The 288,358-nt window shown below is 38.9% G+C and overlaps 2 protein-coding genes across 10 annotated transcripts; both read left to right on the forward strand.

Annotated features, from left to right (window-relative positions):
- Positions 1 to 36,547: 36,547 nt before the first annotated feature.
- Positions 36,548 to 198,781, forward strand: TRPC4 (transient receptor potential cation channel subfamily C member 4). Its single transcript, XM_074815805.1, has 12 exons — positions 36,548 to 36,634; positions 37,081 to 37,483; positions 97,707 to 98,111; positions 124,675 to 125,193; positions 155,581 to 155,917; positions 171,578 to 171,717; positions 179,658 to 179,971; positions 180,924 to 181,119; positions 182,816 to 183,010; positions 191,745 to 191,786; positions 193,613 to 193,702; positions 196,171 to 198,781. Exons 3-12 carry the CDS (start codon positions 97,734 to 97,736, stop codon positions 196,885 to 196,887), a joined length of 2,928 nt encoding a protein of 975 aa, XP_074671906.1. The 5' UTR covers positions 36,548 to 36,634; positions 37,081 to 37,483; positions 97,707 to 97,733; the 3' UTR covers positions 196,888 to 198,781.
- Positions 198,782 to 238,744: 39,963 nt separating this feature from the next.
- Positions 238,745 to 276,960, forward strand: POSTN (periostin). 9 transcript variants are annotated; one of them, XM_074816971.1, is made up of 24 exons: positions 238,745 to 238,877; positions 240,389 to 240,487; positions 246,897 to 246,961; positions 248,194 to 248,351; positions 248,979 to 249,143; positions 249,984 to 250,130; positions 252,689 to 252,830; positions 253,997 to 254,209; positions 254,370 to 254,504; positions 255,359 to 255,507; positions 256,044 to 256,180; positions 256,987 to 257,117; positions 259,943 to 260,073; positions 260,244 to 260,346; positions 260,718 to 260,785; positions 261,361 to 261,406; positions 264,439 to 264,486; positions 267,808 to 267,903; positions 268,518 to 268,607; positions 270,228 to 270,305; positions 270,723 to 270,803; positions 272,999 to 273,085; positions 275,136 to 275,177; positions 275,732 to 276,960. In XM_074816971.1, exons 1-24 carry the CDS (start codon positions 238,756 to 238,758, stop codon positions 275,770 to 275,772), a joined length of 2,574 nt encoding a protein of 857 aa, XP_074673072.1. In that variant the 5' UTR covers positions 238,745 to 238,755; the 3' UTR covers positions 275,773 to 276,960. The 9 variants fall into 9 exon arrangements, with proteins under 9 accessions (XP_074673072.1, XP_074673064.1, XP_074673065.1 ...); XM_074816963.1 differs by lacking the exon at positions 272,999 to 273,085; XM_074816964.1 differs by lacking the exon at positions 272,999 to 273,085 and having other exon boundaries at positions 275,139 to 275,177.
- The last annotated feature ends 11,398 nt before the right edge of the window (positions 276,961 to 288,358 follow it).

A 288,358-nucleotide genomic window follows, 5' to 3' on the forward strand; every position in this document is an offset into this window, starting at 1 on the left:
AAATGTAACTGTGATACAAAAATTGGTCAACATCTAAAATCAGATTGTATGAAGTTACAGATGTATGAAAATCAATTTGGGGAGTTAATAATTACATTTGGAAACAAAATAATTATATGCTGTAATTACAGTGTTAAACTACTGACTTCCTTCAAATGCCCATAAAGGAGAAGAAAGCACATGCGTTCAAAAGGTTTTTCAAACATTATTAAGTCTAGTGTAGTCTAATTTGATCATGGGCTCCATTCTGCTAGCCTTCCTCATGGTAATCCATTTATTATAACAGACTCTTCCAAGACTAAACCTTTCAGCCTGGATGAAAGCATTGGTCTTAGTTTCATAGAGCATTGTTATCTAATTGTGTATGTGTCTGTATTATTGCTTAATATGAAAACAACACATTTTTCTATCCATATATTTGGTTTTGACATTTTGGGCCCTATATTATATTTTCAGTCATCATTTTGATACCTTGTATTAACATTTAAAATAAGAACATGATAGTTATCTGAAAAAGAAATTAACTGCAAATGGAAATCCAGGTAAATACAGTTAGAAGCTATATTGAAATTATGCAGGAGCTTGCAAATACTGGGTTTTTAAATGACAGCTGTATTACAGAAGTGAGAGCCTTTCCTAGTTTTCATGTTGATGTGCATACTCTAATAACATCTCACATCTCACTCTCCAAGGAGGAGCCATCATATTTTTTACTGTACTCAGGGACCATGATTCCAGGATATGTTACGATATGCATTAATCAGTAAGTCTAAATGTAATCTATACGACTAGCAGGAGCTATTCTATTTCCTTGTGGGAGAACTTAATGTTCTAACATAAAACCAGCTTTCAAGACAAATTCAGCATGGAATCTAGATCTCATTAACTTCCCACAGATCATTAGAAAGCATATGAATCAGTGAAATTTAAAATTAAGACTACTGAATTCAGAGCTATCATACTATATACTATAGTTTATAGTATAAAAGAGTATCATAGTATTATTATATTGCAGTATAGTATAACAATACACTACACTGTTTGGAGAGATCTAAACAAGACTATAAACTCCTTTAAACCACTGAAAAAAAAATTCCAAAGAACCAAGAAAAAACTAAAAGTGTTTAGCCCACCTCACAGCTTGTCTTTTACAGGCATCTTTCCAGCCTACATACCAGCTGTTGAGCTTTTGCCCTTCTGAGATCTAACTAAAACATTTCTCCTGTTTTGTAGGAGCATGACTGCCTCTCTTTACAAGATGATGACAGAAATAAGCAGAAATGGGGATGCATAGAGGAAGAAAGGCCCATTCCTGGAAACTATTAATGGTGTTTATATCTGGTATTACATACATTTCATCCTCCAAGTGCCTCTTCAGTGGATTTTCTTTATTAAGTTAACTTCAAAGGTTTTCCAACCAGAGGCTGAAATGAGACATCACTTTACTCCCATACTCATAGCTCCCACCAGCCTTTTATACTATAAACTATAGTATATAGTATGATAGCTCTGAATTCAGTGTATTCAGTAGTCTTAATTTTAAATTTCACTGATTCATATGCTTTCTAATGAAGCTCTCAATGGCTTCTCCTTGAAGCAGGTAGATAGCAATACATGTGTGCTGGGTAAGATCACTAAATCTTCCCTCCCCAAAGCAGATGCTGTTAACAGACAAGGCAACCAAGAAACTGAGCAAAACTTAATGTGACATGATTGGTTACCTTTTTAACTGGATTGACACTCAAAATCTTGAGCCTTAATGTTGTGAAAAAGGTATGACCAACTGTGTGACCTATGTAGATGTAAGAGTGCATCCACACAAAAAAGCTGTCCTGCTTTTACAGGACATTTCCTTACAACATTTCCCCCCAACCTGTTCTGCTAAGACTTTTAGCTTTACTGACTGTTTGGGTCCCATGTGAGCTCTGTCAGCAGGAGACTGCCCTGACTAAATCACTGTTGTCCAGGGTTGCTAGAAAAAATATGTGAGACTGAGACAGTGCTAACTGGTATGTGATGCAGTCAAACCAGAGAGCACGCTGACTCCTACCCAGGTAGGGTGACCTACAGCCAATGCACAGACCCACACTCCAGCCCTGCTTGCTTTACAACTATGATGTTTTGGGCTGTGCTAGGGTTAATTTTCTTCATAGTAGCTGGTACGGGGCTATGTTTTGGATTTGTACTGAAAACAGTGTTGATAATAAAGTTTGCTTTGAACAGAAGTATAGTGAAGACAGGGGGAGTGTCTTTGCATTAGAATCAGGAGGAAGGCCAACAGGGCACATGTTGTAGTGGGAGTCTACTATAGGCCACCCACCCAGGACAGAGAGGTGGATGAAATATTCTGTAGGCACTTAGGAGAAATCTCACGATAGCTTGCCCTTGTTCTTGTGTGAGACTTTAACTTCCCAGACATCTGCTGGAAATACAACACAGCAGAGCGGGACCAGTCCCAGAGATTCCTGCAATGTGGAAGAAAAGTTCCTGACACAGCTGGTGAGTGAACTGACCAGAGAAGGTGCCCTGCTGGACCTCCTCTTTGTGAACAGAGAAGGACTGGTGGATGATGTGGTGGTTAGAGGCCAACTAGGGCACAGCGATCATGAAATAATACAGTTCTCTATTCTTAGAGGCCAGGAGAGGGAGCAGCAGAACTGACATCCTGGAATTCAAAAGGGCTGACTTTGACTTCTTTAGGCAACTGCTTGACAGAATCTCCAGGGAGACAGTCCTCAAAGGATTAGGGGTCCAGGAAGGCTGGGTGCTCTTTAAGACTAAAGTCTTAATGGCACAGGAGCTGGCTGTCCCCAGGTGCTGTAAGAGAAGCCTGGGGCAGAGAAGACCACCCTGGCTAAACAGGGAGCTTTGCCTGCAACTCAGGGAGAAAAGGAGAGTTTACAGCCTTTGGAAGAAGGGGCTAGCCACTCGCAATGATTACAAAGATGCTGTGAGGCTATGCAAGGCACAAATCAGGAGGTCTAAAGCCCAGCTAGAAATTAATCTGGCTTCAGCAGTCAAAGATAACAAGAAATGTTTCTATAAGTACTTCAACAGCAAAAGAAAGACCAGGGAGAGCCTCCATCCCCTGCTAGATGCAGGAGGAAACACGGCAATGAGTGATGAGGAAAAGGCTGAGGTGCTTAATGCCTTATTTGCCTCAGTCTTTAATAACAACACTAGTTGTACTGAGGGAATCCAGCCTCCTCAGCCAGAAGACAGAGACTTGGAGAACGACTCCCCCCCGCGCCCCCCCCCGCAATCTAGGAGGAGAGAGTCAGTGACCTACTGCATCACACAGACATACACAAGTCTATGGGACCTGATGGGATACACCTGAGGGTGCTGAAGGAGCTGGCTGGGGTGCTCGCCAAGCCGCTTTCCATCATTTACCAGCAGTCCTGGCTGACCGGGGAGGTCCCGACAGATTGGAAATTGGCCAAAGTGACGCCCATATATAAGAAGGGTCGGAAGGATGATCTGGGAAATTACAGGCTTGTCAGCTTGACTTCGGTGCCCGGGAAGCTGACGGAGCAGCTCATCCTGAGTACCATCATACAACACATGCGGGACAACCAGATGATCAGGCCCAGTCAGCATGGGTTTATGAAAGGCAGGTCTTGCTTGAAAACCTGATCTCCTTCTACAACAGGGTGACCTGCTTATTGGATGAGGGAAAGGCTGTGCATGTTGTCTACCTTGAATTTAGTAACACCATAGACACCATTTCCCACAGCATTCTCCTGGCAAAACTGGCTGCTCATGGCTTGGATGGGCACACTCTTCACTAGGTAAAAAACTGGCTGGGTGGCCAGGCCCAAAGAGTTGTGGTGAACAGAGTTAAATCCAGTTGGCAGTTGGTCACGAGTGGTGTCCCCCAGGGCTCAGTTTTGGGGCCACTCCTGTTTAACATCTTTATTGATGATCTAGATGAGGAGATCGAGTGCACCCTCAGTAAGTTTGCAGACGACACCAAGTTGGGTGGGAGTGTTGATCTGCTCAAGGGTAGGGAGGCTCTGCAGAGAGATCTGGACAGGCTGGAGCGATGGGCTAAGGCCAACTGTAGGAGTTTCAATAAGGCCAAATGCTGGGTGCTGCACTTGGGCCACAACAACCCCCAGCAGCGCTACAGGCTTGGGGAGGAGTGGCTGGAGAGCTGCCAGTCAGAGAGGGACCTGGGGGTGTTGATTGACAGCCGGCTGAACACGAGCCAGCAGTGTGCCCAGGTGGCCAAGAAAGCCAATGGCATCCTGGCTTGTATCAGAAATAGCGTGGCCAGCAGGGACAGGGAAGTGATCTTACCCCTGTACTCGGCACTGGTGAGGCCGCACCTCGATTACCGTGTTCAGTTTTGGGCCCCTCACTACAAAAAGGACATTGAATTACTCGAGCGTGTCCAGAGAAGGGCAACGAAGCTGGTGAAGGGTCTGGAGCACATGTCGTACGAGGAGCGGCTGAGGGAACTGGGGTTGTTTAGTCTGGAGAAGAGGAGGCTGAGGGGAGACCTCATCATCCTCTACAGCTACCTGAAAGGAGGTTGCAGAGTGCTGGGGATGAGTCTCTTTAACCAAGTAACAAGCTATAGGACAAGAGGTAATGGCCTCAAATTGCTCCAGGGAAAGTTTAGACTAGATATTAGGAAGCATTTCTTTACAGAACGGGTTGTTAGGCGTTGGAATGGGCTGCCCAGGGAGGTGGTGGAGTCCCCATCCCTGGAGGTGTTTAAGAGTCCGGTTGACATAGCACTTAGGGATATGGTGTAGTTGGGAACTGTCAGTGTTAGGTTAATGGTTGGACTAGATGATCTTCAAGGTCTTTTCCAACATAGATGACTCTGTGATTCTGTGAATACAGAGATGTTTTCATTATTGCTGAGCAGTGCTTAGACAGAGTCAAGGCTTTTTCTGCTTCTCACACCACCCCACCAACGAGTGGGCTGGGGGTGCCCAAGTAGTTGGGAGGGGACACAGCTGGGACAGCTGACTCCAACTGACCAAAGGGGTATCCCATACCATATGGTGTCATGCTCAGCATATAAAGCTGAGGGGAAGAAGAAAGAGGGGGACATTCAGCGTGATGGTGTTTGTGTTCCCAAGTAGCCATTCCCAAGAAGCCCTGTCTTCCTGGAGATGGCTGAACACCTGCCTGCCTATGGGAAGTAGTGAATGAATTCCTGGTTTTGCTTTGTTTGCACCCATGGCTTTTGCTTTACCTATTAAACTATCTTTATCTCAACTCATGAGTTTTCTCACTTTTACTCTTTTTATTCTCTCCCCCATTGTAGTAGGGCAGAGTGAGTGAGTCGGCTGTATGGTGCTTAGCTGCCAACTGCGGTTAAACTACGACATACACTCAGGAATTTCTTTCAGTGTTTTCATTTTTAAGTTTTCTGGTGATAAAACAGTGACTGATCAAAAGTTGAATACATAGTGTTTGGGTTGAAGGGAGCTTCCACTGGAAAAGTGTAAAACTGTAGGGGAGGGATAAACGAAGAGAGGAATGAAAAGCAACCCCTGAAGACCAATTACTCTAATGATAAAAGAATTATGTGGGATGCAGAATGCCATGACCATAGAGGTTTGACTATTTAAGGTTTGACGATTTCAAGACCATCTAAGGAACCTGAAGGTGCACAAGTCCACGGGACCTGATGAGATGCATCCACAGGTCCTGAGGGAACTGGTGGATGAAGTGACTAAGACACTATCCACCATATTTGAGAAGTCGTGGCAGTCTGGTGAAGTTCCCACTGACTGGAAAAGGAAATACATAAACCCCAACTTTTTTTAAAAAAGAGAAAAAAAGGAAGACTCAGGGAACTACAAGCCAGTCAGTCTCACCTCTGTGCCTGGCAAGATCATGGAGCAGATCCTCCTGGAAACTGCTAGGGCATGTGGGAAATAAGGAGGTGATTGGTGACAGCCAACATGGCTTCACTAAGGGCAAATCACACCTGACAAATTTGGTGGCCTTATATGTCAGGGTTACAGCATTTCTGGATAAGGAAAAAGCAACTGACATCATCTACCTGGACTTGTGCAAGGGTTTTGACACTGTTCTGCATGACATCCTTGTCTCTAGATTGGAGAGACATGAATTTGATGGAAGGACCACTCGGTGGATAAGGAGTTGGCACTCAGAGATTTGCAGTCAACGACTCAATGTCTAAGTGGAGAGCAGTGACAAGTAGCATTCCTCAGAGGTCAGTATTGGGACCAGCGCTGTTTAACATCTTTGTCAGTGACATGAACAGTGGGATTGAGTGCAGCCTCAGCAAGTTTGCCAATGACACCCAGCTGTGTGGAGTGGTCAACATGCTGGAGGGAAGGGATGTGCCATCCAGAGGGACCTGGACAGACTTAAGAGGTGGGCCCATGCAAACCTCATGAAGTTCAACAAGGCCAAGTGCAAGGTTCTGCATGTGGGTCGAGACAACCCCAAGCACAAATACAGGCTGAGTGATGAGTGGATTGAGAGCAGTCTTGTGGAGAAGGACTTGGGGTACTGGTGGATGATAAACTGACTATGAGCCAGCAGTGTGCTTTCAGCTCAGAAAGCCAACTTTATCCTGGGCTGCATCAAAAGAAGCATGACCAGCAAGTCAAGAGAGGCGATTTTCCCACTCCGCTCTCATGACACCCCACCTGGAGTACTGTGTTCAGCTCTGGGACCCCCAACATAAAAAGGACGTGGACCTGCTCGAGCAGGTCCAAAGGGGTGCCACGAATATGATCAGGGGACTGGAGCACCTCCCTTATGAGTACAGGCTGAGAGAGTTGGGGTTGTTCAGCCTGGAGAACAGAGAGACCTTATAGCCACCTTTCAGTACTTAAAGGGGCCTACAAGAAAGATGGGGAGGGGCTCTTTATCAGGGAGTGTAGTGATAGGACAAGGGGTAATGGTTTTAAACTGAAAGAAGGTAGATTTATATTAGATATAAGGAAGACATTATTTCTTGTGAGGGTGGTGAGATATTGGCACAGGTTGCCCAGAGAATCTGTGGATATCCCCTCCCTGGAAGTTTTCAAGGCCAGGTTGGACGGGGCTTTAAGCAACTTGATCTAGTGGAAGGTGTCCCTGCCCATGGCAGGGGGGTTGGAACTAGATGATCTTTAAGGTCCCTTCCAACCCAAACCATTCTATGATGCTATGATTCTGTTTAGGACTCAGTTTGTATCTACTACTTTGTGGAAAACTTCAAAATAACAATCCTCTTCTTTTTTTTTGTTGTTGTTTTTTACAGTGGATGAGAAATGGGAATGTTTTTGAAACTTGTAATGGGACAAGAAATATGACTGTCTGTCCTCAATAATTTGCCCATCACTGTGCCATTGACATATGAGCATTGTCTTAGAAGACATCATCCTGAAACCTTTTAAAGCCATTCATTTTATTTTAAAGTCATAAAATCCTTTGGTTTTATCTCCCATCTCAGATGTAAACAGTGCTTTTAGAGCCAGAACCAGGCCAATTTGAAACATTTTGTTCTCATAGTCAGGAGGGACTAAATTTAAAAGTGCTAGGGAGCCAACACCTGCTACAAATAAAAGATAGGCCCAACTTCATGCCCCAAATTTATTTTTCAGTTCATATGGGAGATATGTTAAATCTCCAATAGGCTGCTCGACAGTTTCTAGGGGAAAACACACATAAACAGTACTAGGAGAACAGAGTATAATGATATGGAAAGAGTAATTCTTTCAATGGATTATTGCTAAGGGACAGTCTAAATTTGTAAGCATTTTGAGGTGGCATTTCTTTATACCCAGACTGGTTGAAATGTAGAATCAAACTGCATAAATTTGTTTCAGAAGAAACTGAATGTAGAGAAGGAAAAATTCAGAGGCTGTAGCAACATGTTTGATTCAGAGATGTAGCTGATGAGATCAGACTTATATTTGTACTTCTCAGAAACGATGAGGGTCAGTGAATCATGACATTTCTCTTCTGGCAATGAAATGTACATTTAGTTCTATTGTATGCCCAGAATAAGATTTTAAAACATTGCATATGTTTTCTTCTGGTTCTCCATGCAAGAGCGAATTTCACACTGAGAGGACTGACTCCTTAGGTCATTAATAAGCAGAAAAATATATTTTAAATATAATTTGAAACTTCACTGCTAAAAATATTAGGTTTTTACTCAATTATTTAAGCTTTTTTTGTAATCTTTCGTTCTTATATATTCTTGTATACAGGGCTCCTATGGAGGATCACAGTCCAAAAAAAGACTGAATAACAAATCCAGCTGCACACAATCACAATGCTTTATTACCCTTCCTAGGTCCCTCCCTGAAATACTCTTCTGCCAAGATGTCTACTGAAATGAGAAAATCTAGTTAACAGGTTTTCTATGATCACATTCATCATGCTGATGGGTTAATATTTATTCTTGTATTCTCCCTATCCATTCAATTTATCCACCTGGAAGGCATACTCCAGATAACTTTAATACAGGCATGATGATACAGGCTTCAGTGAAATGTCTAGAAGCATAGCAAGGATCCTGGATACATGCCCAGGTTACTAGTGTATGCTGACATCAGTAGTGAACATCATTATTGCTGTTGTTTTTCATGCTAGCCATATTTAAGCTGGCATTGTAATGACAACATGCAATATAATTATATGTTTTACTCCACTGTAAATAAAATCTCTGAGCCTTCAAGACAGAGACAATCTCTTCCTTAGGTATTAGTAGAGAATCTAGCTTTGACCTCTAGGAACTACCATACTACTTCTGGTGCTACTGCTACTACTAAGAAGCACAAGAAGTTTAAAATCTCAAAAACACTACCTAACAAGGAAACAAGACAGGAAATAATGGAAATCCAGTGTGAGGGCACTCAGGTAGTACTATTAGACTAGATGAAAATTATCAGTACAGATTTTCATTTTATTGGACGCATCATAGTCTCCTGTCAGCAATTTCAGAAACTCCTGGAGTTGTCTCTGACAGTGAAGTTTCTGGATGACATCTGTTTAAGCAATATTGGAAATAAAATATGTTATTTGTTTTCCTGCTATTCTAACAATAGCCTTGGTAACATGCAAATTACATGGTTTGCAGACATAAAAAAACAAAGCAGATGACATATCTGCCTGCTTGCTGCTTAAACTTTGCAGCCATACAGTTAATGATCCTGTTCCATCAATTTTAAATTATAAGGCTCTCTTGCTTGGAGCTGTTCCTCATCATTATTAACCTCTTTTTTGGAGGTCAACAAATAAAACAGATATTTGGTTTAAAACTGAATTGCTGAAGTGATACTTAATGCAGTAGAAACTCAGAGTATTCCCCATCAAAGTACAGAAAGCTGGTCTATGAGACTCCATATTTCATGTTCTGAGTCCAAGGGAGCCTTTGTATCTTGGCTGTCCTTTCCCACCAATAATTTTGTCATGACCTGTTTTTCATCAGGTTTGTAAAACCAGGCTCAGACACAGCTCCTGCAGACTCCCTCTAACTGCAGTGGAGTTTTACCATGTATTCATCCCATTTTATGAAGACTCAAAATTAGGCTCATATTTCACAACGTTATTATAAATAGGCAAACATGCTGGCTTCATAGGGCCATTCAGAAGTCCTTTGCATTGGCTCTTTGGCTGTAATTTTGGTTTATGAGAGTTGTTACACAGTTTGGCAAGTTAAACATTACACTTCTGCTCCCGACTTCTAAATCTCAAGGCTATCAATATGAAGACCTAATTAAAATAGAAAAATCAGCTCTTAGCTACCTACAGAAATGCATGCTTCCACATTCTACTTTGTAATGCCTAGATTTCAACTTGGATGACAATGACATATTATCTAAAACATATTCTCATGCTTTCTAAAAAGTATCATTACAGCTGGCTTAGAATAGCTGCTATATATTTGGGCTTTATTCATGTATGGATCAAACATTCAAATGTAGCTGTTTTGTTTAAGTAGACATGGATGACAGCTTTTTTTCCCCCTCATAACAACTGTTTATATTTCATTGGAAAATCAAGTGATGAAAATATTTGAAAATTTGAAAACAGACATTTTTATATGGAAAAACTGTGACAGCTTTTACCCCAGCCTGATAGTAAAAGTACTTCACATGCTTTCTGTTATTACCATCCTCCATATGACAGATTCCCTGGCTAGAATACATTTTCCTGTAATGCACTATTGCCTCCCGCTCCTGGGACTTCCATCTTTAGTGAATCATTGAAGGCTGAGTCTGACTGGGGAACACAACCAGAAGGAGAAAGTGGTGATAGTAGGAAATCACACTATAACTTCTATGACAGAAGCATTTCTAAATGGAAATATATATTTTCAGTGAATTACATGAGATTCCTATATGCAGGTCTTCAATTTTTTAATTTCTTCAATTAAAACTTTTCATGTAAGCTGGTTTGTTTTGAAGAACAATATATTCAAATATTCAATAATCAGAACTTGATTTCCACTAGAAAAATGTGGGGGTTTGTTTTGTTTTTCATTACAGAGTGTAAATGTAGTATTCAAGGAGAAAACACAGCAGAATTGCATTGGAAGCTGCTGAACTCTACAGAGTACTTCTACAGAGGCAGAACAAGCATAAACTGTTTGTTTTCACACTTATCTGAATCCCCGTCCCATGGCAACTTATTTCCAACACATCCTACATCCTCAGCTGAGCTCCCCCAAAACCTAAAGGTTATGAAATACCTTCTTTTGCTTCTCCACTATTCTGAGAGGAAGCGAATCTTGTAGTTGGTCATTGTTTTCGTGTAACAGGAATTAACAAAAGAAAATCCCCAAACTTATTTTAAAAGGCCTGCAAGAGACTTTCTATATTAATGTTTTCTATTTTCACAAAAAAATTAAGACATTATAATATGAAATTTAAAACAATTTAACTTAAGGAAGGTATTTTTAAAATCATACTGAACAATTGTAATTATTCTATTGAATTATGACAACTGTTAAGGACACATTTTCACACTATTTTTTTATTAACTTTGATATAATTCAAAAATATCAAATCCCTAATTATAAGCTGATATTATGGAGCTCACACTTATTTAAGTGATCAGTGCAAAAAACCACATTATTCCCCTGCTCTTCTAACCACAGCTCTTACCACTTTGTTGCTTATGTCTCTGTTAGTATGTTGAACTCAACAATTCTCTTATCCTGGAGTTAGAACAATACAAGCGTTTTTACAGAGTAGTGCAAAAGCTGGCCTATAATGTATTCCTGGATCTACTCCAAGAACATTGGTGTCAGTAAAAAAGTCTATTAATCTCAGTGGTCTTTGTATCAGGCTCTACAGAAAGTGTGTTATTGCAGATTTCCTTAGCACAAAAGTAATAGAAAAAAACTTATTTTAATAAAATTATTGTAATCAAAAGCTTCGTAAATATATTTTTTTATTTCAGGATAGGATGGTTGTTGATTGTATCTGAAAGTGTAAAATGTTTCAAAAACATTTTCCTCTATAGATTGGAAACCCAAAGATTTCAAAGTGATTCCCTCCCACACCCACACTGCCTTCCCTGCTGGTTTTTTAGTTCCTTCAAATATATTTAAAATAATAATTTTACTTCTAAACTTTCTAGTTTTGGACCTTCACCAGATGTCTTCTTCCCACTCTTTGTTATGACATCTATCATATTTTAATCATGTCTTAAAAGGGGGTTTTACATATATGTTTTCAAATGCTTTCTGCAATCCTTGTGGAGCCTACAGATTTCAAAATGTTTTCTTTGACATCTGGAACTGCCCGCTTTAATCAATTTTTAGTCAATCAGTCTGCTGTACAGTCTTTGGTATCCCCACGACATATTAACATTTAGATTTGAAATGTTAGTCTTCAGTAAGACACTGTACTAGGCTATCTTTAAATTATTTAGTCTATCATTTTCTTGCCAAACTCTTATGTACGATATGATCAGGGATCTAAAGTACTCATGACCATCAGTACCTGTGATAGAATGAGCCAAAACCTTCAGGAAATGGTTATGCATGACCCTTCATCCAGTAGTTGGAAAAAGGAATCTGGCTTTTGCTGGTTCAGATCTGATTCTGAGGAAGTGACTAAGAATATGAAGACGGAAAGCAATTTGGATGAAAGCAGTTCCAACACAAGTGTTTGTGATTGTAAACGAGGAGAAAGAACCTCCCAAATGGCAGTTTTCCAAAAACTCAAGAAAATGGTAAGATCTCCTGAGATGGTGCTCCAAAGCATAACATGGTTCAGATATGCAAAGTTTTCGAAGGGAGGCAATATTAAATGTGAAGGAGAAAACTGCCTTTTTGTTATATGCTACCATTGCAGTACCAAAAGGCTTTTAATGACCATGACATTAATTAACAGTCATATAAAAAAGGGGCTCAAACACTGAGTACTAAGGATATACAGAAAAGCATAGTGCAAGTCTGTTGTGAGAAAATCAAGGAAAAACAAAGAACATAATGAAATATACAAAGAAACATATAAAATTAAAAGGAACACAAAAAATACATTAGAATAGGTAGAGCAGTATAGCCTCTTTGTAAGGAAGACAAACAATAAATTGTTGACATGGAAAAGAATGAATTTGCCTTTTTCCTTTTTTTGATTGTTTCAAAAAATCACACTTGTTTAAAGATTCTGTAAAAAGGTTAACAATAGCCACATATTCAGCACAGTTAAAATTAACAATAGAAACACAGGTCAAACCAGAAAGAATGATACTTAATATTTAGAGTTGTCAGCAAGACAAGAAATATACTGCAGGATTTGGACATAACTTGGCAAAATAATCTTTGACTCTAGCAATTGTCTTCAGGAGTCCCTGGAGGAAATACAAGACCTCAAAGATCCTTAATGGGCAAACACAACAGCTATTTCTTAAAAGCTATAAAATGAGTGACCTAGGAATGTATAGATCAGGCAGACTAGCTTCAGCACCAAAAAGGATCCTGAAAAAAATCACACATTAAATTTGTAAGTATTGAAATATTCCTGACAACAAGAGAAGATAGTAAGTGAGAATGGGAATTGACAATAAATTACTATGCCAATCATACATACTTTTCTTCTTTTACCTAACTTTTAGACTACTGGATAGGAGACAAGTAGATTACACCATAGATGTTGCCTTGAGTAAGGCTTTATTGTGTCCCAAAGTATATTCTTGTAAGCAAAATAGAGAACTATGGTCTGGATGCAGTGATTTTGTAAGGTAAGTACTAACAGAAAGATAATATTCAAAGACAAGTTGAAGACTTCAGTTGAACTGAAGGCCTCTATCAATGGAGTCTCATATCATGGAGTATCAATGGAGTATCAATGGAGCCTCTGGAGAGCACACTGGGATAACGTGGTCCTGAAGTCCAGGATTCAGGTCCCCCAAGCTGCCAGGACAGGAGTTGGCTAGAGCACACCCTGAGTCTCCTCTTCCCTCAGACCTTGCCTCATACTGTTTTCATGGAAATCAAAGAGAAAGAAAATTGAAAGGGAAGAATACAAAACAGGGAAAACTGGGTAGATACAACTACCACAAAAAATGTGTCTCAGCTTGGACTGGATTGCAGGTGGAAAATGAGTCATTGGTGTAATGCAATTATTCAAAACTAGCAAGCATGTTACACATAAGACATGAAAAGTCTTCAGAACTAGTTAGGCTTTGATGGGAGTACATATGCCCAGTGTTGGAATACACACCTTAAAAACTGAGTCAAGCTAGGAGTCAGAAAGAGAAAAGTATAATGGCTAAGAAAACAAGATATCTGAACAAATCATGGGTGGGTTGCATTTTTGTGCGACCAGGAAAAACAACCAGAAGAGGTGACATAACATGTCCAAAAAGAAGTTGCTGATTGATTATTCCATCTGTGTGTTCCTTATGGGTAGGATGAGCTGTACCAACTTATTTAGCAGAAAACCTGATTTAGAAGAAATATTAATAAAATTATTAAAAAATCTTCTAGCTTGAGGTTAGTTAAAGCACTTAAGCAAACTGCATCAGAAGGTCAGCAAATTCCTATCAAACAAGATTTTCAGGAACTAATTAAGCAAATATTTGGAAGGGCATCATCTGTAGGATATACTTAATTCTGCCTTACAATATAGGATGAATTGCAGGGTCTCTTGCAGCTGTCCCTAGCCCTACATTTTTATTATTATGTATATGATGAGCTTCAACATCAAATTGTATTCACAGGCTATGAAATAATGACCTGAATGTCAAATTACTTATGTTGATTCATGCTAATGTAATCAGCTAGGTAACTGGTGTTGCTCCTGATAAGACATAACACAGGCAGGAAAAAGAACATAATTTTGACCTGGGTTCAATCCTAATTAAATGCAAAAAATATACTCTTTTCCAGGTATTATGATTATTTATTCTGTCTCTCTCCTAGTAGGTAAACATTCATCTTCATGGCGATCTGAGGAATATTTGTATTCCTTATTTACAGTACTCAGAGTGAACAGAGGATCACACCTAATTTCGTCACAAGAAATAAAACCATTGCAGTGTTTAGGATTTGTTCTTTTGTTGGCCTTTTCCTCCCCCACATCAACTGAGAAATATTTACTGTATAATGCTGGATCACATAATCGTATTCTATTTCTTGAAGTATGAAATAACCTTTCTTTGTTTCCTATGTCTAACAGCTTGCAACATGATGTTCTTTAGTGACAGAACACAAGGCCTTCAGATAAATGTTGGCTTGTAAGAAGTAAATGGACTTTCCATTTACCCAATGGTGAGGAACATGGCAAAGCCATTCATGAAATCTGCTTGCCAACAGAAGAGAGGAACACAGGAACAGTAAAGAATTTGACACTCACCTCTTTTCCACCTTTAGTCCTTTAGCAACTAAAAATAATCAAGACTGAACTCAGTCTTTTGTTGATATGCCATGTAACTTACCTCTGTTTTTATGATGTATCTTTTTGCACTCTGAGCCAGCCCAGGCTCTAAATAGTAATCAGTCTTAATCATGTAATTGCACACAAGTTTCAGGCACCATCAAGAAAGACTACCTCTTGAGATGGTCTTCCACCCACAGCAAACACATTAAAATCACAGTTCTTATAATAACCCTAATTTTTCCTAATCTCTTTTATGGTGTCTCATGTCTACCACCATCATTGTGTCCACTGTCTGATCCAGGAGTTTCCTACCCAGTACTTCTCAGACATGATGTGCCAGCAGGCTGATAGACTTCTTGAGTTCTCACAAATTGTTTCCTAAATATTATGTGTAACTTCCTCCTCCTTTCCAGTGGTTACTGGAACCTGAAGATGCTATTTTTGCAGGCTAACAGGTTATTTGCATATGGCAGCAGGTTTCTATGGATGAAGTGGTGTGCCCCTGTCTTTTCTATAATCTTTTCCCAAATATTTTCTCACTCTTTGAGAGCTCTGCATTGCAGTCCATATTTCCAACTGACAGGTTCTTCAGCACTGCAGATTTTTCAACAGAGAAGTCCTGATTTAATTTATTTTTTAAAAGAATGACATTTAGAAAAGCATTATATTTCTGAGACATTATCTGTGATATTGGGATATACTTTTATCACCAGCTCAAACTTGTGTTTCTATCATTTGAATGTAAAGATAGGAATAGAATATCTAACGTTGTCCACCACAGTCGGTAAGATGAAGTCATCTTAATTATCACCAGCATAGTAAGAATGTTTCTGTTAGTGACAGGATATAACAAGGTATGCTTTGTTGATCTATATTAAGCTCACTGACTTGCCAATAGTTATTGAGAGACTTCAGGTGGTTTATTTTTTTCTTTTCTCTGTATAAGTTTGAAATAGCAGTTTTGATAAGTTACTGAAACTCTTTTGTTCTGTTTCTCCATACTCATGCTGGCTCCTAACTATAACCTTCCAATGTGATTTCAGTAATTCACAAAACATGACACCTGCTGATGCCAGGGGAGGATATGCTGGGGAGGCATTGTGGTTTCCATTGGAAACCTGACAAAGCTCTGTAGTTTTACATGGGAACATAACACATTAGCCTATGTTTTGCTTCGAGTGTTAAGAGTTTTACGAAGCCAGAACTCCTAGAGTGAGCCTGAGGAACAAAAGAAAAAACTGACACGGAGTTCAGCAAGACACTTGATGATTGTCACACATCTCTGTTAATGACTACTGAAGTTTTCAAAACTTTGGGTCACAACTAATTTCTGCCAGTCTGCATGTATTTTCCACTGGCTTCATTAATGCTGGAAAGAGGAGGGGATAATTCCAGTTAACATATTTGGGCTTGCATGTGTTGTCTGTGTTTTTTCCCTTGGACATGGTCCCACTTGTCCTTCAGAAACTCAGCTGAGCGAATTTGAAGATGTTTTTTATTTCCAAGGAATGTTGATTCATTGATTTCCGTGTTTCTCCCCACTAGCAAAGAACTTATATTGTGAAAATTTGAATACCCTCATCTCTGACCATCATATTCATTCTTTTTATCTTTGGGACTGTGCAACTATATTGCAACTCAGGAAAACTTTACAGTGTGGTGAATAAAGCGGCCTTTGCCTTCACCATTATCTTGCCTGGGGAGCACAATCAGTGTTTCCTGGGTCATTGTAATTTTTTCTGGGCAACTCATAATTACCTTCACAAGTACAAATTTAGGTTTTACTACTATGGCCACACAATTTATTTATTTCATCTTGCAACAAGTCTCTCAAAAGGTCACCAACTGCTTTAGAGTATCAAAGAAAGGGAAAGGACCCTCACATCTGTAACCAATCACATATTAATGTGAAGATTGACTCCTGCTGTTTTGTGGAAAGCAGGCACTGTTGTTTGAAAAAAACATGGAAGCAGGAAACACTGTTATAAAAACACCCATCAGTAGAATTGTTCATATCAATGGGATGGCAGACCTGATTCTTGGTGGGAAATTGTGTTGGATAATCGCATTTTGCATGTCACAAATATCTTTGAGGTTCAGTTTAATGTGAGATTCTTTTTGCCTTACTCAATTGCATACATCTGTTCTGTTTAACGACTACCTCCATCTCCCGTTTTTAATACCAACATCTGTATTTTGTTGGTAAGAAATGTTTTCTCTCAGTGAATTCTTGTCCAGAAGCAAGAATTTTGTTAACATGTGAAACCAGTAAATTTTTTGTGGAAGTTGAAATAGAGTATTGTGTTGGTTTGAGGTTTTTTAACTTGCAAATTAAGGAGTTCTTATTCATTGACTATAATTGCTATATTTTATTCTGGAATTTTTCACCAAATATAAAAAGAAAATAAAAAGAATGTCTGTGTTCAGTAATGTTTATCATTTAAGTAAATAAAAAAGAGATAAGCAACTGCTTTCAAAAGGAAAGATGCAAATCATACTTAAGAAATGAACGTGTTTTTCTTCACTCATTATTTCCATATTTATTTTAGGCATAAAGGGGCAGAAGGCCAAAAAACATCTACAGTCATAGATGTGGTAAGAAGATCTTTTACTTTTCTCCCTTCAAAGAGGTACTGAACCAGAAAGCAATTTCTACAGAGATTCTTGCCCTTGGCAATAGCAAAACATGTAGCCCCAGTATTTTGCAAGATACAGTGCATTTCCAGAACTCTTTAGTAAAATGGCCATGGAGACTATTTAAATATGATCTTCACCAGCAGTACTCAGGGGTATACTTTTTTTCCATTGCCTCACTCTACCTCTACCAGAATGAAAAGCATTGTGTTTCATCAGTCAACAGCCTAGAAACAGAGTTAACATGCTTGTGTAACCCATGCTTAGGTCAATTGCAAAAACACATGTATTAGAAAACAGCCTGATCCCCAAAGAGCAGGCCAGTTAAATATATCTAGTGTTGCACAAGCAACTGTGGAAGAAGAATAACAATTTGGGCATGTGTTACCTAGAGAGAAGCCATGCTCACTCTGATGTTCCTTTCAGGTTTGGTTCATTGCCTTCAAAAGTTTTATTCTAAACATGTATTTGGTATTTGTTGGTGTTCATTCTTACTATTTTGGTTCTAACTTTGGTTTGATAATATGTGATGTTTTCTCACATCTGCACATGGGCTTATAGTTCATAGTTTTGGATGACCATTTCCATGTACAAATGTTTGAACAAGAGGATTCCTGTCTGTGAGGAGGGTTCTTAAAAAATAGTACCCTACTCATATCTCAGGTGTTTTACAGTGTTTTCAGGTATTTTATTGCTACCAGTTCTCCAAATCTTTATCTCTAGCAAAAATTGAAAATCTGAGTGTTAGAAGGAAATAGAACTGTCCTTTGCAGCTCTACAAAACTACAAACTAAATCACTTCAAAAAAAATGACTAGAAAACAAGATAAATTTCAGTCCTGATATCATCACAGCTATAACATGTAGAGTCTTTCTCACAGTGATGATAACTTGCTGATAACTGTTTCATCCTTGAGCAGGCTGCCTGGCTGACCAGCTGAGAGAGAACTTCCTTTCATTTCATTAAGAAATACAACTTTATAAAAAAACAATTTTAAAAATAGTTTTATTATTTTGTTATATAATCCCATTTAATCAGACATTGACTAGGAACTGTAAAGTTTTTGTCCATTCTTATTTTTGTATGCTATCAGTGATTATTTTTTCTTTTTTTCTTTCTCAATATGTTATTTGCTGTAGTTTCTACCATTTCCCTGAGACAGCCTAGGGACTGATATTGTCTGCCAGTCAGCCCTGTTTTATTCTATACATTTTGCCCGAGGCCAGATGATGATCACTGATTCTTTCCAAGTTTCTGTCATAATGTTTGTCCCCTGTGCTGAACTAAATAAATTAAGAGCTACTGGATTATGTTCTCTACAACATTTGAGTGAAAGGCCTTCACTTACCTCTATGGAGAGCAAAGAATATGTCAGATAACAACATTTTGTCAGAAATATGTTTACAGGTTTTAGCTGGCTTTAGAACAGGAGGCACTGCAAGTGATTATGCAGTGTGGTTTTTGTAATTAAGTATATATTTGTGGTTAGGAGTTCTTGTGTCAACTTTCTCACTGTCCTCAGTAAGCCTATTATTTCACCCAATTGCTGACATACTGAAGTCCCTGCACAGTTTTTCTATTTTATTTTATCCTCCTGTCTTTCATTGCTATTTTTAAACTGACATTACTCCCTAAATTCACAGATGATAAGGCCAAAAGGTCTGCAGGGCAGAACAGATCTTCCGTGGTGGCCCTGGGGAGGCTTTGTGCTCGCAGCAGGAGCACCAGGCTGGTCCCTGCTTCCTGGCCAGGCTGCTTGCCTGTGTTGTGAGCCCCATGGAGCCCCTGAAGAGACCTTCCCATCCAAATAGACAGTGATTGCCAGAAACATAAGAAGTCCTTTGTTTACATGTTAAGAGGTTTAAGCATCCTCTGATAGTTATACCTCTTCATGAAAGGCAGGGGTGATGACAGTGGTATTACTATAGGGAAAAAATGGCACCCCATCACCACTTGACACCAGCTATACTCTGACGGATTTTTTTGACACAAAACACATGCACTGTAGCTCCATTGTCCTAGGCATTACTGCCACAGCATTCCAATAATTCTCAGTTCTTTCTGACATTCGCGTGCCTGCACACACATGTACACTCTCCTACACATATGCTTATAGAGTCAACACAGTCATTCTCAGTTAAAAAAAAAAGTTTGCAATTTTTCACTGAGAGATAGATCAAAACTCTCTTATTTTAAACAGGGATGTTGTCTTTGTGTCTATTTAAATAAAGCAACATAGAGGCTGGTAATTGGTATTTGTGTGTGTATTTCTTTGTGCTTATTGTTTCTCAAACGAAATGTCTAAGGGAGACAGCAATAATAAAGAGTGAAAAAAAAGTATGTAACAATGGAAAAGAATTCAAAAAATAGTTTTCTCTCTTACAAAGCTAAAATGAATTTGATAGCTTTATGATGAGTTAATGATTTAACACAGTTCTGTGTAAATACATGCAATCACCCAATTAATGTATGAATGTGCCGTATAAAGTCTGACTCTGAATTACTTTAATGTTAAAATAATTAAAAAATAAATCAAAGATTTTAAATGTATAAAATTTGGACATTAAGCTACACAAAATAGGATATAAAAGCACAGTAAATGATAGATCAAAATGTGCTTTAAAATTTTTGTAATTACTTTCATGTGAATAAAGACTACTTATACAAAAATAGATCTACGCAAATATGCAATGGATATTGGTGACTTCAATGTGAAATAAATAAAGTTAACTGTTGGCTCTCTGAAGTGTTATAACATTTATTATTAGGATAATAAGGCATTTTCATGACTTTATTTATAAGCATATTTGCCAAATGAGTAATAGAATTATCCCCACAGAAAGAAAAAAAAACCCTATGAAGAAATAAACAACCAATATAGTTGCTCTGAAATTCAATAAATGAGCACAACAGACAACTCAAATATACTCTGCTTCAAGAAATCTCAGCAATACTCAAGCCGAAAAAAGCAGTGCAAATGGATTTGAGAAAATCAGTATCACCAAATATATGCAGTAGAGCATATAAACATTGTTATTATAGCCAAACTATGCACATTCATGCATAGTAAGTTCATTTATTCAGCTCAGATTGATGTAATAGATCAACATACATATAGTCTCCTCAAAATAGGCACTTCACTGCAAATAGGTGACAAAATTAAATGTCTAAGTGAGAAGGTGGGTAAATGCTCAGCTGCATTTGGTGTCATTTGTTTTACAGCTAATTAGAGGTCCCAAAAAAACCCCTAAACTGTGTGGATAGTTGAAGTCCAGTGTTCGAGCTTGTTCCCTGACTTTATTTAATACATTTTCCACCATGGTTATATTCATTGTGCTACCATAGAAAAGACATGGCAGCTTTTATCTATGAAGCTCTGGGTATTTTTACACTGTCAAAAACCTTAGCTCTTCATTGCACTCCTGGGCCTTTGTCCACAGATCGTCCATATAGCATTAAAGTTATTTTGTGTTGGTGTTTCTTTTCTGAGTGTTCCTCTCGCACAAAAACTCAGCATGGCAGGACGGGTGTGGATTTGGATCCCTCCCCTCCTCCCCAACACTATCCCAGCAAGGTCTGCACCTTTGAGCACCCACCCATGACTTCATGTCACAGTCCTGGACATTCAACTTTCACCTCTGTTTCTTGACATAAAAACCAGTACTGTAGCACAACCCTCAGATTGTTTTGGATGCTTTGATAGGGCGGGGAGGGAAAAAAAAAAAAAAAAAGAAAAATTTCCCCCAAACCTCAGAACTAAAAGAATCCCCAAACAAATAAAATCCAATCACTATGGTTTAGGTTTGCCCGTACATGCACAGATTCTGTGATCATGCCGTCTGTTTAAAAACATAGATGCTCTCTGTGTATCATTAATGACATAAGATGAAACTTTACCAAATTCCATTATAAATATAGGGCTATTTGTTGAACAAGACAGTTATAAATAATGTCACATATGTATTCAAGCAGATTGGGTACCAGTCTTGGAAACACATTCATTAATGTCTGGGTCATTCTAGATCATGAGTTGGAGGTTGCCTAATGAAGATTAATGAACAAAAACAGAAAACAGAAAAACAACAAGCATTTTCATTTATATCTTTAACTAGAATATTCCAGGTCGGACACCAAGACATCGGACAAAATGCTAGAATTGAAACACTGTCTCTTTATTATGTAGAGACATTAATCACAGAAAGAAGGCTATATATTTTTTCCTTTAGCTTCTCTGTCACTTTCTAAGATGGAGTTATTTTTTATTAGACACATGCTTTTACAGGCAATAGACAGAAAATTGCCAGTGTTCAGAGTCTGCATCAAGTCCTGCTATCACAGAAGATTTATTTCTCAGATGAAACTGGCAAGGTGCAGCAGATGGTGACTGAGACCATTTGTTGACAAGAAATAAAATATTTTGTAAATCCATACACAATATAGGGTTAACTTTCCATGCTGACTTCCTCCTGACTCCAGCTGACATTAAGCTGACTTCCTCCAAACCTTCCTGTGAGCTTCAGCAACTCTGAAAAACATTTCTGAAAATACATCTGAAAATAATACTTTAAGGCAACACATCAAACAAAGTAGCAAAATTAAAGAGTATATTTGGAGCATATCTAGGAAGGACAGCTGAAATTTGACTTTCAGAATTACTGGTTCTGCTCCTGGTGAAAAATTTCCCCATCTAAACAGCTTTTTATCTTTTAGTACCAGCCAGTTAAATTGTGAGAGAGGATACCACTGCAAAAATATTACCTGATTCCTTAAAAGAAAATAGTTCTCTATATAATGTTTGAATCCAGAATTAAAAAGCCAGGGAAGTTCGGGCATGTGTGTGAGATTTAGTGCTCCTAACAGGGTTATTAATAAAACATTTTGGGCTTCTAGAATAATTTTTTCTATCTCCCTTGTGATAAAGAAACCACTACAGTACAGCACACACTGCCCACAGTGCATTTTTTTTTTTAGAATTAGAAGAGAGAAAAAGAGGGAAATTTGGATGAAATCTACACAAAGAAGATATTTTCTCTGCCAAGTTGGTAGGAGAGTGTAGCTTGGATGGTGGTCTGCATGGGGGCCTTGTGCTGAGCAGACAGCCGAGAGCTGGCTGCGGATGCTGGGGCGCAAGGGAGCGACCTGAGCTGTGGGTCCCGGTGCCAGCACCTGCCCCCAGGGCTCCCAAAGGGATGGGAGGCTGCAGCCAGCTATGCTGGTGACTGTGGATGGAGAAGCCTACCCCACTGAGCTGGCACGGCATCTGTGGGTACATACTGCCTTACAGGAATCCAAAGGGTTTTGAGAAATGTTTCGGACTCATCCAGTCGTTTGACTGTCACTGCCTGGTGCCTGAATGATGACTGGCAATGTTTCAGCAATGTTACCAAAGCAGTAGAGCTACTACTATCTGTGTCATTAAGCTGATGCAGAGTCACTCTGAACAAGAGACAAAAAGGAGATAAAGGAGAAGTCTCTTGAATATCTCAGGTTGCCTGCATATCAATGCAAGAAACAGGTTAAAAACAAACAAAAAAAAACTTAAGAAGATTGAAGTCAATGCTTTAATTGGCTTATCAGACACTGATGAGTATTAATAGAAGTGTATGACTTGGTCAGATAGGAATAAGGAATATTTATTGTATAGAAGTGGTCAGTAATATAGATAAATGACCCAAAGTATTTGTCCTGGGCATTTTAAAGAAAATAAAACTAAGAAATATGAAAGCAGTCTAAGTATGGACACGAGGGTTGCAAAAATGTATTGAATAAACTCTTCCACAGGACCTGGATGAAATGGCTTATTTATTGAACACATATAATTTCTATGTTCCTTTTCAGGGTTAAGTGAGGTCACCCATCCACCTAAGTAAGACTGGTAAATTGTCATCATCAGGTAAAATAACACATCATGATACTGAGCCCCTTTTAGTCCCTACCTACTATTATTACTAAACTCTTCTCAGGCTTTTGTCACCCACATGAGCTCTCCTTCATTCCTTCCTCCTTAAGGTCATGACTCCCACAAAAAACCATTTATTAACAGTACAATTAAGTTTATACAATAGTTTGCACAAGTACAAGAGGAGGAATTAATCTAGACTTGAGAAGCTTTTGTTACGGAGGCTTCCAAATAAGCAACCCACCACCAATTTAAAAAAATAAATAGATTTATTTTTTCCATAAAACCACCAGTCAGCTCTCCGTAGATTACAGATCCGGATGTCCACAAGAGGAGAACAGAATAACTTTCTGGGGTTTGACAGTAACCCGAAATACTTTACAAAGCCCCACTCCCCGGGGGTTTAACGACAACCCCAAACGAAAACTTCACTTCCTAGGGTTTAACGGGAACCCGAAACGTAAAACAAAGCCTCACACCCCAGGGGTTTAACGACAACCCCAAACGAAAACTTCACTTCGTGGGTTTAACGAGAACCCAAAACGAAAAACAAAGCTTCACAGCCTAGGGGTTTAACGGGAACCCCAAACGTAAACTTCACTTCGTGGGTTTAACGAGAACCCAAAACGAAAAACAAAGCTTCACAGCCTAGGGTTTAACGACAACCCAAAACGCTCTATCACTCACCTAGAAAGTGAGGGCTCTCAACCTCGAGGACCTGCTCAGGGCAGCGTCCCGACCCAAAGTACCTCGAGGAGTTTCCTTGGGCAGCGTCCTGACCCAAGGGGAGAGTCCTCTGACCGCAGCGTGCAGCTCCAGGGGACGAGCTCAAAATGGCTCCCCCAGGGGACTCCATTTATACCCAGGCCGAATCTGACCTGTAGTCAATAGCGGCTCCCATTGGTCAAAGGTCTCAGCTACCGCGAGACCCTGAAAACAAAGACAGCCAAAAGCTGCCACGTTTCAACAGCCAGGAAGCTCTGTTTTCACTGGGCGGATGCACCTGCCACAGCTTTCTAACACTGGCAATTCAGCATTAGACTGGTTTAGGTGGCAGGACTACGGTATTTACAACTTAAAAATAGTATAGAGCTGCACAGGCACCTGTCAGGCATGGTTCAGTGGCAGCCAGTTCTGCTTTAGGATGCTTTAGGTTCCCCAATACAGCCCTCCTAGCAGCTCCAGAAAGCTCCTCTCCAGTGAGACAGTGCAGTCACCAACCCTGACACGGCTTCAGAATTTACAGAGGTCCTAATGCAGAGCCCGAGACTGAGTATCCTGCCATTTTTATAGTCTTTTCCTCTGTTAGTATAATCTTCCAATAGCTGCATTTTCATTTTGAAGACCCTGTCCAATTAAGTTGAAAACAGATCTGAGTGCATCTCTCAGCTCCTCCACCATCACTGTGCTTCTCGGGGCTGCTTGCACGCCTCCTGGCTCCAGCAGCCCTCCTCATGGCTAAAACACAGTGATGAAGTGAGTCATCTCCCATGTCAGGAAAACCTTAAGGATACTTTTTCCACCACGATTAGAGCCCTGTTTCTTGTCTAACAGCACAAATCAAAACCAATGCTATCTGACACCAGTGATATCTTCTCATGGGGCAGAGGCAGTGTTAGAACAAAGAACCAGGAAATGTAAGTCTGTGTTCCATGAAGAGGATTTCTACCCCATTCCCCTCCTGGAGGATTTATCCAAAGGCCAAGAATGATCTAACCATACATTCTTTGCAACATCTTTTTTGTTTATTGAATGAAAATGGTGTTATAGTTTCCTTTTTACTCTACACGGGCCATTTCTCTTCACTATCAGTAACCTATTAAGACTAATCATGCAAATGGTTACATTTAAAAGATTTATTGCCTCTAAATTAAATATATGAATTTCATGAGCCATCAGACCTCAGCAGTTTTCACAGATGGAAACAAGATGTGAAAGAGTCATTATTATTTTTGTTAAATCACTTTCAAATTTAGCATTTTATATGGTCAATATTGACTGTTTTGGAAACCATTGTTTAGGAGACACAGCATGAAAAATGTTCTTTATTCATGTGTGAGGTATGAAAGCAGTTAGTGCATAGGAATTTTTTTCTATGGTGACAGATGAAATGATTCTTACATTATGAAGTGATTTAACATTAAAACTAAATGATGACAAATACAAATATTTTAGCAGAGGGAAAGGTCTCTATAGACATAAAATTGTTAGAGAAGTCACTACAAAGAAAGAAAATGATCTAACAGTCACAGGATCTCAGTGATTAGAAAATTTGATTTTTCCATAGTTCAGTCTCTTTAGTTTTGGGAAACTATTCATAAATTTTAACATGCATAATAAACCTAAAAATTCTTGAAAATCTTGACAGTCACTTGTACAAATGATACAATTACACAGATAATTATTTCCACCCACAAAATTATCTAAGAAGGGAAAAGAAAAAAAAAAAAGATTTCTAGCAAGTCATCAAATACTACATTATGTATTTAGGCAATGTCTTTGGGTAGTAGTGAAAAGTGTAACATCTCAGTGAAAATGCCAGCATTACATTATATTTGCCAGTGGATATCAACCAAGCTCCAGAAGACAGTTATTGATATAGCTTTTGGATTGTCATATTCAGGTCATTTTTGCCATGCATCCAAGTCCTTTTTTCATGAAGTCCTACTGGACAAAATCAGGGTTAGCTTTTACAAGTCATTATTATCAACAGTGCTGCCCTAGTTTACACAAACACAGACTATTCTATTGCACTAAATATCCTTTGTTTAGTGAGTACATTTATTTATTACCATTCTTCTACAGCAACAGCATGCATAACTTCAGTAGTATTCCAAATAGTCTTTAAGCCCTATTTCAAATTATCTGAACAGCTGCTTCAAATATTTCTCTCCCCTAGAGATGCATCATGAGTAAAGTTGGACGACTATTAGAAACACATCCTCAATATCTCTCATTCTGATATTAAAAATGTATTTACATTAACTGCATCTTCTCCTTTTGTGTGCTTATCTGCGTGATCATTCTAGTTATTGTAGTCATAGTCAGGAATTCCCAGAAATTTAGTGAATAGAAGAGAACGCAACACAGTATTTACAAAATCTAGATACTCAAAGATGATCTGCAAGGAACTGGACTTATTTTAGAGAAACATGAAGGAACTGATTTTGAACAAAAAATTAATTCCAAAGAGCTGAAATGGTTATTTCAACATTTTTCGCAGTTCTGTCTCTGATGTCTGAGTAATAGTGATTGTAGAGTCTTTACAGACCCTGAGAAAGGCAATCCAGTAACTCCACTGGACTCCATAGAGAGTGTGTAGAATGAGACAGTACAGGTCCAAATTATATTCACATCATATTCTGTTGCCTCATAGAAATCTTCAGCTGGAAAATGATGCCATGAAATGCAGTTACTCCTTATTGTATCTCTTAATTGCTTAACCCATCTCAAGCTCTGACTGGTCTAAATTTTCTTACTAGAAGATGTAGTACCCCTTCATTATCAGACTACGTGTAGGTTATGGGCACAAACCATAGCTGCCTGCCCAACTCCTCACTAATCCTCACTTATGGCACAGTTTTGTGGTTGTTGCAGAAGACAGCGATCCCACACACACTCCATAGACCATGTGATGCCTAGAAAATTAAAGGACTCATAGCTTATTAAGCAAATTTGATCTTGACTTAAAGGATGCAGCTGAGATGATGTAACCCAGCTTACTCCACACACTTACAGATATGATGTCTGTAAATTCCTCCTTTCAACTTGCAATACTGCTTACATGTTCTTTCCCAGAAGGCCATGCTCAGTTGTTTCTGTGGGTTACAAGGATGAGATTCATTGCAGGTGTTTATATGAAGACTAAGTAAGTACATGTTCTGTCTTTGTAGTCATTGAGGACAAAAGGGCATTCCTATGGCAAGATGCATCTCACATATGAAAATATTTTGCCTAAGTATTTTGTCTGCATTGTTTCAGTGTAGCTTATATGCAATAAAGTATCTCATACAGACACCTGTACTGTAGCCGCTTAACATCTGGTGAGGTGGATCTCACTAGAGGTCTTAGGACCCGCATAGAAACTAGGCACCCATGGAAGCAGGATTTGAGCACCATATTAAGTGCTGAGCTATCCTGAGATACAGAAGCTTCAGGTGATGACAGTCTGACTGTGATAGTTTCCTATTTTCTTGATCCCAAGTAGTGGTCCCACCACATTTGATGGAAAATAAACTCTTCTTGTGTAAATCAATCACCCTTCCCCCATCAAGGGCAGCAGTGACCAGAGGCAGGGAACAGATACAGCAAAGCTGTTGCCCCTCGCTCCCACACAGTCAGTCATCAAGTGATAAGAGGCTAAATCTCTGTGCATGAAGACACACCTGCACAAAGTACCTGGAGAGACGATATTCTGTACTACAGACTTTCACCAAACAAATCAAACTAACGACTTTATAACTATTTTATGGTGAGTATGGTGCCAGAAAAGATACTGAACTGAAATAAAATACTGACCAGCTTCTCTAATAAAAAATATCTACAAACATACACCCACATATTCGATACACATTTTTCAATAAGACCATACATGATTTTTGTTCTTTGACTTAAAATTGAGCATGAAACTCTAAAACGTGTGTGAGATAAGAAATAAAAGAGAAGGGTAAAAGTAATTCTTTGTGTGAGCCTATTTCATGCCTCATGCAGATGTGTAGGAGTACAATGATGTGCACCTTCCACATCTGTGCAGTGACTGCAAATTGTCTCCACAGCACCATCTATCGGTCTTCCCTTGGCTGCAAAACAGACACCTAGAAACTATACACCTCAGGGCTGAGGCAATACAGCCGTATTCTCGGTATGCTCGTTCTTCCCTCTGCCCTGCCCGGCTTCTGTCACTTCTCTTCAGCTAATAATTATGGGCACAACACACTGGAGTAACTGGGGAATATAATGTTCTCCATTTATTTTAAGATAAATAGAAGCTCGCTCTCAGAATTACTCATTAAGCAGCATTCTGAAAGTCTGTGCAACAAATTATCTTGCTTTTCTGTTACACATAATCAAATGTGAAGCAAATTTCCTTCTGAGTTTATCATTACTCGGAGAATATAATACCAAAAATGTAGCTAAAGACTGCATTAAGCAATTTGAAATCCACGAAGCCAATTTCATACTGTTCTGTCATACATGGAAAAAAAAAAATAATCAGAAAGATACCAAAGCACTATAAAATGATAACAATAAAAACATAAGTCAATTCTCTTTTAGTTTATTTCTTCTTAGCTATATACAAGCATAAAAGATCTGGCAAAAGGAGCTCTTTCTAGCTGTTAAAGGAAAGCAACTTCAATCCTGAAACATACTTTGATACCTTCTTGATACCCTCTGTCTCTCTCAATGTCATCAGTATGACCTGTTATAAAAAAATATATATATGATCATTATGTTTAACTATTAGTGAGTCTCAGTATGCATAGCAAGACTGGTTATAAGCAATCCTTTATACACAGAAATAATCCTCTTCCAGCATTTCATATTCATGAAAACATCTAAAAAAAAGATTAATTATTTTTACCTAAAATGCAGAATCAGTGCAGCATTCATTCTAGGCAAATCTCTTATTGTTACTGTTGTTACTACTTACAGGGTGTTTAATGGTTTTACAGGTATTTATGATTTCTTCCTAGTTACTGAGTACACAGTCATAAAGGAGTGATAAGGAAAGGTGATTGCTACATCATAAGTAAGAAAACCGAGTCTCACAAAGAGCACCAAAGAGGTATTTACAAGGTAGGAAGAGAACTGATGTCTCAAGCCTGAATATCTTCCACCCCCTACTTGTTCTAGTGTCCATCTGCAAAATGAGTGAATTTTATATCCTGTCTCAGGTTCCACACACTTTCAACGCAACCCACCACCAAGCTGAACTGTTGCTATTCTGCAGATTGTAGGAAACAGATCATTGATATACTTCAAAACCTATAAGTTTTTTCAAAACATCTCCCTTTCTCACACATTAAAAGCATTCCTGATGCATTTGTCTGGTGGAGAGAAAATTGTTTTTTTAAAGGCTTGGGTAATTAGTTTGTGATTTGCATTTAAAACAGAGTTCCAAATAGAGGTCAAGGAAAAAATATGTATGCTTTATCAGAATGTTAGTTGAAAAAAATATGGAAGTGATAAAACTGCCAAAAAGCACCTTTAGGACAGGATTAGGTTGCCTGGTGTCATTTTAGGCACTGTGGAGCCCCTGGCCAGTGGGATATCCCATCTGCTCCTTTGGGTGGCTGTGGATCTGCTGTCAGGCTGGGGTTACACCTGCCAGACCTACATGGACCTTTGGGATAACCTAAGGAATCTAAAATGGTGCTTATGGTTAGGTAATTCAGTTCCTCATTTAAAGTCCTATTGTCTTAAACCATAATGGGCACAAGCCAAATTCCTGTACTTGCACACACTAGTACCCTGCTGACTTTTATGGGACTCTGTCCAAAGGGAAGAATTCCCCATTTTCAGATGTAAAGGCCAGGACAGTATTTGCTCTCTTAAGCTACATATGCTTCCAAAGTTGAATCACGCTGTTCAAATGGCATCTGAGAGTGCAAACAGATTGGCTGCATGTCTTTCTTAAAAGCATGAAAACTCATTTTCCCAAAATATCGTCTATAAAAAGGGGTACACTAAGTTTTGGAGAAAAAATGTCTCATTACAGCCACTTAGAGAATCCTAAAATAGGAGAAAAGCTACTCTTGGGAAAAAAGTTCACATGTTTCAAAGATATGGATTCCACAACTTTATCATATGAAATCTTCCAGTATTTAACTCTTTTTATAGGTAGAAACATTCTACTTATGTATAGTTTAGGTTTTCCTTGCAAAGACAAAAAACTGATTACTACTTCTACTTCTGGTCAATATGTTAGCTGTCTCTTTACAACTGTCTTTTACACAGCTATAAACTATATAACTATAGCTTAAAGGTATCTTTTCTTACTCAGAACAAGCCCAGTTGAAATATTTCTGAAAGGGCACATTACCTTACTGTCCATGACGCTAACCTTTAGGCTCCCTGAAGGTTTGGGTTTTTTGCACCACTGCCAAACATGAGGTCCAAAGCTTAGGTAAAGTGCTTCTTAGCTAAAGCAAAACAATGATTTCTCGTGTGTTACACTCCTGCTAATACATTCTGAACGACTACGGCTTTCTTGCAACTATTGCTTTTTTTGCAACAGCTTCTCACGGCTGACTCTTTCTCTGAGCGTATGTTCCACTAAAACCTCCAAATTTTTCCTACCATCCATCTAAGTTTGTCACCACCTTCCTTTTTTGAAGTGCTGTTCTTTACTGTTCTCATTCGTATTATTTCAAACTCACTTTTATCAGATCTGAGAGGCCTCCACCTTTATATTTTCAGCTGTTCCATCCCGTTAAGACAGAATAAAATCTAGTTATACACTCTACCTGTTGAGGATGTAAAACCACATCTTGACAATTCCAATAAAAGTTTACTTTTTTATTTTTTTTATGCTTCAGAACATGTTTAAGATGTTCAACCATGACTTCTCCCAAATTGATTTGAGGTAGATATCTTTTGAAACCCTTTTTTTCTTCCCCTAGAGACTTTTGATGTATCTGCCTTCTCTTTTAGAAGATCATAAACACGTTCTTGGTAATGTAATGTTGCCTTCTCCTTTTCCCAGCCTTTCTTTCCTGAACAGCCTGTACCCTTCTATATCAACACTCCAATCCTTTGATTTATCCTACAAAGCCTCTGTCTTGCCAATTAAGTTATAGCTTTGTTTGTGCAGCAAGACATCTCGTTCTTTCTGTTTATTCCACATACTCTTAGAGATACCTAAAATGTCTGGCTAGTTGCCCTGGAATCCTGCCTCTTGTTTCCTTTTATCTCCCTATTGAAAGACCCCGTTTGTTTCCAATATTTCAGGTCTTTTACCAGATTACCACCCTTACAAACACAGGTAAAGGTTTCAACTCTTTCAGAAAAGGGATCCCTTTCAAAAAGGGATCATTGCTTAGGTTTACATTCTACTCTTCTTCAATAAACTTTGCCATTGCTTTCATGTTCAAACATGCGATTTTGTGTGTCTATAATGCTGGTGTTTACGTGTGAGATAGGGGTCTGATCTCCTATTAGAGCCAAAAGGGATCTAGTGTGGATTCAGGTGCCTGTGCATAGGTGTTCAATGCCCTGCGAGGCGACACAGAGTATCTGGCCTAATCCCCAGAAAGGTACAGGTCACTTATAAGACAAGTTCCTTGTCAAGGCACGACAAGGCAAATCCTATCAGCTCGCCTTCTGTGGGTGACTTGGATAGGCTTCGGAACCTCAGACAGCGTGAGGTACCTCTGTATTGGTGTTCGCCCCCTTCTGTCAGTGCTTAGAGACTATTTAGCCCATCCTGAAGTCAAAACCGACATGCAAAGCTGATCTTTTCTCTAAGCTTCCACGACAGTATTGAACAGATTTCCATTGACTCTAAAGGGAGCTTAAGACACTCAGCAGTTCAAATGTGTACACCTAAATTTAGATGTCTCTAGTCTGGAGCTGAATCCCACTCCAGCACTGGGTTAGATCTGTTAGACCTGTGCTTTCCTAAAACCCCTACACTGCAAGACTGTGCCAGAAAAATCTCAAAAATGTAACAGCTGGGTATTCTGAAAGAGTGCAAATGCTTACTGGAAAGCACAGACATCTGAAAATAATCATGGAGGACAAAAACTAAATGGCTTTGAAAAACACCAAAAATGTAAAGGATGTCTTTCATTAAAAAAATTGCAGAAGAAAACAGTGAACCTTAGTTCACTGATTTCCACCCTCTGATATCAGAAAAACAAGCTTAAATCATTCAAAAACTCGGGGTAGGAGAAGAGAGGAGAAATAGTTTGTAGCATGTCAGTAAAAATAACAGATGTGAATTCTGGAGAGCTGACAAATGTAGGTAGGTAAAGGAAGTTTAATTGTTTGCTGTCCACTAAAGATAAGAATTGTTGGGATTTAAATAGTAATAAAATGGGAAGTCCACCTAGAATTCTGTGTAATTCTAATGTAGGCTGCAAAAAATAAAATTCAATAGCAATTGAACTGACAATAAAGCTAAGGGACCTGCTTCCCTCTATTAACAAACCCCAAATATCTTCTCACCTGAATATCTTGGAAGTCTTGAGAAAATCAGACAAGGGCCTGTTTGTCATGACCTGGAATTAAGGTTAAGCAAATACCAAAATTTGGTATCGGACTTTTTTTCCAGTAGTTCACTTGTGTTTGGCCCTGTCTATTTTTTTTCCTTTTAATGAGAATAAACAAAAAAATAAACAAAGAAATATAGTTCAAGATTCTAGTCGACCTGGCATAGAAAAAGAGCCTGAGTCTAAGGGTCTCAGAGCTGAGGTCAGTACTCGCCTGCTTTAAGGAAAGCATAAACTATTTATTCACTTCCCTGGAGCATGTCTCTCCCTCTACTTCTCCTTTCCCTTGCATGTTCCTGTCTCTCTCTCTCTATTAACGACCCTTTTCCCCTGTTCACAAGAACAATTTCTCCACCAATAAATGTTTCACTAAAAATGAAAGATTTCTGCTGTTTTTCTCCCCTTCCCTTCTTTCACAAATCCCTCATGTTCTTCAAACATTCAATAAAAGGAAACTCTTTTTCTCAAGTCTTGTAAACTTGAGTTTCGACTAATGGTATTTCAGTACATAAATGGCAGTACACTGAGTTATGTGGAAGGAAGACTTAATAGTATGGAATGCCTGGTGTGGGCTGGCAAGAATAATTTACCACTTGCAAAAAGTTCTGGCTGAGAGACGCGCACGGCCTGCAACAATAGAACTAATGGAATTAACTTGTTACAGATTTCATAAATTAGATTAATACAGAGAAAAAAATATAATCCTTATTCTTTGTAACAATGTAGTCTCCAAAACAGACAGAAAAGATTCTAAACTGCAACGATACTATTGTACTGTGTGATTTCACATTTTACATCATCGCTAATGAGTTGTAGATCACTAGAAGCATATTTAAAATTACATGAAAAGAATAGAAACCCGAGGAAATCTTCCTCCGTTATCCTAAATTAATAAAAATTAACACAATTCATGTTTTAACTGATGATTATTTTAAATAATTGCTCTAAATTTCTTTCCTATGCATGTAAATCTCCATCTTAGTGAAAATTTCATAATCCTTTAAACTTTCATGCTACTAGTAAGAAAAGCTGCCATTAATATAGAAAGAAAAGATGCTGAGACATGGGAATATTATGGCGCTTTCTACCTGGTACTGACTGAGCAAATCTGTTTCAAATTTCTGCATTGCTTTTTCTTTCCTCTTTAAAGATAATGAGCCATCTCTCCAGGTAAGCCAATTCAGCTTCACAGATTTGGGTAAAATTATACTGATTTGCACCTGCTGCAGATGTTCTTACCTGTACCCCTTGATATTAGAAGGCAAAATCAATTAGCATTTTCTAAATGCTCCAACTTTCACTTATTTTTCAAGCTGCCTTTAATATTTGTTTTTTTGTTTGTAGTGGTTCATGAAATAAAACAAGAGATACACCCTAGTGATATTTGCACAAACTGCAGAGAGAGGGGAGAAAACCCAGCCTGCTTGGTATTTTGGATATGTAAGATTTAGCTGAATTGCAAATGGTCAGCTGCTGGGCACGCGTCAGTAGGTGTTCTGAGGAGAATGGTGTAACATAGGGGTAGAAATGGAGAAGATCCCAAGAGGAACTTAATTTGGTGTGACACTGTGAGCAGATTAAAGGAAGGTCCTGTCACACTGTTACCATAAAACCTCTAAAACCTCAGTATATGATACGGGTTTCATAGAACGCTTAATTTTCCCCCTATACCACTCTCTCTCTGCCACAGTACTTACTGCTGAGAAACATTTGGCAGCTAACTACGTGCTAGGAATAAAACATACTAGAATACACTCAAAATGTTGCAAAGATCCAGACCCCACTGTCCTGAATCAGAGATAAAATTCTATTTACTTCATTTTCATCTGAGTAATACCACGGAGATTTTATCTGAACATTAGTTTAATTGGGAATTACAAACATTGGCAAGACCCACAGGAGACTGCTAATGGGTTATCATATATAAAATGCCAGAAAGCATAAAGCACATTGATAGTGCCATGTTGCATTCATCCCTGAAAAGAAGAAATGTCACAATGATACACATAAAGACAAAGAAAATACTATTATAGAGGTATTTTCTTGTGAAAAACTAAACCTTACACTCAGAACTTGGCTTCTCAAGGTCTAATAAGGAAATACATGGGGAAAAAAGCGCTCTCTGCTCTGGGAAGTGAGCATCAAATACCTCTGAAAGTAAGTCTTGTCTGCACTTCCAATCTGTAGTAATGCAGTGCAATCTCAGCAGTGCTGATCGCATGCACAACGAGTACAAATACTCCAATAATAGGTAGATCAGCTCACACTAACAATTCCAGTGCAGTCTAATGGTGCTGCCTTTCCCATACTTCATTGCAGGCTCTCGGGCTCTCTGTGCTAGGATGCCTCTACTTACCCAGTTCTCTCTCTTTGCCTTTGGGTGGATGGGCACCTATGGGTCTGTGTGCATATATATATATATATATATAGACACACATACGTGTGTGTACTAGAACGACTGGCTCATCTTCCCAAAATGGTGGCATTTGGCATTTGATCTGTATTTGAATCAACATGAGTTGATCTCATGAGTTCAATTAACATCTCTTAGGAAGAGCCATGCAGAGAGCTGATACAACGTGCCTGTATCGCACACTGCTCTGTGGCACTAGGCTGTTTTCTGAGCAGACCCCCAAAGGCACCATGTTCCTGCCAAAATCTTTAACTGATTTGGGGCACGTGTGAAATATGCACGCCAGTGGTTCACACAGTAGTCCGATGCAGAGGCTCGATGCTGCATCCACGGAAGGCCCCGAACAGAATCAACTGGACATTTTCACTGCTCAGCTCCTGCTGCACTTAATGCAGAGTAGCTGCATCCCCGCCTCCTTTCCGTCTGCTGCCCGTGGAGGTCTGGTGCCTGTACAAAGAGCTGCCACCGACAGCGGTGTAGCTGGCCGCTCCTCAGCGTCTGCTCGAACGGCATTTTCAGGCGCCTCTGCCTCTCAAGTGCTTCCCCACTCGGTGCGCTCAAGTCTCTGCCAGAGACAGGGGTGAAGCTCAGCCCGACCGATCATCTCTGCGCTCTTTGCGCCCCCCATCCCCCGGCCCTCGGCAGCCTGGCAGGGCAGGGCGGGCAGCAAAGAGGCTAACGGCGGCCGCGCAGCTTGCGCGCCACTGCGCCCTCCGCCGGGGCTCGGCCGCGGCCGGCGGCTCCTTCCCTTGACTTCTTTCACCCCCCTTCTGCCCCGCCTCCGCGGGACCCCCAAGGTGGAAGATTCACCTAGAGGGACGGGCCGAACCAGCGACCGGCGGGGCGGGGCGGGCAGGGCCGGGGCCGGGGGGGATGTGGGCTCAGGCGAGGGGCAGCACGGGGCACGGTGGGCTCTGCATACCGGTGGCAAGTGCCCCCCTAAGCTTCGTGCCAGCACTGTGTCCAGGCCCCAACACGGGGTCGAGTCCAGAGGGGTCGCGGAAAAAAAACAAAACAAAACAAACCCACAACAACAAAAAAAAAAAGACAAAAAAAGACCTGGCTATACTCGTCGTGCATCTCTGTCTCGCACGTTGTGTCTTTTCCTTACCATTTCTAAGCTCGCGCACTGAACTTCTGTCCCAATTCTTTTAGGGAAAGGAAAAGCAAAGGGAGGCCATGGTGTCCAGCCTCCTTCCCTCCGCTCCTCGCTGGTGAACCCCGGCTGCGGCTGGGTCCCGCACGGCCTCCCGTTAACGTCCAGGCCGCCCTGCCCCAACGGCAGCGGGCGAGCCTGGGGGGGCACAGGGGCAGGGACCGACCCCCTGGACGGTGCGCGGAGGGGCGCACCCGGGACCGGCCCAGCCCGAGCCCCGCTCGGCGGCACCGTCAGCGCCCTCGCCGCGCCCCAGGCAGGAGCATGGCGAAAGCCGCCGAGCCCGGATCTCGGCTCCGGGCTCGAAGCGCAGCGGGAGAGACCCCGCGGGGGTGGACTCACGGAGCCCCGGCTGCGACTGCACGGCGCGGTTTGCACAGAGATGTAACAGCAAACTTTCCCGGGAGCGGCCGCCGCTCGTTGGTGCCTCTGCCTTCGAGCGGTCCCGCGCGGTGCGCGGTCCCGGCTCACCGACGAGCCCCGCAGCAGCTCCAGGTGGGCGCCGCGGCTCCCTCCCCCCCCTCTCCGGGAGGGCACCGCGCGAACGCTGAACAGCGGCGCACCCGCGGAAAAGGCGCGCGGGGGCGGCCCGGCGGCGTGTGCCGGGGCAGTGCGCGGAGCCCCGCGGAGCCCGGCGCGGAGGCGCAGTGCGCGGCGCGCCCGCGGGGGGGCGCGGACGGGCGGGCGGCGGCGGTGCCGGTGCCGCCGCGGCGCGCAGGGGGCGGCGGGCGAGGGGAGCGGCGCGGCCGCGGGGGGGCGGCGAGGGCAGCGCGGCGGGGGCGGCGGGCCGGGCGCAGGGCGGAGGGCGGCGGGCCGGGCCCGCTGAGGCAAAGCCTGCCGCCGGCCGAGGAGAGAGCGCGTCGGCGTGGACGGGGAACCTCAGCGCTCTGCCCCTCTGTACCTTTATTTCGCTGTCTTTCCTCCCTCCGCATGCTGCGCAGCCTGCGCCCCGGAGGGAGCCGTCGCCTCGGAAGGAGCTGTTACTTTTTACAGCCAGCATGAGGTTCCCCGAGGGGACGAGGAGATGCCGCACTAAGCAGCCGGGGAAGAATCTGCCTCTCATCTGTTGCACCGGAGCCCGGCGGCACGCGCGGTCCCCCCGGCTGGAGGTGATGGACACCCGCTAACTCGTGGGCGTGTATCCGGGGCTGCCTGCACGTGTGGCAAACATGAAGAGAATAAAGCAAAAATGGGGAGAAGTGGCTGAGATGGACAAGAGCCTGTGAAATAAAACAAACACCTTTTAAAGGGATTTAATTTACAGAAGGGCACTACTTCCAAGGGAAAATGTGATCTGTTAAAGCTGCTGAAGATGCCGGTTGTCCACGCATGCACCTAAACCAAGTAAGTTATCGTTAACTTTGATATATTCTCTCCAAATCTTTGATTACCTTCTTGTCCCTCTACAAAAAAAAAAAAAAAAAAGTCCCTTGGACCGTCAGAGGTAACTTTTGCGCTGACACAAGCGTAAAGCGACGTTGTGCACCTCCATGGTCACAGCCCAGAGGAGCATTGAGATCCCTTTCTTTCTCCTATACGTAATAAACGTGTTTTTTCCCTCGCCGCCGCGGCGGGCAGCGGCGTCCCTCGGTGGCTGGGTGAAGTGTGACACCTGCAGGACAGCAGAGCGGCCGGGGCAGGCAGCGGGGCAGGCAGGGGGCCGGGGCAGGCAGCGGGCAGGGGCCGGGGCAGGCAGCGGGCATGGACCGGGCTCCGCGCCTGCTGTCCGCTAGCGGGGGCGGCCGCGGGCGGGATCCCCGCCGGCCTGTCCCGCCCCTGCTGCCCGGCCGGGGCTGGGAGCCCCCCGGCTGCGCGACAGCGGGACTTCACGTGTCGCGCACAGGGGCTGCCCCCGCTTTCGGCCCCGCGCACAGGGGTGGGGGGAGCCCCGCCGGGGTGCCCCCCGTCCCGCCGCGGGGTGCTGGCGGGCAGCCGGGGCGCAGTGGGGCGGGTCACGCCGCGGCCCCCCGCTGCTCCCCCCTCGCCCCCATCCCTGTGCCGGCGGCCGCAGCGGGGGTGTTCCCGCTGTTCGTCCCCCCACCCCCGACGGGACCTCGCTCCCCGGCGGTGCAGCCCGCAGGGACCCCCCAGGGAAGGTTCGGGTGCCGCTAGGAAGCCTCCAGGGGGGAGCCTGGGGGACGGCGAGAGGCAGGTGGGTGGAGGAGAGCTCGGTGAGAGGAGCCGTGGGACGGCGCGTGGAGTGCGTGAAGGGGCTGGTGAGATTCATCCCTGCGCTGGGTCTGCACTTGCAAGATCCTGACTGCTGCGGCGGTCGGACAGAAGCTGTAGTCCTGTTGGAAAGGAGCAGCTGATGCTCTGGAGGCTTAAACGCTGACAGAAAATCACACTCTACAGAGGGGCAGAACTGTGAAATTCGCTGCAGTCGGCAAAACCTGCAGCCTCGTTGATGCAATCTTTCCCTGTTTTTACAACAAAATGTCGTTTATTGCACTTTTGTTTTACTGGACTCAATTGAGTGATTTCCTGTTAGCATGGCAACCGAAATTTATATTTCTCTAAGCGTGTCTTGTAAGTGACATGGTTCTTCCAATGCTAAACTACCTTTTAGGTGGAAGTAAATAAAAACACTTTCCAGTCTGTTTTTCTTCCACAGAATGGGTACTTCTCCTCCTCAGAAAAAAAAAAAAAAAAGATAAAACAGAGATCGGACCTTGATTTCATCTGAGAAAGAAATACTTCTTTTCATACGAATCAGTACACATATAAATTTCCTACAGAATACAGTATAAACAGAATGGGAAATAGTTAATTGTAAGTCCTACACACTAAACTTAATGCCAACATTACAGCACCTTTAAGTCAAATCTACTTGAAATTTCAAATTTAATTGTTCTGCAGTGACATAGCCTGTTTCAGTGTTTACATTACTTTCTTCAAATCCTGGACCTGGATAGCTGAGCAAGGTTATCTGTGCAAGCATACAGATCTTTCCGTAATTTAACCTCATTCACATAAGCGAGAGTTTTACGTACAGAGAAGCTAGACACCAGAGTGAGACTGCATGAGAACTGTCTTACAATAGCAGAATTTATTCTGGATTTATAGAAGACCCAAGTACACCCCTTTTTCAGGCAAGACTCAGAAATAGGCTTTGTCCTTCAATATCAAACCAGCCAAAACTCTAGTGGCACAGTTTGGTTTTCTTTGGTGTTGCCTTCTATACTGGAAAACCTTGGTTTTGCTTGCAGAAGGATGGTGTTCTCTACTGTAGTTTTTGTTCTTTTTCTTCTGTTGTTCAGATTTTGGAATAGATGACACAGTATTTGGCAACAGCAAAAAAAAAAAAAGAAAAAAGTCTTTTAAATTCAATTTCAGCCACTTATTCTGACTCTATATATAGTAGTCATTGCCCTTAAAATAGTTCCAGAAAGAAATTCCATTTCTTCTTATCTCATCTTATTGTGAAACAGCCAGATACCGCTAGTTGAAATTTAAGTCAGCTGAGGTCATTACAGATCTTGTATGATTTTGCTTATCTTTTTGAGTATGCTTGCTGAAAATTCTGGGTCCCGAGCAATGTTGCTTCATTCTTGGTGAAAGTGGATTTGCGTTACTCCAGTATGGAGAGCCCACAAAGTATATATTGAAGCACACATGTAGAGAAAACTATTATGGGATTAGCTTTCACCTTTATATGTGTGTGTATATTGTCTCACTTAAATGACAACTGAAAATGAGCATGACTGCTCCTCCCAACACCTGAGACCTGTCTCCATGCCAGTACGGTGTTTAATCTGTCAGCTTTTTCTGGGACATGATTCATTGGAATGAGGTGGCAAAATCAACAGGGGCAGTGCTGTATAGCATCTCTGCCTGCCTCTGGTGATTCTGGTAATCAGTGCTAAAAGGGACTGAATTCCTTACGAAGATGACGAAGTCACCATAGCTTGTCTTACAGAAAGGCAACATAGAAGCAGGAAGAAAAGACTCTGTTGTAACCTGTTTCAAGAAAAAGCAGACAAGAATAGAGGAAGCACTATTCCATTCAGACACAATGTCTTTATGAGTGTCAGATTTGCCATTACCTTTTCTGTTTTGTGTTGGGTTTTATTCTGGTTACTTCATCAAAGATAGAATTTCAAATTACTGAAAGCAAGTTGAAGGTGTATAAGTCAATCTTCTATCACCATGTTTTGTGACAACAAACAAAATTCTTCCAGAAACCAACTGTTTTAGAGGCCCTGAGTCCATTGAAGAAAATAAGACAGTCTTGACCTTACTACAGTGGTACTACTTTAAGTAGCGTAGCATAATGTTAGTATAACACCAGCAGCAGTGGTGCCAGGAAACTCATATTAATTATTATAGTTTTAGACAGTGAACACCAAGGAAAGCTGAGCAAATGAAATCTTTTTGTAACAGACACTCATGCAGAAATCCTTCATAGGTTCATTAGCTTCCAGTCAAATAGAATTTGAAACTTCCAGGAGCACCAGGGAATAAGACATAACTGCTTAGCACATTAAGTTTTCAAAGAAATTGAAGGTTTTTTAGTGTGCCACACAGAGAAAAGCAACAAATAAATGAAGATTATTTATTATAGCAGGTTTTTCTTAGAGTTGTGGGTTGTTGGGTTTTTTTTCTCCCTTCAAACTTCTGTTTTGGTTTAATTCTCCAAGTATTTCTTCCACTCTTTTACAACCACTTATTTCTAATTTAGATAGTGACTGGTGTGAGACAAAAACTGAAAAGAACCTTGGATAAAAATTACCTTTTTTTACAGCTAAGCTATTTTTCAGTGAATGTGGGCTGAAGTGGGACAGGAAAACTTTCTTAAATTTGAGTGAGTTTTACATATGTCTAAGAGTATGAACCAGTCAAACCTAACCTTTGAAGTCTATGACAGCTTCTGCAATTGCTTGGTCACTGAGCCTGTGCTCAGTACACACATCTGAAAAAGCTGCTCACGTATCTGTGCATGTCAGATAAACCATTTGAATGTTATGATAATATTATTACCCAGTATATTATGCAGTGGGTAGAGAGGGGAGTGGTAGATGGAGAAAGATTTTTCACTGGGCTTTCCTGAGACAGATGTTATGGGATTGTTCTGGAGATACTTTCCACATATCATTGAAAACTTCTGAGGAGCAAGCAGTCTTTCCCCAGGAGGCAAAGCCTCCCCCCCCGCCCCCCACTGCTGGTGCATGGACAGTCAGTGAGCAGCCAAGCCCTGTGGTGGTGCCCCTAAACTCTTCCAGTCCTAGCTCAGCATATGCTGGTTTTCCATGATCACAAAACTTTTGGGTTTTTTAAGGTGATTCCTTCTGATACCAGTTTTAATGATCAAAAATACATCCTTCCATGGCTCAGAGAATCATAAAGCTTATGCTACCTGCATTCACTCCTAAGACCAGACTGGTAAAACAGATACTAGGATCTTCATGTCCTTGTGCCAGCTAGTCCTGTGAAGCACAGTTCAGTTGAGTTAAAACTGCCACTCTAGGAGGACACCAGTCTCCTATAGCTCTTGTAACATAACAGCTAGCCTTTTGTGGCTACATCTGATACCCTGAACTGACATGAAATACATATTTGTCAGCTGTTGAGGTGAACCTGTAGTGTCTCTCTTCCTTTCCTGGAAAGAGAAAGGCAGAAGCAGAGAGTGAACCATCCCCTGTATTTTGTCATCTCCTTTATAGCAGAACAAGCATCCTCCAGAGGTGCCTGTCTCTCTTTGCTAACTATGCAGCAAGACCCAAGGCAAGGAACCTTCCTTCTTAAGCTAGGTTAGCTGAATCCCAGCTGTGCAGAGCAGGCTGTGGTAGTACAGAATAAAGGTTAAATAAGCACAGAGGTCAGTAGATCCAGGACAAATGGTTACTATAATCAGGCTAAAATGCACATTTAAAAAGAAAACAAGACAAACCAAAACATGCGTACACATGCATATGCTCCAAGCCGCTGTACTAACTTTGAAACAATCCGTAAATAGCATGAACTCACAACTGCCTGTTGGATGTGCATTTCTGGGTTTGCCAGCTGCTGGCTCTGCAATCCTGTTTCCTTACACAAGATTCTTCAAAACATACAGTCTTATGCAAGATGTCAATAACTACCTAAAACATTTGTCACTTTTCAGCTCAGGTGTCTGGTTCTCATGTCTGTCAGAGAGAGGCCGCAGCTGTCCAAGAGCCAACAAGTTTCTTAGTGAAGGCCAAGTAGTGGGGATGATTATTAACCCAGGTCATATAGCATGAGAGGAGCATTAATACAACTCTGTATCCAGCTCAAAACGTATAGTGAGAAGCTGGCGTGGCCTGAGAGCTTTACTGCTCCTTACGAGAGAGATGGTGGGTATTCTGCCAGTAAGGACCTTCCTGCAGTAGACTCCACGTGGGATAGACTGAGAATTCAAATTTCTCCGTTTAACCATCATTTAGTCAAAGTACCCGCTCACATCAGAGGAGATTGGCAGTCCTAGGAAAATCAATGCAGACCTGTGTTCATTAGATTAATGGACATGCTTTTGCCTGTGTTCCTACTGTGTTGCCCTAAATCTGGGGAAGAATACTAAAGGATTTTATTTTGAAGATAAAATCTGTAGTATTCCCTAGCATGCAGATGTTTTTAGCAGATTAGCAGTTCAGTATCAGACCTGAGAGTACTGGACTAAGAAGAGAGAACACGAAATTTACTCCAATAAAAATTCCATTGCCTTCTGTATTTAATTTTTTTTGTTCTGAAAATTGATGTATGTTAAATTTAGTTTGTATTTGCCAATAAATATTTTATTTCATGCATTGATTTGCTACTACAATTTCCATTATAAAAAGTAGAACAGTAGAAATTTACTTTCCGAGTAGAGGAACGAACAATAGGATTATAGCAGAAGATACAGGGTCATTTTGTGTCTGATTTAAGATTACGCCTAGTACATTTGTATATAGTAATTTATGTCAAAAACATTTTTTCTGACAAATCTTGGAAAGCTTTAAAAGGATTTTTACACCAAAGGATAGTTTTTTTTCACCTAGCCACCACAAATTTGATTGCCAGTTGTAAACCAACCATCTGTGTTCCTTCTATAATCACTGGAGAGAGACAGAAACCTCCCTTGAAAAAACTAATCCATCTAATCCATCCACCTGACATAGAGTGGGAGGAATCAGGTATTTATTGTTGCTGATTGTTGTTGGATTTCACACAGCTAAAGTTAGGCAAGATGAATCTCACCATAGTGGTATCAAAAAAAAACATATTCAGAGGGGACAGAAGATAGACATTTGTTTTCTTCCAAGGTATCTCAAGGTCCTATTGACCTTCATGGTATTGATATAGACAACGTAACAATAACTAGACAACTACAACGTAATTCAAATATCATGTTATCTGTTCTCAGAATTTTTAGGAGTTTGTGATTGGATTGGGTAGCTGAAATACAGCTTGTAGCTGTGCCAAGGGAAATGGAGTGTCAACCGGACCCTTGTAAAAGAAAAACAGACTGTTCTGGGCACTCGCATCTTGTGTCCTGCGAGTGCAAGATGTCTCTCTTCCGGAGACAGCGTGCTGCATCTGGAGAGCAAGGGAAAGCAAGCACAGATTCTCTTCAAATGCTCTCAACATTGCCATCTCCACAATGTACCTTAGTCTACTGAATACATAATTGCAACAGAAATTATCTTTCAGTCATGACATAGTTGTTTTAATCTCTGTTCATGTGGAAATGTTCATTATTATCAAAACACTTCAAAATAAATCCTTCTGCTATGCTTCAGCACTGACTGCTATATACATCCTGCCTATCTTCCACTGGAAAATAACTAAAATATCCCGTTTGTGTTTTACTTATACTGACAACATTTGTTTTAGATTGGGAGAGATGTTTGCCTTTCATTTTTGATGGTAATCGCTTAAAACGATTAGAGCTGCAGTCAATCCCTTGAACTTGTTTATGCTGGCACGGTGGGTTTGCTTTTCAAATTTGGTGTGTCCTATAGTACATTTGTGCCTGCAACACCATCAGTTTCAAAGCATACACTTTCCCTGTGGTGGCTTTAACTAACAGATACCCTACAGAAGGAATTTTGGCTATGAATAAAATGAAAAACAAGTTGCCTACAGAACAATTGTCTAATTTGCCTTGAGCCTCTTAGCTATAAAACTGTCATTCCAAAGGCAGTAACTGCTTGTCTTTGAATTTATCTAGACACCTTAACATCAGACCTGTGAGTCACAGCGAGTCTTTATAGCTTTTAGAAGGAACCTGGTAACTTCGTAGAGTGATTCATGTGACCTATCTTGAAGGAAATTAATTGCCCTCTGCAGGGGGTGCATTTCTTCCCATTTGTAATAAAGGAAGATTGGGATGACAAACCAGCCTTGGATGTCAGGGTTTTGGATTCCTAGGTTAGTGAATATGAATATCGCCTTTGTTTTTCAAATGTTTTAAATTGAAGTACTTCATCGTGCCATATAATGATTAATAAAGCTTCCTAAGTCTAATATGAAGAATATGCTATACTAATTTTTTAAACTAGTCAGTAACCTGGCACCTATGGCACAGAGATCACATGTTGCAAATTGATGACATGGGTAGGTGTTTGTACTATGTCCTGGGCTAAAACTACTCTTGTATTTTCTTGTAAAAGGCATCAGGCTTAGTGCAGAGCAATTGCAAAATAATATTTTGGTCTGCCCACTTACATAAAAAAACTTTATTCATGATTGTTTAACTTAGTGATACTAACTTTGAGCATATTTTTTTTATGCACTGAGGCCGGTTGTACCAAATACTGACGTGATTTGAGACAACATTTACTGCTGCGGTGTCTTTATGTAGAACTAAACTTCCACTGAACTTTTTTTTTTTCCTTCTTTTTTTTTTTGACTGAGGATTTGCTTCTTCCACAATACTTAAAAGCAGCACACCGAGCAAGGGTTCGAATCTCCCTTCTTTTGAGTGTGACATTGTCCACAGGGGAGGGAAGTAGGGGATGCTCAGGTTGCATTTCAGTGGTCAGGCACTAGTCCAGCCTCAGAGTTACACTGACTTACTGAACTAACTGACAGCACACACTGCATTCTGTAGGGATGGGTTAGGAGAAACAAAGGATTTCTCACTCATCCCCAGAGTGCTTCCTCTTCACTCACTTCTTGGAAACTACCCCCATTTTGCTTCTGCTTCTGCTGGCTTTAGGCCAAGTGGGAGCTTTCCTCCATCCGAAGAATTCCTTTGGGTTAACAGTAAACAGGATCTAGCTCTTTAGATCTTTGTAATTAAAAAAAATATCGCGTAAGATATGATCTGGATGTATGCTTTCAATCTGTTCTGTCATTTTATTTTGTTAAAGAAACATTACACTCATAACAGGCTATTTCCTTGCTTAGCATCTTCAGTGAAGCACCACACTGTTTTACCAGTGTCTTCTTATGGATGTGCTGTTGTTATTCACCCATGTCCCTTATTAAGGTCAGATTTCCCACTCGCTCAGTATGTTAAGTCCTGGTGGCACTGAAGAGGATTTCATCTGGCTTTAGTGTTACGAAGCACCAGAGTCTCTGGGGAAGTGCCAAACATCTAACCCTGAGGAGAGGTTTAGGCCAGCAATACCCATGTGTGGGTCTGCAGGTCTGTCTGATGAGAAGCGTTCAAAGAACTAGCTGGTCAGTCCTCAGAACTTCTGTAGTTCTTCAAAGCATTCATATAAATAAAGGACAGTGAAGACTGTGCCTCTGTGAGAGACACTAGCGCATTCAAATAGGTCAGCTTATGTTCTCTATGATATTCCCGTTGACAGATAATAGACATCTTTCAAGGCTTGATTTCCTTCTGGAAACATAGTGGTTTGGTAGACAAGTATACTGGGGGAAATGACACTTTAGTTACCTTATTCTTACTGTTTTCTTATTGTTTTCTTGCCCAATTGTCTGTTTACTGTTATTTTAACACTATTGATTTGAACACTTTGCTGAAAAACAAAGTCTACAATAAGAGTTACCTAAAACGATCAACAACTTGTAATAGCAAAACTTTATGGTCAGCATATGATGGAATTAATTTTGAAGAAATAAGATGCTACCCATGTTTTGTAATTTAGCCTTAATTCAAGAAAGTATTCAAATGTAAAGAAGTCTTGGTGTTCTACTGAAAGCAGTGCTTCATAGGGTGCTTCTTGTTAAGCTTTGACTTCATTCCTCTCCTCAGTATGAGACATTTGCTTGAATCCAGGTTTAAGAAGTATAATTTAAAGTTCAGGTGAACATTTTATATATGATAACAAAGAAAAATAGCAATACAACACAAATTTGTATAGAGAATCCAGCATCACTTTAGCAATTTCACATGTGCTAGAATTACATGAAAGATGTCTCTACTATGCATGTTTGCATTCTCCTTTGGAAGTGTTACTTTGGTTCACAAGAGATGCAACTCATTACTTGATTTTTACCCCATCCGTTTATCATAGCTGTCTGAGAAAACTCCTTTTATTATGTGCTTTTATTATATAGGTAGCTGTCATTTAGCAAGCCCATTTTGTAGCCAAAGATGCTATATTCAAAAACACTCTCAATGTATTTTGCATATTGTAAAGCTTTCTGAAATCCCACGAGTTGCCTGCTTTTTTATTTATTTGTGTACTTACTTGTTTTAGATTGCAGCTGTCTGTGGTCTTTGGGCTTAGAGAAATATGAAGATCACAGGTGAATTTAAAATGATGGTAATGGTCAAAATAATTCGAAATTCTGGCACCCTAATGTGAAATTTTACAAAGTACAAAGTGAAACAGTTGTGCCTTCTCATCAATCATATGTGCATTGGTTCAGATGGAAGATGTAATTTTGAAAATTTTCCCCCTTGCTTCCAAGAGAATTATAATGCTCTGGCAGCTTCTTGTTTCTTCTCAATAATTTAGCAGTTTATGAAAAATATATTGTGTCTCCTTCTCCACTCCAGTGCAGTCAATGCAATTACAAGTTGTAGAGAATCTAGTCCAAAATCTTGCTGCTGTTGAGTATTTTAGAAAAATATGTAGGCCTGAAACATTAATCTGTTTGCCATCATTGCCATGGTTGCAGCCTGCATCTCCCCTGTGTAATGTTGGGATGGCTCTCATTCATTTTCTCCATTCTCTATCTAAATATTTTTTTCTGTTGCAGTTCACAGACTCATATATTGAATCTTTTCATGGAGGGAAACAGTGAATCTTTGCTTTAAGTATACTGCTGTAGGTGACAAAGACTGAAATACCACTGCATCTGATTATAAGAATTCCTGCATCTTTCTTTTGCTGGGAAATTTGCTTTAAGAATGAAAATTAAGTAGGCAATGACACATGTAATTTTTAAACCAAACCTTTTCTTTAATAGTTTGTAAAACATTCAGGAGCCATTCTGAACAGTTTTTTATAGAATTGCCAGAAAACTGATTGCCATTTCAAGATTACAGCACATCAAAGTAAAAAAATCAGTCTTGGAAGTCTCTATTAGAAGCAGAACTCTAGTGTACTATTACATATTCAATATGTTCAAGCTGTTATTCATACTTCCAGTAGATCACACATACTTCACTGAACATAAGGTAACACAGTTTTCTTTTAACATTTTATCTACTTATGTCAACTGTGAAACCAGGTGTTGTGTTATGAAGGAATCGTCAAAATTTTTGTTCAGTTTCCTCAACTTTGCTTAATGTCTTGTGACATCGCAATAACTCTTCTGAGTAATAGCTCAAAACACTGCAGTAGAGCTAACTTCCAATGTGGGCATGCCACTAACAGGTTTTATAGGAAAGGTAAATAATTCTGTTTATATTTTGATAATTTTGAAGGAAATAGTTGTGTCTACATCCATAATCTGCAAGATTTACAGATTTATGGATGCCTAAATTGGACTCTGTGCCAAAATATGCTTATAAGTATTTATATTTTTGTGTGTATATACATATATCACACATCTTTATATACACACACAACAGAAGAACACATATGTATACTTACATATGTAGAGATATTTATGTGCACTGTGTTACTACATTAAAGGTTAATTTTTGCTCTGGTGAATGAAAGAGAAGAGCTATCCAGAGGTCAGGAATATAGCCCATTAAACTGTCTATCTTGTGTGTGTACATACAGAGTTATCTGTATCTGGTTGGCTGGGAATATTTACCTCTCTCTGCCCTTGCTTAGATGATTTAAACGCTAAGTGTTTGAGTGCAGTTCTTGGCCAAGTATGGCTTCTTTGCCACCCCAAGCAAATAAGAGCTGTGAATTTAACTGTAACGGCAACCTACCAGGACATGGAAAATTAGTCCAGAGGCAGTTCCTTTCCTCATGAGTTCAGAGACTTCCAGGACGTGGAGGCTTCTTAAGGGCCAGCAACTTCTGGGCATGGAGCTCACAGCTCTGACACTGTGTGAACTTAGGTACAGCTCCTACTAAGGAATTTTTTCCTTAAGTCTAGTAGCAAATACTACTTGACTAGATCTGAGCCAGTGTCTTTCATTTTGTTTATTACCCAGAAGGATTTTTTTTTGGTAGAATTTTATGCAGAAATAATAACTCACCCATTTAAAAGCACAGCAGTCTATTAATCACATTGATGTAAATCTAACAATAACATTTTTAACTGTTTGATCTTTAGATAAACTGCACATGGCAGCTGTCAGGGAAAGCTTCTGAAAGGAGACAGGATACTCTTGTGCTGTGCTGCTTCAAAACTTACTCAGAAACCTGCGTCTGAGTGTAGAGACCATAGTGTGCATGATATAACAAGAAAAGGTAGTTGATCTTTCAGGATCTTCTGGGTTGTTTCACAGGATCATCACAACCGCAGAAGCCTAGGAGCAGATTGTGTTTTGTGATCTCCTGCACTCGAGTGTAGAACTGTTATGAGAATAGAAGAGGAGGAGATGGCACAAGGAGAATGATATTTTAGAGTAAGTGGTATATATCATCTAAGCCAATCTAGAAAACATCAGCCTGGGCCAACAGTTTCAGTCCCACTGTGACATGCACCTGAATACAGTCCTTGTTGATTGGTTCAGAAAATCTGTTGCTTGAAATACTGATAAATCACCTTTCTTGACATAAACAGGAAACACATAACCAATATTCCATCTTCCTGCCTTAAACCTCTTGATCATATCTGTACTCACCTGTCTACAAAACACTGAACAAGCAGCCCCTTTTTTGCCTGGACCTGTGAAATCTGCACAGGGTGATTGAGAGGACAAAGACAGCAAATCCCTTTGATTTCTCTGGATAACCATGTTTGAGTTAGTCGCAAACTGGTCCTTAGAAATTACATTTCAGGTCTTGATCTCATATGCTTAAAAAATTATTTTAAAGTTTTCAGAATTGTGGCACAGAAAGGTTAAATGACTTCTGATTCATTAATCATTAATATCTATCATCTGTAGATAATTTATCCAGTTCCTTTGAGTGTTAGCTAGTAATTTATGCAGTGGAACTGGTAACTTCCCAGATCAAATCAGAGTAAGTGCTAATACCAAGAAAAAATTAATAAAATGCAAGGATTTGACTTGGATTGCCAGGTCAGAAATTAAGATAGCCAAAAGCTGTACACAAAATAGATTTGCTAGTTCAGGTGAGGTCCATAACAACTGTTCTGAAGAACAGAGATAAAGCACAGACTAATTTTTGCTGAGGTCCATAAAGCAGGCTCTTTTCTTCATTGATTGGGGAATAGGTTTTCACAGTTCTTTCCTGTAATAGTCTACTGCTTATCTCCTTGTTGTTTATAATCATTATTCCTTTTTTAATCATTATAATTATTTTACTGTGGCATACCAAAAAAAAATACACAGGGTCTGTCCTAGTGTTGAAACACAGACAGACCCAAGGGCATTGGGATTCCTCCTGTCTAAACCTTGAATACCAATGCAAAGAAACGGAATAGCCCTCTTCAGGGGCAAATCATTGTCTTCAAGTATACTAGAGAAGGAAACAACCTCTGAAAGACCTTTATTGAGTGAGAGATCCTAAGTAATCACAGCTTAATATCTCTAGACTGCTGACAATGAATATGTTCCTAATCAGAGGGCTGAAGTGGCAAAAAGAGTGGCAACTGTAAGCCTCATCTCTCCCAGTTTCCTCTGCTGCTTTTCTGGGTTTCAGCAGTGGTCAGAAACATGACTGAACTAAAACAGGTAAGTACAGGCACCCACAAGTTTTCTATAATGCTAAAGCAAGAAGGGGACATTTCCAAAATATCTGTACCAAGTTTTATTAAAAACAAAAAAAGAAGAAATTGCTGCAGGATTACAGGTGTAAAATGGATTAGAAATGAGAACAGAAAGCAATAGTGATCAAGACCATTTTAAAAAAAAGATTTAGCAGCTGTTCAATTCAAAAAGATTAAGATACTGTTTAAATAAAACACACAAAATAGGAGGAAGCACACCAGGGAATAGACAAATACTGAAAAGACTTCAAAGAGATTTTAAGAGTAGATAAAACCATGGTTTGATGAAGAGTGAAGAGATGACTTGAAGTAGAAGGTTAAAAGATGGAGTGGTACAGTAAAGCCAGATCACAGCGATCCAAAACACTGTGAAAATCACTTGCTCTGTGATTTGTTAGTGTAGATGACGGAAATGGGTAGTAGTAATTTGACAAATAGTAGTTTTTAGGGTATAGAATAACCAGAGCTATTGAACTGCATTTGTAGTGTAGCGGTACTGTTATACTTACACATGTGTATTTCTTCATTGCTTTCTGACCTGTAGTATTTGGCACATTTAAACAGAAATCCTAGGTTAATGAATTAATTTATCATTTCCTTAACCCCAGCCTTGCAAAGACATATTCCTTGCACTGTGAGTGATCCCCTACCCAGCTAAGCCAGTTTGCTTTGCCACTGACTTCAGCTGTGGTATTACTTCAACTACTGAGTAGTCGTAATGCCTTTGATGTTTTAGCAGCAAAGATTGAAAGATACTATGAGTGGCGGGACAAACTGGCTTACTGGAGTGTTGGCAGTAGGGGGTGGAACATTTTACGATATATCATCTTGGAGATTTCACATAAAACAAATTAAATGGTACATGAGAATGTGCTTAAAATTGCCTGGGAAAGCACGAAAGAAACAAAATATGGTAATACCAGTGGAGCCTTAAATAACATTATCTGAGTGACACCAAAAGTCAGCTTGATGTAGTATCATAGATGTAATTGCTGAACTGTAGCCGTCCTGGCAGCTTTTGAAAATCAAACGAATCATGTATTTGGGTGATACAAAATTATTAATCATATCAATTCTCAAAATATTCTCTAGTTGTTGAATAAGAAGCAACACAGACCAAGATCTACACTGAGTCTTGGCAGTCAAGAAGGAGAGACTCCAAACAAAGGAAGTGTTGTAACAGATCTCTTATACTCTGCTTGAACAGATAGATGAAGCTGGGCAATGGAAAGAATTTTTTCAAATAAAATCAACTGAAAGTGAGACTCCCATTTCAAGGGTCAACTGGTCTTGGGAATTTGTGTTTTTCAAAGTGCTGTAAAAATGGTGTTACTTTCACTATGAGTAAGTTTTGACTTCCTAAGTATAGGGTATGTAAACCTCCTTACTTGTGCAACGTAACACAGTGAACTAGTAAAGTGTGGTGGATTAAAACCTAGAAGATACTAACTGAAATGAAGAAAATAACCCATGATGAAGTTAATGGAAGTTTTTCAACTAATTTTAATATAGTCACAGCCTTATTGCCTCCATCTAAATTCTTTTAAGCCTAGTAGCTTGTGTTTGATAGTGGCAAAAAGCGTATTTCTAGACAGTAGTACAGGAACAGAGGAAGCATATACCATCACTTGTTCTAGTACTCTCCCAGACTCCAACCACTTTCAGTACACTGCCTTTCTTTGCCAGAGAAGGTTCCTCTGTGTTTTGTAATCCTCTGCGGGTTTTTCTTCCATGAACTCATCCAGTCTTCTACGTAACCCATATATACTTTTAGCATCTTCACAATCATTCAGCAATGAATTCCTCAAGTAACTGCCTGAAGACTCATCAGCTCTTGTTTTTCTTGAACCTGACTCCTACTGCCTTCGTTTGATTGTTCCTGAATCTCGTACCTGAAAAGCCAGTGAAAATTAATCCATGTCTGTCCTCTTCGTGACACCCATAATTACACAGACCTATATTACACCTTCCATCTGTCATTCTTTTACAGAGTGAAGATTTGCAACTTACTTACTCATTCCAATTCTGGAAGCTCTTCTGTAAGTTTAATCATCTGCTGTCCTTCTCTGAATGTTTTCTGGTGCTACTGGCTCCTTTTCTGAGATAAGGAGCCTAGAAATGCGTGTTCAATCCTTTGTGCCACTCTGAAATTAAAGACACATATACATTTCCATTAGTATGAGTGAAGCAAATTCTGTTTGACAGGAAATGGGCATATGAATTAGAGAAAATTCATCTTATTTTTTGGGAACCGTGACTCCAAATTCTTTGCCTTGCCCCTTGTTATAAAAGAAGAGTTACAGAATACTTTCTTTTTCCTGAAGTCAACTTGGCAGGGGTAGCCGAGACATGTGGGAATATAATTGGTCATGACTCATTTAGGCTTAGACAAGAAAGGAGGATTTATAAAATATCTTTTGTTTATGGAAGTCTGTTTCAATGCTGGGAGTGTAACTTCTGTTCTTCTATCCGAAATAAAGATCAAACAACTCCGTAAAACCTGAATCATTGTCTTGTGGAAATGCTTGCTAATACAAGTAACCAGTCCTTTTAATTCCTGTACATGTGTTAATATTCTGCTTATTACTCACTGTAGCATATGGATCTAATGCAACTTGTTCAAGAACTTTCATTATTCACTTGAACTTTCGCTGGTTTTGCACTCTAATGATTCTCTGCCCAGCTGGACTTGTCATTTTGCATTTGTTAAAAACATATCTCAGGCTGTGGAAGTGTAGAATTTAAGAGAATAGGAATTTACTGAGTCACTTCATACAGAAAATAAGACAAGGGAGACTACCCACTGAGCCATTCAGAATCCACCATTCTTTTCTGTCTTTTGCACTCTAATTATATGTATCACAAAGTTACAATCCCTCTTTTTTCAGAATTGAAGTGTAGAATGTCAGTGTACGTGTTTCTCTTAAAGACATCCAAGGGAAATAAATCAGAGATCCTTTAACAAAAAGTTAACAGTTCATTTGTTTTTCCAGTTTGCCTGTTGAAGGGAAAGGAGTCATCACTCAATCTCATTTCTCTCACATCTACCTGGAAAATTTAGAATTTATATTACAGTACTGTTGAGATGCATTCATGGTCAAGTTGCCAGTCAGTTGGCATTGACAGAACCCCAGCCATGGGCTAGAGTGATTCTGATTTTCACCAGAGTCGTATTTGAAAACTTCACACATGCCAAAGAGTGATGTCAATTCCCTAACACCGCAAGGTGTTGCCTTTGCTATTGTATATGAACAACTGAAGTAGAGGGAAGGCTGAGTCGGCGAAAGCCACACAGCAAGCCCATGGCTGAGCCATGTCCAAACTTTGAGGAGCCATTAAGCTTGGAAGTGTTTCACTGTCTACCTTCCCCATCCTGGCTTATAATAAATTTTTAATTACAAACAATACAAAAGTGATATGATTCTATCATGCAAATCTGTGGCAGAGCATTAGAGATGATAATCTTGTAGTTCAGAAATGCCACAAAGTCTATAACTTGAGTCACTTCTATATAATCTGAATAAAACACCCCTTTGTGCTTTTCATTTCGTTGTGTTGCTGGGTTCTTTCTTCATCAACTGCATCACAAAGCTTATTCTCCTTTTGATGTATTTTGATCTAGGATTCACATATTCACTTGATTCCAGCAGTGCCCAGCATCTTGATCTTGCTGACATAGATCACACTGTTTGATGACATTTCTCTGTGCAAACCCTTGGGACATCACACATTTGCATAATTCTCTCTGAAAGAGTAATTACTGCAATGGCTTAGTTTGACTTTTTCTGAAAATCTTGACAGGGTTACAGAACACCACAGATAAGCTTTAGTCCCTCAGTTTTCTCTCTTGGGCATCAATGATGAATAATCCTTACTGTTACAAGTGGCCAACTCTGGTTATGGGACCCACGATCTAATGTGAGCAGCCCATTTGTCTGGGGTTCTTTTCTTCCCAATCCACCATGATCCCTTCTTTTCCCTGCTTTTGATCATTCCTCTAAACATCCAAAGTTTTGCACATTCACCAGCCCACCCTAAAACATCCCATAGTAAGTTTTACACAATCCCAACCATCTTTCTCCTATCTCTCACAAGAAGTCCTGTACCCTGTAGGCAGTAACTGCCTCTGGTTGGCATGGCTTTCTGGGGAAAGTGACTCTTTTGGGTGGGTTTCACACCACACAGTGATTGAATCATTCCCCTGCAAGGATCTCGGAGAGCAGACAGGTCCAGGGGCTCCCTTTGCTTCACGTGGGCTATTGGGGTTCCTCCATCTGACACAGTTCCTCTGGTCCTTGTGGGTCATCGTGTTCAGTGCAATTAGCCTTTAATCAGATAATCTTAACACATACTGTCTTCATGGTTAAAGTACTGAATGAGCCAATTTGTTAGGAGTCATCCTAATGGCTAATTTCACCTTTTTAGTTCTATGAAAAGACCTGAATTTCCACTGTAATTTGTACCACATTTGAGTAAAATCAGCTCACTAAAGCTGGATAATATGACAGCAAATCTTCATTTAGGGAAAAACAAACTGAAAAAAATGCAAAGCGGAAACAAGTTTCTAGATTTTGTCCTGTTTACTTCATGCTGATGCTGCTGGCCTTCTGATGATACTGGTTGCACATATGGTACTCCTTTGCTTCTTTGCTGTGTTGTGTGCCAGTGCCAGTAGAACATACCTGGCTCTTTCTCAGCAGTTTTAGTGTAGACAAGTAAGTAGCTCTGTACTGCAGTTCAGCGTAGAAGTGATATTAATTTCTTCCAGTGTACGTTATATTAAGAGCTAATATTGTGCTCTTCAGCTTCCTGTTCAGAAGATAACAAGTGCATCATTCATACTCTGGATGATCTTCTTTGTAGCTTAATGTGTTATCTTCCCTGATGCAATCAGACAATTTAAATTGCCCCCATGCCACTGGTGCATCCAAGACTGGTATTATCTAAAATCCTAGTTTACCTGGAAGACACCAGATCTTTGCTTTCTCCTCTAGTGAATGTAAGTTTGTTGAAAAGAGTGTTGCTGCATCATTGTTTAAAATCTGTGCGATCTTTCGTTAAAATTCATCATTCCTACTGTGATGACAGCTACACGCTCCAGCTAGGGCTCTGCTGAGCCTCAGACGGATCTAATGCTTGACTCACTAAACTCATGATGCTAGTTCAAAAACAGCACTCCTCACATTACATCTTAATGTTTCCACAATTAAGAGGTCTCACTTCTGATTAACCAGTTTCTCCATTTTCTTCTTGATGTCATTGTACTTATCTGCAATGGTCCAAAGCACATGTTTACCGTAAAGAATCACATTTCCTAATGGCACAGTTATTACTAACAATAGCACATTATAAGACGGGAATCAGTCAGTGATTGGTTAAATTTTGTCTAGTTTACAAAGATTAATAAAGAAATAGACATCCAACATTTTAATTATTCACTGGTGTAAAATAAAAACTATGCATATTTCCATTTCAAGACTGATTGGGACAAAAGTATTTACACATATATTTTGGAGGTAACTATCAACAGAAATTATTATTTTGTATATGAGAATTAAGATAAATGTGTCATCCTGAGAATCAAGAGTGAGTCATAGAGAAACAGAGGAAGAGAGAAGTCCTATCAGCCAAGCCCAGATAAGACCTCTCTGCTCCATCAGTGCTGCTAGAAGAGTAGCTAATGAAGGAACAAACCTCAAAGGCAGACATTGGAAATATATTCCCAAGCAAAGCATCTGGATCTTGCAGTTGCCAAGTATGGTCTGTTTATACTCATCATAAATGTTAACGCTATGACTAGAAGAGAAAAAGGAGGAAGAAGGCAGGACAAAACAGCAGGAGTCGTAGCAGTAGCAGAACGTGGTAGTAAGTCATCCTTCCTGAAATGGACTTCTTACATTATGGGAGATGAGGCTGTATTTCATTCTAATCATCAGGCTGTGTATTTGCAGGGTATAGATAATAACTACTGCCTTGGAAAAAATGATCCTACTTTATAAAGGGACATAAAAAGTACAGATGAGTGTGGTTGGACTGTACATTTCACTTAGCTGACTATAACAAGAAAAAATTCCTAAAGGAAGAGTCATGATTCGGATTTTTCATAGTACTTCTAGTGTGCAGTAGAAAACGTTAAGAACTAAAAGACAATATATATCAAAAACATTGCCAACAGTTACTTCCAAACCAGAGACTGTACTAGACTTATAGCAATGAACTGTATAATAAACACTGTGGTATGTGGGTGGTGCTACTTCTGCCATTCATATACAGTAGATAGAGTTTCACTTTTGCTTGAGAGATAATACTTAAAACTGCAGAATAAATGTCATAGTATAACCAAGCAGTGAACTTTTAGAAATGATGCTATATTGCTTGTTGATTATAGCTAGACAAACTAACATTAAAATATTACTTTTTAGGTACAAAATTTCTAGACCTTTCAACCCAAGACATATTTAAATATGGAGAAAAAAAATGCATTTGATGAGAAAAAGCTTAAAAAGATAAACAGCTTTATTTGAAAATCATCACATCTGTATTGTTCACACCGGTGACACTGAATACCTGAACACACCTGCAAATGCCAGTGAAATTTTTCCTAAATAACTGCCTAAAGGAAAGTGCTGGCCCCTGAATTTGATAGCATCCAGTTTGGGAGAAGAGATTAATTTTGTGTAGAGCTTCCTTTTATTAATAGTTGTTACAGAAAAACAGCATTCTTCTTGCATAGAGAGAGTCACCTTTCAATAACTCTGTTTATCTCTGAACATTTTAGCTTAATCCTTAGAAGTTGTTTCAAACATTTCATAAGACAAGAGCAGTTGTTCTGTAATTTTGAAAATCTCTGTGTGCTGGGCAAAGCAAAAATGAAGTAATCACATACATTTTTAAAACTTTTTTTGTTTATTTATCCCAAAGTAGTGAGGCATGTACGAATACCACACAATATACATACATACATACACGTACACAGTGTCTCAACAATTTAATCACTTATGAACAAAATATTGTCTTAGAAAGTGTCCCTCATTTTTTCTCAGTCACAGTGGGTGGACACATGAGCGCGAACATTCATAACTGAACAGAAGCTTCATACTTTGGTAACATCATTTCAGGCTGGTCTTTGCTGTGAGAACAATAAAGAACCTCATCTGCTACATGCTAAAGATGAGGGGAAAGCATTGCGGGGAACAGAGCAAAGAAAGACATTTAAATACCTGCAGTTTTATGGACATCTACCTATGTATTCAAGTGTCTGATTATGGCATAGTGAATGCCAGATAGTCTCCAAGATTATTCCTGTGATATTGATCCAAATATTTCTTCTGTCTCAGACAAGTCTATGTTTTTTTGCCAGTAGAAGTCTATGTGCCACATGAAAGTTCCTTGAATGCTGCAATGATTAGTCGATAGTGGAGGGTGAACATTTGCAAAGTACTCTGTGATATAAAAGAACGAAGAAAAACTATATATTTAGTTTCCAGCTTTCCTAACCATCAGACAAACATAAACGTGATGGATATTTCTGGTCTGGTCTGATACCAATCAAGACTCCTAGTGTTATTTTGATTGCCTTTAATAAAAGGAAATTGTTTTAATCTGGTGATTTTTCCTTTTTTCAGAAAAATGATGTTTTCTCATTACTTCTTGTTCAAATTATGATCTTAGTTCAGTTCAGTTTTCATGAAAATTTTGCATGGCAGGGTTTAAAACTAGTTCTTCACAGACACTCCTGACTATATGAACTAGGCTTATTTAATCAATGAACAGAGACCGTGCCAATTGACCTCAAGTATATTTACAAAAAGCATGTCTCCTGTGTTGCTAATGACAGTTTTTTATCTAAAACATTCCTAAAATACTCTTGATTATGGTGATTCCACCTTTTCTTCACTATGCTTACAATTAAAAAGTTTTCTGTTGATGTCACAGCTAAGTTGAAATGAGTAAATCAAAACCAGAATAAAAGTGAAGAAAATGCATGTAAGTAGGTTTTAATAAAAAAGGTGTATTTAAAGTAATTGCTACCATGTACATAAATCTTTTGCAAGCAAGCTAAAAACAGCAAATAGAGACTCTTAGAAACTTTCTGCTGTACTATAATGAGGATATGGTGTCTCTCATTGTGGAGGCTTTCTGTATTTGAGTTTAAAAGGAATTTCAAAATATATTAATTTCATTCTAGGTTCTAGAGCTCTGAACATTTTTTTTTTTTAAATGGGTAAAACCAGTGGTTTTGAGCCAGTCCACTACACCTATGTGCATTTTGGTTGCATGTATGAGTAGATCCAATAGCTTCATCCCAAATCCATTCTAACCTCTGAATGTTGACTTAATTTTGAATCAGGTCAATCTGCAATTTCTTCGTTAGGTTCAGTAAGAGCAGTATTGGACATTCTTCCCCTGTCAGGAATGAGAATAATAGCTCTTCTGTATGCAGTGCTTGTCCCAGGTAAAATCAGTTTTGCAGTTCTAATTCTGTGAGTCACTGGGTGATGTGAGTCACCCAATCTCACCCAACAGTATCTCAAATTCCAGCCTGATGCTTTGCTCACCAGGTAACTGAACAGAAGTACAGCTATTCTGAAATCTTTTGTTTCCCTTCCTAAGAGTCTCTCCTAAGCAGATTATGTAAGCATGATCAGACTTCTCACTGATACAAGAAGAAATGTGACTGTATATGAGTGTATATATAGTTCTGCTATATGAAGCTGCATGCATGAGTTCTTTTATTCTGTCTTGCAATATCTATGGCTTTTTGTCCCTTTGAATGGAGGTGAAGGGGATATGTGCCATTCTTCTGGAAATAAAACATATTTGTCATTCCTAAACAGGTGCTTAGGATTTAACTTATGTACACAGTGAACTCAGAGCCTCCTTTACTTTTAATACTGTAGGATGAATGTTTTAGGGAGGAGAAAAAAAAGATAAATGTGGTAATGAGCTCTGTAAGTGGAACAATTTCATAAAAATTTTGTTAGGCCAAAGTTTGATCCACTGATTACACATTTAATTCCTTTCAATTTGCCACACCACTTGCATTTCAAATGAAATTCGCTTTTCATTTATATTAAAGGTTGCTTTTATACAGTGGATCTATAAAAAAATAAATCTCCGCATGTGCAGGAAGAAATTCTGTGAATACTTTCTATCACATGGCATTTAAGGATCTGAAATGTGGCATATTTTTTGAAATCCCATACATAATTTTGTACCTAAATTCTGGCGTGTATTACTCAGTCTAACCCAGATCTTTGTGTAGTTTCCTTTCTGTCTTGGATTTCTGCTTTTCAGGATACTGTAGACAGGGAGTGCTGTAAAAGTGAAACAGTAAAACAGAAAGCTAGTAAGTAAGTGTAAGCAACAAAATTACCTGAAATAATTGTCTCCTTAGAGATTTGCTTCATGTAAAGTTGTACAACTCAAGGAAAAATGAGAAGGTTTTCATAAGCCTAATACAATCTTTTATATCCACTGTGCATTCACAGCATCACTTGTAATGGCTGTGTAGGGCAAAGCATCCAGAGTACCTTTAAACCAAGAGTGCTTTCTGAATCAAGGGTAGTCTTCTCTAGCTCTGTTTGTAGGACTGTATTTATGAAAATATATTAACTACTTATTTTCATGTCCCACCTCTAAATTTAAATCCACCACAGGTGCCATTTTAGAAAAAAAACATTGGCCCTACCCATAGCAGCCATGTGTGAGCAAATGACAAGAGATGGTAGAGAAGAGCTACGCGTGAGTGTTCATTTTGTTCAGAGCGTTCCCTGTGATGCTTCAGCACCACTGTCCCTTTGCCTTTCTCTTCTCCCCAAGGTCTCAGTGCTAATACGCTGTCCCACAAGACTGCACTGAGATAACTCAGTCAGGCCACAGATCTCCTGCTTGCATGTAAATATCAGAAAGGCAGCTGAGAGATGGGTACTGTCCACACCTCAAGGATGCAAACAGTAGAAGGCTCGGGTTGTTCCTGCCATGCTCCCATTCAAAACCTGTCAATCACTGGCCCTGCTTTTACAGACCTAGTTTAGTTCAAGTAGGAAACATGGAAACACTCAGGCAAACATTACGCTTACTGGCCTGAAAAAGGACATGTTACTTTCCTTTTTGGGAGAGGTGGAGGAATGAACTTGTCCCTGCTGCGATGGGTTTTCCTTTTGTTGCTTCCTCCAGTGTTCTTAGCATCTGAGCAAGTCTTGATTGGTAGGACAATCTCCTAGGGTGCCATTTTGCTTTTATGGATGAAATTATAGTTAGGGTGGGAGTGAATGCTGTTGACATAGCAGAACAATTATTTTGGAGGAGTTTTAGGGAAGTCCATGGCTGGAGAGATTTTCATGACTTGTTCAGTCTTTCACTGGTTCTCAGCTTCGTGATCCAGCTGTCTGAAACCCAGCTCTTGCACTAGAGATCATTTGCAGACTTTCTCTCTGGGCCGTGCTGTGAGTGTTTTCTAAATTGCCATGGGCATTTTGGTCGTGGGAACCTGAGGAGATGGCAGCCTCACTGAGTATGATGAGTAAAAGCTTTTGCCATCTGAGTTGGTAATCATCAGTGTTCCTTTATCAGGAAAAAACTGTATGTCAGTCCGTGCCTGGTGTCCCACAGTGACATTACCTCCCAAGCACATATGCTCCTCCCTGCAGCACACAGTCATGAGAATGGTTTCCTTCTGTCCATCACAGTTAATCTGTGTCCCCTCTGAGCCAGCCTGGGGCTCCCTCACTGGCATAGTTCCCAAGTTCATGATGATAGGTCACCACAGATATAATGAAGATTCATAAAATCATATTCCATTTAAAATCCCAGAGTGGTGGAATTTTATTCTTAAGTATAGGTCTTAAATATACAATTTTAAACAGGGAAGTCTGGAGAATTAGCCTTTTATGCTTTTATGTTCTCTTTTCTGAAGCTGCTTTAGCTCTGTCTGGACTGCGCTGACTTGTTTAGTGATAATAATTGAGTAGTTGCCTCTTGTAAGATAACAGTGTGCTTGGCAAATTTCATCTGGTGTGGCTGGTCCAGTCTTGTAATAAAATGTAGTTTGGTCTTCTGGGCTAATTTTCAATTGGAGAAACAGATCTTAGGTAATAGCTATTTTGCTTTGCTGTTGCTGCTACTACTGCTAAATTGTTTTCCACAGCACTGCATGCCCAAAGGTGTCTTAAATTGAAGCAGACATTGGCTTCTTCTGGGATCTGTTTGGCAGAGTGCCATGGGATAAATCCCTGCAGGGAAGAGGGGCTCAAGAAAGCTGGTTAATATTCAAGGATCACCTCCTCCAAGCTCAGGAGTGATGCATCATGACAAAGACAAAGTCAGGTAAGAAGTCCAGGAGGCCTGCATGGATGAATGAGCTCCTGGACAAGCTCAAACACAAAAAGGAGGCCTACAGAGGGTGGAAGTAAGGACAGGTAGCCTGGGAGGAATATAGAGAAATTGTCCAAACAGCCAGGGATCAGGTTAGGAAAGCTAAACCCCTGATAGAATTAAATCTGGCCAGGGACGTCAAGGACAACAGGAAAATCTTCTATAGGTATGTCAGTGATAAAAGGAAACCTAGGGAAAATGTGGGCCCTCTCTGGAAGGAAACGGGAGACCTGGTCACCCAGTACATAGAGAAGGCTGAGATGTTCAGTGACTTCTCTGCCTCAGTCTTCACCGGCAGGTGCTCCAGCCACACAGCCCAAGATGCAGAAATCAAAGGCAGGGACTGATAGAATGAAGAACTGCTCACTGTAGGAGAAGATCATGTTCAGGACCATCTAAGGAACCTGAAGGTGCACAAGTCCATGGGACCTGATGAGATGCATCCGCAGGTCCTAAGAGAACTGGCGGATGAAGTGGCTAAGACACTATCCACCATATTTGAGAAGTCGTTGCAGCATGGTGAAGTTCCCACTGACTGGAAAAGGTGTAACATAACCCACATTTTTTAAAAAAGGAAATAAGACCCAGGGAACTACAGGCCAGTCAATCTCACCTCTGTGCCCGGCAAGATCATTGAGTGGATCCTCCTGGAAACTATGCTAGGGCACATGGGAAATAAGGAGGTGATTGGTGACAGCCAACATGGCTTCACTAAGGGCAAATGGTGCCTGACAAATCTGATGGCCTTATATGACAGGGTTACAGTGTTGGTGGATAAGGGAAGAGCAGATGACATCATCTGCTTGAACTTGTGCAAAGCATTTGACAGTGTCCTGCATGACTTCCTTATCTCTAAATTGGAGAGACATGGATTTGATGGATGGACCACTCGCTAGATAAGGAGTTGGCTGGATGGTCACCCTCAGAGAGTTGCGGTCAACAGCTTGATGTCCAAGTGGAGAGCAGGGATGAGTGGCGTTCCTCAGGAGTCAGTGTTGGGACCAGCACTTTTGTAACATTTTTGTTGGTGACACGGACAGTGGGACTGAGTGCACCTTCAGCAAGTTTGCTGATGACACCAAGCTGTGTGGAGTGGTCAACATGCTGGAGCAAAGGAATGCCATCCAGAGTGACCTGGACAGGCTTGAGAGTTGGGCCCATGCAAAACTTGCCTGATGTGTGTGGGAGGAAGGGAAGAAGAGGACATGGCCTCTTTCATGGTGTAACAAGAAGCGTGGGGCCCAATGGTTGCTGTTTATGGGCAGCTCCATGACTCTGACAGCTCTCCTTGCCCTCTCCTTCTCAATGTAGCAAATCCATAACTGACTCTTCATCAGAATGGCAGAAAGCACTTTCAGTCAAATAAAAGATAGTCTCTTTTTTCACATTTGGGCTAAGACATTAGAGACAGGACTTCACTTCCCCCTGGGCTATCAGCTGCCTTTGTGCCACTGTGCAAGTCAATACAAATTCAGCCTCAGACTTTGTCTGTAAAAGAGAGATAATATCTCATTCAGGGAACGATTTCAACTAAGGTTTGCTGGTTTATGGACATCAGAATACAACCATTAGCTGACAATAAGACCATCAGCGTCATGCCCCTCTGGGGGAGGGATGTCCTGTCAGTGCTGCTGTAGCAGAGACACAGTATCAAGCACTTGAAGACAGCTGAAAATAAGCACATTTTTGTTGTCTTTCCAACTGGTTTTGAAGTAAGACTTCTCTCAAGGACTGTGAAGCCCAGTATTGTACCTTCTAGAAAACAAAGTACTATAATTCTTTCCTTATGCATCATGTTTTCTTGCGTAGTAACAGCAGAAACTGTAGAACTTCTCTGAATATACGTCTTGCAATGACTGTGCTTTGAAGTCATCACTGTCATGTTACTTCAGCGTGCTATATTTGAATGTCAGTGCCATCTATCACAAGAAAGTAATTTCCTTTAAAAATAATTGAAATAATAGAAATTAAATTAAAATGAAAGCTACAGGCTTTCCCTTTCAAGCATCTTGCTTGTGCCTCTTCTGATATCATTAATTAAAGCCAAGTGTTCCTGTAAGTGTATCAGGAGTTTCAAAATATAAAATTGTACCTTTATTTGAGCTGCAATATCAGACTAAATTAAGGAAAAGGTAGCGGTTTTATTCAATATTTCTTGATTTGCTTTCTTCTGTGATTGTTCTTCAATATGTAATATAAAAATGTGTCATTCCTAATTAACTTTTACAGTTAAATAATGTTTCACTGTTTCATTCTTCACAATAACTGGGCAAGAAAACCTCTGTCTTTCGCTGACATTTTCCCGGTCAAAAGACTTTTGAATTTACTGAGACTGTTTATTATTCCTGCTTTCATTTAGTCGATTTGCAATTCGCATCATCATGCAGCCTCATGTATCCTTCAGGCAATGAAAACCAAACTACAGCCGAGCTAAATTTTTACCAAGCAAACTGAAACCACACAGCCAAACAAAAAGTTATCTTCACACCCAGGCTGTCAGCAAACACAGTGTGAAGACACTGTCCTCAAATGAAGCTGCTCAGCACTTTGTGGATAGGAAAACTCATTTGTAAATTAATACTGGGTGTGTGGCACCTGAGCACTCCCTCGCCTGACAAGAAGCCTCTCACGAAGCAGCAGGATTTTCATTGCGTCTGGTGGGGAATTTTAAGAGGTATTTGGACAATGCCCTTAATAATTTGCTTTAACTTTCAGTCAGCCCTGGAGTTGTCAGGCAGCTGGACTAGATGATCATTTTAGGTCCCTTCCAACTGAAATCATTCTACTATTCTATTCTATTCTATTCTATTCTATTCTATTCTATTCTATTCTATTCTATTCTATTCTATTCTATTCTATTCTATTCTATTCTATGCCATGCCATGCCATGCCATGCCATGCCATGCCATGCCATGCCATGCCATGCCATGCCATTCTAAAGACCCATCCCAGGCAGGCTGGTTGCATCTCTTTGCCCAAAGGGAAGGATAGAGAAAATAATATATACATTTTATGGCCCTCTATTACCTCAGTACAAGGCTGAGTATGGCTGAAGCATATTCTTTTACCCACCTCTGTAGACAAGACACAAAACACCAAGGAAGATCAAGGCTTCATTTGTATTGTAGAGATCAAGATACCCAGGGAGGAAGAGACATGCAATTCCTCTGCATAGATCTGCCTGGCAGGCAGATATGCAGTGTGACACAAGCCGTGTCTGGCCATAGGTGGGCAATGTGGTCCTCAGCTCCATCCCTGTCCTTCTGTCTCTGTGCTCAGAGCCCAGGACTCAGGAGAAGGTTGCAAATGGGTTGACTCAAGCATCTAAGCATGTGTGAGTGGGACAGTCTAGCAGCAGCTAAATCAACAGCTAAAGCATGAAGGCATCCTCCCCTCTGTCCTCAGTGGGTCAGAGGCTCCCACTTCCCGTAACAGGGCGCTACATCACCTGTGAAAGCGTTTTGCAGTGAGCAACACAGGACTGTTGGCAGATCTTCACAGGCATCAGGGATGGTGGCAGATCAGCATAGTTAAGGTACAGTAAGGATCAGTAAACTCCTAAATAAGGCTTGAACCAACATTTCTTGCTCTGTGGAGATTCTTTAGCGGTACTGCTGTGGTGCCTTTGGCAGTGTATCTTAGGTTCTTGCTAATTCCGTCGTCTTTATGAGGGTCTTTACATGAGCAAAACACCTACTGAGGAAATGAATCAGCGTTGCATGGTTCGGCTCTTGGTTTATTTCAGGTAGTTAAACATGGGCACATGGGACTTTTTTCAAATTTCTTGTTCCATTAAGGTGTAATGAACCTTGCCTGAGGGTGCTTTATGCAGATCACCTGAATCTTTTATAGCTGCTATTTGCATATTTTATATAAAGAATGCTGAATCTCAGTGCAGTGTTCCTCTAACTTCATCAACCAAATATGAAGGTAATAAGAGAGAGGCATCAACTTCCCTGCAAGAACTACCAAATTTCCCCACGTGCAAACACACAAACATACACACACAAATCAGAGGTTTTTATTATTTAATTTTAATTTATAATGGAATATTTCCATGGGAATAGGCACCCAGGTTGCACTGCTGTTATATGAAGGACAGAAATTTCTTTTAATGTAGTTTGGTATCTATGTGACTTCAAGAGTATGTGACTGTTCTTAATGAAATCACATCAAATGTTATATATGCCATATTTGTAACCTTACATTTTGATACAAAAATCTGTTGAGTGTTACAGAGATTTGGATCTATTTCAGTCATAATTGCAAATGATTTTTGTCTTTAAATATGTAATCCATAGCAGAAATGTCATCACTTTTAATAGCATATATAAATATATAAAGTATTCAGATATGAATATAAAAAATAGAAATATCCCAGTAGGAATGCAGACCTGTTATATGGTAGGAGCATCTCCAGTAATAATATTTTTTCAGATAGTTCATATTGCAGTTTGTTCTGTGCCCACAGATTTGGTAATGTGTACTTAACAAATGAAGAGTTAAAAAAAATTAAATCACTGCATCTGAAGTCTGAGGTAGAAAGTAATGAACGTTATCCATTCTACTAATGAGATTCATGAGTTGCCATTCAGTGTAAATCAAAGTCAGTAAAACTTAGAGATAGTAAAAATAAGAAGACAGATTAAAATTGCACCTAACATTTAGCAGAATAATTGATATCAGAATTATATTTTGGATGAAAACTGTAGGGGGAGATTAATATTCTCAGAATGTTGAAATAATCAGATTTGATATATTTGGAACAATGTTTCGAAAAGTTTTAGTTACTTGATTTTTTACTTCATTTTTAAATTATTTGAATGCATTATTAATGTCAGAATTGTAACATGTTTTATTTTTACTTTTGATTCATCAACATATTCTCTCCCCACACTTCCATCTCTCAGCATTTCATCTTCTTGAGGAATATTGAATAGTCTCATTTGGAACTAAGCCTAATTTTGAAACTTTGAAATCCACTGCAAAATTGCATTTTGATCCTCTGCAAAGCCTTAGTTTGTCATTAAGTAATGACCCCAAACTAAAAGACTTTGTCAGTATTTCAGTGTGCAGATTTCATCTTATTTTTTGGCAGCACATTGTGTAATACTCTGTAAATTGTGAGAGTTGATTATCACATTCATTAGGTCCTTGGACTGTTGATATGATGAAAAAGTTTTAATGTAATTTGAGTTATGAATTATTAACATAAAACATGTTAAGTATGGAAGTCTGCAGAGAAGAGAAGGCCCAAATAATACACTCAGACTAACTAGCTATTACAAATACCGTGCATTTCAGGTGGGCTTTCTGGGCACCTGGAGCAAAGCTACCACCTCTGACATGGTCTTCGCATGTCAATAAATTTCCCTGCAAAATTACTTTGTGATAAGTAATAGAAAAAATAAGCAGAGTAGTGAGGGACAAACTGAATACGCATTGCTTTAAATTTGCATAAGCTTCCAAAGAAATGCAATGCCTAGGGCTCTGTGCCTCTGAGTTGAAGGTTTTCTATACTAAGAGAGCAAAGGAGAGGAGAAAGTAAGTACGCAGGCAGTCTGTTCACATTAGCTTTATTTTCCTGAATGTTTCTTTGGGTTGTTTCTATGCTGGGGAAAAAAGTGGAGATTACCTAGTACAGTTGAACTGTTCTACACTCTCTCAGCTCTGAGTGGGCTTAAATTAAATGGTTCCTGGAGCTCTATCTGCAGCAATGGCCCCTGCGTGGAGCTACACCAAGGTGGAGCAAGTAGCTATGCTGGTAAATGTAAGAATAAATTATCTAATGGAAAATTAACTTTTAAATGATATGAAGAAGGAGAAGAAGAAATACCAAGAAAGAAGTTTATTTTTATTGGCAAATTTGACAACAAGGTGTCTCAGCTACAGTCTCCACAAGCTGGAATTGCATTGATAATCACCCTTTATTTTTGCCATTTCTGTTCGAGCTTAGCAGGTTCCTGCACCACACCATAAAATCCATGTTTAATTCACTGACAGCAAATAAGTCCAGCAGCAAATGTAGCTCTGATCAAAATATATAGGAGGGAAGAAGATGTGTGTCTACACACTGTTATAGTACATAGGCACTGGTATGATTAGTGGGAAAGGGCTGTGCCACCATTCACACCACTCAACACAGGGGCACTAGATACTTCCTGGTATTAATGAAGGACTAAACCCACCCCAAGCCCATCAGCACTACTTTTTAGTGACACGCCTTCTGAGCATGTCCAGAGGACAGGGGTAGGCTATGTTTTCGTGTATCAACACAGCACACTGTTTTCATTCAGAAAGGCTAGAGGGAGTGTAATTTATTTTAGATGATAATTGCTGGGTTCCTCTTCTTCCATACAAAGGAAATCAGCAAAGCAGAGATTATTACTTGAACTTTAATTAGGTATTTCCACACCCTCTAGCTTTCAGGTTATTGTTTTTCCCCAGTAACTTTCTCAACCTCTGTTGCTCTTCTGTTGAAATAGATGTAGTATGTAAGAACTACTACAGCAGCCCTTCAAAAAAAAATTTCTCATCTAAACTAGTAGTACTTGCTCCTAGTAGTTTATACTCTTAGTTCTATGCAAAAAACTTTTTTTTTTTTCCAAATTTGGGTATTTTGTTTAGAATGAAAATTATATAAATTGAACACAACTTTATGTAAGTAGAAAAGAATTTGTCAGAAATTTTGTGTCATATTTCTGCAAGCAGAAATATATTCATGCTCCTGGCAGTGGAAGATGATGCAATAATTCACCTGATTATCAGTAAAGCTACTGATCTCAAATCTGAATTTGAGCAAACTAGAAGATAAAACACAACTCAAAAGGTCATGCTAAAAAATGCTTAATTTGAGAAAATCTGTGAGCAGTATAATCTGCTTTACATTTGCTAACACACAGGCTTAAATAGGAAATAAAATAACTGGACTCTTATCTTTCTCTAGAAAGAAATACCATAAAAGATGGTTTTACAATTTACTAAAGTAATCTCATCTATGTGTTTTATTTGCTTTGGAAAATTCTGATAGGACTTAAGAAAATGGGGATGTTTGCCCAGGTCTGACCTGAGGCCAAAAAATCAAGCTGAAAAGGTGGTCATTTCCAAATCAACTGTGTGCCCCTTTCAGAACACTTCTTGAATCAACATTATGCACCTTATTTAAAAGATAGCGCAGCAAAGAACAAACACCAGTTGATTCCCACCTTTTAAGACAAAAGTTTACAAACATTAAGGCAAAATTTAATCTATTTTACTTTTAAAAGTAAGAACTGCACTAAAGACCAGCTGCTGGATCTAATGATACCACATTTGGTGTTCTGTGTTAATAAATTTTGACTACTTATGAAGAAATTTAGTAATGATTCCAGCCTTGTATCCTATTACATTTGGTAATTAAGGTGGAGCCAGTAACAGACAGTGTTTTTTAGTTTAAGATGCTGTTTTCAAGGCTGCCTTCAGTAATATTCCTTTGGAGAGGACATACTGTATCCACTCAGTGAGTAAATATCACTGATCTATTAAAAAAATAATTATACCAATCTCAGAGCAGTTTCTTAAATATAGCTCACACAGGTGAGAGGTTAAAAATTTTGACATGATCCAGAGAGAGTGAAGAAAACCTTTAATTAATTAGAAGCCTTCAGTCATTCAACAGACTTCTTGCTTAACTTTGGAGAGATGTCTTTTAAAATATTTTCCTTACATATTTATGTCATTCAGCTGGATGAGAAAGGCCATACTCACCAGAAAACACAGATATACTTGTAAAAATGCTATGGCAACAGACAAGTGCTTTTGTTGGCATAGATCATGTCATTTAGGGAGGTACTGGAATTATTTTGGATGAAAAGTCCCCTGAAACGTGAGACTTATCCTACATTTCAGTCTTCATGTAGCATATTTCTGTCCAGGCTGCAGTCTTCCAAGGGAAGTTGGTGATGACTCTGGTGCTCTCGTCCTAAACCATCGTCTTCTTCCTTCCCTATAGTGAATGTTTTCTTTCTCCACACTTTCTTCAGTCTGCAGTGAATTGCACCCTTTTTCTGCCTGCTTTCTGCAGCTGCTTTTCCTGAGTGATAGCATCTGAACCTACCAAGCCATTGTACTGGATCACCTGCTTCCCTCTCTGCAGGTCTCCTGGATCACTCCCTGACTGCTTGCAGACCTGAATTAGTGACAGCTTCCCACATTAGCACATTTCCTTTGTCTCAATTTGGACTCATCCTGATCGTTGCCTGATCCCAATCCATTGCTGAATATATTGTAATTTAAACTAGCTGTTCAGTAGAATTGCATCATAAAATCAAATGTATTGTTGCCTCCTGATTTAATAGAGGTATATGCTTCTCACAACAAAGTAGCTATCTTTGTGGAAGAGCTTTCTATGCTTAAAAACAAACAGGAAATACGCAGTAGATTAAGTAATAAGCAAACATTTTCACATCTTACTGTCAGGGTGAACGTTGTCTGGTTGTCTGTGATTTTTTTTGGAACCACAGGGAAGAAAATGTGATATATTAGAGATGTGGAGGTTCTGTTACATGGCAGCTACACTTTGTATACATGCTGCAAGGGTATTTGTTTCTAAACTTTTTTTTTTTTTTGGTAGTTTCCTACATCGCCTTAGTGTCTCTTTAAGGCTGTTGTGTGGGAATAAAATGTTTAGTGCTGAAAGATCAGATCCAAAAATAGAAAAGAAACAGTTCTGAACATAAGCAACCATCTGAAGTACAAAGCCTAATGATGAATATCATTATTAAAAATAGGAAATGGTGGTAAAAATGCTACTGAAGTATTCATTGCTAGTAACAGCTTATTTGTTCTGTCTCCAGTAAGGTGAGTGTCCTGGAGAAACTGTATGAAAAGATGTGAAATTGAAGGTAGTAAATTAAAGTTTCACCACCAGGTTTTAAAAGCTGTAGTGTACGCTCCATTACAGCAGCAAGTCTGGAGAATCCTTCCTTCTGGCTACTCTCATGACCAAATTATTTACAAAAATAAAAGCAAAACCTGCAGAAGCTGACATCTCCTGGAATTTGCACTTTCAAAGCTATACCAGCTAAAAACCCTATTAATAATAGCTTTTTAAATGCAATTAATTATTTACAACCACTGTTGTGACTTGAAGGTGTCTCTTCCTAAATAATATGTAAGAATAGTTCATGATGACATATGTCCTCTTTCTGGAGAGGTGGTATGTGGGGCAGATGTTGATGTTTCAGTTTACAAGGCAAAGGGTCGTGGAATGTTTTGAGTCTTGATTTAGGCCCAGGAACGAGCCCTGTGGCTGCTTGGGAAGAACATTCTCAGCTGAGAAGCAAAACATTCCACGGTCCTTAACCAACTCAAACATCAACATCTGACCTTCACACAGTGGCATGAATGAAAGATTTAAAATCCAAGAATTGTACCATTTTAGAACTGAGTTCTCCAATGTGCCTTGCATTGTCATATGGTGACTCCATGATTTTAAGTTACATGTTGTACCAGAGACATCGTGTTCACCTAACAAGAAAGGGAAAAACACGTTTTCCAAAGGGTCATAATTCCTTTTATATAGCAAGTATGTAAATGGCTACAGGGTTTTGGGTAAAAGAAGTTAATAAGAATTTATTTTATAATAGATGAAAATTAAAAGAAAGTTTCCTTAAAGGTACTGTAGTACAGTCTCCCAAAACTGATAAAACTTGTCAATCTTCAGAGTAACTGCTTCGAAACATGAATTAAACTAAGACCTATTAATTAAGGTTTAAGTTACAAATAATTTATCAAGTGTTAAAATCAGGCATGTCACACTTTTTTTTTACAAATATAATTGTTGAAGTTGTTATAAAGGTTAATATTAATTCCACTATCCAAAACAACTCTAAATGTATAAAAATGCACACTGCAGATCTAAATACCCATCTATCCAAAACACATTTTAATGTATTATTAAGCCTTCTCTTGCTGCCTTTCATAACTCTTATGTGTCCCACGTGGAAAGAGTTTGCGCGCTAAATCCATCTTCTGGATGACATACTAAGAGTCTTCCTACTTCATTTAGGCATGTCTAAATCTAAGTAAATCAATGTCAGCCTCCCTTGTAGTCCCCAAGATCTCCAAGAGGAATTAATCTGATCCTAAAGGAAGTATCTAAGATACGTATGAGAAATCTCCCTCTGCGGCCTGTTTCACTACACTGACTGTAAAGGAGGACTCCCCTTAGTTAATCAGCTAAATTTAACTAAGCCTACTGTAGACAACTAAATTTAGACAACTAAACTTAGGTGGGAGGAATTACTCCACAACAGTTTACATGCCAGTTAGAAATTATGATCTCGCTGTCGTGGGCAAAGATGAAACTGGCTGTTTGTCGTGGTGAGAGCAAAGGCATCAGGACATGGGGAAGCTTTCACAATTGCCCCATTCTGTGTCTGTTTTGAGAAGCTACTAGAGACAGGCATTAGTCACTCCAGTATGTTCCTCATGCAATTCACTTCAAAACTGATTGAGAGTCATTTCATTGTCATCTTGTCATGATTAGATGATTTCCTTTGACTGCATCCTTTCATTCAGGATGAAATAGTTTGTTACACTCTTAAACTGCGCAGCCCTTCGTACACTTGCAGTGTGAATTAATGGCCAGGGATCAGAAAAAGTACGGAGAAATCTGAGGGTTTTTCCAAGTATGTTTCTGGCATAGTATGTAATACTGGGTAATATCTGTTTCCTTTTTCGTACATCATCTATTACATTCCAAAGTAACTTTTGCAATAACTACCGTGAGGCTCTTCATTTCAGTTATTAGCTTCTAGGTATTCCAATAAGACAAATTATATATTTATATAAGTAATGAGGTAGTTTTTAGTTTTTGATTAGACCGCTGTGGAAGGTGTAGTTCAGAACATCTTATTTTAACTACATTTTTTCTTGATTTACAAGCTCAGCATGGAGGAGTTAGAAATATTCATCAGCTGGCTGACAAAAGCTTAGAGTTTTGCACTTGGCAACTGATCTATTTGAGATGGAGAGTGATGGTCTTACAGGAGTGGTAATTATTTGTATTGCATTAACTTGATGGAAGCTGACAGCCTTTTTCCTTTAATGCTATATTGCAAGTTTGATGGAGTGGTCCTTGGAGTTTCATTATTCTGCAAATGTCCAGCTATTGAAAAAGTCATAACTGGATCCACTTTAAAGCAGCAGGAAACATCTCACATCCCCTGTACCTGGCAACCTACCAGACTGCTTGACATCTCTGTCTCTATCCTCCAACTGCATTTTGCAAACTACGCAAGTAGAAGATTCAAGTCATATGAATGTATTTTCAGAGGAAACATCCATGCTGAAGATGTATTTGATCCATATGTTCCCTGTAATTTAGAATACTGCCATGTCTACTGAAGCAAACATTAAAAGAGAACAAAGCTCTCTCATGTGAGGAGCTTTTTTTAGATTTCATTTAGTAATAATCAGAAATAGTATCACAATACAATGTAGCTCCATTTAGGCATTTGTAGGTGGTGTGTGGAGAACATTATCTTGAGAAGAATATACAAAGCATCTTTATTCAGACTCAGCATAGCTGTAGCAACTAGGCAGATTTGCTTCTATAAAGGCCACGTGTTAATTAATTCAGCAACTCTTACAGTTTTCTAGATGACAGAGTTGGTTCTGACCTGCAAATGAACATAAGCAATTGGAAATCCCTCAATTATTGTTCCTAGGAGACTTCTCCAGAGATATTTTTAAGCATAAAACAATTTTTCCTTGTCTTACCATCTGAAGCAATATTTCACTGTCAAGGTTAATTTGCAGAAATCTTAAGCTTAAAAAAAGCTGGTGAATCTTTCATAGTATTCTACCCATTCTGGTCCATTATATATAGCCATGTTACAAAATTGAAAAAAAAAAAAACCAAAAACAAACCAACAGTTGCAGAGGTTTCTTTTTAATCAAGAAGAAGAAGAAAAAAAGTAGAGGTAGCTAGAGACAAATCACTCTTGTCTTATTCTGGAGGTCAGTACAAATCATGGGTAGAGTTGAACTATAGTTTTAAAAGTCTGTAGTGCCATTCAAAATAGAATGACTTCTCCTTGTTTAATATTCTGCTTACTTGATCTGTACTGTAGCATGCATAGAAAGCATAAATCCAGATTCTTTTCCATGCATGTTCAGAATCAAGATTACACACTGGCAGAGCAGCATTTTGCTATGGCCAGTTATAACCGAAGAGTTTATATGGAAAAAATTACTTTATAAATTTCAGTTCATTTTCTCTATTTGTAGACTATGTCATAAATTTGAACACACTCTGATTACAGTCCTGCTGTAATTCTAATATCATGCTTCCCTTCCTACAACTGGAAGTATAGAGGAAAAAATTACCTGTGCTCTGGATTCCCTTACCAACCATCCCAAGGCCCTGAAGTTTCTTTTGATTGCCCTTGGACTACATGTTGTAGCTTCATTGCCACCCACTTCCTTAGATAAATAATGGGTAATAGTCTGAGGACTGTACCAGGCTGGGAAATGTCCTAGGGATGTCCTGTCATGGTTTAACCCAAGCTGGCAGCTAAGCACCACACAGCTACTCGTTCACTCCCCCCCCCCCCCCCCAGTGGGATCGGGGAGAGAATCAGAAAAGTGAGAAAACTCGTGGGTTGAGATAAAGACAGTTTAAGTAAAGCAAAAGCCGTGCACACAAGCAAAGCAAAACTAGAAATTCATTCACTACTTCCCATCAGCAAGCAGGTCTTCAGCCGTCTCCAGGAAAGCAGGGCTCCATCACGCATAATGGTTACTTGTGAAGACAAACACCATCGCTCCAAACATGCTCCCTTCCTTCTTTTTCCCCTAGATTTATATGCTGAGCATGATGCCATATGATATGGAATATCCATTTGGTCAGCTGGGGTCAGCTGTCCTGTCTGTGTCTCCTCCCAACTTCTTGTGCACCCCCAGCTGACTTACTGGCAGGGAAGCATAGAAACTGAGAAGTCCTTGACTTAGTGTAAGCACTGCTCAGCAACAACTAAAACATCCCTGAATTATCAACACTATTTCCAGCACAAATCCAAAACATAGCCCCATACTAGCTACTATGAATAAAATTAACTCTACCCCAGCCAAAACCAGCACATGTCCTTAACCCAAGTCCCAGGGAGGCAGTAGCCTTCCGTAAGAGGGTCTGCCCAGCATATTGAACACTCCATTCTCCTCAGAAGGGAGTCACCTACAATTATAATCCATCTTTTCCTCTGTGTGGAGGTGGCCATGATACGGGGGGTCGGCCTTTCTGACCTCAGAACACCTCTAGTATAGATAGATGGGCCATCATCCACATCAGCAGTTGACTGACCTTCCAAATCCAAAGCCTGTTGTATAGAGGCTTCTGGGAGGGTGAGGTAAGGAAGGAGGGAGTTTGCCTGCTGCCCTGAGCATAGACTTGCCTCCATTCACTCCTCTTCTTTAAGTTACTGTCTTCTGCTTGGCGGGGAGAGGATACAGGATCTGCTTGATCTTGTTTTGTTGTTGGTTTTTTTTTTTTTCTGGTGGCTATTCCTGTTTCTGCCTGAGGGAGAGCAGAGCATGGTTCCACTGGCCTTATCTCTTTTTCAGACTCCCTGATGCTCCTTAACCTTTCTACTTCCTCTTGTAGTGCTGCCACAGACAGCTCACACAGGTGTTCTAGCTACTGCCATCAGTTACTAGTGAAAGGCTCTGGCACACTCTACAGCCTGAGACCTGGATGGTTGCATGTTTTTGAGGGAGCTCTATCTGGGGTGCCACATCAGTTCTGTCGAGGACATAGCCCTCTGCTGGGGGGATACCATAGCTAAGCTCTGGGAGGATGATAGCCACCAACTGAACTCACCTTTTGAGCTGGTAGGGTGATTGATGCCCTTCCTGCACACCCTTCCATGTATGTGCACTCCTTGGCTATATCTTTTTGAAATACTGTCACTTTGAGACCCCATCCTGAAGGATTTAAGCATTTCAACACATAGAGTAAGAATGTATTCATGCAGTAAAAATCATGCTGTAATACAGCTAACTGAATTCTTCCCTTGATCAAGCCAAGTGCCTCTTAAGAAAATAACCAACTTTATGTACCAGCCACCAGAACCCATGAAAATAACTGCAGTACTCTCAAGTACGAATAAGCCAAGGGGAACTTTTTTAGGTATTTAATGATCAGAGCAATTTATGTCAGCACAGAGTTTCAACTCTGAAAACAATAGAGCCAGTTATTGTAGCTGCATCTACATTAGTCTGTTATCATATCAGCAGAGTACCCTTTAAGTGAATCTCCTAATTTTCCTTCTCCTCCCACACTTTGTTTGGCACTGCAGAGCAGCCTGGAGTATGTGTACTAGATTCCTCCACAGGACCCAGAGCCAGTGCATGCAGTCCAGGGGTGTGCCTACCACACTCCTGCTGCTAACACTCTGCTTGCAGGACCAGGATAGAGCTCATCTGAAGTAAATCTCCTGAAATACAAGGCTCTTGGCAATTTTTGTGTCACTCTAGAGGTCTTCTCCTATTGCACTGCATTATTTGCTGAGGCAGATACAGTCTTAGAGTATCTATTCCTCTAGGCATCACAGCAAGAAAAAATAACGCTCAAGCTCCAGTGCACTGTCGTGACTTACTGAAGGCTTGCAGGTGCTTTTAAGGAGCACAAAGCAAGTCTCAATAAGCAAACTGGTACCTTCCTTATGCCTTGGTTCTGTCACTCACAGATCTGCAGTAGCAGGCGGTTTTCTGAATATAGCTGAGACAGCAGGGCTCTTGTCATGGCAGGCACAAGTACACCTGCTTCTGCTTCCTCTTTGGTGGTTGCTCTTCATCAGGCTTGCTTTGCAGTTAGAAGCAATGTTGCAGTGTTTAGCTATTTTAGCAGTCACTCAGCTGTTTTCATCAAATTAGGCTGGACTTGTAGAGTAGAAGTAGAGCTGGTCACCAGCCAATTCAGTTCTTCACTTCTACCTTCTCACCTGACACAAACTCAAGTTTGGCAGATAGGCTGCTAACAGTTTTCTCAAGAGCTCTGGCTTGTTTTCCTTTACACTTGCTATTTTTGGTTTAGTCTGGGTTTGGGGTTTTTTTGGAGGAGAGGTGTGGATGAAATGAAAAGTTGATTGAAGAAATGTGAAAGTAAAGGTAAGGATAAAGACTCTTGCTTCGCAGGTGGCACATGATACTGAAGTCATCTTATGCTGTCACCCCTGAAAATGTGACAGCAGCAAGTTGTGAATGAACTAGAAAGCTTTGCCCTTTGTCCCCTAGTGAAAGGCAGACATATAGCCAGTATACCCCAAATCTTTCTAGTTAATAGATGTCCTAGATGAAAGCATCTTGGATGAATGGTTGTCAATAAGCAGGCTGTTAGTAAAATTTACTTAAGTAGGTCAGTGTAAGTATAATTAGAAGTAATGGGGTGAAAGTTAGCAAAGTAAAATACCAGCTAATATCCAGAAAGTATTTTGAATAGTGAAGTGTGTTGGACTGTGAAACTTTCTCTCCTAGTGTTGAAATACTTGCATATGTATTCATCATTTATATTCTGTGCTGCTTTGCCTTTCTAATGTGATATGATAATCATGTATCTATGAAAATTATTGGGAAATCTTGGCGCCTCTGATTTAATGCTAGCGGTATATATCTCTAGTGGGGCAAACAGTGAGCCAAGTATCATAGATCAGAAATTACCAGATGGCAACCCAGAAGGGCCGTGACGTCTGCTCAAATGTGGAGTAACAGGGTACCAAACTGTGGGATGATGACACCCGGTTGCATGCTAGCACTTTGTGTCAAGGCAAAAACTTTAATTGCCCCAAAAGTGGAGCAGTGCCTGCAACAGCCTCATATGTGCCAAGTGATGACTGCTAATGTATTATCTCTTGATTTTCTCATCATATATGGATTTAACGGGAGACATTCTTGACTTCACTATTAGTGGCAACAAGTGCATGGCAAACTCTGGATCGTGCAATAAAGTGCAACTGCACAGGCATTTTCCATCCACCCCAGTGTGTTGCCAGTATCTTTGAAGTCTCAGTCTTTGCTGACTTCTGACACTGTGGGGAGAATAGACATGCTCCTTTCCATCCCTCTGACCCAGTGTGTGGCTTTTTATAGACTGAACAGCCAGGGAGCAGTTTGATAGTAACATCCCTGGTCTTGCAGCTGCCTTGCTGCACACTGTGTGCATTCCTTCTTCCCCAGCAGATATCTAAACTCAGTGTGCTCCTTGGCTCTTCCTAATGAGTAACCTAGCAGAGGATACCTGCTGTAGAGGCAGCCAGTTTCCTGCCTGTCATGACTTTCACCTGACCCAGTTCAGGTAAACTGACTCTTCTTTCCCTACTGATGTTGTATCTCCAGCTACCATTAATTAGAGGTGACTGTGGGCAGCCACAGGGAGTCTGTGAGCTGGAGCTTGCACTGCTGATCTGAGACACAGGATGGCTTACTGGCATCACTGGTTCTTGGGCAGAGCCACACTCTGGATATGTGTACAGCAGAACATGCCTTGGCTGTCACTCCAGAAGTGTGTGGGTAGTTCCCTGTGGACATCTCTGATTACATCTCTGATGTATCATTTGATGCCCCTACACACCAGTATTCAGACAACTGAATTCTGCTCAGCACGTGTGATTTGCCTCCAGACCCACACAGAGTCTACACACAGGTGTCCATAAGTATGCTAGGTGAGAGCATAGCCTCAAAAGTGTTGCAGCTGACTGGCATGTAGATACTTAAGGCAAGCTGAATCTCTTTGCAAGTGCTCCTTATTCTGCTGACTAAAGCTGTGATAAAGTTGCGTAAAGGTGGGTGTCTAGTGACATCTGAGATGGCATCCTGCTTGCCTTCTACTTGTGGACAAAGAAGGGTATACTCCTTTTGGTCAGTCCCGAGGGATGTCTCAAGCACATAGGATATCTTAAAGGTCATTAGACTCTCTGTTTAGAAAATCTAATCTCATCCTGGCTATCCACTGACAAGGAGTTTAGGGACTTACCTCAAATGTCAATGTCTACATTTAGACATTTAGCGTAGGTGTCTTAACCCTGAACTGAATGCCACCCACAGTTTCATCCTCCAAAAGGAAGTAGTCTAAGGGCATGAGATTGCCTGAAGCAAAATGCCAAGAACTTGCCAGTAAATGATTGTCAAATATATGCAGCACTTTGACACAGCTCTCATCCAAACAGTTGGTTGCTTTTCAGAAATAAATACGGGTATGCTTTTAGGGTCTCTTGCCACTAGATGTGACTCTCAGTTCTGTGTAATTTACCATATTCAGATGGACACGTTCTGTTGCTTGATCCACTGCCCATTTGTTGTTGTTGTTGCTGTTGTTGTTGGTTTGTTACAATTTCTTTTCGGGCCCAGTCCTGTCAGTTGCTAAGCCACTGCTAAAAATGATGAACATTTTTTACTCCTACTGATCTCCACAATATGCAGCATCAAGATACCCTCATTCAGTCAAACCGAATAATTGTTTCTGAGAAGAAGAGGGTTTTACTACCAGCTGGTTTTTCTACCTTGAGGTTGACCTTATATTTTCAGACAATTACCTTGATTAAGTTCTTCCTGACATGCCACTGTGCATTGAGCAGTGGAACTACTCTGCAAAGGCGATGTCTAAATTATACTACCTTTGAATTAGTCCCACTTGCCTTGCTATCTAAGCAACTGAGTGAGATTAGTCTAGAAACAATTTGACTGCTGAAAAACAAAGTTGCTCATTTTTACCATGAGAATGATTACTGCAAACGACATTAAAACCTCTTCCAGTGTTTCCTTACTCAACCAGAGTTGAGTAGGCACTCAAGCAGAGCATGTACCAATGGCAGTTTCATTTTCCCTCTTGTTCCAAGCAGTGAGTGTAGAGGACTGAGGGATGCGTGCTTTAGTAACATGTTATCCCAGGCATCTGATAGCCTTAAATTTTTGCTCCTGTAAAAAAATCACTTTGAATATTTTGATTCTTAAGCTTTCCCAAAGGGAATCTTCTTTCCATTCACAAGTCTTAATTTTAAATGGGATGGTTTTAATTTATTTGCCAGCTTTTCTCCTCAGAGCTCTGGTAAAACAGTATCAGCTTTTTTTATGGTGCATGATGTTACGTTAACAGTTCCTGATTTTTTGTTAAGGGCTATTGCATGTCTGGAGCTGTAGCTCTCAATGGAAAGAATGTCATTACATAATTTTAGATTTCCTTGGATAGAAACCACTGGTGTTGGCCAGAACATCAGGGCACTAACCCACTTCAGTGGTGTGCAGTGTTCAGCATAGCCAGCTGTGGCTGGCCTGGAGGTGATGTATGTCATGTGGGGCAGCACAGCCCAGCAGGGACCGATGGAGATCCCTGCCAAGGACACCAGTTTGGTTGTAGGGAAGCAGTGGCTGGAGGGCATGTTGCTGTAATGAAATGTGCTAGCTGAGCTTTCAGAGATGTTACTGTCAGGCCAGAATAATCTGTTCTTTATTTAGCTAATGCACCTCCTGCACGTGGAATTTCTAACAGAGTCGTTATTTTTTCAGCATTTTCTTTGCAGTTTCATTTGTGCCCTGCTGTTCTCCCTGTATATCTACCCTGGATACTTGCTTTTCTTTCATCAGGTCTGGGTATGTCCACTCTTATCTACTTCATAGACAATTTTCTTTCTTGCTTTGCCTCTCTATTTTACTCCAGCAAGTTTTCCTGGCAATTAAATTTCATCTTGGCCTGGGTCTTTGTCTTCTGTCTTGCATTCACTTGGAACCTGAAACCAATTTATTTGGTGTTGATCTCCTGTGTTCCAAACTATATGTGTAAACACATTGAGGTGTGTTCTGATTTTATAGAATAAAATTTCCTGAGAGCCTACACTGTCTTGGATGGAACCTGGTGTTATTTTTTTAAAATCATGTTAAAAAGTGCTTAAGTTAATGTTTAGAACCATGATGCTTTGGAACAATATGCTGATTTGAATATTCAAAACATTGGCCTGATCTCATATTAACATGGCAATCTAAGAAGTGAGATGAAATATAAAATGCTGCAGCTGTTAGTATCTAAACATACATTGTCTTTGCAAACTCATTGTTTTTTGTAGCTACACCAAACAGTTCTCATTCATTTTAGTAGTACTACTTTATTCCTTGCTCACAGGAATAAGTTTATTTGATACCGAACTTCTGTTCAGTATCAAAATAGCATTATTTCAATTTCTTCCTGTTCCCTGAAGTCAGAAAGAAAGCTGAATTCTTTCTTAAAGGGAAAATGACAATGCAGGTAGTCTATCTATTTCTGCTAAAGATAACCTTAATCCTTCATATAAGTTGAATCCCAGAGTGACTCAGAAACCCAAAGAGCCTGAGATATTATTGTTTTTCTGCTAATGCATCATGAAGGTATATGTTGGGGAGTTTGAAAAGTTATTCTAGAAGCAGGTGCTAGAATGAGAAAAAACGAGTATGAATGGTCTATGAGTAATTTTAGACTGAAAATTAGGATTTTAAAGAAGTGTCTTTTTCAATATATTCTAGTAGATGCATGGAATCAAGAAACTAATTACTTTCAAGAGAGAGTATGAAGATTATTTAGAAATTAGAAGTATATAGCAGTGTTACTAATGGCTGGTTTTACCTTTGGTTTACGTGGCTTTTGCTCAGCTTCATATATTAAAATCTCATCTTTAGAAGAAAAAAAAATTGCAAATGGAAGCTCCATTACTATCAACTGAGTTTGAATGAAATTCATACACTCAGTATGTAACTGTGCAATGTTATCAGGCAGGGGACTCTGGAGAATGTAGGATACACCTGCACAATGATGAATAATCATAATAGGTTGCACATATGTATTTGAAGGTCATCTTCTTTATGTAGCTTGGGGTCAATTTCATCTCTTAGAAAACTAATTTTAAGGAAAAGTAGCTATTGCTCCCCTTACCAGGTATAGTGGACAGTACATATATATCCCTTCTTTAATCTTTCACGACATTTAATAAGATTTCTAGTGGTCACCAGTGGTTTGGTATGTTGATTTAGCACAATATCTGCAAGGGGACATGTGCCACAACTCATGATACAGTCCATCACCTGCTGCTATATGTATTCATACTTAGAAGGGAATTAGAGTAAGAAATAGGTTTCCTGCAAAGGAGAATCTTTCCAAAACAAGATTGGCCCATAGCCTGCCGTTAGGTTATTGCTGTATTTGATTTACAATGGTGACAGGAACTTGCATATCTCTTATATCAGGAGATATTCCTAATCAAGGTAGGGACACGTCTTCCTTTGTACATTTGGCTTCCTTTGGGGTTGACCAAATGCAATTTCTTATTTGCAATTTTTTCTTTTCAGAATTAACTTTCTGAACTTCTTTGGTACAGAAACTTCTTCAAATGCAGATGTTCAGGCCTTGATTCATGTCCGCCTATGCCAATCAGAAGAAAAAAATAGAGATTTGACTGAATTGCTTGTAGCAGGACTTTCTTTCTCTTTCTCCACTTAACTCTGGGAGTCCAAGATAAATGCATTCCAACTTAGAAAATTTAGTAAGCCATCTAAATTTAGGTACATTGAATCTAGGTACAGCACCACTGAATGTGGTTAATATCTACAGTATTTACCTCTTACATTCACTAGTATGAGATGGATGTAACTTTATTTTCTTGAAAAAAAAGTAAACACTATAAACTTCTCTTTTTAGACACTTGATGATGGCCTCTGTTGTGCCTCACTGGCAAATCTGATAAATAAAATGAAATTAAATGAAAGAAAGAAAGAACAAAATAACGGCTTATATTTATGTTCCACCTGTCTTACCCAGTAAAATAAAATGATGGCAGATATATTTAGAACAAAGTATTCAAGAATAAAGTTCATGTAGTTCACAGGGAACATTTGACATTCATAACTACGAGAGGTCACACAGTCAAAGACTTACTGAGTACTATTAGAGGCAAGGACCTGTGTGAGACATGTAAGTATAGAGAAAACTGACTAAAACTCAAGCATTGAGGAGAAAGCTCATTGCTGCAAGGCTGGAAGAAAAACATTCTTATATATATGCATCGTTACAGAATTAAGTACATGCATCATGAGGTTTCTTTTGCTTTGCCCTTGAGGCCAGATATTTCACTATTGCAGGAAGCAAAGTACAAAAGGTTAGTCTAATCTATCTAGCAGTGCAAATTACAAGAGTAAGCATTTACAGCATAATTAAAAAAAAGGTTTCTTTTAACTTAAACTGGAAGTTTATTGACTGAAAACAGCTGAGGAGGAAAAGGACATAGGTTATCAGCAAATTGAAGGTGACGATTATGATACAGCCTTGATCAAGGTGATTGTAGGTCTAGCACTTAATCAAGCAAAATACCTAAGCATGAGATAGAGAAGTATTGAAATCATTGTACGAGAAGGCAGGGAAGTATGTCTTGGAGTAACACGTACACTTCAGGTCACTCAGAAAAAGGGATATGACAAAGAAATAGTGCAAACGTGGAAGGAGACTGAAGATTCAATACAGCTGCTCGCTTGTAGACACCTACTGCCAGTCCAGTGTGTGAGGGTACCAGGGGCTTGGGGTATGACACAAGAGCTGGAGGGGACCCATGGCCTTTCAGGGCAGCAGCTGGGTGACAGGTAGGACACCATGGGATATTTCAGGTGACATCAATGTGTGAGCAATGGGCTGGAGCTGTAAAGGACCCAGGTTTGTGCGGCCTGGCAAAATGAAGTCTAAAGAAAGGACAGCTTTTTCTCCAAACATTCGGGAGGAAGGATAATTCTGTCAGCAGTTCTCAACAGCTGAACATAATTTAGGATTGAGGAAATTATCCTGTCAGAAAAATGAGGCTCTGTCTACCACGCTCACAGAAGCAGTGGAGGGGAAGTTGGATTAAGCAGGGGGATCCCAAGTACTTTTAACAGGGAGTCTGATCTGTTCAAGGAAAGATTGTCTGAGTGAGCTTCCCATAATAAAGAGGCTGTGTTTGGTGACCCAGGAAGTCTCTTCCAGTTCTGGCTTCTCAGGACCAGGAAGTAATGCTGATTTTCTCTTGAACTGCTTTACAGCAGAGTTCAGAAGATTTGTAGTAATCCTTAAATTTGTGAATCTCTCATAACTTGAGCTTCTTCATAGCTAAAATAATGTTTCAAAGACTTCCTGGTAACCAAGTTTCATTTTGCTGAAATTTTAATAGCACTCCCTGTTCTCTTCAGATTTTATTTGATTGTCTTGCCAAGCAAGTATTCCGAAATTGAGAATTGGTTGCAGCTCTGAGTTAGGCTAATTTGTGTTTAGATGAACTTGTCCCCTCTGGCTCTAGGTGCAGGAAACATAACACAGATGCTTCAGAAACAAGTTGCTTACTCCCTAGTTCCACAGATAAATATGAATGACTACTTTTTAAGCTAGATGAGTGAAAGTCTTGTCTAAAAGAGTGCACAGTTCATCCTCTGCCAGTTGGAAATCATGAAATAATGCATTTCCTACAGTTAAAGTTTTATGTATCAATTATTTCCTATTTCCATCTCTGCCAAATATATTTTTCCTGTGAATAACATGATGGAATAATTGTATGTTTGGGAGAGGAGTCATTATTTAGGAGAAAAGACTTTATGTAATACTTCAGAAAGCAGCTCATAAGTGAGTGCTGAGGAGCTAGGTTTGTTAAGATCTTCATGTGATCTGTTTCTAAAGTTTTTGTGTTGTAGACATTCTTCTGACCTTTTCCCACCCAAGGAAGAAAATACAAACTTCCTGAAGGGTGCTCTAAGTATTTCAGCTATTACCAAGCTCACATAGTTACTGCTAGGTCAGATATCTATTGAGCACTATAATAGACATGCCTTTGTAAGCCAGGGAATTCACATGACAGCTTTCTAGTTTCACCACTACCTAGCAATAAGAATTCTCTTATTGTTACTATTTATGTTTTTTACTCCTATTCTCATTTATCCAGAGACATTTAATCCTGAATTGTGACTTGGGCATATGCATAAATGACAATTTGGCCATGCAGGCAAATTCCTGGAAAGAAATGTTCTCCTGGATTTAGGCAGTGTTGTATAGTACCTCATCAAGCTATTCATCTGGCCATGTTCTGTGCTATACATTTAAAGGTCCTCAGTGACAGGAAGCTGTCATTTTATGACTTCTGATAAATAGGAGTTCTCAGACTTCTGGTTTTCTATTCTATTATTTGAAGTCTTTATTGCTACAAGGACAGGAAGAGGTTAATCATCACATAGGAATAGAATTTCTTGACAAAAGAATTATTATTTTTGTCATGCTTTGGTCCAGATAGTAATTAGGTTTTGGTGTTAAGTTAGTTAACTAATCAAATTATATATATTTGATTGATTTAAATCAAATTCTTTGTTAAGTTTTATAGCCAGTGGCTAACCATCTTTTCTAGACTTGCATAAATACATTTTACGTTATCTAACTAACTAGATTGTGGAACATTGTCTACTATTGAGTGTAGTTGGTTTGGTTTGATATCAATTTGATTTTGATTTGATTGGTTGTTATAATTCTTTTTACTTGAGTTACTGTGTTATTATTGGTATCTGAGCTTAGGTAATAAGTTTTCCTGATTTTATTTTTTTATGAAGTCTTTTAGTAAAATATGGTAAAATACACTGACTCACGTGTCTCTGAATAAGCAGGGCGGAACCATTAAGGATCTGGGTGGAAACAGGCCAATAAATTCCAAAGACTGAATAGTTCCCCCTAACTAGTCTTTATTTCTTGCCAGCTTTTGTTTTATTTTAGCTTAGCCTCTTTTCAGGCTCCCCACAAAATGCACTTACCACTCTGAGGGCAGCGGCCAGTACTAAAATGTTTATGTGACCGTGTATGTTTGTACACAGATCTCTGAACAGCTGGCTCTCTATTGGCCCTAAACACTAGAAAGTGTTTTAACTTCTTCTCGGGGTGGCTTAGCTTGTACATCTGAAAATGGACCCACATTGGTGTGTTTTTATTAGCAAGTCTTTACTGAAGGTATTTGGGCAGTCTGCCCCAAACCTCCCTTTTCTGGAGAAACTGCATGCTGCCTGGAGCTTCATCACGTGAGGCATGGGAAGACATGTGGATCTGCACGTAAACATATCCTGAAGCATAGAAAAGTCACTGCCACTTGTAGCATAACTCCCACAAGTAATGCTCCTGTCCTGTGTTTCCCAAGCCACTCTGTCTCCCCTCCCCTTTTGTCCTCAAGTGAACTTGTACAGTCAGACCCTTTCTGCCCAACCATAGTTTCATTTCTCAGCAGAAATTGTGTTATGTGTTTTTTGTCCCATGCTTTCCTCATTTGGAGAAAGACAGCCCACCATCTCCATGAGCAAGGGACAGCCCACTCCCCACGTCTCCTGAGAAATGTTGCTGTGCTGTATGAATGCTGCAGGATCACATCCACAGAGCGTAAGGTCAGCGCTACTGTTGGAAATGCTGGAAGGCAGCCTTCTGTGTAGCCAGATGACAGTGAAGTACTTTCTCTTGAAAATTATTTTGGAGAGCTCCTTGATTTACCCAGGAGAATAATACTAGCCAAGGAGACAGGGAGGTTAGCTCAACTGGATGGTGCAGTCACTCATTAAGATCATTATCTGTGTTATTGCCCTCTCTGTCCTTCCCACCTCAGACTGACTGCCTACAGCGTGTAGGCTGGGCTGACATTGTTCATGCTCCATTATTTCAAAGAATAAGTTCATGTCCTTCAGTGGAAAGCAGTCTTTCTCTCCTTTGCTCTGGTAGCAGGTTTAAATGCATCAGTATTCTCCTCTGAGCAAGAACAAATAGTTCAGGTTTTAGAGTCTTTCCCAACGATATACCCATCAGCAATAGGTAACCAGGCATGTTGTTTTTTTCAGAGTACCTCATTCTAGTGTAAATAAAATTGGGAAGATGAACTAATTTAATATGTACTAGAGGGCTATTATCATCTGATGGTACTTCTGTGAGCTTGTGGTGCTCATTTTTTCATGTGGGGAGCTATCTGATTTTTTGCCCATAAGGTAAGTGAAATTAGGCTCAGTTTTAGCTGTATTTGAAGAATCAGGTTCTTGAATACCTCTGATTTTAACAATTATGCAGATTTGCAATACTCTGTGCCTGACCCCAAATCATCCTACCCTATATGATCTGTTAATAATTTCTAATATCTCTCAACAATGTTTTTTCCATAATCTCCTAAAAGTGATCTCTTGATATTTCTCAAACCTCAGGCTGCTACCAGTCCTGACTTTAAAGGCTGATGTTACAAGAAGAACCTGTCATTCTCAGCTAACATCTGATGTAATGTTAGCCCTAGAAGATTAGTTTCCTCCCATTCAGTGTAGCCTAAGTGAACATACAGAACATCCTTACAGTATATATAAATCACTATGCTTTAAACCCCCAAAATTGCTATGAAGATGCATCCTATCTTAAAAATGACAAAAAAACATCTAAGCAGGTAATCTGTGTCACCGCATTTGAATGGATGGACCACTCGGTGGATAAGGAGTTGGCTGAATGGTCACACTCAAAGAGTTACGGTAAACGTCACAATGTCTAAGCGGAGAGCAGTGACGAGTGGTGATCCTCAGGGATTGATATTGGGACCCGTGTTGTTTAACATCTTTGTTGACAACAACGAGTGGGATTGAGTGCACCCTCAGCAAGTTTGCCGATGACACCAAGCTGTGTGGTGTGGTCAACACACTGGAAGGAAGGAATGCCATCCAGAGGGACCTTGGCAGGCTTGAGAGGTGGGCCCATGTAAACCTCATGAAGTTCAACAAGGCCAAGTGTAAGGTCCTGCACATGGATCAAGGCAATCCTGTGTACAAATACAGGCTGGGCGATGAGTGGATTGCAGCCCTTCAGAGAAGGACTTGGGGGTATTAGTGGATAGAAAAACTGAATATGAGCCAGCAATGTGTGCTTGCAGCCCAGAAAGCCAGCCATATCCTGGGCTGCATCAAGAGAAGTGTGGCAGCAAGTTGAGGGAGGTGATTCTCCTCCTCTGCTCCACTCTCGTGAGACCCCACCTGTAGTACTGTGTTCAGCTCTGGTGCCCCCAACATAAGAAGGACATGGATCTGTTTGAGCGAGTCCGGAGAAGGGCCACGAAGATGATCGAGAGGGTGGAGCACCTCCCATATGAAGACAGGCTGAGAGAGTTGGAGTTATTCAGGCTGGAGAAGAGAAGGCTCCAAGGACACCTTATAGCAGCTTTCCAGATTACCTAAAGGGGGCCTACAGGAATGGGGAAGGACTCTTTATCACGGAGTGTAGTGATAGGAAGAGGGGTTATGGTTTTAAACTGAAAGAGATCTACATTAGATGTAAGGAAGAAATTCTTCCCCGTGAGGGTGGTGAGGCACTGGAACAGGTTGCCCAGAGAAGCTGTGGCTGCCCCCTCCCTGGAAGTGTTCAAGACCAAGTTGGATGGGGCTTTGAGCAACCTTGTCTAGTGGAAGGTGTCCCTGCCCATGGCAGGAGGGTTGGAACTAGATGATCTTTAAGGTTCCTTCCAACTCAAACCATTCTATGATTTTATGATGAAAGGTTTATCACATTCGGTGTGTGCGTTTGCACTCTCCTGTGACTTGATCTCTTAAGCTGCTAATGTGAGACACTGGTAGAATTTCATCCGTCATATATCCATTGTGTCTTGGCCCCTGCAAGTTGTTCTTTCTAGCTGATGTCCTGCATTGCTGGTTGTGAAGCCAGAACACATATAAGCAGACGACATGACAGTGTGCTCCCATCATCCTCTGACAGCTGTATACTATGTCATGTTCTTTGCTTTACTGCAGCTTGGATTATAGTGTACTTTAAACCAGAGCACAAACAAGATGTTTAGCTCTGTTCCGAATTAATCAACAGTCTCATAGGGAACATATACCATATTGAGCTATTCAGTTTATCTCCTGCATGCATGACTCAGTGTTAAAGTCCAAATTGCTACTTTTGCTATTGTTAGCTTTCCAGTCTGAGGCTGACCATAGTTCTAACAATGAAAAATGACTTTCAGTTGAGCACCTCATATACTGTATTGCCAGCTAAAACAGTTGTAAAATAAACAGTGCTAGAAGGCATGCATGGGCAGTAGAACTCCATCACCTGCAGCTGAAGTTGTTAGAAGAGTCCCTAGAATGGTGTTGGCTCAAGCCAATTAACATCTTCCTGTGCAATTTCCAGACACAGTTTATGAGTTAGCATGGACCCCAAATTATTCCCAGTAGTCAGTTTACATTCAGCTATCCTATTTTGGGGCCAAGAGAGTTTAACGGTATGGGCACAGCCTATCCAGTTGACCTCAGTGCTAGAGGCATGTTTAATTTTCTTGTCTAGACGTTTGGTTATACACTGGTATCTGGACTGATGCTGGGTTCAGAAATCAAAGGTTTATCTGAATTTCTTTTGTTCTTGTTCAAATGAAAGAATACGTTCTGGTGACTGAAAGTGAAGGAATTTCATGCTTCTTTTGGACTGGGATTTATCAGAGCTAGAGCCTTGCTTTCAAAAATTCCCTTTGAACATCATTTTTACTGTGAATCAAATAGCATTCTGTGTCAGATTAAAGCTGGTATGTCACAGATCTATTTTAGAAAGAAAATGTCATACTTTTAGGAGTATAGCAAATGTCAGAAACTTTTCTTTGCCATAAAAAGTGCGTATAAAGTAGTTTCAGAAGATCACAGAGAAATCAGCATGTTACTCACTTGTCATAAATGTTCTAGTTTCCTAAGCAGGGTGCTTCCATAGTTACTTCTTATGAAGTTTCGCTTTTTTTTCACGCCGTCTGAAAACCAAACTCATGAGAAAAATCAGAAGTGTACTTTTGATAGAAGCTTCATAGAAGAAGCTGTATAGTATAATAATGCTAAGGTAAGTATAATTTTGTGAACAGTGCTGGAAATAAAATATCTCTAGAAGGGTAGCATCAATGAGGATTTCAGAAGTTGCACGTGTGGATACTATAGAGCACATCTGTGTCCATCCAGCTGCCCATCTGCTCAAGGAGATGTGTTGTCATGGGGTGTCTTCTCCTGTCTCTGAGAGGGCTATGTTACATAAGCACAGTTACTGTGGCTGGTAATAGAAGTGGCTTGTCACAGAGGCCCTTGGTGCTTGCTCGTGGGTCACTCTGATACTCCTCTTTCTCCGTCACACCCAGCTACAATAGTGTTTTGGGGTAGGGGACAGCATGCAAGAGAAATGTAAGTCAGGGTCTCCTGGAAAAATAGTGAGGAATTGATCATATATGTAGGGGAAGCAAATAAGGCAAAAGCAGAAGTTGAGTAAAAGTCAAGGAGTTCTGACTGCATTTTTTTTGAGCTTTAACTTTGAGGGAGAAACTTCTGTGTACCTGTGGTTATAATATGCATGTATATATACACGATGTAGCAGCACAAGACAAATTTCCAGTGATTTATTTTAGCATCAGTAAAATTAATATCAGCTTTTCTTAAGAAATATTGAATCATCAAATAATGATAAATGGAGTGGAAATGTTAAAGGTTTGCAAATAAAGTGGAACATTGCCATTCCTCCCTGAAAAACAATCTATGAAAAACCAGTCCCATATCATTTGAAATAGTGCTCTGTAGCACGTATAAATGAAACTGCCTGTTAAGAAAGAAATCTTACCTCATAAGAATCAATTTTCTCTGCAAGTATTATGGTTTTCTTCTTTTATATATTTCTAGTCAGATGCTGATGATATTTCCCTGATAGCTGCAGAGGGCAGGAAGCACTGCAGAGAGAGAGTGCCTCTGTGTGTGTGTGTGTGCGCTCACGTGTGTTTTGATGGGTACAGCTGCTGTAGGCCAATGATAGCTCAATATCTTGTCTTCAGGTATCATAGTTTTTTTTTGTTGTTTTTGGTTTTTTTTTTTTTCTTTTAATGCTGGATTTCTGAGAGAGGGAGAGATGCTGGAAAATTCAGTAACTTGGCAATTACCAGACACTTCTGAGAAAAGATTTAACCAGGATTTCCCCTCTTTTCAAGTGACTATTCTGAGCTCTAAGCTACTGGCTATTCCAGGTCTGTGGAAATTATCTGATAAATGACAGAACTGCTGAAAAACTGGCTCTATTGCTGAGCCTATTCATTATTTATAATTACCAGTTTATATGAAAATATAAGATTTCTGAACCTCAGTATGCCCTCTGACACTGGTTATCTTATTTTCATCAAAAATCCACCCCACATTTAATTTGGAAGAAAGGTTAATGCAAACATGTCTTAGATTTTTTTTAGCACAAAATGTAATTGCGACTTTTGCTTCCAAAAAGATTTTTAAAAAATATATTGAAAAGGATTCTAACCTAATTGACTGGATAAAAAGCTGGCTGGATGGCCGGGCCCAAAGACCTGTGGTTAATGGAGTTAAGTCCGGTTGGCAGCTGGTCACGAGTGGTGTCCCCCAGGGCTCGGTTTTGGGGCCACTCCTGTTTAACATCTTTATTGATGATCTAGACGAGGGGATCGAGTGCACCGTCAGTAAGTTTGCAGATGACACCAAGTTGGGTGGGAGTGTTGATCTGCTCGAGGGTAGGGAGGCTCTGCAGAGAGACCTGGACAGGCTGGAGCGATGGGCTAAGGCCAACTGTAGGAGTTTCAATAAGGCCAAATGCCGGGTGCTGCACTTGGGCCACAACAACCCCCAGCAGTGCTACAGGCTTGGGGAGGAGTGGCTGGAGAGCTGCCAGTCAGAGAGGGACCTGGGGATGTTGATTGACAGCTGGCTGAACATGAGCCAGCAGTGTGCCCAGGTGGCCAAGAAGTCCAATGGCATCCTGACCTGTATCAGAAATAGCGTGGCCAGCAGGGACAGGGAAGGGATCTTACCCCTGGACTCGGCACTGGTGAGGCTGCACCTCGATTACTGTGTTCAGTTTTGGGCCCCTCACTACAAAAAGGACATTGAATTACTCGAGCGTGTCCAGAGAAGGGCCACGAAGCTGGTGAAGGGTCTGGAGCACATGTCGTACGAGGAGCGGCTGAGGGAACTGAGGTTGTTTAGTCTGGAGAAGAGGAGGCTGAGGGGAGACCTCATCGCCCTCTACAGCTACCTGAAAGGAGGTTGCAGAGAGCTGGGGATGACCCTCTTTAACCAAGTAACAAGTGATAGGACAAGAGGGAATGGCCTCAAGTTGTGCCAAGGAAGGTTTAGACTAGATATTAGGAAGCATTTCTTTACAGAACGGGTTGTTAGGCATTGGAATGGGCTGCCCAGGGAGGTGGTGGAGCCCCCATCCCTGGAGGTGTTCAAGAGTAGGGTCGACATAGCACTTAGGGATATGGTGTAGTTGAGGACTGTCAATGTTAGGTTAATGGTTGGACTAGATGATCTTCAAGGTCTTTTCCAACCTAGATAATTTTGTGATTCAGTTTAGAAAGGAAATTAGGAGTAACTGGAAACCCACAAACAAGGAAGAAAGGACTGATCAATACAGTAAGCTAGGTTTAGAAGTCACAAAGTCCAATAATGTGAGAGTAGCCATAAATCCAGCTGAGGAGGCCCTTGAAAGGGAAGTTAAAAGCAAATTAGTTTTTAACCATGTTAATAGAAGGGTATGACTTTTCTCATCCAGGTCTGGCAGGTATGACGTGGGACCTGCCCAGAAAACCTGTGCCCTTCTGTAGAAACAGTGGAAGGTGCAGTGACACACCCTAGGCAATGTGAAAATATGATGATAAATGTCAGTATTTAAATAAATCAACTCTGCTCCTAAAATTGAGAAGAATCTTCCTTAAGAGGTTGGCTCTGCGCCATGTTTGGACACATCTCTTGCCATTGGAGAAGCACTAAAGCATTCTGCCTGATTTCCTGTCATTGCAAATGTCTTGACTCAAGGGATCAATAGACCCATTATATTTCATGTGTTGTAATTACTTAACTTATAGCTAAAAATTTTACCAATGTCAAGTCGCAATGTTTTGTAGATTTAGTACTGTATTTTTGAAAACCTCCCTTAAGTTCTTAAGTGTATCTTAAAGTATATAGTATATAATGTGGTCAAACTAATAGCAGGAAAGTCATTAAATATTTTTTATAATTATATTATTCAATATTTTTGCTAATATTTGTTCTACAGTTTCTACAGCTAGCTTGGTGATGAACAGCATATTTGCAAATACTGATAAAGAATATCATAAAGAAAACATAGAATCATAGAATGGTTTGAGTCGGAAGGAACACTGAAAGATCATCTAGTCCATCCCCCTTCCATGGGCAGTGACATCTTTCACTAGATCAGGTTGCTCAAAGCCCCGTCCAACCTGGCCTTGAACACTTCCAGGGAGGGGGCATCCACAACTTCTCTGGGAAACCTGTGCCAGTGTCTCACCACTCTCATTGTAAAAAATGTCTTATGTCCAATCTAAACCTACCCCCTTCCACTTTAAAACAGTCGCCCCTTCTCCTGTCACTACAGGCCTTGGTTAAAAGTCTCTCTTCGTCTTTCTCATAAGCCCCCTTTAAGTACTGGAAGGCTGCAATAAGGTCTCCCCAGAGCCTTCTCTCCTACAGGCTGAAGAACCCCAACTCTCTCAGCCTTTTCTCACAGGAGATGTGTTCCAGCCCTCTGACAATTTTTGTGTCCCTCCTGCGAATCCACTTCAACAGGTCCATGTCTTTCCTGTGCTGAGGACTCCAGAGCTGGACACAGTACTCCAGTTGGGGTCTCACCACAGTGGGAGAGAGGGGGAGAATCACCTCCCTCAACCTGCGGGCCACACTTTTCTTGCAGTCCAGGATACGGTTCATTTTCTGGACTGTGAGTGCACATTGCTGGCTCATGTCCAGCTTTTCATCCACCAGCATCCCCAGGTCCTTTTCCACAGGACTGCTCTCAGTCCATTCATCACCAAACTGTCTGACCCTATATGATGCTCATTTCTTTTGTCTAGTTGTGGAAAAGTTAGGCTAAGTGTTTTATTGGGTTTTAACTGTATTTGGAGAAACATGCACTTTCAAAATTGATATATTTTCAGCTATGACATAATTATCTTGCAAAGATTATTTTGAAATGAATACATCTTCTTTTTGCATGCAGTGAGGCTCTTTTCCTAGCATAAATCTTAATCCTAAACCATTTCACAGCTGGGTTTACATTTAGTCACCACAATTTCAAAATCTTCTGTGCATGTTGGGACCTTGCTATTCAGGTATTACAGAGACATAGTATTTTATATAATCTCTTCATACAAAGTGTCTTAAAGAGTAAATTCAATACTTGCACAGCTTGATATTGTTAAGTTTTAGCTCTTTTATTGTAAGTGCTGTAACTAAGTCCCTTATCTGGATTAATAGAGCATGGATTAGTAGATCAGAATACTGATCAATGTACTATTACTTCTTAAATCAGTAGTAATTTTCAGTGCTATCAGTTGGGTCAGAGGAATCATCAGATGTCTTGCAAAGCCAGTTGTAATAATTTGTTTTTCCTTTCAAAAATACAAACCAACCCACAGATTATGTAGAAAGAAGACACTGTGATATTTCTCCAAACTGATCAGAAGGATTTATTTTGCTTTACCAAGTCCATTATATGTTCTTCCTCAAGTCAGAGAGGGTTCCTCCAAATGTTGAATAAGTTATGTTAGTTATGGCACATTTTAAATATACCCAGTCAGGATTATGGGGATGACAGGCAAGAGCAGAACAATATTGAAGATCAGTTCTTCCCTTTGTCTGGAACTTCTTTCCCACTCCCTAATTCCCCTCACCAAGTTCAATAAAGAGACAAAAAGAATTCCTCCAGGATATGAATTTGAGCACCCTGAGTCTGATTATTTGGATGGCTCAGGTACAGTCTGTCACATAGTGTTTATTGGCATCTGGTTATAATGAATTTCTGTTGGTTGATTATATTCCTATTTTCAGGACAAGTTATTTTGTCTTTATCTCTTCTCTGAAGTATTTTTACTATGTGTCAGTTGTATGGACTCTGTGGAAACTATAATTCCACTTTTGCTAAGTTTTGCACTATACATTTTTTATTTTCTTTTATTCCCCTCGCACTGGTCTAGTGTACTGGATCTCCTGTTTCTTTAGACTCTTGTTCCTGTAGAGGAACTCAAAGCAAATGGAGACTTCCTTACTGCTGCTGTCTGCTCCTAGCTCTTACAGTTCTCATGGTGTGCCCATGTAAATTTGTCATAAGCATGCATTTACATGTGACAGCACAGTATCAGTTGTCACACAACACTATCTACTTGTAGATGAAATCAAAGTAAATGTTTTATTTTTGTAAACACCTATGAACCATTATCTGTGATTTGTATATCACCTTCCAGGTGTGTACTGTATCAGCAATCAATCTCTACTTTCTGATTGCATGTACGCATATATTTTTAGTTATGACAGAACTTTATTTATGGCTGATTATTTTCAGGACAGGGTACAGCGAGAGAGAAAGACTGTATTTAGAAGAATGACAATGTGTGTTTAATGTGTCTCTCCTGAAAGAGACAAACTGAGCTTAGATTTAAATTTCCCCATTCAAGAATCATGAAAAGGTAAACAAAAGAGGTTCCAGCAAGTGTTTTCCTTAGGGCTTACAGTGAAGCAATAATAGACCTTTCTCAGACTTATCATGAAAACAAAGAAACAAAAAACCCCAAAATCATCGTAATGAAATCATAATAGATCCCATCTGCAAATTGTTGTACTCTTCTTCTACCATAAGCATCTCTATGATGCCAAATTTCATTGATAAAAGTTAATTGCTGGTTTAACTCTTAATAAATGGGAAGGCAATGATCCATTTATTGATTCCTGTGCTTTCAAGAAAGGAGCTTTTAGCAATAACCTCCCAGTTGCAGTCACTCAGTTTACTCCAGAGGTCTTGAGGAACTCTGTAAATTTTAAGAAACTGAGTAATTTTTGTGCATTGTTGTAGGTTAACCCAACATCTGTCTGACAGATATGAAATAGACCCCTTGGGAGACCTAAGTCTTTCTGAGGCAACAGCTGGAGTCAGGCAGAACGCCCTTCAGCATCCAGCATCAGATGACAATTTGTGAGCAGTGGAATGGAGCCCTAAATTTCCGTGGCTGTAATGGGAATATAGCCATCCACTTTTCTTGTAGATACCTCCTTGTGAACATCTACAGTTAATTTGGAACTGAACGTACATGACACTTTTTTCTTCTTGAATTGAACTTGCAATTTTGAAAAGCAAGAATGAAAAGCAAACTGGTAAAATAACAGTGCATTAACAGTAAGAATGTGGTATCTCTGTTCCAGGCATAAAAAACTGTGCAATAGACATGTACTTTATTTTACTTGGAGTGAGATTAACAGAATATAATCCACAGACTGTGCAACTTCTAGTACCCAAACTGCATGTAGACCAATACCATCTTGGAGGGAGAAGTGGGAAACACCTTGCAAAGGACTGCAATTGCTCAGCTCTTGTATATAGATCTGGAGGGAAGTTCTTTCTAGTGTCTCCTTTTCTCTCTCCTGCCTGCCTAAAGCACTGTTGATCTGCTCTGGAAAACAGACAATTTAGTAACAGCCTTTGTACTTACCTCTCATCACACTGCGTAAGGAGACTGGAGCAGATTAATTACTGTGTTCCTCACAGTGTTTAGTGAAATTTTTGATGAATCAAAACCTCACAATAATAAAAATATGTATTATATTTTCCAAACTAGGATCTCAACAGAGATTTTTTTTTAAAGCCTGAAGGAAATGGAGGAAGAGACAGTGGGTTACTGCAGTTTGCATTGTCAGCTGTGAAAATGACAAGAAACTACAGTTGTTTGACCAATAAGCTGTTCAACCTCTAATTGAGCTGCAGAAGGAAATATTTTTGTGTACCTTGTTATTGAAGTTGAATTTTCTCTTCCCTCTTTCCCTTCCCCCCCCCCCCGGTAGAAGATAGAGCCAGGAGAAAATCATCCTGTTAGAAGGAATTATTTTTGCCAAGTCCTTGCACAAAGTATACAGACTAAAAGCAGAGGCATTAAATGCTTTATCATATGTAAGACTTTAGAGTTATTTTATAGTCGCAGTGTTTCAGTATTAATTCTTGTTTAGAACTGAATATTTCAGAATCAAAACCATGATTATTATCTGCCAGTCCTTGGAAATTTATCTCATATGGATTTTGTTTTTCCTTTTAGGCTCTGAGTTTTAATTTGTATGTTAGTAAGTGCTGGTTGGAAAAGCATTTTACATGAATGTTTTTCTAATACCATATGAGATTGAATGAAAATCTTAGTAGGAAAGCTCACCACTGAACTGTTCAATCTGTGCCTGCCACAGATAAGTCAGAGTATTTCAGCAGCACTAGGAAGATGTAAATGCTAATAAGTATGCCAACTCTAATATGTTCTGTCTCCCTAAGCTAAAGAAACAAATAAGAAGGGCTGTATTTAGTTGTCCACACACAAGCATTGAGTGACACCTGGGTTGTGTGAGATATCAGAGACATTTGCATGGAGATACCAGATGTTCACAGGCCTTGTGAAAGACCTAAGCCATGCTGCAGTGCAGATGAGATAACCAATGCATCTCAAAGAGGCCTGGGTACCTTAGATGGGCAACTGAACCCGTCTCTAAGTTATACAACTACTGCCACCATCAAGCTTAAAATATGTAGGTGCCCTGTAGTCTGCTGAGCAGCAGCAACTGTGTATGAGCATACTCTTAAACTGTGGGAAACATGAGGTAGTGGAACTTAATGAAGAAATTAAGGATGAAGTGGAGCTACACATTTGGTGCAAACTACATCATATCGTTATCACCTCATGCTTACCACAGATTTAAGGAATACATACAGGAGAATAATATGCTGACAGATAAGCTTTGACTTGGTAAATCTCAACAGTTTGGTTATATGTTTTGGTTTCCATGTTTTGCTGGTGATCTTACAAGTTATATTGATAGAGACCATTTGTACTTGTTTCAACATCACTTTTTAGTATGAGTTTTAAATACTTATTTTTTGCAAATATTAATTTGGTGCATTGTACCCCCAAAATACATTATTGATTTAATCTTTCTTTTCATATTGCAGAGACAAAGCATTAGAATGGCATAAAATATGGCCCAGTTCTACTACAAAAGAAGTGTCAATGCTCCCTACAGAGATCGTATTCCTCTTCGCATTGTGCGGGCAGAATCTGAACTGTCTCATTCAGAGAAAGCCTATCTGAACGCTGTGGAGAAAGGAGATTATGCCAGTGTAAAGAAAGCTTTGGAGGAAGCAGAAATTTATTTCAAGATCAATATTAATTGCATTGATCCCTTGGGAAGAACTGCACTCCTTATTGCAATTGAAAATGAGAACCTTGAGCTCATTGAGCTGCTCTTAAGTTTTAATGTATATGTGGGAGACGCTTTGTTGCATGCCATACGAAAGGAGGTGGTTGGTGCCGTGGAGCTGCTGTTAAACCACAAGAAGCCCAGTGGGGAGAAACAGGTATGTGCAGGATTTTCTCTACGTTTGTAGTCTGCTCTAATGAAAAGAGAAGAATTGTGCAAAGGGAGTGAGCAAAAAGAAAACTAAAACCATCATCCTTGCACACAAGTATTTAAAATCAGAAAATCAATTACTTTGATGCCATATGCATTGTATTCATTTGTGTTTTTGTCAGACATCATAGAATCATAGAATGGATCTTCAAAGATCATCTAGTCCAACCCCTGCCATGGGCAGTGACATCTTTCACTAGATCAGGTTGCTCAAAGCCCCATCCAACCTGGCCTTGAACACTTCCAGGGAGGGGGCATCCACAGCTTCTCTGGGAAACCTGTGCCAGTCTCTCACCACCCTCATTGTGAAAAATGTCTTATGTCCAATCTAAACCTACCTCCTTCCACTTTAAAACAGTCGCCCCTTCTCCTGTCACTACAGGCCTTGGTTAAAAGTCTCTCTTCGTCTTTCTCATAAGCCCCCTTTAAGTACTGGAAGGCTGCAATAAGGTCTCCCCGGAGCCTTCTCTCCTACAGGCTGAAGAACCCCAACTCTCTCAGCCTTTTCTCACAGGAGATGTGTTCCAGCTCTCTGACAGTTTTCATGGCCCTCCTGCGAATCCACTTCAACAGGTCCAGAGCTGGGTGCAGTATTCCAGTTGGGGTCTCACAGGAGCAGAGTAGAGGAGGAGAATCACCTCCTTTAACCTGCTGACTATGCTTCTTGTGTGGCCCAGGATACAGTTGGCTTTCTGGGCTGCAAGCACACATTGTTGGTTTATCCCAAATTTTTCATCCACCAGCATCCTCAAGTCCTTCTCAGCAGGGTTGCTCTCAATCTCTTCATCCCCTAGCCTGTATTGTTACTGGGGGTTGCCCCAACCCAGGTGCAGGGTCTTTCGCTTGACCTTGTTGAACTTCATGAGGTTGACATGGTGCTCACTTCTCAAGCCTGTCAAGGTCACCTCTGTCAATGAAGGTTTCAACCCCTCCATGTGGAGGCCACCATCACCCAAGTCAGGAAGGCAGTACTGGAAGACATGACCCAATTTATCAGAACTTCATCCCTGTCTCCAGTAGTGGACTAGCCTATCTAGTACAGCTAGAAAGGTGCAAACTCCTCTCCCTTTCTCCCTGTCTTCTCTCAAAGGAAAAAATCGTTACATAGAGTCTCATTCATGATAAATGTGATACCTACTCTGCTTCCCCTTGCACTGCCTTGAGACATCTCTAGGAGGTAGATAGCCTTTTGCGTATCCTTCTCATTTTAAGATACTAGTGGAGACAGGATAACATAGCCCATAAATTCTGATATTCCTAGGACTCTTCCAGGAAGAAAAACCTTTAAAATAGTTAGAATATTGTATTATATTTTCATATATTCAAATTTTCATGCATTACAGGTACTGTATTAATGTATTTCAATGAATAGTATGTTGAAATGATTACAGCTCTTTCACAGATAATGCATACAATATGTTTTAATTACAGTATAATGTACTTGCTATAGACTGAATTGCAGATAATAGGTAAAGAGTATAATTTTTGCTGATAAAATAACATGAATTCTATGCTTTTTTTGTTAAGGAAAGAAAGCAATATAGTAGGCCTTTGTACAAATGTGTGTGTCTGCCTTCTCTTCTAGACAGTAAAAGCAGAGATCCTTTATAATGACAACAGTTTTATGTCAGAGAAAAGGAAAAAAATTAGATTCACTTTATGTTTGTCTCACTTCATTATTTCTCAGCTGATAGTGAGATGAGAATACAATATATGGGAATTTCTCAATGCAATGAATCAGGACCCAGAAGGATCAGTGCATGGCCCTGTGACAAGCCAGTTAAACCACCTGTGTCTCCATTCTCCATCCTCTGTAATGGAAGTTGCTATGTGCAGAGTGGAGTTCATCTCACTTAACAATAGCCATCCAAAGTTGTACCTCATCTCTGATGTGGCTGCCTAGGCCCCCCTTGCCAGTGGAGAAAAAAGGAGATTCCTGGAGAGCAGCTCATGCTGTCTTTCTCAATTACATGTCTTAAGACGGCATAAACCACTTTTTCGACCAGATAGAGTCTACAGATTTACCTTACGCTAGGAGCCTAAATTTCAGGCTGTTCTTTAGACTTTCAAAAGGACTACTTTTTTGTGTGTACCACAGCTACTGCAATGTAACTGTGTGAATACAAATAGTAAAACTTGTTTCAGGTGAGCTTCATGCTGTAACAGACAAAAGATAGGCTTACTTTTTGGGTGCATACTACAGTGTTAAATTAGCCACAAACTGCTTTCCTCCAAACTAGAGGTTAGTTCTCTGGGCCGGAGCTTAAGAGCATTGTTTCAGTGCCAGACTCCCCTGCTGGCTGGTATGGAGAGTGCTGCTTCTCCTTCTTTTCCTCAGTTTCCCTGGTTGCACTTGCTAAGGGTCTTCCCATTCCTGTAAAGCATGAAGAATAATCATGAATCATTTGAGCAGACACATACCCTTTTGTGGCTGTACAAGGCTAGGCTTGCCCATTGCAAATGCAAATACTGCTTGCAAGCCAATGCTTGCAAAGAATGGTCTTTAAACAAATACATTATTTACACATGCATGCTGTTTTTTGCGCTGGGGACCCCAACAATCATTAAGCTTCTATGGTTGTTGTATGTGTAAATAATCAAGTTGATTCATTTTTAGGAACCCGTCATGCTGAAGACAAGGTAAACATGGATTACATTTTTCCAGTAATGCTGCAGTGAAGCAGATACAACTGTGCATATTTAATATAATCAAAAGCACTCGATGACTGAAAAATCACTACAGTAGGCTAAAGATATAAAATCTGGATGCTTTGAATTATATACTAAAATTTATATTTTCAGTGTTTAGAGACAAAGATACATTTTTTCCCTGGAGAATCAAGTTCCTTTTGAAACTCTATTTCAAACTATAACTTGACATTTTTTGATTACTTTTATTTGTAAACATTTGCCATATTGTTTAGATGATGATTCATTTTCAGACTCTGTGCTTTTAATAACATGATATCTTTGCCTGTTTGGTTTTCCTTGTTTGTATAAAGCTGGTCATGTGTGGTAAAATCCTGGCCCCTTGAAGTTAGTGAGAGTTTTGCCACTGATTGAGTTGAGGTCAAGATTTCACCCTTTTGCTCGTTTATCTTTTCCCCTGATGAAAAGTTATTCACAGAGGAGACAGATAATAAGGAATAAGAAAAATGCATGTGCCAAATACTGCCAAGCTCAAGAAACAGTTTAGATTCCCAAATATTTCATTAGTGATGAAAGTTATGAACATTCAAATGCAGAAAAAACTGATGACTCGTGATTTACAAGTAAATGAATTAGCTCTTAATATTTTTTATATTAATGAGATAATATACTAAGTATGATGCATATCTAATTTCAGGTTCACCCTCATACAATAATGTAATTATATTTATAAAATCAAATAATTTTTAAACATAGGATTTCCTACGTAGGTCTAGAGCTCATTGACAATGTCAGAGACCTAGAAAAAAAAAGTCTTCTTGTACCAACAGAAAGCTACAATTCTTCGGGACAGCTGAAATGTATCTTTTGTAATAACTGTTTTTTCTCCAGAATTTAATACTTTCAACATTTAAATTTTTAAAAAGAAAAGGGGAAAAATGTAAGAATATGTTAATTCCAACCAAGAATCAATGAATTTATTTAAAATAATGCACTTTTGGAAAAGTTTTCCAAGCATTGTCTTCAAAATTAGGAGATGCCACCGAATCTTACTCTAATGCTTCCTCCTCAAAAAAAAAACCCCCAAGAAACAACAGTCAGATCTTGTTAAAGTTATATCTAAACTCTCTAGTCTACTGACCACTCAGCTGTTGGGCTCTACCTAATATCCGTATGTGATGTGCATTGCATTCAATGATCACATGGATTACAGTGAGTTAAAACTGATTATCAATATGTGGTGGATACATCTGGTGCCACCTGGTGACTACAGATGAGGCATGTACATTTAACAGCTTTGAATTGTATTTGACTCCTTCTGTTACTCAGTTTGTGAGTGAGGTTTTTATGGTATACATCAATACAACTCAAGAAAAGGTTATTTTGTCACTTGCATTCTATTTTCTACACTTTTTTAGCTGTACCAGCTGCTAGAGGACATGTAAAAGAGAATAACACAAATTAAGGTGAATGAGTTGAGGAAACTTGTCCAAGTACTTTTAAATTACCAGTTCTTCAAAGCCATATGTCCTAAATTATCTGCCAAGTCACTTGTTGCTTACCGTGATGGATAGTTGAATGCCAAATTAGGAGGGAAAAAAAGCTGTTCTTTAAAATTTGGTATCTGCAGAAAACATTTTTATCTTGTTAAATTACATGCAGCATCTACAGATGGGATGGGGGTTAAGTAACATTAAAAAAAAAATAGTAGAATACCTTTATCTAAATCACAACTTGCTCTACTGCTTGAGGTACTCAGGCATCAACATCTGGCTGGGTGGTTGACCACCTAGATATGCACATATATTAAAGGAATACTGAAGCAGAGGTGTAGCTGTCTTCTAAGGATGCTACAAAGCACAAAAGTAAACCACGTCTCAGTTATTAAACTCGAATCTGTGTAGCATTGTATTAGCTGGCAGTCTAGATTTAGGGCATGGGAACCTGACTGCAATGTTTACAGGTAGTGCCTGGCTAGCAGAAGCACATGGTAGTGCTCTTGTACCTCCCTGTTCCCTATTAGAAGTCAATTTTGTGATGCAACCTCTGTTTCTGCTGCTTTCTCACTTCTACAAACTCAGTCTTCGTTCCTGACAGTCAAAGACAAACCAGGAAGCCAAGCCTCAGCTTCTTCAATGTGTTGGCCTCTAAAAATACAAGTCCATAGCGTAGACAGGCTTTTTTCATTGGTTTTCATGGATTGTCCTGGCAGTGTCTTGAAGGCCCGAGAAGGGATAAGTTTAATGTGTTGTCTAAGTATTGGGAAAAAAAAAAATTATTAGAACAGGCAAAACCCAAACCTCCAAAGCTTAAAATGTACAGACAGACATTTTGGAAGGACTGAAAAACATAGCATATTCCTTGGTGAAGAGCATATTGCATATGGGTACCAGAGGCAGAGTGTTAAGAGTCTGGCATGTAGTTAGGAAGTGGTAGAAGATACTGATACCTGAATTAGCATATCAGCACCTTCATGAGTTTTTACAGCCTTTTCAAGGCTAGGAGTTAGTTAAGATGGAGACGATCACAGCAGGGATTGTCAGTGCCACCTGGTTACACTGGACCTGAAAATGTGCACCTACCCCAGAGTAACATATAATCACTTTGCAAAATCCTCTTCCACTATCCCAATTGTTCCCATTGTTCCCATGCTTTCTACAAACCTGGTTAGCTACCACTTGTGTTGTACTCAGAGCTATGGATTCAAGTTTCTGACTTTGCTACTAGGTTCTGAGACTCTCTCAGGAAGAGCATAAGGATAGTTACCATTTTATCTCCAGGCAGGCTGTGAGAAACCCTTCCTAATCAACATTTAAGGACCGCTTTAGTAGTCTCTCTGGTCATGGTAGGCTTTACAGCTGGGATATTCCTGAGCAGCTGGGTAAAAGGTATGGTATGTTCTGGCCTTTATCTCTGAGGGGAAGGACAGAAATGAAAGAGATTAAACTTTTGTGTAGGGGGTAAGGACAGCAAGATGTGATTATATGCTTTTATATTATAAGGAAAATGGCATCTCGAAGAGATGGGCAAAGTGAGAAGTCATATGTAAGAGGATAGCAACTCTGATACCTTGCAAACCAGATGTGAATCCAGGAATCTAACCCAGCCAAACATCCTAATGGTGGTTTATGCTGCATGCCCAATGCTTGCCAGGGACATTTTAGCCATGTGTGAAAAATAGGATCCAGGACATTTTGGGGTTCCAGGGCTCCATGATGTTAGGTGGCAGCATCTTCACCCAGGAGGCAAGAGTCCATCATCCCACATCTGGGTGTTGAAAGAGCTATCAGAAAGCTACAGGGAGGTGTGGCCAGCCCCCTGATCTGAATGATAGGCAGACCAGCACCTCAGAGCTTGCTCTGGCATTTATGTGCTACTCAGTGTTTTAGCAGCCACTATGAGCTCTTGGACAGGAAGAGTTACCCAGGTGGATCAGTAGGAAGGCTTGCTATCTTGGCATTTTTTGGGAGGTGGGGAGAGAAGGGGCATTATTTTGCTGTCACAGGCTAAAGTTATATTTTACAATTCTTGATGCATTTAGCTGATTGATAATTATTTGGGGTGTGGGAAGGTAGAAGAGAAGTAGAGGTGTTGCCAATACAAGTTGTCTTTCACTTGAATCTACTGCATGCAGTTCTCATCAGCATAAACAGTGATCGATCTTATGCCAAAATGTGTCTCAACATCTGATATTTTTAGCAGTGTTGCTATGTAGTTTTGGAGAGAATGAAAGGATATGAGAGAACAGCCAGGAGGAGGGAATGGTCCCGTGTGAGGATGTGTCAAGGATGTACAGTATAGTTTCTAGGCCACTGGGGCAGGCTGCTACATGGATGTTCAGGCACTCACCTAAGCTATCTGGGAAGGGTTACAGACAGCAGGGATAGACAGCCTTGCAGGCGAAGTGCCTTCAGTCTGGCAGCATTCCCAGAAGTAGATAAAAAGTCTAAAGGTGAAAAGTCAGGAAACAGCATAAAAGCAGCACAGAGCCTGAAGAGTCATTTTCCATTCCTGAAATGTTGGCAGCATAGAATCTGCTCTCTGACAGAGCTTCTATCAGGTCTGACAGAGTGCCTATTTTCTAGGAAATTCCCCACATGTGGCCTCATCACCCACTCTGTTCCTTTTGTGTCTCTTAGTATCTTTGGACTTCTTGAAACTGCCCTTTGAGGAGTCCCAGGGTCCTGATACGAAGCCAGTGCTCTTCTCTGGAGCTGTGCGTGTAGGCCAGCTTCAGTCTCAGTCAGGCTCCTCTTAGTACATGCAGAGCCTTTAGTCGGCTTTGATTCATTATTTTGCTTCCAAGCCTCATGGGATGATAACATTTTCTCAGCCCTGCATTGCCACACAACCCAACAGTGTACGTGAGGAAGTTGCTATGTCGGGGTTGTACCTCCTCCTGGCAACAGTGTGGGTCATCATGGAGAACAGGGAATGTATACAGGTTGTAGGCCCAGCACACCTCCAGTGGACTTTAACTACAAAGATGTTGGACCTGTTGTTTTAAGAGGTTATGTAAAATTTTCTTGTAGTTACTGACCTGGGACATATATTGGTGAGGCAGAAAGAAAAAGATTTTATGACCACTTAGGTAAGTTTTTCTTATCTAAAACTCTTTCTCCAGTAACTGGAAAATATAATTCACAATCACTTGTGTAATGCTCTTCGTCTGTTGAGATTAAAGCATCATTCTTGTTTTGAAAATGTCTCCCACAGAAGTTCATGAACTAAGTGCCTTTTCTGAATGTTCTGATTAATGACAGTCTAGCTAGTAATGAGTATGGAGGAGGCAATGCAAAGCTATTTTGTCAGGCTTGAAGTACACAGTCTCGAAGTGGAATGTGAGGGCACAAAGTTGGTTCTTCCCACTCCTAGCTGCCTGAGTGGGTAGCTGAGTATTTTTTTCCTAGTGGCATCTGATTAATTAGAATTTTCTGACAGGTTTTAACATATTGATAGACAGAGATGAATGGAAGAGGCTGTGTAGGGGATATTTCAGTTTGCTGATGAAATAAATATAGCAGCCTATCCACATATTCAGTCTTTCATATAATCATTTGGGCACACACAATCAACATGTAGTTTTTAAGGAGAGGTGTACCATAAAGGTGGAGATGACTATTTGCATATGAGATAGAGATATGGATTTTAAAAATAATTGTTCTTTGATTTTTTAGAGGTATGCTGACTGTTTTCAAGTTCAAAAAAAAGCTGCACCTAAGCAATAAACCCAAACTGTCTGTATTTATAAGCATCAGAGGTAGGGTAGGTGGCTGTGTAGAAAAACCTGTGATGATTACTAAAGAAAGAGTTAAGAAGCTGGTTTGCTGGTGCCATCAAATAGAGCTGCTAGCAATTTCAGTATTGAGGTAGGCAATGTGTTCTGCAATATGCACCAATCACCTTGTAACGAATGCTAAATCACAATATTGCAAAATTGAAGCAATGACAAAAGAAGCATGCCAAAATACGGGGAAATGTGATAGTTTCTTGACCTGTACAAAATGATGAGCCGTTTTTTATTTGCAACATTAAAAAAAATCTTACTAGCAGAATTCTTACAGATAGATTCCTGGCAGGTAGTGTTATTGATGATGATTTACACCAGCTGTGAATCTAATCCTCTGTTTTAACAGTTTGCAGAAGTTTGGAAAATATGGATGATGACAAATACAGATTTAGTTCAAAGACAATTTGTGAACCAAACTTCTATCTAAACTTTAAGTGTCATAGATTCAGAAAGATTAAGTGCTTTTCTGTCATTATTTGCTGTCTTTTTCAGACTTCTTGTTTTCAGCTTACGTTGGACATGGAAGCACTTTCTACCAGGAGATGAGTGCAGATTATCAATAAACATTTGAAAATCTAAAATAAATAAAAATCTTTAAAAAAATCTAAAATAATTCAAAATCTTTAGAAGGTTAACGCAAAAATGAGGTCTATGGAAAAGTTAAATTTCTCCTCAAGAAATCACATTTTCAGTGCTGTTTATATTAGTTGAGCCCCACTTCACAGCACTCACTCAAGTTTACAATCAGAAAAAGGACAGCATACAAATGAAAAAAGAAAATGTCCCAAATCTCTGCCTTCTACAGTTAGTGGTCCTGTACTGTCATCTTCATAAACCTCCATGCCTGGAATCCTTTTTGCCAAACCTACCTGCTTTCACTTCCTGACAACTCAACAACTGAAAATACAGTTTCAACTAAAGATTTTAACAGCTTTTCAATGCTTGAAAACAGGATAAACATCAGCTCTGAGGCTGGAAGCATAAATCTGTTAAAAAGAGCAAGAGGTTCACCAAATAGAACCTTTTTTGATTGAGTAGTCGTCTAAGGTCTAGAAATCCCCATAGCCAATTATCTTTACATTTGGCTATGCAATTTAACTTACGAACTTAACAAATTTATAAACATTAAAGGAGCAATATAAACAAACCAGTATCTTCTCTGCCCAGAGCAGCCTCCCAGGGGACAGTTAATGATTTTGGCCTTGATAAAACAGATTGAGAAGATCTGCGCTATATATAAATATATGTATACAGATATATGTATGTAAGGGGTGGGAGTCAGCGCCCAATTCAGATGCGTGAATCTGAATGCAAAGTAGCAGAAGAACCAGGGGTCTATGCAGAGATGTCTCCTGTGGCAGGGCAGCTTGTCTGTGCTTCACCTGTGCTGCAAAGGGGTGATACCCTCCAGTAAGTCTTGTGTCATATCTGTGTAAGTCTCTCTGATTCTCTAGGGTATCTTACATGGTACTAGATGCCTATGTCTAGGTACCTGAATCACTCCTTTAGTGGTTACATATAAGCCAGATATCTGAGCTCCCAGTAGGTTCAGTAAAGAGCTAGATGATCTGCTGACCAAATACAAGTGTCTACCTTAAGCTGAGAAATACAGTTCTCTGGACCCTATTGACTACATCAACAAGGGGCGCAGCTCGGAGGCTCACATGTAGTGGCTAAGTGAATTGTGAGGCATCCTAGTATATCTATGAGACATGTGGGCCTGGCAGTTATGACACAGGACCTGTACAGACCTGTGCGAGACCTGTGCCTGTCTGGAGTGGTGACTGGAGGTCACACAGGACACCTGGAGGTATCTGAAATAGCACTACACACCTACGTGGAGGCAACTGAGATGAGCCCTAGATTTACACTGGATATAACAGGAGCTTAAAAACCTAATCCATGTATAGAGCTTATAATTAGGTGTTTAAATCCAGAGATAAATCCCATCCTGTAGGTTCATCTACAATATATCCTTTCTCTGGCAGTGTCCAGTGCATAAACCCAGCAAAGATTTTAGGAATAGGACCACCAGAGCCCTGTTGTTGAAAGAAACTCTTTCAAAGGCACTGAAGTTCCTGATGGATGCAAACTTCCAGGCAATCCAGTGCCACAAAGTGGTCCACTGAAAAATACTGTCAAAGAGCCATTCTAGAGTTCTTCCTTGTCTGTGAGCCACTGTGCTAAAATGCAGTTACCTGGAATTTTCCTGTGGAGATACCTCTTAAATAAGTTTCATGCAAGGAGGAGTAGAATTCAGAAGACTTTTTCAAAGTGAACATTAGTTTTTGAGTCAAACGTGCAATCATACCTAATAATCTTTAAAATGAATGGCTTTCCAAACCTTCAGCCATGGGAAAACCCTATGAAAATGTAAAAAACAGAAACATGCCACTGTTGAGAAGCTTGCTCATGTATGGTCCTCAACACTCCACCATCAACTTTGCTCTTGTCATAGAGCATCCCTTGTCAAATTGTTCTGTGGGCAGTGAAATTTATGAAGTCTGATTTCCACACAGCTATGTGCATCATGATTGAATTTCCTTAGTTTTTAATGTTATAACTGTTCATCAAAGCTTTTTAAGAGGCTGATGCACTCATAATATCCTCTTTTTGTATGAGTTCTCTGGTATCTAGTAACACGGTTGATCTCACACTCCAGAATTTTCTTCAGATGACAATCATCCATGTCTTTTAGGAAGCTTGCAGGAATTTAGTGTCTCTAATATTCCTTCCTGTTAACATCCAGCTGGAATAGCCCAACAAATTCAGAAGTCACAATGGTGTGACTGACAGAGTCCATTAACGTGATTACAGAGGCTTACTTTTCTTAGGAGACTACCAATTTAACCTATCAATTTACCAACTGTTTTCTGGATAGAGGATACACATCACATATTGTGCTGACAGAAGTGTTTTAATAGTCCTTTATGCCAGTGCCAGGATCCATATCTTCCACTTCACCCCAAACTGGGAGGAAGCAAAATTATTTCCCTTTTCAATTCAGCAACTGAAATATTACTGAGGGTTGGTAATAAAATATTATCTAAGTTTGCAGTCTTGTCACAATATGTGAGGCTTTCTGGCAGAAAAAAAAGGAAACCTGAAATATCTACCCTTAAAGCTTTTGATTTCATATTATGTACTGCTGAGATGCAGCTGAATATTTGCAGAAAATGCAAAAAAGTCTGCTGCCATTTTACTTGTTACTAACTAGCTTTATGAAGTCAGCTGTAAGTACACACAAGCTGGCTAACAAGATGAAATTTCTCTTCGCTGCTCATTTAAACCTCTGTTTATTAAGCCTCTGTTACTACCATGCACTGAAATGAGTAAAAATATACTTACATAAGCTCAAAGAAAAAAACTTTGTGTATCTGAAAGCACATTACGAATACCTCTTTACCCATTCATTATTAGGATGTACCGTGTGTATAAGAGGTGTAAAGATCAAGATCTGCAATCAATCAGCTCAAGAGAAATGCAACAGTAAGATAAGACTAACCTGAAACAACGAGAACTCACAGTATTAAAGGATTTGAACCAATCCATTCCCTTTGGCACCAGTTTCAAAGACTTCTTTCTAGCAAACTACCCTTAAATACCTCTAGCTAACTATTCTGCTCCTGGTCTTTCACTGCATAGGACATGGTATAATAATACACGCCTCTCCCATTTCTCCTTTGATCTCTTTGCAGTGAAAATGCAACAGGAAATTTTGTATTTCTAGCAAACTTCTATTGTTTACCACTCATCTTTCCAAAACCTCATAAGCAGTAGGATTGTTTAGTTGATTCTTGCATGTAGGGAGGATCTTAAAGTGTCTATTGTTAAGGAGTTGAACACAGCTGAGAATATTATTAACCTGTAATAAAATTCAATTGTCAATCCTTTGCCTCTCAATGGAACTTCCATTTTTCACTCCCAGAACATCCTAGCGTAGTTGCCACCCTTGGTTTCCTCTGTCCTCTACTTCAGAAACAAGTCCTGGTTTGCATCTGTAAAATATGGAAAATTTATAGTGTGGTTCAAAAACTAGAACTGCTGCTAAATAACAAACCACTGAACAACATACCAGGAATAACGTACTTATGAAACAGCTCACTGTGACATTTCTCTGCATGCTCTGCAGATTTATGGAGTTTTTATGTTCCTGCCATACTCTTTTGTATTCCTTTCTCATAATATTTTGAAAATACAGAAAATATTTTTCGTTAAGTGTTTTGCAAATTTGCCTGATTCCCACTTTGTTCTTTGAGAGTATAACCCTTTTAATTTTCTCAGACACGATACTTACTTCCCCGCTGTGAAGATATCTCAAATTACTTTGCAATGCTAAATAATTGCAATCAGCTGTAAAGAAGTTTAACTAATTCCCACCCTTCCCTCTGAGACGACTATATCTCTTAAACAGTTTGTTGATACCTAGAGAGGCCACCAATCTGTTATTGTTCTTTTGGCAAAAGCTCCTTTTCAAAAACCATCTTACTCATTCCTTAGCCTGTGGGATGCCTTTTCTTGTTTCTAGATCCGTGAAGCTTAGGGAAAAACAAAAGATCCAGCTCAGATTCTAAGAACTCTTTTTTCTAACTTTCTCTCAAGACCTCACTGGACAAGCAAGCCAATTTCCTCCTGCCGCCTCAGCTAACTATGGGAGCCATTCTGGGAGAAAGCAATAAACAGGGAAATGCAAGAGCTTTTCGACAGTTTTCTAATCAGACGAGACAAGGGTTCTCAGGAAATGGAATGTCAGACATAAACCTCACTGGACTAATTTTGCCTTTATGAACCAATTTGTGTTTGAGGAAAGTATCTATGCATCATTGAAAACATTCAGTTGGGAAGGTCCCCACTAGGTCTGCTTTGAACGGTGAGGAAGTTTCATAACTATGACATAGTAGCTATCACAGAAACGTGGTGGGATGACTCACATGACTGGAGTGCTGCAGTTGATGTCTACAAGCTCTTCAGGAGGGATAGACAGGGAAGGAGAGGTGGTGGAGTGGCCCTGTATGTTAGAGAATGCTATGAGAGCTCAGAAATCAAGTATAGTGATGACGGGGTTGAGGGTGTTTGGATTAGGTTAAGGGCCAATAAAGCAGATCTTGCTGTGGGAGTCTGCTATAGACCTCCCAACCAAAGCAGTGAAGTGGATGAAGCTTTCTATACACAGTTGGGAGAAATCTTGCGGTCACATGCCGTTGTTCTTGTGGGGGACTTTAACCTCCCGGGTATCTGCTGGGATCACAGCACAGCAGAGAGGGAACAATCCAGGAGGTTCCTGGAATGTGTGGAGGATAACTTCCTCACACAGCTGGTGAGTGAGCCGAGCAGGGAAGGTGCCCTCCTGGACCTGCTTCTTGTGAACAGGGAAGAGCTTGTGGGGGAGGTAAAGGTTGGAGGCCGTCTAGGGTGCAGTGATCATGAGATGATTGAGTTTTTGATCCTTGGAGAAACAAAGAGAGGGGTTAGTAAAACTGCCACCTTAGACTTTTGGAGGGCTAACTTCGACCTGTTCAGAAGACTGATTAACAAAATCCCTTGGGAGGCTGCCTTGAAGGATATGGGAGTCCAGGAAGGCTGGACATACTTCAAGAGCGAAGTCTTTTTAAAGGCACAGGAGCAGGCTGTTCCCGTGTGCCGAAAAACAAGCAGGCGGGGAAGGAGACCGGCCTGGCTAAACAGGGACCTTTGGCTGGATCTCAAGAACAAAAGGAGAATCTGTTGCCTTTGGAAGAGGGGGCAGGTCTCTCATGAAGACTATAAAGATGTAGTGAAGTTATGCAGGGAGAACATTAGGAAAGCCAAAGCTAGAGCTCAACTTGGCTACAGCTGTTAAGGATAACAAAAAATGTTTCTATAAATTCACGAACAGCAAAAGGAGGATTAGGGAAAATCTCCCTCCTTTATTGGATGCAGAGGGAAACATGGTAACTAAGGATGAGGAAAAGGCTGAGGTGCTCAACGTCTACTTTGCCTCAGTCTTTAGCAGTGGAACTGGCTGTTCCCTGGACACCCAGCCTCATGAGCTGGGAGATGGGGAGGGGAAGCAGAATGAGGTCAGCACAGTTGAAGAGGAGGTGGTCAGAGACCTGCTACACCACTTGGATGCACACAAGTCTGTGGGACCGGGTGGGTTACACCCAAGGGTGCTGAAAGAGTTGGCAGATGTGCTCGCCAAGCCGCTTTCCATGATTTACCTGAAATCATGGCTAACTGAGGAGGTCCCATTGGACTGGAGGGTGGCAAATGTGACACCCATCTACAAGAAAGGCAGAAAGGACAATCCAGGAAACTATAGACCTGTCAGTCTGACGTCGGTGCCAGGGAAGGTCATGGAGCAGGTCATCTCGAGTGCCATTACAAGTCATATAATGGACAACCAGGGGATCAGCCCTAGTCAGCATGGGTTTATGAAAGGCAAGTCCTGCCTGACAAACTTGATCTCCTTCTATGACAAGATAACTCAACTATTGGATGAGGGAAAGGCTGTGGATATTGTGTACCTGGGTTTTCGAAAAGCATTTGTCACAGTTCCCCATAGAATTTTCATAGAAAAACTGGCTGCCCATGGCCTGGATGAATGAACGGTCTGCTGGGTCAAGCACTGTCTGGATGGACAGTCCCAGAGTGGTGGTCAATGGAGCTAAATCCAGCTGGCGACCGGTCACAAGTGGTGTTCCTCAGGGCTCGGTGTTGGGACCATTTCTGTTCAACATCTTTATTGATGATCTTGATAAGGACATAGAGTGTATGATCAGTAAGTTCGCAGATGACACCAAGTTAAGCGGGAGTGTCGATCTGCATGAGGATAGGGAGGCTCCACAGAGAGACTTGGATAGATTGGATCGGTGGGCCAATGTCAACGGGATGAGCTTCAACAAGGCCAAGTGCCAGGTCCTGCACTTGGGCCACAACAACCCCATGCATCGCTACAGGCTTGGGGAGGTGTGGCTGGAGAGCTGTCTGGAAGAGAAGGATCTGGGGGTTCTAATTGACAAGCAGCTGAACATGAGCCAGCAGTGTGCCCACGTGGCCAAGAAAGCCAATGGCATCCTGGCTTGTATTAGAAATGGTGTGACCAGCAGAAGTAGGGAGGTGATAGTCCCCCTGTACTCTGCACTGGTGAGGCCACACCTGGAGTATTGTGTCCAGTTTTGGGCACCTCAATACGAGAGAGATATCGAGGTGCTGGAGCGAGTGCAGAGGAGGGCAATGAAGCTGGTGAAGGGCCTGGAGAACAAATCCTATGAAGAGCAATTGAAGGAGCTGGGACTGTTTAGTTTGAGGAGGAGAAGGCTGAGGGGAGACCTCATCACTCTCTACAACTACCTGAAAGGACATTGTAGAGAGGTTGGTGCTGGTCTCATCTCACAGGTGATTAGTGACAGAACAAGGGGGAACAGCTTTAAACTGCAACAGGGGAGGTTTAGACTGGAGATTAGGAAAAAATTTTTTCACGGAAAGAGTGGTCAGACAATGGAATAGGCTGCCCAGGGAGGTGGTGGAGTTACCATCCCTGGATGTGTTTAAGGGTCATTTGGATGAGATGTTGGGGGATATGGTGTAGGGGAAAACTTTGTAGAGTAGAGCTGATGGTTGGATTCGATGATGCCAAGGGTCTTTTCCAACCTGAATGATTCTGTGATTCTGTATTGGTTTTGCTTATCATGCAAACTTTGAGAGAGGTGCATATGAGCTTTATTATGATGTGGCAGGAATAGTTAGAGTTGTCCTTTAATAATTTCCATAATAAAAACATTTTTCTTTCTCAGCTCATATTTTTCCAAACCATTTTCATTTTCTTCTTTCACTGTCCCTGAGTGAAAACACTGTTTGCTTGTCATTTTTAATTAGGAGCACTCAAGCAATGCCCAGAATTCTTGCTCGAAACACTCCTCTACCTAGTTGCAAAAAGATATGTGGTGAGAGAGCAGGTATGAGTTTCAGAGCTGAAAACAAATTCAGAATATCCTGACAGTCTTTTATTGAGTGTCTACTTTTAAGTCATTCCCCATCCTTGCTCACGCTATTGACATTGACTGAAGGAAGGGCATATCCATACACTAATAATGCTCACAGGAAAACATTAATTGAAAAAGACCAGTTTTGTATATATAGGCTGTATTCTGGATCAGCTCTCAGAGGTACAGGAAGGAGAAAAAAAAAGAGAAATAAAGTGCTGAAGCCTTTTGTCATCATTCCCACCCAACAAATGCATGTGCCATATCTATCACTTCAAGTATCTTTTCCTCTGATTCTATCTGGAAGCTGTTATCAATTTATTTTACAGCATTTCCTTTCCATTCTCTATTATCCTTTTTCAAATAAAAGAAATCTATACTTTTTCACGCCAGGGAGGATCATGAAGAAAATAATCAAACATTCTGCTTGTAAGCACCTGGAAGAAAACATAGACATGAATAGTGGCCTACCAGGATTTGTCAAGAACAAATCTTGTCATAACAACGTAATTTTCATTCATCACCAGATAGCAAGATCTGTATGTTGGGGAAAAGCAGTACATATCATATAGCTTGAGTTTTGTAAGATTTCATAAACTGTCACTCAAAATACAGTCTAAGAAAACCACACTCACAGCAGTTGCCAGCAGTACTTGGTGTAACAGGACAGATGAATCAAACAGAGGGATGAAATGAGCAATTCTGCAGGGGTCTATTTGAATCAGTATATTCATTCCTGACATTTAAGATGAAATAGAGGGTGTGTTAAATCTGTAGACAACACAACGTTGAGGGGATCAGAAAGCTGTTGCAGGACACAGAATTCAGGATAGTTTTGGCAAGCAAGAGAAATCATTTCTGTAAAAAATAAAACAGTTCAGTAAGAAAAAGTGTAAGGTTCTAAGCAGAGCAGAAATAATCAACCAAGTATATATTGGAATTGAAAACGATTAAGATAACAGTTCTGCAGGGGGGATTAAAACAAGACTAACAGAAAAAGACTGGACAGTACTGTATTACTGTGCAAAAGTCAATATCGTATTTGGTCACATCAGAATGAGCACAGATGATAAGATATATGTGAATTTGTCCTCTGTTATACTCAGAAGTGGTAAGGAATGTGCAGAAAGAAATAAGAAGGTTCTGAAAATTAGAAAATATATCCCATAAGGCAAGTCTGAAGGAATGAGTGTTTAAAAGAGAAAACGAAAACTATGGTAAATAAATAATGTATTCTCTGTATTCACATTTTGTAGAACAAGACATTATATGCTTAAACTGCACAAAGGTAAAAAAAAATTAAGTATCAGAAACATTGTCTGGAAATGTTGCAACATATCCACTCACCACTGCAAGGCTTTAAGAACAGATCGGTCAAGTATCTGTGGGGATTGATCTAGGCGTACTTACCATACTTTGGGTTCAAAGGCGCAAACAAGACCTTCTGACAAGTGCCTTCCTGCTGTCCAGTGCTTCTGTTGCTGAATTCCTGTACACTGTTTGCTTGAATGTTCTGCAGATGTGTTAAGTATATACTGTTACTTGTATTGTGTGGTTATGCAAGTCATCCTCATTGTTTAGAAAAGTGATGTTTGTTTCAGTGAATTACTAAATGCTATTGTAATTCTTTTTCTTAATATGTAACATTAATGCCTTTTGTGCAGTGTGCCTGGCACAGAGACTGGAAGTCATCAGTCCATGCTGTGACTATTGTGACACCCAAATTGATTCAGCTGTAATAGGATGAGCATGAAAAAGCATTAGAAAACCATTGGCTCACATTTTAGGGTAGGTTAAGTGTAACTGATTAAAAAAAAGATAAACTCCAAGGTTTTGAAAGCTCATCTTGTATTTGGAAAAAATAAAATTAAAATATCTCAAACCTGTAAATTTAACTTTTCCCAATTCCTATGTACACAGAAAGGGAAGCACTGGAGCCTCCTTAAATGTGACAGGGATTTTGTATTAGCTATGGCAACATCCCTGTTCCTAGTCATGTCCCAGCAAATCTGAAAGTAAATTTTCAGCAAAATAAATGGACATGATATTACATAAAACACTATTCTAACTGGGAGGAACTTATCCTTTGCTAACAATAATGCATATTAGCAGCAAATAAGGACATTTAGGCCCAATCCTTGGAAATATTTATGTCATGGTATACACTGAGAAGGGTTTGCAAGGAGGAAAAAGTGGCAGCACCCTGCTCTACCAGAAGGAGATAGACAGAAAGCAAACTCCTAAAGGTAGCACATTCAGTATTAACTGTTCCTACGTTCTTCTCACAAAGCCTGGAAAAATGGCCAGAATGATGAATCCAATACTTCTGAAAAATACCTATCTTGTATCCCAGCTATGCAGGTTAGGAAGCATGAGCTGCGGTTACCTGTGGCTAGCTGTTCTGAGCTAGTTCAGCTTATGGCTTGTATCTGCTGAATAAATTCCGTTGGGCTATATGCTAAGGGGAGTGTTTACCTTACTCAACTTTAGCTATCAAAAATTAGCTATCTGTTTTGGGTTGCTTATCAAAGCTTCTCTCTGTTAAGACACCTTTCTTGGCTGACTAGAAATACAGTATTTTCATAAGACAATATTAGGAACATTTTATAAAATTAATAGCTGGAATTGTCATAATAAAATAGTATAATCACAATAATCTGAAACAAAATATTGGGGGATTGGTCCTTCTTATTGTTAAATTACATGCAAATATTGGAATAAAGTAAGATTTCAAAATAAATTTTTAAAAATGCAGAATTTTTTGTTCAAAAATGTGCACACAAAAATATCTGATTTTTTAATTATTATTTTTTGCTGTATATTCCTGACATTAAGTCAGAACTGGAATTACATTTTGGGTTATAAAACACTGCTCAAAAAAGTGTACCCAACTGGGAAAAGAAGCAGAAAGTGATGGTCTGCCTAGGCAACCTAGGGTTACTGGCAGAACTGGTAACAAAACCCATGTCCTGAGGTCCAGATAAGTTGTCCATCTGTTACTGCCTTAAGTCAGATTTATGTGTTTTCTTCCCCTCAAGGAATCCTCCACTTTTTCCATTCATAGCATAGTTTGGAATCTGACAAAAGATACTTCCATCTCAAAGCTGCATCCCAAAGAAACCTTTCCACCACAAAGTCTCAACTTTTGGTTAGAATTTCATTTTGCGTAATCAGTCCTTTCATTTTGCTGTGAACCTCATCCTATAATTAACACTGCAGAGTGGTTTTATGGACTTATATGTCTATCATTTAGAATTTTAATTGGAGGTCTTAATATATTTTATGTAAGAACCAATATTTTAATTTTTTAAGCACACTTCATTTAAGATTCAATATTTTATTTAAGACCCAAAAAGATAAGCATCCTTTAACCTCAAATATGTACTGACCCATTTTTATCATCTCTGTTGCTTGTGGTTAGTCTCAAGAGAAAAGAAATCTGGAAGGTGATCATTGAGACACCTTGACAGCAGTGAGCTGAACTGTCGGTGTGAAAATGTTAAAGGACACAATGTGTAATGAAATCTTATGTGCTGGACTTAGGCAGCAACTCAAATATTTAATTAGGATTCAAAGTGTGCATTCTTAAGAAGTTACAATATCTTTAAGAAATTTCATTGCCTGTTCATACATTTACATTTAGTCCTCAGACTACTGTCCGCCTACAATGCTTTAGAGCAAGGGTGGGGTTTTGTGGATACGTGTTTCCTACAAAAAGAACAGACATGGAGGCAAAATATTATAAAAGGAAAGAAAATACTTCGGTAGCACACTTACCTTTAGGAAATGTAATGAGTCCAAGGACAATAAACAAGTTGATCCCTTTCCAGGGAGGCCAGGGAAGCTGCCTATGGAAAGCAGAAAATGAGAATACACCAGATGGGTGTTACATGGCTAATATCACACACTGCTTTGAAATGATGCTGTCCCTGAGCTCAGCTTGGCAACTTCCATCCACTTGCCTGCCGTACACGCTCAATAGCCAAACAACATGCCAGCTGTGCAACGCACAGCAAGCAACCTGGTATGGGGAAAAGGACTTCTGGCCAAATCTGGGGTCACCATTACAAGCCTGCAGTTTGTGCAGTCTTGTGAGGATAGTTTCAGCATGGCTTTCAGGATAGACTGTGTACGGACCCCTTCAGTGGTGTGACAGCTGAATTCAAGTAATCTTGAAGTTATGTCTTGAAATTATTCAAGTTACCTGGTAGTTTATCAGTGTCTTAGTGCATGTGACAGGAGTTGGGGTAGGAGGATTTTTTGAATCCTTCTTGGTGGAACTACTTCCATCGTCATAATCGGGATGTATTTCAGCTGATACAGTAATATGAAACCAAAAAAGAGAAGAACTCAACAAACCAGAAGTAAATCAGAAAACTGTATATGCATAGGGATAACTTGTATGCTGTGAATTGTACCAAAATGTAGAGTTCAGCATTTTCTAGGTGTTTGACTGATGACAGCTGTAGAACAACAGTGCTGAAGCAACTGATGAGCTTGATGACACACCTTTATAATATTAATTTCCTTATATAATGTGGTACTGCATGAGATGACATATATATTCATCTTGTTATGTCAACGTATAATTTTTTTTCTTTGGTTTAGGTTTCTCCATGAATTATGCTGTCATGATTGACATGACTCAGGGATTTATTTACCTAACTACTTGCAGCCATTGCAGGATTTGCTCTCCTTTAAAAGCAAATGCAAAATCATTGAAATAAATAAAGACAAGAAGCAGTTAAGCTATCTGTTTGCCCAACAAAATAGGTTGCTTTATGGAGATTCTGAGCTCTTGCACTTAAAATGTAGGTAAAGGGGCACTGCAGTTTTCAGTCTCTCTGTTAAGATATTGCAGTAATGAGAACCATTATGAGAATTCTAGATAGAGAAATCAGCACACCTGGTGTTTCTGTTCCTGCTTTTCCAAACTGACTGTTACCTTTTTCTGTTTCCTGGATATCTAAGAGATCATCAGCAATTGGTCTTTCTATTTTGATGTCATTAGGGACAGAAAATGCCTCAGACCTAACTGGCATTAATTTATCCAAGATTTCTCCTTCTGTCATAGCAAGGGGACTTCTCTTCACACAGACCATACAGGGAGCTTAAACACATATTGAAGAGGGCTCTTCGAGTTGGTATCTAAAAAAATTGTTAGATATCTAAGTCAGACTAACTCATTCCCACCTACAGTAAGTGCAGGGAAAAGGAATGCAACAAAAACATCTCATGTCCTTGAGCAATGAAGCGTACAGACTTTGAGCTATGCTTTCTTTTCTGTTTTGTTTTCTTTTTGCCTACTCATCCCCATGCAAATATGCTTACAAGTATAAACAATCACCAAACTGCTTTGCTCAGCCCTATAATTAGCGAACTGCTTTGCTCAGCCCTATACTGAGCAACTGATGTCATCTACCTGGACTTGTGCAAAGCTTTTGACACTGTCTCACACGTCATCCTTGTCTCTGAATTGGGGAGACGTGGATTTGAGAGATGGAACACTCAGTGGATAAGGAATTGGCTCGATGGTCACACTCAAAGAGGTGCAGTGAATGGTTTGACATCCAAGTGGAGAGCAGTGACGAGTGGTGTTCTTCAGGGGTCGGTGTTGGGACTGGTGCTGTTTAACATCTTTGTTGATGACACGGACAGTGGGATTGAGTGCACCCTCAGCAGGTTTGCCAATGACACCAAGCTGTGTGGTGCAGTCAACACGCTGGAAGGAAGGGATGCCATCCAGAGGGACCTTGACAGGCTTGAGAGGTTAGCAAGGCCTGCATATGGGTCAAGGCAACCCCATGCACAAAACAGACTAGGCAGAGAATGGATTGATAGCAGCCCTGAGGAGAAGCACTTATGGGTATTGGTTGACAAGAAGCTCAACATGACCTGACAAGAAGCTCAACAGGACCCGGTAATGTGCGTTTTCAGCCCAGAAAGCCAACTATATCCTGGGCTGCATCAAGAGAAGTCTGACTAGCAGGTAGAGGGAGGTGATTCTCCCCTTCTACTCCGCTCTTGTGAGACCTCACATGGAGTACGGTGTTCAGCTCTGGGACCCCCAACATAAGAAGGACATGGACCTGTGCGAGTGACTCCAGAGGAGGGTGTCCTGGTTTAGCCAGGATAGGGTTAAGTTTCCCCAGCAGTGGGGGGGAAGCTCTAGCTGGGTTATTCATATACCATGCTGACGTCATGTCCGGGTGCCAGAGCGCAGGAAGAATCGGTGATCTCGTGGGTTGGCGCAGCTGGTTCTCTCACTGCTGTATTGGTACATATCTTGCTCTGTTCATTGTTATCACTGTTACTGTTATTGTTGTTGTTTGATGTGTTGCTGTTGCACTGTTGTATTAAACCTCTCCTTATCTCAGCCCCGGGGCTTTGTATTTCACTCCCTTTGTGGGGGAGGGGCAGCAGCCACGTGGTCTCAGACCCTGGCAGGGACTAAACCACCACAGGGGGCCATGAAGAAGGTCAGAGGGCTGGAGCACCTCCCCTGTGAAGACAGGCTGAGAGACTTGGGGTTGTTCAGCCTGGAGAAGAAGAGGCTCTGGAGAGACCTTATAGTGGCCTTCCAGTACCTAAAGGGGGCCTACAAGAATGCTGGGGAGGGACTCTTCATCAGGGAGTGTAGTGATAGGACAAGGGGTAATGATGGCTTTAAACTGAAAGAGGGTAGATTTAGATTAGATGTGAGGAAGAAATTTTTCCCTGTGAGGGTGGTGAGGCACTGGAACAGGTTGCCCAGAGAAGCTGTGGCTGCCCCTTCCCTGGCAGTGTTCAAGGCCAGGTTGGACGGGGCTTTGAGCAACATGGTTGAGTGGAGGGTGTCTCTGCCCATGGCAGGGGGGTTGGAACTAGATGATCTTTAAGGTCCCTTCCAACCCAAACCATTCTGTGATTCTATAACTAGTGTTGAAGTAGAAAATTTTCAACAAAATGCACGAAGGCAAAAATCATTTGACCTTTCTACATTTAAGCAGCCTCACACTTGACATGTTAACGCTGAAGTATATAATGTAGTTACACCACTCCTAAGCCTGCGGAAGTCACAATCACAGTCAGTGACTGTAAGACCTAGTAGCTTCTCATTGTCCCAGGATTTAAGGAAGATTCCTATGTTCTCTGTGACTGTTCTGTCAAAGCTTTAGATTATGTGGCAAATATCAATGTGTGCTGGTTATTTGTTTTGGCTTCTTTAGAGTGGATTTTTTTTCAGTAGTTTAAAAGTAAAATTCATCATGAGTCTGGTGACTTTAGAGCAAGTACTCTGGGTCAACAGTTAAATGCTGAAATATTCTGAGTGCCATGAGAGCACTCAGAACTTCAAAAGATAAGTACTTCATTATGCTGCAGATGAGGGAATAATTTGACCTTATTGCTTTGGTATTCTCTATATCTTTGGTTTAATTGAGTAGGAAATCGGAGGTAAAGGATCAGGGGGTTAAACTCATGATGTAATTAAAGTTGCAGTCTTAGTGTTTGCTCTTTAAGTTTAAATGTTTCTGTAAGTTAAGGCTGAAATGATTTAATACACACTTCTATATTTGGGTAAATTCTGATGGTATGAATTCCAAAATGCATGCATTAGCTTTATAGCTGAGTTACCTTAAGATGAAAGGTTTTGATAAGCTATGAGAAAAACAAGCAGCTTTTGAGTTAATGGACCCCACATACAAGTCAATCATTGTAATGCCATGTTGTTTGAAGCTGTGTCTCTGTTAATTTTTCAGAGAAGATTGTGGTTAATGACATGTTAAGATAGCCTTCAGTTCTGGCAGGGCTTGAAGCAAATATTGGTTTAGTACTGTCAGAAAGTACAAAGATAATGACATGCTAATTGACAGAGGAATACTGTGAGCAGTCAGTGAGTTTGGAGTTACAGCTTTGTATGCTTGAGTTTTCTGCCCTTGCAGCTCTCTCCTTTACTCCCTGGTACCCTGACCCCGGGTCCAGGAGGGAGTCTCACCGCTTGTGGCAGATGCTGTCCGAGCACAACATATCTCTCCCTGTAATCCTTTTTCAGACCTATGGTAGCCCAAAATCTCAGTTCTAATGCAAAGTTTAAGCCTCTACTGCCATTTTCATCTCTTTTTAGCTTCAAAAGCATTGGCCACAGTTGCAGTTTAGAAAGAGGAGTAGTGTGTATATGCATGCGTATGCTCTCTTCTTTTTCTACATAATATGTAAGTAAAAGAGAAGATAAATCTAAGACTACAATAACCAGTGAGGTCTGGGGTTGGAAATGGGTCTCATTTTCCTCACTGACACTACAGACAGGTGAGAAAACAGATATGGATTTCAAGCTTTGGACCACACTGGACAGGAATAATGAAGTGATCAGGGCACATGGGCATCTCCAGGTGGGCTCTGCCCAGTGTTCAGCCTGGAGGTGACAGATGACCCAGAGGTGCTCTGGAAAAGACCTGACAGAGCAGTGTGGACATAGCCAGAGAGTCCTCTCAGAAGATATATGCCCATGTTGTGTTTCTTGTCCTGACCACAGCTGAGACCAGGCACAGCACACAGACCTTTTGCTTGTTCTTGTGTCTCCCCCATTCATACACACCTTCAGTATATTCTCACTTGGGTTCCTTACCTCCTGAGTAATTTTAAACCCATATTTCTCTGTATGCCTGCAGACTCTATGCTATCTTGTTTGTACCTCAAAATAAAGAAAGCAGAAGAGAACTTGCTCAGGAGATGCTGAGCTCACAACCGTTGGTTGTAAACATCTCCCATAAGCTCATAGGGAGGACTGTGAGGGTGGTTGCTCCCTCTGCATAGGGTCGTGAGCGTGAGTGGGCTAGCTCAGGCATTCCACAGTCCTGCTCTAAAACATACTCTGTGCCAGCCTTCCCCAGTGCCAAGCCAGGTGTGCATGTGTGAGTGTGTGGGAAGGGAGAAAAGGGATTTCCGCCCATTGACTCCCCATACCTTCTCAGAATCTGGCACAGCTGCTCAAGGTCAGCAATATGCTATGGACGGGCGGGGGTGGTTTGCCTAAGGATGTATGATTACAATCCTGAATGCCGGATCTCCAATCTTGACTTTCCACCCCATTTTACATGAATAAGAGTCCACCTCCCAAAGTGATTTTCTCAGTCAGCTAATTAGTGCTTCAGGTCCCTGTTTTACAGCCCACACACATAGCAGCTCTTCTACATGGACACAGTCCCATTGAACAAACATGAGCTGTTTTACATGCAGAACAGCTAGAAAATGTACAAAATACACAGTGTCTTCATTAGAAAGAGGGAGAAGAAAATTCATGGATCTATGAATTTTATTTATGGATTTAGATCTACAGACTACCATTTCTTTTCAGCTTAATTTCATTCTAGTTTTCTTTTCCACTGAGTTTCTGTCTGATTCCTTTTTTTGCTTTGCTTCTTTCCCTCTCAAGGCTCTAAACATAGCTCATTTCAACTCATTCTCACACTGTTCTCACATGCTTTACCTGTTTCCTGTTAACTTCTCTTCATAGCTATTTGTGTTTTTTCCAGCTGGCAACAAGGTCGTTCTGCTGTCATAAGACTTCTAGCAAACATTTTTTCCTTCCTTCAGTGGCCATCTATTTCCCTAGCCTTCAGATGACTTTGAGTCAAATGCTTTTCCCTTTTTCTTCCTCCTAAAGGAGCATCACTCAGAGCACTTCACTGACATGGATTGAGTTTGTACTTGGTTATTGAGTTACAGACTAAAGGCAGTCCAGAAGTGATGATGCCAGTACCATTTTTTTGATTGATATTGGCTAATTACACATATGACTTCATCATACTAGTCTGATGAGCTGTCTTGATCTGGGAAAGACTTAAGAGTCTGGTATTCTAAAATAAAGAAAAAAGCTGAAAATGAAAGAACCTACAGTCTTCTGATAAAATATAGAAACACACCAGAAGACTGAAAATACAGAAATACACATCATAAGAGGCTTTAAAAATGGTCTCTTGGGGCCCTTGTTCTGTCAACTCCCCCATTTTCCTTTAAAGAGAGTATCTTTGTGCATGTGAATGTAGAACTGAGTCTTAAGATGTTAAGGTCTTTGCAGCAGGTATCTTTGTTTCTCTACACAGTCACATTTCCAACCTTCTCTTTAAGAAAACATATCCTTTCTTTCTCATTTATTTGCCCATTTTATTTTATAACTCTAACTTGTCTGTGTCCTGTTCATGGCTTCCTTCAGATAATGAAAATTATGCCTCCATGATTCTGTCTTCCCTATAAAACTCAGATTAAGCAGTGAGAGACGAGAAATCATTTTCATCTTGCTTACAGCTGGCACTTCAAGGGACCCAACAGGAGCTTTGTGTCTGAGTCTTCCTTGTTTATCTAATAATTTGCTCTAACAAATCGTTGCCCATGGGTTGTTTACGTACAAACAGTTTTTATGAAAAACCACACCCTGTTTATAGCAATTTATTAACTGGAAAGAGGCTATCTTAGCTAATTGAATTGTTGCATTTAAAGTGTTTCCTTCAACTCTAGCCAGAAGCAAAGATCCATCAGTAAGTGTACTACCTGGTAAACTATTGGTAGCTTAATTTTCTATAGCTCTTGTTCGATGAAGAGGCCTGTAAGGGTTTTGCCTTTTTTCACAGGTGCCACCGGTGCTTCTGGACAAGCAGTTTTCAGAATTTACACCGGATATCACACCCATTATTCTGGCTGCCCACACTAACAATTATGAAATCATAAAGCTCCTTGTGCAGAAAGGGGTCTCTGTTCCCAGGCCACACGAGGTCCGCTGTAACTGTGTTGAATGTGTCTCAAGTTCAGACGTGGACAGCCTCCGCCACTCTCGATCCAGACTCAATATCTACAAGGCTCTGGCAAGCCCATCATTGATTGCTTTGTCCAGCGAGGATCCTTTCCTTACTGCTTTTCAACTGAGCTGGGAGCTGCAGGAACTGAGTAAAGTCGAAAATGAATTTAAGTCAGAGTATGAGGAACTGTCACGGCAATGCAAGCAATTTGCAAAAGATCTCCTGGATCAGACACGGAGTTCCAGGGAATTGGAAATTATTCTTAATTACAGAGATGATAATAGCTTGATAGAAGAACAAAGTGGTAATGATCTTGCAAGATTGAAACTGGCAATTAAGTACCGTCAAAAAGAGGTGAGTGCTGGAGAATATTTAAGCATATTTAGTAGTAGTAATGTGATAGATAATAGCCTGAAATACATCCTTCTAACTGAGACAAATTGCTGCTTATCTTTTTTTGTTCTACAGGGTCTCTTCTTTTTTATATTTTTAATTAGATGAGTTTGAGTAGCAGTTATGGTCTGATAGTATCGGAATTTAAAATGTTCTGTTACAGCACAGAAACTTTTTTTTCTTTTGCACCTGAATAGAGATAGTCTCCAGTAGTTGTGCTCTGAAGAGCTCTTAAGTAATAAGAGGAGAAATATATACAGCATACTTCAAATTAGCTTTAATTTTGTCTAACAGAAAAAGGAGGCTATGTGTTTAAACACCTATAAATACTACAGGTACCTCTATAGAGAGGTTTCTTCAAAAAATGGCTATTATAAATAGATACAGAAACATAAGATAAATAGCAATGCATGACTCCTCAAAATTTTGACATTCATATTCTTTTTCATAAAGAATCCAAAATGGAGATACCTGGGTATTGGTTTCCATGACAGTTAAAACTTCATGAGTTTGATTCACTGATACAGCTATTCAATTGGAATAAGAGGATGTCTGCATTTCTTTTAAAAATACTCAAATTCTTATGTGCATGCAAAAGCAAAAGAATCGAGACAGAAAAATGAGTTAGGAAGACAGTTCCCCTGATATTTCTAAAACTTCACTTGATCCCCGCTCATCATCATGTCAGGATGTGTTTTATCATCTCATTTGCAACCTGTACATCCAGAGTCAGCTGAACTGTGGAAGTATATAGGCAAGACAAATTCTGTTAATAATGAAATATTACTTGTTCATATAAAATATGGCAAATGCTTAAGAAATCTCTGTGTTGTACTGAACTAGTCTATCCCTGCTAAATCTCTGTTCTGCACAATATAATAGTAAATGGTTTAATATATTAAGTATGTTAGAAAGGTTTGCAGAAACAATAACCAAATATGTAATGATTCTGTTGTCTATTTGAAATACAATTTAGTAGTGCTAAGAAGTTACTATGAAGGTAGGGACCTACTGAAGTACTGATGGTAAGGTATCTCAATTGGTCTCTGACTTCATAAGTCTTCTGAGAAGCATTTTTTCCTTCAGAAAATTTATTGCATAATTTTATATTTGACAGTATAATGTTTTAGGCAACATACTCCCTTCGTAAATTATTTTCAGATGGTTCGATTCCAGACTTTTCTTAACAACTGCTATTTCTATTTCTTGAAATGCCAATCTTGCCCTACAGTCTTAGGAAATTCTAGCTTGGACTTGTTTTCAAAAGGGTACAGGCGTTGAAATAAAATTCTGACCTCCCATGGTGGCTGTTTTTTAAACCTAAATACAAAGCTTGAATTTTCTTAATTTGAGATAGAGACAGTGAGAGACATCTGTAGGATGAAATGTTTTTTATAGTTGCAACTGATTCCCATGCCTAATTAAATTGCAGTAATACAGCTGATTCCACTTCATTGATTCTTCGTAATAGGAAATATTGAAGAAATACTGATTTAGTGCAACAATTCCAAATCAGTGAATCTTTTATATTTTACATAAATTTTAAATTTCTATAAATATTTCCCATTATCGCTACCATTTGAGTCTCCCTGAAGTAAAATCAAGTTTTATTAGATTCTTTTACTGTGTTTCTAAATGTATTCCCTGCTAGATGCCGGAGCAAATAGTAGCCACTGTAACTGATCAGTTGTTTTATTTCTGATTATTACAACAGTATTCTGGTAGGTACAGCTCCAAGGTCAAGAAACTTACCTCAGGCATAGCACATGCTTTGATTCTGGCTGTCCTAGTGCATATGGATCATGATGAAAACAGATCAGAGAATTCTTTCTATTTCTTGTGTTAAGGATGTTACAGGAGCCACTGAATCCAGCAGTGTTCAGAGTCTGGGGATTATTTCGGCCCAGGGACTGGAACCCAGCCAGGAGCACCTGGAGACCCCAGGGTCTCCGTCCCAGGCACAAGCATATTGACTGGCCCTGCTTACACATGACCGGCCCTTTGATTGCCTTCTCCTCTCTATTTTGCCATGCTTGCTCCTTCCTGATCCTTCCCCACCCTTTACCCTTTCCCTAAACATCCCATAATAATAATCCCACAAGACCCCTCTGAAATCCCATAATAGCTTTGAATTTCCCATGAGTCCCATGAACCCCCTCAAACATCCCATAATACTCATGATAATGATGCTTTCCCCTCCTTACAATCAGTTACAAAGTTGGGTTGACCCTCCTCAAGGCAGTTGCAGCTGGTCCTTTAATGGCCCATTTGTCAGAGTCTAAAGAGTCGTCATGTTCGTCGTTGTCTCCATATAGTATACCAGTATACCCTGGATACTGTGGTGAATTTATCACTTTTCTTGTTGTTTTCTATTTCTGTTTTACTAATTAACCCTTAACCAGATAATTAAATTAACAAATAATTCAATGAACCAGATGCTCTCGCATTTCATATATCCTTACTCTGCAACTATCTAAGGTAAGCTTAATGGCAAGCAGCAGAGGCAACTTATAAATCTTATTTTAAAAATGGCAGGAAAAAAGTGTGGGGTGGATTTTAATTAATGCATTAATACATTATTTTGGATTTAACCTGTTTAAAAATACTGGTTTGGGGTGATACATCTGCTTCCTCTGCTCTATGTGTCTCAGCCACCAAGAGTCAGTTCTCCACCAAAGACTTTTTATCACGGCAGAAGCAAACATGGATTTGTAGTTTTTTGATGCTATCAGTTTTAGTTACTATCTTTCTTTCTCTTAACTTTCCTGCATCCTGCAAAATAATAATAACAAAATAACCCCTCCAACCTATTCCCCCGTCCCAGCAAAACATCAAAACAGGTAAGAATGCATAGTCTTCCCTTCTTATTTTACCACCCATCCCTAACACCTCAGCCTTTATTCACGCTGTTACCATAGGATATTGTAATTCTATATTGGGGCTGAGGTCAGAGCTCCACAAGTAAGCAATCAGGTCTGGTTGTTCAGAACATCCAGTCTAAGTCCAGAAATTGCAGGTAAAAGTAATAAAATACTGAAGAATGAGGACAAGTAAAATAGGAACACCTGTCCTTTTACATTGTTTTTACAATTAGTTGCTCAGGAGTTAAAGATGGCTTTTTTTCTTTTACCAAAACTTATTAGTACAACACCAAAAATTATTAGTAGAAATTCCTCTTGGCATTAATAAGCAAGGGAGTATGAAAAACATTAGTCCTTGTAAAGGACTGGAGTAGGCTTTGGATAATACAACTTGGTTTAATCCCGAAGACTGGGTAGGAACAACAGATTGTGAAGGTACTTGTAGGAGAAGCAGACAAGTGGATGCTGAAGAATTTTCATTGTGTAAAGGAAGGAAAGTTGACAAACATGAGAAAAGATAATTATCAAGCTGGGAGTTGTTGAGAAGCTTCTAAAATTACATAATGTTTGATCAAATGTAGATCTAGAAATTTGTAATGAACAGAGAAAGTGAAGTGATCAAGCAACGCTTAGTGTAGTGGTCTGCAAATCCCTGGTACCACTTCTGTATTATCATCTATGGAAATGAAGAAAGCACAGTCATTCTCAGAGTTGTCTACGTTGTTCATGGTCACCAGATTGCTCCTGAAGTGGACCTTCTCCACAAAACCAAAAAGTTTATGCCAGCTGGATTTGAGGTTCTCCACAGTGAAAGGTGTTTATCTTCTCCATATCCATGCCTTTCACACTTGCCATAATACTGTGATCCTCATTCATGTACTGTCAAAAGGCATCTCAGTGATATCAATTCTCAGTCCATGGAGTCATGTCAGAGGGAACCTACTATGTATTACCAAGGAAGAAAATTCCCTGATAAAACCATCTATCTTCTTTCATTAATAACTAATGACGTTGAAAGATATTTATAGGTTCAAGTTTACACTGCAGAATAATGTCTGGCAAGACAGTGGATATTATCTGTTCTGAGTAAGGTGGAAGAACCAGAGAGTATCTACCAGAATGTATATTTTGTGTGCTTACCCACAGGTTTTTTTTAGAGTTGCACATGAGACAGAGCACCCAAGGTACCATTTTTTTTCCTGTTCATTTTGTACCACTGATGCTGTTTGATTATAAGCAAAGACACGCTGATGCTTATGGTGGCTGTTTCTGACACCTACTGTTGCCTGGGCTACAACTAGCAGCAGACAAGAGAGGTTCCCTGAAGTCACGCAGCCACTCTGCATTGGGCACAAATGTTTTGTTGTCTCATTATCTACTGTATAATATTATCTCAACTAAGGGAGAATTTGGTTTTATGAAGGCTGTCACTTACAATTTCATTTTGCTAGATTCTAAGCACACAATGAGTAATGAGAAATAGTTTCCCATTTTCCTGAACCAAATAAAAATGTTACCTGATTAAACTGCAGCTTCATTCAAGGATGTAAAAGGGAAATCCCCAGTTCTGTATATGATTCACAAGCAAAAATTATTCTACCTGTAATAATAATATGGCATTCTGACTTCAAGTGTATTGGAAAACACTGGTGCAACAATGCAATCGAGTAGCAGTGAATAGTAGCAGTCTATAATAATTAGTGGACAGTCATCTTTCCCACTAATTTAAAATGCATGTTCTGTCTCATATATTGAGAGTTTTTAATAGAGAAATTACAGCAAAACCCCAGTGTCTCTCACTCTTCAGTTAGCTTTGTTTTAGCTTTGGTTCTTTTTAGGTATTACATGTATATCGTCACATATGTGAGAAGGTGCTGACTAAAATGCTCACTAATTTTCCCATATATGTGAGATAAAGAAGGGGGAGGGATTAATAGACTAAATCAATATCCTCTGGTTTTACAATAAGTTTAATTAGTGCAATTTAAATACTTATACTAATAATTTATATCTCTGTCTCGTCTTGTCTCATACTAACTGGCCCATGTCATTTAAGCTATATCTGTATAAGCTCAAACATAGTAACAGGATGCGGTTATAATTATCGTCAGTGCTGTCTCATTTTGCTTTGTTATTAGACATTCTGATATCAATACAGAGGAAATATGAATTTTTAAGTATATAGATGTTACTTTTTTCTTTTTCACTTTTCAAATGAATAAAGACTAGCTGGTTTTGGTTTGGTTTTTATTTTTATTTTCCGTTCTTAGTTTATTCTGATCAACTTTACCTTCCTCTGTAAGTACAAGATCATTGGACAATTTAGAATACTTGATATTAGCTGGATGTAAAGTGGGTTAAATTCTCTATGTTTCAGTTTTGATGCTCTGGAAGCATTTTAATAAGCTTTTTTATGACTTTATCATTAAAAACTGAAGTAAATACATAGTTTATCTAGCACCCATGCATAGTTATGAATCATGCTGAGGTGTAGATAAAGAAGCAAGAACTAAATGTGCTAAAAGATATGTTCAGGAAGGACGTTTTTTCTGATCGTGAATTAACTTTTTTAAAGGTTTGATTTAAAACATAGAACCATTTCTAAATTTTCATTTCTCTTTTCAGTACATTTCTACACAGCTGAATAATCAATGTTTAGCAATAATTCAGCTGCTTAACTACTAAAACTCTCCCAAATACCTCTAGTTGATCTTCTAGGAGTTCCTACTTCCTAGGGGCAGGCCCTGGTTTTCTGAGTTATTAGCACCTGCAGAGCCTGAACTGGCAAAGAGGCAGAGAAAGTGTGAAAGAGGATTTTAACAATTTAACACAGTTAAAGAGATTTACAAGAGTATAGGCTTTATTAATAAGAATTTCACAGAAAATATTTCAGGGAGATCAGCTTCAGGCTAGCTTGCTCACTTATTTGCAAGCCGACAAGCAGTGAGATAGGACTCCCCCACATAGGTAACACACATCACTGAGCAATTGTTTTTAACATAAATTTCTATGTTCCCATAAAACACACAGCGGTGATTACCAATATGAGCAGTATCACTAAATTATTAATTGGTTAATTAAAGTCTTAAATAAAGTAATATGATATTCACATTTTATTGATCAATTCTTGTTTTCTAGGAAAAGGGTGTTGCAGGATAAAAAAAGGTGTTTGTTTTTGATAATAAAAGCCATCTGTTTGCTCCTGCTCAAAAGAGGACTTTTCAAAATGCAATCATCAGTTCTTTACTAGCTTTCTATGCAAAGTAAGCCTCAATGAAGTGAAAATGTTTCATAATAATGTCACAAATTCAGTGACATTTTCATTTAAAACATGTTAAATCATTTCAAATCTGTCATTTCATGTTTATGTCTAAACATTTCAATAAAGCATTTTGATTGACTGCAGTTTCTTCTTATTTCACTTGGACTTTAGCATTTTTGACAATGCAATGCTTATTTATACCTTATATCATCCATATAATATTACTATACAAAGCAGTATAAATAAGAGAGAAAGCAAAAATTATTCCTTACCAAAATTTCGTATCTCAACAATGCCTACAGAAAATAATTTTAAAGTACCGAAATGAGAAGTTGCTATGTTCTTAGTAATGTTTTTTAATGTTTAAACTGCCATTCTGTTGGAACACTGGCGTTTTATTCACCTATGGAATATAAAATATGTCTGGAAATGCTGGAAATTTCTGTAGAACGCCTCTGGCAGCAATACAGTTTAACGAGTCTAAGTCAAGCTTTGTGACTGTCTCAGAGAGTATAATTTTCCTTTGGAACCACAGATTGATTTTGAGTAATTTTAGTAGCAATTATAATGAATTTCTCATTAAAACTCTTTCAGATGCAACAACCTGAATTATTGACTCTACAAGCAGGAATGACTTTGGAAACACAACATCTAAGAATTATCCTGTGTTTAAACAAAAAACGCACCTGAAAGATAAACAGAAACACAATAGCCATCTCTTAGCAAGTCACTGTGTATGTGAATATTTGTCAAAAGACTGGAAAGGTGCAGTCAGAAGTCTCCATATGAAAAATAACAAAACCCCACAAAAAGTGGACTCTGATAATATTTGGACATTTTTAACACCAAAGGAAGATGTGTTTAGTCTATGAATCCCATAACTGGGAGGAGTGATGTATGCACGTTTAGGTCCATGTCTCCAAAAGACCCTTTTCTGCAGACTCTCAGCTATAGTGTTCGAAAAGTTTGATAAACATTTTTCCAGGAAAGAGCCAGGTACTCTAAAACAGGTCATATGTTTGCTTTGTAAATCATGTAAAAGTCTCTGTGTTTATAGATAAAGACTCCATGGATTGTTAAATAGCATAAATTATATAAGTACCTTATCTGCTACACATACTTAAAGTCTTACTCTAATTGGTTATCTGTTACCTCAGAACTGAATGAAGTGTAGGTGTCCCTGTGGAAGCTGTACTTATTGCTGCTAGAAAAAAATATTCTTTAATCACAGGGTGGGAGCACATCTGCTTAATACAGCATTTAATTGTGCCTACATTTTAAATGCATGTTAAAGCAATTCTCCTGAAGTATGTGAGCAAATTCCTTATACAGTCAAAAGACAGAGGTATGCTCAGAGGGAGATCCCGTCTGCTCAAGATAAGACATCTAAGTTAACTCCAGAGACATCTCTCTGCTCCCTTGGCTGGGTAAGGAAACAGGGCACTTCAATTAGAAGAATTACTTTACTAGGCAGTGAAAATGTAGATCCAAGTTAGACAACTTACTGCATCAACTGCAATTTCTACCCTGTGGTAACAGATTTCAGCTTCTGAAGGCTTAGAGCCCACATAAGGGGAAATTGATCTCTGCACTAACTTTTTAATGATGTCTCAGCAGGCATCAATAACCTTTGAATGCTGCTATATGCTGCACACAAGTTGCAACCCTCTCATCACAGTTCTGGTTAAACTAGCCATGAACTGACACCGTCTTTTTATTTTGAACACTTGCTAGAAGTAATTAACTCAAAGAGGAGGAGACTTGCTCTTAATGAAGTGCAGTGGAAATCTCTCATTTCACTTCCTTTTCTGCATCTTCCTTAAAAGAAATGTTTCTGGGCTGTCAGCCTCAAGCAGGAACAACCAGTAGGGCATATCCCTAATCAGCAGTGCATAATCCTTCTGCTAGAAAGTGACTGGCAGCAACAGAAATTGGCTTTTGGTTTGAAGGAGTCACTACTGATGTACCTACAAGCTTCCCTACAAACCTGGGGTAGATTTATCACCATGAGCTAATTTTTTCTACTTAGAATAACAAAACATTTGCTTAGCAAACAAAATTTTAGAGAAAAAAATAATCTTGAACAAGGTGAATAAAGTAGTGCACAGGATTTCATTTTGAATGTAAACCTGTAACTATAGGAATTTACTCTTTCCTCCCTCCATATACTTGCTGGGGATCTGGCTGTTTTTCCTCCCACCCCTGCTGTGGTGGGTTTTGCATCTGCCAGCTGCCTCCGTTCCTCTCATGGCCTCTATCAGCCATTCCTGACTGCTGCCACACCCTCCCTCGTGTAGCTACTCCTTCATGCTCCCCACACCTTCTGCCATAGCTACACCAACAGCTACGCTTCACTCCTCACTGCAAGACATTTTGGCAAAGCCCAAGAGCTTCAAATAATTTGCATTATTTCAGCTCTAGTAACTGCCCTTGTAGCATGAAGAGCTCATACAGGCATCTAACTCATAGAGGAGTATTTAACTCCTATTTTTTCTGTTTCTTAGCTCCCAGGACACTCTTAAACAAGCCCTCCTCTCTCACATACCTCGTAGAAGGCTCTTACACAAAGCTTTCTGCCTCCTGTTCAAGATCTAACCTTTCCATGCCTGTGCTAGGTGCAATTGGCCTAAGGTAGAATGACTGCTTAACCAAAGCACATTTGAACATGCTGACTGAAACTTTTGCATGCTGTTGCAGTGCAGATTTTTCCACTGCTTGGCAGGACTCCCTCCATTAAGATAAATGTTTATTGAACAATAAGACAAGACAGCCAAAGCAAACTTGTTTTAGGCCTGTCTGCTGGTTCTTTTATCTGCCTTCTCTGTTCTTCACCAGATGTCCACAGAGCATTCTTCTCTTCCCTCCTTACCCTTTGTTTTGGCTATAGGCCTTAGTTATCACAATTAAAATAGTAAAGGGTTTCTTCTTCCATTGTCTCCATCAATATGTACATCCATTATCAAACAAAAGCTTTATGAGAAAAACAAAATCCTGTTGTATGAACTTATACTCTTGTGTCTCCAAGAGATCAGATCTTTACTGAAATTTTTGAGCAGAGAATAAAACTTTCTAAATTTTCCAAGTCCAGGAGTTAAGGTGGAAAAATAAAGAGAGGTGTTGAGTATGGAACCGGTATGAGAAACAGGAGCTTGTATTTGTGAAAGTCATATAGCTCTGAAGTTTGACTGTTAGCCTTTGAACTTCTAGGGTATTTTCCATACTGAAAAGAAAATGTTCACACAAAACTATTCAGTCCTCCTTATAGAGACACTTGGCTTTCTTCTGCAAATAATAGGATGACATTCTTCCCCACTGCATTCCCACTTCATCAGATCATCATCAGACCATCTCCTTTGGCATGGTCTAGCAGAGTCTCCCATTCTCCTTTGACCCACTTCCTTGTAGCCCAAGACTTGATAAATCCCGATGCGCAGTGGAGGTATCACAAGTAAGGGGAATTTGTCAGCACTCTGATAATGCTCGTTTGAACTTTGAGCTTTCACAATCTATTTTTTCACGGTTAGTCCAAATACTAGAATAGCTTTCAGTCAATAATTTGGATTGAATGAGACAGCTGGAAAAAACCTCCCTTTGTGGTTATTTGGATACAAAATATACCATGAGACTCTATATTGTTTGATACCATCTCAATAGCTTTGCCTTGTGATACATCTAAATGTCCTTTCTCCTTTTTACTGGCACACTCGAGGAATCTCAAGATCCATATTTATTTCTTCATCACCCTTTGTCTCCTCTTTTTTCTAACACTGCCTCTCTTTTCTTACTGAATTGCCCATTCTCTGTTGCCCTATCCACACAGCTGATACTACTGCAAATATTCCTGGGCCCCATCCAAGGCCACTGCTTTTGCCTCCCAAAGAAGGGAGCTACACACAGCAGGAGGTAGAAGGAGCTTGAGGCTTAGATACAATCACTCCCTAGGCTGAGCACCAGGAGAAGAGTGTCTCAGAGCCATGCACTCTCACACATTTCTGTTGAATCTTGTTTTCCCTAATTTAATGACTCCATCTTGGGAGATAGAGCAGATCAAACAGGACTCCTAGGAATAAAAACCCTTGTAAATACACACTCAGGAAAGGAAACTTCTCTTGTTTCCCAGACTCAGTAACACAAGAAACAGTATGGTTAAGTAGGCAGAACAGTGGATTTTAGTCCTTCCTTTGCCACCAACTTGCTCAGTGATTTTAGAAAGTTGATTGCATGTTAGATTCACAAAGAAAGTACAGGTATCCACAGCTTCTGTCTAACTTTGTAAGTATGTAAACTCCCTAATCACTTAGAGATTTATGGAATAATTACTTGGGTTGCAATCTGTACCACTTGGCTATTCATCCAAGTCACTGAAATGTATGTTGAGTTTCCTGGTGCCTTATTCATACCTGAGACATGAAAGGATTCCTGAAGGGGAACATGAACTCCTTACTCTGTGTGAAGGGGTGCTCCTTGAGACTTCCATAACCATGGAGAGTGCCCCAATTTACCCTGCCTTAGGATTGTCTCAGTCCTTTCTGATGAAGTTGATAAGTGTGCTTCAGGTCAGATTGCAAGGTGGTTACAGATAGGGCACCTTGAGATCAATAATTACATTGTAAGGCTGATTGCAGCTCCTAATAATGAAGGGTGCAGCAAATACAGCAGGAATAACTTTTTTTTTTTTTTCTTAAGGCTTGTATTTTACTTGTTTTGTGGATAATGCAGTCAGGACACTGGCAAAACAAATACTCCAATGGTTCATTTCTACTTGATGAATGAAACTAATCCAACCTACCTCAGCAGAGAGGGTACGGCTAGAGCAGTCTATGGTACTCTATGGTACTCCTGCTTTTGTGTTACTTGATAAAGCTCCTTCTTAGATCTGCCACAGAACTGCTCTATTTCTTGTGCTTCAATGAAATTTTGAGGACTTTTTGTCATTTGTATCTGCCTAAGAGAATGTTTTCTTGGGACAAGAAAAGGGATTTTTCTTCATTTGCTTCTGGGAGTACAGTATCATCCATTTCTTCTCCTTAAAATAAATTCTTAACTTTCTTTTAAAACATGACAACAAAGCAAGGATTATGCCTTTTGAGGGCAAAACTCCAGAAGAAATTGCTTTTGTTAGTTACAGCTTCAGTAGTCTGGAAAACAGCACATCAATATCTGCTAAGTACTGTTGTGAAGACTGAAGGAAGGATTGGGGAAAAAAATAAAAGCATGCTGAGTTTTTACTGAAAGACTGTGAAAAGCTTGCTAGTTTTGTTGCCTAAAAAAATCAGTTTTATTTCATTAATATCACTAATGAATATAGAATATAACAGTCTTTCTTCTTCTATGTTGCTTAACTTTCCTGGTAATTTGACTTACATTTTTATGTGCTAAATTTACAGGACCTGACAGAACTTAAAACCTGTGTGAGGATTAAACAATAAACAGATGATGGAACTGAAAGCACATGTTTTTTTTCAATAATATTTTTATTAAATTTGGTCTCACAATAGTGGAAGTAGACCATTTAGCAGGTTATATGTACTACATGTTATGCTTTGCAGACACACTCGGGAACTGATCTGCTTATCTGACATGTAACTGCTTTCAGTTTTCTTTTTTTTTTCTGATTAGGCAAATGCTTAGCCAGCCCTGGACAAAGAATTGAGATTGCAGACTCTTCCTGTACATATCATATCCTGTACACTCCACATTAGAAGGTGTTTCAGGGATTCAACAGATCAGTAGTTTTCTTTTCTACAATAACCCATATTTTCTGTGTATCTCAGTCTTGTGCAGATGTGTTGGATATACTTGGGCATGTCAAATGGTAGGAGAGATGGAGGAATTGAAACCTCTTTAAGGTCTGCCCTTGGTTTATAGGAGAGCTAGATGGGTAATCTTCTGTTACACTCACTAATTTACAGTCAGTGGGTCCTAGAGCATGATTCAGCTTAACGGGCACTAGCAATCAGCTTAGTTTCCTAAGCACAGCTGTCTACTGTTATTTGAGATAACCTAAGCTATCTGAGATAAATAAACAGAGCTGATAGATATGGCACAATACCTACAGGGGATATGAGCCCTTCCAGACCAAGATGACAGGACAGAATACTTCAGGAAATCTGAAACAGCACTAGGTGTCTGTATGTAGGTAACTGAATTGTATCTCCAGGTGTAAGGTAAATTTCTTCCTAGGATCAATTGACTGTATTAACTAGATAGTCACTGATGATGGGAGCTTAGTTAAGTAATACACACTACTTACATATGCCTAAATTTAGGTGTTTCAACCTCAAACTGAATTTAGGTGTTTCAACCTCAAACTGGATCCCTAGTCAGTGGTAGTCATTAATGGAGAGGAATAGACACTTCCAAAATATTGTTTTGTTTATCTAACCTAAAATGAGATCATTTGCCCTTTGAAGCTACCATTGGCTGGTGAAGAGACGTCCTGATGACTGTCTTAGACCTCATTTTCTATAGCTGAAGTTATAATAGAATTTATTTCAACTTAGGTGTCCAGTTTTGCAATATTCAGAGTTTCTCTAGAATGCTGCCATCTACGAGTATTAGCACAAGAAGGGAAATGCCTTCTGGCATCGCCATTTTATACTGTCACTTGCCCCTCAATACCATGTACAACAGCAACTGGCAGTTTCTTAGAGAACATAAGTCACACAGCTGTGTGATTTGGTAAGGACTGTTTCTTTTCTTTACTATCTAGTGATTTATCACTATTCTTGACCAGTTCCATACAACTATGTGTCCATTCTGGAGGGACAGATTTCCCTGTCCTCTGTGTATGTTACTGAATAGCATTTTGACAGTGCCAGCTACTTAAGTTGCTGTTTGTTTTACCTCATTTCTGTTCTCCTCTGACACAATGAGTCCACCAGTATTTCCACTCAGTTTTTAGTTTCATTCTTGGCTTGAATTCTGGAATCTCCGTGGAATCTCCAAATAGGGTGGTTTATACTTTTTTTTTTTTTTTTTTAAAATCTTTCTGCTTTAATTCAGGTCCTGCTATTCTAACTTGTTATTTACTGTTTCTGTTATTGTATTAATATCAAATACTCATCTAGTGAAAGATGCAAAGTTTTAGTGAGGCAAAAGGCTGAAGAAATAGTTGAGAAATTGGCAAAAATAAGACATTTTGAGGAAAGATTTTAAGAAAGTGAAAACTCTTTTGCTTGCAAGAGAATAGGCTCAGTTGTGGGTGAGCACTTGCAAACAAGCAAGGACTTGATAAGAAAGGATTTTACAGAAAGTTTTGAAGAACAGGGGAAAGCCAAAGGTGAATGCATATGAATAAAAGAAAAAAATCCAGAGCTGAACATCCTCTGGCATGTTACTTATTACATCAGGTCATTGCTTTTATGCTTTGAATATGTTTCATTCCAGAATAATGTTGGAAAAATGTGAAGGTCCTTGACATTTGTGGGAGAGAAAGAGCAATGCAGACCTTCAGCAATTTCTACTTGCTGAAGGTCTACAAAATGCAGCATGCCTATGCTCTGTTGCTCAAGTGCAGGATCTGGCTCATTATTTTTTTAGGTGGATGAAGAGGAAAGAGAAACATTTTATTCTGTCTGCTGTGCAGAAAAGATAGTAATATTTAATTACCAGGGTAATGCAGTAATTTAAATTAGAGGTTGTTCCAAATAGCTAACCTTAAGGGGTTCATTAGCAGCCCTGTTATGGTTCACAAAAACATGACTCAATTACGCAGCATTTGACATTAAGGCAAGCTGAAAGTGTAACAGAAGGTAAAAAACATTTGACACTTTATTAATAAAATTAGTTCAAGGCTTAGACTGGTTTTTTCTGCCTTTTTAATAACATGCAGAAATAAACTAGAAATAGCCATTCTTGTAGAGTGTTTGTGCTATAAGTCCCTGACTCATTCCACATAACCTCAGGTATTTAACTAATGTACCTATGTCAGCAGCCTAGCCTTGGGTGCCTTCATAGTTCATGGGAAGAGACAGATGTCTCCAAACAGCAGCTAAGACCATCTAAGAACAAAATAATGTTTGTTGCTACCTATGTCACTTACACTTATTGCAGAGGAGACGTGGGATAACTAGATGTGTTGTACAGGCTAAAAAGAAGGTAAGATCCTTTAAGAAGAATAGCATATAATTTCTGGAAGGTAGGTAACAGTGGACAAAAGCTAATTTTTAAAGTCTTGATACTCTGTTGTTCTGAGGACTGGAAAAGCCCCTTAAAGTGAAATAGATGAACCTGTTTACAGGAATCCCTTCTAATGCATTGTGTGATCTAAGGGTCTGCCTTATCAGGTAAGTTCAGAAGGAAACCAAGTTTCCCACAAAGACTTACGTATATTGTTTATATACAGTTACATATTTAGAGTTAGTGGGCTTAGACTCGCCCTAGAGTTCATTGGAGGGGAAAAGCCTAAACAGATGATCTTTAAGGTCCCTTCCAGCCCAACCCATTCTATGATTCTGTTATTCTATGTTAAAAGTCTGTCTTGCTTTAGGGGCAAGGTCCCACTCATGCAGTCTGGACAGATCATGTTTGAATTGTAGAAGTGGTCAAACAGCCTCAGATCAGCTCTTCGTAAGCACTTTAATCTTCCCAGACCTGAGCTACACAAAGATGAACAGCCAACAATTTGAACAAAAGTATGCCAGCCTCAGAGTTCGCTGGTCTAATGTCAAGAACTAATGTTCTTGAACCTACTCTTCACTTTTCAGTGAAAAATAACTTCTCTTTGACCACCATTATCCATGTATCCACCTTACAGAGGAGACAGCAATGTGTCCTTGTAAGATAGATTTATACGACTTGTACTGTTTGCACAGGCAGCACCTTCCTCCTAGCAACATCAAGTGTTTGGGAGCCCCCATATGCCATGCTAGGACATTTCACACCAATTTACAGAGATTGGGTGATGATTTCAGATTTTGCATAGAGAAGTAAGCATCATGCAAAGCTGCGTTTCAGAGGTTTGGTCTGAGGGAAAAATCCTCAATTTTAAATGAAGATTCTCAAGATGAGATGGAAAGTTTTGCAAGAGATAACTGTTGTTATAGCTGTGACAGCCTGCAAGACTCCTCTTGTGTTGAGCCATTTCTTCATCATTATTTCCAAAGCTGGAAATCTGTAGTGAACTTATTCAAAATCAGTCAAAATCTTGAAATAAAAGACAAAGCTTTTACATGCACTGAAAAAATGTTTTCTTTCACTACATGTGGCCCTATTGTCAATACAGATATATTAGTCAAATCACATTAAAGGTGAGTAGCACAATCACACAAAGAGAGGTCATAATTTTTGTTACAGTAAATTAAGGTCAAGTCTTCCTAACCTGGCTGTGAAAAATTGCTCTTTGCTCTGTACTAAACCTTGGCAAAAGTAGTCCTGGAGTAGGACCACTTTTTGTTTTGGTGACAGATCTTTCTAGGTATAATCATTGCAAATTACAGTGTACAAATGATGGTTAAATAAGACCATGTCAATACTTAAAACTATATTGGTTTGAAGTTGGCTTGCATTTCTGTTGCAACTTTTTCAGTTAGTTAGAGTATACATACCTGACCACAGAAATACTGCTTGGACACTGACTAGATTTGTGGCCAAAGAGATGTCATTTACCTTGAATTTAGCAAGGCTTTCAACACCGTTTCTCGCTGTATTGTATCCAAGTTAGAATGTTACAGACTGGTTGGAAGAACAAGATAGGTAAAAAACTGGTCGGATGATCAAGCTCAAAGGATTGTGGTTAATGGGTCGTACTCTACCTGAAGACAAGTAGAAACTCTGCAGTGGTACAAGGATCTTTACTGGCCCAGATTTACCAGTGACCAGGAGAAGATCCACTCTTGAAAAGTGTTCAGATGACAACAAGCAAGAGAGACCAGCTGATATGCTCAAGGCAGGGCTGCCTTTTAGAGAGACCAAGAGAGGCTGGAGGAACAGGCTGACAGGACCCTAATGAAATTCAGAAAGTCAAATGCAAAGTCCTGAACCTGGGAAGGAAGAAGCCCCTGCAGTGACACAGGCTGGGGAATGCAGTGCAGAAAAGGAGCTGCCAGCTGAACAAGGGCCAGCAACAAAGAAGGCTCATAATAACCTGGGCTATATTAACAGGAACAGCCTCCTCCCTGGAAGTGTTGAAGGCCCGGTTGGATGGGGCTTTGAGCAACCTGGTCTAGTGGAAGGTGTCTTTGGCCATGCAGGGGGTTGGAACTAGGTCTTTGAAGGTCCCTCCCAACCCAAACCATTCTATGATAAGTAGTGTATTGAGGTAACTAATTGTCCCACTCTAATCAGTACTCATTTGATCTTGATACTGTACCCAGCTTTGGATCTCTTAATACAAAAAAAGATGCATCAATAAACTGGAGCAAGTTCTGTGGAGGGTCACTGACATGGTGGGGGCTGGAGCACTTGCCCTCTGAGGAGGCCCTGATGGAGTAGGGCCCATTCAGGCTGGAGCAGAGATGGCTTCAGGGGGAACTAACATCACTCCCCAGTGACTACAGGGACATCATTGAGGGTAGGGAGCCAGGCTCTTCACAGTGGTTCATGGTGGAAGGACTGTAAACAATGGGCATCCATTGCAAGAAGAAAAGTTTGGACTGGATATAAAGAAAAGAAAAGGTTTCCCCATGAGGACAGTCAGGCATTGGAACAAGTTTCCCAGACAGGTTGTTCTTTCTCCATCCCTGAAGATTTTTAAGGCTTAACTGGATAGAGCTCTGAGCAACCCAGTCTGATCTCATAGGTGACCCTGGTTTGAGCAGGAGGTTGGACAAGAGTTCCATTCTAGGCTGAATTATCCTATGATCTGATGACAGGAACTGAGAAGCCATATCCATTGTAGCCGGTGTGCTTGGACGTCTCTGAAGCTGTCATCAAGAGTACAGAGGATGAGATTACTTGCCTCTCTCTTCTTCTGTGGTATTAAGAAATTGGGCCATGTTAGTCTTTCTCATATGTGTTTACTGCTATATGCTCTGGCATTTCAGCTGAAACCATAGAGAGAGAAACATTTTTGTATCTTCTTAACCCTTAACACATTTTAAAAGAGTACAGAAAGAATATTGCTGCTGTTATTAATACTGTAGCAGTATTCCAGGGATATTGAACTTTACATATAGTTCAACAAGTTTGAAATAACCAAGCAATATGAATTTTCAAATTATTAAGGAAGGAAAAGGGTGGATCAATATAAAATTTTTTATTACATCAGAAGGTAGAATATAAAAGTGTGAATGAAACACAAATACTTAGAAGTAAAAGTAGTAAAAATAAACAAAAATTCAAACAATGGGCTGTTTAGCAGTTTTATATTATTCTTCCTCTACCAACTTTTCAAGAAATATGATGATACCACCTCAGAACATTGAGGTTAAAATTATCCTGTAATTTTCAAAAAGAACATTAAGCCAGAAATGATCCCTTTCTTTCTGCTTTCCCTTCTTCACAAATGCAATTAATGTAAATTGACCATAGTCGTAACACTGCCAATATAAATATTCTGCCAATACAAATGTAAATATTATTGTCTCAGCCTCGGGTCCTTTGGCTTCTATCCTCCCTCAATTTCCACGGAAAAGCTGGATTTTGCAACAGGTCCAGCAAGTTCAGTACTTCAGAAGAAGCAAAATATTTCCCCAAAGCAGTAGTGAGATATATCTGCCATCAAGTCTTCTTTTCAGATCAGGAGGTGAGTTTTTGCCTTTGTGAGCAGTCAAGGTTAGAGAATTAAGGGTTTTGTGTGTCAGATCCCTTGTTGGGGTTTCTAAAATTTCCCACAAAAAACCACTGATGTTGGATTATCTTTGAAGTTCTGAAATGAAGCACTGAAGGAGCTCACAGTTGAAACTTAAGAGCACTGCCGCTGTTTCCCTGCACAATTACAGTGTAATTTAGTTGACATAGTTTAGTTACCAAGTGTGCGTTGCTTTGGCTGCCATCCTCTGCCTCTCATTTGAAGTGTTTGGATGCTGAAGAAATCACAATTTTGTTATGTTGATAGAGGCTGGAGTCAGGAACACTACAGCTCTGTCAGGGTTGGAGCTGACTGCCACAGAGTAGGCAGCAGTAAGTAATAGAGAGGAATGGGGGTCTCACCACTGTTGCCTCAGCAAGGGAGTATTTCAGGAGTAAATTTGAGAGAGGTGTTTGGAAAAGAAAAGGTCTTGCTTCCCTGATTACAGTGTTTGATGGTATTAGCATGAGACCTTTAGAGCTGCAGGCTGAATATTGTGGAGAAAAATAGATACTGACTATGACTCTAGCTCCGGAGGCATCACCCAGCCTGCCTGTGGGTCAAGGCAGAAGTCCTCCAGCTGGCTGGTTTCATTAAAGCATGTGTGTTATGTAAAAGTGCAGGGGATGAGAAAGGTACATATGCAATCTAAATTTAATTTGCATATCACATAGGAACTTCAGTGGGTTTGTAGGTTTACTTGGAATATTTTCTCTGTGTTCACTTCTATCTTACTATACAGTAAATTTCTTTATTCTTAATTGTAACATATATCTGATTCTCAAATTTCAGTTTAGGGAATCATGATTTCCTGCACATGATCAGGATATATCTGCTTAACACCACAGAAGAGTGCAAAGGAAGCAGAAGAAAATATTCCTTCAGAGTACCAGTGAAGCTATCTTTCACGAGGATTAAAGAGCAGCTCTTTCTTAGAAATGTACCCTTTCTGACTTGCTGGAGCAGAAGCTAGGGCGTGCATGTCATGCAGCAGTGACAACAGCCTATGGAGTGTATTTTTCTGTCAGTGAACAAATTGTCTGTGATTTGTCAAGGAAGAGTGTAGCCTCAAACCTTCAGGGACTGAAACACAGCCTTTGCTCATATTATTCCACATATTCCTCTTCCACCTCTACCTTTTTGCAAATGGTCATTTTCCTCCACATTTTAAAATAAAATACATTTCTTTCTCTGGAACTATAAGCCAATGTGTTCTACTCTATCTCCATAAGGAATAGCTATGGAAGTTGGGCAAACAAAAACATTTTGAGTTATCCAGTTTCCAGGAACATGCGATGAATTTTCGAAACACCAGTCTAACACAGAAACGTATAACATAAATCAGTAAAATATTGTGCGAGGAACTGTTCTTTGAGATGAATGAAAGCAGACCATAGCCTGACCATAAGACCGAGTGATGCTAAGAGTTTTACATGCAAACAGGCTACAGCAAGTTGCAGATTTGGTTGGCGTAGAGCCAGCTGGAGGGGTCAAAACTGAAACCAGGCAAGAGCAAGTAAGTAGTGGGGATGACTGTGGTCTAGCGCTCAGACTCAGTTGCTGTTTGATTTCTTCAGTGTAGGTGCAACCTGAACACCCCTAAAAGTGACACATATGTAAAACTCAAGTAAAAAAGGCTCTTTATTGATTCCTTCATCGCTCTGGTTCCTCAGTATGAAAGAAACAAGCAGTGTTCAGACATCTCTCTGTATGAGAACAGTGAGAGTAGCTCCAGGTTTTCATTTGAGATATCAGACTCTAATGTTTTGCCACAAATAGCAGAGCTTCATAATGGGGAAGAATTACCCAAGGACTGTCATTATTTCTCCAGGCTGGCAGATGCTGAGTATATAGAATTTCATTAACAACTGTTGTAGGTATTTTCCCTTTATGGGAAAGCACAGTATTTCTTATATCTGTTTACAAGAGAAGGTCATTTTCTTCAACCACAACCTACTCTGAAGTGTAAAGGAGCTGTTGGAGAGCAAGGCTTGCGAACAAGAAATTATACTCCCTGCAATTCTTTCCAAGATTCATATTCTGTGTTTAAACCACAGAAGCTGCACATGGTGGCTGTCAACTGGCCATTCAAGAGCAGTGCCTCTGAATTCATTTAAGGTGAAACTGGGAAGAAAGGTACAGATAATGAAAAAATTGAAAAGCATCATTTCTGAAGGCCACAAGGAAGGTTCATGAAGGCCACACTTGACTGATATAATTGATACGTCTGCTACAGACTCACATGCATTTCTCCTGCAAATGGTCTTACAGTAATGCTCACTGAGTATCATTGCCAAAGACCTATCATTTCATCTTAGGCTTCATGCAGGAACTGGATGATTAATCTGATTTCTCAGCCTTTAACATTCTCAGATAGACACACAGCCAAGTTAAACAAGAGGAACTTAAAGATGCAAAACGGTAAAGTATTTGAAGAGAAAGAAAAGCAGATTGAGTGACTATATACATTCTGTTCCTAAGCATTAATGAAACTACAAAGCCAGACCTCCCTACAACATGTTAATAGAGAACTTTCAAGAGAAAAATGTACAGTTTATTGCTTTATTTAGTTTGAATGCCTTTATAATCAGCCTGTTTTTATTTTTCCCTCATCCCTCTGATTCTGTATTCAGTCAACCTTCAAATGAGTGTTACGCTTTCCAAAAACTGGATTCACACTGCTTTTGGGGAACTTTGGCATCTTCAGTTCCACGCAAGCTTCACATAATAAACAGCCACTTCTAAAGAAAGTGGGAAACCTTGGAGTTCAACATTACTGTTGTTGGCTCTCTTATCACTTGGCTGGAACAGCATAAGCTTGGAGTCAAGAACAGTTATGCTCATATCCATTTTTCACATCGGGATGCAGGATGGCACCTCGTAAAACTAAGCTAACAGAGTGAAACCTAAATTTGCCTGGTGCTAATGGAAGGTGATTACCATTGTTTTTACAGAAAAAATCAAATAATGCTACAAGAAAGTTTCTCTTCACAGGCAAAGAGCCTGAAAAATGGAGAAAAGAAGGAAGAAAAAAATTTATAGTCAGATTTCTTCCAAATAGCTCAATACCCTGCCCAAATCTGAAAGGACATTCAAAAACAGAAAATAGAGCTAAGAATGTCTCTCTACCTTGTTTTGGCCTCCGCAACAATCTGAGCAAATGAGGAACAGGGTGGTCTCCAGTGATGCCAGTAGAAATTCTCAGATGAGCGAACACTGCCTAGGGGAAGAATCTAGCTTTTCTAGTCGCTTTCCTACCCTTCCCTCACTCAGAGCTTTACTCAGCTAATTTTTCTCCAATTAAACTCACACTGCGTTCTGTGCTTCAGTTGCTTTCAACATATTTGCAGCTCCCTCATGAATTTTGAAAGGTTGGTTTATTAATTTGTAACTTTTCCTTCTGGCGACATGGCAGCTACAAAAGTAGACAAAGTGGTACAATGAGCTGGATGTGAGGGAACTCATTGATTGTCATACAGTGGGATTGTAACTAACTTAAATTCTAACCCCTTCTGGCTGACCAGTTATGCTTAGAAGCCTTACCAATACAGGAGACAAAACAAGCTTGGTTGCAAGAAGCATGCTGCTGGTAATTGCTCACTGGTCCAGAGGTGTGGGGTTTTTTTCTTTTTACAGCCCCTGGAGCTGACAACAGACTATACAAGTGGCTATTTGTTTCCAAATCAGTTTGAGTTGGTAGCATGATTTACATGAACTGTACACTATGAACAGTGCATGTGATTTCTACCTGTGTTAATACATGAAGTTACTTAGAATATATATTGATTTTAGTCTCCTAAAATGACCTTGGACTTTTGAGATTATAAACAAAATGTGTTTATCATCTCAATTTATTCAGTGTTAGAATGAATACTGGGAGAATGGTCAGTCACTATTTCTATTCTCTTACCAGTTAATTTATTTTGTAGAAACTATTGGTGCATACAGCAAATGGTGTGAGAGGTATCTGAAGACTGCTTTGAGAATAATAGGATTGAAATGACAGATACTTAAGCCAATATTTTGACTATTATGTCTCTTTCCATACATATGATGCACAGATTATTACAGCACAAGTGTTTGGAACAGTTGAAATGATTTTATGTATTGTTTGGGAATAATATGGTTCAATCATATGAGAGAGACAGGCTCTGCCTCTTTTCAAAGGGAATAACCAATAGTGAAAAAGATCTTAGTAATACCTTGTATTCCTAGAAAAGTAATTCAAACCTAAATAAATAAATTCAAACCTGTAAACACAATTGCTATGACTTTCTAAGAATTTTGTTGCCCTAGAAAACATTACTTGTCTTAATGCAGTAAGTTTGTAGGATCATAAAAATACTTAGTTGAAAGATACCTCTCAAGATCCAGCCTCCTGGTCAAAGCCAGGCTAACACTGATGATAAATCAGGTTGCTAAGGAACTTGCCCAGCCAAGTTTTGAATATTTACAAGGATGGAGATTCCACATCTTCCTTGGACAACCTGTGCCAGTGCTTAACTACTGTCATAGGGAAGAATATTTTCCTTAGATCAAACTAGAATTTCCCTTGATGCAGTTTATGATCATCCTCATCCTTTCACTGTGCTCCTGAGAAAAGCCTACTTCTATCCATAACCTCCCTTTCATTTGTGTAAGACAGCAAGTGAGTTCCCACCATGATTCTTCTCTTTGAGGCTGAGCACACCCAGCTCCGTTCTGTCCCTGTACATCATGGGAGCCAGCCCCGTAACCTTTTGGAGATGCCCTGTTGGACTCGCTTCAGTTTGCTTATGTCTCTGTTGTAGTGAGGGATCCAAAACACGACACAGCACTCCACATGTAGTCTCACAAGTGCCAAAGAGAGGGGAATTATTACCCTATTTGACATGCTGGCTATGCTTCAGCTACTGCAGCTCAGGCTATACTTTTGCCCTGCATGGACCCAGTCATATTTCAGCTTCTTGCTTACCAGTGTCCCCAGGTCTTTTCTGCAAAGCTACTCCCTAGGCAGGGAATTCCAGCCTGTACTGTTGCACAGGGTTATTCTGTCACAAGTGTAGGACTTTGCATATAAATCAGTTGTCTTTTTTGTTGGATATACACCAGCTAGGTGTGTAAAAACAGGGATCCAATGTAAAAGAAGGAAGTTCATATTGTATTATCTCTGCAGATATTTACAGGGGGTTTATAATTGGTTTTCCCTACAAAAAATGTTTTGAATTGTGGTGAGTTTAACACCTGCCCAGAATGGCAACAAGAAGTATTATACCAGCATCCCAGTTCTGAAGTTCGGAGCTATTTTACAGACTCATCCCAAAGCCCAACAACTGATTCACTTTTCTTTAACATTGGGAAGTCTAACAAGGCTAGTCAGGCACAGCTGGTTCCTAAGGACTGCATTCTAGTTTCAGCTGCCGTTGCCTTGTCTAAGCAATTAATCAGAACCACTGCAATTATAGATAAGTCTTGACTTATTTAATAGATATTTAATAGTTTTCTCTGTGCTGATTCATTTTACTGAGAAGGAGCAATGAATCAAATGAAGACTTTCTGGTTGTGTTGATGCAGCACAAAGGAAATTTAAAATGTTAAAAACTGCAATGTCATTGTTTGTATAATATTCATTAATCCTTTTAACGAAGCATTTCAGTCTTCACTTTTATGTTTTCCTTTTCCTTTGTTTATTCCTCCTCATATTTGAAGTTAAACAATAGGATAATTACAATAAAAAACCCTAGCATTTTATTCTATTCTTGGTGAGAGCAGTGTAAACTCTGGATTTTATGATGAAGGCAACTATGCTGTGAATTTGTTTTGCTATAGGGACCTGATCTGAAGCAGGTTGCCCTGATGATATACAAGCTAGCGTGCTCTGGTGCTCTGATCCCAAGTGAGCTGGCTAGTTTCCTTAATGACACAGCTGCAGGCAGAGCTGAGGAAAATTTTACCCAGGAGTTTGGGTCCAGCCAGAATCATGATCATAATGATAGTCTGGTCCAGTTGGCACTAGACATAGATGGGATAGACATGAGAAGATTCACGGTAATTGGCAGAGGAAACAGGGCTTCTGGCCTAAGACAGAAAACAGACAGTATAACTGTACCCAAAGGAGTCCAGAACGTGGTCTCTAGCTTTTAGAAAGGAACATCTAGTGCTGATCCAGTCAATAACATTAAAGCGTTTAAATTGCAATTAAATGTTATTTGTCTTAACGAACCAGTCCTCACAGAGTAAGTGCAGAAATCCAGAAATGTAATCTTTGGGGGAAGATATAGAAAAGAGTATGCAGTGATGTCTCTAGAGGGAGAAACAATCTAACAAATTTACTTAATGAGGTTGGGACTTGAATCTGTCATTAGTGCCAAGCAAATACACTTTTCACAACCAGTAGATAGAGAATTTTGACATCTAAATTTGAAGTTAAAATAACTAGAAGAGCTTGGGTTTTCATTAACTATCTGCGAAAATATGTAAAATATGAAAAGTAAAATGTTCTAGAGAAAGAAAAAGTAATTGGGTTTAATTCTTACTGAACTGCGGCACGTTCATTGGAGAATGTATGTGACAAAGCAGCAGACGTCAGAGCTAACATTTCCTACCAGCTTGACTGTAAGGCAGTACAAACCAGCACAACAGAGAATCTGGCCGTGACTTTAAAAAAGTTTTACTAAGAAAGTTTATGATAACCATTTTCTTTTGCTTCCTCCCCCCAAAAAGATCTTCAACATTCGTCTGTTAGAATATGGTGTCAGGGATAGTTCTTTGTGTTACAGCATAACTCACTTGTACATAAGTCAAAAAGGAAATCACTTTCCTTTGACACCTTTCATTTCTAGATGACAAATCACATTCTTTTTCTATGTAACATATACTAACCATCTACTGATCCAGAATGAGAATTTAATTTGGGCCTCAGATTTTGTTAGACTGCTTTGTAAGTGTAAAAATGAGCACTCTATTACAAGTGGGTTTTTTGATATCTGCATATTTCCTCATACAATGAAATAAATACTTAAAGGTAATATTGTGCTACAGTTAAGAACTGACGATATTCTGATTATATATTATTTATAAAAATAATTATTTTTATAGAAGTATTATTTCTAGAAAGACTATATAGTTCATAGTACCACTTGTGTTATTTCTTCATCATTTCCATTGACTGAAGGATAGGTATTGTAACAAATCTAAATATCAGATTTTATCAGCAGTGAAAATGAAATTCTGGGCTATGTATATGCTTGGATATCACTAGAATCAGGCTGCTATTATTTATACCAGATTATTTTTGCTGGCACTGTGAATAATTTTTGATTTTCACCAGTCTCGAGGAAGAGCCAATTCCCAGCATGACAACTAGGAGAATGAATAGCATAACATTTTCAGATGGGCAGACTCTATGAAGGAGCTAAAGATGTACAACCAGGAATAACCATTATAGCAAAATCCCTTGCATAATTACAAACTGCTGGAAGCTATTGGAAGCCACTGTAATGTGAAAATATAAACTTGATGATTGCTAATTATATGGAGACAATGTCAAAGTCAAATACCATACAACACAATACTGACAGTACAACAGATACTTTGAATACTTCAGGATGTAATATCTCCAATTAAGGAAGAAAAAATATACTACAGTGAAAATATTTTGACATAGGAAATGCAGATCTGGCAAATTAATATCACAGAGTATTTCTATTTCTGCCAATCATAAAATATTTGTGTAAAATATTTTTTAAAAATCATTTTTTTAGTTGCCAGTTTAGCAGAGGACTTAGATATCTACTTAGCTTTACTATGTGATCATCTTAGATGCGATCCTATCCATTTATACAGGAAGTGTCTTATGGCTTGGAGCATGTCTTTTTTCCATCCAATTCTATTGTTCTAATAGAAGGGTTTATAGTAGAGTATAAATCTCATTTGACTAGAGAATTTTGCCATGAAGACTTTTTCTTTTTTTCTGTAGAGAAGGGCTTTTTAGTGGATAAATCAGAAAGTCAAGTGTAAATAAGAATTCAGGACCAGTAATAAAATATATTAGTCACAGATATATATGTGACCTATGAGTAATGTCTCTGAGACAGCCTATACAGGCACCATTTACACTGTGGGTCCCAGGAAGACTTCCCTGCCCCCAGTTCCTATATGGGCTCAAATACTTACTTATTAAATATGAAGACAAGATGTGGGTACACATCTTCTCCTCATTTTGTCTGGAGGAAACATGTCCTCAAGGACAAGAAAGGAGATGCAGTGTGCAGTAACAAGCTCCCCTTCTCTGGGCAGCTGAGGAGCAAGACTGTAGCATTCACCATTGAGTAGTTTTCTTCCATCAGGGTACCCCAGTTGTTCCCCATGCAAGAACTTCCTTCATTATTCAGCTAATTTAATAAATTAAATACCACTGCTGAACATATTTCACAGCATATGATGACAATCTCTCAACCACAAAAATGGAGCAAGTAGTCAAATTTGTGAAAAGTAATTTGGACATTTTTAATAATGTCATACAATTCCTTAATAAATGAAGCAGAAAAGCATAACTATAAAAGAAGTGTCAGCAAGAGATTTAGAGTAATTTTCCAGTTGTCTGAAGACACTTTGGAATGGTTCATAGTGTATGTTATGTGGTCAGTGGAGCTCAGAACCATAAAGAAAAGGCTACAGTGAAGAGACAGATATTTTTGTTGCTTCAGGACATCATTAACTAACCTTGCCAACAGTGTTGTTAGATAAAAATGACAGTATGAAACTGGATATCTGGGCCTCTCAGAAATGCAGTATATCATCTGTAGGCACTGCGTTGTGGTTTCTGTTATAGACCTTTGCCTGCACTACTAGAACTGCTTCCCTATTCATGCAGTTCTTAAAATGCTGACACGGTATTTTATATACGTGCTCCATATTACACTATTAGTTGTTTCTTATGTGTTTTATGTCTAGTTAGTCATTTAAAGTACATTACCCATGGTGCTCCCCTTAACTCTAGCCATGTCAACTATATGTTAGTTTTCTGTTGTAGTCAGAAGAATCCAACCAGTGCTAAACCTGTCCTTTCACAGTCATAATTTATAGAAAAGTGTGAGAGCTAACTTCTTTAAAAATTATGATTTAAAAAATTGACTCTTCAGTATCTGGGATTTGAAAATTTTCTGCACTTACTGAAAAGCTTACTGTGCCTCCAAAAGCAATCCTTGTCTTTAACACATCATACCTTAGCAATATAGTCACAACATGAGAAAATCTAATATGGATATTAGGAGACAATAAACATTTTTTCAAGCCTGCTCAGAAATGCTTTCAGTATTAACATTGAAAGTTTTGCATATTAATCTGTTTAAAGATTAGAACTAAGCAGCTACTGCCCACCCAGTGTGGAACACTCTTCAGATGGTGCAGTCAGCAACCATTTCCTCATGGCATGAGGTACCTCTGCATCAGTTCTGGTCTACCCAGCCCCAGGGCAGCCCAATACTTGGTGGACATCGGAAAAACCCCTTTTCCTTAATTTCCTCAACATTACATCTAGGGAGATTCATTCCTTTGCTAGCCACTGGAAGTTGTTCCTTCACCTGGGTCCCCAACACAATGAGGGCAGCCCAAAGGTGTTGCGAAAAGGAACACAGGCCAGACTTAGGAACTGATTACTTTTAGGTGAGAGGACATGTAATGGGAAGATATTGTGAAGAAAGGGAAACAAACACCGATCTGGCACACTCCGGGGCAAAAAAACCCCCAAATATTTTACTCAGGAATTAGTCCACGAGTCATACTTTTTCACTAGTCAAGCAAAGCACTAATCTGTACCTACCCAAGCAAACTGAGGTGAAAAATTTTGTAGGGAGACCCCCGTTAATAACTTGGCAAAAACATAACTTTGAAACCATCTGCTCTGACTGCATGCAGTATTATTCCAGACATTTGTATCTTGAAACAGACACTCTGAAACCTTGTGAATGCATTTTTCCTAATGGAAGAGAACACTCTGTTACTCTTCTTTAAGGCTATTTTCAAGATGCTTATGGTATGAGTAAATTTTCTTGTTTTTCACAACAGTCAGAGGCAGCTCCAGTGTTGGTGTCTGGTAGGCAAATATGTCTCTGCTAAAGACACTGGCATTTCATTAACATACACCAGGTTTGAACTTGGCTCAGGTTAACATTTCTGACAAGATCCAGACATATATAAAAAGATGCATGCTGACTCTTGTTTCATTTCAAACTAAAGAGCATTTTCTACCAGTAGTAATCCCAGTGATTTCAGAAACTGAGAAGTTACCTATTATTCCTCCCCAAAGGAACATGGCTTCTGTGGTTGTAAGTATTATCAAAATAATGTAAAATCCCAAAATAGGTGCATTTGATGAGAATTCAAATCTGAAATTATTTTGTGTAAGTTAACAATTTTATTATTTAATAAGGTGAAGTTTCTGCTAATTATTTAATCCACTGGATGTGTGTAACTGTATTGTGTTTGCGTGGCAAGGTTTTGGTGGTGGTGGGGCTACAGGGGTGGCTCTGTGAGAAGCTGCTAGAAGCTTCCCCCATGTATCATAGAGCCAGTGCCAGCCAGCTACATGATGGACCTGCTGCTGGCCAAGGCTGAGCCCATCAGTGATAGTCATAGTGCCTCAGTGATATACTTAAGAAGAGGAAAAAAAGATGCACAGCAGCAACAGCAGCTGGAGAGAGGAGTGAGAATATGTGAGAGGAACAACTCTGCAGACACAGAGGTCAGTGAAGAAGGAGGGGGAGGAGGTGCTCCAGGTGCCAGAGCAGAGATTCCCCTGCAGCCCCTGGTGCAGCCCATGGTGAGGCAGGCTGTGCCCCTGCAGCCCACAGAGGTCCACAGTGGAGCAGATGGATGCCTGAAGGAGGTTGTGACCCCATGGAGACCCCACAATGGAGACAGGAGCCCACACTGGAGCAGGTTTGCTGTCAGAACTTGTGACCCTGTGGGGGACCCACGCTGGAGCAGTCTGTTCCTGAAGGACTGAACCCTGTGGAAGGGACCCACGCTGGAACATTTTGTGAAGAGCTGCAGCCTGTGGGAAGGACTCATGTTGGAGAAGTTCATGGATGGCTGTCTCCCATGAGAGCGACCCCACACTGGAACAGGGGAAGAGTGTGAGGAGTCCTCCAGCTGAGGAGGAAGGAGCAGCAGAGACAACGTGTGATGAATTGACCACAACCCCCATTCCCTATCCCCCTCTGCTGCTTGGGGGGAGGAGGTAGAGTAATCAGGAGTGAAGCTGAGCCTGGGAAGAAGGGAGAGGTGGGGGGAAGGTGTTTTAAGATTTGGGTTTATTTCTTATTACTGTAGTCTGATTTTATTGGCAATAAATTAAATTAATTTTCCCCAAGTCAAGTCTGTTTTGCCCATGATAGTAATTGCTGAGTGATCTCCCTGTCTGTATCTTGACCCACGAGCCTTTCATTATATTTTGTCTCCCCTGTACAGCTGAGGAGGGGGAGTGATAGAGCAGCACCTGGCATCCAGCCAAGGTCAAGCCACCACAGTAACATAAGGAAAATGCTTATTTTCTTTCTTTTCCTTTTTTTAAACAAAATGCAACAGCTCTGGCTCTCTTCGATGCATATGTTGCTTCTGTTCTATATCTCTTATGTCAAGTCTAGCATGCTGCTACTCTATGTCCCCTTTATGAAAGTAAGCATTAGGGAAAATAGGAACTGGTGATCAGATAAAAATATGACATAAAACCCTGGAATATACTTAAAGCTTCTTTGAAAAGCTATCTGAAAAATATTAAATATTTCCTGGGTTTGGGGTTTTTTTGGTGACATTCAATCTTAAGGGTCATATTTTAAAAACTGAAATCCCATCATGGAGAACAGACAGACCATAAAATATTATACAGGTTAGGAGTATATCTTGACAAGGATTAGTGAAACACTGGGAAATGCTAATGCTTGGTTTGTATTGTGCAAGTGTTATGTAATGTATTTGTAAGAGTTTTGTCAGTATAAAAGCATGTAAGCCTGATTTTTTGAGAATTAGCAGGGAAGATACTGACAATAGTTTATTCATGGATGTGGAATTTAGTTTCACTGTTTACAGATCTCAGTTGTGCTTTTCATTTTCATAGTGACTTCTACTCGTGTTCTGTGGATTCTCCACAAATGTTGCTGGTTGAATAATGGAAGTATTTGTGAATTTGTTTTTCAGTTTGAAATCAGCTTTTGAGGTACATGTGTTTTACAGTCTGTTAGCTCCTTGTGTATTCAACTGACAGGGAAGTCAAGCTTTATTGTGAAAAGTGAATTTTGATGGCTTTGTACTATACTTTTTGCATTGAAGGAAGGGCAGGCTGACCCAGCCCTGTCTTACTAGTATTATCAGTATGAGTGGGCTTGCACAGGCTGTGGATTTTATTTTTTTTTAATCTCTACCCAAAAGTTACTTATCATAACATACATGGCATGGAAATAACTTCACAGAGCTAACAAGGAACTAATCATTTTCCTTTCTTCTTCTCTTTATAGTTTGTTGCCCAGCCCAACTGCCAGCAGCTGCTTGCATCCCGCTGGTACGATGAGTTCCCTGGATGGAGGAGGCGACACTGGGCTGTGAAGATGTTGACATGTGTTGTGATAGGACTCCTTTTCCCGCTCTTCTCTGTGTGCTACCTGATAGCTCCCAAAAGCCCATTAGGGCTGTTCATCAGAAAGCCATTTATCAAATTTATCTGCCATACTGCATCCTACTTGACTTTTCTGTTCCTACTGTTGCTTGCCTCTCAGCACATTGACAGGTCATACTTGAGCATGCAGGGACCGCCACCAACCATCGTCGAGTGGATGATATTACCGTGGGTCCTGGGTAAATGTATTACTAAAGAAAATACAGTGAAAAGTGTTTTGACCCCTGTGGTTTTGCCAAGCATTCCTGAGGGAGGAAGATACAGTAGAGAGTTCTGTCATGAATTATTGACTTATCAAAACAGGCAAACGGTCCATCTCCTCCAATACCTAGCAAGAGTAGTAGACAACTTGGGAAGAGTTTAAAAATCCAAAGTGTCACCACCTGATATACTACAGTGAGGGAAAACAAAAGATATTGGGGGTTCTTTCCTGTGATTAATCAGTGCCCTGAAACATACATATTGATATTCTTTTTAATATCTATTTTCTCCAGACCAGAAATTCTTCTGATTCTTCTGAGTGTCTTCTGAGTCTACTTTTAAAAAAACGACCCCTTTACCATGATAATTCTTTTTCTTGTATTAGAATGAGGCATAGCGTCATTTCTGGACCTTAGTTACCTCAAGTATGCTTCTTTCTAATATGACAGACCTACCTATTGCAGATAGTGATGATCACCGTTTCAAGTGAGTATTTTCATTAAAATATGCATGCAGAGTATTTTTTCTGTGCAAAACCATTGATGAGAACTTCTCAATCAACTTCAAACAAAATATTTTATCAGAAGAAATAAGAAAATCCCCTAGCATTTTTAAAATGGGGACAAAGATTACCATTCTGTCCTGATAGTTTAAAATAAAAATTTTGGTCTCGGATTATTGAAAGCCTACTTTTTGTGGGCCATGTTGGCCTTAATTGTCTTCCTGTGTAATTGCTCAGTCCTATCAGATTGGATTATTGTAGGTCCTCCCTACCTATGTGTGTCTACCCTACTAGGTGATGTCTCTCTCGGTGTGCCATGGTCTTTTCCCTGATTCTTGTTTTAGGAACGAACACAAGTTGGATGAGGTCAGGCCAAATATACTTGGTCTTGACTGGAATGAAATTGTAGGAGGGACTTAGTAGTCTTAACAGCAAGAATTTAAGTTTGATATCTTCTTCTAAATTGTCATCACATAGACAAGTTCATGCACAAAATTTTCTGAAATGTTTTCGTGGGGTTTTGGTATTGTTACCTCTCACAGAGCTTCCCATTAAGATGCTGTTTCTCTTCACTTTTGCAACTTTTCTCAAACACCTGGCTTTTTTAAGAGCAACCAAACTGACAAGGCTTTTGGCATCATTGATCATTTATAATTTACAATGCAGTGTTGAATTTGTAATACACTAATTGGCAGTGCCTGATATTCCAAAGGAGAATGAATCTGTGGCTTTTCCTCTGTGTTCCTTGGTAGAGCACTGCAAGAAGCAGGGCTACATCTCTTTTACTTAAGAAAACAAGCATGCATGACTGGAAACCCTGTATACACTTAATTGTTGGGAACCTCTCAGAAGGACCTGCCTTCCACAGATGAACTGCTTTCTGAGATGTCCCCCATGATAGCACAGCATAAAACAATCCTTACCACCAGCCTTCACTGTAAGTTGTGTTGGCCTTCACTGGGTAAAAATTGCTACTAACATTAAAAAAGCCAGTATCTAGTATAATTGCAAAGGAATTAATCAATCTGGCAGGCTGCTTGGAATGACATATCCCACAGACAAGTCAGACTAACTTCTGTGACTGAGATTGACATTTAAATATTAAAACCAAAATTTCCTCCAGTAAACTTTCCCAGTTTTATACCATCAAGAAATAAGAAACCAATATAAAAAATCATTAGTTTGATACATTACTTCCTTAGAAATAAATGCTACAATGCTGAGGAGGAGCAGGGGGCTCTTCTGTGCTGTTCCATGCCCAGAAGAGATAGTACCTTTTCTGTCCAACCTTTCAAAATAGCAGTTGGTCAGTATCTGTCCAACTTTCACGGTATCCTGAGTCTGAAGGATAATAAGAACAAATGCATAGCTGGCACATAGACCTTGACATGCCAAAGTGGGTTTTAACCTGTCTTTTTAAAGAAAGAAATTAGAGCCCAGAGAAAAAGACACAATTTGAGAAGGGCAAGGGCTAGTTTCAGCTAAAGGCAGTTCTAAAACCTTGGTGACTTATCTCTTCTCCAGAAAACATGCGGTGAGAAGAGGAAGAACCTCCATTGCCCTCAACCTCTGACACTGCTGTTTACTTAGGAAAGGGTTTAGTAACTCAGCATCCCAAAGCACTTGTTTGAAGAAGCCATTAACCCTGAGAATTATGACTGTCAAGATGACTATCATTTCTAAAAGCAGCATTAATATTTGCAGTATAGACTCATATGGCCAGATTATGCCAGTACTGCCTGTACTGAATAAGCCCTTCCTCTGCAAGCAGTACAGGTCAAGTCAAGGGAACTGCTTGCATAAACAAATATTCATGAGCATGAGTAAAGATCAGTAGCAGATACCATGTCGTCAAATAGCTTGTGGTTAATCTAGACTGTAATATTCAGAAAAACTGTGCCTTCCAAAATCTCTTGCACCTAAAATGATGTATTTTACACACTGATCTCTAGCAGTTTCTAACTAGTGGTTTCCTGTAGTTCCAGTTTCGCATTTGCTGGGTTCAGTTTTCAGACTTTGGTTGCTGCAGTGCCTTAGCCCACCCAAATAATAAGGCTCCAGATTCAGCCATTGTAATCTCAGGCAATTCATTAGGTACCTAAGTTCCCCCCATCATTGAAGGAGACAGACACACGTCTCCACAGGACACTTCAGTGACAGCATGTGATTAATGTGTCTATTTCATCTTTTTGTTTGTTTGTTTGTTTTAAAGGAAGGAATCTCAGCCAAAACCTGTTGCTTTCATATTCACATACATACAAACTATGATCTAGTCATCTTTTAATAATCTAAATAGTTTTATTAACTCCTTATCTAAGGTTAGTTACCAGGCCACAAGTTCATCTGTCATCTCTTTAAACTATACAGTTATGCAGTATCCTTAAAAAGAGTAAATGCAGAACTGTTGAATTACACAAGGGAGCTTAAATCTGAGGTACATCTTTGCATTTTCTGGATGTAGACAAAAAATGTTGACATCTGAGACAAAACTAATGTTGCTCTAGGGTTATAGTTTTTCTCTCAAATTGGAAACATGACCAAGTAAAACCTTTTCCCAAAGCAAAGATTATCCTGGAGTAGCTACAGCATGTCAAAATTCTTAACATTTTAAACAATAGAATTCTTTGTTTGTCCTTCTCTTAATTATAGTAGGTTGCTTGTAGTTTGCATTTTAATAGCTACCTCCCTTAAAATGAAGAGAGGAAGAGGTGCTCTACATCACAGTCTTCTCATCGACATCAATTTCAGCATACATATATTTCACAGAACTTAAAAAGTTTCAAGATTATCCATAATGATCTAAGCTCTCCAGGAATTAGCATTTACCTACTACTATGTACTAGAAGACTGAATGTGCATAATTAGCATGTACTAAAAGTGTAACTAGAGTAGGAAGCTCAGAGGAAAAACCTGTATTGGGCTACATTTCCATGGAGACTATTGATTTTACATTTTTAAAGTCTCTTAAGGAAACTTCTGCATTAATTTTGTCTTGTGCATGATTAGGTGATTACACAAGTGGTGTTACAGTATGTGGTGTTGATCCATGGAATAGTAAGTCAGTATACTAAGGCTAATGTTACAGCTTTAAGAAGCATTTGTGGAAAAAACTCTCAGCAGGAAGAGTCAGAGTCTCCTGCCCTTACATTTAAACAAATAAGAAACAAGCTTTTGCTGGTAAGGAAAATTAATTTTGTTCTGATTTGCTCTTGACTCTGATCTCCCAAGCATGCCATATGCTTCAAACTACAGAAACGTAGGCCTGTTTCCTATACTTGAGAATCCATCACCACTGAAAAAAGGACAGGAAAAACAAGAACCCCATCTTGCAGAAAAAGTGATCATCAAATTCCCCATCCAGTTGCTGAGTGGCCTCTGAGCATGATAACAAGTCATGCAAAGGGAAATCAAATAAGACCCAGCCTCATCCTCTGTGTGTCTTGACTGCAGCTCACATAAAGATCATATTGATCCCTATAGACTTGTCATACCTGTTCTTCTGCCCTTACCCCTACCCTCAAACCTATCAGTGACCATGCTAAATGTCCTCACAGTGGGCATTTGGCTCACTAGGGAATGCTACAAAATTCAGAGGAGAAAGCCAACAACGAGACAAACTCAGTGCTTGGTAGATGTGGTTAAAAAGCTCCCTGCCAGTTGTTCGTGGTGGCTGCAGCAATAAGAACATTTTTTAGGCAAATATGTTTTGATGAGTTTTTTGCTCTTTTATGGGCATCTTTAAATGTTCATCGTAATTTTGTTGTTGAGAATACAGCCTGGAGCAGGAATGCAGCCTTAGTGGATCTCTTTAACAATGTGTTCCCCATCCTTTCTGTCAGAGTGGTTTATGCTATTGGAGTACGTGAATCTATAGAGAATGTGGATGTTTGGGAACTGTGCAAACAGCACACATTTGTGGTCAGCAAACTGCTGGTGGGATGTATGGGAGTGTACAGTCTTGTCAGTACTTAGCACAATGTACATCCAAACCAACGGCATAGCAAGACACTTAAGATGAAGTGATCATAGAGGTGGCAAGTACACTGTGCATCATCTTCTGAATTTTGTCAAGAAAGTGTTGTGTAAAAAATTGAACAGTTAGTACAAATTGACATGGTCCAGGAAGCAGATATAAAGGATAATATAACCAGCAAGATGAAACAGTAAATAACCAGTAGCGACAAATAAAGTTCAGAAGAAGAAAATAATCGCAGACAAAGCTGGAACACAACTTCAGTCAGAAAGAAGGATAATGCACATAATGACCACTCAAGGCCATTTAGTCCAAATTACTGATCGACACAGGCTAACTGCAAAGATAGATCAGATTGTTCAGGTTCTTGTCCAGTCAAATCTTGAATTTCTCCAGGGATGGATATTCTACTGCCTCTCTCAGCAAACCATGCCTGTCTCTAGCCACTAGTATCAGTTGGAATATTGTGTGCCACAACATGCAACCATTACCTCTTGTCCTTCCAATGTGCACCTCTAGGACAAGTCTGGCTCCAGTTATTCATAAGTAGCAATTTCATTAGTAGATGACAGCAGTAATATCAGCCCATTAGTGTTCTCTTCTCTAGGCTGAACAAGCTCAGCTCCCTCAGCCTCTTCTTGTACATCACATGGTCCAGCGCCCAGTCATCTTGAAGGCCTTCTACTAGGTTCACTTCAGTCAGTACATCTCTTTTTTATTGGGGATCCCAAAACTGGACACACTAATGAAATTATTTATTTAAACATCAGGAAAGCTACTTTGTGTCAGGACTGCATGAATCTTGCCGTAATAGAACCTTTTACTTAGTTACTTGTAGGTTTAACAGGTTTCAAATATTTAACATGAACATTTTTCTGTGTAGATGATTTTATTTTATTCTTTGTTTTTTATTGGTGTTGGCTGATATATGTCTTTTTGTGTTTAAGATTTACTCTAGAATGGTCTTGCCATTTCCAAAACCAAGGCCCAAGAAAAATGTCTTGTTTTGATTATGATAAAAAAAGTCAGGAGACTTTTTCTTTGGGAAAACACTTTCAGTGGTGCCATAACCTCCAGTTAAATATAGGTAGCCATATGTATTTTTTGATATTCTAGTAAAAAATCTATCCGAAATTTGAAAAGCCTTTGTAAATGTGTCTCAATTTAAAATGGAGCTACAGACTGCTTTGGTTCATGAAACCCATCCATAGTGTCACTACCAGAGTTAATCAGTGGCTCCTAGTCACAGTGACAGAGATCTGATCTCTGGACAAGGATACCCCTGAACTTAGCAAACCTGGAAGCTCTTACTTTATCCTTTCTTCAAATCCTTTCCCTAAGCATTCAGGATTAGCTGCAGTTTAGGCTAGATGGAACAGTAATCTGCCTATCGTTACTGGCCTTTTTCAGTGTTTAAATAGGAGTTCCCTTCCTTAACAATGACTGTCTGAATGTTCATTTTACATACACTTTTATTAACTATGGAAAACTTCCCTCCCACAGGCAGTGCCTTAGAACTGCAAACAAGGACTCTGCTTTTACAGGATAACATAAAATAATCATATAAAGACAAGTGCAATGCAATGAGATGTTTTCTTGCAATCACAATATTTTGCTGAAGGAAGCAGGTTTTAGCAGGATCCTGAGATACTCTTTGGACTTCAGTTCTGTTTTCAATTGAGTAGCATTGTGCTTGCTCCTCTAGCATCCAAATATTTCACATTTTAACATTACAGTCTTGAGGATAAACAGAAAAGGCCTGCAGTGGGTGTGCAAAGCCTAGCTTTGATGCCTTTGCTTCCCAGTAGAGTCCCTTAGAAATGAGGCAAAAGACACCTATTGAGTTTTTTGTCTTCTTTAATTCTCTCTCCTTAAGTTTCCCTTTCTTCCTTTTTTAGCAGGAGTGGTGAATATTTGACCCCTGCACTGTTATTCCTGCCCTTAGTACTCTCCTGGGATAGAGGTTCAGTCTTCCCTCAGTCTGAGAAAAGACAGGTTTCCAGTTTCCTGTTCCCTGTGCAAGAATTTTAGCCATAAAGCTGCAGTGCCAAACATTCACACTACTCTTGGGGGATATAGTTTAAACATTTCAGGAGAGGAAGTTGTTTTGGATACTGCAACTCAGTCTCATGTAGATACTTAACTGAAGCCCTGAGATAGGCTTCTAAGTGCTGGTGAGACGTAGTGTTTGAGATTCATTCCTCTTTCCAGTTCCTGCTGTTCTTCTTGTCCAGGCTGTCTTAGCACTCAGTGTTCATAGGCTGTGGACCTCAGCTACGTGCTTGAAACTCCAAGTGAGCATAAAATGCGATTTATGGGGAATTGCATGAATTCAGTTGTCTCTTGCATGGTGAATTTTACTCAGTACTGTGTACTTAATTTAGACATTGAATCACAGAATATTTCAATGACTAAACCCTTTCATGGGACTGAGCTCCCAAATAAAGTTTAGAATCTCAGTATTGAGATGTTTGAATCCTTATATGCTTGTTAATAGGAGAGAAGGGGATATGTACTTCTGGCCTTTCCTAGAGTTGCACATATGATGCCAAGCTGGTCCGTGTAGGACTCTGAAAGCTTTTGAGCAATGCTTTAAAGTCCTTTCTGTGTTTCATAAACAAGCTATACATGCATTTATTCTGCCTGCAGGATCCTTTGTAGATCTAATCCCTGTGCATGCTTGAAAACTATTTCTTACTATTAACTACCTGTAAGAATGAATTATGATATTCTAGCAACACCGAGAGAATGTAGTAAGTGCTGGCAAAGATAAGGAACATGCATATGTTTGGAGATACAACACTTTAATGAATATTAGATTGCAGTACTGTACATATATATTGTTTTACAAATGAAGGTTGTCTGTGGTAATAGGATATAAGCCTTGCTCCTTACCCTCTCCACAATATTTTTATGAAACTATTTTCTGTATTAAATAATTTTGATAAATACATGCCACAAACAGTTTCAATTAAACCATGAAGATTAAAGGATAATGAGTAAAATTATGCATGCTTCACTCCACATGTAAACCTGTTGCGCTTAATAGAGATTTACAAGCAGTAAATGAGGATATACTTTTTCTTTAAAGAGATTTATAGACTCCTATGCAAAAGTACCTTAGAGAATTGGACCAATACTTTTGGCTGGCTAAATTTCTGTCTACATTATTGTAGAGCAGAGTTCAAAAGCAGAAATATGCAGAATTTCTGTACTCTTGTCTCCCTATGTAGGTACCTGTCCATAGCCTCTTACTCCAAACTCAGGCATTTAGCAGGATTGATTGTTAGGAATTAGGAGATTAAATCAAAGTAAACATAAAGAAAGCAACTCACATGCCTATAAAGAGGTACCTGGTCCCATTTTTGAAGTCTGATATACTCACAGAGAGGTTGTACCTGTGATAAATACCCTACAGGAAACCTGTACCTTTTTTGGCAATACGTGGGGTGGCCAGCTTGGATACATAGGGCATCTAAAATGGCACTAGACATTTCTGTTTAAACATAATACATTCAAAAAATACAGTATCTTTCATGTTTCCTTAGATCGTGACAACTATACCATCACCATCTACAGTCCACTGGTATGGAAGGCTGAGGTGCACGAACCTGAAATGGTTTGGATGGTCATCTTTGGTTAATTCAAACTTTATAAACCCTACTAGCCAATGCATATTGAACATAACAGTCAATCCAGGGTTACAGTTTATTTTTACATACACTCTAGGACATTAAACGTTTTTTTCTTTGCTTATATTTCTATTTTTTACATAAACCCTGTTTTACAGAGGCAAAAAAAATAGAAGAAAAAGGGCCATTAATGTTAAGATAAATGTAGCCATTTAAATCTACTTTAAGCTTTGACTATGATAATGAACTACAATGCATTTGCATTTCAGAACATTTTGCAAAGGAAATTCAAAAGATTGCTTAAAAAATTTAACTGCTAATTACATATATTTCCTTTTGGCACTTATAGGAGTACTGTGAAATTCAAACTTCTTGCTATTCAAGTTACGAAAGAAAGTGTGTGGTCTAAAGATCCTAGCTACTGTACCTTCTAAAGATACTGGGTTAAGAAACAGCTATTCCACTTATATGGATGCCTTACTGCATAAATACTCAAGCAACTGCACAATCTAGTGCTATGGACTAGGTGGTGAAACGAAGCCATAAATATTTGAGGGACTGTTCAATAATGATTGTCCAAACTGTTTGCACCTGCCATTCCATAGTGGGTGAAACATATATATAAAACACCATAATTCATAATGCCATGCCTAGACCAGTTTCATTCGCAGCTGATCACTGTTTCTTAGAAATTACACTTTTCCTTGAACACAAGAGTAAATGCACTCCTGGTACATTTTCAGAACTGAATACTCCTAGCTCTGATAGAGTATATTTCATCCAAAAGGCTTGAATGCTCCATAATCCTTCTGTTGTTCATTACCTTTTCACTGCACTCCAGAGGCATTACTAAACTCATCTTCACTGCTTCTGTGAGAGAAGGAATTAAGTTAATTGTACAGATAGGAAAGTGAAGACAAAGAGTGAATTGAGGTTGGATATTAAGTATTCTCAGTGTTGAGTGGTGTGCACAGATAATTCAAATCAGCAATTCCCAGGCTCAACTTGCTTGAGTGTAACTGTCCTGGGAAGAGAGCTGGGATATAAATGGTGCCTCTGGCCATGTCAGTCCCATCACTTTGCCTGACCTGACACAGGACCCAGACACTGTGCACAGTTGTCCCCCTCCCAAACAGCCATTTCCCTGAACCCAGGGGAAAGCAGAAGGCCTGCTTTTGATTTTGTGCATGTTCCTTTAAAGTAGCTGTATTATGTTAACAAAATATGCCCCAGAGATTGGGAGCCCCCGAATTATGCCAGGATGCCTCCCCGTTCCTCTTGTTACCTTCATATACCTAGAGCAGAGATCAGTTCATCAGCCAGAGAGATATTTCAATCCGTGTCGTTGTTCAGTGAATTCCGTGGAACGACTTTCCTTTGCTTCAGAGAGCTTTAGATCATTAGCAGCTTGTTTCACTTGTTGTTGTATCTGTGAGAAACTCTAAATTCTGTAGTAGAGCAAAGTTGAGTTTGTCAGTTAAATGGTTTCACAGTCCAGTGAAAATATATTCTCCAAGAAACATACTAAAAGGTTCTTGTTGAATTTGGCATGCAGAGTTGACTCTGAGGAACCTCTTGCTTCCCATCACTTAATGGTAAGGAACAAAAATAGCACAGACCAACCAACCTTTTGTGGGAAAGGTAAGGCCAAAATTAGCTAGGGATCCACAAATCTCTTCAAAAATAGTTCAGGATACTGCCTTTCATTTCTTTCTTTAACAAATCTTGATGTCATTATTTACAGTGAGACTTTAACCATAACTGTAAACAATAAAAGGCAGTGTTGTGGAGATGGCATAACATTTTTGTGAATTTCTACAGTTGCGGGAAAATTGTTTTTGTAGTTACTCAAGATTCGGTAGAAGAGAGGAATTTAGACAAAGTGTATCTAAGATTTTTTCTCTTAGAACTTAATACACCTTTGAATGGATTTCATAGGGGAGTTACTTATTTGTTGTTTGTTTCTTTTGCATGGCAATAAGAGACATTTTCCTTGTGAGTAAAATTACAGGTCTGGATAGCTGAAAATTGATAATGGATCAGTCAGGATAGATCCAGAATTTTTACAGTCTGAAAGTTATCTTGCAGCCCACACAAAAAAACACTGTCTAACCCAAGGCTTTATCCAAACAGACAGAGAATATTCGTAAGAGTAGTGAGCTGCTGCCCTGCTCACAGTTGCAAGGTTTGCCAATGGAATCTTACTTTATGAACAGAAAAGTAGTTCCACATTTTTTAAAAGGCATTTAAGTGGGAAATACAGCTTCAAAATCTAAGTCTATAGATAAATATATAAAGTTAGTCTTATTAGTGTACATGTATTGATGTATCTACATATACAAAAATCTACACAATGATCCTATGTAGTACACAATATCCATTACTCAATTCTTAAGGATTTTTTAGAAGTGTTATGAGGTAATTTTAATGAAAGATGGTACTTTTTAAAGAAAATTCTTATTTTATTTTAGCACCTTTTGTTCTTCACTAAGAATTATTTTAATTTCTATTTGTTTTGTTGGCTTGGATGAAATGCATTTCTACAATATGTAGGGTTTATTTTAGAAGAAAGAACTTTTTTTCATTAATGTTCAGAAATGTTTACTGCAAAAAAGAAAATATACTTACTCAAATTCCATTTTTTTCTCCAAATCTATTTTATCTGATCTATTTTAGTTCCTCTATTACATCACGTAAACTGGACTTCAGTCAAATGGTTGCATTGATCAGCTTGCATATATAATACTTCACAGTGCTGTATGAAACCTCTCCATTATGTCTGTCATTCCCAGGGCCTCATGCAGTCTGTGGATTCCTGCCCTGAATTTATGTCTCTTTCATCCCATTAAAACCATGGGGCGTTTAATGAAATTTGTTTCTATCTTCTCAGCCTGTTTCAAAATACCCATGCTGTTATTTCTCTTTTATTGCTCCAGTATCTAGCTATAAACAATGCACCAAATGCTTGAAAGTCTCACCTTCAACTTTACAATTTAAGTCCTTGATTAATGAGGTGGAAGGGCTGCATAATGTTGATCATTTCCTTGTAAGTGGCAATAAATGATAAAAGCAGGTTGATGGGGAATGGACCAGTGAGGACATAAGAGGCAGGTGTGATTTCTAGCGGGTGTGGAGAGATAGGAAGGACACAATTGGAGCAAAGAGACAACCAGAACATAGAAAAGATTATCCAGCTAAAAGAGTGAAATCTGCTCTGGGTGGAATTATTTCAGCTAAATACAGGCACCTGGAAGTTAGACATCTGTTTTAATTCAGCCTGATCATCCATGCCTCCCTCCATTTTGACCCACCTCCAGATGACAGGATTATTGCCTTGGAGATGCTTGTTTCCTCCCAGGGAGGTAAAGAGAGCTTTGGGAAATGAACTTGTCCTCAGCCTGTTTAAACACTCTTGCTTTTAGATCTACCCCTTGTATTTGGTTGATCTCTATTAGCAGTTTTTCCCCAATAGCTGTGTACAGACTGGTGATGTCGCCTCTGCTTTCTTGAGATGTCATCTTTCTTGAACATGTAGCTCTGACATGATCTCGGTCACCATGTGGTAACATTGCTGTTCTGGCACATTAATAAGCAGACAATGCCTGGACTCTAGATCTCTTTCCTGCCTGTAATAATGCACCCATTAGACACTCTTGTCACTGCATGTCTTCTCCTCTTCTATAATGTCAGGTCATGTTTTGGAATTGCCCAAAAGTCTCCTTAGATAATAAAGTCAGGTCATGTCCAGCTATCCATAAGTCTTCTAAATAGAAAGGGGAAGTGTGCAAGGTCGCAGAGATAATGCTGCCCTGATCTCTGGATGTCTTTTTTTAAAAAAAATACATAGATTTTCCTAGCCTTTTCTTGATTCTCTCAATGAATGTAACAGAAAAAAATTGGCATATTGTATCAGACCCTGCAAAGATAAGAGCTGACTGACTTCTTCCTGCTGACCCTTCCTTTTTGCAAAAAGGTTTAGCTATGATCTACAACAAGATATCAAGACCTCTGGCTATGCAACTGTAAATTAACCCTAAACAGCACAACTTGGAATCCCTGAGGTTCATTGCTCGCAATAGCTCTGTCATGTAAGCTCACCAGGCCTTAGAGAAGTCTTCAGCTTTGCAGAACGGCTATGGGATTTCAAAGTACACTTTTCTAGGATAACTCTTCAGGCACACTTGGGAGGATTTACAGAACTCCAGAGATCCCTGTTCTTCCACCATTCATTTGCTCCAATTGAGCACCCTTCAGGATACCTAGCCATAGAGACCTGGTGCCTGCAAAGACTCTGATCTCAGCTTTCATGGTGAGATTGACCTGGAGTTGTGGATTTTCTCAGTCAACCTTAGGACTTTGTACTTTCAAAGATTTGCCTTCAACTTGGAAGTTCTACTGTGCTTGCATGGATTGCGTGTGTGTTACAAACGTAGCATCCATCAGCCTAGCTTCAAGTTCTCTGGAGTCACATGAGAATTCAATAACAGTATTTATATATGGAGTTTGCACTTAGGTGCTTTGGCTGGCAAGAAAGACTAAACTATCACATCTCCATTTCAGCCAACAAAAATGTAGGATTTCTAGTTTTTCATTATCATTTGCTTGAAAAGAACAATCCCTGCATCAGGATGAACATAAAAGTTGTCTTGAACCAAGAAAAAATTTAGAACCACAACCATTATGATGCCAAAGTATACTCAGAGCTTTCAGCTGCCAAATGACTTCAACATTGCTGGTAGTTTGGATTAGTTGGTTTCTAATTCAAAATGATCAAATTTACAATAGCCATATACTCTCTTCCACTGTTCTATAATAGGTCAGTATTTCTGTTAGTGTCAACTTTACAATTACATTTCATTTTCTGAAGCACAGGAAGTGCTTGGAAAAACACTCTGGCTGTTCACTCACAAAACAGATCAAATGCAGCAGCATTAGTCAACATTTCTTTTTCAATCTCTACATGATTCTATTATATTTTAGGCGGTGCTATCAAAGCATATGATGCTGAGCAACAGTCTTACAGAGAACAGCTCTGTTGTATTTGTGTCAGTTCATGTCTTTGGTTGGTTGTGAATCACGGAATATCTCGTCAGAAAGACTGATGAACCTACAGCCTCTTGCTTAAGCATTCATCTTATTAATCATCCCAACCTATTTCTGCTCTGTTTTTAAAGCATATTTTAAAGGGAATGCTTAACTGTGATGAAATACAAAGAGTTCATTTAATTCTATGAGCGTGTGCATTGATTTCTGTAAAGTCTTTTTCTTTGGGGATCTTCTATCAATGCAACTGTCTGCTTTCTGTGCCATAGCAGTCTTCCCAGTGTCAAGAACCTGAGGCTATAGCTGTATTATTAAATAAAAAAGAGCAAGGAACTGTTCTCTAACACTGAGTCTTAGGGGCCATATCCATATTACACAGCCTTTGGCTCCAGGTCTCCTCAGGCTCCTGCAGCACAATGGTGATTTTATGTGCCATTCTGCATGTGGAGCAGGGGTGATTCAGAGCAGTGTCTTAAATGTGAGGTGTATACTGCAGCCCACAAAACAGCTGCTTTTATGACCCAATAGTGCTTAACATGTTATGTCTAAAAGGTAGTGGAAGAGCAATCAGGGATATTTGCAAATACATGAACTGTGCGTTGAAGGTTGGAGGGTACTGCGGAGGGAAGGGGAAGCCAAACCTGCTGTCATCATGTTCATACTGTGTGCCAGGTCTTTCAAGAGTAAGTGGTTAAGTCATTTCACAGGCTGAAACGGGCAGGCATGTAGGAGCCTGTCTAGTATCCCTGTGAAGGTGTGGTCCCTTTGTGATGGCAGTTGGGCAGTTAACAGCAGTAGTGGATGCTGTTAGTGGATATTGACCCTGCCATGCAATAATGTTCAACTGTTTTCTCACTGTGACTCATCACAACTGATTGCAACTTGAAAATAAATAGTGCTTCTTAATAGTGCTATATTTTGTGTATTAGTTTTATCTGATAACCTAATGATAGAGTTGCAATCAGCCTGTCTAGGCTGTTGTAGACACTAAAATGGGCGTACCCCACTCTCCTGTCTACATGTTCCCACCATGGTCCTTTCTCAGAATGTGTTCCCCTCAGTTCTGCAGAATGCTGAAATAGTGATGGTGGCATGGCTGAAAATGATCCTGAGGCTCATGATTACTGATGATGACACACAGAAACAAGATGGGAACATATGGCTGAGATTTGAGGGGAGAAAGCAGTGAGGAAGGGAATCTTTCCTTTTGAAAGCAATCAGAAGACAGAAAGACTCAAGACAAAACACTAAAAAATTAAATTGTACTCCTCCCATATATCCCCCTCCTGCCTTCCAAGTAACTCAAAAACCTACCTGACACAAACAAGAATAGACTAGGAATTACTACTTAGGGATCATGTTTGAGAGAAGACATGAGTTTTCCCTGCAGTCAACTAAAAGACAATTAAGACAAAACGTTAAGGTTCCAGGTGAATTAAGCCCAGAATAGTGATGCAGCACTCTATAGGTGCCTGCATGAAATCTGTTCAAGATTTTCTAAAGAAACGTGATAAGCAGGTGGAGAAAATCCATGTTGAATTAACCATGTCTCAACATCTATATGTGAGAGACTGGTCTCTTCTGTGGTGAATTTTTTCCTTTTAATGAGCACAAAAGTAAGAAATTTCTTTAAGAAAAAAATTATCTGTGAAAAATTTAAAGCTCTATTGGTATTGTTATCAAAAAAGCTCTGTAGATAATAATATGAAATATGCATGTAAATGTCCTGTGTTTTTTTATCATACCATATTGTACAATATGTGGAGAATCTTCTTCAGAGTGGTTTTAATGTTTATAGCATTAAAGAGTCTCCACACAGTTGTCTCTGGAGCTGCTAAACCAAGTTCATGCCAGGCAACTTGCAAAATTTCCCATTGGGATTGAATATTTCTGTATCAGTTTCTGTCCAGCACAATGCATGCTCTGTACACCTGAAAACAGTTTCCATTTGTTCATATCCCAAAGGAAGGAATCAACAGAAAGTACTCTGCTGCAGACACTACTCTTTCCTATGGAAAAGGGAGACTTTAGTTTATCATTGACAACAACAATAGAAATTCTCTTCCTTATTGTGTGGGTTCCAGTTGGAATAAATTAATGTGTTGGGTTGACTCCTGCGGTCATAAATTTTCCAGTTTGAATTACATTGCAGCAGATACCAAGAAGAGAGTTGGCAGTGGTGACTGGTTTTAAGACTCTTCTTATACTTATTAGGATATAGTGGGAAAAGAGATTGAAGAAATCCAAACAAACTGCCCTTGTACAGGCAGATGATTTTTTTTTTGTGTTTTTTCCTGACAAATTAATTCCAGAAACATGAATGGGAAGATAAAATTTCACCTAGCTAGATGTGTAGTTTAGAGCACTTATCTACCTTCCCTTTATAATTAATGTAAGGAGAATCGCTCCATTGTGAGATAAGTGTCTAGAATAGTCACAGCCTTTTTTATTTAATATTCATGCTTAATGAATTATGTTCTATTTACAGGTTTTATCTGGGGTGAAATTAAACAGATGTGGGATGGTGGACTACAGGACTACATTCATGATTGGTGGAACCTCATGGATTTTGTAATGAACTCCTTGTATTTAGCAACAATCTCTTTGAAAATTGTTGCATTTTCAAAGGTAAATATTTTTTTAAAAAAATCAACAAAATATTTAAGATAAATGAAATTAGGCTTCTTCAAAATTTATTCTGTATTTGGAGGTTCTCAGGCTTAGCAGTGCAAGAGATGTTAGATGCGCTCATTGAATGTTCTGCAACTATGACAAGAAGCTAGACCAGGATAAGAGTGAACAAAACATTGTGATTTATACTTCTTCCTTGGCCCAGGCAATCTTTTGTTATTTGACCCTGAACAGTCATACTGTCATTTTCTTGGAAAAATCACTGGTAATATTTAATAATGTTTGCAAAAATTATGTTTTGTGTTACTATTTTTCAGTAAGAAATTATTACCCCTAGGACAATTTTATGCACTTTTTTATGTACAAAACTTCTGGACAGGACTACAAGAAAAATATTTGTTCAAAATGGTGGGGGGGGAAGCTAAAGAGCAAGATTTTAATTTTGATTTGAAAATTTATGATAAGTGCAACATGAAAAAGTAAAGCTGAACAGGATAAAATGGTCACTTGAGGCTGGGTATGTTCATTTTCTCATCCTTTTCATGGACATTTTATGAATAGTTTTATATTCCCACTGAAGTATCTTCCAGCAAAACAGCCCTTCTTTCTAAAGCCGTGGAATATGTTGCATTTTGTGTGTATTCAACATGAATCCATAATATGATAGAAATTCCTCATTAAATGAAATATTTTAATCAAAAAATGGTCTCAAGTGCAAGGAAACCACATCTGAAAGGAAATGAAACCATTTCTTAGCATCTGTCATGCCTGTTATCACATCCAAGTAAAGATAACAAGCCCATTTTTACTGGTCACTGTGATCAGCATTGTAATTCAGCTTTTTCAAGTTCCCTGTCACCAGCTACCCTGTATGCATGAAAGGAGAGTCTCTTCTCTGCCAAGATCCTTTTGGCTGGGTAAAGAAGAGGAGAGAGCCATCAAGTAGCTGGTTACAGCTCCCTGTCCTCAAACAGCAGCTGTTCATGCTGCAGCCCTGCCATAAGTATAGAGGAACATAGGAACCTCTAATTTATATCATCTTGTGTCTATTCATAAGGGTTCACATGTCAGCTGATCAGGCAGGGGTGAGCAAAGACCTGTGATCCGTTGACACACTAGCCTCCTCCTGTTTCAAAAGGTTTCTGGCGTGCTGGCTCTCTGGCTGCAAACCTTTGGAAGTCTTCTCACTCAAAGAGATTTGGAGATGTTGCTTAAAAGAGCAAGATGCTCAAATGTGTGAGGAGAGCTGTCATTTAAAACTGATGAAATGCCTTTTTAGACACAAGGATGCCTTACCATAAAGTGACTGGAAAATAAATAGCCGTTTCACTGTCCCATGTAACAAAGCAACCAGTTCATTGAAAATGTATGTCTCCAAAGCATTGGAGACGGCCAGTTACGCACTTCAGCATAATATTAATTAGAAGATGTTACAATCCTTTCATCTCCCAGACAGCTTCTGCTTATGGTAATCAGATTCCAGGGTGACAGTATCTGGGATAATGTGCATCCATTACTCTCCAAATTGGTGCTTGCATGACAATCATAATCAACACAGTGCATAAAGCACTATCTTTGGTTCTGCAGCTATTCATTTTTTACTGCATGTGCAACATTGCACCCAAATACCTTTTTATTCCTTAAAAGAGACTCAGTTGTGGTAGTCAATTCAAACACATGATCATATAATGAACAGAGTAATACAAGTGTAATTTAATACCCAGCCACATTTCCTTCAAATACTTACAACAGAGTTCCCCACCTCTATGCCAGATGAGATTGGGAGAATGCCAAATGTAACCAGTACGTTTTGACGTAAAGGTCTTATTTTCGTTTCCTAAACCTTGCAAGATAGGTTTTTCTAAAATACAGCTTTTCATATTTATTGAATCAAATATATAAGCCCAGTTCTTAGATGTATTCTACCTTCTGTGAATCAGCTTAAGCCACCTAAGAAAACATTTTAATCAACTCCCTTGAATAAAACTATGAGAGTGCCCTTGTAGTACTCTCCTGTGTGATAAATGTTCCCAGAGAAAAATGTAGTGTTTATTGCCCATTTGAGGCTCTCTGACTGACACAGTAGTTAAGCAGATGATGGGATAGTGTAAAATACACCAAAGAGTGTAATTTCAGGATGAGAGAATTGCTAAGATAACTCAAAGTTATCTGTTTCATTGCTGGTATTCAAATAAATGAGTACATGTCATATTTTTCAAAGGGCTATGTTTTTTGTCTCTGATTGTATATCAACATGTGAGGCCTTTTGAAATTATCCAGTGTATCCACTGAAAATGCTTTCTCCCCGATAAATAATGTCGTTATAAATAGTGCATTTTCACATGTTTTATGAGACTACAAGATGACAGTTTTTAAGCAACACATCTGTTTTGATGGAGGGTTATAAATATAAATAGAAATCATTGTACTCTAAGAAAAATGGGGGGTTTTATGCTTTTACATTTTGTACTGATGCATAAAGTTAGGTGCAGTGCCAGCTTAGGTGCAGACCCTGCTTGCTTTATCTTAAATATTTGTTAAACCTGAGCGTTGGACCTAGTGCTGCTTGTTTCCAATTCTGCAAGAAATTGCATGAAGTTCATATTACTGGTTATGTGTCTCAGCCACTGACATGAAAAGCTAGTAGGGAAGCAGGTTCCTATTCAAGGCAAGAACTCTGAAAATTAACTAAAAATACATTATTTGTCTCAATATTTACTGTCTTAGTGATCACTGTGTCAGATCTAATTTGTTCAGTAGTAAATATTATATTTCTCTTCTGCCACCAGTTCAGCAGAAGCTGACACCTTATATGTTTGCATTGTAAAATGGTTTTGATTGATGTTTCACCAGATTCACAGACCAGATGTCCATTGACATAGGAGTATTAACCCCCCGCCCTCCCCCCAAAATTATGGACTCAATCCGTCAATATAATTGCTGTTTTAAAGCTCTTTGCTAGGTCATCCCCCTTCCCTCTTCCTACTGCTGCTCAGAAATTCAGCATAATGAATGCAAAGATTGGGGCATACATTTTAAAATGGGAAGAGTTCACATTTGCATATGGCCTTTCAGGAAAGGATTTAAATTACATTTCCTGAAATGGATATTATTTAACCTTTCGTTTTGCTATCAGAAACAAGGGGGTCACATCTGACCAAGGTCCAACAGCCCATTAAACATTCAGGTAGCCCGATCTACATTTCCATTTGATCTCTCTTGGTGCTTTCATGAGATCTACCGTTCATGACTTGTTTTCATGGGAAAACAGTGATCGCTCAGCTTCTTTCTCACAAATCTGATACTAGATTTGCATTTGAATTTCTTTGATTAAGGATCATTATTATCTTGTATTCTCTGGGTGACATTGCACAATCATCATGTATTTGCTGCTTAGTTTGTTTTCCACTCTTCTTAAGTTTCCATTGATGTGCCATGTACATTTCCTTCAACCAACAAGCCAATGATAGGTATAATTTAATCACATTAAGTGATGGTTCACTTTGTTACATGTCAAAAGGTTGTGTTTGCATTTGAAGTGGGGACGGAAACTCAACAGGGTCACAAAATAATAAAAGACAGACTGCACAGTATCAACATCATGATTTACAAGGTCATTGCTGCTATATTTGCTCTTACCATTTTCCATTTCCTAGGACAACAATCATTTATTTATACTATATAGAATAGAAGAACAAGCATGAGTGAGAGAACAAATACTTCCATTCTGAATGTTTTGGATTGTTTAGTCCTGAAGTACAGTTTTTCTTTTTTTTCGTATTTTCACTGTTTCTGGTTTTAATATGCCTAGTGATTCTGGCTCCTTTGCTTTCTTTTCCTTTTCACATGTGAGCTTCTTTGTTTTCGTGGTTCTTCTTTGATATTTCTAGAATTCAGCATCCTATAGTTAGTGGAATCAATAGGGCTTTGTTGTCAAAACTCTCTTATTATTTTCTTTATATTATTTGCTGTCTTCTTTCAGCTAGTATATTTCACAGATCATTTCCAAACTTACTTCTCAGGCCTTCACCTTTCTCACTATTTTTCAGCCAAGTATTTCCAGTCTATTAAATCCTGTCTCTTCAAAACTAAAGTAACAGCCCTCACTTTCTGCTTACAACCCTGAAACTTTTTCATTGCATCCACACATGCAGGAAGCACTAGGGCCCAACAAAGGCAGAGTCAGTTAAGCTGAAATAACACAGTTGTGCTTTTGATTTCCCTTTTAGAAATAAGAGGACATTTGATCTTTTCTGACTGTTTTAACACACCATTCTGTGTCTCAACCCGGAACATCACAGATAAAGTCCGTCCTTCTCACCTTTCTCCTTAACCTGATCTCATCTAGAAAACATGACATTGGATACATCTGTCAGACTACAACCATAAGATACCTTCTCCCCTACCCCAATAATCAATGAGGAGAAACAGAGGAAGCTAAAGAGCAACTCATCTGACCTGTTTGGGATATCTGCTTTCCTGCTACTCTAGAAATGCCCATTTTTCTTTGCTGATTGTAAAACCAGGTGAGAGAGCACAGATGTGGCTGTCCACACCTGATTGGCTTAACTTGATCCTTGCTGTCTTACTATATCATAGTATTCAGTGTTCTGTAGTTCCATGTTTTTCTCAGAAGGGTATTTCCTTAGATTCTTTTTCTCCAACCCACCCCCACCCCCCCCCCCCGCCACCCCATTGAATTTCCTTGGAATCTGCCATTACTTGCCTTCACCTAATATATGTCTGCAGTTGGATGCTTTTGATTCTTTGCCAAAAACTCCATGTCTTCCTAGTTTCAAATATCTTCTTTAAATTTTTTCATTAATATAATTTACCTTATTCCCCCAACACACCTTGTGTATTTTTCCCTAATCTGAGCATCTGTTGCACTGTTCAGCACCTAATCTTTGCTTGTACTGACAGTTGTTCCTGGCTATTTAATAGATGCAAGTTTTCACATACCATGGTTGTAAACCATCAGAATTCACAGTAATATACTGTATAATATTATTCAAAGAAAGACATTATAGAAAACAGGCTGAGAAGTTCTCACCTCTCATCTCAATAAACATTGAAAATTTTTTTTTCATTTTCTTCTTGCTTTTATCTCTTAGCTGATGTCTCTGGTAACTCAGTTCTGTTTTCTACTGCCTGTTACTTCATCACTGATCTTGAATCAATCAGAATTGGACTGAGAACAATAGTGGGTGAGGCAGGATAGCATCTGTCATGGAGCTACAATGTCAAATGCAGTAAGACTTGATTTTACAGCATGATCATTAGGGAGAGGATAGTCTAGTGAAGAGAGTACTGACTGGTCTGGATTTATTTCCCTACTCTGTAGTGAAAAATATCACTGGTGGCTGAAATGTAAAGCTGAGTAATTCTTAACTCTTCAATAGACTACTATCCGCCAGTTTTGCAGTTCTCATCCCCAAATTCACAAGGCTGTTGGACGCTATGGCTGCTTATATATGACTAAATAAAACTGTGCCAGGGATTGCTGTCAGGCACTAAGAATGTCTCATCTACACTACCAGTCAGTTAGAGCAACTCTGGCCTGGTGGGGTCCTGTGTCAATTAGCACTGTCCAAAACAATGCCCAGTTCCCATCCACAGTGTGATTCATAGAATCATAGAATGGTTTGGGTTGTAAGGGACCTTTAAAGGTCATCTAGTCCAACTCCCCTGCCATGAGCAGGGACATCTTCAACCAGATCAATTTCTCCAGCTTGTCCAGGTTCCTCTGAATGGCATCCCATCCCTCAGGCATGTCAACCACACCACTCAGCTTGGTGTCATCTGCAGATTTGCTGAGGGTGCACTTGATCCCATTGTCTATGTCACTGGTGAAGAACAGGTTCAGAGGAGGCCACAAAGATGATCAGGGGCTGGAGCACCTCCCATATGAGGACAGGCTGAGAGAGTTGGGGTTGTTCAGCCTAGAGAAGAGAAGGCTTCAGGGAAAGCTTATAGCAGCCTTCCAGTACTTAAAGGGAGCCTACAGGAAAGATGGGGAAGGACTCTTCATCAGAGAGTGTAGTGATAGGACAAGGTGTCATGGTTTTAAACTGAAATAGGGTAAATTCAGATTAGATATAAAGAAAAATTTCTTTCCTGTGAGGGTGGTGAGACAGTGGAACAGGTTTCCCAGAGACATTGTGGATGTCCCCTCCCTAGAAGTGTTCGAGGCAAGGCTGGATGGGGCTTTGAGCAACCTGGTCTAGTGGAAGGTGGTCCCTGCCCATGGCAGGGGGGTTGGAACTAGATGATCTTTAAGGTCCCTTCCAAACCAAACCATTTTGTGATTCTATGACTCAATGATTCTATGATATTAAACAGTACTGGTCCCAGTATGGACCCCCGAGGAACACCACTCATCACTGATCTCCATCTGGACGTTGAGCTTTTGACCACTACTCTCTGGATACACCCATCCAACCAATTCCTTATCCACCAAACAGTCCACCCATCAAATCCATATCTCTCCAATTTAGAGCGAAGGATGTTGTGGGGGACCGTGTCAAAGGCTTTACCAAAGTACAGATAGATGATATCAGTAGCTCTTCCCTTGTCCAGTGATGTAGTCACTGCTTCATAGAAGGCCACTAGATTAGTCAGGCAAGACTTGCCCTTGGTGAAGCCATGCTGGCTGTCCCTCATCACCTACCTGTCCTCCATGTGCCTTAGCATAGGTTCTAGGAAGATCTGTTCCATGATCTTCCCAGACACAGAGGTGAGGCAGATAGGTCAGGAGTTCCCAGGGTCCTCCTTTCTAACCTTTTTAAAAATAGGTGCAATGTGTCCCTTTTTCCTGTCACCAGGGACTTCACTTGACTGCCATGACTTTTCAAATATCATGGAGAGTGGCTTGGCAAATACATCAGCCAATTCCCTTAGGACTCTGGGATGCATCTTGTCAGGTCCCATAGACTTACGTGTGTTCAGATATTTCAGGTGGTCTCAAACCATTTGAGAGCAGTCACCTTCTTTGGAGGGTGAGTGTGGGTGGAAAAGTTGTGATACCTGGCTCTGTTTCGTGTGGCCCCAGTGACATAGAAGAGTCCTTTTCCTTACTACTGAGTGCATGCTCAGCAACTCTGAAGGATGCATCTGGGTGGCATAGAGTAGGTAAATATGGACCACACTATAGACCCTCTTTGAAACCTGCTTCATATTATATTAGCCCATTATTTTGGAGTGCTTCATAGCATAATTCTGTCCTCTGATACGTTCTGTAAAATAGATTAGTGAGACGAAATAAATAATAATGAGTCTGCCACAGTAGTTAAGCCTCAGTTCAAAGTAACATCTTTCATCTTCAAGAAATTTTTTGGCAGAACTGGAATAGTAAAGAGTCACAGTTCCAGGGATCAGACTCTTTGAGAAGGAGACACACAAAAAGTTTACCATGGTTCATTAATAAACAGCTTTTTCATCATTGGTCCAGTGTTAGTGATTAAGCAATATACTTATTCCTTTATTAAATGTTGTCTTTCAACTTGCCAAAGTTCCTGCAGGTTTCTGTCCATCATTGTCATATCTCCCCTGTTTTCCAAAGAAATAATTTACCTGATTTTACAGCTGAAAGTTTCTGTAATTCCAAAAACCCTGGTGTACAAAAACTGTTCCTTTTACTCTCAGTCAGAATTGTTAGACTTGCTTTTGCTACTGTGAAAATTATAACCAAATGCAAAACACAGGCAAAAACTTAGCATAGACCATCCTGCAGATAAAAATGAAGGACAAGAACATGGGTACTGCCCATTTTTTGTTTTGCTAAAATAAAAAACTCTCCTGAAGACATGTTGCTTTCCAAAAGATGTTTAGTTTTATTGTGCTATCTGCAAATTAATTGAACAGCTTATAAAGAAACTGACACACTCATTTGTTGATAAAAATAGAGGAGTAATTTCTTCCCTTCTGCTTGTTTTCAGTATAGTGGGTCAGTTCCACGGGAGAGCTGGGACATGTGGCATCCAACCCTGGTGGCTGAAGCCCTGTTTGCAATCGCAAACATCTTTAGCTCCCTACGCTTGATCTCATTATTCACTGCAAATTCTCACCTGGGACCTCTTCAGATATCTCTAGGAAGAATGTTGCTGGACATTTTGAAGTTTCTCTTCATATACTGCCTTGTGCTGCTAGCTTTTGCAAATGGATTGAACCAGCTGTACTTCTACTATGAGACAAATGAATCTGGCAACTGCAAAGGAATACGATGTGAAAAGCAGAATAATGCATTTTCAACGTAAGTGGCTGATCTATTTCTGTCCGTCCCCCCCCCCCCCCGCCCCCAATATTTTAATCACTTAGATGTTGTTTACAGGAAAGAGGCTGTCTGTTTTCTATTGGTATTACAGTGGTGTCCTGACAAACACATGTAAAGTTACCGTAATTAAAAAAAATAATATTAACATTACATCACTCTGTAATAATGTTCATCGCATACCGTAATGAAGTCTGTACAATTCAGCCCATGCTTATGATGCTGTAGTGTAGCTGAACGTTGTACAAAAGTGAAATTATGTCAAGCTACCTAGTTGTAGAGGATTTTTTTAAAGTTGGTTATTGTTATTTAGCTTCCTAGCTATTGTCCGAAACTTCTCTAAGGCAGTATCATAAAATTTAGTTACAAAAGCACGTTTCAGTTGAGAGCAACATGTTTGTCTTTTTAATGTCGCCATTCTTTGCAAAACAAAACATATGCTAATGATAATAATGTCTTTCTAATTATCCAGCTCCTTTTATCTCAATGGCTCTCAACACAAACCAGAAATTGCATAAACTGACAACACTAAGAAGGTGCGAGGATACCATAATTGTATTAACATCTTGGTGAAACACAATCATTGAGTTACTTTTGGATCCTTATTCTACCCTCTACAGTCAAGGCAAAGGATCAAAATACTTCAAAGGCAGATGTCCACAATAAGATCTCTAAAACTTTATCCCTCAGAAGTTTGAACACAATCAGCCTTTTACTCATAGGCTATTTATAGATTCAGTATTGTATATCTAGAGGCTCAAATTTGAAACATCAAGCCACTGTTTCCCCAGAAAGATATTCCATGTTGCCTATATTGTGATAAGTATCATTCATCTCAGTCAAGTCAAGGACTTTTGTGTGTTTAGGAAACAACAATCTGAAAAGTACATGAATTGTTATTATACAGCTATTCCTTTCGGGTTTTGTTTTTCAGATTATTTGAAACGCTACAGTCATTATTCTGGTCTATATTTGGACTCATCAATCTCTATGTGACCAATGTGAAAGCAAGGCATGAATTTACTGAATTTGTTGGGGCCACCATGTTTGGTACCTATAATGTAATCTCTCTGGTTGTTCTACTCAACATGCTAATAGCCATGATGAATAATTCTTACCAACTTATTGCTGTAAGTTGTTCCTTATCCTTAGATCATTCATAATATATACCTTCTCTCTGTTCCTACATACCATTTTTCTGGCAATAAATCTTTTTTACAGACAGGATATTGGGACAAATTCCCTGACTTGTTCTAATACTTTTGCACTGTTCTGGAAGGACACAGAAACCAGACCCCAGCTGGATTGGGCAGAAGGGAATTTCCCCACAACTCTGGATGGGGAAGAGGTGGCCCTGCTGCAGAAGACAGCTCGTAGGTTGAGAAGGGTGTCCTGAAGCTTCTGGCAAGTGAGATGGGCTACAGTCATGCCCAAGCTGCATTGTGCAGGACCTCTCCTAAGAAAGAGACTCTGCCAAAGATTGTTCTATCTCTGATTTATTTTTAATACATTATATTTATTAACCTTACAAAGGCTGTTATTTTTGGATTTTTATATAGCATGAATATACAGTTAATAGAAATTGGATGCTCATGTTTCATGGACAATTTTGGACCCATTAGCAATTCAAGCAAAAGGTCATGACTTCTTATTCAGCAGTGTCCTTTTTCTCCTTTGGTGAAAACTGTCTTTATCCTTATCAGAGCTATTGGCTTATTTTTATTTCTCAGCTGCCTATGAAGAAGACTAATGAAAATGAACAGATTCATCATGTGATAATTCAAAGATGATCATGCAGAAAGCAAACAAATAAAAGAAAGCTTCACAGTCTTAAGATTTTAAATTGTGCATTTTTGCTAATCTGGAAATTACAAGTTTTTCCACAAAAGAAATACTGACTACATGTGTTTATGTAATGCTAGTTGGCAAAGTCTGATACACAATAACACAATATACTAGCATTCATCAAAACTCAGACTGAATGTAGAATACTTTTCCTACTACAACTTCTAAATTACTGGTTCAATTACTGTATATCTGGCTAAATATTTTAATATTTACTGACTAAACATTGAAGGCTAGACCTGTAGTTTAAGTTCTTGGCTACTATATTTGTTGTTCAAATCTTAGTAATTTAAACTTCTTGTTCAGCTGCTAGGATTTAGCAATCTTTCCATGGACTTTAGTTTTGATTTGTTTCAAACTTTTCAAATTTATACAATATTATATAGAAGCCAAAAGAAATAAAATTTAAAATAAAAATACTGCCCCACCCCCCAACCTATTCCAAATATATTTCTGAAGTAGGAGGAAAAAAAGATACTTGACTCAACAGTTTTAAGTAGCCTCATGATTTGTTGGATAATCTATTTGTGAATTTCTGGGGCTGGCAATTACTAAGAGAGTGCATGAGACTTACAGACTTGTTGAAGCTGCTACACAGCAGAGTAATTAAAGTGATTTATGTGGAATAATGAGCTGCTATTATAACAAAACATCTCTTCCAGAAATGTTGCATTTTTCTGCTTGTAATTATCCTTTGTTGTTTGAGAGACTTTTAATTATTTAAAAGCCTGTAGCAAGGAAAGAAAGGTTGAAAGTGGGTATATACTGTACGTATCTAACATCTCTTTACTGAAGTAAAGCAGCTTACCTTTGCTTTGTGTTAAAGACCTTCTGTCAAAAGAATATGCTAGTAATTTAACAAGAAAATTCATTAGTATTTCAGGGTTGTTCTAGTTTTAGGTTTACAGATTTTTGTAGATGTTTGTTTCATCTCCTTAATTACAGCAACATCTGTGCTGGTGCTGTGTTTCTTGTGCGCAGGATCATGCAGACATTGAGTGGAAGTTTGCTCGAACAAAACTCTGGATGAGTTACTTTGAAGAAGGAGGAACTCTGCCCACTCCTTTTAATGTCATACCAAGCCCAAAGTCTCTGTGGTATCTGATCAAATGGTTATGGAGACACCTTTGCAAGAAAAAAATTAGAAGAAAGCCTGAAAGTTTTGGAACAATAGGAGTAAGTCCTGTGTTTTACTCTGCCTGTAGTCCTGCTTTTTGCTATCTAGATGAGTCTTTCTCAGCCTTACAGAGCATCCAAACTGTCAAATAATGTGCATATGAGTTAGAGAATAATTCTAGCAAAGAATGTTTATTTTTTGCATTCATTTCAATGTATTTGAAGAGAAATCATCATCATATTCCTGTGCAGTGACAATATGAACCATGATTGTGCCTCATCTACAGATAATGCAAAAAAGATTAAAAGCAAACCAAGTATGAGAGATCAAATGTGTATACTTGTCTACCAATCCCAAAGGTGTGGTTGATGGTCTCTAGTTCAAATGTCACAGTTCAAGTATCATTGACGTATCATGAACCATAGACTTGTGTATAAAGTATTCATCATGGGATATTCTGTGTCTGTCTGTCTGTCTTTCTCTCTACATGTAATGAAATGGGTTTGCCATAAAAGTATTCTTACCAAAAGCTGCTCCCATTTAAGAAAACATTTTGAAATCCAGCATTTACTTGGAATGGTTCATTTGAATTTACAGGTACGATTATTTCAGAATCACATTGGTACTCTATTCTAATAGTGCTGATTAGCAGTGAAATTTCTAGAAAAAAAAAAGAGGGGAAAAAACACACAAGGGGAGCAAGAATAATCCTGCACCTGGATTCAGCAGATGCCTGTGTAATATCTCAGCCATGGACTTTCTCTGGTAGCTGCAGTGGGTATAGCAGATTTGAATTTGTACCTCCTAGATTTATCCAGTTGAGATACCTCAGCCAGCAGCACAGTTGTTACATATTTTCAGAGGAAATATCCAGGCAATAACCTAACCCACCAACAACTAAATCTCTCTAGTTAATGTTTTCTGCATTTCCCTCAGTGAGCGAGTCAGTACCTCAGTAGCTAGACTGTATTTAGTCAACTCCAACATAAAGAAAACTATTGTGGATAGAATGTGGATAACGGCACTTTCCCTATACCATAGGGATTTGATGAATATAAATGTTTTCAAGTCTGTTAGGAACTCAGATAGCAAGTCATTAAGTGAGAGTATGATAGTGTCATGTGTGGGTAAGGAGAAGAAGAAATTGTTATAGTCCTCGTGCTGTTGACCCTGGTAGCAAAACTTCAATTCATTTAGAAGAAGCCAGGGGATACGATACAATTCTTTGCTGGACCATTACTCTGTCAACCTTCTCTTTATATTTCTTCCCAGTATCTTGAGAAGTGAGTAATAAAGTTAGGCTTTTCCTACATATTCTCCTGTCATATCCTGGCATTCAATTTAATCGCCAGATATACTTGGAGGAACAAGTTCACACGACTGTACAGATATACAGTAAAGAGGAAGAGTGACATATAAAACTAATTCACAGTTCCTCAACTGATGAATGGATTTTGTCCTCTTTGTGAAAAGCTTCTAATCAGGCTTATTGCAATATCCTAATCTTGTTGGCCAGTATCTACATTGTGAAAGCAAAATATGCTTCACTTAGCTGTCATACTTGTAGACAGGAAAGAAACAGCCAGAAAAAGAATCTTATAAGCATGAGGATGACATTGAAACAAACCAGTAATAGAAGACACGAAAGAAACATTGAAAAAATCCCATTAAAATTAATATTAGAAAAGCAGTGAAGATAGACAGTGATTCAGATAGAAATAAAAATAAAAGACATGAACGAGCATGAATGGTGAAGAAATTCAAGAATAAAACATCACTGTGTAACCTAGCAAGGGAAAGAAGTAAATGCAGAGACCAATGGGAGGAAAGACTGAGATTTTCTTAGAAAGAGAAAATCTAGAGAGTGATGTAATTGTCTGTGTGGGGGAGTGGGCAATGCTTCTAGGCATTTGTTAAACATTTGGTAGAGATGATTAGCTAGTGTAAACTGATAGAGTGATATTAAAATTAATGGAGTGATGCCAGTATATAGCAGCTGAGGATCTAGGCTTGGTTAACACAATATCCCTGTTTGACTGAGACAGATCCAGAACACCCTTATATATCCTAGCAAAACCTTCAGTACAATATTTTCTGTCAGACTTTTCTGAACTGCAGCTCTGGGAGTAAACTCATTCCTAGCTCTGTGGAATAATAAAGAGACAGAGTGCTCTCAGTCCTGTGCTGAATGGCATGGTGAGGAAGGGGGTTCCTGCAGTTACCTCCTGCTGGGGTACATAAATACCAACTTCTAGAAATTAGCAACTTGGGTTTGGAAAACTGGAGCAGCAAAAGGTCAAAGGGCAGAGAGTCTAAACACAGAGCTGGTTGAGAATCTTTCCAAATGGAATTTTCTTTTTTTTAAACCAAAAAAATACAAAATCCTGTCTCATCCCACACGGTGGGTTATGGGGGATGGGGGTTGAATCTTTTGAATTCCCCAAGAGCCTGCATGCAGTGAAAGAGCCGGTCTCTGCTCGGCAGAGCCACAGGACGGCAGAGTCACCACAATGACTCAGAGGAACAATTGTGCTTGTGAGTTTATTAACTGACCACTTTAGTGAGTGAATGGAGACAATTTGGCAATGATCAACTGATCACCATCTGGAGAACAAATAAAGGCACTTTGGCGATGAGACCCCTCAATGATCAACCATCTCAATTCAACTCCTACAAAACTTATACACATGAATAGAGACAGAGCAGAAAGAGTAAAGAGAAAAGAGAGGAGGAACGGATAGGAAAAGGGAAAATCACCACCCTTGGATCCTGCGTTGTCACAGAGTAGCCAGCTTGGTCTGTAGGTGGTGGGTCAACAAAGACACACATGGGGTATTGCCTTTATATAGTCTTTCTTACACATGCACAATAGGTTGTTCCAGAAGGTTCACATTTTCTCTGGCTTGTACCTGCACAGTTAGGCAAGTTCTGTCTCTAGGCAACAACAGGAGGGAGGGGGAGAGAAACAGCCCATCGTCCCACCTCTGCAGGGCTCGCTCCACTTCCCCCCCCACAGGGTATCCCACTGGAGTTGTTTGAGACATCCTCTTACAAACAGTTTCTTGTTTATGAACAGTTTGTGACAAATCCTTAAACCCCAGACTTTTTAATTAATATATACCAGTTTCAAATAAGCTTTTGTTGGGAAAGACTTTTCAGGTTCAGGAGGGAATTTCTGTTTGGAGGGAGAAGGAGCAGGTGCCAAGTAAAGCAAATAGCTTGGGCTAAGGGAGACCCAGGTTCACTTCTGTTCTCCAGTGGATATTTAATTATTTACCCCAAGCAGAGCAGATCTGACAGGAGAGATCTCCATCTCAAAATCATTAAGATCCTGGGGCGGGGGGGGGGGGGGGGGGGAAGCGCTCTCTTGGGAGAACAGAAGAGAAGGAGCTGCTGAACCTGACTTCCTTATGATTTGAACGTGAACCACTAATTACTGAACTGTTTGAGAGTGGAGGACATAGGTGAGGGAGAGATATAGAACATTTTTGGTTAATTTCTGTAAAGAAAATTTTTAAAAAATTGTTTGATGAGAGAAAGTGGAAATCCCAAAGTCTGTGAAAGAATAGGGCCATGTCCATTGCTAGTTTCCACTGCAGAATAGGTGCTTAGCTGCAAGTATAGCTGAAACTCCTCTGAAGCAGAGGGCTCACCAGCCAACAGGACTTCTAGCTGCCTGGAAAACATGAGTGGCTGTGACTGACCAGGCAGATTCAGTCCACACATCTGGGCATCTCATAAATCTACAAAGTTCTTCAGCTAGCTGCTCAGCTATAACAGAAGCCCCATAAAGGCTATCTGAATTTGGAACAGTTATGTGCCCAGGCTCCAAAAATGGGATAAGATGTGGGTATGCACTCTGCACTCTGATTTCCACATTAGGAAAATCTGTCCATACCCATCAGAGTGTGAAAGCCACTATTCACTTCAGCAGTCAGGTCTACACAGAATTTGGGTAGATGTAGTAAACCAGATGCTGTTAACTGGATTTTCCCCAAGAAGTTAAGTCATCAGAGAATGAATGTGCACATCATGGTGATCTCACAGTTTGTCCTGGGGGAATGCACTGCTTTCTGGTTTTGAAAAACTTACTTATGTCACCCACAGCTCAACCTTGGGTTCCCAAACTTTTTCAATTGTCCCAACAAACTGCATCACAAATTAAATTTAGAACCTCTATGCCCTTTCAACCAAAGGGAAGTGAAGAGTTTTCTCTGCCTTTTGTTCAGGAATCTCAGATGACAGCGCTCTGACTCCAGCTCACTGGAATCTCCCCTGTAATAACTGTGGCCTCAGAGCTACAAGATAAGCTTTGTTCAGACTGACTTCTTTTCACTGAGTCCTGCATTATGAACTCAGACTCCTTTCCTATGACCAGTACTGGGGAAAAAAACACTATGGACTCAGTTTCAGGCTCATTTTCTTACATTGGCTATATGGATGTATGGATGCCATGCTGTCTGCAAGACAGAACTCAGATTTCAAAACATTTTGTTCTGAAACCTCTAAATGCTAACTTTTCTAGTAGGAAGCTCTAATCAGTAGTGACGTACTATGGTGTTTTCCAGTAGAAAAAGCAATAGTGTGCATCCAAAGGCTGAGTCAGTGCTGGAGGATACAAAACAGATGATAGACAGAATGGAGTTGGCTTGTTAAAGCCAGCATTTTTCAAGGCTTAGGCATGGTATCTGCATAAGAAAACTTAGTACTAAAAAGCCAGGAATCATGAGCTAGGAATGAATCAAGGATGTACTAAATGTGTCACCAACAATCCACTGTAGAAATATATATAAGTGTACAGTTGCAAGTTCATTATATGCAGGCAGAACTCATTCAGGGTCAGGATAGTTTGCCACAGACATCCTAGTGAATGGATTTATCTGACTCATATGAAGAAGAAAAATGTCAGCAGAAGTAAGTATGGCTTGATTGCTTGGGAGAACTATCTACAGTGCTGCTTATAACAAAGCTATCATGGGAAAGAACAGGGTCTGCAGGGAAGTGAAGTGCCTCTGAAGAGAGCTGATTCATTTGCATCTCCTTGGATGTTAGTTCTGTGGTTCTGCCATCCTTTGTTTTACTGGGACAGCTGAAGCTGTGGATGGTGGAGTCAAAGGGAACTTTTTCAAGGTTTTTTCTCCAAAGCAACACACTGCCCATGCATGCTGGTGGCAGATTCTCTAGCCACAGCTACAGATGAAGGAAGGCCAGGGTGCTTACATGTGATTTACTAGTACTTCAGCTCTGCTATTAATTAGACAGAGATCTTCTACCTTTCATATTTCAGCACATTTTTATTTTCTGTCATTTTGACATATCCTGGGTGTGCAGCATTCTCTTTAGCTAATATCACAAAGTATCTCCTACACTTAAAACCCTGAAATAAAGGTGTGTGGTGCTCTTTTTATATATCTTTATATATATATATATCTCGGTTCTGTTAACTTTGCCGGCTTGTCTTTGCAAAAACCAGATTAGTAATGTAATTCTATTGATTAGGCTGAAGTTTTCCTGACTGCCCAAGGCCTTCGGGTGTCTCAAGGCGACTCCTGTTGGCCATCTGAAATCCATTGCTATTTTAAAAAAAAGAAGAGATGTAAGAAAATAAACCCCAGTCCCACTGGTATAAATTGGACTATTTTCCTCAAATTACATTTCACTTCATGTCTGATCAGTTGTCAAAAAGTTCTTACCTATGATTTCAAGTATTTCAGAGGAGAAAATGGAAAGGATTGTCAGGGATATCTTTAGTAATTAACTTTTTTTTGTGCATCTGATGTTTAGATAAACAGTTACCTGTTTTGTAGCTGTCCAGATTTTTATGCCATTTTTCCAAGCAACCTACAGGATAATTATTATAACTTGTAATAGAACATCTTCTTTCCCCTTCTCCTGTTCTTTGTTCTCCAAGTGCAAAATGATGCAACTCCTAAGTCAATATACATATTTTGTATTTTCTCTGTAATGTGTGTTATTGAAAGTTGAGTGAAGAAATAACACCTTCCACCTGGAATGGAAATCAGTAGTGTGAAGTGTTTGTTGTATAGCCAAGGAAACCTCTTTCATGGGGAAACCTCTTTGTCAAGTTCTTACCCTTTTTATGGGATGCTTCTATTCAAGATGAGGAATATATACCATGACTTCAGACAATCCTCACATTCTCTGGACCTTTATCACTCAGCAGTTTGAGGTCAAATGCAGACATTAAATTTGAATTCCTGCTTTGTAAAAGTTATAATTTTGATAAAACACTTCAAAAGAAGTAATTTAACATTAACAAATTATTGACTGTTAAAGAGATTTTTCTTTCAAACCATGCAATTTACTAGGAATGGCATAAGCAGGAAGACCAAAATAATTGTCACTACTAGTAGAACTACTATTAAAAGCTTCCTAAGGATATTAGTGTCCCCTTTGGAAAGGGATAAAAGTATCCCCATCAATTTCATGACCTCATACAACATTGTCATCAGAAGAGTGGTTCTCCCCCTGTTGCTATTTTTAGTCAGCTATAGTTTTCAACACTTCTTCATGCACATAGCACAATGGTTACTTGAAAGAAATTTTGAACCACAAATGAGACTATGACCAGGCTGAGAACTAAATAAGGACAATATGAGTGTTAATGCCATTTTTTTTATAGTGAACAGCTTGATTTTCAGATGCGTTTAAGCAAAGATTTATTCTGCTTTCAGAAGGAATCAAAAAGTGATTATGAACTGGAGACTGAATCTGAACATTTAAACAGAGAGAGAGAACTGATGGGGGTAATAACTTTGATAGGTTATGTGTATGCATAATTCCCTGTGTAGTATGCATGTGTTTGTGTATGAAAACACACCATTAAAATGCATTCTCTTTCAGCTTCTCAGTGGTATGAGTTGAAAACAACTGTTAAGTACAGTAGAACATTTTTGGACACGTTAGTACACAAGTAAATTTGTTTACATAGTCATCCCAAATTGCGCTTGTTGACAGTGCATTGAGTGGAAAAGCCACAGCCTCTGTTTCTGGGCGTTTCAGAACTGATTGCAAAAAAAAAGGATAAACCTCATGTGGCTATTTCTTGTTATGGGTACAGAGTTAAACCCATACATTTATTTCACATTTCACTGTAAAATAAAGCAAAAGAGACAGCAACTGCAGAAAGTATTCTGTGAGACAAGAATCAGCATTTGTTTTATTTATAGAAGTTATTAGCTTTACCTGAACTGAAGTGCATTTCAATTACACCTTGAAGTGTTTTTCTCCTTACCGGTGAGTCAGATCTGTCGTTGAGAGCTCTCTTAGCCACAGACTCCCTTAGTGCTCTCTCAGCAGGAATGAAACATCTCCATCATGTGGTCAACTGTGAAAAATTTTTTTTTTTTTTTCTAAAAAACAGCTAAAGGCAGGTGGTGGGAGGGTATCGGCCTCCCCATGGCTGCCTTGCCCCCTCCAGCCCCGGCGCTGGGCAGGCTCACCCATCCCTCCACCCTTAAGCAAAAAGAATTTCCATCTTCTCTTCGGATGAGGTGTCGATACAGAAACACGATCTGGAAAAATACTGAAGACAAGATGCTTATGTATCTTATGATACCCCACAGTGGCTGTTCAGAGTGATTAGGAAATTATGATCTTCCCCTTTCTGTTAACTTTTGCCAAGCGCAACCACACAGCTACTGTATCCCTAAATTAATTACAAACAAGAAATCAACCCTGAAGTGTAAACTGATTCCTAGTACAGGGAAATTGTTAATCATAAATTACCAATCAGTTTCAAGTAAAGGAAGATGACAAAATAGCTTACTGTGCCTACCTCATTATGCACCTGAAGTCAGTTTTAACAAGTGTCTTGGATGTCCTTTTACCCTGTTTTAAGATGCGACAAGTATTCTATTTTGTAGAATACAATCAGTGGTCAGATACCTTCTTTTCTCACCATCAGTAGATATAAGAACCCAAGTTAAAATTGTAAGTCTTTCTTTAACCAGTGAGGGATAATTAAAGTAGAGAATAGGGAGATGTGACTCAGTATGCTATTGAGGATGACAGTAATTCAAGGACTAATTAATTCGGGACTTTTTTTCCCCCATCTTCTTCTGGACAGCCCTTAGATATGGCAGTATAATCTAATGCAATACTTGCTTGAAGCTTGTACCATGCTTTCATTGTAGCACACATCATTTTGGTGTTCCTTTTCAGACTTACTATCAGACTTACTATCCCTCTTACCCTCCCTCCTTATCAACACCAAACTCAGCATTGCAAGTTTCTCTCTTCCATACTCCTCTCTATAACCAAGTGTTTATAACAGGGAACTAAGCAGGACATTTTCTCTTTAGGTTTTGGTTTTGGTTAGCTCCATCTTAAATGAAACATTAGGAGCCATAACAAGTGTGTTGCTAACACCATGCTTATGTCAAGCTTTTCTCAACTAATTAAAATACACTTTAATCTTTGCAAGTGAGTGCCATGATCACACTGTTACCCTTCTATCTCAGATCAGTGACTCTGGGGCTCTGAAAGCAGAGACCTGACTGCCCCATCACATCCATACCAATGCTGGAATAGCAGCACATTGACAAAAATGTAGAAAATCCACTTTGCCTTCCCAAGAACAACATTCTTCCTTCTGTAAAGCTAACGACAGGCTTTGCTCCAACACCGCCATTTTTCAATAGACTTTGAACCATCTCTCTCAGCTTGCTAGATACCACATATTGCACAGACCTGCTGTTTTGCTATGCTGCAAGTATTTTACTACCAGACAGGGATTCATGGTTTTTGTTCTTTTCTTTTCTTTTTTTTCAGAGGCGTGCAGCTGACAATCTGAGAAGACATCATCAATACCAGGTACAGACCCATGTTAATTTTTTTGGGCAATTGTTTTTCTATGCCTCCAAAAGGTCTTCATGAGGCAAAAAAAGGAAGAATTTCAAAATAAAGCAGAAGAAAAAAGAAAAGAAAATAAAACACAAAATGCATACTTATTTCAACCTCAGAAAACGAGCATAGTATTTTTTGGTGTTTAAACAGCAGCATTTGAGAAGTAGGGTTGTCTACTTTTGGGGTGCAAAAGCATATTTCCTAGAGCAATAATATACTAACCAGTATTTTGCCCACTCTAACATGGATTGCCTTTAAAAAAGCAAACGTAGTCCCACCTCCCTGTTGGTATCCATCAGGTTCATATGTGCAGCTCACTGACATGCTCCATCAGAACCTGCTGTCCGTCTCTCCAGCTCTGGTCCCCCATAGACAGCTTCCTGTCCCTTAATAACCATTCTGCCTAGATCCCCTGTAAGCTCTTCTTCTTCATTCTTCCTGCTTCAGCCTCTGATTATTTGAGATTATTGTAGCACAAGGAGTAATTTTCAGATTTATTTTCAATTTTTGTTGTGTTAAAAGGTCTGGAAGTTAAGCAAGATGTGGGTGTACACTTGTAGGTTTGGTAATGAATGGATTCCATATGGGAAATAGCTAGGTAAACTAGGACTTTTCCAACCTGAAAAAAGAGACAGCTGTGGGAAGTACAACAGGGATCTATAAAATCATGTGGAAGGTGAACACAGAGCAGCTGTTTACCATCTATCCACAAACTGAATACCAGACACGTACCACACTGCATTAGTAAGGCTGTAGGCAGCACTTTGAGGGAAGTGATTATTCTCCTCCAGCCCACACTTGTAAGACTGTATCTGGAGCAGTGTGTCCTGTTTTGGGCCCCCCACTACACAACAGATGTTAACAAACTGGAAGGAATCCAGAAAAGGGCCACCAAGATGGTTAGAGGGCTGACATAAAAGGAGAAGCTCGGATTTCATCCTGGAGGAGTTTAAGGGGGATCTAATTGCTGTCTTAAATAACATAGTGGGTGGTTAGAGAGAAGAAGGAGCCAGATTTTTCTTGGAGGTGCACAGCAAAAGAACGGGAGTCAATGGACACAAGTTGCAAGAAGGGAAATTCTGTAAGGAAAATAATCGTCGCAGTGAGGGTAGTAAAGAATTAGAAAAAGTTGCTCAGGGAGGCTGCAGCATCTTCACCCTTGGACATATTCAGCACTTGACTGGACATGGCCATGAGCTGGATCAGACAGCCTCCAAGCATGTCTTCCAACCTAAATAATTTTAGGATTCTTAGAAGTAGAAGGCAACAATGGAAACTATCAGAGAGCAGGTTAAAAATAAACAAAACCCCAAATGGAATCTTAGTCCAGCTATACTGTGGAATTCATTGGCAGAAGATTTGTGGATGCTGAAAGTTTACATGAGTTCAAAATACATAGGAAAACTTGTCACAGCCCATTAAACTTAGAGCTATCTTTTCTGATTCAGAAAGTCTCTGAATCCCACATCACAGGAGGGTTGGGAGAGTATAGCTGGAAATAACATTATACAACTGCACAAGACTTACACTCCTCATGAGGGATCAGCAACCACTCATTGTCAGACTGCATGTGACTGGAATGACACACATCTTTTGTCAAATCCAATACAGCCGTTCTCAGGATAATTGATATTAGCACTTTACGTTGAAAAGCAGAACAAATTTTCAACCAGATCTAAGGTGTGTACTTTTTTTGTCATGTTCCTAAAGCACGAAGAGGTCCAATCAGGCCCAGTGAGTGTAGGTTTAGTAACTAATACCAAGAAAGCTAACACAGTATTTTATATTTTTAGGAAGTTATGAGAAATCTGGTTAAGAGATATGTTGCAGCAATGATAAGAGATGCCAAAACTGAAGAAGGACTGACAGAAGAAAATTTTAAGGTATGTGTTTATTTACATGTTTATAGGTGTAAGATACTGTAAGACTGTGAAGCTTATTTCTCATACTCTTCAGTTGTTCAGGTAGCATATAACTTGCTTCCTAGAGCAGTGTCTGTGTCCTGTTGGACCACACAGAGATAGTATTGTACATGGACTCCAACAAGTCTTTCTTTAGCTGCAGCAGTAATTGATTTGATCAGCTAGTTTGAATTGTGCCCATGTAAGTGGACACCAAAGTGGGACTAAGCGTGTGTAACAACATCTGCTAAAGCAAGGTGCAAATAGTTTCAGCGCTGTAGGAAATACAATTTTATATGACTTAAAAGACAAAAAACTTAAAGAAGTAGTCAAATATTAAAGTCCTTTGACACAGATGAAGCTAACAGGGCCATATATCACATACATATATCAAAATATCCATCGCTGTGTAGTTCTAGCATCAAACATTTTTGACACTATTCACACCTCAAACTCCAAACATTCAAAATTATATTCATCTGCCTCAGTTTACACGTGCAGAAGATACAGCCAGAGCCTGAGCTACTTGCTTCATTACTGCTTCATTCAGTTCATCTCTAGTGCCATCACATGGCACGTACAGGACAACCAGGTGATCAGGCCCAGTCAGCATGGATTTATGAAAGGCAGGTCCTGCTTGACTAACCTGATCTTCTATGACAAGGTGACCCCCTCAGTGGATCAGTGAAAGGCTGTAGATGTTGTCTACCTGGACTTTAGTAAAGCCTTTGACAACATTTTCCACAATGTTCTCCTGGCGAAACTGCACTCATGGCTTGGATGAGCATCCTCTTCAATGGGTAAAAAACTGGCTGGATGGCTGGGCCCAAAGAGTTGAGGTGAATGGAGTTAAATCCAGTTGGCAGCCGGTCACAAGAGGTGTCCCCCAGGGCTCAGTGTTGGAGCCAGTTCTGTTTAATATCGTTATTAATGATCTAGACAACGGGATCGAGTGCACCCTCAGTAAGTTTGCAGGTGACACGAGGTTGGGTGGGAGTGTTGATCTGCTAGAGGGTAGAGAGGCTCTACAGAGGGATCTGGACAGGCTGGATCAATGGGCTGAGGCCAACTGTATGAGGTTCAATGAGGCTCAGTGCTGGGTCCTGCACTTGGGTCACAACAACCTCATGAAATGCTACAGGCTTGGGGAAGAGTGGCTGGAAAGCTGCCCAGTGGAAAAAGACCTGGGGGTGTTGGTTGACAGCCGGCTGAATACAAGCTGACAGTGTGCCCAGGTGGCCAAGAAGGCCAATAGCATCCTGATTTGTATCAGAAATAGTGTGGCCAGCAGGACTAGGGAGATGATCATCCCCTTGTACTGGGCACTGGTGAGGCCGCACCTCGATTACTGTGTTCAGTTTTGGGCCCCTCACTACAAGGAAGATGTTGAGGCACTTGATCATGTCAAAGAAGGAAAATGAATCTGGTAAAGGGTCTAGAGCACAAGTCTTATGAGGAGCAGCTGAGGTGTTTAGTCTGGAGAAGAGGTGGCTGAGGGGAGACCTTATCACTCTCTACAACTGCCTGAAAGGAGGTTGTAGTGAGGTGGGTGTCAGTCTCTTTTCCCAAGTAACAAGTGATAGAACAAGACTAAACATCTGCACGTTGCACCAGGGAAGGTTTAGATTGGATATAAGGAAAAATGTCTTCACTGAAAGGGTTACCAAGTGTTGGAACAGGCTGCCCCAGGAAGTGGTTGAGTCTACATCCCTGGAGGTATTTAAAAGACACATAGATGTGGCGCTCAGGGACATGGTTTAGTGGAGGTCTAGATTTACAGTTGGACTCTATGATCTTAAAGATCTTTTCCAACAGAAATGATTCTATGATTCTATGATTATCCCTTTAGAGAAGATGAAGAGAAATAGGGACCTCTTGAAGGCAAGGTACTTTCTCCTGAGACAGGCCTTTAAGAGACAGAGGTTTCGCTGGCTGAAAGCAGCTTGCAATGATTAGCTCTGACTTAGCTGCTATCTGCCAAATATTTAGTGGAAATGCACAAAGACATACCTGCACTGCTACTCACAGGGAAGCATGCACATGTGTATGCCTTGTGCGTGCTTGTGTCCCTGTGTGCATATGTAAGGGATGGTGTTAAGAGCTGATCAAAATGCTGTTATCATGATGGGATAATACTGTCTAGCAGGTTAGCTGTAGGTCTTCAAGTTGTCCATTCTCCTTCCTCCGCCACTGTTGGTGATTTCTATGAGTAGTCTACACTAAGGCACATTTCCTCTGAAGTTTCCTCTGGTAAAATTGCTGATTTTTCTATCTCACCTGGAAGACCCATTAGGCAGTCTGAAAAGCACCTTGAAGATGTCAGGTATCACTCAGATGGTGAGGTTCATTACTGATCCCTAGCATAAGTCCTTTTTTTAAAAAAAATTGCAAGAGGAAAAGTCAAATTAGCTTTCATGCTCTGATGTTTCATCTTTCTTCCTAATTTTTAGGAGTTAAAACAAGATATTTCCAGCTTTCGTTTTGAAGTCCTGGGTTTGTTAAAAGGAAGCAAACTGTCTAATTTGCAGACTGCAAAGATGAACAAAGATGCTGCCTCTCTATCAGAAAATGAGGAAAATAGTGAGAGTGAAGGAACCAAGAAAGGAAAGAAAAAGACCTTCAGTCTTTTTGACATAACAACGATGATTCACCCAAGATCAGCCACTATTGCCTCTGAAGCACATAATGTAAGCAACGGCTCAGCAATGATGGTGTCAGAGTCCACTAAGGAGAAACAAAAGCGTGTGAATTTTGTAACAGACATAAAAAATTTTGGGTTATTTCACAGACGATCAAAAACAAACTCTGTGGAGCAGAGTACAAATAAAATATACACTGTTTCTGAAGAAGTTTCACGTCAACAGGCAGAAGAGCAATGTGAGAAAACTGCTGAACTGGAAGAGGGAGAACTGACCATGAACTGTGAATTAAACGTCCAAAGTCCTGACGAAAAATGCATGTTAGATGAGCCACAAAATAACGGTGACTCTTCAGATTCACAGGAAGAGGGAAGTATTTGTGCTTCGGAAACAGAGAAAATGGAGTTACATAATTCAGAACCAGCCACGCCACAGGACCAGCTGGATAAGGAGTTGGATATTAGCACTGACTATGATGGGAAACAGGAAACAATTGATCAGGGTGATTATGTGATAACAAGGTTGTGATGCTTACAGAAGGAAACATTTACAAATATATATATTTTGCATAGTGCTTGGGGGGGGGGAATGTTTTAAGAATTATATTAGCAAATGCAGAATTACACTTTATAGTACTCAACTGTGGCACATGATCTTGTAACATAGTAGTCAAGAGAAAGATAATATGGGGGCCTTCTGTTTTGTAGCCTGCTTTAGCTTTCACGATTTGTTTTACATTTTTTAATAAATGGAAGCATCTTGTATTCTTGTACTGTTGCAATAACCCACAGAAACTTTTTAGCTATCTTTTTCAATTACAACAAATGCAATTTCTCTCATAAGATAGTTGACTCCTATGATAAATATTTTTCTATGCAAATAAAAAGTAGCTTAAGAGACTTGTAAGCCTTTATTTAACTTTGTAGGTTCTTAAAAGATTCTGGGCACCATAATTATCATAAGTGGCTCCAGTCAGCATAATTCATGTCAAGCTATTAGAATCATTTATTTAAATTGCTAGAAACTTGATTTGTTTCAAAAGCTATACAGAATCAAAAGATAAAGTATATTCTTTTATTTATTGAAGGAATATGAATACCTGTAAGTTATGAAAGATCAGTCTATTTGATTATTTAATTACAGCTTCTCCCTCTCAGCAAGAGGATTATCACCGTTCTGATACCATTGTTAGAAATGCATTTGCAGGATTTGAAGACTGTAAAAAAAAAATGTTTCTTATAGTAAAATATCTGTGGCTTGCTAAAAACTCATGATAGATTACTCCACGGAAATCTGTAATCACAACAGCTACTGCTTCTTCAACCATTTATTTTTCCAAATGTGGACAACCTATGCACTTTAATATTCAACTGCTTATTAGCTTTTGCCTTCACAATACACTTGTATTTGCTAAGAGAAAGATACTTCAGGAATAAACAAACACACAATGATCCCCTGAGTACTTGGAAAAATATGGCAATTTGTTGAGAAGTTTTTAAAGGCAAGCCTTAAGAGAGTTTCTTTGACAATTTCAGAGTTTGGGGGAACCTGATTGGAGGTTTTATAAAAAATACTTAGACATTTAAATGTATAAGGAAAACCTAATAGTATTTTTCATAACTGATGAGTGACTTACTGTCTTAGTCAAAACCAGTATTTTTAAAATTAAACAGTCTGTTTCTTTTTAATCAGTGACTGGTGTCCTACATTATTAAAAATATAATTTTACAGCTGACATTAAGAATGACCACCCTCAAACTCTCAGCACCATCCTTCTCCCTTGGAAACACATGAATATACCACATCAGTGTGGTCATTTCTTTCTTAACTGCCCTAGCCCTGCCATGATAGATTTTGTAGTTCATATTAGCCTGTATTAAGGAACCTCCAGATGCATAGACTACACTTACATTCTAGGTGGAATCCATCACATGTAACTCCCACCTTGTAGGACCTGACCTAAAGCCATACCATTCTGGATCTAAACTATCCTGGTACTGAACTGAGTTTTGAAAATCCAGACAAACCCCTTTCATCTCTATAGTTTTAGGTGAGTTTTCCAGCTCTACTTTATACATGTGCTACTCTCTCTAAGCTCACATATTGATAGCTTCCTTCCTACACATCTATCTATGCCATGGCACCTAGGAGTGAATTAGTTGAACCAGAATGGAAAATATGGGCAGTAGTTGGAAAATAATTTGTATAGCTTTGCAGCAATGCATTCAAACCACATTTGATTGCTAAGGTACGGTTGATTTCCATCTTGGCGTCTTGACTTCTCTGTGGACCCCATCTCCTTCACGTCTCTCTCCTTGTCCACTTTTAGATTGTGAGCTCCTCGGGGCAGGGCCTGTAGCTTTTCTGTTTGGAAAGCACCTGAATTATTAAAAGCATAACAAGAAATAAATATTAATAATAATGGTGGAATACCTTTATATCATTTTTACTAGGACAACTCTTTTAGAGAGTTTTTTCTACTGTAACATTTGTGCTAAGAATGACATAAAACCAATATGTCACATGCCACAGAGTTCTCTATATCCCTGTTTACAGTCCTTCTCAACCACTGATTTCACTTTCTCATTCTTCATCATGGTTTGTAACACCTTGGAGTCCTAAGCTTACTACCCTTTCACTAGCCAAATTCAAAACAACAGTCCTTGCTCCAAAGAGCTTGAAATGCATTCCGACCACATGATTTCATTCCAGACAAAATGTGCCTGAGTAAGGTATTTATAATGCCACCAGCGCCATTATCAGAACAAGTTAACTACCGCAGGTCTAAGAGCTCTGCATTATTATTCTGCCATCATAAGAGCCTGTTTCTCCTGTACATGAAGTTCCCAACAGGGCAAAACCACAGGACAGTTAATCTGAAACATCAGCTTTGCTGTCATGTTATGACCCCAGTGTGCTGGGAGTCAGTCTAAGTCTTGTAGTAGATACAAGATACAGAACAGCAAAGACAGTGCAGGTGGGCAAGTTACTTAGGCATAGGACCATGACATTATATTGCATAGCAATAAGTGGTCAGTCTTTTGCTGTCTTTTTTCTTTCTTTTACAACCAAATATTGAAATGAAGGTCTATTAAATAAAGCATACATCAAATCAACATTTGCTCTATTTTTATGTGATTCTTAGGCAGAGAAGCCTGACACCAATAAGGACCTCATCCCATTCCATTTAAATTTAATGGCAAATAAGCACCTTATTCTGTGAAAACAGATAAGAGCCCAAAATATGTCCAAATTTGAATGGACTTTTATTGCTTTGCAGACAGCCAAAAAACCCACCTTTATCATTCAATACCTCCAAGAGGATGTCTGTGCCAAGAAAGATTTACAGGTGCACAGAGAAAGGTTTGTAATGCCACAGCAGAGGCATTATTAAGATGAGCATACTTTCTCCTCAAGAGAAATAAAAGATTCAAACCTACCTGTCCCTGCCTGCAGCCTCCATTAGCATGAATATAGGAGAGATACAAAAACCCAGGATATAAACTCCTATAAAAGACAGTCTTTCGAAGCAGAGTTTAAAATCGTGAAATGTTTCAAGGAGTTAGAAAATTATCTAAATACAACAGGGTTTAATCCCAATATTACATTGTTCAAAATGTTCAGAAAACTTTTTTTTTTGTAAAGCCAAAACTGACTGACCTTTGCATTTTCATCAGCTCCTGGAGAAACAGAAAGAGTGCAGACAGTACAGCAAGACTTTTCTACTCTGGTATAGCTGGGCAGGAGCCAGCTTGAATTCTTGCAACCCAGACCTCCCAAGCACAGCAAGTCTGAGCCAAAACAGACTGGGTAGCGGGTATCTTTATCAAGGTTGGTTTGACTTCCAATCTCCCCAGGCTACACACTGATTCACAGTAAGAGGTCAGTGAAGTAAGGACTTCATACTATACCTTCAAAACAAAATTGCAAAACCTGCTTCTGACTCTGCATGCTTCGCTGGCCCTCAAGGGCATGGCAGAGGTGGGAGCCATGCATCAGCGGGTTCAGACCCCAGGGCCCTGTTTGCTGGCTGCAGGCCACTGTGCTACCTGTATGATCAAATATCACCAGAGAGCAAGCCAGGTAGATGCCTCTCAGGGGGAAACGATGGCTCTGCAGCTGGTTTTAATCTTATTTTCTTGGTCCACAGATTGAGACCATTGCATTTTGCTTGGTGTGGGCCAACCATCTCATACATACTGTTTGTATGAGGCACCTGGCACACAGCACTTTTATTTTTGATAGGTCAGGATTTAATGAGAAATTCTACAATTTTCCTAATCTGAGTTTTTCTGTGAATAAGTGGTGTCTAGTTCCAGGAGAATGTATATCTTCTTCATAGCTATAACTATTGAAAGCTGTAGAAGTTGAGGAAATTTCTGGTATTTGAGCACCCAGAAGTTCTTCAACAGAATTTTTGAAACAAGAATATCTTCCTGAACAGCATTCTTGGACCGATCTTTCAGGAGTATTTTTGCATAGCTTCCTCACAGGAATAAAACACAGACAAAAGACACAAAGAAATTATTATATATTTTCTCAAATTCTACTATATATGTATTGAAGGCTATAACATCCCATTTCCTCTCTAAAGCTCAGATGAATATTTATACAGATTCTGGGAAGTAACATGAAAGAGAAAAGAAGCGGATCTTGCTTAAAGATTGTGATGAGGCAATGAATTTTTGAACACAGCTCAAAACATTTGGTATCAAGTTTTTCTAGTTGGACAACAACATAATTCATCTTTATCTTCAAGGTTCTTAAGAGATACCAACAGCTTTAGTGAGTAGGGCAACCTCACAAAAATAATGGTAATGGTAGTGGTAGTGGTTGCAGTAGTAGTAGTAACAGTAGTAGCAATAGTAGTAGCAAATGTACGTGTAATACTAGCAATCCCACTCATTTAGCCTGGGAAGTGGAGCTCCTCAGTTCTAATCCCTGCTCTAAAGTCTGCCTGATTTCCATGTTAAGCAACCATTCAATAACACCAGTAAACTGTCCTTAGGGACAGCTGGCCTCCAGCATGAAGTATTCTAATCTCAAGACTAAAAACCTTACTTCTCTGTGTTTCAAATCCTTGTCTAGCTGAAGTTTTGGTTATGGACCCTACGTTCACTGCAGCAGGAGCAGATTAGAGATCTTTTGAGACAGATTATGGTTAAGTAGTTGGACATACTCTGAAATACACTGCTACAGTTAAGGAGGAGTTTGAACCCTCCAGATATGAAAAGGAATTGAATCCATTGAACTACATGAAATTGAGTTCAATAACCACTGATTTAGTGCTTGAGAAGTTGACTTATTTGTGTAAGTGTAAAAGAATGGAGCAGATGTGTCTTTTCCAAAAAAAAGTTGCAGACTTCAACCTTCATGTGCATAGCACTGTAAGAGAATTCAGTCATACAATATTCTTGGATTTTATCACAGGTCCCTCCATCACATAATTCTCTTCCTAAATCAATGAAATCCTCTGCTGTTGTTAAATATAGTTATGAAATGTTCATACACATGAATCATTTCAACTGTTTACATTTGCACCCTTTGGGCAGTCACTATCTTTTAACTTTATAGCTTTTGCCTGACTAATGTTTGTTCTTCTGATTGTACTCTTCCCCCTTCAGCCCTGGGTTTATTCGGGTTTAGTCTAAACCAACTATGCTATTTTAATTTTAACTAAAACTTTCTGCTCTCTGTAGCTGACTGTCATAGTTACAGTCAAGTGCTGTGCAGCATTAGGTGTTGCACTGTTCAATACTGGTGTGGTCCTTTCAGTCTGGCCTTTAGTTCTTTGTAATCCAATACCCTCCTACTGTGGAACTAAATTGGTACATTCAGAGGCCAATGTATCTTTCCATTTCAAACACTGTCCTTAGCATCAGATTAATTGTCTTTGACAGAGATCCTCATCTCTTTTGTATATTTTAGAGGGAGTTTAGATAGCTAGCTATGACTAGAAACCTAGCTTTCCAATAGCTGGTAGATTAAATGAATACCAGTTCCACACGGTGCTTCTTCAGTAGTTTTTCTCTCACGTCTCTTCTTTGACAGTGCATTAGATGATGACCTTGTCGATAATGCAGTCTCTTTAAGGCAACATCTCACTATTACACTTTAAGAGTATCAGAGTTGGACTTTCAATAGGGACAGAGAAAGTATTCAAGATGTAAAATAGGAGCTTCCAGAAAGACACTAATGCTTTCTAATAACTAATTACCATTACTAATGCTTTCTCATCTGGAAATTAGTAATGGAACCTCACACATGCAAAACTCATGGGAAACTCTTCCACTGCATGGAATCAAGAGATAATTCATAAGAGCTTGTATACTTTTGATTCAATGGAATTGAAAAAGCAAGAATAGCCTCATCTATATTTGTTTTGTATGCTCAACTTTAAAAAAAATGGAAGCATTCACAATAAAATTATTCCACAAATGTTTAAACAGGCAATAAAAGTCCATGGTGAGCAAGGAAGATAAAATAACCTCAAAATCCATGTGTTTCAATTTAACAGTGAAAAGACTTTTTTCTTCTGTAATAGAAAATCTTTACAGACTGAAATGCTGTATCCCAAAACTCCAGTCACCATTTAAACAAAACCAAACCCCAAAACCCCGAACAAAAATACACAGATTTTTCAGACTTCAGAGATTCATGGGTTTTCTTGGTATAATTAGTACCCTAAGAACAACTGAAAGCACTGAGCAAACCTTTCATAAATTTAATGGACTGTATACGTTGCTCCATAAATTTGGCCAAGTGACAAGAGTAACTGCAAAATAACTCACTCTGGTTAATGACTAATGGTTTTAGCATACAAAATGCAATTTACAAGATGGGAGATAAATACATCACAATTTTCTAAAAGTGTCAATTATGTCTTAAAATAAATACGGTAAGTATTCATGGACATTCAGAAAAACTCATGAAGTCCTATACAAATGCTCATTTCTGCAATAATTTTCATTCCTTTTTCTTCCTCTTAACACCCCTATCTGATTTGTTTTTACAGAGCATGTGTTGCTTCCCCAATAAAGATAGATAATTTATACTTTTCTACTACCTGTTTTTAAAAGTACACAGTAAGACCCAATAGAGCAATATTTTATGCTACATTATGTGGAGTACAACCTGGGATGTTGTGTCCGCAGGATTACAGGATAGTTTACTAGGGAATACTAGAAATAGAATCATAGAATCATTCAGGTTGGAAAAGACCCTTGGCATCATCGAGTCCAACCATCAGCCCTACTCTACAAGTTCTCCCCTACACCATATCCCCCAACATCTCATCTAAATGACCCTTAAACACATCCAGGGATGGTGACTCCACCACCTCCCTGGGCAGCCTATTCCACTGTCTGACCACTCTTTCTGTGAAAGATTTTTTCCTAATGTCCAGTCTAAACCTCCCCTGTTGCAGTTTAAAGCTGTTCCCCCTTGTTCTGTCACTAATCACCTGTGAGATGAGACCAGCACTAACCTCTCTACAATGTCCTTTCAGGTAGTTGTAGAGAGTGATGAGGTCTCCCCTTAGCCTTCTCCTCCTCAAACTAAACAGTCCTAGCTCCTTCAATCGCTCCTCACAGGATTTATTCTCTAGGCCCTTCACCAGCTTCATTGCCCTCCTCTGCACTCGCTCCAGCACCTCGATATCTCTCTCATATTGAGGTGCCCAAAACTGGACACAATACTCCAGGTGTGGCCTCACCAGTGCAGAGTACAGGGGGACTATCACCTCCCTACTTCTGCTGGTCACACTATTTCTAATACAAGCCAGGATGCCGTTGGCTTTCTTGACCACCTGGGCACACTGCTGGCTCATGTTCAGCTGCTTGTCAATTAGAACCCCCAGATCCTTCTCTTCCAGACAGCTCTCCAGCCACACCTCCCCAAGCCTGTAGCGATGCATGGAGTTGTTGTGGCCCAAGTGCAGGACCTGGCACTTGTCCTTGTTGAAACTCATCCCGTTAACGTTGGCCCACCAATCCAATCTATCTAAGTCTCTCTGTAGAGCCTCCCTATCCTCATGCAGATCAACACTCCCGCTTAACTTGGTGTCATCTGCGAACTTACTGATCATACACTCTATGTCCTTACCAAGATCATCAATAAAGATGTTGAACAGAAATGGTCCCAACACCGAGCCCTGAGGAACACCACTTGTGACCGGCCGCCAGCTGGATTTAGCTCCATTGACCACCACTCTCTGGGACTGTCCAGCCAGCCAGTGCTTGACCCAGCAGACTGTTCGCTCATCCAGGCCATGGGCAGGCAGTTTTTCTATGAGAATTCTATGGGGAAATGTGTCAAATGCTTTTCGAAAACCTGGGTAAATAATATCGACAGCTTTTCCCTCGTCCAATAGTTGGGTCATCTTGTCGTAGAAGGAGATCAAGTTTGTCAGGCAGGACTTGCCTTTCATAAACCCATGCTGACTAGGCCTGATCCCCTGGTTGTTCATTATATGACTTTTAATGTCACTCAAGATGACCTTGAGTCAGACTGACAGGTCTATAGTTTCTCGGATCCTCCTTTCTGCCTCTCTTGTAGATGGGTGTCACATTTGCCACCCTCCAGGTGGGACCCATCCGGTGCCACAGACTTGTGTGCATCCAAGTGGTGTAGCAGGTCTCTGACCACCTCCTCTTCAACTGTGCTGACCTCATTCTGCTTCCCCTCCCCATCTCCCAGCTCATGAGGCTGGGTGTCCAGGGAACAGCCAGTTCCACTGCTAAAGAGTGAGGGAAAGTAGACGTTGAGCACCTCAGCCTTTTCCTCATCCTTAGTTACCATGTTTCCGTCTGCATCCAGTAAAGGAGGGAGATTTTCCCTAATCCTCCTTTTGCCGTTAACAAATTTATAGAAACATTTTTTATTATCCTTAACAGCTGTAGCCAGGTTGACTCTAGCTGTGCTTTGGCTCTCCTAATGTTCTCCCTGCATAACTTCACTACATCTTTATAGTCTTCATGAGAGACCTGCCCCCTCTTCCAAAGGCAACAGATTCTCCTTTTGTTCTTGAGATCCAGCCAAAGGTCCCTGTTTAGCCAGGCCGGTCTCCTTCCCCGCCTGCTTGTTTTTCGGCACGTGGGAACAGCCTGCTCCTGTGCCTTTAAGACTTCGCTCTTGAAGTATGTCCAGCCTTCCTGGACTCCCATATCCTTCAAGGCAGCCTCCCAAGGGATTTTGTTAATCTGTCTTTTGAACAGGTCGAAGTCTGCCCTCCAAAAGTCTAAGGTGGCAGTTTTACTAACCCCTCTCTTTGTTTCTCCAAGGATCAAAAACTCAATCATCTCATGATCACTGCACCCTAGACGGCCTCCAACCTTTACCTCCCCCACAAGCTCTTCCCTGTTCACAAGAAGCAGGTCCAGGAGGGCACCTTCCCTGCTCGGCTCACTCACCAGCTGTATGAGGAAGTTATCCTCCACACATTCCAGGAACCTCCTGGATTGTTCCCTCTCTGCTGTGCTGTGATCCCAGCAGATACCCGGGAGGTTAAAGTCCCCCACAAGAACAACAGCAAGTGACCACAAGATTTCTCCCAACTGTTTGTAGAAAGCTTCATCCACCTCACCACTTTGGTTGGGAGGTCTATAGCAGACTCCCACAGCAAGATCTGCTTTATTGACCCTTAACCTAATCCAAACACTCCCAACCCCATTATCACTATACTTGATTTCTGAGCTGTCATAGCATTTCTCTAACATACAGGGCCACTCCACCACCTCTCCTTCCCTGCCTATCCCTCCTGAAGAGCTTGTAGCCATCGATTGCAGCACTCCAGTCGTGTGAGGCATCCCACCACGTTTCTGTTATAGCTACTATGTCATAGTTCTCGTGCTGCATCATGGCCTCAAGCTCACCCTGTTTGTCGCTCATACCACGTGCATTGGTATAGATGCACTTGAGATGAGCTGATGAATCCAACACCTTTTTGTGAGTGTGGGCCCCATTCCCTACCAGACCCTTATCAGGTGCTTCCACGGTTCCTAAACATCTTTCCCTTCTCTCAAAGGAAGTGGCAGAGGGAGAGCCCTCACCAGTCCACCATCCTTCAAGCTTTGACATGCTTCCCTTGAGCTTGTTCCTAACAGGCCCAGTTATCTCCCCGTCTCCCCTCATATCCATTTTAAAGCCCTGCCAATAAGCCCTGCCAACTCCTGCCCCAGAATCCTTTTCCCCCTCTGGGACAGCTGCATCCCACCTGTCTCATTTGTCGCCAGCAGACCAGGTGCCTTATAAACCTCGCCATGATCAAAGAACCCAAAATTCCGACAGTGGCACCAGTCTCTGAGCCACGTGTTAATCAGATATGTTTTCCACCCTCTTTCAGTGGTTTTCCCTTCCACTTGAGGGATTGATGAAAACACGACCTGAGCTCCCGAGCCTTCAATTAGCCACCCCAGTGCCTTGAAGTCCTTTTTGAGTGACTTAAGACTTCTCTCTACCACCTCATCGCTACCTGCCTGGATAACCAACAATGGGTAGTAATCAGAGGGCTGCACCAGAGCAGTGACCTTCCTTTTAATATCTCTAACCCGAGCCCCAGGGAGGCAGCAGACCTCTCTATGGTATGGGTCTGGTCGACATATGGGCACCTCCGTACCCCTCAGAACAGAGTCACCTACTACAATTACCCTCCTTTTCTTCTTAATTGAAGAAGTCGCAAGTCGTGGGGCTGAGGGACAAGCTGTGGATGACTCACCAAATGGGTCCTCATTTCCATCTTCATTTGGCTGGCTGTCTAGTTCCAAAGCCTCATACCTGTTCTACAACGACAACTGGGAAGGTGAGGGAGGCCGAGAAGGTTTTCGCTTGCCTTTCCAAGGTAGGACCTGACTTCATTCCCCCCTGTCCCCTCCATGCCCTCCTTCTGCCTGGTTTTGTTTGGATGAATTACATGTTATACTGAGAGATATTGTTCAGCCATATCGCAAACATAAATACCCATATCCAGCTACCAAAGCATGGAAATAATCTTTCCTCATGACTAATTTAACTGAATCTACTTCTACCCTAAGAAAAAGAAGTAAGCATAAAAAAGAAAATTGAAAGAGATACTTTTTTTTATTAAATTAGACATAGTGTAGTGTTTATTAGCATCCTTAGTTCCCTTCACTCTTATTAAGTAAAATTAAAGGTTCTGTTTTTTTCAGCATCCATTTCATTTTTTTAGTGATACAGTTGTTTCCTTGGTTTGCTTTGCAAGACACTCAGACTTTGTATTTAATAATTAATAAGAATTTAATTAACTGAAAGATTGTATATCAGGAGACCATTAAGGTACACCTCATGTGAGGACTGGTCCTACTGATTTTATTTTTAGAGAATTGTAACTTTGCAAGATGTAAAACTCCCTGACCATTTCCCAAGTGAATTTACAGTCCTTGGGCTCTGATCTGAAATCAGATCCACATGGAGGAGGTATCAGGATTTCAGCCTCAGAGAAATGTGCTCTGCTCATTTTCTTTCAGAAGAGAGGCCCACTGGGTAAGATTTATAGTCATTTAACAGTCAAGAATAATAGTAATAATACAAAAAATATAAATGCTCAATATATATTGGAAAAAAGGAGAGAATAATCCATGTTTAAGCAACAGCCTTCTGTCTAAAACAGGACAACCCAAAACATCACTCCAAACATCCAGACTTCTAGAAAGTCACACTCAAACCCAAATCTGGCCCAAATTTCCCCAGAGAAGTGAATACTGAAAAAGTTTGTTCATTAACGACCATGTATGGTGGGGAAAGAGCACTTCATTTTCAGAGTTACTTCTTTGGTTTTTGTTTGTTTTCTATTTCTGCTGAACACAAATAACCTCTGTAACCTGAAATATTCCCATAGACTCACACCCTGGAGCTGATGAAGAGAGAACCAGATGTATGATACTGAGCCAAGATTTACCCAGCATGGTCAGGGTAAGTGATGAAAGACCAAGTGAAAGCAATTATAAACCTGAAACTGGCTGTTAGCACTGGAAAATAGAAAAGTTTTTATAAGAAACTAGGAAAAACACAATTTCCCTAGGAAATAAATTTTCCACATAAAGACAATATTGAAATCTCATTTGTAGTATTCACATTAGTCAGCTTCTGAAATCTCACCTGGGATTTGCTTACTGTTCTGTGACGCTGTCATCAGTGTCAAAGAAAGCATATAACATTGACTTACGTTATCTCCTGACTGTGTCAAAGTGATTCTTCAAACTAGGAGCAGTATTACAAGGTTTTTTTGGCTTATTTTCCTCTCTGGCCTGTTTCTTTCTCAGTTTGAAAAACAGAGAAGGAATACAGTTGGAAGAAAGACTTTATTTAGTTCACATCTTTATACTTCAGACAAGAGTAACTATCCCATTAAACAGGGATAATGATTCACCTCAGAGATAGGTACATTGCAGAGCAAGACGGAATAACTCCTGTCTCTACATCTGTTTAAGATAATAGATGTGCTGAAAACTTTAGAAGTAAATTACAGCAATAGTACTATATATTATCACTGCATCTACAGTCCAAGACTGCTGCCTATTGGAAATACTTACACCTGCAGCTGCTGCAGTTTGACGCAAGGCTGAGCTGCATGGTATGAATAGCAGGGCTATACCTCAGTTCCCACGCCATCTGAGTGAGAATAGCTGTAGCGAACAGATATTATGAGGAAAACACAGCATGTTAAGTCATGTCCTCAGCATCTGCTTCAGGAATCACACAAAATTATTCAGTCTATGGTTCTTTGCAATCAATTTAATCAGTAAGTGTCATAGATGAACAATATACACACCTCTGTGTTCACTTTGGTTCTTTCTTTTCCAGGCTTGTCTCTAGTATTCCAAATTATCTTCCCTTCTGTTTCTATCTGTATTTACTATTGACTCTCCATCCTTCTAAATTCAGTCCTTCAGTATCTCTTCCTCTCCCACCACTCTTTTACTGTTGTCACATCTCCTAGTCTTTTTGCATACTCTCTTTCCCTCCTCCGTCCTCAGTGTTCACTCAGTCAAGTAATTCAAGCACACACAATTTCTGAACTAGTATATTCACTCTTCATATATCTCAAAAAAATGCAACCAGTCTTTCAGCCTGGTTTATCTATTCTTCATCGCATATGTTGTGACCCAAAATATTTTTTTTTAATCATTAAGCATGAGACAGAACAACAAAGAACAGTTTTTGTTTCAGGGGATCATCATACTACATGACATTTTTTCAGCTTTGGGTCATGATGCATTAAACAGACACTACAAATATTGAAGAGTACTCTAAAAGCTTAAGCTGAGTGGAGAAAGCCATATCCAGCTGAAAATGCAGTTGGAATTTACGTCCCATACAGTTTGATTAAAACATTTAGTATAATACACCTATTCACACAATAGGGACATCTGTTTTTTAATTATGATAAGCAATGAGGATTTAGGATTATATTTCATCATTGTAATTTTCATCTTGGAGCCTATTTTGTGTTTTATGCCTTCCTATCTGAGGTTCATACTGATGCTTTCATACAGAACCATTTTGGTTAATGGAAGGAGGAAGTGAACATGAAGACAACTAAAGCATTCTCATTATTTGCAGGAAAATCTACTAACTGATCTTTGTTTTCTTTTTAAATACAAATTAATTTTTAAAAAGGAATTTAAATAGCCTACTCTTTTTTTTTTTTAGTTTCATACATTATTGGCTATGAAACAAAGTTTTCACTTTTCATCTCTTTCCCAGAAATGTTCTATCCTTCCACTCCTTGGGAATATGTTGTATTTTAGTAGTGTATTTTCTGCTCTTAATCATGTTTTGTTTGCTAATCGTGACCTTGTGATCTTTGTATTTTTCCAGTAAATGACTTGGACATGTTTAGGATGTGCTTTTGATTTGGCATCAAGGCAGTGAACAAGCATATATTTTTAATATCCAAGCATGCTTCAAAATGCCTAGAACATCTCTTTTCACAGAGGTTCTTGAAACGATCACAACAGAGGAGAAGATAACATTTACTTTATTGCACTATGACCTTGTAAACTAAATATTGAAAATTAAATATTTCACTGCTATACCTGGAAGCAGACTTAGCAAAATATCTGCCTTTTTAAATAGAAATGCCTATCTCTTTCTTTAGCACCCAAGCTTCCTTTACAATTTTTGAGGATTAGAAAGAAAACCTCTGAGTATCAAGTCACTTCACCTACTCCAGGGAAAAGTGAAGAGGCAAAGGGGAAGGAGGTGTCTCCCTGTGGCTTAGACTCCTAGATGAGAAGAGGACTGGTCTTCTTTCCAAAATATTGGTAGACTTATTTTAAAGGACACTCAACTCAGAAGAACAGGTTCCAATTCTTGCTCTCTCTGAGGTGCACATCTACAGAAAGGTATCTCAAGGATCTTAGGTAGCCTGGAGGAAGCTTCCTACTCTTAGGTGAAATATATATTTACATGGTTTGAACCCAGAGGGAAACTGAGCACCATGCAGCCATTCACTCACCCCTTTCCCTTCAGAACTGGGAAGGAGAAAATACAGGCTCAGGAATCGAGATAAGGGCAAAGAGGGGTGATTCACCCATTATGGTCAGGGACAAAAGACAGACTCGTAGGGGAAACAAAAATAACATCACTTTAATTACAGAATCACAGAATCATCTAGGTTGGAAAGGACCTTGAAGATGATATAGTTTAACCACTAACCTAATACTGACTGTTCTCAACTACACCATATCCCTAAATGCTATTCAAACACTAACAACACTTAACAGAGTGGAACAGTGAGAAGCATTACCACATCTTAAAAACACTTTCTCCCACCTCTCTCTTCTTCCCAGGCTCAGCTTTGCTCACAATTTCTCTACCTTCTCTCCTGCAGTGGTGCAGGGGACAGGGAATGGGGGTTACGGTCAGTCCACCGCTCCTTCCTCCTCAGGGTGGGGACTCCTCTCATTCTCCCCTGCTCCAGCATGGTGTCCCTCTCATGGGAGACAGTCCTTCATAAATTTTCTCTGATGTGAGTCCTTCCCACGGGATGTAGTTGTGCCTGTGCTGCTCTGGCATTGGTCACCCTCTATGTGTTGCAGTTCTTCCAGCACCAAACTACAAGGGCAGGGGCTTCTTCTTCCCATAGAGTCCCAGTCTTCTTCGGGCACAGACGTCTGTTCCAGTGTGGGGCACTCCACAGGCTACAGGTGGGCATCTGCTCCACCATGGACCTCCATGGTGGAAGGCAGGTGGCCCTGCAGTCTCACCATGGGCTGCAGAGGCAGGTCTCTGATCTGGTGCACCTCCTTCCCCTTTCTCCTTTCTTCCACTGATCTCAGTGTCCACATAGGTTTTATCCTCACAACTCCTCCTCCCAGGTTCCCCTTCTTAAATATGTTATCGCAGAGGCATGGCCACCATTGCTAATTGGCTCAGCCTTGGTGCAAAGGTGGGTCTGACTTAGATCTGGGGGAGTTTCGAGAAACTTCTCACAGGGGCCACTGCTGTAGCCCCCTCCCCTGCTACCAAAAACCCTGCCACACAAACCCAGCACAATACTGTAAAAGAAGCCTAGATGTCCCAAGTCCCACCTAAGCACCCTGAACACCACAGTCTGGTGGATTTGGCATTCATCCCAGCTACAACACATTGTCTATGATGGGACTTTATCATGGTATCATCACCAGCAAATAGCTAGGTCTCTCGCCAGACTACTGGAGTATTCTCAGCATTAACCTATTCAGATGTGAAAGGTCAAGCATAACCCAGACTTAGCTGAGAAAATGCTTGTCTTGCCAAGAGCTTGTATGCCTCTGGCACAATGGACTTGAAGCTGCACTTTAGATCAGACTGCAGAGGGCTCTTCATTTGCAAAGAGAAGCAATCACAGAGCAGCTGTTGTGACTTTGTCAGCAGCACCTCCACCATGAACTTGAGCCCTCAAGTATTTCTGGATGTGTCCCAGCCCCACCCACTAAATCCCTGGGAACACAAATGTATCAGATGCTGAGTTTTTATTTGAATCCTATAGCTAAAAAGCTAAGAAATGGCTTAAAATAATTTCTCCCTTGTCCTTGTTTCTGCCTTGAACAATTTTAGGGGATTGATGCCTAATAATCTGTAAGATAGAAGGAGCTGGTGTTTGCATCATTATATCACTGGTTTGACCCTGCCTTTGAAAAAATAAATCTAGGAAGAGACTTTGGTGACTAGCTATTGCTGCATTTGTTTTTTAACTGTCCATTAGTTTTTGATGGCTTAATCCTGATGCTTATCAAGAATGATTTCTTACCTAATCACTTCAGTACTGTAAAACCTCAAATTGAATTTTCAGACCTTTGTAGAGAATGTACAGACTCCACCTAGAATTATGGTAAATAAGGAAACCATTCAGAACATGAAACAGTCTTGAAAATGTTCACAATACAGGGAATTTTTAAAATTAGATAGGATAAAAGAGATTATAAATTACAATAAATGTTTTATACATGCTTAAAATGACTGATCCAGAGGAGAAAAATAAAAACAAAAACTGAAGCATTGGAGTAGCTTTATAGCTCTGAGGACAACACAATTGGAAGTCTAAGATCTATTTCCAAACCAGTTTTAGGACACAAACAGAAAAATAAGGTTGACTTTCCATACTTGAAATAACTTAACCTGAAAAACATGTATTTATTTTTAAAAAAAAAAAAAAAGTAATAAGTTTTAAATTCTACTCTTACTGACTTGTATTTATTTCAGAGAACTTTTGGCAAAAAGGTTTTTTCCTGCCCTCGAAAGGAACTTACTCTTACCAAGAGTAAACAATCCTTAATCTACAAACACCACCATGCTTAGCTTTGCACATACAAGCACTCCCATTGAAATTGAAGCTCGATTGAACTATGGATTGAATGTAGACATTCAGCTTTTTCTTGCAAAATGACTGGGCTTCTTTCATTTTTATACAGCTGTGTTGACACTAATCAGTCAATGAAGCAACAGAAGCCTCTCTGCACTGTAATGCAGAGTGCTATCAACTGCTCTGCTGATTGGGTTGAAAAATACTAGAAACTTCAGGAAAAGGGCAGTGCATTATTATTAGTTTCTCATGTCAAAAGAGCAACACGATTTAACCTCATGTCATCAAACACAGAACACTTTAAATCTCAAAAATACTTTGCTTTATGAAACTCAAAGGGAATATTTCCCCTCAAAAATTGCCCAGTTTTGATAGGGGCTGCAGGCTTCTGCTCTTGACACTCAGAGGCTGTCATGGATTTGTGCTAAATAGTTTGTTGCGATGTTTCTGAGTTTTTTCCTTTAGCACAGAGAGCTCCCCAAGCCTCTGAGGAAAGCCAGGAATGTGAAATATAGTCAATCTGTACAGAAAAGGCTCCAGAAATTTCTGAATACTATTCTATTTGTACTGTCTGACTAACAGTACTTAATTCTACTTTTATAATGAAATTCTTCACAATGTATTAGGTCTCACATCCCTAGGGATGTGATGGTGATTGGGGGTCTTGATAGAATGATGGTGATTTGGGGTCTTTTTTTTTATGTTACATCGAACAGAATTATGCTCTTTCCTCAGGGTCTACTTTTAGGTAGCTATTAAAGTAAAACAAGATCCATCTGCGGGCCCTGCTCAGAATTAATCTTTAGATCCAATAAGCTGTGCATTGAAAATAATAACTGTGTGAATGCCCTGTAGTGCTCTATGTTGCAAATATGTAGATGCAATATTTAAGCTTTTAGCAACACTACTTTTTTATCCATTTCCTCCTTCTCTCTTTATACATTCTTCCTAGCTTACAAACAAATTATCTGGGACACCAGTATTGGGGCAGTGTTAAGGATGATTCTAGATTTGAGCTCAGCATCTACCTCTTCTTCTGAAATAAGTATTTCTGATTAATCCTCAGATGTTATGATAATATTTAAAAGTTTCCTTACCTATAAGAAAAACAAGTTGGTGAAGTTTCCCAGTCACGCTCTTTTTTGTTTGGTTTTTGCTTTCTTCTGATCACTGACTTAGCTTTGTGTAAAAGATTGCAGAGGAAACTACACTATACTATACATATCAAATAATCACCCTTGCGTATTTTAATTATATCTGGTTCCCATTGTGAGTAAAGATGTAAGTACAACCCTGTAACCACAGATTGATCCTACTGTTAAAATGGGGAAGAGAACAAGAAGACATTATTACATTAATGTCTTCATGACAGTCATTAAATGTCATAGGTGTGGAAAAAATCATTACAATTGGGAAAAGGATTTTAGGGATTTTTTTATAGAAATCTATTAGACTATCAGTTCCCCTATATGAGAGTGGTAAGGGGGAAAAAAAGTCTATTGTGTTTCTGAGTGATATAATTAAAATGTTATTCTCTGTTCTTCAGGCACTGTCTGAAGTTTTTGAGACAACCATGTCCTAGAAAGCCAGAACAGGTGAGATCCTAGTTTAAATAAACACCCTCTAGAAGTATTGAGTTGAGAAGAAAGACAGATTTAGATGACTACATAGGATTTAAAAAAAAAAAAAAAAACCAAAAAAAACCAAAACCATAACATGAACTTTGAATTGAGCTTTTACCAGTTTACATGCAGCTTTTTAACATGGCTGTATGAATTTATCTTGTAATTATAATTCTTAACACTTACTTACATTACTATTTCCCTTATTGCTCAGGCCATACATTTCCTGTTAGCTTATTTAAATTATTTAAAACTAACCAGGTTATTAAATCTGGTGAACACAATTTGGGCTGTAGATTGTATGTAAACAGCTTCTTCTGTGTATTCAATATCCAAACCTGGTATGTCTGGTCTTGATTGGCTCTGATGTGTCACACAAGATTCATAAGTGGCTGATCCTTGTTAAGCTTTCACCTATCTAAGGTAAAGCAGTCAAAGTGTTCCAAGCAGCTTTTAAAGTTCGTTCACATCTACAAAGTATTTTAGTGAGTCTGTTTTAAACAGTTAATTGGAAACAAATTTCTTTTAAGTTTGTGGGCTTTGATCTCGTATTTTAAAAAAAGCATTCAGATAATTCTAGTACTTATTTATCGAAATGTGTTTTGGTTTAGCTTAAGATCTGTGCTTGCTCTTTGGGTTTAGAAAAAGATTATGTAGAAGTAACACAAAAATAAGCCACAGCAAATTAAACTTGCTTAAAACACACTTTCATTTTGATAGACTCTGTATGTAAGAAGCTGAAGTCTGTAGTAATGAAAGGCTAAAACACTTGAAATTGAACCATTATATGAGCAATTATCCTAGCTGAAGGTTTATGTTTTTATATCCACAGTTCGAAGGGGGTGTGACATGAAGTACCCTTTGCTACATCTGTAGTGGGGAATAAAAGGTCCATTACAGGCCTTATAGCAATATGTCATTGGGTCTAAAGCTGCCAAGCGCCAAGAATAATGGTTGAAATGCTTTCGTGAAGGTAAGTTTTCATGCTCAGATCTCCTGGGTTCCGTTGCCATATGTTTAATAATAAAACAGTTGCTGAACTTTTACATTCCTGGTTCATCAGTTCACAGAAACAAGAAAAAAATCACATTCTGCTGTACACAAGAGTCAGCTGAGTCTCTATAGATATTTTTGGAAAGAACTTAGATAACTGTTTTTTAAAAAGCCATATATCTATGTATGGGGGGTGTAAAGACAGATAGCCAGCAATATCTAGTGAATGGATGGGAGGCAATGAGCAAAGACTGAAATACAGGAAATTCCATTTAAACATAAGAAAAAATGTTTCATTGTGAGGTTGATCAAACACTGGAACAGGTTTCCCAGAAAGGTTGTGCAGTCTCCATCCCTAGAGATATTCAAAACCTTCCTGGACACAGCTGTGAGCAACTTGCTCTAGCTGACTCTGCTCTGAACAGGGAACTGGACAAGGTGATCTCCAGAGGTGCCTTCCTGCCTCATTCATTTCTAGCTCTATTCTTTTAAATCTGAAGAGCCTGAAATTTGAACAGTATAGCTTGAAGAACTGCCATATGAACATATTCTCTCCACTGACAATTTCATTACTGGTTTTTTTTAGATTTACAATGCAGTGAGTTCCTGGAAGCCTACAAGAAGGAAAACTTGCAAAATTGAAGAGTTTGCTTGAAGACAGCCTAGAAGTTAAGTTCTCACCTCATTTGTCCACCTACAATGAGAACTGTATAGAGCCTGGTGATCAGGCTACTTTGTGGTAAATGGCACCAGGTGGTAAAGCCTGCACTGAACAGGGTACACAGAATGTACTTTTGAGGTCAGGGAAGCCACATGACCAGTCCTAAGCTTCTCCACATGCTGAAACCCATCCATCCTTGAGACGTCCGTGTCCAATATGATCAACTCTTCCTCCCTGAGAACAAGCCCTCAATACAGGAGGTGGAAAGGGTGGTAGCAAAGCACCTGATTCCTCCAGGCTGTGGGATCCTCTTTTAGATTGACATGTGCTTTTTCTTATAAGGAAGGTGGGCATGGACAGAATTTTGTGCATCTGAGGAGGTTAAGATTCACACAAAGGTTTTAAACTCCATGGTGTTTCTATCGCAGCAGACTATATTTTCCAGATGGTCTGTAATCATTGCCATGGACAATTATGTAGTAACACATTTGTTAAAGTAACTATTATTTACTTTATAAACTGCAATGACTCATATAAAACTCTTGCTATTTATTATGTCAGAGGATACATAATCACTTCCTAGAGAACCCATGCCACAGTTAACATAGCTTTTCTTTGAGTCGTTACTCTCATTCCAGCATCTGCAGTCCTTAGAGAAATGTTTACTTCACCAATCAGTAACTTCATAAGGCTATAATGTATAAAACAAATGAAGGAAAACTCTCTGTTCTGGAACATAACCTTCTCTAGTAGAGAAGGTGACTTTGAAATTCCTTTTTAATGTTTATGCATGGTCACTTATTTTTAATCTGAGCCAATTGCGAATTGGCTATAAAGCTAAAGAGAAAAATAAGTTAGTTTATTTTTAAAAAAACTTTTTGCTAAATTTAGGGGTGTTTCTCTGAAAATAATTCTAAAATAGTCAACTATAAAATATTTAACCATGAGGCTTCCTTTTTTTCCATTCAACTCATATCAAACTGCTGCTAGACTTATTTTTTTGGTAATGACAAAAGGAACTCCTCTCACATCTGTTTGGTTTGTGTATTAGTTTCATTTTCTGATTTGTATCCTCCTTTCTATGACACTTACCAATACTTACGAACTACAGCATTTAGATAAAGGGTAAATGCAAGACATCTGATTGAACTGTTGCATTCAGTTTCCATTTATAATTTCCTGATCCCAAGCCATAGCACTGGCCCAGACTCAAGGAAGGACAGCTTTATCAGTTCTCAGTAGTCCCAAAGGGCTAAGCAACATTATCTGAAAACAGCTCTCCACAGACATAGCTCCTCAGCCACAGCTCTTACTCTGAAGGCAGTAGGAGTAATGTCAGCAGATTTGTCTGGTTGCTGTTCTTTGCAGTCCCTTGATGTTTCCTGGACAGGCATGTTTTGCCTTCCCTGAAAGAACTGACTTTGAACTCAGACTGTGAGCTCCATTTAGCATCTCCAATTCTATGTCTAGTGTAAGACAGAAACGTTTTAGTCATACAAGAAGGTGACCATGTTGTTGCAACCACATCAACACTTCTTATTGAATAGGAGAACTCAGCTTTAGTTTGTGTTTTCTTCTGATGCTGGACAGGCTGTGGATACTCTTGAATAGTAAGAATACCACAAATAATCTTCCATCTTTTATCAAATTTATTTTGCTGTTAAACATCTTTGCATTTTAGGGGTCATTCACTTAGAATAGGGGTTATTTACTTAGCCAATAGGCTTTCTAAGCTTAAGATGGCCGCAGTCCTTAAGGATTTTCAAGCATGACATATTGTTCTGCACTGGAAGGCAGCAGCTGGAGCAAGGTTCTCTGTGGTCTTCACATCAAACATGAACACACACAACACACATTAACACACACATCCTGCCTCTGCCACAGTTGCCAACAATATCATCGCAACCCAGGACCAGTGCAAAGTTCCTTGGCTCAGCTGTGTTTACAGAGTGTGTTCTACCAATTTACTTTCCATAATCATTCTCTGACATCCACCAAATTAATATTTGCTGTTTCCAGAAGCTGTTTCTGCAAAGGAACCTTGCCTGCAGAAATAATTACACCTGGAACACAAATCTTATGTGTTTAGATATTAAGGACCTATAAAGATTGGTAAGTGTTTAACCCTCAGTTGAATAGGAAAATAAATAAAACAATGTTTGGGAACTAAATATGCACCATAACTTGATTGATACATTTGCTGAAATACATGCACATGTTTAATTTTTCATTTCTTAAACCATACAGCTCCAGGGTAGCTGATGAAAAGATAACTAGTGAGAACCTCTGTACTGAGAAAGTCAAATTAATCAAAGTCTTATGGAGAAGAAAAACCCTCAAGACATCTTGTGATTCAAATCCAAACAAATCCGCTCTTGTCTTCAAGCACAAATTATTAAAAAGAAAGATTAAAAATTTTATCAGGAGAATCAGATCTTATGGTGTAAACATTTTTTGAGAGAGGCAATACTCTAGAAGTCTTAGGAGGAAGAATTCAACAGTTCAACATGAATAGTCAAGAAGACAAAAGGTTGTGCAATGCATCCCACCCTTCATCTTTCTAAACAGGTATTTAAGAACCGTTTGAGCAAATAGCCTTCCAACTACACTCTTCCTCCCAGGCCGTAGGGGCCGACACTGCAAGAACACACACACACACCCTCAGCAAAACACCACCCGTCACATCCCCAAAACTCAAAACCAGGAAGGTGGCAAGGGTTTGAATGTATCTTCATGACAAACTCCATCCCTGGTCCTTGCTGGATGGGCTGTAAAAAAAGAAAAAAAGAAGGGTACAAAGTTTTGGTGAGTGAGGGGTGGGCAACAGGTTGGTTTGCCCATTGCCGAGCTGTTTGGAACTGGAACTGGCTGTGACTGGCACAGGGCAGTCCCAGCCTCCTCCAGCACAGCCCGCCCTCCAGCCCCAGGGTCATGTGTACATTGTTATTTAATGACATCTGCTCAAGATGCTCCCAAACATTCCTTCTGGAGCTAAAGAGCAGCCATGTGCTGTATAAGAGCTCAGCTCTCCAACATCCCTTCCTCTTAAATCTCTGTCTGAACCCTTAGCTGTGGAGGGGGGGTTCTGCAGACAGAAATTAGACCTTTCAAGAGCCTTTGTGTTTGAACATCTGAGAACCAGACCAAAGCCAGGCACTATTTCTGATGGCACCTTCAGCAAAGAGGAATTTCTTAAGCTCTGTATTCACGTGGCTACCCAGTACACAGGGTTTAGAGGCTGAGTCATGCCCTCTATCTCGTATCTTGTGTCCATACTCACTTCAGAAGTCCAAGGCTTCAAAGGGTTTTTTTCTCCAGCTTTGGTGGTAACAGCCAGAGCTTTAAGGCAAGTGTAGGCAAGGCATCAGCATAAATATGCAGTTGATCTGTAATGACACAAAACCCACATGCATTCACAGCTCTTGTTAAATGTTAGCCGCATGTTTAAAAGTCTGGTGTGAACTTTATATACAGTTTGGACTGATTATAATTAATTTTGACAGCCTTTTTCTCATTTATATGTCTTCTGTTTTATTTTACTCTGGAAGTCTTAAGGTCTTCCTTAAAGTGTGTGTACATTTATTTCCTTTCCATTTAAGCCATCCTTATCTGGCCAGGAGGCCTTAAGTGTTTTTAAGCAATGGTGTGACAAAGGACAAAGCATTTGGAATTACTGCTAAAAATGACAACAAAGCATTAAGTTTTTTACTGTTAACCTCTATGCCTATACCATCTGTTAGAAATGAAGATCAATCTTAATATCCCCAGGGCTGCTGTTCTCACATTTTTTGCTCTTCATCCTCTTTAACTCCAGGTTTTAATTACAGATGCAAGGATTATCATATCCAAACTAAGGTCTGTGTGTGCAGAACTAGGAAAAAACTCTAAATTAATTTAGACACAAGGTTATATTCAAAAGGAAACCTTGGAACTGATGATTACTCATGTTAGAATTATTTAGTATTACTCAAGATAGAACTGGAGATTATTATTCAGTTAGAAGTATTATGAAAGATAATATTGACCAATTATTGTTCCATACAATTTTGATGACATGTTTACATCAAGGACAGTTTGTGTCAAACTGGCTCAATATAGAATTCTGAGAAAAAGTATCCAGACTTGCAGGAGCTCTGGGTGTTCATCTCGGGAGAAATCACTTTTTATGGAAGAATCTGTACACAGTGTTATTATTCTGTCAACTTTCTATAATATAAATTCTACAGAAAAAAACGTCTGATACATGTCTATCAACCACAGTATGCTTCATGTGTGATTCATATCATAGAAAATCATATTATACCTAGGAAGAATGGAATTATGCTCTTTGAAACTTGCAGAGCACTGCAGAAGTGGCTTTAAATTAAGTTTAGTGGCTTAAATTTTGCATCTTGCTTCTTTCTCCCATCTATCATCATGGTAATTTCTTGCATGGGCTGCCTGATTCATGTAAGTGGCAAGAGTCATTACAGCAGAATTTGAGAAATATTTCTATATCCATTTCTTGTAACAGATGTATGTGACGAATACATCTGACTTCTGAAAACTGACAACAGTAAAAAACAGTTGCAGATGAAGGCCATCAAACACAGCAACCAGGACTCATTCATGACCTCCTTCTTTCTCCTTCTCTCAGTCCAACAGAAGAGTGTCTGCTGTAGCCTTACAATTTAAGCAAACAGTATTGTTAATTTAATGTTAAAGTGAACAATCCAGGACTTCCTGGAAGATAAGGCATTCCCATTATTTTGAATGAGAACTGGAGCAGTCATTAAATACACAAGTGCTATTTTCTGCTAATCTGGGGGGGAAAAAAAAAAAAAAGTTTTCCTGCAGTTTTACAGCTCACATAAAGTAATTGTCAGGGTACATTTTGCACTATATACCTTGGATGATATCACTATAAAATTCACTGCCCGTTAGTTCAAAACAATCTGAATTTTTATTGGAGTGTATAATTGACCTGTTAATTGGTGACAAGGAGCAGGAGCACTGTACCATTTATTCTTTCTTATTTCATCAAAGAGTCCAGGATGACAACAAAATTCAAGTTTTCTTCCCGTAGTACTTTTTTTTTCTTAATTCCAAAAATCACAGGTTTTGATTTCCTCTTGCACTTTCTCATGCTTTATAAAGTCAGTTTCCTATTCGGTGTTCTCACCATCATTTATTTTATAATAGAGTATTCAAAGTATATGTTCATCCACCCTAACTTAATTGATTAAAAGTTAAATGCCACTTTAGGCTTCTTCTCTACTCAGTGGAAAGCATCATAGAATGATAGAATGATTTAGGCTGGAAAAGACCTTTAAGATCATAGAGTTAAACTATAAACCTAACACTGCCAAGTCCACCACTAAACCATGTCCCTAAGTGCCACGTCTACACGTCTTTTAAATACCTCCAGGGATGGTGACATAACCACTCCCCTGGGGAGACTGTTCCAACACTTGACAACACTTTTGGTGAAGAAATTTTTCCTAATATCCAAACTGAACCTCCCCTGGCACAACTTGAGGATGTTTCCTCTTGTCCTATCACTTGCGACTTGGGAAAACAGATTAACACCCACCTGGCTACAAGAAAAGAGGTATTATTAGAGCATGATCCTTTCCAACCTAAATTAAGACCTCTGGAGAGGCTCATTTCATTTCATTGAATGTAAAAAACCCAGGGGATTTAGGTATCTGACTTTAAATGTCTAAAGCTAGATTAAATTAATGCTACTTTTTTTTCTCTAAAAACTGCGATTATCCTTTTTCCACATCAGACCCTAAAGTCATCAAAATTCTCTAAATTTTCATGCTTTCCAAAAAATATATTTTCTTGTTCTCCACATACTTTTTATCCAGACTTGTCACAACAGTCCATCAATGCAGCTCTAAATAACAATTATTTTATGTCCTTGTCTTCTCCACTCATCGTTACCACCTCTTTGTCAATAATGCATTTTTCCATTTGAAATTGTAAACATATTTGACAGATAAAATCAGCACACTCAGATTAGGACCTTTTGCATGCTGTTTCAGATGTAATAGACTTCAGAATCCTTGGATTTTCCTACTTGTGTTTGAAGAAGAAAACCCCAAGGCTATTTCAATTGTAGAATAATTATTTAACTATGTAACTTGCCCAGTAAGGAATCCATACTATTTGTATCATTACTGCTGGAGGGCAACTTATATCTCTTCAGAGAAAATTTGCACTTCTTCAAAACCAGGCATCTTTCCCTGATGCTGATACACCCACTGTGCTAAGAAAACAAAATATATGAGTATAAAGGAGTCAAAATTCGTGAGTAGAACAAAACATGCAGACACACAGAAAGGAGCCAAAATTAATTAACAGTGGGAAACATTTATCTCTGCAATCAAAGCTATGAAATTGCTATCTGTATTATTGTTAATCAGTCAATGACTATTTTCCTTTACTGTCTCTGCATATAAAGCAGCTATGATCTTAATTTGCCAGCTGAGTAAATGAAAGAAATGCAGAAGTTCACTGAGTTGAAAAAGCCACAAAAGGAGTCTCAGCCATTGTCAGTAATTGCCGAAGTCAGGAAATGATTATCAACTGAAAAATATCAACTGCAGAAAGGCAGAATACTTATGTTCTGTGTTACGTATATCTCCTGAAGGCACTCCTGTTTCATCCAGAGAGGAATAGTGGAAAATGGTACCTTGATAATGTCATTATTTACAGTACTTGCTGCCCATTGTCAGGCAATGCTTGGTAAGAAATGTGAGATTCAGTATCAGTTTTTCAACTGTTTCTGATAGGATTGGTTTGGGCTGGAATGAGGGAAGCTCTTTCACCAGGTCTTTCAAATAGACACAAGATTTGTAGCTTATACAGTTCTGGTTGGGTGAAACAATTCATTGTGTGTCTGGATCAGATGCTGATGGAACCCCAGGAGATGTCTTTCAGATCAGACTGGCTGGACAGGGAGACTGTTGATCCAAGAAAAAGGATAGGTGCCATCCCTCAACGTCCAGGGAAACCCTGCATCCACCAGCAGCACATGTCCTTCTTGCCCCCAAAGTCCCCTCCTCTTCCAGTTGAGTTTACACCCAAAAGATGTCAGAGCTGCAGGTCCCCTCTTACTAAATACACAGACTCTGACATGTTGTTTTAGCTGCCATTTTATGGCAGGGACCTACCTTGTTTGACAATGTTAAACCCCATGTGTTTTGTACTGCTTGATAATTTGATAGTTGCCTTTTTTTTTAAGCTGCCAAACCCACAGGATCTCAGAGCACGTTTTGATTGGCTGCCAGTTTTCTTTGGATCAAGGGCCATACCAGGCTAGGAAGTTTCCTAATGATGTCCTGAATCCAGGCCCCGGGGAGGCAGTAGACTTCTGTAAGAGGAGGGTCTGTCCAGCATATTGGACCCTCTGTTCCCCTCAGAAGGGAATTGCCTATAACTCATCTTTTCTTCCTCATGGAGGTGGCCTTGGCAACACCTCTGGTGTAGCTGGGCCATCATCCACATCATCCATTCACTGGCCTTCCACATCCAGAGCCTCATACCTGTTGAACAGAGACACCTGGAAAGAAGAGGTGGGCAAGGAGGGGGTTCATCTGGCACCCTGAGTGTGGATTTGCCTCCATTCACTCCTTTCCTTTAAGCTACTGCCTTCAGCCTGGCAGGGGGAGGATATATATCCATAGAAGTATTGGTATAAAATGTAGGAAACATTATTTAATAAAATAAAATGAAAAAATTAAGTTTAAATGTAATTAGAAAGTAATTAAACAAAACTAAATGGCAGGTTTGGAGCACCCAGCTTTACAAGGTCCCTTAACGAGCCCTCACATCTCTGGGGTAGGGAAGTTCACAAGGCTGGGAAAGGAGGTTCCAAACTCTGCTGGGGGCAATGGGCACAAGAAAGTTGAAACGTGCCAGAGGGCCACTGATCCATCCTAGGAGGCCACCAAGAGTTCCTGTGCAATCCCTGAAACATGCAAAGCAGAGGCCAGAATTCCCCTGCCATGGGAAATCTTCTAAAGTGTTTGAAACTCCCACCTAGTGAGCTCTTGTGAAAATGAGTCAATGGAGAGTTGTAGAATGATGCTGCATGGCTGGTGGTGCTGGGACTGGCTGTCCCAGATCAGAGAAAAGCGACTGGTCAAGCTCTGGGAGTTCGTAACTCCTATCACCCCACTTCCTGTTCAGCCACGTGAGTTCCTGGGACCTGGAGCATTCCTGCATGGTGGTCCTTATCCTCCTCCTGGCATCCCCTTTTGATGGAGACAGAGCTTGGGGAGAGCCACAGGGGAGACTGTGGGGCAGGCCTTCCACTTATTCTACACCTCATATGTCTCTTCACAGCACCAAACTAGAGTTATACTCAACAGGGTCTTCTTTCCCTCTCGATTCCACCAGGTCTATTCACTGGATAGTAGGTAGGGACAGTAGGAATCTCATTCATCCGTTCATGCACATCACTAATTAGATGACAAGGCATTTGGCAAATTATTGAACACATAATTTACATATTGCTTTTCTGCATTAAGTAAGGTGGCCTGTCTGCCTAGCTAAAGCCAGCTGATTTTTTTGGCACAAGTGTAATTTATTTACAGTCAAATTAGTTTTATACAATAGTTTGTGCATGACTTGCAAAGATATGTACTATATCCACAGATATGAATAAAGATCTTCTGGAGAAGATTCAAGCCACCTTTTTCTATCAGGGTTTAAAGAGCACAGGATCAGAGCCCCCTGTCCAGGGGCTTGTCCAGCACTCTTATTGTGCCTTTGTTATGTCTTGCAGGGACAGTGGAAGGGCAGAAGAGAATCACCATGCTGGGGACTGGAATCCCCATGGAAGATATTTCTAGCAGGAATTTCTCACCATCTTTATGCTTCAAGTATCATTAGCAGAACAAACCTGCATGGAATACCTGTCACTGCAAGAGAGACACAACCAGTGTCAGCATGGCACTGCTGCGGGGCACCTGCCATGCCCGCAGGATGCCCCAGGAAATGGCTTGTACCTGGATGCAGCCTCGATGGTACCACTCATGGCTATAGATGGGGAGCACCATCATGTGGTCAGCTTTTATCCCAGGACTCCAGGAAAATAATGCAGGAGGCTTCCCCATCATGGTGTGCCTGCAGTGTTCATGCTGAGCCACGCTGGTGAACTGGGGTGATGGAGGATGGAAGAGGTGGGCAAGGTCAGGAAGTACTGAGTCCTTATGTTGTTCTGGACAAGGATGTCCCAAAGGGTGTAGAGGCTGACTGCTCCCTGAACACTGTGCACATGTCCCTCTTCTCATGCTCTTCCTCTGTGTATGTCCCACCCAAGGGCCCTGGCACACTCTGGCTGAGGCCCAGGCAATGGTCTGGGGCACTAGTGCTGAGGTGGGAGCTTGCCTGCAGGGAAGAAGCCCTGACACAGTCATTTTCCAGCATAGAGCCAGGGATACTTCCCAAGCTCCCTGGGGGCCCAGGACAAGTAATTTTCAGGGTACTGCTGAGTCTGGAGGGTCCTGCCCAGCTCCAGCAGCCAGACTTGGGGCACTGGGGGCATAAATGAGCCTTCCACATCCTACCTTTGACTTTGGGAGGTTGCTAGGACATGTCACTGTGGGACATGACAAGCAGGTTCCTCCTTTACTTGTCCATTGTTGATAGGAGGGGTGCGGGGGCACAAGAAGACTTGCATGAGGGCCGTCAGCCCCTACCTATACTGCCCAAAGAACTGAGAGACAGATCCCTCTTCACAGCCATGGGGGAAGTGGAAGCTGTGTTTACATCATCTCTCCCAGCAGGTAATGGTGGCCCCCTCTCTCACCACAGACATAGCAATGTTGGGAAAAGCACAGCAGGCCCTTGTTAGAGGTGTGTTCAGGGGCCCAAAGGGAAGGGTGTATGGATCTGCTGCTGGGTCACATCCTGCAGGTCCATGCTGTGGACTGAAGTTTCTACTTATGCTGGAGTCTCTCTGGAGATCTTGGGACTTGTGGAGGTGTTTCCTGGAGCTGACCGAAAACACCAGGGTACTCCGAGGAGGAAGTGACATCCACAGAGTCGTTGGTATGGGATTTCACTGCGATGCCAGCTGAAAGCAGGAGGCAGACCCAGGGAGACTCACCAGGCAATTCTCATGGTTACAGAGACCATCCTTCTGGCTTTTTTGTTCATAAATATCTTGGTCAACACCTGCCTGGCAGCACAACGTGCATGCAGAGCAAAGGAGAGCAAATGCCACAACCACTGAGCCTCTCTCTGAGGCCTGGGAAAGTGTCCTTGAGGGATTCTCCCCCAGGGATCCACTTTGTCCTTGCCTTACTGGGTGATATGCAGGGCTGGAGCTGCTGGAAGGGGTCTTTGTGGGTTTGGAGAAGAAGGGGGCACTGTAGAATTGTGTCCCAGCACATGTTAGGCAGAAGTCGTGAGAGAGGCTGGGGAAGGCTATGGCTGGTATCAGAGGTCAGAGTGCCTCCCTGCTTTCTCCTGTTTGTGTGGTGAGAAGTTCTCAACCAGGAGCTGTGGCTACCTCACCACCATAACCAGTCCCACTTCCCAAGGTGGGGGAGCACATGTTACCTATCACGTCTTGGATCAAAGTAGTCTTCCTAAAGTAGACTTCTTTCTGAAGAGCTGTTTCTGCACTGTATACTTGGCTTCCTATATTATTGTGACAAAGATTTGACCCTATATTGGGGCATCCTGCATTACAAAATTTCTCTTCCAATGTCTGAAAGTTAAACTTCAGTCATGCATACTGACAGGTGCTCTAGTGCTGACTTGGAAATAGGTCATCTTTCAAAGGTGCCCTGGGGACAGACTTTTAAAATAATTTGAAGTTGTATGGAATTGTAGGTGGAATTCTTCCCATGTGTGAGAATGCATCTTCTAATTTTCTAAATAACTTTTAAGAAAGTTTGTCACTCAGAGATTTACAAATATGGTGTCCATTAAAAGTCAGTAGAATATGTTCATTTTTACTTTGCTCCTTATCGGTTGTAACTAGATTCATAAACTTATTTCTGTTTGTATTAGTAGCATCTAAGAAGCTAATCCTTTGCACATCATTAACACTAATCAATCAAAAGTCTGAGTTTTATATGAACTGTAGGCACTAGTTATTTGCTTGGATAGCCTCAGAGTCAGTCACATAATATAGAAATTTTCTGATATGGATACTCCACAACAGTCAGCAGCACTGAAGTGAGAAAGTCACTGTCTAGTTATTTAAAGAGGTGGTTGCTATGTGTCTAATAGTCTATTAGCTACCATGTCATTAAAATTCAGCATATTCAGTGGAGTTAAATTTTATTTAATGATCAGCCAGATTTGTGCCATCTGTAGTATATTCTTTAGCACTATAATGGTATCATCTGTACTGCAGAATGGATAAATTTACCCACTCAAACAATCTGGTATAAACTTTTACACGACTGAAAAGGAAAAGCTACTCCGCACACAAAAAATGCATCTCTGTTTGCAATAGTTATCTCCAAGGACAATATTTCTCGCATCCAAGGTATACAGTATAGTGTTTGGACTTCTACTTTACTATTTTAGGTGATATGTGAAATTATAGAACTTTCTTTTTCAGAGCCAGTATAAACAGCAGTTCTGTTCATCAGCATAACAATCCAGTAATTTTATATGTAGATCTTTCTATGAACTTTTGAGAATCTGATTTTTAATTCACCACACATCCGATCTTCTATGGATACTTGTTTTGTTCTGTGGCTTTCACTCCTAAAAGCCAATATTACAGTCCAATTCCTACTAATTGAGGTTTTCTGCAGCAAGACATTATCTGATACTGAAGTGCTCGCTTGCAATAAATACTTCCTGCTAAACAAGTAAGCTGTGCCACTTAAAGATGCATCAGGCAGTCTCTGACTTTACTTATTGCACCTGCCTCTCTGAGCACCTGAAGCCAGTGTCAATGCCAACCCACAGCAATGAGCTGTGTCATGTAACTATACATTTTAGTGTTCTACAAGCACCACAAAGTAGGTAGGAATCACACAAAGCCATGGATCAGGTCCTTATAGCATGAAAAGTGACCCCTCAAGTGATTTACTCTTGGTCCTTCACAATATATTCATGCATTAAGTAGTACAAGCGAGGATGATTTCAAAAGATGGATCTGTAAGTAAGTAATAAGCATATTTTGTGAAGCTATGGGCTGTTCACTGTAGTTGTGGGAAAAAAATGATTCTGTCATTTTGATTAAGCTTGATTCTGAACACAATAACCCCTCCCCCCAGTGATTAAGCTAAATAAAGTATTTCAAAAGCCACTGGGTTGTATTGCTATGGTAACCCACGTAACCACTGAAATAATAATTGTGTGCCTGACATTATACATAAAGATTTCATTTTTCCTCCAAAATACAATACTGATATACTTAATCTTTTCCTCAACCCCTTCCCCACGTCAAGGAGAAAATCAGTTTTCTCTAACCTCGCAGCACTAAATCTACTGATTAGTCAAGGTAGATTATATTCTGCATGATTATGTTTGTGTAATTTTGCCTTAAAAGTCATGATCTTTAAACTGAAAAAAGTTTCAGTAAAAGCTATAGTAGATGTCACCTCCTATGAAAAGTTACATATTCTAGAAAGGACAGAAAATAAAACTGATGTGCAAATGCTGAACTGCATCGGATGCATATAGTGCAGATCAAGTCTGTGCATTCTTTGAAGAGTCTAAAATGCAATAAATGTACTCATATGACTTGCTGAAATGAAATGTAAATCTGAAACTCACATTCATCTACCAGAGCAACATTCATTTTCTGTAAATGTGTTTTACCGAATCTATATAGAATCCAGTTAAAGGCAGAAGTTTGATTTCCTTCAAGCTGGTTTATATGATCTGCTTTAGAAAGGTGACATTGCTCGTATTTTCATATTGTCATAGCTCTTCAGAAGACAACTTATGAATTTGAAGATATTAATGGTGAAGACAGTCATGATTTTTGTCAAAAAGTATTTATGTTTTGACTGACCTTATCACATTGTAAGGAGAACTGCAGTCTGGCCACAGAGAGAGACTGGAAATAGATTTTTGATGTCCTTTTCATTGTGCTTTGTTTTGTGCACAAATGTAAACCTAGTAAAGGGTTTCACTGGCAGGAGAATGCCTCTGCACTGAGTTCTTATTAGCATGACTATTTATTGGTTTATTGGGTAAACCCATCATTTTTAAAAGTTAAAAACCTAAATACTCCATTCCTGGAAGAGATAGTTTGTTTCCTAGAAAACCTTACACATCTTAAGCTTCTCCAAGGCTCAGACAATCTACCTGCTTTTTGCAATGAACATTTATAATAAAACCTGATTCAGAACCCATACTGGCTTTTTATTCTACACTTTCAATACAGTAGCCTAACCGTGTACTGAGAAATCCCTAAAATTTGTGCCACATACTATAACTAGTTTTGGAGAAGGGACACCAGACAATTGCCCTGTGTCCAGAAATTATAGAACCCCAACAGGCTAGATAGGAACTTAATTGGGAAGAAGGAATGCAGTGTATCTTGTCATGTCTGGAACTGGTTCCCTGAATTTAATTTCAGCTCTGGGCAGTGAATATAAACTTGAATGTCAGACAAATAAAGATGCCTGATATTTGACACCATATGAGAATCCAGGGTCCAATCCCTCCCTGCTCAGTTTGAATGGAAGCTGTGGATATCCAGTGACTCTTGAAAATCAATATTTTAATCTGTGTTTTATAATCAACCTGGTAAATAGAATTATATTAATTTTAATTAGTTTTTTGAGATATATTCTTCACTGAAAAATATCTTAATCTATTTTTAGTATTTATCACTGCCTTATCAGTGATCAGTCTTGCATTCAGTTTATGTACTGACTTCTGAAATCAAGCCACATTGCTTCCAGTTCAAAAAATAATCTGAACTGGAAGTACTTTTAGATCTTGCTAATGATATTAACGGTTCTCTTTCCTGAGGTCTTTGAGAATCTGACAGATAATTCTCAAAAGAATTCATCTAGATGCCTAGACCACTTCTCTTTTCCCACATTCAGTTGACAATACTACATTCTTTACTTAGCAGTGAGACTAAATTTATTTTGCTATGGCATGTGCACTTGAAACTTGGGAAAAAATCAATGAACCTGATTTTTAATGTCAAATCCATTTTCCTTCCATACATTTCACAACTAGCAGCTTAACTTGAGCAAGTTAAGCTTTTAAATTTCACTTAATTTTGGTAATCCTTATCTTCACATCTTCCAGGATGCCACTTTTCCCTGTATTTAACATCACCACATTATAAAAGATGGAAGTATTTGTTTCATTTGGATCTACTCCTAAGTCTCTCTACATTATACTCAGTGAAAAGCAACACCAGTTCTTTTATTATTTTAGTCCTTTCGATGTGACCAAAGGCCTAACTCAAAAGATCTATTTCATCTTAAATACTGATTATCTTCTTGATTTCTTATACAGAGCTTTCTTAGTGAACACACACCATCCCCCCAGATAAATTCCAGTAGCTTTCTTACAGTTTTGATTCATGCCCTAGAAGCTTTATATTCTAGGTCACAAAGCCAGGCTGTAACAGGAAGGACTCGTGGCAGTCAGGACTGTAAAGTCTGTAATAATGAGAAGCTTAGAATTTTGCCTTAAATTAATAGTGACCACCACAAAATTCCAAACCGATGAAACAGCTACCATTTGTGTAATATATATCCTTGGTAGCCCTCCTTAGTGTTCCTGACAATGCAGACACTGCAATAAGTGGCCTTTTGATTAACTAGAAGTGTGGCAACTTTTACCTGCACTGGTGTAGATTAAATGATCTTTGAAATCTGTAAAAGCTTTCCAGCAGAGTAAATAAGCATTTAATTGAGCCATTTAGAATGCATATTACTGACAATTTGCTGTCATTTCAACCTCAACCAGAGAAGAATTATTTGCAAGGAGACTTGTTAACTAAATAAATAAACTGGATGGTACTGGCTGACTGCAGGATTTTTGTTTGTCTGTTTTCTTCCTTTAAGCAGTAAAGAATAGAGATTGTGGGCACGCAGTGTAGTTCACTATCATACCATCTGATACCAGGGCAACCTTGAAATATTAGTGGGTGACAGCACAAGCACCCTTGATGTAAGCATTTGGAGCTTCCTTGAGACCATGTACTACATTCCACTGCTGCTTGAATCACTTATTAGCGCCTATTGATTCGTTCACACATCTCTTATCTCAGTGTTGCACTGACACTTACTGTGTGCTGTATAATCACAAGAACTTGGTATTATTGTGGATCTTAACTCGGGCTGCATTATCAGATGATGTGTTCATTCTCTAAGAAAACTCTTTGCCTATGGCAACAGCATCACCTGCTGTTGGATGAGAAATCAACAGTCCCATTTCCTGAAGAGTTTGCGTAAAGCTTTTTTTCTTTTTCAGCATAACTGAGCTGAATATGCAGATCAGGATTGAGGAACAAAATCCTATAACCTATGCTGAACTGTCATTTTTTATAAAGTATTGCCATATGCTCGTAACTTTGTCAGTAAATAGCAATTCATATGTTGGGATCTCTAGTGTCACTTTGACGCCAAGAAAGCAGAATATTTTGATATTTGGGGCTGTAGATTTTTGCCAAAATACATAAGGAGGCTTAATCCATACTACAAAAAACTTGTGAGGGATTTATTAGAAATAATCCGTCCCTGGGTTTGTAAATCAATATTAAAGATGGTTTCCTAAAGGGAAAAAAAAACCCACGACACCAAAAATTGGTATATTAGATACTATGAGTCTTAATTTAGAATCACATCTAGGAACATTACATTTTAAATTTAAACATTATGCATAAATATTATGGAATAATTTTGTAATAAACAAAAACTGTAGTATATACCATGGTATTTTAAAATTTAGCAATAGCTCTTCTTCCATCAGCATATGACTATAAAATAACACTTTCTAAGGGATCATATTGATTTCACAACTTCTGTTGACTTGCCTAAAAATTAGACATCTATAGCTTCCAAGGATATCCAAGGGTGGATGTTTCCTTACATATTGCAGGAGCCAAAGTATTGATTTGTATCACCAACACTGAGTCACAATAGTGACAACTTTGAGTCTTTTCTCCTTCCCTTCTCTCCCGAATTCAGATGCCTTAGAGCTGTCTTTATGTTTCTCCATCTAGCAATGCTTTCTCTGATTTAATCCCCATATACATACGCATGCTATGTCATGCATTCAGTGGAGGATGTCATGGGGAAGAACAATACCAAATTACTTTGCTAAACACCTTACTTAATATATTGATTAAGCTTGTGAAGACAGAATAATGTATAGAATAAAGTTAGGTAGCAAAAACCAGTGCAAATATGAGGTGAAAAATGATTTGCAGAGGTGTGTCAAATGAAATTTAAATTTTAAAATAAAAAAAAAGTTGTCTTTAGGAGCAGAATCCTTTGTCTAAATTCTGCAGTAAATGACCAGAGAGAAATGAACCCAGAATTAATACCAGCTTCTTTTGAACCATACTACAACCATGTTGAGATTTGTTTTAACTTTTGTATATTTTGTTGGCTGAGAGATTTTTGACAAAGGAGGCTAAGTTCAGACAAGAGCAACATAAATCGGAAGAATTGGGTAACAGGTAAACACTAGAAGATTCAAATTGTATAGCTTGGCAATGAGAAACCTAATGATATTTATGAGAAGAGTTTAAAAGCATTTGAATAAATAAACCCAACAGTAAGAGGAAAATTAATTAGCTCCTGCAGGTGTGGTGGAGCTATACTTAATAGAATGACCTTATTAAAAGTGAAAATTTAGGCAGAATACCAACAAGAGGCCCTGTGGAGCTAGTCATTAGGTTGGGAAATAGTAGAGGAAAAAGCTAATAACCCAGCTGATCACCAGAAAACATACTGTACTGTAAAGTAATCTTATTCAACATAGTATATTTCCACGTGCCTACTCCCTGAAAAGCAAACCACCCAAGAAAGGATGCAAAGGGTAGGATTCTTCTCACATGACACTGGGCTGCCTAAACGTTAGAAGTCTAGTTCAAACCAGTTACCTCATCCGCTCTGCTGTTAAAGGAGAAAGGCACTTGACAACACAAATTATCTGCACCTAAAATCTGACTTGCCCTCTCCATCTAGGATAAAAGGGGAGCCAAGGTGACTAGTTTTGACTTTGAGATGGCTAAAATTTAGGTGATTTGAACCCTAGTTTGAAAAGTGATCACATCAAAAATTGTCAGATGAGCACAGTCATGATGTTTCTGAAGTGAGTGAGGATACCTTAAAGTAAAACCCTGATGTGACAGAGAATAAGTGAGTAACTTAAGAAGGTTTACTGGCTTCTAAACACTGGTGATAGTGAAAAAATTAGCAGCCTTCTTGTACTATTTTATTTAATTTCCCAACAAGACCGACTATGACTGTCAACACAAGCACTCATGATCATCCTCTTCACAGGATCCACCATCAAGTCTTTCCTAGCTACTTCCTTGAGTTTTATTTCCACTTCTCATTTGTGGTGATAGTCATATATGGATTCATCTTCACTAAAATAGATATGGAAAGGAAAGAGTTGACAGCAGCAAACCTTTGCCAGGCAGTTATGTCAGAAACCCTTCAGTGAATGCTTTGGTGTTAATCCATCCACTTGGAAACACACTTAACATTTTGGATCTTGCCTTCAGTCAAACCAAGCTTGATTTTATTCCTTTACAAACTTTCCCTTAGGTATTATTATTACCACTATCACTATTATTATTATATCATTAGGTATTTACTTTATAACTCTGGGTTTCTTTGTATCCATGTAAACACCAAGCCCTCTTCCCTCTATTTGATATTTAAAACCCCTGCATATTATATGAGTTTGTGTGGAAACCAGGCTGCATCTGGTCTAAGCATTGCTGGGCCCTTCACTACAGAAGGGAAACTCACTTCCCTTGGTAGTTCGTGTTGGCAGTCAGTCTTACCATGCCCTGTACATTTTTTTAAAAAAAAAAGTCTGATCTAAATCTCCAGAAGGTACAAATACTTACTAAATTAAACTGACTATGCTTTACATCTTTATCCCCAATGGTTCTTTGCTAGATACTCTCAAGGAAACAGAAGACTTTTTACATGGCTTTTTCATGCTTTATTTGATGGGGTTCCTAAGTGGTGCTGCACTAAACCACCAGGTGCTAAATATTTTTTTCCCTGACTGCAGCTCCCTTACAACACTCCTGTAAGGCAGATATGCAGAGAAGCTATGTACCCCAGCTGTGACTGACACAGAACTCTTTTACAACTAAACCCTTCACTTCTAAGGTGTATCACCTTGCATTTACGAACACTAAATTTCTTATACATGTGTTACCATCAACCTCTTAATATGTCCAAAACGACAATGGGTTGCTTGGGTTCTTCTAGTACATATTGATGGCATTCCTAAAAACAAACTAGTTTTTAAGAGGAAACACTGAAGGTTACTACAGATGCAAATTGCTGATCTAAATGAAGTTAAAGACAAAAGTCCCAAATTTGCTCAATCAAGGTTTCCAAGGAAAACTAAGGACCAAGCAGCAACTGCAGTATAGAGGGAGCCTCTCTCTTATTTTTAAAACTTTTTCACCCATTTGCTGTTTCCACTGAGCACAGACACATGCACAATAAAAAGTAAACACATAAAGTAGTTACAAAATAAAGAAGCAGAATATGTATAACAGATGACACACAACATAAATGATCTGAAACATCTGCAGGTTTTAACTGGGAAGAGAGTATTTGAAAAAGCTTTGATTTCCTTCCATTCTTATTTGCTAATTTTCTGCACATCATCAGTAGAATTAGCCACAAATGACTAATAAGATACTTCTGTTACTTCAATTTGATGTAAAGGCACTTATTCAAACTCCTAAATATTTAAATGTAAGGGTTCTTTCATCATATAATTAAACTATTCCTCTTTAGGAATAATAAAATAAACCGCTTTATCATACAATAAATTCTTGTGTAAACACAACGCAGCTTTGAGAAAACGACTTTTATAGAGTTCTCTCCACTAGAGGTCTCTAGAGAAATACAAGAAACAATTCAGAATCGCAGATACCCTAGACTTTTCTTCCTGACACTATATACATTTTGTGGAAGATGGAAATCAACACTTGTTCTATACTTGTTCCAGGTATTTCTTTGGCTATGCTTCTTCTGCTGTGGATAATAAAAAAGTTTATTACCACAATAATAATTCACATCCATGAGGTGCTTTAATTCATTTTATAATTAGATTTTCAACATTTATAATTAGAATTTTAACATCACCTTCCTTAGGAAATATAATATTACACTAAGTATTTAGCCAAAGGAAGAAAAAAACTAAGGTGGGTACTCACTGGGGTAGCCACCTCGCTAAATAAACAACAAATTAAAATTTAAAAAAAAAAAAAAAAAGCAAAGAGCACAAGTGAATAAAGTATTGGTTAACCAGAACAGTATTTTAGTTGGCAAATTAGAAAATTATTACTCTGGTGTGCTGTTCAGCACGCCATTATATCACAGGCAAAACAGAGCCTGGCTTTATTATTTGTGTTTATATCCAGGCTAACACAAACATAAATGAGGAATAGGATTCATGTAGTTGGAGTATTGTTTCTTCTCGAAGCTTTTTGCTGTTTGTCTTTTTTTTTTTTCCCCCGGAAGTTTTTAAATTGTAAGTTTGTGCAATTTCCATTGGGTTGATGATTAAAAAAAAAAAAAAAATCCAGTTAAAGATGAGCTTTATCTATTTTAGGATCTGTGCATCTTTACACCACTCACCAGAACAACTCATTCAGTGATTTAGAGATTGTTCAGAAAGTCAAGCTTATGATCATTATTTTTTTCCTCAGGATATTTTATTTCAGTGAACTTTAAGTATACATTGACTATATTTTACTCACATTTGCCTCATTAAATATGATGATGTCACCAGTGTTGCTATAAGATTTAATGTTGATTATCCTTTAATCTGGTTAATTAATATGACTTTATATCTGCACATTTCTTCATCACCAGTTTCTGTGCTGCCCTATTACTTCTGCCACCATGTTTGATATTAAGTTTCACATCTAACAATCCTTCAGATCTTTTCTTCTATACCTCTGAAGTGGAAAGCAGAAATTTATAACCTTAATGTGTGGAAGGGGGAAGCTGAATGGTCTTAGGAACATTATGTGTTCCCATTATGTCCAGTTCTTATCACAATCAAAGACAAGTGGAAACAGAGAAGAGTAAGGTGTTAATAATAAGACCTATCAGTTTAAGAATTATAGCCTATTGTACTCTACGCAGAGAACAAACAGGGTTGTCTGCGATTTGAGATTGGGTCACTAATAAGAAAGCTGGAAAAATCTGGAAATAAAAATACCTGCCCTGCTCAGATTGCTTCTTTAATTGTGATGGATAGCTCTGTAAACAACAGGGGCTCAGTGCATGCAGCAACATTAATTACTACTGATTTTTTGACGTGCATGGTAAAGTGTGGAAGAGAAGAACATGAGCTATGCTGAGAGTCAAGAGACTCAGGAGGGAGGCACAGAAGACAGGTTACTGGGACAGTTCTGGGACTTTCCGAAGTTTGACAAGTTACTTCAATAGAGTATCTTCTAATTTTTCATCTGTAGATTGAGATCTGCAAAGGCTAATCAACTGAGGCCAGAACTGCAAAGGGTAAAAAACTGAGGCCAATTAGCAGCTTGAAATGTCATAGCTAGACATTTAAGAGGTGATATTTCTCACTGTATTTCTTGCTGCAAAGACCAGAAAGAGATAAAAAGCTTTGAGAAGAATAGAAGGAGTGCAGCAGTGACATTCTCCTAAAACCTGTAATATTATATCACAGAGTTGACCTGTCATCTCCATCAGCTGATCTGACAGTGATGGTTTCAGGCATGGAGTTTTACTGAGTTCACACAGTGAGTCTAGAGATGCTGATACTTCCATGAATTATCTTGAGTCATTTGCAGGTAGGATGAATACAGATCGCAGTAGAAAAGAAGTCCACCTACCATTTAATCAAATGCCCCTACTCTTAACCTTAGAAACCATGAAGTACTATGGTTATGTAAGACATGACCTTAATCATAAAATGTCTATATGTCTGTGTCTAGTTATAATCTTTACCTATGATGATATATAGGAAATATTGTCTCTTCCCACCACTCATTGCCCCATTTGTGTCTGTTCTATAAAGAGAGGTTGGTTCCAGGTGTGTCAGTCCAATACTGCATCCATTTCCAGTTATTCACCTCACTACTTGCTCTGGTTTGGAGGAAGAAGCTACAGCAAAGTCCTGCCATTAGAACTCACCTTACTTTCATAAAGATCTAAAATAATCTACAGACTATACCTTGAAATTTTATTCATATGCAAACATTTCTGTATAAATGGCAAATTTTTTTCCTTGACATGAAAATTGCAAACTCCTGGATTGCAGTCCAAAAATGCCAACTGTCCCTGGAGCCTTAAGACTGTCACTTCACTGGAGGCTTGAGCCTGTCACTTCACCCTTCTGCTACAGTTACCTCATTTACAGCTTGGAATTACATTTTCCATTTACTTCACAAGAGGCTCCCAAGGACTGACTAATAAGTATAGAAAGGAATATATTAAAATTTTGAGATAGTGATTTTTATATGATTACATAAAATTCTGAATAAAAGCATTATGTAATAGCAACTGTTATTATTAGAATTAAAATTAATATTTAAGCTAATACTGCATTTGATCGTGTAACTACTTCAGAAGCGTGTTAATACAGCTTTTTTTCTCAAGACAAAAATGCTATTCCAGGTTATTGACAACAGTATTGTTTGGAAATTTCATCAACTTCACTAGTTAAACAGCTCATAGCTGATAACTGTGAGGACATGGAAAACAAAGGAAAGCAGTGCAGTTCTTCTGGGAACAGACAGCATCTTCCTCCGGGTTTGAACAAAACCACACGCAATGATCACGACCTCTGGATGCTTCAGTGCTATAAATACCAAATCATAAGTCAAAGTCTAAACTTCTCAAACTTTCTATGCTGTTGTGTCAGCAGAATGAAATGCTAAGCCTTCTGTAATAAGGAAGAAATTAGTCAATTGGGGATTAAAAAAATGGTTTATATGGTTAATGTATGGTACTAATTTAGGTCACTGAAGCTGGCAGCAAAAGCTGCTGTTCTGAGGGGGGTGGTACGAAGTTTCAGGTTGATCCTGTGGTTCCTCCCACCACCTTCCAACATGTATATAAATTGTCAGCTCTCCAGACCCTTTGCCAGTTCTCTCTTCTAGACTTGCCAGAAGCCACAGAGGACTAAAGATGAAGATCTTTTTCTTATTCACCTTTTCCACTTTTTTGTTGTCTGCTTTTGAACAAGCAGCTGCTTCTGCTCACTATGACAAGATTCTAACTCATAGTCGAATAAGGGCACGCGACCAAGGGTAAGTAACTGGGTTTTATTTCTATTTTAAAAGGGAGCTTGTTAATCTTTATTCTCCTCTTTCTTCTTGCATTACATTAAATGTGATTTTTCACTATGAATTCTTACTATCATTCAAGCACTTTCTCACTTAGTTTTACAAGAATTGTTCCTAAATAAAAAACTTTTTGAGGAGTTTCCAAAGGAGACAGAATACTATTAAACTTAATAAAATGTGGAAAAATCTAAAATCACTACTTCTAAACAGATAAGATACATGTGTTTTAGAGTCACTGAAGTTAATTATAGTTCACAATTAATGTAATGGGATGTCAGATATGTTTAATATATGTTTTCAAATGTTTAAATAGAATTGACACCTATCCCACAGTATTTGCTCTCTTTATTCCATCCTGATGAAAATCATGAACCCTATTTAAATGCTCTCTAACATGGTAATATATACTGGGACCCCTTTGTAAAACTTCTGTTCCCACTGGAGCAATGCAACAAGCTGCTCGGCAGGGTACCCAAAAGACAATGATTACAAGCCAGGCTGCTCAGAGATGTGGAAATAATTTGAACAGCTGGTGTCAGGGAGACACATGTCTCTAAAGATACTTTCCTTCAGTCTTTTTAAGTAAAAAACGTTCTGTGAATAAGAACTGTTTACCATCCTATCCTCCTTTGTTGAATTTCCTCTGTCTACTACACACACACACAGAGTGAACTTTTCAAATAAAAAAAGTTCACTGGCTTCCCACTGATGTAAAATGTAGATTCTAACTTTTTAACTGATGATTTTTTTTTCATTGTAGAAGTATAAAAATTAGTGACAAAATGCCTTTCTTCCATGGAATTTGCCCTCAAGAAATTTGTCTTCTGTACACTACCATGCTAAGGAAAAAGTATTCCTCATTTGAAATCTGTGACTCCTTTTATTTACATGCCAATTTACCCTTTGATCCCAGTAATTCCCAGAATGTTTGCTTAGGTGCCTGTGGTACTCCAAACGGCTGGTAATCAAAATAGCTGATTGATTTACAGAAGACAGGGTTTCCTTCTACATAAAGAACAAGGCACTTTTTCTTCCCCATCTCCCCATGACCTTCAGCTGCACAGATGTGTACAAGACAAAAACTTTAATGAAAAGAGACTGATGGTATTCACAGCTTGTTCTCTGGTGGGTGGTAATTAATTCACTTCACAGGGGGAAGGGAAAAATGTAAGGCATATTGAGACTTGACTAGGCACAGCTGGCAGTCACTGCCTATCAGAGACAGAGGGTCAAGCTAGAGCAGAGGGGAATCTTCTGTCCCTGCCAGGAGGGTGGGCTTGTCAAGGAACCTAGCTGGGCAGTCCTGGGAGCTTGCACTGTGGATGCTTGAAAACACACCTGCCCTGGGAAATAAAGCCAGATGTTCATTTCTTACTCTTGGTCAACAGAAATAATATCTGCTGTTATTTTATGTAAAACTTTTCCGAAGATGTACAGAAACTTATTTTTAAAATGGTTCTCACTCCCACCCATAGCCAAAATGTCTGTGCCCTTCAACAAGTTATGGGAACAAAAAAGAAATACTTCAGCACCTGCAGAAACTGGTACCAGGGAGCCATCTGTGGAAAGAAAGCGTAAGTATGCTCTGTTTCAAAACTCTTCCCCATTCATTGAGAAAATGTACAATTAGAAAACTCTCCTTTTCTCAGAGAAAAACTGTTTGTTTCAAATGCAGGCACAGGAAGAATTGACTTCATAATTTTACAGGGTTACAGCTTCTCTTTAGCTGCTTCTAAAACCACCTGGATGACTGATGCAATAATTGTTGCCAAAAACATTCATAAAAGGAGTGGAAAGTCTGCAAATGACAGCATAGTATATAGTCTTTTTCAAGTTTAAGAGGCTTCAGAGTATTAGTTTCAGCAATGCTTCTTTGAGTTAAGTATTCATAGCTCTATTTTAAACACAAAGAGATATGATGTAAGTCACCTACCCAAAAACACAGAGGGACCTAATAGTCCGGTTGTGAAAAGAGCTCAGCACTACCCAGCAGAGCTGTGTGCTCAGACAACACCTCTCCACAGAGAAAAAAAAAATCAAAATATAGTTGTGAGTACGGATTAGATCTGGGTGAGTCTGGCATTCTTTTGGAATCTATGTGTGTATATAAATTGTCATTTTGCAGTAGTTGTCACAGGAAATCATTATTTTTATTTTCCCATTATTCTCTTACAGCGCCCAAACAGGTTTGGGGTGACATTTTCAGAAAGGCTTGAGTGACCAGGGAGTCCAGGCTTCAATTGCAACTGTCTTAGGACATTAGAAGCCTCTTAGTGAAAGCCTATAAAACTCTTCCAAATTCCCGAGTAATATTTAAGTACACAATTTCAATAGTCACTGAGTGATTATATGTGCTAAGACATAAAGATGTTGTTATATTGAAACCTGGTGCAAATTACATGTTTAAGAAACTTAACTCCATTTAAAGTAAGATTTGTATTTAAAACTTTCCTAATGAACATCAACCACTGTTTTAGATGTTAATGTATTATAGAATAAGGATTTTTTTGTATCTGTGAGAAAGGCTATCTTAACAGAAGCTAATGTGGAAGGAAAATATCCACAGTGGTAGTAACATAAGCCAGTTGAAGATGACTCTCTTTGTAAAAGAGCTTTTAAATTCTCTTGAAAACGTTTTTCCACTCAGTAATAATTCACTGAATGAACTAGATGGAAGATCTTGAACAAGAAGTGACTGATAGTTTGCAATGAATTAGTCATATTCTTATTCTCCTGATTGTCAAAGTAATGAATAAATACATTCCACATTTTCCAATCCATTCTTCAAGCTTAAAGTGTTTCTAAATATAGAAACTGATAAATTCTGGAAAATAAATATATATATTTAACTTTAAACAGTTACACATAGCTCACATTTAATCTAAGTGGCCTTTTACAAACTGGATACTTTTAAGTTCAAAGTAAAACTATAAGACTTTGTAAACTTGTATGAAATTCATTCAACAGTCCTTTACAGAAAGTCAAAGAATTCTATGTTGAAAAAGATTTGATGCAGATACAATCTGGGTTTGTGCTGGGGAATGGGGGGGAGCACAAAAAATTGTGCTGTGTGCATGTATCACTAATATGGCTACAGTCTCTCATGCTCTCTTCAGTGCATCTACATATATGACATAAAGAAGTATCCTTTTCCTATTTATTTTTCGGCTGGTTCAGCTGTCCTGTGAGAAAATGCCTTTAGTAACTATTTTTGCACTGTTAAAACCAGACATGTAAATCAGATATTAGTCAGGCAAGGACCTGACAAGGGCTTGGATTGTGATTTCTTCTGCTGCTGTTGGGTGTCAGAGGCTTTGCATTTTTTGAGATTCCTGAAAGATGCTACATGTCACAACAGTGTTGGAAAAGATCTTTAGGAAAAAGACTGAGGGAAGATATAGTAGGAGAAAGTTTTCTTCCATTTTATTTCTGAGAAAATGTTTTCGGTGCTCTGACAGCATACCATAAATTAATGGAGCTGAGTTACACTTCCAATACAGTGAGACACTGATTCCAACACACAATCTTGCCTTTCAAGCACTGCCATGGCTTTGAAGTCTCAACTTTAAAGTCAGTCTAGACAAGAAGAATGATACCACAGCCCCATTAGAGCCAAGAAAAAGACCTGATTTTCATGGACCAAGCTGTGACCCTAAGTTTTCTGCTATTGTAAACTTTATTAGCTAATTGCTTACTTAAGGAGGTGGAAGAAAGTAACAGCAGTAAGTTAGAGGGGATGTAGAACAAATCATAATGAACATCCTACCAAGACAAGAAATCTGATTATTCTATATCCCCAGAAATTTCTTTAGAATATAATTGACTGTCTGGAATCCTAACCAGTCCCTCCTATTTTGATTTTGGCTTTGTTTTCATAAGCAAATCCAGAGAGGTTAGAACTCATTTTTTATACAAATTGCGGATTTGTATGCATTTGATGATGGTACTAATGATCAGTTTCCAGTCAAACTAGACTGTGTGTGGTCCTTTGCCCTACCGCTACCTTCAATTTTTTCAGGACCCATAGGTTTACAGTTTTTTATTAGAATCTTCCCTTCTCCTCCAGGTGGCATTATAATACTGACTTCCCTTTTCCTTCAGTGGACATGTTACAAGTCATCCAAAATACTTCACCTTTTGAGTAGAGTCTGCCATACTACTGACTTCATTGGCACTACATTTTATTCCACTGTAGACACATTGGGAAGAAGGGTATTTCCTGAAAACAACTTAGACTGAAACTTGGATATTCTCAGTTTTGGAAAACAACCTACTCCTGTGGTTTTATTCCTAGACAGATGTTGTGTCTTCCTACGAGAGAAAGTCTGCTCTCAACACAACTCTAACAGGGATTTAATTACTTTGCTGAGTAAAATGAGTTATGCAGTGATAGATACCTTTATGTGTCAGGAAAAATAGTTTGAAACAATAGGCAGTTTGGACTCACTGAACTAAAGTCAGGTGGTGACTTTTTTCTCTTCACTGACTAGAATTTAGAGGAATGCAAGCTGTAAAACATTTTACAGAGCCTGTGTAAGGCCCTAGTCAAGAAGCCTGCTACAGCCAAACAGAGGAGGACCTTGATCAGTGGAGCTGGATGGATTTGGTCATGAGAGTCTACACAAAATTATCACCTACCTTCTCCCTCCTCTTTTAACACTCCTACCATTGTACAAGCACTCAAAGGGCAAGGCTAGAGGGGGAAAACTGTGTGTATAGAACTCCTGAGGGGTTTTTCTGTGTCTGTAATAGAGCATCTGTTATAACTTAGTCTTAGCTGTTAATGGAAGTTTTACACTCTGTGTACTCAAAACAGAAATGCAGACATGATTAAAGAGGTTACTGTAATAAGAATGCTAATCCAAAGGACAATGGATCTTCTCATGTTAATATTTCCATGTTAACAACTCCTCCCTAACTTGTATATATGATCTATAAAACATTAAGAATGCTTTTACTATTTACACTTCCTATCTACTTCTGTAAATTTCCAATAGGGGTGCAACTTAAAGATTTGCTAAAATCAAAATCTATTTGACCAGAAGTCTTTCCACTGTTTCTCTGCAGTATTTTATCTCCATGCCAGCAAGACTAGAAACAGATGAGTCACAGAGCTGATCTGAATAAACTGAAAACTGACTCTGTTAGCCAAGAATAACAAGGATGTAACGTAGTGTTGCTCTGCCCCTTTTTCCTTTGGAATATACTCCTTTGGATGAGATCAGAACAACTCTGTGCTAAAAAAACCCCAACAACCAACCAAACAAGAAAACCCACCCCAAAAGAAAAAAAAACCACCAAAACCTCCAAAGCCTCCAAAAACTCAAGAATGCAGCATTGCTTGTTATCTGAGTAACTGCTTTCTTTGCTTGGGCATCATCTTATATTGAACTAGTAGGGAAATATGGGTGAAGATAACCTACGGTGTGAGATGGGACTTCGCTCTGTACTGTGTCTATACATGAGTAGTGTTGAGGAACTGCATCTTGCACAGAGTCTTATCTGGTTCTAACCTTAACATGGCATCCTCCAAACAGGCCCCTTTTCTCCCATTCCATCTTTCTCACTATGTTTTGAGCACAGCTGATATATGGACCTTTTAATTGCAGTCAACTGTAAGGAAACATGAATACTGTAAGTAGGAACTTACAGTAATCCTTGATGTCTGAAAAAAAGCCTCGGCTGTGCATAACAAGTTACATGGTAAAAAGGCACTGATCTTGTAATGCTTGGCTGAAGAAGCATTTTGTTTCTTAACTATGTTCTTCAGCCAATTTTCTGCCTTTCATTAATTGTGTCATTGCTGGATATGGTAAGAAGACTAACCTTGCCATGTTTTATTCTATGCTTATAAGTCGGCTTCCTTTTTCCCTTTTCCAAAAGCTGATTAAGACTGCAATCTTTCATAGCTGCTTATGGGGTGAGGAGGAGATCTTTTCTATTCCATGGAAGAAAAACAATGTTTTCTCATGACAAAGCAGTTCACATAGTTGGGAGAACATTCTGACTCCTATTCTGCTGCACAGTTTTCTTTAATTAGATCTTTTTTTTTTTTTTTAATTAGCCTCTGGCAGGGATGAAACAGAAGCAAGAGTATAAGGTTGATTTCCTTATTAGTAAGAAAATATGTGGCCTAAACTGTATGCTGTTCTTGCATTCCCAAGAACTAGCCATTCAGTGAATTGTTTTAAAGAAAGAGATGTATTAAAAAGAACTATACAAATACTTTCAGTATAAGGCTTCGCAGTTGAAAAGATGCACATGGCACAATGTCATGTGTGTATATGAATATGAGGGAATGGAGACAAAGTATTTTAATAACACAGAGCAATGGAAGACTATGTTTTTTTGAAAAAATTATTTAAGCTTCATGAGCTCTATCAGATTGCTGTCAATTATGGAACTGTAATGCTCACTTTTAAAATCATGCTTGGTAATGCTATTTTTCTTCCAGTCTACTTTCATTTGTTAATCTCTTCAAGTAGTTTGAATGTCAAAGGTCTTAAGTCCAACTTTTCATTTGAATAAGCTGTTCATTTTAATGTGTTTGTGGTTAATGTTTTGTTGGTTTTAGTTTGTGAAAAATGAGAGAAGTGTACTCAGCTGCCACCAAAGAGTCTACAAATTAAAAGCTGGAATGTAGTGGTAAAGACTCAGAAAAAACCTTCAAGGAATTAGTGTTCAGAACTCTAGCACTGCAAACATCAGTCACATCTATAAAAATAAATCTATTATGTAAAACCATGATGGCAATTTTTCCTTGTCATTCACAGTGTACCACAATTTGAAAAGTAATATCTGAAGTCTAATGTCTTAAAGTTTATGTTTTAGACTTTGGTAAGGTTGTATAATTTGTTGGCGTTCCCTCTCCTGAGGAGCCAGAATCAACTCTGTGATAACTTTAGTGAATTTTCACTTTCGTGTAAGAGAGGAGAATTTTTCAAGCAGATCTATAGTAGAGCTTTTATTTCTGTCATATTAATTAAGAAAACATTATATCCTAGAAGACCATCAATGCTAAATTGAGTGTTACAGTATAGAATTATCGGTTAACCCTGGTTTGCTGTTATGTATAGCTTACACTTATTCAAGAATGAGAATATTTTATTGTCATCATTATATAACAGTTCCTGGTCCCTGGTATTGCCAAATTCTATATATACTGTGATGACATACTCTTTTAACTCTGTTTGACATTTCTTGTAGTCTGGTTTTCATCCTCACTACATCTACCAGTGGACTTTTGCTTGTATCCATCCATCCATCCATCCATCCATCCATCCATCCATCCATCCATCCATCCATCCAGTCTTTAGTGTCTTCCTTCTCTATAACCTGCTTTATGTCTGTTCTTAATTAGTTCTCACTCTCATTCCTGAGCTTCTTCAAAGTCTTCCTTGAAAAACTGAGGTTCTGCCATCCCACTTTCTACCACCATACAATCCACAGGACCTTCTCCTAAAGACCTGCTTAGTTCCTATATCCAGTATGTAGATGTCCTCATGTAGTTTTGTCATTTTAACTTCTGTTCAGTTAAATTAATTTTTTTTTCCTTTACAACTCTGCTGCCACCAATTTCTCCACAGTATCGTCACTTTCTTTATTTTGCCCTTTCTTCAATCCCATCTAATCTTTTCAAATAGACCAGTTAAATTAATTTTCTTCAGCTGCTCTTCTAGTCACATCATCTTTTAGTAACTCTACATAAGTTCCACATCCCATCCCATGTTCCTTCCTAGCACTTAAACTTAATGATGGCAGTCATTCTATAAATTCAAAAGCCTTGCATTTAGTAAAATACACCAATTTGTAGTCTATACAGAAAAGGTTGAAAGATAAAAAAGGAATGAAGATCTGGAGAGTGTGTACTTAGCAATGAAAAATTATTAATAAAAAAATTTAAAATTAGACCCAACTAAAATTAGTATACACTTGTCCTTGTCCTGTATATTATTTAATTGTGCTTTTTTCTATATCCCACAGAACTGTCTTATATGAGTGCTGTCCTGGCTATATGAAGATGGATGGTATGAGAGGATGTCCTGCAGGTACAAGCTTATTTTCGTATGGATGAGTCAGTATATGAGAAACATTACAACACAAGAGACTTTCAGTGATGGTCATCTAGAGAAATTATTGCCTTTTTTTAAGAATTGCTGCCTGAGAATACATGGCTTCATTTACATCCAGCCAACACAGTTGAAAATCAGCCAGCACTGAATTTGATTATGTAGTTTAAATTGAATTACCCAGCTCCTTCCAGCTGCTGGATTGGAGAGAAAAGATAGTGTCTTCAGTTCCCAAAGCTGCCAAAGAAGAACTTTTATTCCTATTCCCATCACACCCCAGAATAACCTAAAGCATACCACTGAGGTCAGAAACCCAAGACATGAGGTGTGGGATATCTAAATTATGTTTATTCCTTTTCCTGAGAAGACTTGAATCTTATTTACTAAAGGAGTGTTATACGCTTTAAATAAACCAAGAAGAAGTGAAAACGAAGACAGGAATTCTTGATTTCTTCTATTTGTGCTATTCTGCTTTGCATAAATAAAATTCATTGCAAGAGAGTAATCTGAGAAGGAATATATTTCATTTAGATCCCTGTCTGAATCCTTTGACATTTAATAATAGAGTTGGGCATATCTAAGGCAGAGTTCAGTTTGTTTAGATGAATTAATCTCACTTTAGATGTTTACATTAGGAGGAGGTCAGTCACACTCTGTCATTGCCTGTTCTGCTCCATGACAATAAAAAGAGCCAAGAACTACTCGCTCTCATGCAAATGGTTCACTTCTAGATGCCTAGAATTAGGAGAGATGAATCCTGTTCTCATGAAGCAGTGTTTAACCACACACTGGAAGAAGAGCAAGATGCCACATAAGAATAATTCTGGTCTACCCTGACCAAATGAGACCCACTCCATTGAAATTTTTGTTATTATAGATGGAATTTACTCCTGTCCTCAGTGGATAGCTTCCCATTTCAGACTGGGTTGGCACAAAACAAGACAACTCTTCTGAAGAAAATATTACAATATTCGGTTTTGTTTGATCTAATTTTTCATTAAGCAAACCAAAAAAATGAATAACAAGCAGATATGTTTGGGTGGGTTTTGAGTATGTTGACAATGGAATTTTAATCCAAACACATTGGTTTAATATTGATTTAAACCGTTTTGGAAAGGCAATACTATTGTCCAAACAAAAGAAACAAAGTGTATTTGATTGTGAGAAACTGGATGACTGAAGAGTTTACAGTATTCATATGTTTATTTTAGTTGTTCCTATTGATCATGTATATGGTACGCTGGGTATTGTGGGAGCTATCTCCACACAGCAGTATTCTGACATATCAAAGCTGAGAGAAGAGATTGAGGGACGAGGATCATTCACTTTCTTTGCACCGAGCAATGAAGCATGGGAACAATTAAATTCAGTAAGTGTGTATGTGCGCATGCATGTGTTAAAGTATGTTTCTCTTTCAGCTAATGCTGTTTTAGCTTCAACAGCTAGTCTGTGATAGACTAGAAACAATATTGATATTTTAGATATGAAAGGACATTACACAAATTATAATGAAGTGACTTGCATATTTAACATACATTGCTGAAGCTTAAGAGTCTGAATTTATTTTCAGAAGTACTAAGCAACTGTGTGTGTTTCCTATTTAAGCACTTGCATGACAAATATTGCTAGTGTTATTAACATAGTTTTGAGCAAACTGACAGGAATTCCAGAATTTGCATGATGTAGAGTATAATTGTACTTTGTCAGTGATTCAGGTGTCCTTATTTTAGTAATGTTTTCAGTTAAATAAATATTGAATCAAAGCTCCTCCAATTACTTGACTGTAATAAGACCTTTTGTCTTTCATTTACAAGCAAATCAGACTAAAACATCATTTAAGTAGAGCCAGATTGATAGGTATCAAAGTCATGTCTCCTAACAGGAAATATCCATTGTTGAATATATTGAAAGCATATGTTAAGGTAAAGCAATATGTATGTCTTTCTGACTGGAAGAATGTTTTGAAGCTGCTAATTAATTAAATTCCTTTCTTCAGGAAATTCACAGGAATTTGGTTGACAATGTAAATATAGAACTGTATAATGCTCTTCACCACCACATGGTAAACAAGCGCATGCTGACAAAAGATCTTAAGAATGGCATGACTTTGGTGTCTATGTATAATGACCAGAAATTACTTATTAACCATTATCCTAATGGGGTAAGTATTATCTCTTTTTTTTCCATAATATAATTATTCAGTTATAGCCTTTACTCTTTCCTTTATTTTCTTCTATAGATAAGAAAATAGGTTATAGAAAGTTCAACATCTAGCAAGTCAGTTGTCACTGACAAAAATAAATAAATATTCTCTTGAAGAAATCTTGTCTGCTGTGTAGACTAATCACTAAGAAAGAATTAATGAACATGTGCTGTTTTCTGTTTAGAAGTCAAAGTTCGAATGAGAATGAACTTTCTTCCTAAGAGACAAAGCCTTTTGTGGTCAAAATATATGATCATAATAAATCTGAGAGCAAAATCTACTATTAATCTTCATGTGTTTAAAAAATAATATTAAATCAGATCTTTTATTTGAATTGGAGTGCACAGTAGAAGCATTTAAGCTTGTAGGGGACACACATCCATTTTTTGGCTGGAAATAAATTCATTTTTTAAAATGTTAGAAATCTCCCAGTTAAGTCACTCATCCTTGTTACCTTAAATGCATCAAAATGTTTATGTATGACTACAGTTTACACCAGTAAAAACCTATACAATCACCATATTAACCAGAGAGGGAAAACAAATCTGAATAATTACAACAAGAAATAAAACATGAATATGAAATCAACATAGCCTGAATAAATCTGCTGCTAGCTTTCCAGAAGCTTAGTCAGCCTTTCAAATGTTACAAGGTTTTACTTAAAATTTAAAATAAAAACTGAAAGAACAACAGTGAATTCATAATGTACAGTACCTGCTTTGACAATTTGTAAGTATCACATTCCAAATATATGATCATTAATGCTTAATCTTCTACTGCTTGATTCCTCAAATATAGGTTGTTACTGTTAACTGTGCCAGGGTCATCCATGGAAACCAGATTGCTACCAATGGTGTTGTTCATGTCATTGATCGTGTCCTGACTGCTGTTGGAAATACCATTCAAGATTTCATTGAAGTTGAGGATGATCTTTCATCTCTTAGAGTAAGTGGACAAAAATAAAAATGTTTCTCTGGTCTTTTGGGTTTTTCCTTCTTTTCTATTTGTGTATGATACCTGGAAGTAGGAAGGGTTAGTTCAGCAAGAGACAGAAATGAATTAAATTTAAAACTCCAACTAATATTGCAAATCTAGCTATATAAAAAGGCAAAGTATATTTTACATAAGGAGTCTGCTTTTGCTCTTTTGTGGATCAAATAAGACCACATCAATAGGACATAATGTGTCCCTGTACATAAAAAAGTGTGACTACTCATCAGGCACTGAGGTAATGAAACGTGAGTGTAAATTACAGTGTCTGGTGCTAGAAAAATAAGAATAATTCCAAAATGGACAACAGAAAATGGTAGAAAACTCAAATTCCAGAACCTGACTCATGGCAAGTTTCAGAACACTGGTAGATTCATGTAGGAAGGATTTTTCTTGCAGAGGAGGCAGGGTTTTTTTCTGTCCAAGTTTCTAATTTCACCTTTTTCTAGAGGATGTGTCTGCTTAGTTTAATGGGATTTCATGCTGCACATGTTTAAAAAAATATGCCATGGTTTTGCAAATAGCTGTTGTCCTTTTTGCTTCTCCATCTGTTCAATAAATACAAAAAAAATATTTTAAATGCAGAGGCAGAAGGGTGGAAAAGACCCTCTGAATCTGTTAAATCTAGTCTATGATTGTTATAGCCAACCACATGATTTAATCCCTTTAAAAAACTGAATATAAAAGCCACACCTTTCTAGTCTCCAGTTGAAAAGGAAGTCCTATTTCATTTTTTCCCGTGCATTCTCTCTTGTATCTCTTCTGTTTGGGTTTAACTTCTGTGAACTCTAAGCAGACATTTTCACCTAATCCTAGATAAGGTCTCACCTATTCCTTCTATATTAATTTTCATACCTCCCTAACTCTGCTTGAAAAATACTTACTGGTTTCCAGGGTACATGCTTGGATTATTTATTTTCAGTTGTATCACATTGGACTCTGCCTTTCTGACTCTTCAAAGGGTGAAGTCTGTGTTTATATCACATACACCTGCTAATTCCTTTGTGTGTGCCTCTGCACTTCATACCACTTTAATGACTTTGGCTCCAAAAGAAAATGTGCTAATGAAACCATTAAACAAAATCAGCCTGGAGACTCTAATATGACATTTCTTTTAGGATGGTTATTCCCATCTTCCAGATTGCCAGTTTCACATGCACTTTATCTTTCTGTCTTAGGCTGAGCTAATAGTATTTCATATTTAACTGAGCAAATTCTTTACTCAAGTCCAGATGTATTCAATTTTACATATGTTCTTTTTCTAGAAAATCTGATCATAATTTATATTGGCATACTTTATCATGTTAACCTTTTAATCCATCATATATTCTCGCAAGATCTCTGATTACTTTTCCTGCATTATTCTTTTTCTTCAGTCTTTGATTCTAATGAGGACAGGTTGCAGCCACCAAAGAAATACATATTGTTATAGTAGTCTTTAGGGTTAATCCAGTAACAGAAACACCCAAATTGTGAGGTTGTACACAGATTTGTAAGCAAGTTAAAAACATTTATTTAAGGAATAAAAGGGAAATTTTATTTATTTGAAAAATATTGAATTGGGTTTTATTTAGTTCAGACTGCTTACCTCTTCTTCACTACTAGAAAGTAGAGAATTTTTCATCAGCTGTGTTTCATTTTACTTTTTTAATGTCCATAGCTGAATAAAATTTTGGGGATTAAAAATGTGGACATAATTTTTCCTGCCCTCAAAGCCTGAGATAGAATAGAATAGAATATTTCAACTGGAAAGGACCTACAACGATCATCTAGTCCACCTGCCTGACCCCTTCAGGGCTGACCAAAAGTTAAAGCATGTTATTAAGGGCATTGTCCAAATGCCGCTTAAACACTGACAGGCTTGGGGCATCGACCACCTCTCTGCCTGTTCCAGTGTTTGACTACCTCTCTTAAAGAAATGTTTCCTAATGTCAAGTCTGAACCTCCACTAGTGCATCTTTGAACCATTCCCATGCATCCTGTCCCTGGATACCAGGTAGAAGAGACCAACACTTTCCTCTCCACTTCACCTCCTCAGGAAGCTGTAGAGAGCAATGAGGTCACCCCTCAGCCTCCTGTTGTGATTCAAACCCTTCTCCTTGTATTTCATCAAATTAGTCATACACCTGCAATACATGTTTTATTATTTCAGAGGCAAATTTTTAGCTTTGATAGATTACTGCTTTGATCTAATTTGTGAAAACCTATATGTTGTTTTAATTTAAAAATTTAGTCCGTAATAATAAAAATTTCTGCCCTGTTATCACCTCTATCAGAATATATTGATTACTGTGTGCTAAATTAAGGATGTAACTTGGTATATAAAGACACATTTTTCCCACAAAATTAATTTTATATTACTTTCTGTCAACTAATTTTTTTGTCTTTCTATAACACCGATTTCATCTCAGTCTAACATTGACATACCTGCAAGCACTAGGTGAAACTAGATAGATAATGTATTTTGATAATATTTTAAATAACCAGTGTTAAAAACCAAATTTATTTTCTAGGCTGCTGCCATCACATCAGATGTCTTGGATACTCTTGGAAGGCCTGGTCATTACACACTCTTTGCTCCTACTAATGAAGCTTTTGAGAGACTTCCAAGGGGAGTCTTAGAAAGGATCATGGGTGACAAGGTAGCTTCTGAAGGTATGTAACCTTGTTTTTGTAAATCAGAAATACAGGTGAGTAGATCAGGAGGTAGAAACCACATTACCCTAGTAGCTCTGAAATGAAGCACCTGTACTTTCATACATATAGGAGGAGTAATTTCTTCTGTCTCTGATTTTTCCAGTTACCTAAGGATTCAAATTCACTGAAAATTTAGATTCAAAAAGTTTAAAGGAAACTGTGAAAATATAGGCACATTGATATTTCTAATAGTTCAGCTGCATAGTTCCGATAGAAATTCCTGCCTCTAGAAATGCAGGGCTATATGAATGTAGGATTCTCTCATAGCTTTATCATGAACAGCTCTTTCATACAAAAAAGACATATTCTTGCAAAAGGCAAGTTCTGTCCTGCAAGTTGAACTGAATTTATACTACATATACTGGCAAACTATAACAGTCAGCACGCTTATTCTTCTGAGAACTACTATGAAACTAAATAATAACTGATTCACTCTGTTATGTGAACAGTAATGTAACGGTCCACTAAGAAATGGAAGGCTTCATTTCTATTCTCATTTGTGAGCTCCACTTCACTAAACAAGTTCTCCATCATTTCGTTATAGCCTGATTAAGTCACTGTATAGTATCTCAATGGAAAATGGTGAAAAGAGGGATCTGGGCTAATTTTAATGAGACTGGCTAAAAATAGAATCCTGAAATAACATGGTATTTTTGTTGTGGCTTTTAAATTATTTTTTTAGTTTCCTTTCAGGAAGTTTTGGCTGATTCTTTTGATACCCACAAAGGATAGTACACAGAATCTCACTTTATATAGTAAGGAATAACAAAATATATATCTGGGGCTGACTTGGCATAGCCTATAGAGCTTTGTACTCAGAGGTCCATTCAGAGCATATTATCTGCAGTCAGCAAGTTATATACCCTGTTACATGCAGATCACAGCATAACCAGTATAGTTTTCATAATATAAGGGATGCCAAAGATTTTTGACCAAAGGTATTGTTTAGAGGCCTATAGTATCAATTCTCATATAAATAACTCTCAATAATCTTTGAGTGCAAATAAACAAATATGCTGGATAAGCTAGTAAACTATTAAATTAGTGTAGATTTATCCCATACCTATATGTGAATTAAATGTGTCCAAACACCGATATATAAACTTCCTGCTCTTTCTCTGCAGCTCTCATGAAGTTCCATATTTTAAATACTCTCCAGTGCTCTGAAGCCATCACAGGTGGAGCTGTCTATGAAACCTTGGAAGGAAACACAGTTGAAGTTGGTTGTGATGGTGAAAGTCTGACTGTGAATGGAGTGAAGATGGTGAAACGCAAAGATATTGTGACAAGCAATGGTGTTATCCACCTCATTGATGAAGTGTTAATTCCTGATTCTGGTCAGTGATGTGTATGAAAAACTTCTTACACTGAAGATGTTTTCTACAATCTTACCTAGGTTGCCTCAGATATATTGTTATGGATAAACATGGAGAATCCAAAACAGGAAAAGGAATAAATTGTGTGTTAAAATACCTTTTCTTATTCCTTTATTGGCAGCCAAGCAAGTCATTGAGCTTGGGGGTGCCCAGCAGACTACTTTTACTGACCTGGTGGCACAGCTAGGACTGGCATCTTCTCTAAGACCAGAAGGTCAATACACACTCCTGGCACCTCTGAATGGTGCTTTCTCAGGTTAGTAGCCTTAAAGGATTATGCTCTGAATGTCAGAATAAACAAGAATATATGCTACCCTGATGTTTTTCCAAATAAGCCCCAGTACTTGTTCTAAGTCTCAAGGAAAGAGAGTCATAGAGAAATAGAGATACTTTGTCCTTTCAAAATACATACCATGCAGAAAGACAATATAAGCCTTACCACCAGGCTGCACAGCTTGTTTTTAGTGGTATCATTTGTTAATGGAAATAGTATCACTAAAATAAGATACAAAATATGCACAGACAGACTGTTGGAAAAGAAAGCTATGAATCAACTGCCAGTTCCCTTAATCTTTGCATTACTTGCATTAAATTCACAATTTATTTATTCTCAAAAAATTATACAAGGTTGGTATTTTCCAATATATTAAAGCAGAGAGAAACTGATACAACTGTACTAGAAAACAGGTGTTTGCATATTTGCAGAAGTGCCCCATGGGCATTCTGCCCTTCTGTCAAGAATCTGAGTGTTAACTCACCTCCACCGAAGCAAATCTGGAAAGGTTTTAAGGTGCACATGCAGAAAGAAAAGGTTGTAATAAGAACTTCAGCAGTAATTCAGAAGATGGAGCAGGCCCACATATAAATCATCAGCCATATCATTTACAGTAATTAATCAAGACTATGTCAAAAGTAAGGAACGGCAAATTGCAGAAACTACTTAACTATTCATTATCTGTATACACAGATCTGTCTAAGCCTTAACTCAAGCATTTCAAAGAAAGATTAAGTATTTCCATCATCTTTTAATATAGCATCCACAGTTAACCTTATTTGAATGAAAATTCACTACATAAATCACTATATATTAATATCTAAATGGCTTTCTAGATGACACCTTAAGGATGGATCAACGCCTTCTTAAAACAATCCTGCAGAATCACATTATAAAAGTGAAAGTTGGTCTCAATGAACTGTACAATGGACAAGAGCTGGAGACAATTGGAGGAAAACTGCTTAGAGTCTTTGTGTATCGCACAGTAAGTGAACGGGGCTTTCTAACAATATATATCCCAACTATGAAAAAGAAGAGTCATGCAAGAATAAAAGACAAAGATGAATGAAACCTCCAACACTTACCATTATGACTATCTAGCAAAAATCTTTAAGATTTTGAAGCTAGGAAAAAAATGTAAATCTGATCTTTATTGATGGGAACTTTGCATGGAAGACCCTTTGGGAAAACAAAACAGGATTACAGATTTCACACTCCATTAATTACCAATTTTTAAAGCTAGTTTTTAGAACTAATTAAGAACCTTATCAAGGGAAACAAAAAAATCAAGTTTGGAAATATTTACACCATATTAACTTTCTCCAGATTTTGCTACTTTTGTTTTCCCAAGCAATACCAGATTTCTTAGCAAGAACACACAATTTGACTGTGGGAAATAGATATGAATATTATTTTTAAATTTAGGAGCCTGTTGGGAAGTATGCATCCATCTCATTTTATCAAATAGATTTAAATGTGTATCATTTTGTGAATAGCTACATGTCTTTCTCTTTTAATCAGGCTGTATGTATTGAAAATTCATGCATGGTCAGAGGAAGTAAAGAAGGCAGGAATGGTTTTATTCACATCTTCAGACAGATCATCAATCCAGCAGAAAAGACATTACATGAAATGCTGAGAAATGATAAGCGTTTTAGGTGAGTAGCGGTTTTGACAGCACTGAGATCTACCTACAGAGGGTGATTGTATATACAGCAGAGCTGGTCTGAGAAATAGTTGTGGTCTGTGGGTTGTTGGATTTTTGGGGGGCAGGGAAGGGATTATTACCTCCTCAAAAAAAAAAAAAAAAAAAGGGGGGGGGGTGCTGTTGGGCAGTGGGGAAGGAAAAACAAAGGGTGTTTTCATCTATCTGTATGCCAAAAGGGCTCCCAGACTTTGTCAGAATGGTTGTTTATGGCACATAGGAGACAGTAAGACACCAGAATGAGAGGAATAAGAGGACAAAAGGGATTGGATAATACATCCAGAGCTATAAATGCAGCAGAGTCTGGAGATTTAATTAATGAGTAGTATAATTTCATATAGGTGCAGCATGATTGCCTATCCTTCCAGTACATATTTCTGTTCCCTCTCTGCGAGTATCTCAATATCCTAGAGAGAGCAACTACCCTTGGCAACCTCCCTTCATCTCTTTGATCTGTTGGGGTTTTTATGTGATGAATGCTGCTCTGATCCAGGTTGCCAATATATTTTGTTTTCTCAAGTCTTTTTTCCTCATTCTGCTACTCTTAAAGTCTTAAGAGTCTTTTTTTTTCTTTTTTTTCTTTTTTTTTTTCCCCCCTTATTTTCTTCCTCTACTGTCTTTATTTCTGGGAAAAATAGTGGGAGTGTTTAGAGATTGATGGCCTGTCAGAAAAATTGAGGGAACTAAGTGCCTGGACCCAAGTATAATTACTACACTTCAACAGAATGTATTTGTGGTTTATCTGTTTGTTGTAAACAGCGTTTTCCTCAGTCTGGTGAAAGCTGCAGATTTAGATGATGTTCTGTCACGTCCTGGAGAATGGACTCTGTTTGTGCCAACTAACGATGCCTTTAAAGGTTTGACTGATGACGATAAGGATATATTGATAAGTAAGTAATGTAAAAAAACCAGAAATATAAGCAAAGGTAAAATTAATGGGAAAGGTGGTTAGTGCATTTCTTACACAAAAGATGTCTGATAAAATAGCTTACCTTTTGCATAGAGCAGCTCACAGGACTTCCCTAGATTAATTCCTTGGGGAATAGAGAAAAGATCTTTCTGAAAAAAAGCAGACAACCTGAATTTAAATTTCAATTTCAGTTTCAATCCCTGATATATTATTCTAAATTGTAATTACTTTCCAAGTTAAAGTCTGCATTCATTTAATTAGCTTCAACTTTTCATCATTCAACCTTGCTATAGATTTTCTTAAACTGAAAAGTCTCTTCTATCATGTTTCTTTTCCAGTTGTGACTATCGCATTAAAAGATATAAGGTATTGACTTTTCTGTCTTTCCTTCCTCTTTTCTGCATACACCCAGTGATCTCTGATATCACATGTGCGCTACAAGTTAAATATTGGATATATATTGCTAAATGCCAATTTAAGTAATTTCTTTCCATCTTACGCTTTTAATTTTGGAATTATATAGATTTTTCTCAAGATTTACAAGTAGTTTCTTTAATGTCGTGCTTTATTTCCATAAAAGAAATGCAGACTGAATACTTAAATCTCCTGCAGAATCTTCCACCAGAGGGGTAGACTGTGGCCAAAGCACTATAAATACTTTTAGTTTATTTAAGAATAATGTGAATCTGGCTTGTGCATAAGTGCAGGAGGAGTGGTTGCCTTGAATCCCACATCCAGAAGGTCAGTTACATTTTCTGTTCCTGCACTTTTCAGATCAAAGTTCAAAGACATAAAGCCAAATCCCATGAATTCTTAATGACTTTAAAGAGTCCAGCTCAGAGCACTGATAAGCAGCAACCCCAGGTCTATACAACTTTTAACTCACTAATGAGGCACTGTGAATTTGAATTATCTCTTCAGCCATTTAAAGTTATGATAGTGGTTGAAATTACCTTCTAGCCTGGTGTGTCTCTAGTGACTAACATAAATTAACAGATAGCCTAAATGACTAACATTAGATAGCTATAAAATTAAATGAAGCTTCTCTCAAGGTTGTGAACTGAAGTAACTGGATAAATGCCATTGTTCTGGTTTTATTAGACTGTATATTTATTTTATTAACTAAGATTGAGTTTATCAGGTCTATTATTTTTGTCTTCAATTCACAGCTTGACATTGCACCCAAGGTCAATGCCATTTTGGATTATTTCTGTAATTAATAATACAGTTATATTTGCCATTCTGCTTTTCCTGTACTATCTTTTCCTATCTTTGTGACTCAGTTTCTACTTACCTTCCTTGGCAGATGAGATTTTAATTTACCTTTTTTTTTTTTTTCCAGCAGAATGTCAATTTTTTGTGTCAGATTACTTCCTGCAATTCTGTCTTGGCTTTCATTAAAGATATTATGTTGCTTTCTCCATAAAAATTAAACTTTAAAATGTTATTTTTTAAAGGAATATAAAGAAATACTTTGCTTATCTGTAAGAAAGGCACAAAACAAATATTATTTTAAGCAGTAACCACTGTGACATAGAACACAGGTAATTTGATAGTTGTGAAAACAGCTTTTGAATGGCCATGTTTAGGCTTTGTATGTAACTTGATGCTACCTATGACTGGTCCAGTCACAAAATCTCAGTGTTAACTTTAGTAGGACAAAAAAGAGCATTTAATTGCATTTCAGTAGTAAAGTGAATTGCAGTAATATCAGTGATCAAAGCAAAAAGCAGGAAAAGGGAAATGTTCACTGAAAGACACACAAAGAAAACTTTGTAACGAGACACTATACCCAGTGCCATTTCATCAAGGCTGAACCTCCTAATAACAATCAATATCAGCATGTAATATTAATATGAAACTTGTAATAGAATGGTCAATATTCCATGTAACAGCAAGCAGGTGTGTTTTAAAACTGCTCTGTTTGACACCCTGTCTCCTGGCGAGGTTGTCGATATTCCCACATCCTATGACTCTGAACCTCCATGGACCCAGACCGCCAGAGAGCCCTGTCAGGACACTAACTTGGGCTCCAGAATCCATTTCCTTTTTAAGACAGTCTGAAAATGTTGGGATTTTTTCTTTTCTTCCCAAATAGGAATGTCAAACTTTGAAATATGGAAATCATCCCTAGAATAGTTTTTTTCCCCCATTCCTAACTTCTCCAAGCTGCATCTGTTCTCTATAAGAACAGACAAAAACAGCACTCCAAATGACTCCTTTTCTGCCTGAAGTAAATAGCAAATTTCTCCTGCCCCAGATGGGAAAATATGTGTGCATATAAAGAGTTGCAAGTTACCCCCAGTCATCTTAGAAGGGTGTTAACACAAGAAAATTATATTGTTAGCTATGGTTCCCTTTAATTGCAACAGTGTTAAAGCTGGAGTTTATCTAGTAGCTTGGTGAAATTTGATATTGCTGACTGCTTAGTGGTCCTGAAATTATTGTGTTTGTGAATGATTTGTGAAGCACATTTAAGAAAAGAGCAAAAAATTCTGATTAAAAGAGCAAGCAAATAAGAGAAAATAATACAGAAAAATGGGAAAATGCTGGCTGCTTTTCTGTTCTTTTGTATAGGAGTTCTCATAGCATCTTTATGATTATGTTCTGAGAGCCTTTTTGTCATATGGTTGCTTTTCTTTCTTCATCACCGTTTTAGCAGATTCAGATTGTGTGTCTTCATGGTAGTTTCATTCATAATGTGCTTGATTCCAGCTCAAGGCTGTGTGAATCCTTTGAACTTCCAGAAGGAACTATCCATTACAATTTAAATTTTACTCCTACTTTTATTTTCTATTTAAATAGGAGACAAAAATGCTCTGAGGAATATTCTTCTTTATCACTTGATACAAGGAGTTTTCATTGGAAGTGGCTTTGAACCTGGTGTGACAAACATTCTTAAAACCATCCAAGGAGGGAAACTCTACTTGAAAACAGTTAAGTGTTGTAAAAGAAGTCTCCCTAATACAACCTCATAACAGGGATTTGACATTCTATGTCCATCAACGTTACAGAACGGCATGCATTTCTCTGAACGTTATATTAGGGTTTGGAGATGTTTTTTAATGTCCCTGATAACTTCTGTTCTCTTTTCATCCTTTATCAGGTGAATGATACTCTTCTGGTTAATGAACTGAAATCGAGAGAATCTGATCTCATGGCAACCAATGGTGTCATTCATGTTATTGATAAACTCCTATATCCAGCAGGTGAGTATTTGTTCATAGAATTTATACACACTCTTCTGAATCTGTTTACATGTCATGTAGTTGCAATAACTTAAAATTAATTCATTTAAAGAGACAATTCCTACGTGGAATAAGAAACAGAAAATGTACCTCACTACTCATTTTGTGGAGGAAACTTGCTTGAAGTCATTGCAACTCTGAAATTCTGTGAAAGTCAAGTATGTGAAAGACAAGATATTGCAGGCTATCTTTTCCACCAATATGGAAGAATGTATATGTAAAAGTACATGCTTGTGTGAGTGTTTGAGAGTGATTACACCTCCTGATCACTGTACATGAAAATAAAATGAACACACGTGTGTTTCCTCTTACATGCCTATTTCTTTTGTCAGATCTGCCTGTTGGAAATGATCAGTTGCTCACAATCCTGAAGAAATTGATTAAGTACATTCAAATTAAGGTACTCTTTAAATAATAATCCCTTTGTCTTTTTGGCAGGATCTGTGAGACCGTGTATGTTATAATTCATAAGTGATTCTCTGGTCCCTCTGTTTATCCAGCACACAACACATTCAATAGCTCCCAGTTACCCAAATATAATAATAAATGATACACTGCACTCAATAGTTAGAGTTAATGTTTTTCAACACCAAATAGTGGTAGAATATTTTCATTTGAATAACTCCAATGTGAACAGGCCTAAATCTGCTCTTTAGCTCAGGCACACTTTATAACTCCACCAAAATAAATCACTTCTGAATCCTTGAGGCAATCCCTCTTTGAAAGAAATCTTGAGTGGCTAAACTGCTGTCACTAAACCCACCAGCCTCAATAGCCTGTGAAAAGAAATAGGCATTCTTATGTATCTCAGCTATCCTCTTGAGATTACATTCTCCCTCAACAATGAATGCAAGAACCTAGGCAAATAGCATAGTCTAACTTTTAGATCAATAAAGCAGTCAATGCTCCACACTCATTTGGAAACTAGAAGTCTTCTTTCTTTTAAATTTTAAAATTACTTTTCTGTATTTATAGTTCATTCGTGACAGTACCTTCAAAGAGATTCCACTGACGTTTTACAGTAAGTTCATTTTAAATACTTCCAGATGGGTTTGAGATTGTTTTTTAAATGTTGCCAATTCTGATCTTGAATTGTAATCTTTTTTCAATCAAAAAGAAAGTAATTTCTGGGAAAGTAAGATGTGCCAATGAAGCACAGGAAGAGAAAGACTCAAAGCAGAATGTTTCTGGCTGTTGTGCTACTGTATGTACTTTTTTCCCTCTCCAGATGTGTGACAGGAAACTCTGAAGTAAGCTGTTCAAACTCTTTGGGATAGGCAAGATACATATGGAAAAGATTGTTTTTCAGTTTTTAGCCAAGGTTCAGTGCTTGGTGCATAGTAGAGTTGTACTGCTGTCATGTCCCAATTTCATGGGACGACGACTCAGATTTGCTGATTCACAGGTCAGGATTAACGTGAAATGACACCAGGGAATCTTCAGTTCACAAAACTCAATTTTTATTCACTCACAGCAGATATTTGACATGAAACCTTGTCAGTAATATTTGCATCCTCTGCAACAGGCATTAAACTTACACCAACTAGTGGCAGATCTTATAACATACCCTGCTAAGCCTTAAACATGCCCAAGCAAGCCTTGCCTTATATGTGGACATACGGACTAAGAATGGGAGAGAAAAGAGGAGAGAGGAAGAGAGAGAAAGACAAAAAGGAAGATTTCACCAGTCCTGGCTCCATCATTGGTCCAGCCAGCCTAGGGGTCCAGTTCTGGAGGGGCACAGCCACCCAGGGCTTTGACTTGTGTCCTTTTATAATTCCTTGCCCCTCCTTTGGGAGGTCACTTGGACTCGTTAGGCTAATTAGGCATCATGTGCAGTTTGCGCTTCTAGAATTCTCCTTGGTTTTGGTACATGTGCAGTTTGTACCTTCAGATTCTTCTGGAAATCAGTAGGTGGGCTTGGGAGTTTTTGGGGAGTTACTTCCCCCTCCCTGCAGGTGTGACCATTGTTTGACCTTTCCTTTTGGCACATGCATCATGAAAATGGCTTCTCTATTGGGTCTTCACAGAGTCACTCAAGATAGGGAGGTTCAGCCTCCAAAAAATGTGGTCCCACCTCTGCAGGACCGCCTCTTCTTGCTGTGCCTCCCTGACATTCCCTGCACAGCCTCAGTGTTTCCACAGAAATCATTTCCTTTGTGAAAGTTCTTTACCAGATGGTTGAGACATTAACTACGGTTTCATTGGACCGTCACAACTGTCTCTCTCTCCAAGACATAGCACTGTACTGTACTGACTCTTCAAGATGTAGCACTTATGAAACTCTGAAATGAGATGCTTTCTTTTTCAAAAATACTTCCAATGGGACAGAACGTACCTGTTTCCCATACATGCAAATATGAGGCTTGTATGGGAGGTAGTTGTTCTGACCATTTTCTCTTTAGGGAGTAAAGGTAAAAAAGGAACATTTTTTGTTCTCCTGTAGCCTGTCTCAGGGTTTGCATTTAGTTTCTGCATATAAAGTAGAATCTGTTAAAGAAAACTGTTAGAAGACAAAGATCCTGCTGAAGCTTTGGCTTGTGAAGGAATATGAATTTAGGCAGATAGTTAAATTTCTATAGGATTCTACCCACATTTCTCAGTAAAAATGGAGATGATCACATTAGGCTTTTGAAAACTGAGAATAGACACACTGAAGTTAAAAGACTCTTGGAATGAAAAATGGGATAGTTTATCTTGCTGGTAAGTTGAATATGAGTCAACAGTGTGCCCTGGCAGCCAAAAGGGCCAACTGTGTCCTGGGCTGCATCAAGCACAGCATAGCTAGCTGGTCAAGGGAGGTGATTGTCCCACTCTACAGCGCACTGTTGCAGCCCCACCTCAAGTACTGTGTGCAGTTTTCGGTGCCTAAATATAAGAAGGACATCAAACTATTAGAGTGTGTCCAGGGGATTGCAACCAAAATGGTGAAAGGTCTTAAGGGCAAGACTTATGAGGAGCAGCTGAGGTCACTTGGTTTGTTCAGCTTAGAGAAAAGAAGGTTGAAGGCTGACCTCATCACAGTCTACAACTTCCTTAAGGGGAACAGCAGAGGGGAAGGTGCTGATCTGACTAAATTTCCTTGACAGAGGAAATGGGATGAAACTGTGTCAGGGGATGTTCAGACTGTACATTAGGAAAAGATTCTTCACTGAGAGGGTGGTTGGTCACTGGAACGGGTTCCTGAGGGAAGTGGTCATGACACCAAGCCTGTCAGAGTTCAAGGAGTGTCTAAATGACACTCTTAGTCATATGGTTTAATTTTAGGTAATCCTGTGAGGAACAGGGAGTTGGACTCAGTTATCCTTATGGGTTCCCTCTAATTTGAGATATTCTATGATTCTACCTCCCACGGCCACTGAGAGCAGCATGAGAAGTAATACCTGTGAACTGAAGCAAAGGAGGTCAATATCAGATATCAAGAAAGTTGTAATTGTTGATGTAGTTGAATACGGGAACGGGAAGGCTGGGACCTCTACCAGTGAAAGCTTCTCTACCAGTGAATGGATATGAGTCAAATAACTATCTGTCAGAGATGTTCAGTGAATACTTGAATCTGTCTTAGGTGTAAAGGGACAGCTTGATCTCCCAAGGGCACTACAGTCATGCTCTTCATGACATTCTATCAAGTGTAAGATTAGTTCTGAATGTCAGAGAGTTTCCTCTGTTTAACAGGTCAGCTCCCTAATGATAAGGGCAAGACTTGAATTTAAGATATGTCAGAGAATTGTGAAAATCTGTATATGGGAATTGTATGAGCCATTATTATTATGTATCTTACATTGTCAAGGGTTTCATGACCAGTGGTTGTCATGAGGCATGAACAAAGGCAAATAACATGCCAGCAGACTCTGTCTGCAAGTGACCCGTGTACACCATCATTTAGTAAGTGGAACCAAGATTCATACTCTAGACCCTTTTGAGTTACTTTTCTATCCATTAATATCTGTGATTTTATTCACATTCTTGGACCAGACCAAATCTAACTGATCATTACCATAAAGAAATTGTAAGAATGGAATGTGTTTTATATTCCATTTTCTATACTTTCAGAAATTAACATAATTGAAAGCAACGTCCAGCCCATCATCAAAAAGGAAGGTAAATGAGGCCCTCAGAATATATATTTCTGTATATGTTCATATACAGTATATATATTGTATATATTTCTTTAACAGGATGCATTTTGTACATAAGTCCAGGATGTTCAGCACTTTGCTAGAAAAGCAAAGATACAAATATTGCAATTAGAACTGACTGAAATATTTTGTATTAAGTTCCCACAGTTCTTCTCCCCGAATGGATTTTCTCCTTTTTCTATGAGCATTTAAAAAATATTTTTAAATAATATTTTTTCAATTTCTAAGTGCCCCAAATATTACTATACTTTCAATAAAAACATTTCTCTTTTTTGTTTAATTAAAACAGTTATTTTAAAAAATTAAGTATATTTGTTTCTTATACTTTGAAGAAAAAAATCAGTTCATTTTTCTATAATTTTCAATCAGTTCTAAATACCAATATCTGTCAGATGCCTGGAGAGGAGTGTTAGCCAAACTTTCTTTTTCAGTTTCTTGAGACAAAAGCATGACTTAAAAATTAGTGGTGGGACTGAAGAGAATAAAAAGTGGGCTGGAAATGTCAAAATCACTTGTGATTCATAATTATAACACATTGATTTCACTAGCCCAGGTACACTGTTAATGTGGTCCAGTTTCCTATTGAAATAAAAATGCTCAAAGGAAATCTAGTTGAGTTCAGCTGAGAAGAAAGGCAGTTAAAAATGTCTTGCAAAAATTTTACCCAGACTGTTTAATCATTCTTTCTGGGAGGACTTCCTCCCAGCAGAAGTGACATGAGCTTGCTTTTTCAGCAGCTTGTCTGTGCTTCGTCTCATTTAGGATTAGACACCATCTAGCATATATGCTGATCTTTGTTGCCTAGTCTCTATCATTAAATCAGATCCACAGAGCACTATAAATGGATAGATGATTCTATATAGTAATTCATCCAAGATATTTTAGAAATCTTCCTATGATGTAGGTGAATCCCTCTCTGAAGGTACCTGTTCTTCTATGTTGAATCTAGAGACAGGACATATACATATACATATACATGACTTACATGATGTTTAGAAGTTGAAGGCTAACTGAAACAAAACCCTTTTTTAAAGAAAAAATGAAATGTCTGAACCCTTCTATAGCCAAATGTACAACTGTTATTCACCAGAGAGAGAAAAAATAACTTTGTAAGTTCATGAGTATTGAAGAGTTACTCCTTTCCATTGCCAGTACAGTGTTTCTGCTTTGGGACACACTCCAGGGAATGATCTTTGGCCAATACAGCCTTTCTGTTGATGATTCAGAAATAGACACAATCAAGCCAATTCTGGCCCTTTTGAGCTTGCTAGTAGTAAGTGAGTGGCAGCTCTCATCAAAACCACATAAGCCCACAATTTTCTGTAGAAAAAAGTTGACAAAGTTGCATGTTAATTTTCACAACATGTCAGGAAGTTCTAGCAGATCATGATGGAAAGGAGGTTTCAGTACAAAAAGAAAAACCACCACCCCCCGCCCCCAAGTTTAGAGGATGATGTCTGTCCTTTCCTGTCTCAATGTTTTCTACCTGAGTTGTGCTTCCATTGTCCATACACAGGCAAGTTAAAGGGATCTAAAGAATTAAAACTGATTGAAACCCAAATCTTGATGGATTAAATGTTCAAAGGATTGGTCCTAGGCTAGGCAGTATGGCAAACTATGGCATTACCTTTTGTTTTGCGTACATCTGCTATATCAATCACATAGGAAGGTACAATAATTTAGAAATCTAAAAAAAAGTTAAAGGATTTATAAACATTCATAACTATCCCTCTGACATGTTTTCATTAATATTCATCACCTGTATCAATGTTTTTTGGTATTTAATGGATTCTCAACATGCAAAAATGTGTCTAACTTTAAAACAGAAGCAAGTGAATAAATGTGTAAGATTGCTTCTTTAAAATATTTATGAATGTTTTTCAGCCAGACTTATTAGAAAATAAAAAAAGTAGTAATGGATTGTTCGGCTATTTAAAACTCAGAGTAGATTAATAGAGCTCTATAATAACTGGACATCATCATGATCCTATCATATCACTTCATCTGCAGCAAATAAATGAATTATTTAGTTCTGAAGTCTAACTTATACAATCATCTTCTGCAAAAGCAAACAAAAACATATGCTTGGATTTGTTACTACTGAAGGACTAGTTAGCCTGAATTGTACTGTTTTCAACAATTAACACTGGGCACACATATTAAAAATCTATTTTTAAATCCTGATCAGTAATTTAAAAAAAAAAAATCTATGCAGTATTGACTTCTACGTAAATTCACATAAAGAAAGGTTCTTAAGGGATTTTTTAAGGAAAGGGAGAGAAATGGACTGTGTTAAGTTTCTAACTCTGAACAGGGAATAAGGGAAGTGTGTGCTACAGCAACTTCTTAAGAAGATGTTGCTATAACACTTGTTACAGAACAACCATGTTATTCCTGTTAATTGACTGCATCAGTGGTATGTTCCTAATTTGTTTATTATCTGTTGCTCCAGTCTGTCAGACAGAGATATATTTGGATCAGTGTACAGGGATTGCACAGGATTAAGAGGTTTGTTTAGGCCATTGAAATCAAGATGATCTCTCCCATGTAACTCAATGAATGACAGACATTGATGCTGACAGATATCCTTACAGCCATTCCAGCTGATCTCTGAAGTTTATTTATTTTTTTTCTTTAAGCTGGGTGACCACTGGCCCAGTCTTGGTAGCTTAAAAAAAAAAAAAAAAAGCCAAATAAAAAAGCGCCCAAAACACCAAAAAAAAAAAAAAAAAAAAAAAAAACACCAACACCAAAACAACATAAGGGAATTGTGATTAAAAGACCTAGTTTCCTCTTGGATATCTATACATTTAGTAGGAAAAAAAATAACAAACATTTCTCTATATAGTTCTTTTCTAAAATTTCACACAATAGTTTGCATGCTGATCACTAGGAGAGCAATAGCTATAAGATTCCAGCATTGCCACAGAGTAGGCTTCTTTCTAATATATAGAGAGGAAGACTTCCTTTCAGCTGCTGAGGATCTGTTTTTTGCCTGAGACTTGTCAACAGATGTTAAAAATATCAGATATATGAAAGTAAAAAAAAAACAATTGTACGTAGGAAGTGTACAATAGGATCTAAATTTAAGATGGCATAGGAGGAATTGCAAGATTGCACAGCATTGCTGCAAATGGCTTCTCAGATTTAAAGAATCCTCCATTAGAGTCATCTGGTTTATTTAGGTTAGGGGGGGATAATACTAGCTTCATCTCAGCTCCATGGAATTCTATAAATATTTTTATGACTATTTGTAACTTGTTGTTTTTTTCCTGTGTCACAGACCCATCTATCACACAGCTCACTAAGTTAATTGAAGGGGAACCTGAGTTCAAAATAGTCAGGGAAGGGGAGACAATAACTAAAGTGATTCATGGAGGTTGGTATGCTTTCAGCAACTCAATTTATATTAGTTAAAATTTGAAACATACACTATTCCCAATCAGCTTCTACTTAATGTAGGTGATTCTTGTCACATGTTAGATAAATGTTCTGTTTTTAACAAGACCCTCTGGAAGTGTTGCAATTTTATTGCATAATTTCATTTTCACTTATGCATTTAAAAAAAAAAAAATGGGGTTTTTGCCTAGCTGTGACCCATAGCTACAGTTAAGACAGTTTTAGAAATGCTTTGCATGCTGACATAACATCTGTCTCAGTCAAGAATTATTTGCTGGTTGTTGTTCTGCAGTCAAAAATGCAGTATGTGATTCTATGATAGAAAGGCAATTTTATCAGACAGAGAGGTAAACTTTGCCTTCTGCTTTGCTAGGGGCATTGAGAAGGTCACATCTAGGGTGCTTTTAAAGGAAAAACAGCATGTGGCCATCCTAACTTTGGAGGAAACTTTGGTCTCCTCTGAACATTTTTATTTTTTGTAAAATATGCTATGGTATTTTCTTGTGTGCTTCAGTAAGTTTCAGCATCCCAAAAGCAGTACTTGTAACACTATTCATCACTTGATTGATGTCTTGAATTTTAAAATCCTTATAGAACCAATTATTAAAACATACACCAAAATTATTGATGGGCGACCTGTGGAAGTGACAGAGAAAAAAGTAACAGAAGAAAGAATTATTCAAGGTAAATTATGCTGAGCTATTCATATTTAGTAAAGTTTGCCATTATGTACAAAAGTAACACATCTTAAGTTCTGTCCTAATGCCTAAACTGCATTTCCTGGAGAGAAATGACTAAACTGTATATCCTGGAGAGATGATTTTTCCCTAATGCTTCCCACTGACAATGTATGGCTCAAATTCTGGCAATGTGTGCTACACACACATACACAGAAATGGCAACAGTATTTTAACAGCATGAGAAACAGTGAAAACTTTTTTTTTTTTTTTAAATGTATTTGCAAAGTGTCTGCTTTTGCAAGCTTCTAGCTACTATTTCAGGATGAGACTGCTTCTATTGCATTTTTTTAGTCTGGTTTGCTTTAGAAAGACTTTTTTTTTTTTCTTTTCCTTGAATTTTTGGGTTGTATATCTCCAGGCAGGCTTCATTTGACCAAAGATAGACCTTCATTGTGTAGATACCTACTTTTGCATGTCATCCCAAGGTCCCTTGACAGTCATTTCAGAAAAAGAACTTCTCTGTTCCTCTGTAAGAGGGGGCCTTGACTGATCTGACATCCACAAGTTAGACATTTGTATTCAGCTAACATAAGATAAAGTTAATGTGCATCTGTGTCCCTTGGTCTTCTACAACAGTAACTTTCAAATTCTTTGGCCAATTTCAATTATATTTGTCCTACTACAGAGATATTTCTTTAAGAATCATAGAAACTTCACAGAAATTGAAAGTGGAGTAAGGCATCACAAATTCTTTGCTAAAACATTTTGATCCCCTTGGTTAAATATCAGTTTGAATGGTGCCGTTAAAATTCTGTCAGTCGGAGCAATTGTAAGGGAAAGACAGTGTTATAGGAGCATGGTGACTTAGCAAAAAGTCTTAATATTCAGTTTAATTAGAAAATCTTAAAATTCAATTTACGAAGTCATTCAAGCAAGAGAGAAATAAAGAACCAGACTTAAGCTATTCTCATACAACTATTTACTGTGATGAAAATAACTGAATGAAAAATGTTGGTGGTTTCTGAATAAAACTGGGACTATTTTTCAACACAAATTTTCTGGGGAAAAAAAGTAAAATACCATTTTCTCATTTCTGAAATTCAAATTTCACTAATATCCCACTAAAAATGGTCAATATAATGTAAAATGCCAGTATTTCAGACCTCATATTTCCTTCTCTTCCCTCTGTAGTAGAAACTGGTAAAGAATCTCAAATGTTAAGCTCTCAAATGATTCATAGCAGTAATAAAAGCAACAACATCTATTTACAACAGTGGATCCAGACTCTTTTTGTGCTTAGAAAATACCTGTTCTATGACCTAATACAACAAAGTGTTTAAAACTGTGTCTTTACTTCAAGAATATGAGCAGATATTACTGTAAGTATGTTAAATTTACGTACTTTCCTGAATAGCTCTAAATACTATTTGTAACCCTCTTTCAGTTTAGTTTGAGACACAGTAAAAGACAAAATTATCATAAAAGCAGATTAAAGCATGTTAACCATGGAACCATCCTAAGCATTAAACTGGGGGGAAAAAAAAAAAAACAAAACAAAAAACAAATTTAAAACGCAATCCTGTTATATCCAATTAAAGTCACTGTCTTATACATTTTTTTCCAGGTCCTGAAATAAAATATACCAGAATTACTGCAGGTGGCACAGACAATGAAGAGAAGTTAAAGAAATTACTTGAAGAAGGTTAGTATCCTTGTTTTCTTTCCTTACTTTAATAAAAAAAAAATCTAAAAATATATTACCGAAGTAATTACTGAATGGATACTCCATGTTTTCAGCAAAAATGCTCATACTGCAAAATCATAGCCAGATTAAACCTCAGAACCTGAAAAATGTCCAAATCTAACATTCTGGTTTGAGTCTCTGATTTTCACATTTCAGTCAGCTCCAGAGTTGAGGCTGCCTGGATCTAATATGTAGTATGTTACGTTTATCATAAAATATTGTGTTTTCAGACTTTACGTGGAATTTAATACCATAACAGATTAATTTTGTAATTCAACAAAATGCTATGACAGGATTAATTCAATAATATGCTGTAAAAGGCTTGTCAAATGTTTTCTGCAAATCAATTTTTTGCCATAACCTGTATCCTATCAGAGGTTACCAAGGTGACCAAATTTATTGAAGGTGATGGTCATTTACTTGAAGATGAAGAAATCAAAAGACTTCTGCAGGGAGGTAATTCAGTGTATTGTAACTAACCTTTCTGCAACAGGTCATGATAACTGAAACCCCTCTCAGATATGTTGATCTCAACATTTTAAAGACTGACATAGCGGAAGTGTAATTTTAATGGGAGAAAAAGTAGAATGCCATATATGAAGTGCCAGATGTCTGTGAAATGGAAATAATTACCAAAGTTTGATTAATCAATCTTTTTATTATATTGATCATGAAAATAAAAATTGTTTGGTTTTTTTCAGTCTTTAAAAAGTTGTCTAATTAAAACTCAGGGGAGCAATGAAGATTTATTCCACTAGTTGTGAGCTCTTTTCTTCAGCAAATTTAAATCTGTGAAAAACGCTTATGAAGTGGAAAGTATTGTAATAGGCCAAATTCATCTTACTTATCAGTTCTTCAGAAATGAATATTCATTGCCCTCAAGTTAATAATTAAAGGCATGTTTAGCATCATTCTTTCAATGCTTACAGGTGATGGATATCAAGGCATTAACTTTAATTCTCTTCAAATATAGCATTCCAATGAATGGTTTTCTTTCCTTCTTGCTCTCTTAATTCTAACAGTTTTGGCAATATATAACCAGTAGCTGTAGAAAACTGGTAAAAGAACTTGTGCTTATGAAATTAATCTCTGTCTATGAATTTGGAATGTTCTCTGCTTAATGTAGGTTAGAAAACCTACCTATAATAGCAATGGGGAATGAAAAAAGAGAATTCAAGTGTTGTGTTTTTAGTAAATGGTTGTGTAAACCTGAGACAGAAGCTCAAAAATATGTGTGAATGTTTCTTTTGGCGTAAATTAACTGAATCCACTTCATTTTATGTTCACTTTTTAGTAAGTTACAAACATGAATACCAGTGAAGTAGCTCACAGCTAGCTGTGTGTTCACTGAACTAGATCTTGTAGTCCTTCAAAAGCACTATTCTGTGCATGGGACTTAAACTTCAGATAAGTAAAAAATTTAGAGATGGCTGAACAGCTTTCCACCAAACAAAACCATGCTAGATGATAATACAGATAGTCTTAGAGAAAAGCCAAGATATGGCTATGCACTGTTGACTATATTTCGTTCTTCCTTTTTAAACATCTAAATCTTAGTTTTACGAATCTAAGCCAGGATTTGCCTATAATCATTGGAGAGAAATAGGAACTTCCAGAGGGTTTTTCATCTTAAGTGTCCCAGCCACATGAAAAGAGTTGCTCTCTGGAGATGCTTATTTCAGTGTTGAATATTTGAAAGGAAAGTTGAAAACTGAAGAAATTATAGCAAGAAAAACCCTCTCTGTACTGGACTATGTTCTAGTGGTGTCAACCAGGCAATAAAGAGCAGGATCAAACTTTATCTGTGGAACTGTTCAAAATTCTTGTCACAGGTCTGATGCCAGAATCTAACAATTACTATTGTAATTGTAATCATCTTCAGTTACAGAGGTATACAATTAAATAGACATAATCTGTAGAGATACATTTTACAGTGACACTATAAGTGTATGGAAGAGAGATAAATCATTTCTCTGTAGTAAATTTGTAAAAGACAATATTGTCTCTTGAATTCTTACTATTTTTCCTTGCTATTATATGTTAGTTTGCACAAGCATCCTGCTTTACAGAATGGACCAAATAGGCAGATTTGTCTCTTGTTTTAATTTGATTTTCTCTATCTTTTCCATGATTTATCCAGTCAGCTACCCTTGGCTGCCATGATAATACCTTACCATATGTTTAGCCAGTAAAAGCAGATACACATGTAGCTTTATGGCTGTTGGTGATAATGGTGATAATGCTTTATGGCCCTCTTGTCTACATCAAATTATTTCTGTTTTACTGAAAATTTCCTAAACATTGAAATCCAAGTCCAGTCACAAATGAATGTATTACCACTGTCTAAAGTAAAAGAATGATTTCGTATGGGCTATAATTCTACTCGTACAATATCCAGCGCTGCTTATTACAATTGGCAGTCTTTGCTGAAACAACACTTCAAGCCAAGATTGCAATGGATGTGTCTCAGCCATAGAAAAGGAATCACCTGTGGCAGGGCCAAGGAAATCAGCAGAACCTTACGGCATGAATAACATGGTGGTCTGCATACACCTACATCCCCCAAATTACATTGTTTCTACAGAAGGCTCCTAGCATATGGAAAAATGCTATGCCAGATTTAACTCATTTGTTTTTGATGCTTACCATAGCTGGAACTGAGTACACCAAGGTTACTAAAGTAATTGAGGGAGAGCCACAGATTATCGAGAGAGAAATCAAGAAAGTCCATCTGGAAGGTTAGTTTGTCTAAAATTCCAGTATCACTAGGACTTGCTTTGTCTGAAGTGATCATTCCAGGTGGGGTTTTGTAGTATTTATTCACAAAAATTACTCAGGTCTGAAGCCAGTACTTTAACAAGACTTTTATAATTAGTTTGGAAAAGAATTCTTTCACGGACGTTGCAGAGAAAAATGTTGAGGCTTATCTTGTGGCTAAAATAACTAAAAGATTTGGCAAGCGTAGTAGACAAGAGGAAATGTTTAACCACAAAACCTAGGTTAAAACATTTGAAGGAACACGCGCCATAAGAATTGCCTTTTCCTTAAGCAGCACATCCAGAAGAAGACCACGTGAGTTATTTTTAACTTGAGTTATTTCTTGTCAGTGTTAATATGATCTGTTGATGTGAGGGGTTCTCAACCTGGTGAAGGGGGTGTAGGGTGGAGGGAGTATAACCCTGTGGTTGAGTAAATATCTCACAGGGTCTTGGAATTTCTTTATCCTTATCCTAATGTTAGATGAAGGAAACACTTGGGTTTGAAAGAGTTGAATGGTGTTGAGGTCCAAAATGAGTCTCTTAAAGGAGCTAAATACAATTCACCCTGACTTTATACCAGGAATTTTTTCTTCAGGTTTAACAATTATTTTTTAATTGTTTTCATTCAAATTTAAGTAGCTTGTTTAGGGCTTCTTTTGTATTTGTAGTATGTCCTTTTTCCAATTCTAATTCTAGTAATGCAGAATAAGTTATTCTGTTAGCCTTTGAGCTACATTCATAGGAAAAAATATTATGGCTTGTGGAGAATTAAGTTAAATACATTTCTACTTTTTAAATTTTGAAGTCTATGCTACATACTGAACATATACCATAACGTTTGTATTACTTCAATGTTGAGTAGTACAAGGCATGCAGGGAAGTCAACTATTGCCTGAAAATGACAGACAGGTGTGATCTTCGACCATGAGGTTTGCCTGAAAGCATAAGTGTATAGACAGCTTATAACTATGGAAAGCATACTTTGAATGGACCATGTTCTGTCCTTGTCAGGGCAGTGCAGATCTTGAAATTTTCTATCATCACATTGGTGCAGATACCCAGTGTTTAACCTCAGCTGTAATGAGGTGAAGCCTGTACCTCAGGGCTATGCATTCATATACTCTGTACCTCAGGATGAAAAGACAACTGACTGCATCTGATTAAGCAAAGATGTAAAAAAGGAAAAATACCACAATAACATTTCTGTGACAGTGACAGAACTATTTCTTATGCTCGTGGAATGTTTTTCTTTCCAATGAGGAGACATCTGGTTTAAAAAATGTCTCAAGGTTTGATGAGAAAGAGGAAAATCTGTCCATAGTTTCACTGAGTAGGTATTTTGGAAAACAGATATATCTGCTAATGAGAGTGGTACCTATCAATAGTCCTTGCTCTACTCTACACTTTAAAACAGAAGTCTCTGAGAAAATTAACTGAACTCTAAATGTGGAATCATACTGTGGACTCACAATTCAGTTACACATCAAGACCCAAACCCAGCAGGAAATGTGGCCAACATCTTGTGATGTTTGAGTTTCAAGCACATAACTTATAAATAATTCCTGAAGTAATGTCTATGTAGCAGACCTGGACATCCTCTGCCAAAAGCTGAGACTAGGACCCAGTCTGGACATTAACATGAGCTTGTACATTGCTGATAGTGTCAGATGGTGTTTGCTGAATGAAGAGCATGGGCAAAACATCCTGGCACCTGCCTACATCACATAACCATTTGTAAGAGATCAGTGTGAATAATAGATTAATACATACTGTTAAAATGTAAAAGTACTTTTGAAATATCTGTAAGATTTGATGGATGACTGCACATAACACAAGTGGGTGAATTGTATTATAAGTATTCATGTTTCAGGTGATTAAGTCAACATGCTAATGGCACAAAATTCTTAATTTACCAAAAAACTTAAAGAACAAACTTCGCAAGTCAACAATGGGTTTTCAACATTTCTAATGAGTTTTAATTCAAAGGCTCTTAAAAATCACTTCTGATAGCCACATTTTTGTTTTCTAGAAGCACCTGTACGGAAAGTACAACCAACCAGGAGGACACAAGGTAAAAGCAAAACATATATTTAAACATTTTAACATGCATCAAATATTATTCTGTTATCTTAAAAGTCAGGAGGGAAAAAAATACCCTTAAGAAAACTAAGTTCAAAAGGAGAGTTGCATTTATGCTTTTTTTAAAAAAAAAAAGAAATTTTGACAAAGCTTGGTATTGTTAATTACTAGGTTTCTAGATTTTTTTCTTATATATATTTCTATCTGAAAATGACTTAGATTATATGTGTTGGTCAAACAGTGTTTCAGATTAGAATAAATCAGTGAGTAAGTGAGATCTGAATCTGAAGTCTAACACTGTGAAAATGGCACTGTGGGATTGCCCACCATAGGATTTGTGACTCACTGATTCTACATTATTTTGATTATTTAAGAAGCTGAGAGATCATTGTAATTTCCCAGCTTCCAGCACAAGAGTGAAAGATTAAGCATCAGGCTTCGTCTTTCCTCTTCACATATCTCTTTCACAAGTACATACAGTATATAGTGTAACTATATTATATATAATTATAGGTAATAATTATGCTTCTTTTTCCATTTTTTCAGGGGGAACAGCAAGAAGGAGGACAAGACTGGCTTATCCCTAAAAGCTTTTCAAGACAGAAATTCCACTGAATTACAAATTAACAGCATGGTCTTTGAGAGGAAGATAAACCAGTTTTAAAAAAGATGAGAACATTAGAAAATGACATTGTTTTGATAACATAATGTAAACTGAACCATGAATCCACAAAAAGATGTGAAGCTGCAGATACTCACTGCTAGCACAGTGCTCACCAGGAGGAGTAGTCTATTGGGGGTGCTTTAACTGCTCTTGACGGTAAGCACTCTGCAGGGTGGGATCCTGGAACTGTTGCAGACCATCAACTTCTGTCGAACCAGGATTCCTTCTTATGCTGGCTAGTAAGTGTTTGCAGGATTGGATTCAAAAAGAGCAGGGAACATTACAGAGTGTATTTTTTTATTATTATTATTTCCAATAAATAAGAAATATAAATAAAATTAGAACATTTCTAGAAAAAAATTACTTCAGGTGACTTTTAGAGTAATCTAAGGAAATATGAGATGTTGACATAGCACTTTTGGTTCAGTAGTATTGTATGCTTTTTATAAGTCAAAATTCATTACGTGTTTAATGTCATAATGACACCAGTAATGTTACCTTTTCTAAACAAACAAATATACCTTATATTAAATGTATCCTTTTTTTGTTCTACATTGCATATCCAAATGCCTTCTAGTAACGTGGCTCATGGAAGCTCTTAAAAAAAAAAAAAAGCAAACATGAGCTTCTTGAACTGTATTTGAGATTATGTTGACTTCTTTATTTACAAGAAAAATTATTCCCATTAAAGGAATCTTATACCAATACATATACTGAGATTCTAAAGTGTTTTCCCACTTTTTCCCTAAATGTGTCTTTTGATTATTAAAGTGGATTATAAAAGGGATAAATAAAATGCATGTAAACAGTTAACTCAGCATGGAAGAAGGTTTTACAAAAATGAGGTTAGGTCTGAAAGCTTTTATATCAAAACATGCTTTGTTAATGACTGGTACTAATGTGGAGTTTTCTGTAAATTATGTTAATTTTATAACTCTAGTTTTGTACTCATAAAAGTTGTTTGCCTTTAACAAAAGTTGGATAACAATTACTCATGGAGTAGAAAAATGTCCTCAAAGTGCCTTAATTCTGCAGACCAAAGTTTCAGAGGAGTTATCTAATGTGCTTTCATACTTCTCTTTTGAAATACTTAATAAAGGATTTGGATGAACTGTGCTTGCTTTAATTTATAAATACTTTTTGAATAGTAAAGTGAATTCTAAATATTCTTAAGCTTTTAGTGTAGTTTTTAGTCAAAAAATATGCTTTCACAAAAACAAACTGATGCATCTCTTTCTCGCTTAGCATATACTAGTGCATTTAAACTGTAACACTCTCCTTAAACACAGTTAAAAACCTTCCTTAATTCCCTAATCACATACCACAAGCACTAGTCCCTGAAGGGTAAACCTCTCTGATCATTGGAATGATATGTTGTGTAGCTTTACTGGGATGGTACTGTCTCAATAATGTGACATCAATACCTACTATCACAGTACTTTGGGGGAAAGACAGCTTTTAACTTTGGTAAGAGCTAGAGAGCTTTTAGGAGAGAATGAGAGCTCTTAGGACTGCCTACAGGGTGAACTGAAGCTGTCACCTTTGTCTGGGGCCTTTGACTGTCATTAACTCATTATCTTCAATCTGCTTTCTTCACTGCTGTGCCACCATGAACTGTCAGTCAAGTATGATTTTAAAGGACAGTAATTATGTTAGGGGAAGAATGTATTTGTGTTGCCCTCTCCCAAAAAAGAGTAGGAGATGGGGAAGAAAATGGGATAGAACTGACAGATAAAGTATGTACAGAAACTAGGGAGGAAGCGTGAGGAGGCAAGAAAATGGATTAAAACCTATTTTGTGGTAGTACATTTTTATCTTTTCAAGTGGGAATAAATTTGTAACATACTAATTTTGGTATATTTTCTGCTTTGCTAACATTTCAAAGCCTCTGGTAGTCACTAAAATACCTTTCTGTACTTCACCCTTCATGAATATAATCCAGGTGAAATACAAGAATATATAAAGGGCACTCCTCCATGAATAGTTATTTCCCTGACACACTCCATCTCTCTGAGTCCTTCCTTGACCACAGAAGGTGTCTGCCCAGTTGCACTGTACATTAACATCTCTTTTGATGGAGTTGCTTTTTCTATTTATCTGAACAAGAATCCTTCCACAACTCAATGTAGAAAGAAAATCAACATGTTCTTTTAAATGCTTTTCATATATTTAGTAATTTCTGTCTCAGCACAGACAGTCTTTTACCAAAGAACAGATCTGGAGAACTTTTGTGACTACAAATCCTCCTGCCCCGTTATCTATTTCCCCTGACCTTATAGTAACGTAAACTAATATGATGTGATTCAACAAGGGATTAGCATACAACCGAGTCAGAATATTTACTAATAACAGAGAACTCACTCTTTTCTTTGGTGTTTCCTTATAATCTCTTGGGAGGAATGAGCAGGAATGCCTGGATGAGTTGGTGATGGAATTCTCAAAAGGCTTTATCTGCTTCCTTTGGTGTCCTGTATGAAAAACTGATGCCAAAGAATTTGTAAGCAGCAGTGTTCACATGTCTGTCAATTTTGACAACAGTAGGTGCACATAAGTGATCTGTAAGATCACTATATAGACTTTAAAAATATATAGTGCTTTAAAAATAAAGAAATTCTAGAATTACACATTCAATTGTTACCTTGTAATTTTCTGGAAACTAGGATTTGTATCTACATATTTTCTTTGTGATGTAGGAGGGTGAATATTCATAAATATTCATAATTTGACAAGTATTGAACAGAGAAGACCATGATAAATGTTTTTCATATATTGGGTAAGATGAAAAAAAGTAGAAGCTACAAAGCAGACATTACAGGTGCATGACAAAATGGTCCTGGAATTAATACTTTACATTTGAGTATCACCATATACCTAATTCTTCATCTTTGTTCTTTGTTCATCAAGGCCTTCATTGTCTGTATTTGACAGAGTGCTCTCATCGCCATTCATTTATCCTATGCCATGTGAGAAACAACACAGCAGAAGAGGAGGAATAGAGGGCACTGAGGTATATCTGCAGTGATATCCAGGAGAGAAAGCGAATCGTAATGTTTCAGGAAATTAGAAGTAAGTCTGTACCCCAAAGCTATGATAATATAGGGTTCAGAGCAGCTTCAAATTGTGACAGTCCACAAAATGGATATCATCATAGTAACAACCCCTGGATTGATGGAGAAGGACCTTGAAATTGACACAGCAATAAAGTCTTTTTCTTTTCAATGTCACTGAAATAATTCAACCACAAAACTGGTAATTGGAAAGGAATCCCTAAGGAGTAAAAAAAATCTTTCCAGTGTTGAGTGAAGGTTTCAACAAAGAAAGTTTTTCAGATAATGTTAAAGCTGAGGTGCAGATCAATGCTTATACAACAGATATGTCAGAGGAGAAGACTGAAAACTTAAGAAGCATCTTATGACTATAATTACTGTTGGAGAAGACTTGAGAGGTAAGCAAATACCTGACCTAGCAATGGCAGAAAATAGGCCTTATTCTAGATCACTGAATATGCTTTTTTTGAACATAAAATGGTCACTGTTGTCCTCCCTTCCTCATTCTCTTATCTCCCATGTGAAGTGACCAGCAAGAGTACCTGAACACTTCTTTTGTCATGGATTTATGTAGTCAAAACATTCCTAAACTGATCGTCTAATAATATATGATACATACAAAACCCACTTCCCAAATTTGGCTATAATAAAGAATAAGAGAGAATAACTAAAATCGACTTCTCCAAAACAAAACTTTGTTTAATGTTTCCCTTAAAGGTGAAAAGTAAATGGATCAAAGACATAAAATAAACTACCATTAAAATCAGCACCACAATCATATGCTGTTTCATACAGATTTCTGTGTTCAATACCCCTTTGTCAAAATGATCCGAAATTTGCTGAGGTCCAAAATTTAATAGATGACTGACATCCATGTGCAAATCTTTCCATACTCTTACACACATTCCCATCAGTGTACCCTCACCCATGACCTCAAGACTGATGAAACAAGGCCTTAAAAAGGAAAAAAAAAATTATTCTTAATAATGTCTGATTCTTTCTTTACATGATTCAGCAAAACCATTCACCCAGCTCTATTTCTCCCTCTCTAGTTTTAACAAGAGCAAGTCAGCAAATTCCCAAGCATCTAAAAAAAAATCACCATTTTGTCAGTTTCACATATTGAGACACAGAGAAAATTAAATCCTCTCTTCTGAGTTCCAGTTCATTTCACCATTTTCCAGATCACACCTCTGGTTTCCTCATCCCTAGCTAACATTTGACATCAAAATGCCATAAAAAAAATGACATCTTGTTACTCAGATGGTGGTAATTTTTGTGGTTTTATGAAAGCAGCTATACTAATAGGACAACTGGTAGAGGTGACATGCCTCCTGATCTTCTGCTTCTGATCCATCTGGGTGCTCCATGAACAATGCGCAAACTGACTGCCCTGGTGTGCTTGGCAGCAGATTATATCCTTTAGCTGGGCACATTGTCATCAGGCAGACCTACATTTCCTTAAGTTCTTTTCCAATGGATGTCAGATAAACATTAGGTACCTCCACATGCCACTCAAAGTGAGAAATATGTTCATATATATGAACTGGAGAAGGAAGGTGATACTATGGTAGTGTCAGAAATCTCAATGCATACAATACTACTGCATGGGAAGGGGAGAGTGCCAGGCTAATACTTACAGTTGTGTCTATGCTAGCAAACTAAAGAGAGAGGGGAAACAAGCTGGAGCACTGACATTTGGTGCTTCATGTTATTTAGTTGATAGTACACTCCTTGGACTGGGTTTTGCCTATGACAACCAAGTAGTGTCTGGACATAGTTCAGAGGACACTGAAGAGAAAGGACTGTTCCCAACAGGAAGCATAGCCAAGGCCACCTTGATTTAAGCAGTGTGGAGTATTGAGACTCACAGAGAGTCATAAAGTGCCACTTTCCCGCACAGTCAGGAAACAGGCCTTCATCTTTTTTATTGGTTAGTATAAATGGTGTGTATAATACCAGTCTTGTGACCAATTTTGGGCCAGCTGGCCTTCTTCTGTCTCTATTCCTCTCCTTAACTCCCTGGTTTCAGTGTTTTAGGAACCTGAAGTAGCCTTTCTGCCTTAAAAAAGATAGAGACTGGATAAGACTTTGTTTGTACTTCCTTCACCCCAGTCGTGGGTGCTCATTGCTCTCCTTAGCCAAGTGCGGGATCTGAGCAGAGTTACTGCTTCAGGAAGGCCAAGGTGCATCTCTGAGTCCTGGGAAAGGAGTGGTAATATATTTTAAAAATAAAATCCATCACGGGTGCCAACCACAAATGGAGATAAGGTTCCTCTCAACTAACATGGAGTGTCTACAAGGTATATTTCTCTATCTGAGGTAATTGTCAGCATTTCCCTCTAGTGTCAATGACAGCCCCAGCATAGTCAATAGAATTTAGCAATTTAGGTTCATATGAGTAAAAGTGAACATCTGCTCCAGGGTAGAGGGACTGTAACCTACACCATCTGAACATCCATTGCATAAAAAGGGGTGTTAAGGTCACAAGCTCGAACATGGACTACCCCTACATTGTAGCAAATCTCTGTTGGATGAATAATGATTGATGAGTTTTAAGTCTGAAAATCAAGTTTCTTACATGCAAGATTCTTTCTTTTGCATAAATAACTATAAAAAGCTACTAAGTAAAATCAAATAGATAGTCATTTTATAAAGACAGTGGTGTGAAATCTTAAATAATGTCAGGAAGGATTTTTTTTACCATTTCCATTATGACAAATGAAAATGTGCTATGCAAGTGACCATTTTCAATGTAAACCTAATATCTTTTTTCACGTCATTCATCTGTCAAAAGATCTAGAATAGCACACTGAATTAATGAATTCCATCTTTTGTCCACAAAGTATTTTAGTAAGGTAATTTGTGGAGGCAGCAGACCTGAGAGATAAATGTATATTTTGATTTTTTCTTTTTCTGTCTGAAGCTCAGAATTGCTAAATGCCAATCCCTGATGGAGGGACTGAGTAGGGATACCAAAGTCTAGGCAGAGCTCAAATAAAAGAAGACCTGATTTCTTTGAGTACTGAGCTGCAGAAATTCCTCGTGATAGCATGAGATAGCATCCTCTTTGTAATGGGACTGTGTGTGCTGTAGAAAGCCTTTTCAAAATTCATAATGGCATAGGGCTTCATGTTCAATTATTAAAGGAAGGTTTGCCTCCTCTTCTGCATAAACCACAAGTGTGAAGATTTCAAAAGCTCGCCTTCTCCTTTGTGTCACCTTTCTCCAAATGTATGTTTTTATAGCATTTCAGGAAAATGCAAGTATGAAGGTATAAAAGTTTGCCAAAATTTGCCAGGAGGTTTTTTTTCAGTATAGCAATAATCTATTTTTGACATATACAAAAATTTTTGTATTAATATATTACCTTTTTTTTTTTTAAACAGCACTAATCAATAATTCAGTGATATATGAGTTTTGTGTTTAACTGCTAGAACAAAAGAGGAAATATTAGCTACAGATTCTGCATGGGGTGGAGAATAATTCCTTGTGGTAGAAGTAATTCATAAAAGATCAGGATGACACTATATCATTAGGAGCCCAGCACAATATTAATTGAAAGGTAGCGTAACTTTTTATTCAGCCTTTTTGGTCTCCTTTATGGCCTAATTTATTCCCAATGTCATCCTAAATGACATCTTTTAAATGTCACAGGGCTCAAGCTTTCTTTTATAGATTTCTTCCTTGTTAAACAGAAGTAACCTCTATGATGGAACATGCAACTCAGAGGAATGGCATTAGCAGTTACACTTTGGATCATAAAGCCGGGTTTTGTATTCTTGCTTCACTTTCTGATCTGATGCATCACTTGCCTGCTCAGATTTCTTGACTTATGATTCTAATTTCCATATCTATATTGCTAAATAAAAACAGAACTAAAGACTTTGCTCATGTGTTTAGATCCTGTGGCACATACAGTATGCATTCACACTACACAGCACTTTGTCCTCAGCTTCTTTTACCAGCTGGTGCCCCTGTGGTTTAATTTTCTTGTCAGGGGCTGGGGGGGGAATGCTTTTTTTTTCCCCTCCCTGCTTTAAAGTGTGTGAAATAACATGGTGCTTTTGAAGATGTTGTTTTAACATGACACAGAAATTTTGCATTGTATGCACTGTGGTAAAGTGTGCAGGAGTTAACAGAGTGCAAAGTCTGCTGCGGCAGGGTTGGAGAAAGAGAGAAAGCAAAATCTGTGCAGCCTTGTCTATGCTGTGTGTTGGAACATTTCCTGCAATCTGTTATGCACAGATTAATGCATGGGAATGGCTCAAAAAGGGCAAGTTTGCATGGCCAAAACCATGCTATAGAGTGCTCTATCAGCAGGGTACTCTGTCCAGTACTTTGTACTATTTATAGTACAGATGTAGCTATGGACTAGGATAGTTGGAATTCCCTCTTTTTATATACTGTACCTCATGTTTAACTTCATCTGAGCCAGTAAAAATTAGGTACTGTAATATTTGTATAGGTCTGGCATACTCAAATGTAGGGGTTGGGGGTGGGGGGAACAAAAAAGAAAAAATTACTAGTTTCAGACATCCTTTTATCAAGTGTCCTGCCACCTTTTTTTTTTTTTTTTTTGATTTCCAATAATTAACTCACCTCTGGTAAAAAATGTGTGAGATTCACCTTGTGAAAGGTGATCACTTTTATCTACAAACCACATTATTTAGGTTATTTGTAGAAAAAAAATATAAACTTTACACTTCCCCTGGACATCACAGAATCCCAGAATGGTTGAAGCTTGGAGGCATCTCTGGAAATCATCGAGTTCAACCTTCCTGCCTAAGCAAGTGCAGCTAGGGCAAGTTGCTTGGGCATCTGTCCAGTCAGGTGTTGAGTATCTTCAAGGATGGAGACTCCACAATCTCTCTGGAAAACCTCTGCTAGTGATTGACCACCTTCACAATAAAAATCTTTTTCTTATGTTTAAATGGCATTTCTTGCATTTCAGTTTTTGCCCATTGCCTCTTGTCCTGTCATTGCTAGCCTCTGAGAAGAGCGTGGCTCCCTCTTTTTTATACCTTTCCTTCAGGTATTCATGAATTTTCCTAGATCCCTCTGAGCCTTCTCTTCTCCAGGCTGAATAGTCCCAGCTCTCTCAGACTCTCCTCATTTGCCAGATGCTTCATTATCTTATTGTCCATTTGCTTTACTCACTCCAGTAGCTCCATTTCTCTCTTGTATTGGGGAGCCAAAACTGAACGCAGTACTTCAGGTGTGGCCTAACCAGTGCTGAGTAGAGGGGAAGGATCAGCTCCCTTGATATGCTGACAGTGTTTTTCCTAATGCCACCTAGGAGGCTGTTGGCCTGCTCTTCCATGAGGGCACATGCTGACCCATAGTCAATGTGTTGTCCAACAGGACCCCATGTCCTCTTCTGCAGATCTGCCTTCCAACCTGTTAACCCACAGCCTGTACTGATGCCTGGGATTATTCCTCCCCAGGTGCAAGACTTGGCTTTTGTCTTTGTTGAACTTTATGAGATCCCTGTCAGCCAGTTTCTCCAGCCTGTCTTCTGAATGGCAGAACAGCCATCTGGTATATCAATCATGCCGCCTCGTTTTGTAGTCTCTGCAAACTTGCTGCGGGTACACTCTGTCCCATTGTCCAAGTCATTAATATAGATGTTAACCAATACTGAGCCCAGTACTGACCTCTGGGATATGCCACTATGAAATGAAAGATGGTGCTGGTCACAGTGAGTTGGATGTTTAAGCTATGAGCAGTGCTGCTTACTGCATGCCTGCTTTATAATAATTTGTTTCATATAACTCCTGCTGATAGTTCTCAGGGTTGTTTTAATCATGTCTGGGTTGAATCACAGGCATTTATCCCTATAATTGCTAGTCCAATTATCTTTTGATTTTTTTCCCATCAAAATATTTAACAGTTTCTTCAACAGCTGTATTTCCCACAATGGAACATGTGGCCTGAATCAGGACCACATTGAAGCCATGTGATGTGAATGTGATGTTAAACAGAATTAAAACAGCATGTTTATTAATTGAGAAAAATATATCCAAGCAAAAAATACTGTTAAGAGATGGGGATATTTTCAGGAGCATAGACAGGAGTGCCTTGAGGTATGATTTGCAGAAGTTTACCACAGGCTCTTCAGGCTGTTAACTATATTGCAAATGAAGTCTAAGAAACCTCTTAAGGTTGTCAGCGTCCCTGCAATCCTCCAGATCTCAGGTGTCTGCCTGTCACTGTCAGTCACCATGATCTATAACGAATCCAGATGCCACAGCTCTCAATGGCAAGTACAGATCCATCTGTCTACAGACACCTAGAGCCATTTGTCTGGAGGATTTAGTAAGGCTTGTTTCTGTCTTTTAAGTAGACCTTGATTACATAGTAGTGGATACAGCAGGTAACCATACAGCAGTGGAAGATATAGATGGAGTGGTGAGTGAGTCTGCTGAGACCTCTTGTTCCATCTCTAGAAAAAAACAGATATGATTTAATTGGGAAAGACTGTTCTTTCCAGGGAGGGCAGAAGGATAACTCATTTCTGGATCCCAGCTGGTCAGAGACAGGAAATACAGTAAGCACAATTTTTAAAGAGGAATCCTGGCAAAGAGCTTGTTATATTAAGATGTATATTGCTTCTTTTTTTCTTTTGCATTTTTATATGAAATTGGGTATGGATGAGGTTGTCTTTGGAAAGGCTTATTCTGTAGTGTCAAGACCTTGGCAAAAGTGCCTGTGACCACTGCAAGGCACACACCTCCTGTACAAGTCTGCAGAAGCCTCAGGAGCATTTCCAAGATAGTGAATCTTCATGTGTATCCCAAATATGCCCGAGCTCTATTGGGACAACACCTGAATGTGTACTCTATTCCCTCTCCAGTCACCAGAAAGGACTCTGAAAACATGACCTAGGGAGATGACATGCCACAATCCAAACAGAAGCAAGTCTGGAACAAAATAGCTGTACATCAACTGTGTATTTATTATTTCTCCAGCTGCAGATCAGAGACATTACATATGGAAAAGTCTTATTAGATCATGTTATCAATCTCCTTGCCAAGGTTGGATTGTTCCCCACTGTTAGAGTTTATAATGCTTTGACCAGACGAGTGGTACCTTCCCACAGTCATTCTCTCACACCCTCCTCAGAGCCACTTTCCCATATTTTGATCCCCTTTCTGGCTTATCTGACATCAGACTAGGCAGATATATTCTATCAAGTACTCCTTCAGCAGAAAAGACAGATGTTTTAGCTATAACAAGGATGAAAATCCTGTTAATGTGACAGTAATGGATTTACCCACATTTTCCTGAAATATCTGTACAATTGGAGATCTATTTTGGTGTTGAACAAACTATTGACTTTGATTTAGTTTGTGGATGGCCTCACAGGTCTGCCACTGGTTTTTTGCCTTCTTAATGATGCCATGTTAGTTCAGGATATGTGGTTCATGAAACCACAGAAGCACAGAATGTTTAAGGTTAGAAGGGACCTCTGGAGGTCACCTGGTCCAAACCCCCTACTCCAGCAGGGTCAACGAGAGTTCTGAAAAATACTTAAAGACTCAGTTGCATTTTTGAAAAATGTCTTATGAGCTGGAAATGTACCTATGTATTTCGCTCCTTGTCCAAAATCAAATGCATTTTTCAAACACCAGTGTAATGAGAACCTATCTCATGTATTGTTTGCACTCTTCATGAATCGAGTAGTTATATCAGTAGAATTGTGGCAGAGGTTGACTCTAAAATTCATCATTCTTTTCAGTTTCATTGTTGAAAACCTTCCTGGTTGGAAAGTCTTCATATGCCCCCAGCAGCCAGGACACCAGAGCTGCCCACAGCAATCAGGAAGCAGAAAACCATGTCAAGTCATTTGTGTCTTGGCAGGTAGACCCTGAGAATCAAAGTTCAGAAAGCCCCTAGGCTTCTGGTTTCACAGACAGAATTGCTTGCAAGTAGGAGCACAGCTGACTGAAATACCAAGAGAAAATCAGGTTCTATTAGTTGATCATAGAGAAACAATAAGTCATATGTGCAAAGTATATGCATCTCCAGTGTGTTCACTGGGAACTAGATTGTGTCAGCCTCTTCTATCTATACAGAACCTATACACAGTCACAATGAGTTTACCATGTGGATAGTTTTGTGCACTTTGTAACTGTGCACTCAACTACAAATGTCAAAATTTTCAGCTCAGTTCTGTAGGATAATTCAAATGAGCTTAGGACAGGACCAGCCACTCTGAAATGCTAAGTGAAAAAGCCTCTAAATTTTATATAAGCAACCAGAGACAGATGCTACCTATGTGTCTGTGGCTTAGAAATGCTAAAGAACCAAACCAAATACTAATCAGGGACTGTCCTCCTTCTGCTCAAGTCTAGTTCAATAGTGGATTCTGTTTTAACCATTAAAATGCATGACACCAACAATGATGCATGACACCTTCAGCACTAAGATCCCAGACCCAGTGCTAAACAGCTGGTTTGGATCCTTTGTTTTCTCCCTATCCAAAATTCCAGGTCAACAAGGATCATGACAGGGATCAGTTGGTGACATTTATGACTCACCTTCTAGTACTGCTGACACTGTCATCTAATCAGATTGTGAGGTTATGATCTTTTTGTGGTTTCTGTGTGAATGCCTTTAAAAATATTTTTGCAGTGGAAAATTGCCACATAAGGAGTAACAATTTTTGAAGAGACAAACCAGACTTTTTGTATGTTTTCTATTCCTGGATGCAATTTTATTCATTCATGAGTGATGAGCCACTATCAGAAGCTGACCTGGCTCCACTCTCCCCCTTGGTCACCACATCCCCCTCAGTGAAAACAGAGTGTGGGGTGGAAATCCCTCTATGACCCAGGCTCACCTGAACATGAGAGTGATGGCATGACATACACAAGCCCAGCACCTTAGAAGTACTCTCAGGTTACAGAAGAACATCATGATCAGGCTAACTAACCTCCTCCCTAGTACACGGCAGAGATTCCCCTACGTTAATTTCTCTGCACTATTCAATATGGTAAACTTTTACCTCTATAATTTAATTATTTATGTTTCCTGCTATGACACCAATATTGGGTTTTTATTCTCTTTGTCACTTTCACCAATCTACAGGAAAGCAAGAGATTTTTCTTTGGGCAATGGCTACAGCTGCAGGTAACAGACAAGCTTCCAGGTACACAAGCCCTTCATCAGGGTTGAAGTGGAACCATTCATTAACTGACCCACACAGTACCAGCAGGATAGGTCATTTCATAAGCTTAACTTGGGAGATGCAAAAAGTACGGCTGGGACAAAGATTTTAGGAGCTGTTTGATTAGAGACAGTAGGTGGATATTATCTGGGAGGAGACATCCTACCCCTGCAGACACCGGTGGGAGTTTTGTCATTAATTTTAGTGGAGGCAGGATTACATCATAGTCTTTTTCCTTTTTTCTTTATACTGTCTCTCCAAACTTAATTTATTATATTACCTAAGGAGGA

Source organism: Strix aluco, chromosome 2 (assembly GCF_031877795.1).
Source record: "Strix aluco isolate bStrAlu1 chromosome 2, bStrAlu1.hap1, whole genome shotgun sequence".
Taxonomy (NCBI): domain Eukaryota; kingdom Metazoa; phylum Chordata; class Aves; order Strigiformes; family Strigidae; genus Strix; species Strix aluco.

What these genes read in the sequence shown, in the direction of transcription:
- POSTN (XM_074816971.1), top strand. Translation starts at nt 238,756, where the DNA reads ATGAAGATCTTTTTCTTATTCACCTTTTCCACTTTTTTGTTGTCTGCT. An exon ending in ATGATCTTTCATCTCTTAGA is followed by an intron (nt 250,131 to 252,688) that starts GTAAGTGGACAA and finishes TTTATTTTCTAG; the next exon opens with GCTGCTGCCATCACATCAGA. An exon ending in TCTGAATGGTGCTTTCTCAG is followed by an intron (nt 254,505 to 255,358) that starts GTTAGTAGCCTT and finishes ATGGCTTTCTAG; the next exon opens with ATGACACCTTAAGGATGGAT.
- TRPC4 (XM_074815805.1), top strand. Translation starts at nt 97,734, where the DNA reads ATGGCCCAGTTCTACTACAAAAGAAGTGTCAATGCTCCCTACAGAGAT. An exon ending in GATATTACCGTGGGTCCTGG is followed by an intron (nt 155,918 to 171,577) that starts GTAAATGTATTA and finishes TTCTATTTACAG; the next exon opens with GTTTTATCTGGGGTGAAATT. An exon ending in CAGAATAATGCATTTTCAAC is followed by an intron (nt 179,972 to 180,923) that starts GTAAGTGGCTGA and finishes TTTGTTTTTCAG; the next exon opens with ATTATTTGAAACGCTACAGT.